Genomic DNA, 283,534 nt, shown 5'->3' on the forward strand with positions numbered 1-283,534 from the left:
ATCACAACAGCCCTGCATCACAACAGCCCTGCATCACAACAGCCCGCATCGCAACAGCCCTGCATAGCAGCAGCCTGCATCACAACAGCCCGCATCACAACAGCCTGCATCGCAACAGCCCGCATCGCAACAGCCCTGCATAGCAACAGCCTGCATCGCAACAGCCTGCATCACAACAGCCTGCATCACAACAGCCCTGCATAGCAACAGCCTGCATCGCCCTTGCAAACTTCTTGAGCCCCCGAAATGAGGGAGCAGTGTGACTGCCGCCTGCCGCTGACTCCTGATAACTTGTCCTATGGACAGCAAGCTGCAGGGTTTGGGATGTGAAGGGCTTGCTGCAGATGAAACAGGAGCATGTGTTACTGGTGAACTTCTGTTCCAGTGCTGCAGCCCACAGACAAGTTGGAGATGTACTGAAAGGCTCCTAAGGTACCTGTGGAGAAGCTATACTGGCCAGCCAGGTTTGCAGTCCGTGCGGATGCAAACACCAGGAGGTATCAGATGTGGGCAGTCCTATCAGCATGGCACTCAGGAGCTATCTACTCGTGTGTTTGCTCTGTAACCAAACTGTGCTAGGGCAGCTAGTGGTATCTGGGGTCTGCCCCTACTTCTTCTGCCAGAGGCCTGCCAGCAAGAGCAGCAGAGCCAGCTCCCTCTTTCTGCAACTGGCTCACCTTCGCCTCTCTTGCCAGGTTCTCTGAACTGGCATCTCTACTCTCCTCTGCAGCAGCACATGGCTGAGTTGCCATGTGCTGCCTTTCCTATCCAGACTCATCTTTCAGTAAATGAGTTCCAGGCTTAAGAAAAGGAAGCATTGATCAGGAAAAAAAAATGCTCCAAATGACTTAGAATCAAAACCATTTCTAATTTATATGTCTCTTAATTAAAACCCAACCATCATCTGCAGCTTGTGCTTTCCCTCCTGAGGCAGAGCACCCATCCATATCTATAGCTCATAGAATCAGAGAATTGTTTTGCTTGGAAGAGGCCTTTAAAATCATCAAGTCCAACTCTTAGTCTTGCACTGCAACGTCCCCACTAAACCATGTTCCTCAGCACTGCACCTATAAGTCTTTTAAATACCTCCAGAAACAGTGACTCTGCTGCATCCTAGAGCAGTCCATCCCAGTGCTGTAAAGTGAAGAAAATGTTTTCTGATACCTAACCTACACCTCCCCTGCTGCAACTTGAGGCCATTTCCTCTTGTTACTGAGGAGAAGAGACTAACACCCACTTCACTGTAACAAGTAGTTGTAGAGAGTGAGATCCCTCCTGGGGCTAAACAAGTTGTCTCAGCTGCTCCTTGTAAGACAGGCTCTAGACCCTTCAACAGCTTTGTTCTTCTTTGGACATATCACAGTATCACAGTATCACTAAGGTTGGAAGAGACCTCACAGATCATCAAGTCCAACCCTTTACCACAGAGCTCAAGGCTAGACCATGGCACCAAGTGCCACGTCCAATCCGGCCTTGAACAGCTCCAGGGACGGTGACATGTTTCAGCACCTAATAATCTCTCTCATAGCAACTAAACACAGCAGTCAAGGTGTGGCCTCATCAGGGGACTATCACTTTCCTAGCCCTGCTACTCACACTATTTCCAATACAAACCAAGATGCTGTTGACCTTTTTGGCCACCTGTGCACACTGCTGGCTCATATTTATCCATCAATCAAGCAAACCCCCCCAGGCCTTTTTCTTCATCTTCCAAAAAGGAAACACATTTGCATTCAGAAGGATATTTATAACCACTTCAGCTTCATTCAAATTATCTAGCTTTAAGTAGTTCTTAACCTGACAAATCTTAGTGTCATGACTGGACTGGCTCTCTAACACCCATTAAGTCCATCCTACCTGGCTTGATCTCCAGAGCTTTCAAGTGCATTAAGAGGTCAGTGGCACACTAAGAACATACTTTGTGTCAGCTACCATTAATGTGCTTCATTCTAGATGACATTCCATGGACACAGATATAAAAAGTACTTTCAAGATCAACTTGCATTTGCAAACTGCTTTTCAGGCTGTCACCTTCCAAAACAACTTTGCAAATGTAACAGATGCAACACAGCAGCCAGCAGATCCCCAGCTGGCAGCTGGTTTCACATGAAAAAAAACCACATCCTTGCCAAGTGACAGCCTTGCATGTGCCAAAATTTCTGGGGAAAGTCTCAGTTATTTTGTGTTGCTTCATGCCATCCTTCAGTGTCCCCAGCAGGATGAGTTGAGCATTTCCATCACCTCAGGACTTGTAAATAAAACTGTGGAAATTTTTTACCTCTCCAAAGCAACTTGTTTACTGGGAAGTTTGGATGTGGTTGCCTCTGTGCCTCTCAATATTCCTGCCAGCTTCCTTCAGGGATTCAGAAGTCTTCACTCTTCTTATTTTCCACACATAGGTAGTTTACCCTTGAGTTCAGAGAACAAGAGTGAGACCTAGAGGAAAGCTGGCAGCAGCACTGTGTATCCTGGCCCTGGTCACCTCCAGTCTTGAAAGGGCTCCATGACTCCAGGGTCTATTTTCACAGCTGCCAGCCAGCTGAGGACAGTGAGAGCCAATCCAGCTCACCTTAGGAGAAGCCCATCTTTCCCACTTCTCTTGCAATGCATCTTCAGCACTCCAGCATTTTGTTCCCCTGGGCCTGGTGAAAGTTTCTGGACTTGAAGTATATGAAAAAAACACAAAGGCTGTTTAGAAAGAAGTCTAAATGGGCAGGAGGGGAGTGTCCAGATGAGGGAAGGGATAGGTTAGAGAAGTTCAGAGTAGTTGCAATGGAACAGCTTGATTGTTAGGGTCAAATACAGGCATCACAGAAGACAGACAAGTTTTCTTTCACTTTGCATCATTGGCAGTCTTTCTACCAAAGCACATCTCAAAAATATGTGGTCATCTGCAATATAAACCCTCAGGCTGCCATGCTCTACATCTTCTATTCTCTGTGGTGAAATAAATCAGTCAATTAGATTGAAGTTGAAACTGGAATGGCAATCTCCTAAAGCCAAAGGTCAGAGCAAACTTTCAGAAGTGCCTCATGCACTACTGAGATCTGCAGGCTTAGTTTTGTTTCAAACTCAAAAGGCCACAAATGACAAGTCCTTGCTGTCAGTTCATGTGATAGTTTTCCTTTCTGATCTTGGGGTCTCAGACAAAAAAGAGCCTGTGGTGCATCTCTATGCTGAAACAGCAGGTTTTAAATGCTTCTAGTATGCAGAAATTACTAAATCAGTGCCTGAGACACGTTTCTGAACAATTTCTGGCTACACCTACACTGTTACAGAACCCAGGACTGGGCTCTGGTGGCCACTTTCTCTGCCATTACATTTTCTACCTCTTCAGGTCCTCTCCAGAACACTCAGATATTGAGGGATGTAGTTCCAGAAGCACAGCCATTTCTCTTGTCAGCATGACCCACATATGCTGGAGAGCCCACTCCTGCCATTGCCAAAGGCTGCCAGCACACATGCCATACAGCTGCACAGCTTGACCCACGCTATGTTAGGTCTCTCACCAGCACCTCCACCAACAGCATGTCTTCAGAAACCTAGGTCTATCCTGGTGCCAACCCAGCCAAAGCTATAGGTCACTTCAGAAGCAGCATGGGGTCCTGAGATGTCTTCTGCAATCACTAAAATAGAAGAAAATGCTGTTCACAGATCTGCAGTTCCCCACAACAGCAACTGCTGGTGGGAGACCTCAGCTTGAATGTGCATGTCGGGTTGCAGGTGCTCTGTAGACCAGCAGCAGACTGAAATACAAACTGAAGCATCCTGTAGTTCAAAGCAACAATCTGGGAGGTCAGCCTGCTTCAGCAACAATGAGTAAGGCTCCACCCTCACTGCAGCCTGTCACTATGACACCTTGAGCAGCAGGACTCACCTCCAACCCAGAAGGAGGGAGCAGATCAGACTTCCAAATCCAAAGCTCTCTCTGGAGACAACACCAGAGAAGCACCCAGCTTATCCACAGAAGTATTGGTAGGCTCTTCCTAAAGCCTGGACTGCACTAAAGACCAGCCTGTAATGTTCTCTTTGAGGCACATGAGGAAGCACACATCTAGTGAGTGGCTTTAGGAGCCAGCAGGACATGAGTGCCATATCTGTTAGGAAATCTGGATGTGCATTTGCAGCTGGCTACCACAACAGCTCAGGCTCTGAGCATCCAGGTGGCACCTCTGTACCCCATGACTAAGGAAGTGGAAGCCTGGTGTCCATCTGCAGAACGTGGGCTAGGGCAGCTATGCATAATGTCTTGGGGTATGGGGTTGGGCATCCTGCCCATTGGCAGCTGATCTACAAGGAGGTAAAAGATTTGGAGGTCCCATCAGGGCAACAGTAGGTTAGATGACAAAGGGCCATAAGGCATTTTGGAGATGTTTTCTGATTTACCTTTTGCAGCAACCTTCTCTGCAGTACAAGTTGGTCTTTCTTAAAGTTAGAGGTATCAGAGAGCTATCAGTAGTCAAGCAGGAATGATGCAGGTAGGACAAAACAATGGGTTACTCAAAAGTACAAATGGTATAAGGGGAAAACATTAAGCAGTGCAAGGAGCACAAGACTGTCAGTTTTACAGAGCTCTGCACTTTGGCCACAACAACCCCAAGCAGCACAACAGGCTGGGGATGGAGTGGCTGGAGAGCAGCCAGGAAAAAAGAGACCTGGGGGTACTGGTGGATAGTAGGCTGAAGGTGAGGCAGCAGTGCCCAGGTTGGAAGGGACCTCCAAGATCATCCAGTTCAACCTAGCACCCAGCCCTAGCCAGTCAACCAGACCATGGCACTAAGTGCCTCATCCAGGCTTTGCTTGAACACCTCCAGGGATGGTGACTCCACCACCTCCCTGGGCAGCCCATTCCAATGCCAATCACTCTCTCTCTGAGATACCTACAGGGCAACCTAAGCCTCAGAAATTAAATGTAGTTATCCGCTTTGCTTTTCTGGCTCAGCAGGACTAATCATCTGCCTCCTCAAAACAAAGAGCCACTTGGGTTTTCCTTTCCTTATGTACAGACCTCGAGCACAACACAGTGCACTAACAGTACACCATTCCTTCCCTCTGGTAAGGAGGTGAAACTGAATTGTGTGTGCCAGGTGTTAACCACGTGCACCAAAAGAAACTGGTACATGGGGGCAGAGTAGGAGCATCAAGCAAAGAAAGGGTTAAACACATCAGACAAAGAAAACACAAAGAACTCTAAAATGTGCCCTGGAAGCTGATGATCAGCTCTTGTTCTTCCCAACCAGTTTACTCACACCTACACCAAACCCGTGTGATTCCCTCCTAAAGGGCACATACTTAGCTCAACCCACCGTGCTCAGAGATCATGTTGTTAACTCCACTCTGCTTGCTCAGATATGTTTCCAATAAGGTCCATTTCTTCTTTATGATGCCAGTGCTGCTGCAGCATTGCAATCCTTTGAGACAAGAAACAATGACATATACTACTGTGGTACAAAGAGAGCACACAAATTAACTTCTGCAGCACAGGAGATTACGGCAACTAAACTGCTTACTCCTGCAGAGGCAAAGCACGTGGCACCAGCAAAGAAGTTTAGCTTCCATGTGAAGCAGACAGCAGTGCCTGACACCAAAAATCAAAGACTTAAAGCCTACACACCCATGGAAAAATATTGCAGCTGACAGTGACAATTTATATGGATTTAAACCATCTGTTTGTTTGTAGCATGTAGCAGCTCGCTCAGATCTCTGTAAAAGTCAAGCTGCTACTAACAGGTCAGTACAAAAAAATCTTACTTTATATGAAGGAAAAAGAGTTTGCTAGTTCTAGCTCTAAACAGCCAAGCTTTTCCAAGTGTTTGTGATAGGGGGAAAGTAATCTTTTCTTTCCTTTTTTTTTAAAGATAGATTTGGCTTTACAAGGTAAAATAGGATCTGCACCAGGAAACACTGAAAGATTCTTTTTCTTACCACATTTGTATAGAATCAGAGAATCAAGCAGGTTGGAAGAGACCTCCAAGATCAGCCAGGCCAACCTAGCACCCAGCCCTAGCCAGTCAACCAGACCATGGCACTAAGTGCCTCAGCCAGGCTTTGCTTCAACACCTCCAGGGATGGTGACTCCACCACCTCCCTGGGCAGCCCATTCCAATGCCAATCACTCTCTCTGCCAACAACTTCCTCCTAACACCCAGCCTAGACCTCCCCTGGCACAACTTGAGACTGTGTCCCCTTGTTCTGTTGCTGGTTGCCTGGCAGAAGAGACCAACCCCCACCTGGCTACAATGCCCCTTCAGGTAGTGGTAGACAGCAATGAGGTCCCCCCTGAGCCTCCTCTTCTCCAGGCTGCACACCCCCAGCTCCCTCAGCCTCTCCTCATAGGGTTTGTGTTCCAGGCCCCTCACCAACTTTGTTGCCCTTCTGTGGACACCTGGATGTTAGGAGGAAGTTGTTGGCAGAGAGAGTGATTGGCATTGGAATGGGCTGCCCAGGGAGGTGGTGGAGTCGCCATCCCTGGAGGTGTTCAAGCAAAGCCTGGATGAGGCACTTAGTGCCATGGTCTAGTTGACTGGCTAGGGCTGGGTGCTAGGTTGGCCTGGATGATCTTGGAGGTCTCTTCCAACCTGGTTGATTCTATGATTCTATACAAATGTAGTAAAATGAAGAATCTGATGAATTTGTGGTTTTAGAGCCTGGTCAAGAGCTTCAGGGATAGGAGGATTCAGGAGCCACATATGCAGACCCAGAAAAACACCTTGTGCAGATGTCTTGAGAAAGTCCTCAATCTCAGGTGCTTGTGTACATGCACACAGACACACACATATATCCTTGGTAAAGAAATTGATCATTTGGCTCAGAAATCATGGCACAATTGCAGGATACTTTACACAACATCTTCCAGGAGTGAAGTGACTTATGTTAACTTCTTTCTGATATTATGTTTGACATGCAGACAATACAATTCTGTCATTTTGTCTTAGAAGAGGAGTGAATTCATTCAAGTATCTGTCATAGCTGTCAGAGAATGCCCTAACCTATCACACTCTCTCCTGCCACGGGCTTCAGAAGTAAGCACATGTAATGAAGTCCTGGCTTTAGCAGAAGCAAAAGGCAAAACTTGAACAGAAGTAAAATATCCTTCCATGGGACTGCCACAGCCCAAATTCTATCCCCCCTGGGAACCTCAGCAGCTTTGCAAAACATGAGCTGTAGCATGTGAGGTCTGTGAAAGGCTGAAGAAGAGCAGCCAATCCCACTCCCACCATGTTCCAGTGTCATTTGTGACACCTCTGAATGCAGCCTGATGTACTCTTCTGTTCCTTTTCAGTGCTGCTTTAGAGACACATCCAGATTCTGCTCTGCTCACTATGAAAGCCACAGTCACTGCCACCTTCTTTGGTAAGTACAGTTGCTGTGCTGCAATTAGCTGTTTATGTTTGCACTGCCCTGTCCTGCCTGATCAGTGGCTGCTGGCTACCTCTCTCCCCTCTGGACTTCATGGCTGATGAAGCTCTCAGTGGCAGGTAAAGTAAGCCTTGGCACAGCTTTTCAGAAATGGGCTGCCCAAGCTTTTTGACTTTGGCATTGAAATGGCATCAGTGACTTGCCAAGATCTCCAAGCACATGAAGAACTGCATGCAGCCCAAATCAGACAGCACAATGGGGCCTGGAGAATGTCTTTCATGTAAAGATTCCCTTGAAAGAAAAATCAGCTGTTCCTTAGGTGGGGCATCCCTTCCCATTTACAATGTGTGGTCTTGCTTTTTTCCATGAGCAAGGAGGTTCCAAAGGAGAATGGTTATAAATAGGAGTTATTTTCTTGCCCCTGGCAGTCAGACAGGATCTTGCCTTTTTGGAACATTGTAGATACTTGAGAGATTGCAATTCACCTAACATGAACACTCTGGTTGATCAAGAAAGATTTCTTAGTGTACTTCACTGACATGTCTCCCTTTGAAGGGGATCCAGCTGCAACACAGCCTAATGCTGCTGTATGTCTTTAATTGTGATATTCCCAGGCAACACTCTGCCTAGCTGAGATCATCAAATATGGCAGAATAGTCCTTCTTAGTTCAAAGTCATAGTTGTCTGTACAGTTCTGTTGTCCTTATTAAGAAGAGGAGGCTCAGGGTGGACCTCACTGCTGTCTACAACTACCTGAAGGGAGGCTGTAGCCAGGTGGGGGTTGGTCTCTTTTGCCAGGCAACCAGCAAGAGAACAAGGGGACACAGTCTCAAGTTGTGCCAGGGGAAGTATAGGCTGGATGTTAGGAGGAAGTTGTTGGCAGAGAGAGTGATTGGCATTGGAATGGGCTGCCCAGGGAGGTGGTGGAGTCACCGTCCCTGGAGGTGTTGAAGCAAAGCCTGGCTGAGGCACTTAGTGCCATGGTCTGGTTGACTGGCTAGGGCTGGGTGCTAGGTTGGGCTGGATGATCTTGGAGGTCTCTTCCAACCTGGTCGATTCTATGATCAAAGTACTTTCTCCACATTAAATTATGCCCTGACATTCCATGTAGTTGGGACTTTGCATTTTACTGTTCACTGGTTTGCTCCTTTTTATTCCAGCCTGAGTTTAGCCTTGCTTACACAACATCAGTGCTGACAAAAGGCCATGATACTGCCTCTACACACTGTCACTTTTTGGGAGAGAGTTCTAGGGGTGATTAAGTCTGCAGATTTTCTGCAAGCAGTCTGGAGGGAGAAGAGCATAAAAGAAGACTGCTAAGGCATATTCTATTATGATTAACTTAATGTGAGGGGAAGCCAACACATTACAGGGAGATTCAGTTCCTTCTGAAAACTCAGAGATGGAAAAGGTGAGTAGGAAAGTCAAGACACTTCCAATGAATCTATCAATTATCTATATGATAGTGCTTATAAACTAAGCACAGAACATGAAAAGTTTTCACATGTCATGCACTTAGCAAGTGAACAGAACATGGTAAGCTGCACATGCATACTGTGATGCATGTTTTAATGGAACAATGTATGTTTCTATTGCACTTTCCAAATCATAATTCTGCCTACTGCAGAAAACCAGTGTCTTTGCTGGGACAGGATACTGCAACATGCCATATCAGGACCTCATATTGTCCATAACTCCACCCAGCACCTCCTGCCTGCTACCACAAGTCAGTGAAATGCTGCACTGCATGACTACAGGATGAACTCCCTGACAGGCTATTAAGAGAGATCTTTCTCTCCCTAACTTCCCAGTTACTTTACTACATGTTTTTTTCACTGCCATTTCTATCACACCAATTACAAAGAGTTTCCATGGCTTGTGGAAATAACTGAGGCTTTTTGTGGCTTTCTGGACCACATGGACTCAACAGCAACTTTGGACAGGGAGTTCCACAGATGAATGAGTTGAACTGATCTTCAAGAAACTGCCACACAGCAGACATATGTAACCTTGACTGCAAAATTAACCTTCAAGTAGAAACCTAGCTGTGGCTGAGAACATTCCCATTTCATTTATTTCAAGCCTCTGATTGGGATTTGGGCAACCTCATGCACAGGATTTTGCAGTAACTGATACTGACAGTCCCCTGTTTTCCTGATGCTGTTTTCTTTGCTTTAGGTGTGCTTCTTGTGTGTACATATGCAGCTAAGGAAGCCACAAAGAAGGTGAAAAAGGCTAAGCTATGTAAGTGATCCATCCCAGTAGTATTCTTAGCTGGTTTACAGCAAGTATACCTGATGTGTTAAAAAAGGCACAAGATGAGGTGATATTCTGGTAACTCCTCACAACTGCCTGCAGAGCCAATGCCAGTGCATGCTAACTAACAGATTCCTTTCTTGAAATCAAAGCACTAAGTAAAGGATGTGCTACTGAACATGTGAAAAGGGCAAATTGTGTACTTCACTACTAAAACGTGTCTTCATAGGTCATTAGGCAGCACATACAGCTGTAAGCAACCAGTATGGTTTTCACAGAGACATAAATATGTGAGATGAACCTACTGCAACCCAAAGCACATGCAGCCCATTAGCCAGAGACAAGTGGTGCTCTGCCTATGCACTAGGATGTGTGCATAACTTTCAGCTATAACTTCACTGCTGCAAGAGCATCTCTGTCCACAGATTATTTTGCTCCTCAAGCTGACAAACAAGCCTACTGCAAGGTTGTGAAGCCATATTTAAACTCTTTGTTCAAAGGAAATTGTACTCAGAAAACAGGGGTTTTTTAAATTAAGGATAAGACAATGGTTGTGGCTGCAGCCTGGTGTTGCAGATGGCATGGAGCTACATGAGCACAGCAGGAGGCTTGGGAAGCATCCTGCCTCGTGTGTGCACAGCCCTGCGCAGTGGTGACTCACAGCCACCCCTTCCTCTCCTTCACCCATGTTAGCCACAGCCTGGTTGGCTATATTTCTTTCTTGCTGCAGCAAAGTGTCATAACAGACATTTCATCCACAGAAGCAAACACTCTGGGTCTGAAACAGGCTTCTTTATGCCATCCCTGGTTACAGCCACATCCCTCAGTATAGGGATTAGTAGATATTATACTGTAGAAACAGAATGTACAACCATGTCATGTATCCCAAAACCTCTCAAAGCATAAGAGAAGGGCATCCCTGTCACTCAGCTTCTTGTCACTTCATGACAAGGTCACTCAGCTAGGAAGATACTCAGTCTGATTGTACCAAGCTCTTGCACTCACAGATGTACCCCTGATCGACTGTGATGTCAAGGCAGGGAAGATAATCAACCCAGAATTCATTGCCAAGTGCCCTCCTGGATGTCAAGATGTGAAACACCGAGTCTATGGCACAGACATCTACGCTTCATTCTCCAGCGTCTGCAACGCTGCCATCCACAGGTGAGTCAGCTCAGTGCTTTCACAGAGGGAGCTTCCAGCTTTCAAACCCTTTCAAGCTCTTACTGCCCCTCTGGACCAGGGGATTGAGTCCAGCATCAGTAAGTTTGCAGATGACACCAAGCTAGGAGCAGGTGTGGAGCTGTTGGAAGGTAGGAGAGCCCTGCAGAGGGACCTGGCCAGGCTGGATGGGTGGGCAGGGGCCAATGGGATGAGATTGAACAAGGCCAAGTGCAGGGTTCTGCACTTTGGCCACAACAACCCCAAGCAGCACTACAGGATGGGGACTGAGTGGCTGAGAGTAGCCAGCAAGAAAGGCACCTGGGGGTACTGGTGGATAGTAGCTGAAGATGAGGCAGCAGTGTGCCCAGGTGGCCAAGAGAGCCAATGGCATCCTGGCCTGCATCAGGAACAGTGTGGCCAGTAGGACAAGGGAGGTTATTCTGCCTCTGTACTCAGCACTGCTCAGGCCACACCTTGAGTGCTGTGTCCAGTTCTGGGCCCCTCAATTCAAGAGAGATGTTGAGGTGCTGGAAGGTGTCCAGAGAAGGGCAACAAGGCTGGTGAGGGGCCTGGAACACAAAGCCTATGAGGAGAGGCTGAGGGAGCTGGGGGTGTTTAGCCTGGAGAAAAGGAGGCTCAGGGCTGACCTCATTGCTGTCTACAACTACCTGAAGGGAGGCTGTAGCCAGGTGGGGGTTGGTCTCTTCTCCCAGGGAAGCAGCAACAGAACAAGGGGACACAGTCTCAAGTTGTGCTGGGGGAAGTCTAGGCTGGATGTTAGGAGGAAGCTGTTGGCAGAGAGAGTGATTGGCATTGGAATGGGCTGCCCAGGGAGGTGGTGGAGTCACCATCCCTGGAGGTGTTCAAGCAAAGCCTGGATGGGGCACTTAGTGCCATGGTCTGGTTGAGTGGCTGGGGCTGGGTGCTAGGTTGGACTGGATGATCTTGGAGGTCTCTTCCAACCTGGTTGATTCCATGATTTGCTCTGTAGGCTTGATTGCAGGCTGCTGGTCTAGTGGCAAACTTGCAATAAGGATTGTGCTTGATGCAGTAAAGACAACACTGTAGGAATCAGTTGCGTTTGAAGACATCTCTCAGCCTCTGGAGAAGTGTCCTGAGATGTGCAGATCTCTCACTCATGCATAGCAAATTACCAGCTGTACTTTTACTACTCAAGCAGAAGACACCTATAAGTGTCAGAAAGAAGCCAGGTGTGTCACCAGCAATTAATACAATTCTGGTACTTCTGGGATTGGTTTTGCTTTCCCATATTTGAATGTAACCACAACATAGAATCATAGAAGCAACCAGGTTGGAAGAGACCTCCAAGATCATCCAGTCAACTAGACCATGGCACCAAGTACCTCATCCAGTCTTGTAGGTGGGATGCAGACCATGGCACCAAGTGCCTTATCCAGTCTTGTAAGAGGGATGCAGAAGCAAAGTGCATTCAGGTGAAAATGCAGTAAAAACTTGTAAAGCCTTTATTTAGCCTATGACTTTATTTAGTCTGTGACAGTGCTTCCAGTTGTGTGAGACAGCTGAGCTCTTGAGTAAAGCTGAATAGTTAAGACTTCAGGACTGTCTACCTTACACGCTGCACCGTGCAGCAGAGAGGGCAAGGTGCCTGCGTGTGTAGGGCTGCCACCTCCTGGCTACAGCTCTGGCTGCTGAGTCCCTTGCTGGGAGGATGACTGCTAGGAGACTGGCCTTCAGACTGCAAATTCTTCCTTCAGATACCAGTGCACAGTGGAAACCTTTTGTCTGGGCAAGCAGACCTTGTCCCAAAGGGAAGTTCCAAACTGACCCCAATGTCCCCTGCAGTTCAAAGGCTGGCTGCCTGTATTGTTGCAGTGAAGGTTTCCCTTTTTCTCACTTGCCCCCTGGGGTTGACATTGTTAGTTTGTGTTTCCATTCTACAGACAGTGCATTTCCTTTCCTCACAGTTATTTTACCAACAGCTTCTTCCAGTCAGCAGTGGAAACTGAAGCTCTGACATAGCCTTCAGTGCTGTTCCTGGCCCATTACTTATTTTCCTGCAGTGTGATTACTGCCAGTCCTGCCACACCACTACAGCAGCAGTTGCCTCCTGGTTTGCCTGTCCCTTAATGACGCCACAGCAGGCTGCTTAGACTGAAGGGCTTCTGTTTGTGCTTAGGTAAATCATAGCATTATAGAATCATAGACTCAAGCAGGTTGGAAGAGACCTCCAAGATCATCCAGTCCAACCTAGCACCCAGCCCTAGCCACTCAACTAGACCATGGCACTAAGTGCCTCATCCAGGCTTTGCTTCAACACCTCCAGGGATGGTGACTCCACCACCTCCCTGGGCAGCCCATTCCAATGCCAATCACTCTCTCTGCCAACAACTTCCTCCTAACATCCAGCCTAGACTTCCCCCAGCACAACTTGAGACTGTGTCCCCTTGTTCTGTTGCTGCTTGCCTGGCAGAAGAGACCAACCCCCACCTGGCTACAGCCTCCCTTCAGGTAGTTGTACACAGCAATGAGGTCCCCCCTGAGCCTCCTCTTCTCCAGGCTGCACACCCCCAGCTGCCTCAGCCTCTCCTCACAGGGCTGTGCTCCAGGCCTCTCACCAGCTTCATTGCCCTTCTCTGGACACCTTCCAGTACCTCAAACAATATTTAATGTGTGACACACAGGGACCTTGCCAGGTTTTCTAACAGCTTTCACCAATATTATGTTCAGTTTAGTCCAGGCTTAGCTTTTTTGCAGATAATACATAACTGAACTGAAAACCAAACAAACCAACCCCCAGAATCACCAGAAACAAACAAACACACACACACCAAACAAAAACCAATCTTTTACAAAAGCAAAGATCTGGTCAGTGGATAGTTTGTATTTCTATCACATAGCTGGCCTGAAAACTCCTCTGAGTGCCTCTGCCTGTGTCTTCAGTCATTCAGTCAAGCTTGCAGGAACTGTAATAAGGGCAGTAGCTTGGTCTCGTGTGTAACTAGGTCACCCTTAAATACAGGAGCAGCAGATCAGTGGGAAGAGCAAACAAATCCCAGCAGCAATCTGTGACAAACTGATCTTCTCCATGAGGCACTTAGCACCGTGGTCTAATTGACTGGATAGGGCTAGGGGATAGGTTGGACTGGATGAGCTTGGAGGTCTCTTCCAACCTGGCTGATTCTATGGCTCTATGTGGAAGAAGCACAAATATTTCTTAGCAGCAGACTTCGCAGTGGCACCACAGCTCCGCTCTAGTCCCTGCTTTAAAGGTGAACGTTACTGCTTCCTATCTCCTGCACTGCTGAACAATGCCTGAGGCTGCTGAGGAAAACCCTGCCCTCAGACACCATGTTTTCCCCTTTCAGTGGTGTCATTGACAACGCAGGAGGCAAGATCCTCGTTCAAAAAGTTGCTGGCCACTCCGGTTACCGCGGGAGCTTCTCCAACGGGGTCCGCTCGCTGTCACTGCCACGCTGGAGGGAGTCCTTCCTTGTGTCAGGTACTATAGTGGCACACTGCATCCACCTGCCCTTTCCTGCTTCTCCCCCATCATGCAGAGGGGGAAGCAAGATTAATCATCACAAGCCACCCTGTCTAGCTTTAGCAGGAATAAGCACTCAAACCAGGTTGTATTCTGAGCCATTGGAATCACTGTTACATCTGCTCCAGCTTACCTTAAGCCTACTTGCACTCATTCTACCTGTGTGAAAGGAGGGTCTAATTTACACTGCTCTAAGGGCAGTTCCCAAATCTACCTTCATGCTGCACAAATACAGCAGGTCAGTTTTTGCTGGTCAGCACTTCCAGAGGTTTAGGATAGGTACAGTCAATTGATACTAATTAACTACATCACCCCTGGAAAAAGCACCAAGCAACTGAACAGACACTAAAAACAAAGACATGCTCCTTCCATGCAGAAAATTTGTGGGCAGGAAAGGAGGTCTCAGAAACTGACCAAACCAAAGTGCCATCTGGAGTTTGCATTGCTACATTTGGATGCACTTTTTACAGCATCCTGCCATAGGTATGCCATATTATGAGAGGGATTTATTTTGGATGAACAGGAATTTCCTGGAATAGCTGAATTGCCACTTGTTCTTGTTGCAGTTCCCCCCCCCCCCCCCAACAAACAGCACATTGTAATTCAAGCACACAAATGGAAAAAAATAAGGATTGTTTTTTTTCCCCTCAGCTGCCCAGTTGTTATCCACTAAAACTGCAGAACTCTTTGCTTTATAGTAACAAGTCCTTATTCTCAATTAATGAGTCACTATGAAAGAAGGCACAAGAGAAAGTTACAAGCACATGTAAGAGGATGAGAAATTTGGGTATGCATAGGCATAATGAGATTTGTTCCCCATGCACTTAATTTTACACATGCTGAGTGCTCCCACTGATGTCAGTGGATCTACTTAGTTTATAAGAGAGCTCAGACACAGCAAAACACATCATATACCACGTGAAATAGGAAGAAAACTCTCACTACACCTACTGAAAACTCAGGAACTTTTGAGAGTAATTGAGAAGACTAAAACCCCAGGAAGGCTGTGCTGTTCATCACAGCAGCCTGAAGCTGAATGCAGAGAGCTCTTACTCTCTAGAAGAGATGAGGTGGGGTTTATTTTTACAATGATGAGTCATAAAAAGACAGAGCTGCATAAAGCATTCCCCAGGAAAAATATAAAGTCACCTAAGGCATTCATTTCAGAACAGCTTTGGAACTGGAACTGAGGACCCTGTTCCCTTCAGCAGGCCAGACCCATATGTGATACTGTACTCTGGAAAAGTACCAACATTTTATTCCCAGTTAGGATATTGTCACCAAGACTTTGGGATGTTTCAGCTGTGAATGAGCACCCACACAAAAGAGCACAGAAAATGAATCCTCGAGGGACCCAGGCACTGAAGTGGCATAATTTAGGGGCAGTGGGGAAGGAGGTCTGTCCTCTGGAATTAAAGCAGCCAGCACACCAGGAGGTATGCAAATGCACTGGTATTCCTTTTCAAGCACTGAAATGCCTTGGCCCTCAGTTGAATGGCTCCATTCAGTTTACTGGGAGTTCTGCAGTGAGTGGGTTAAGAAAACAGAGTCCTAAACCTCTGAGTTTGATAGTCAGAAATAAGTGTAAGAGGACCAGCAGCCACTGCTCAAGTAGCTTGAGCTTTTGCATAGCAGTGGGCTTCAGATTTGCATTAGAAAACACCTTGTCACAGAAATATTCTAAATTAGGACCATAATATGGTCTAGCCTTGGGCACTGTGGTAAAGGGTTGGACTTGATGATCTGTGAGGTCTCTTCCAACCTTGGTGATACTGTGATACTGTGATATTAAGATATTGCTGCATCCATGTGCTAACCACTCACATCTGACAACTCTCTCCCTGCTGGGCATAAAGAAATGCATTTAGAAATCATCTGCAACCCTGTAGCTTACCCATCTTTCTACCAACTTGGCAGAAGAGCTTGCTAGTCCTGTTCAGCTCTGGATCACAGTTTTATCTAAGGGGTCATAGATGTGGAGACCTCTCGCCCTTCACTTAGGCCAGCATCTACAAGAGACCCCAGAGCAAGAAGGAAGCTCTTTACAGCTTGTCCTTGCATGCTAACCTGTCAGCTCTGGTCTTTGGTGTTGACCCCAATGGAGCTGGACTCATTTTACAGCACTGTAAATGAGAAATGAAGTAGCTCCTTACATCATTGCCTCATTAGTAACTTTAACTTATTCATCTAAGGGTTTTTTTAATGACACATGAAACTTCAGAGAGGCATCAAACAGACAGGGACATGACAAAGGACAGTGCCTCCCCAGCTTTATGGCCACTCCACATAGAGGAGTAGTTCTTCTGGCATATACCCTTCCTTTTATGCCACGACAGGGGAAACAGCAGCAGCTAATTCTGTTCAGTGCTGTTGGTCCCTGGATTAATTGCCCAGAACAATAACTGACATGCTCACAGTGCCATACACAGACCTTCTCACAAGAACCTGCCACAGAAACACGGGACAGCAAACCCAGTATCACCACCATGACCCAGGTTTTGCAGGAGCTGGAGGGAGGCCTCACCTCAGGTGGTCCAGACACATATGACATAGTACAACATCTTGTAGACAGTCATCAGTGTCTGCAAGTCCTACATGCACAAACTCCTAAAGGCCAGAACAACCTTCCCCTACTCTGGGCTTCTCTGTAACAGTTTTCATCTGGTGATAGATGGGAACATAATGACTGCCCCAAGAGATGGAATTGCATGGCCACATGTACCAACAGGGACTGCAGCTGCTGTGTTTCTAAAAAGACTTGTGGTTTAAAGCTTAACTCGTTGTTTTAGGACAGGACTCTCATTTTAGATCTAAATGCAGGTACCACATGTTCCCACACACAGAAGCACAGCCTTCTTTCACTGTTATTACTGCAAAACACTGTTGCCAGAAATGACATCTTGCAAAAGTGAGGTAAGAGAAGAATGCTGTGTACATGACAAAATGAATCCCACATCACATATGCTTTCTAAGTCAACTGTATAATCAGGCATCAGAGAAAGGCTGTGCAGGGAAGCTATGGGTTTAAGTACAGGCTACACAGATCGGTCTCCTTAAGCCTAGCAGCATTTGAGAGCAATGGAATGAACTAAATGACCTCTTCAGCTTCCCAGGACTGTGTTTTCATGCTTTCTAACTTTTGTGTGGGTGTGTGATACTGGATTTAGGTAATTTTAGGTATCTTTGGTGGCATGATTTGGAGATTCTACCATCAGATGAAAGAAATCTTCATGAACATCAGTTGGACAGCCCAGAAGCGGGGTCCGATTCTGAACAGATATGTTAAATGAATGTTTTACTGCAAGAAAAACAAGAATACTTTTGAGGTGCTTTCTAACAATTTTTCTGTTGTAGAGGGCAAGCCAAGAAAAGGTGTGACATATCCATCAACTCTTGAATATTCTTCTTCAAAAAGCACAGTTGTTAAATCAGGTAAGTGATTGCGACTGACTGTCCCTTACATCATTCACAGCTACCCGTTGCAGCTTCCTCCTAATGGCAAGAGCAGTCAGGCACTGGAATGAGCTGCCCAGGGAGGTGGCTGAGTCACCAACCCTGGATGTGTTTAAAGATCATTTGGATGTGGTGCTTGGAGATATGCTTTAGGGGTGAGCCCTGCTGAGTAGGGGGAGTGGCTGGACTTGGTGGTCCCGAGGGTCTTTTCCAATCTGAATTTTTCTGTGATTCTGTGATTTTCAGTTGTGTGATTCAAAGACAGAGTTGCTCAGAGTCCAAAGTTCATGCATCCCTTACTTTCTCATCCAAATCAGTTTCCCCCTTGCTTTACATCTGTTAGTATGATGCTGTACTGATTATCTGAAAGCATCTGTGGTTATCACAGTATCACAGTATCATCAGGGTTGGAAGAGACCTCACAGATCATCAAGTCCAACCCTTTACCACAGAGCTCAAGGCTAGACCATGGCACCAAGTGCCACGTCCAACCTTGCCTTGAACTGCCCCAGGGACGGCGACTCCACCACCTCCCCAGGCAGCCCATTCCAGTGTCCAATGACTCTCTCAGTGAAGAACTTTCTCCTCACCTCAAGCCTAAATCTGACTTTCTGCTAATGCTATTCATGTTATCCTCTGGGGTACTCAGTGTTGAGAGTATAATAATCAATAGTAGTGTAACACCAATGACACAGGTGACAACGGGCAGTGGTTTTAACTAAGGATGTCATGGCAAGGAACTAATCTGTTTAGGTAACCAAAGACCTCTGAAGAGAGCTAAGTTGAGTCTCACACTACAGAAGCAGACACATGGAGTGCCTCTGTCACTGAAATGACAGTTCTCTGTGCCTGCTGTAACAAGTGTGTGATATTCAGACCCTTCCTTGACAGAATGGAAACAAAATTAATGTCTCATACTACTACTCACTTCCCTAACACAGCTCTTACATTGACTGCTCAGCATGAGCCTTCCTGAGCTTACCCACTGTGAGCTGTGGTATAATAAAACATCCTGTATCTTCTCCTTCAGCTCAAGTACCTCTAAGTAGGTTAATCCATCCAAGGCTACACAGAGGTTACTTGGAGTTGTCTTCAAAGACCAGTGCTCCTTCCTCATCTTTAGGCTTTTATTCAGACAAAGGCAAATTTCAATCTGAAATATGTAGTTGTTCAGACTGAATATGCATCACTCAAAGCCATGCCTTCAGCTACCTTTGCATTTACAATCAAATAGGTATGGCTTTGTATTTATCTTGGCCAGGGATGTATAAATTATTGACCCAAATAGTAGGTACTGCTAGAAGGAAGGCATATCATAGAATCAACCAGGTTGGAGGAGACCTCCAAGATCATATCAGTTTTTTTCTAAGTAACAGTTATTAAAACCACATCTCACCATTCTCATATGTATCCATCCTTGAAATATCAGCCCAAGCACCTCACACCAGACCAGAGATAAATGCAGCCAAAGCAGAGCTCAGCAGGCTATAGGCAGCATCTATTTCTACCAGTGCTAAAAGCTAGATGATGTGAGAATCAACACAGAAATGTGGAGCACTTGGAATGACATCTTGCAAAAGTGAGGTAATCACATCAAACCACATCCATGTCATGCAAATGACATATCAGGAGCCTGCTCCTGCAGCAAAAGGAAGACACAAACTGCTTCCTTCACTTTCTTCTGAAACCAAATAGTGTGAGTGAAAAAATCTTTCAGCAACAAAGACTGCACTCTCACACAGCAGAACCCAGGATGAGCACATCAGCAAATAGCTGTTACATCAAACCCAGTGCCTGAAGATGCCACTGCCTGGCTTTGCTCAGCCCTGACCATGGGTAGCAAAGATATCTGATGGTCACAGTCCATCTGAGCCTCATCAAGAGCCTACCTCCACATGCAGCCAGGTGGGGGTTGGTCTCTTCTCCCAGGCAACCAGCAACAGAACGAGGGGACACAGTCTCAAGTTGTGCCAAGGGAGGTCTAGGCTGGATGTTAGGAGGAAGTTGTTGGCAGAGAGAGTGATTGGCATTGGAATGGGCTGCCCAGGGAGGTGGTGGAGTCACCATCCCTGGAGGTGTTCAAGCAAAGCCTGGATGAGGCACTTAGTGCCATGGTCTGGTTGACTGGCTAGGGCTGGGTGCTAGGTTGGACTGGCTGATCTTGGAGGTCTCTTCCAACCTGGTTGATTCTATTCTATTCTGATAATCTCTAAACAGCAGGGTTTTTTTTCCCCAGAGCTGCCTTCCTTAATGTGTTTAATTTTGTTTCAGAGCCTAAAAAGCCAGAGCAAGTCCTGAGAGCTATGAATACTGCAGGTACAGCCAATGCATCAGAAAAGGCATCTGAACAAGGTATGGGCTGGGGGCCTTGGTGCTTTCTCACAATATCTGGTCTGGCCTAGACTACCTGCAGATGCTTATAGAATCATAGAATCAACCAGGTTGGAAAAGACCTCCAGGATCAGCCAGGCCAACCTAGCACCCAGCCCTAGCCAGTCAACCAGACCATGGCACCAAGTGCCTCAGCCAGGCTTTGCTTGAACACCCCTAGGGATGGTGACTCCACCACCTCCCTGGGCAGCCCATTCCAATGGCAAATAGGAAGCAGCCTGACACTGGTAGCACACACAGCTTTACCTCTCCCACCCAACCTCCTCTCTACAGCTTCTTTTGTGCTCAATCAAGCCCATTATGTGAGCGCCCACAACAGTGCTTCAAGGGCATACACCACTTCAGAGAAGAGAGGGCAACTCACCCCTTCATTCCTATCTGTACTTTGGATGAGTTTAGATGATATCAACTTCAAAAGGCTACCTGAGGGCTCTCAATAATTTCCTCTGCAGGGCATGTGCTCTGCAAACCCTTTGAAGGTACCATGAGGGAGATGGGCAGCCTGCCTGCAGGAGCTAGACCGTGAGAGCCCTCTTCTTACGTTAAAAGCTCCGCTACAAACCCAGCCAACACGCACCAAGGCAACGTGTTTTCTCTGCTGGTATCACGCTGCTTCCTTGGGGTTTCTGCTAACGCTGCTCCTCGCAGTCTCAGGTACACAGCTGGCTGATGTGCCTGCTTGCTGTTCCAGCAGCACCACCCGAGCGCAGGGGCAGACTGACTGTGCCCTCTGTCCGCTCTCTTCCAGCGCGGCAGCATGGAGCAGGGCACCATTCAGCCCACAGAGCCATTCATAGCGATTTGTTTCAGCTGAGTTGTTTTGTTTTATTTCTGAGCTCTCTTTCAGCATTATCCCATTAAAGCTGTCTGAGATTGGAGTTTTGGGCTGGCCAGCATCAGGTGGCAATTAATCCAGCAGACAGTTTCATCAGGATGCATTCCAAGGGGAGAACATCCAGAAATGAAACACAAGCTTGTGCTGTGCGGCAGCAAACAGGCTGCACTCCATTCCCTTTCAGTGTGCACAGGGTGGCATGTCATCCCCAGGGCTACAGGCAGGGAGAAGAGGAACAACACTGAGATGAACGTGGGATATGCTTTAGGGCAGGTTTTTTTGGTAGACAGGTGGAGAAGAAAATGGTGAGGCACATTTTTAAGATGATGAATTGAAAGAGCTGCAAGCATGTTAACAGCTTTGTACGAGGACTCCTAGGGTGCAAGTCTTGCAACTAGAACTGTCTCTGTTCTAACAACAGAGGATACATTTTAAAAGGAGTAATGACTGTGAGAGAAGTCCAAGTTAGATGAAAAGTGACACCTCCCAGGTGCTGCTTTCCTCTGCTCCTCTAATCCAAAGCCCTAACACTCACTGCTTCAGCTCTGACCTGCTCCCTGAATTACCTTTAGAATCAGTCATAGAATCAATCAGGTAGGAAGAGACCTCCAAGCTCAGTCAGTCCAACCTAGCACCCAGCCCTAGCCACTCAACCAGACCATGGCACTAAGTGCCTCATCCAGGCTTTGCTTCAACACCTCCAGGGATGGTGACTCCACCACCTCCCTGGGCAGCCCATTCCAATGCCAATCACTCTCTCTGCCAACAACTTCCTCCTAACATCCAGCCTAGACTTCCCCCAGCACAACTTGAGACTGTGTCCCCTTGTTCTGTTGCTGATTGCCTGGGAGAAGAGACCAACCCCACCTGGCTACAACCTCCCTTCAGGTAGTTGTAGACAGCAATGAGCTCTGCCCTGAGCCTCCTCTTCTCCAGGCTGCACACCCTCATCTCCCTCAGCCTCTTCTCACAGGGTTTGTGTTCCAGGCCCCTCACCAGCTTTGTCACCCTTTACCTCGAAGTTTTCTTTCTGGCAAAGCATTTCAGTGCTGTGGTAGGCAATGCACATTTTATTCTGATCCATGACTCAGAATGGACATCTTTTCTTACCAGATGTCAGTTGATTTCCATTTATAGGGACTTGCTAATTGCTTAATTACACTGCAAAAAGATGATGGCAAAGCAGAAACTGCATCTGGCTGGTTGAACCATGTCACAGGCTGGGACATCTGTCAGGGTTGGTAGGTGTTCTTGGCCAAAGCAGAAAAGGGCAACCACCAATAAAACAAGGGGACACAGTCTCAAGTTGTGCCAGGGGAAGTCTAGGCTGGATGTTAGGAGGAAGTTGTTGGCAGAGAGAGTGATTGGCATTGGAATGGGCTGCCCAGGGAGGTGGTGGAGTCACCATCCCTGGAGGTATTCAAGCAAAGCCTGGATGAGGCACTTAGTGCCATGGTCTGGTTGACTGGCCAGGGCTGGGTAATCTTGGAGGTCTCTTCCAACCTGGTTGATTCTGTGAAAATATGAAGGCTGCAGCAGGCCCTCCAGAGAGCTGTGCAATACCATGTCACACAGGTGCCTGTGCTACATACCCACACAACAATCCAAGTGCTAATGGCTTCATGTGCAAAGACATTTGTAGACATCTCCCAAGGAGAACATTGGTGTCTGGGTTACCTTAAACAGTGAGCACTATTAATGATGCCTCCATGCATGTCACAGCCAGCTGCAGTGATTGTCAATGTTCCTACAGGGGATGCAGTCCACAAGGAGCATCGGACATCTCCTGTGCCAAAAGCAGATACGCAATTGGCCACCACAACCCCAACAACCACAACGATGGATCCTCCTACTACGGCACTGAAGCCAACCACAACACCTGCAACAACCCAAACCACGACAGTTGCAGCCGCAGCCAAGGCAAGATCTGGACTGCACAGGGTCAGAGATATAGGTCAGAAGCATAAATGTTTGTGTTCCTCTCCTCCTGACCTTCAGCTGTTTTAAAGTGCAATGAATAAGACACAGAGCTGAATATACCATGATTGAGTGGATCACAAATTCAGGAATTCAGTGAGGAAATGTTCATCTGCAGTGAAATGGTGGCCAGACTTTATCTTTACATATAATAGACTGGCATAAAAACTTACTCCTGTGCAAATTAGCTCTCCATCTGCAAATGCTCTCATGATCTTTAGGTATAGGAGTCAACAAATAGCTCTTTGAGCCATTTGTCTGGACTGAAATCTGGTTTTCCTTAATCTTTCCTTCTCCATTTCTTCTGGTTCAGTAGCTGAAAATTAAAATCTCTTATTTTTCAGGTTCTAGCAATGTCCATCCAGCATACTCATCTGTGGTAGCTGCAGCATCAAGTAAGTATGGTGAAGTTAAATAGAATCATAGAATCAAGCAGGATGGAAGAGACCTCCAAGATCAGCCAGCCCAACCTAGCACCCAGCCCTAACCACTCAACCAGACCATGGCACTAAGTGCCTCATCCAGGCTTTGCTTGAACACCTCCAAGGATGGTGACTCCACCACCTCCCTGGGCAGCCCATTCCAATGCCAATCACTCTCTCTGCCAACAACTTCCTCCTAACATCCAGCCTAGACTTCCCCCAGCACAACTTGAGACTGTGTCCCCTTGTTCTGCTGCTGGTTGCCTGGAAGAAGAGGCCAACCCCACCTGGCTACAACCTCCCTTCAGGTAGTTGTAGACAGCAATGAGGTCCCCCCTGAGCCTCCTCTTCTCCAGGCTGCACACCCCCAGCTCCCCCAGCCTCTCCTCATATGTTTTGTGACCTCCACCTTCTCCAGATCACCAGGGTTAATGCCTTCAGGAAGCTGGTGCAGGCTCCATCCTGGCACTAGGAAGAACAGCTGGCATTTTTGGATGCTGCCTTTCCCCTCAAGTTAATCCTGACTACTTAGCCTATCAAAGATGCTGGCCAGGTTGCAGAAGGCCAGGCATATTTTCTTGCATGGAGTAGCTACTTATCTTCTTAAATCAGCTCCCATAATTTGCAAAGCCCACTCCAAACTGCATTTCTCTCTGTTACTTCCACACCTTCCTGCTCACCACAGAATCTGCCTCTGCTTTAATTCCTGGTTTCCTTGGGATTCACCTGTCGACAATCCATTCCCAGTTTGTTACAGACTTCTAGTCCTGCTTCATCCTCCAGCTAGCACAGAGCTCTGCTTTCATGAACACATTTATGTGCTGCAGGCTCACTGGCATCTCAGATTTGAGGAATGAACAAGCCTTGCAGCCCATGGAAGTGCAATTCCAACCTTTCCCCCACTACCACCACTGTGTTTGTCCCAGCCAGCACTAGCATGGCAGAAAGCAGGTTACTGCAGGGGTGGAGGTAGCATCTTAGGGAGGTACAGCAAGAGTCCACAGGCACTGCCATAAGGAGCGTGGGGAGAAACCCATGTGGCTAACATGGGTCTGGATGGTAGGGTTAATTCATTTTAAAAGTGGCATAAAATACTTCTGATACTGAGCTAATCTCTCTCTTACCATCTTGTACTCTGTTAAAACTGACCTTATGAAGAGTGTTACATGTGATTATGGGCTCAGCTGTAGTAAAGCCAAAACAAGGCAATCTGTCAGGCTCAGAGTCAATTTCCTTCCACATCTTTGGCATGTGCAGGTCTCCCACATGGAAAGCATGCACAGTCCCATACCACACTGCTGCACTGGCAGACTTTTCCCTCCACAACCCAAAAACTCAGCCTGGGCTGGCTGTGCTCCATCTAAACCTAGAGCTACAAGGTTATAGAATTAAAAGGCGAGTTTGGCATCTAGAGTTTACAAAGCCTCTCAGGACAGCTCCTAGAAATCTCATCAAGGGGCTTCCAGTGATCTGTGAGAGTTCAAGGCTGGGTCAAACACAAGCTATCTGCCATCACCTGATTTTGCAGCATCAAGTTCCCATGGGTCAGCAACTCCTGTTTTCTGAGGCAACCATTTGAACTCGTGTCATTCTTTTTTTATTGACAAAAAATCTCTCACACATCCCTGCAAAGCACTCACAGGAGCCAGCCAGATTTCACCAGGCTTTGGAATTAATCTTGCTCAGAAAACGAATTAATAGAGGCTTGTCGAAAGATAAGTTTGTTAAGACGCTTCTCAAGAACAATTAATGGCATTAAAAGCATGATTAAAGAAGTGGGTTTCAACTGCAAATGCCCTGAGCCTTCACTATTGAACAATGGGAATCCAATAACCCAATCATCTTTTTAAAAGCCTTTTGTGTAGGCAGTGGCAGACACATGAATTATCCCCCATTATTTTTGTCAGTGTCTCATTATTTACAGTCTGCCTGCTTGCTTCTATCCACTCTGCAAAAAAAGGGTAGTATCTGGTCTGGGAGGGGAGGTTGGTTTAGGTTTGAGGCTTTGTTAAACCTTGCTCACATAACCAGCACCATTGGGTGGTGCTGAGATAGAAATAAACACAGATACCCAGCGTGAATGAGAGAAAGGAAGTTGTAAGGGAAAGCAAATCCCAGCCAGAACTTTTAAAAGGCTGACTGGAGCCCTGCAGAAGAAATAGTCATAACTGAAGGGAATGTTGGGTGGGTTAATCTATGTGCTAGTTAGAATGTTTTGGTGAGAAGAACTAGACTGCAGGCTGTGAAAAGGAAAGCAGAATGATGTCTCCTTCCCTCAGAGGCTTGCTGAGAGGTGTAAGAGCAAGAATCCAAACATAACTGAGTCACTTCTGCTGGGGAGCTCCGAGATGCTTTTTTTTTCTTCCTAGCCTCTCTGCCATCTCTCTGACTAATCCACTGTGCTTCCTAACCCCCCTGGCCGAGCCTCCATTCTTCCTTGGGACTGGGGTAAGGTTGAGAGGGGTAGGGGGAAGGTGAAGGGATGGTTGAGAGCCCCTCCTGGGGACTCAGGTTTCTGGGAGGGCTGCTGTGTTTCTGTATTACCTTTTCCCTTGTCTATTTCTGTCTATAACTGTATCTACTGTAAATATCTGCTTGTATATTGTGCTAAGCTGTAAATGTAAGCTTCATTCAATTTCCAGAGCTGGCTGAATCTAGTCTGGGTGATTTCCAAAGTGTGGGGGGGCAGGGAACACCCAAACCGTCACAATCTATCCGACAGTCCGAGCAAGGCACTCCTTTATAAAGTGGGCTCAAAATACAGTTAACATCTGAGAGAGTGCATTAATGAAAACCATTACATGAACCATGGACTCTGACAGCTATAAAATGAGGCTGAGTGTAAAAGCCAGGTAGCAGTAGTCCCAAACCAAACACAGTAACACTTTTCTGTTTTGATGTCTACTTAGGACAGATTCAGACTGCACAAGGAAGAGAACAGAATACAGGTATGCCTTAAATGAATCACCAGTAGATTTGAATTGCTCAAATACCTTGTGTTTAGGTTCTATCTAATAACCAGTATGCTATTTTCAAAGCACTCAGGGGCACTTTTGCAAGTAACAGGAGCATTTTACGACCAAACACAGGTAAAGGTGTTACAGTCTTTTCTCTAACTCCTCCCTGTAGCTAGTCCTACCACTCACATCTGCTGAGCTGTGCACTAATGCACTGTGTTTCACTAACTGTATTTCTAGCAGGATGCAGTGCAAGTAACTAAGGCAGTGGTTATTGCACAACAACAGTGCAACTTGCAGGAAAAAAATGAAACAGGAATAACTAAACTTAGAATTGTTCTTGAGATGTAGGATGGGGGAGGATATTCTGCCTCTGTACTCAGCACTGCTCAGGCCACACCTTGAGTGCTGTGTCCAGCGCTGGGTCCCTCAATTCAAGAGAGATGTTGAGGTGCTGGAAGGTGTCCAGAGAAGGGCAACAAAGCTGGTGAGGGGCCTGGAACACAAACCCTATGAGGAGAGGCTGAGGGAGCTGGGGGTGTTTAGCCTGGAGAAGAGGAGGCTCAGGGGGGACCTCATTGCTGTCTACAACTCCCTGAAGGGAGGTTGTAGCCAAGTGGGGGTTGGTCTCTTCTCCCAGGCAACCAGTAACAGAACAAGGGGACACAGTCTCAAGCTGTGCTGGGGGAAGTCTAGGCTGGATGTTAGGAGGAAGTTGTTGGCAGAGAGAGTGATTGGCATTGGAATGGGCTGCCCAGGGAGGTGGTGGAGTCACCATCCCAGGAGGTGTTGAAGCAAAGCCTGGATGAGGCACTTAGTGCCATGGTCTGGTTGACTGGCTAGGGCTGGGTGCTAGGTTGGGCTGGCTGATCTTGGAGGTCTCTTCCAACCTGGTTGATTCTATGACTCTAAAACCATTTCTAAAGGTCGTTGCTGTTGCAAAATGAGATGAGAACTTTGTGTCTGTGTAAGTTTAGGGGAGGGAGGCCCAACCCTGAAAGGAGATGTTCTCAGTTTCCAGGCCCTGAGCATGATCAGCAGCTCAGGACCCACTAGGAGCTGTTTCAGTGCACCTGTGAATAGCTGCACTGGTCAGCACCTACTAACATTCAAACTCTTCTGCTTGTGCCAACTTCTTTTGGATTTCAAGTTATTATTTTATAGTTTCCACCTTCCCTTTTCGATTGGTTTGAAAACATGTACAGAGAAACAGCTCAGGGCCACCATATGACTTACAATTGTCTTTCTCTCTCCTTGCCTACTGGTGTCTAACCTCTTGCCTCTTTGTCAGATCACGCAGGGATTCAGCGCCAAGAGCCTGTTGCCAGCTTCCAGAGGGCTGCCAGCTCTCCAGACCACCTGGGTGAGCAAGATCGATAGCAGCTGATTGTGATGCTCTCTTTCACAGTTTTAGCAACTCAAATTAGCCCCCAGGCAACACTACATAATGTTTCCATGTGGCCTGGAGGAGGACCAGGATAAGCCCCATGCACTGACTGCCAACTAGCAGCTTCTTAAATTCAGAAGTGAGCTGTTGTCTGGGGATGTGGGAAATCAGCATTTACCACAGTGTTTGCAGTTTTATTTGTTACTTGAGAAATGGAAACCTAGCTCTGTGCAGCCTGTCAGGTCTGTGATTGAGCTAAATATTCTGTTCCTGTTGTTCCCAGCAGCCTCCTGGCTGATTGCAACCATAGAGGTGCCATGGTCTAATGGACTGGCTAGGGCTGGGGGATAGGTTGGACTGGCTGATCTTGGGGGTCTCTTCCAACCTGGCTGATTCTATGGTTCTATTCTATGACTTAAAGTAATCAAGAAACTGTAGTGCTCTGAAGGCAGTGACACAAGTCTCCTAAAGAGAGCTCGAAATGTGCACCTTAAAGTTCTCAGGATTACTGATTTCCTTGACTGTTAATGATAACTCACTGTCTGAACTGAGCCAGACTTCTGTAATCTCTGGTAATTCTGTTCTTTTCAGTAATAATGTCTTTTTCTCTTTCATGTGTGAAAGCAACCGAAACAGACTTATGGAAACCCGGACTGAGCTTTTTTGACACAGGTAAATACTTAACTCACTCAATGACTAGCCTGGGAATAATTGGTCTTCTTCACATGGGAAAAGCTGCATCTAATCGTTTAGTCCATGACATTGCTGATAATCTCTTCCCAAGGAATAATTACTGTATTTAAGACTGTAAAGGACATACATCATTTACATCTTAGTAGTTAAAATTACTGCGAGCTTGCATCAGTTGTGAGTTCCTGCCTAAAGCAGGAGCAGAACAGATGAGCTCTAGGAGGAGTTGGCAGCTACACTGCAGGAAAAGAGGCTTTATCTTCTGAAATTCCTTTGTAAATAAGAAGGTATTTTGGGAGTGCCACAGCTGGAACTGCAGTCAGGAGCTGCAATCAGTGAAGGCAGTGGCAGAGTATTTTGATGTCAATGTATGAAAAGGAGAGTTTAAGCTGAGCATAAACAATCATAGAATCAAGCAGGTTGGAAGAGAACTCCAAGATCATCCACTCCAACCTAGCACCCAGCCCTAGCCACTCAACCAGACCATGGCACTAAGTGCCTCATCCAGGCTTTGCTTGAACACCTCCAGGGACAGTGACTCCACCACCTCCCTGGGCAGCCCATTCCAATGCCAATCACTCTCTCTGCCAGCAACTTCCTCCTAACATCCAGCCTAGACTTCCCCCAGCACAACTTGAGACTGTGTCCCCTTATTCTGTTGCTGGTTGCCTGGCAGAAGAGACCAACCCCCATCTGGCTACAGCCTCCCTTCAGCAATGAGCTCTGCCCTGAGCCTCCTCTTCTCCAGGCTGCACACCCCCAGCTCCCTCAGCCTCTCCTCACAGGGTTTGTGTTCCAGGCCCCTCACCAGCTTTGTTGCCCTTCTCTGGACACCTTCCAGCACCTCAACATCTCTCTTGAATTGAGGGGCCCAGCACTGGACACAGCACTCAAGGTGTGGCCTGAGCAGTGCTGAGCACAGGGGCAGAATAACCTCCCTTGTCCTACTGGCCACACTGTTCCTGATGCAGGCCAGGATGCCATTGGCTCTCCTGACTTTGACCATCACAGCAATTTTCTGATGTTTTACCTTTCAAAGCTGACAATATGGTGATGACATCATTTTTATGGTGATTGAGAGGGAAAAAAAAAACCCAACAGCCTATATTTGTAGCAAGCTCAAGTAACACCAAGGCCAAGATTTGCACAACATTTAATGAGGAGCAGAGTCTGTGTGTTTAGTATTTAAGAGACCTCTTTCCTCAGGAGCATTAACAGGCCAGTTCATGATACTCCCTCTCTTATGAGGGTCTGGAGCATCCAGCAGATGATGTCTTTCCCATCACTGGGTTTTTTGCTGGAGAGGGCTGTGCTGGTGGCCTTTACAAAGACCATGCTTACTTCAAAGCTGAGGCATGGCTAATCTTTGCACTAGCTGTGACAAACAGCATAAGCACATAGGAAGTAGCTTGCAAATGCAGTGTCAGCAGTGGTGGCTGTTGAGTCAAAATTTGCATCATCCCAAACATGAACACATTTCCCTCTTCCAGCCCTGGCCATCTAAGCCAGATGGAGGAAATGCTTCTAGCCTCAGTGTGCTTGTTTAGGAAAAACCTACAACCTTGCCAGGAGTGTAGGGAGGGTGTTCTGAGCTAGAAAATGACAGGCTGCATTAAATGCAATAAGAAGCCAGGCATGGGGGAAGGGATATTGTATTAATAGTTTCTCAGCAACTGAAGTGCCAGTGTAGAGCAGTGTGATAAAGTTTGATGAATTCAGATTGTCACTTCAAAGGAATGGTTTCTGGCATAAATGCTGTCTTACTTAAATGAATGAGAAGTTTAATCAGCATGGACAGCTGTGACAATCAGTGAAGGGAACTTTAATTAGCATGGAGTAGACTGCCCATGCAGCAAGTTGAAATTCCCAGGGCAATAACAATATTAAATTGGACTGGCAGAATAGGGAGGCCCATAGAGACTGACCACCTCCCCAATTAGTTGAGAAAGATTATTTGGTGGGTGACCTTATTGTTACACTAAGCACAAACCAGCAAGCTGGCCCACAACCTTCAAGAACTGGTAAATCAAACAGAAAAGTGCTGCACTGCCTGCACTTGGGTTTTCCACACCAACCTAACAAAGCTAACATTGACCATATGCCTAGGCAAGGAATGCAGATTTTGTTGTATGGAGATAAAGGCAGAAGGCAGCTAACTATGAATTAACTTCCCCATACAATTTAGTTGCTCAGATGAAAGGCACATGCTAATATCTGATTTCACCACAGTGTTAAATCCACCTACTTTCTGTCCCAGGAATAAGGCAAGTGGGGGAGCTGCACATATGGGATACCAAGCTGGCACATGTAAAGTACATGGTGCACAGGCTGCAGGATGAAGCCTGCCTGTGGTTTATTACTGAGGAACTTCTATGTACTCTTATAATTAAAGCCTGTACTGGAATATACACAGCCACAAGGGCAAGCTGCTACCCACTTCAGGTTTTAAAGAATAGAAGTCACAGTCATTCTCATCCATGTGGCTATCAAAGAATGGCTACATACAGGTCCAAGTCACTGCTCCCAAAGAGAAAGCACATGAGAGAAAAATTCTCTTATCACCCATAACTTCTGCATCATAAACCTACCATAAGCCAGCAAAAACAGACATCTTGCCTCCCAGCCACCCTTTGCCCAGGTTCCTATGTGGCCAGAGGGAAGTTTGTCAGGGTGCTGAGCCAGGCTGTCATTAGGCTTCCTCTTTCTTCCTGGTTTAACTCTGTTCTTTTGTCCTTTTCTTTGCATGGCACTGTCACCAGGCAGGCACAGAGGTCAGTGGTGGGACAGGAGCAAGCAAGGAGGGTGTTCAGTTAGAGGAGGTCTCCATCTTTGGGTGGTGGGGCTGGTTTGCACCACCTGAAAGCATCTGTGACACTGCAGGTGAAGCAAGGACAAAGAGAGGGCACTGCCAAATCACACCAATGAGCCTTTCCTCTCTGGGCTTTGGGAGGCCCTGGGTGCTCATGGAATGGCAGGCTCACCAGATGCAAGTGGACAGTCCAGCTTCAGCCTGCAAGAAACAGTGACCCCTTCACACTGCCTTCACAGTGCTCTCCTGCAGCTCCTGCTCCTTTACTTGACCTGGCTGCTGAACCACCCTCCTTTGTGGGGCAGCCACCAATACACATCAGCCTAAGGCCAAACTTCATTCTTCTCTAACCCTGCCCTGTTTCTCCTCTCTGCACTGGTGCTGCCTGCAGCTTGCTCCACTGATACTGTTCCACATCACACTCATACCTCTCCATGCTTGCAGCTGGGGAGATTTAACTGTCAATACTTGATGGGGCCAAATACTCCCCAGTCACACTCCCCAGTGCCTCACACGCAGAGAGTTCTCTCTCAAGAGCAGCAGCTGCACCTGTGCAGGATTTGCCTCATGTCCTGCCTCAGGCCAAAGGCAGATTTGGTCCCTGGCAGCAAGACTTTCAGGCCTGAGAAAGGTCAGAAATGTTTGCTGCACCAGACGTCAGTGGACAGAACTGTTCTGTGCCACCTGTCCCAAAAATATCACTTCCCCTCAGCCAGGAGCCAGTGCTCCATCTCAGGCAGCACTACCTCAGCACTGCCACTTCCCCTGTGATGATGCTTCTGCTATCCAAATGGGCCTCTTGTGGGGAAGCACACAGCAGAAGCCCTTTCTCTTTTTCCCTGGTGGGATTTTGTGCCAAGCGTGACAAGAGGCACAAGCCAGCAAGATGCTGGACAACAATTCTAGACAGGAAGGGTGAAGCCAGCTGGAGCCTGTCTTAGCAGCTCACCTTTGAACAGTTCTAGTAACTGTGAGGTTGAGTCATTTAGAGCACAAAAACCAGTGGCAGGATGGGTGGATAGCCCTTATGCCCCATCCAGAAAGCATATGCTCCAAAACTTGGGTAGGAGACAGGGGCTGCAGGCACCAGTGACACCAGTCCTGAGGCTGTCATGACCCAGCCAGTTATAGCCAAGGAAATCCTTAAGCAAAGCAAAGCAAAGCAATCACCTGCCCTTGTGGTAAGCAAACCAGAGCTAATCTTTGTGCCCATTATCTATTTCATTCACATAGAATCATAGAATCAACCAGGTTGGAAGAGACCTCCAAGATCAGCCAGTCCAACCTAGCACCCAGCTCTAACCCATCAACTAGTCCATGGCACTAAGTGCCTCATCCAGTCTTTTCTTGAAGACCCCCAGGGATGGTGCCTCCACCACCTCCCTGGGCAGCCCATTCCAATGGGAAATCACTCCCTCTGTGAAGAACTTCTTCCTAATATCCAGCCTATACCTACCCTGGCACAACTTGAGACTGTGTCCCCTTGTTCTATCAGGGGCTCCTGCACAAGGCCAAGCCCAGTGCTGCAGCTGGTCGAGTGTCCTGTCTCTAGAGACAGGCAACAGTAGATGCCTGAAGATGAGCAAAGCAGGGAAATCATTTCTGGTGGCAGAGAGTTTGTTTAGTCCCTGCAACAGAAACTTTCTTCACTGGTAGGTAAATTTAAAAACCAGAAGCCAAAGCAACTTTTCTGTGCTGTAAGGATGCTGCAGTCTGGTATGGCCTCCTGGCAGGAGATCAGGCACGCTGGGCACAGCATAGTCAAGACTTAACACAAGCTCAGCCCCTCACCCAAGACTATGAGCAGCTTTCAGCATGCAGGTAGAAGAACTCAAAGTCTTTGTATTTGTCCATTATAAGAAGTAGATCACTAACTGCAAGTGGAACTGAAATAGCAGTAGGAGCAGGAGCTGTATTTCCCCCCATTTTCTTGGCTATGTGCTGCATTATCTTCACCAATCAGCTGAGGCAGTGCAGGAACAGCTCTCGTTATATTTATGTGGTGACCTTTGCTGATGTCTCTCAGCTGCCTGCTCTCTTTACATACACTGCTCCTGCCTGCTTGCTGTGCAAAGACAAACTCTGTTGCACCCAGCCATTCTGGGGGGTTGGACTCGATCTCTTTGGGTCTGAAGTTACCTTTTCACTGTCTCTCTAAAGTTTGTAGCCTTTCCTTGACTTACTTGGTGATGAAGATTTAAGGAAGATCATCCTTTTTAAACAGAAATTGACACAGAGACTACAAAAACTATAGGCCATTCTGCTGGGTTTTGATCAGCTGGTCCCTTGGTGAGCATTTGGTTTGAGGTTGTCTGATCATTTCTGCTTCTTTTGAAGATTACTGCAGCTAAATCCCCTTAAACTTGTCATGCTGTAGTGAAAAGAAATAGCTTTTTGCCCTTGCTTGGGAAAGAGAAGCTGTGCTGTAGGAGACTCTCACCAGACATTGAAGGCATAAGTGAAGCTGAGTGTTTTCAAACCCTTTAATGCCAGCCTGATGCCCTGTGAGTCAGTGCATGCCACAAGGACGAAAACTTATGCTACTAAGGCTGCTACCATCCAAATAATCTCAGCTGGGGACTCAGCTAAAAGTCACTAGTGACCCATGAGATTGTTTCCCATGATGTGACTGCAGCTCTCTGCCACCTACCTTGTTTCTTTTGTGCTGTCAAAAATAGCCCAGTCCTCTGGGAACATCTGAGGAGCTGTGGCTTACATTGCTTCCCCAGCTGCAATACTGTGGGGTGAGTCATTGGATTGTGCAGCTAATTGTAAAGCACAGGTGAAACTCATCAAGCTAGAGGCATGTCAGAACCAGCTGTCTCGGGGCAAAACGGTGAAAGGTCACCACCCTGCACCACGGCCACCAGGCTCTGCACCTGAGCAATGCTCAGCAGCACATGCTGCTCCCAGACCCTTGCAGCGAGGGGACTCACTCACAAAGGGGAGTCAGAGTTGCTGCTTGGAGAGATTTTGGAGCCACTTGTAGAAACGTTTTTATACCAGAAGCAGCACAGGTGGAAAAAGCTAAGCTCCAGGGATGTGCTCACCATCCTTGTCTCCTAACCACATTTCCTACCCATGCCATTCCTCAGGCCAGGGGCGACCCTGTAGCCACCCCATTGACTGCTTCTTTCCAGAGCAAGGGAAACCACAAAGCATATACTGATAGAGCCTTTCCTTCCTCTCTCCTAGGCTTCAGTTCAAAGGAAGAATTGAATCTCAAGCCACCAGAATCCATCTCCCAGGGGAACCCAAGTAGGTACTTCAGAATTAATTCCATAATGAAGTGATACCATTTTATTAATGACAAGTTGCTAGAATGCATTCAAGTTAAACAGCAACATTTTCAACCAAGCCTAGGAAACCTGAACACACTTTTCCCTTGTACAGAAACAGCAAGCACCCTTCACCAACCCCTCTCTTCCATGCCACTGGGGCTTTTTTGCTTCTACAGAGAAGGAAATAACAGCCAAGATTGAGCTTACCTGGGCAGGGAGATGGTGGAGGCTCACCACGAACTCTTCCCGGACAGGAGCAGCTCCACACTGCTGGAGGTGCAGAGCTTCACTCAGACTGTAATGGTGGAGGAAAGCAAATTAATGAATTGCAGCTGGGCTTAGAAAACTGAGCCCTTCCCACAGCAGTGGGCGGGGAAAAGAAAACCACCTGAGAAAGTGCCCCAGCACCTGCTGCAGGAAGGGGAGAAGGGATACAGAAGGAGCATGAAGGAGATGGAAATGCAGGGTCTTCTGCTCTGAAAAGCAAAACTTCTCCATCCCTTTAAAATCAAAGGCAGATTTGCTCATTAACTCATCTTTAGACGGGGGCCTGAGTAGAAGGAAAAAGAGAAAGCAAGCTCTGAATGGAGAAGTGCAGTCATCTGCCACCTCCTTAGGGAAAGCTGCCTTGGAAAGGGGATTTCACCCTCCCACTGACTCTTGGGTCCTCTCTTGCCCGTCCTCCTGCAGCTGAATGCAGTCTCCTGTGGAACTGGGATCTCAAGGGCTCTGTACATCAACTACTGTGCTACGTGTCTACATATTCCCCAAGCACTCCTCCTAATACTTAAAAGGTTTTTTTACCCTATCAAAATGTCAAATACACTTAAAAATGATAGAAACGTAACAGAAAAGGGCAAGATTTGTGCTCCAGACCTAACCACCCTGCAGGAAAGCAGAGCAGAGTGTTGCAGAGATGCAGGCAAACACAGCTGTGTTTCCAGCAGCTGACCTGAGATAAGGCACACCAGAATCCAAACTCTCTTCCTGCTAATATCTTTAGGACCATAAAAGCTGTAATTCAGATCTTGCCTCTCTGCAAATCAGAAAGCACTCAGCTCCCTACACAGCACCTTCAGCCTGTGGTCTTCCAGAGTCCCACTAATGCCCCAGCACCAAAATGCTGTCCAAATCCTGCCCAGAAACGAAGTAAGTCTGTGTAAATCTTCGCATGCCTGGACCCTGCTGGCTAACAAACTCCAACTTTCCACATACAGACTGCGTGGTGTAGCCCCCTTTGAAGGGCAGCAAATGCAGGCAAGCTTGGCCGTTAATTGAGGTATTATTTGTTGTGGGTTTGCCGCCTTGCCTCGCCATGTGCTGCGAACGAGCACGGCTCTCAGGCACGGCTCTCAGTCACGCTTCTATAATCCAGCAGCACTGAAATTAGAGAAACAGACAGCTACAGGGGGGAAAAAAACGAAGGTAATGAGATGGGAGGCAGTTGCCCAAGCCTGGAAGAACAATTAGTGCTTTGTGGCTACCTAATGATTAAAACACACTATTTTAGAAAGTCTGACTGGTAGGAGGCATCATCAGAGGGAAACCAAGAGATGGGGATGACCTGGATGTCCGAGGGGTAAAATGGTAATTAGTGCTCTAGTTAAGCCAAATTTTGATCCCACCACTGTTGCAGTCCAGCAGATAAAAGTTTTACTACTAACTTGGAGAGATACAAAACCAGAGTGGCAGTGGTGAAGACACAGACAGGCAGCTCGTCTGTGTAACTGGGTGGAAGAGTTTGGGTGCAGGTGTAGCCTTTCTAGAATAATTGCTTTCAGCCCAAACAACAGCACACAGCTGCTACTGCTGTGTGCAAGGTACAAGCCTGCCTACAGCTACATATGAAAAGTGCCCTTCCCCAATCTGAACATACCAAGCGAAATCATCATCCCCAATGTTAGCTCCAGGCCAGAATGAAGTTGCCTAACAATTATCATTCAGAAGTGCAGAGCTGCCAGGACTGTCATCAACAGGTCCTTGAAGAGCTCCCATCATGTCTCTTGCCCCAGACACATCCTTGGCGTCACATGTTTGATGAGAGGGTGCTGCCTCCCCTCTGACCAGCATTAACACATGTGAAGAGTTGTTCCTGTCACATCTACTACAGCAATTAAGCCCACACAAGTGTAATCAACAAAAACCTTGAAGCCTGCACTCTGCAGGTGGCCAGACTACAAAATTCAAGGGGCACATCTGGTTTGACAAACTTTCACCACCTCTGGGCTGCAAACAAAGTGAGGCAAGCCCATGCTGTGGCTTTGAGGCCACAGGACATAAGCCACCCTCCTCCGGTGTGGTTGACATCTCCCATCCCATGCCCTCCAACTCGGTGCTCACAGACTGACCTCTGGAGACAGTTTCTTGCCTATTTGTTCCCAGGCAGGCTTGGATGCTGTATGGGAGAAAATCATGCCACAAACCGTGTTTATCAAAGAGCAGGGCACACCTGAGCCCCAGCTGTGAGTTGTGCTTGTCAAAGGCTTTTTGGCAGAGCCTGTGCAGCAGGACAAGTCACTGGATACAGTAACTTCACAAGAAGCACAAGCTGTCAGAAAGGACTAAAACACATGTTCTGTGTTTCTGCCTCTTCTCAGACTGCAAGGTTGATCTGTCCTTTCTGATTGACGGCAGCTGGAGCATTGGTAAACGCCGCTTTCAGCTCCAGAAGCAGTTCCTCAGCAACATAGCACAAGCCCTCGGCATTGGCAGTGCTGGTCCTCTGATGGGCATTGTTCAGTACGGGTAAGAGCTTCTGGTGCAGCTGCTCCCATTGCCTTGGGGCAGGAGTGTACACTGGCAGCTGTGGCTCTATGGCTGACATGTGCTAAAGGTCTCCAGCCTGCAGCCAGGAAGCAGAGAGCAGCCAACACAGCTTTTGCACCGCTGCATGTGAAGCACACCGACAATTGCTCTCCTTTCTTCTTTTCAGCAACGACCCTTCCACAGAATTTAACTTACAAACTTACACCAACGCCAGGGACCTAAGAAATGCCATTGAGAAGATCCCACAAAAAGGTGGACTCTCCAATGTTGGTAGGTAATGGGGCTGCTTGCATGACCTCAGCTAAGGGAGGGCTCCAGAACCAAGGCTGTCCCTCCTCACCAGACATGGAGGCTGTGACTGAATGGTGCTCCAGCAGTAGGACAGAGCCAGAAAGGGGCCCTGCCTCCCATGGTCCAGCATGCTGCAGCTCTGTTGCAAGTGGCCAGGATCTACCATCCTCCACGTGGGCAGGTCCTACCAACACTGACAGGGGTTCTTGCTAGCCCAGGTTGTCACCCCAGCCCCCGCAGGGCACAGGGGGGGGACTGGAGGTAGTTCAGCACAGAAGGGCTCAAGCAGGCACTTGGCACTAAAAGCAGCAACTTCCTCTACTGCACACACAGCCACAGGAACTGATTTCCCCAGCTCTTGGAAAGGCTCCAAACACTTGAACCAGCCTGCTGCCTGCCATGCCATGAGATATCATGCAAAGTGCTTCCAGACCTCTAATTCATTCTCACTTTCTGATTCCAGGGAAGGCTCTTTCATTTGTTAACAAAAACTTCTTTTTGGATGCTAATGGAAACAGACGTGGAGCACCCAACGTGGTGGTAGTGATGGTGGATGGTTGGCCAACTGACAGAGTGGAGGAGGCCTCTAGGCTGGCCAGAGAATCAGGGATCAACATTTTCTTTGTCACTATTGAAGCAGCTGCTGAAAGTGAGAAGCAGAATGTTATTGAACCAAAGTTTGTGGAGAAGGTACTTGCTGGCTGGGAACTTGTCTCTGACTATAAACTTTCCAAGCTGTTTCATTCAGGGCATTTCTCTTTCCTTCTTACCACTTAGGGTTATTTATTGCCTTGCTTATACTGCTTTGAGGTCTCCTATACAAAGAGGTCATCCTGGTCTGCATCAGGAGCAGTGTGGCCAGTAGGACAAGGGAGGTTATTCTGCCCCTGTACTCAGCACTGGTCAGGCCACACCTTGAGTGCTGTGTCCAGTTCTGGGCCCCTCAATTCAAGAGAGATGTTGAGGTGCTGGAAGGTGTCCAGAGAAAGGCAACAAAGCTGGTGAGGGGCCTGGAACACAAACCCTATGAGGAGAGTCTGAGGGAGCTGGGGGTGTGCAGCCTGGAGAAGAGGAGGCTCAGGGGTGATCTTATTACTGTCTACAACTACTTGAAGGGAGGTTGTAGCCAGGTGGGGGTTGGTCTCTTCTGCCAGGCAACCAGCAACAGAACAAGGGGACACAGTCTCAAGTTGTGCTGGGGGAAGTCTAGGCTGGATGTTAGGAGGAAGTTGCTGCCAGAGAGAGTGATTGGCATTGGAATGGGCTGCCCAGGGAGGTGGTGGAGGCACCATCCCTGGAGGTGTTGAAGCAAAGCCTGGTTGAGGCACTTAGTGCCATGGTCTAGTTGACTGGCTAGGGCTGGGTGCTAGGTTGGACTGGATGATCTTTGAGGTCTCTTCCAACCTGGTTGATTCTATGAATCTGAGGCAGGCAGCAATACTAAAGTCAGAAAGGGGATGAAGTTCTGATTGCATCATGGAGCAAGTGGGTTTTTACCATCTGAACACTGGCACAAACTTGCAGTCGTACTGACACGAGGGGACTGCCAAATACACAGTAACAAGACAAAGCACAGCAGAAGCCTGAGCTTTCCACAAGCCTCTTGCTGTGCATCTCCCACCCTGGAAAGGCTGAAGAGCCCTGACAACCTAATGTCAGTGTTGTATTCATAAAGAAGTCCCACACATGCAAATGTTGGGACACTCCCAACCTAGGCATATCTGAGTCGTACACCTACACTGGGTAAATCAAACATTCTGCTTCCAGTGTTGATCTGACACAGGTAGTTTTGTAATCTGATACAGGTAGCTTGTTTCTGCTGCTATGGACTTCACAGCAGCTCTTGGAAAAAGAGTAAATCCCTGCCACGTGCTGCAAGAAAAGAAAACACAAGTCTTGAACAACTTATGTTTGAACATAAGTTCATTATGTTGAACAGACATCTAAAGGTAGATGTCTGTTCAACAGTGCTTCAGAGCAAGCAGGCACCCAGTTACAGCAGGCAGCATCTACCAGGTTGCCAGACCAAGCTGGGCTCAGGAAGCAGGGCTGAGGTATCTGGTGTTTTCAGAAAACAGATCTCCATCTCAGCCATGCCACTGACATGAAATAATCTCCCACGAGTCTCAGAGCTGCTCCACAGAACTGCACTGTCTCACATCATTTGCATTCAATATTTTTAGGAAAGCAAAGCTACAGACACTCTGCAAACCTGTCAGGAATGTGGCAGAAGCAGGAGTAGAGTAGGCTCAGAATAAGAAGGTAAAGAGTGAACAGTGGCTTCATGCTGCTGCATCATCACACTAACAAAGAAGCAAGACAGTAAGAGCAAATCAGAATAGGATACGGTGGGAAGCCCAGACTGGAGGGAATTTTAACTCCTCTTGGAGCTTCTAGGCTTGCAGCAAGCCAGGACTGAGCACCAAGAAAGCAGTGACTTGGTCTTTTAAAACACACACAAAATTGATGGGTAGAGCCTGGCATAATAAAATTTCTTACCCAGAGATCTGAGGCAAGAGTATTTAAGAGGCACTAAAGCTGAGGACCATTCGATCCAGCCTGTCCCAAATATTGCCCCTCACACACTTGACTTCTCCCACTGCCTCTTTTGTGCTACCACAACTTCCTACCCACATTCATCTCACTTCCAGTAAGCCTACAGAAGCCTCTCACAGATCTGCTACCACACAAGTATTCAATTATACAACAATTACAAAAGATCATTTGGCAGAGCCAGCACAACAGAGACTCTATGCATGCTCAGAAGGCTATGATCCAAGGATCAGCCAGCTCCAGTCCCAGGCTTTAGTTCAAGGTAATAGGGTTTGTCAGCAGGCAAAACTTTCCTTGCTGCCCTGAATGATGGGAACTGAAGTTGTCATCTGGCAAACACAAAGGCTCACCCAACGCCGACTGGAGCCACAGTAACAGCAGCTCTGTCATTAGGATGCTTTTTCTGGCTGCAATCACATCCTAGGCTGCAACAAAAGAAACAGGACCAGCAAACTGAGAGAGGTGATTCAGCCACTCTGCTGCAGTAAGATCACACCTGGAGCACTGCGTCCAGCTCTGGAGCCCTCAATGCAGGAAGAACATGGATCTGATGGAGCAGGCCCAGAGAAGGGACACTGAAATTATTAGAGGACTGGAGCACCTCTGCTACAAGGACAGGCTGAGGGAGCTGGGCTTGTTCAGCCCGGAGAGGAGAAGGCTCCAGGGAGACCTAACTGCCACCTTCCAGTACCTGAAGGGGGCCTGCAAGAAGGCCAGAGAGGGACTGCTTATGAAGGCCTAAAGTGATAGGATGAGAGGCAACAGTCTGAAATTAGAAGAGTAGATTTAGAGTGGATGTTAGGAATGAGTTATTTACAGAGAGGGTGGTTGAGTATTGGAAAAGGTTGCACATAGAGATGGTTGAGACTCCATCACTGCAGATGTTGAAGGCGAGGGTCAATAGAGCTCTGGGCAATCTGATCCAGTCGAAGATGTCCCCGCTCACCACAGGGGGGTCAGACTAGATGACCTTTAGAAGTCCATTCCAACTTGGGTGATTCTGCGATTCATCTACAAAAGACTGGCAGGTGTCACACTTAGTTATTACATTTCTTTGGCTACTATGACATCAGCTCCATCCCACAGCTTCTTCATTAAAAGGCAGGGGGAAATGGCCTCGTTACACAAGCATCTGTGATGCTAGAGTGACATCATTTCCCAGGGAAGCAGACGGTGACTGAGGAGAGGGCACTTCAGCCCCCAGCACTGCTCCTTCCAGGAGCCCGTGTTTGCAGTTTAGCTACACAGCCCAGCTGAAATGGGCAGCCTGAATTCCTGTGTCACGTACCCTTATCTTGCCTTGCAGGCAGTGTGCAGGACCAACGGTTTCTATGGCATCCACGTGCCCAGCTGGTTCAGCCTGCACAAGGTGGTGCAGCCGCTGGTGAAGCGGGTGTGCGACACGGAGCGGCTGGCCTGCAGCAAGACGTGCCTCAACTCCGCCGACATCGGCTTTGTCATCGACGGCTCCAGCAGCGTTGGCACCGGCAACTTCCGCACAGTCCTCCAGTTCGTGGCCAACATCAGCAAGGAGTTTGAGATTTCGGACACCGACACCCGCGTCGGAGCTGTCCAGTACACCTACGAGCAAAGGCTGGAGTTCAGCTTTGACAAGTACAGCACAAAGCAGGACGTGCTGAGCGCTATTAAAAGGATCAGCTACTGGAGCGGTGGCACCAGCACAGGAGCAGCCATCAGCTACGCCTCAGAGCAGCTGTTCAGCAAATCCAAGCCCAACAAAAGAAAGATCATGATCCTCATTACCGATGGCAGGTCTTACGACGATGTCAGAGTGCCAGCCATGGCAGCTCACCAGAACGGTAAGCTCCTCTATTGCTGTCTGCTTCCCTACGTGCCTCAGCACTCAGCCAGCTCAGAGAAATGCACTTTGCTGCAATTCGAAGGCACTGGACAACTTTACAAAGGAAGAGTAGCACCTCACTCCGGGCTCTCTCTGAGCTCTAACAAGACCAGCACCTGTTAAATATCTGAATAATCACAGAATTATAGAATCCTGTGATTATTACATTACTATTAAATACCTTACATTTCTCTAGTTTTTAAAAAGCATACACTTGATTAATTCAGGGGACCAGATGAATTCAATGATGGTGCTCATGTTTCCATTCCAGTAATGATTTGTGAATCTTTCAGTCCACATAGAACATTGAAATGATTTGCCATTGGAATGGGCTGCCCAGGGAGGTGGTGGAGGCACCATTCCTGGAGGTGTTCAAGCAAAGCCTGGATGAGGCACTTAGTGCCATGGTCTGGTTGACTGGCTAGGGCTGGGGGATAGGTTGGACTGGATGATCTTGGAGGTCTCTTCCAATCTCGTTGATTCTATGTCTGGAGATGCCAGGGGATATCTACTACCTTAGTAACACATGAAGCTTCCTTTGGCTTTCCAGTCAAGATAGTCATACACCTTCCAACACAACTGGAAGCTATTTGCACTGGAGCAAGCACCTGTCCTTCAGACCCAAAGCAGAAGCTTTACTGCTGTTTACACCTTTTTGCTGTTAGCAAAAGGTACTTCCAAAGCACAAATGAGACATTTCCTTCCGTTTAAAAATGCCATTTTTGTAGAGAGACCACTGCAACTCACTGCTCCTATTTTGTGACCTGGCAGCCACATTTAGACCTTAAATCAAATGGAATGTAATGACAACCTTTATGCTCCTTTTAAACTCTGGTTTTCCTTCTAGGAGTTATAGCTTACTCTGTCGGCGTTGCTTGGGCAGCCCAAGATGAACTGGAAGCCATCGCGACGGATCCTGATAAGGAGCATTCCTTTTTTGTGGATGAATTTGACAACCTCTACCGCTTTGTTAATCAGCTTATCCAAAACATTTGCACAGAATTTAATTCCCAGCCACGGAACTGATGGACCTGGGCGAGGTGGGAGCCTCGGGTGCCATGCTGATGGCACACCAAGTGACACAGGAGTTAACACCAGCCATCAGTTCAAGAAAGGCTGGAGGTGTTTTTACCTTTTCCAGTCAGCAAGGCTGATAGCAGCTCTGTGCCTATGCATGATAACACTTGTAGGCTGTTGAGTTTTTGGTTTGCTTTCCTTTTTTGTTGTTTTTTTTTGTCCTTTAGAAACTGAGTTGGATGGATAGTGGAAGAGGCAGTAAACAGGAAGGAAATAAGTAACTGGAGCATTTATAAGTGGCACTTCAGGGTTTGTTGTTGTTTCATTGGCTTATCTATGGCCCTTGGCTGTCAATGTGCAATTTTACTAACTTCTTGGGATGACCTTGAAATTGGCACATCTCAAAAACGTGGAAGCGTTTAATCTCCCATCTAAACCTAGGTGCCTTGTTCATCAACACTGTAAACTTAAGCATAAATGTAATGCATCCTGTCAATCTTTACCTTTCACAGCAATCAGAACACCTGCCATCTGTTAAAGTCTCTAAATACTGTTTTACTAAAGCCCAAGATAACTTATGTGTAAACCTTCATAAATACTCGAGGGTGTGTATCTGCTTGAAGAAAGCAGCAGAACTCTTTCCATAACACCTAGAAGCTATTTTGAGCTCATCAATACAGCACAGGAAAATGGTCCCAAAGGCACAGACAGTACATGTCATCTCATATGTGATGAAAAAATAAGCACCAAATATGCTCCACACCACTTCATTTCCTGAAACACAGCTGAGGTTCTTACTACATTACAGAAGACCTAAGCAAGTCTGGTAGCCACTCCTGTGACTTGTATGAAAACAACTTGATCCCTTTTCCATTCCCATCTCAGTTTGTCAAGTTTTAGACAGTGCCAGGTCACTTGCATCCTAAAAAATCACCTACATATTGAAAACACTGCAAGAATATATTTATGTAGCCAAGTTCTTCAAGTCCCTCATTTCGTAACCCACGTTGAAAATTGAAACTGGGCAGTACCACAAGTTTTCGCATGACACCAACCACATCACTCACAGCAAGAGACACAAGGGCTATTTTTCTTAATACCAGCTAAAGTCCTTCTCTGATGCCTAATCAATACTTGGGAGTTCTTGAAATGCATTATCAACCATTCATTACGGAAATTACTTCCTTTCAGGCACAACCAGAAATGGTAGTTAAAGTGTCACAACACATATATTCTTTTCTCACCCAAATCATTATGGGGACACCTTGTTCATAGGCATACTCACAAGGATGTAAGGCCTTCCATATGGGTGGGTAACTTGTATGTTGCCAGTGAAATTTTTCTCCCTGTCTCCACAATCTTCTATTGATCCTCTGTATAGGCAGAACACCGAGGTGAATGCCATAAATTTCTCCTTTCCTATGAGAAGGGAAGATTGAGTAGGACTAAATTAGAAGGGTTATTATATCTACCGTGAAGAGGAGACAAGAACTTTGCTTATGCTACCTATCAGCTTTAAAAAAACCAGGATGGACTTACTAACAAGTTGTTCTGCTCAGTTCTGTGTGGGCTCCCATGCCACCCCCTCAACAGTGCCATTCTGAGCATCTTCCTGTAGAAACACAACTACCATCTGTGATGTGTGGTTTGCTCTCCCTCGTTCTAGCTCCAAGCATAGAATCATGCACTTATTTTTATGAATGCCCTCAGTGCACTGTGTTTTGCTGCAATCAATGCACCACTGGCAGACCAGCTGTTGTGCAATGGCACTGTTCCCACTCTGCATGTCTGTCCACCTCATGAAGATGCCAGGGACTGTGTGCCTGGGAGTCTAGAGTGCCAGGATAACAGAGCAGCACAAAAGCAAGACATACCGAGGATGGAAGAACCTGAGGCACTGATGTGACTGACTACGGCCTGGTAACACATTGCAGAGTTGAAAAGGAAGTTCATATAAAGTTACCTCATGCCCCTCCAAACAAGTCTACTTGTCTGAGTGCACTTCTACCTCCTAATACACATTTTGAGACAATACACATCTTGTGATAAAAAACATAATTAGGAACACAAGACAAAATGTTGAAAAATAGTATTTATTAGCACCCAATTTACATAATTATATGGTACAAATGACACTTACTTGCTGCTGGAACATTAAATAAAGCTGATTTAAAAACCAATGCTCATTTCTGGATGTCCATGTGATTTTGCTCAGCAAAGAATGTGGGTACAGTATAGAGCTACCACACTTCACTACTGTCATACCAATACAAGTGTCTGTATGGTTACATCGACATGGTCTCATTTTAAGCAACACACTAACATAAGCAGATTTAGCTCACTTTAGCAATGAAATATTTGCTTGTTCAGGCAAGTGAATGTAGCTTGAAATAGAACTTCTCCAAGAAGTTTCACAAAATATGAATTACAGTGAAAAAGAAAAACCAGGGCTGAAACTAAGAAGCTCAAAAATATACTGGCACATTTCAAATTAATATCCCTCCGAATTGCCTATCTCTGCCATTGTAGATACTTGTCCAGGATTTTAAACCACTGAATGTTAGTGTGTGAAGGAGCATTTTCATTTAAAGCAAAAAAAACCCCCATATTTTTAGTAATAAATACCTATCAACTCTTAGGGGAACTAATTACTTTTTCATTTTCCCTCATGCTTTGTGATTAAAAAGCCTTTCTGAAATTATTTAATGCATTATATGGACTCTTACTCACAAGAAAACGATTTCCTTCATGAATTAGAAAACAGGGTTTCCCACTTGAAATAACATTCACTTTTGTATGACAGTAGCACTGAATCAAAGCAATTTGGTGGCACTGAAATGATGACAAAGCCTTGTACTGAGCCAAAAACTGACAAGCAGACTATTACTCAGTGACTAGATATTTTTCATTTGGATCCACCACTTTGCGAGACACTTAAAGCCTAACATTGTTTCAAGGTAGTGATTCAAAACTGGCATGCAAACCCATAACCTCATAATAATTCTGAAGGAGAGTCACATTTTCCTCTAGCAGTTTATTTGTCAGTCACAGTAGCCTTTTCATATCGATTTTCTCTCACGGAAGAGACCCAGATGAGAAGATTCCAGAATTACCTGTAGTTATCAACATTTAAGTGGTTAACACCTGTGGCACACTCTCCAAAAGAGAACTGTCAAGTAACTCTAAATTCAATAACTACTCTTGCAGAGAGGGAAAGAAAAATATATATATTAATGTAAGCAACAACAACACCACAAAATCCAAGCTACACTCCATAAGGCAAAGAAATTTGTCCCTTTTTAGCCTGTCAGCTTCTTTTAAAAGAAAGCAATAGAAGATACTTACACAAAACACAGTGCAGGTAGTTAATATGCTGACAAACGTCAGTAACAACAAAAAAATCTTACAGCAACAAGTCTTCTCATGGTGGAGTTCCTTCCACGTGATTTTCAGATGCATGATTCAAGGAAAACATAGCACAAGAGCACTTCTCATTTGGCCCGGGCTGAGAAGTTATCAGCTAACACGCTGAGTTTGCATTACCAGAAGAAGGGATAACACAGGAGAAGAGTCTGCAAACGTCCAACTGCAAGAAAAGCACTACAGGAGCCACACCTCTGAAAACAAGCTACATTCAAAAAGCACATCTCTTGATGACAGGAAGAATAAAAAAATAAATTCTGAATGGAAAAATATTAGCTTGAAGTCCATTGTTTATCCCTTACACAATGTTTTTGGCTGCTTTTAATAAGTATTCCAAAAATAAGGAAACTATTTGGCTTGGCAACAAGTTACCCTTTCCTTTTCAGAACTGTACAAGTCCAGCTGCGCACATTTTTCTCACCATCCCACTCTAACTCTCTGGTATGAGGAGGAAGAGTTTCTTGAAATAGCAAGGAAGTAATTTGGGGAGCCTGCAATTCAAGCTGAGGGAATGCGAGGAGACTGGGCTTGAGGACCACATCAACATAAGGCCTTCAGCAGCTTAGAAACACATATGCAGGCATGGTTTAAACATGAGAAGCACAGCATGGATAAGCAGCATATGTAGGGTGAAACTAGTTTAAATGCACAATATCACAAGCCACACTTAGGAAGAAAGCTGGGCTAAAAAGCTTATGTATTATTACTACATGCCTTTTTAGCTCAGACATAGTTTTGATCTTGTCATCTCTCCTAACAATGAACCAGTTGAGACACATAAATTGTAATATTTAACTTGATTTACAACTTCTGTAGTGGAAGTTTGATTTTCAAAGCCATCCTAAAGGATACAGCATTCCATAAGCTTTTGCAACAGACTGCAGAGCAGCAAAATTAAGTCAGCAGGTGGAGTATAACTCAGTAGAATTAAGCAAACTGGGAATAAGGAGGTACAAATCAGCTTTTTGGTGGTTGAAGGCTTAAGGCTGATCTGAAACCCCTCTCACCCTTCATAAAACACTCTAAGAGAAAATTTACCATACAATGAGACTGTACTGCAGAAGAGAAATTAAGATTCTGAGAAAACACAGCCTGAAGGAGGATTTAAATGGGATGACACAAAACAAGCAAGAAAAGGCCAGATAGCCTGCAAAACAACAGTTACGTTCATCACCACAGGCAGAGACATCCCTTTAAAAGTCCTATTTCCCAACCTCCTCCCTCCTGGGATTATCCCCATCAGCTGAGCAAAAGCACTTGCCTGAGGACTATCCAAAGGTCATGCTAGATGCTCCCCTCTCTCCAGTTGTCTGTTCATTTGCTCTGTTGCATGCAATGGTATCTTTTTACAACATGGGCTACTTCTTATGAAACACCCTCTGTGTAACTGGATGGATTAACACCATTTTCCATCAGTTTCTATGCTCCTCAGTAGAAAAAATTGCAAACGATTTGACTAGCAGTTTACAGGCCACTCATAGAATCAACCAGGTTGGAAGAGACCTCCAAGATCATCCAGGCCAACCTAGCACCCAGCCCTAGCCAGTCAATTAGACCATGGCATCAAGTATCCCATTCACCTTTAAGCCTAAAGACACTGAAAGAGTCAAGACAGCTCACCTGTTCTAACACTCTCAGGATAAATACATCATCACATTTAGATGAAATATTCTCAGCACCTTCATGTCCTTATGGAAAAAAAGGAGCTTCCTGAAGCACCAGAGCAGTTTTTCAGGGAAATCTTTGCTTCCTCTCTGTCTCTCCACACTAACAGCTACACTAAGCATCCCTACAATGCTCATCGACAGCACAAGGCCAAAAAAATGCAAATTACCATGTCAAAGACTGTATAATTTTACACAAGCCAATTTACCATATGGAAGTGGCTTACAATCACTAATCATAATCATAGAATCAACCAGGTTGGAAGAGACCTCCAAGATCATCCAGTCCAACCTAGCACCCAGGGGGAAGGTGGAGTCGCCATCCCTGGAGGTGTTCGGGAGGGGACTGGATGGGGCACTTGGTGCCATGGTCTGGTTGATTGGTTTACCATCCCATTCTGATTTCTTAATTCTTAGCCATATAATCTGAAACAATTTCTGCCAAACAGCCACAAATTTGAGAATGTTTTAAAATGCTGAATTATAACCATGTTTTCACAGTTATTTCCATGACTCTTACCATCTCAGTCATCAGGAAATGGAAAGATACACACTCTAAGCATTGAAGAAGTATTTTTTAACAGAATGGGATATTCAATGTGAAGTGAGTCATACAACACTATGTGTACTACACATGAAATATGTAGACTATGACTGGTGGTGGTGGTGGAGGAAAAAGTGAAACAAGCCTAAAATGTTACTCTTTTTCCCAAATGTTGTCTCTTTGGTCCAATATTAATGGATATGAGACAAAGTGTTAGTCCTGCAATTTCATATTGAGATCTTTATCTGGAAACAAAAGAGTTTGAGGAATTTATCTTTGCATAATTGGGTTCCCAACATGAAGAATGCATTAGCTGGAGAGTAAGTTCTGCTCTCAGAATTTAAACAAACTATTACAGATCTCTTGCCTTTTCCTCATCTGGAGTGACACATTTTTTACACTTGGAAAACCTTCACCTTTGTCACAGGAGCACATTATTTGGAATCTGGGTATACAACGAATCTTACACTTCATACCACCTGCAACTAATGCATGAATCATTGTGGAAAAGCCTCACTACAATTGTTACTCAAACCTTTTAACATTTTCCTTCACAATACCATCAGCCTAAACTCTTCCCTGAATTCTCCTGCAATGACAGCAGTTGTATAGAGGGCACACTGGTTCCAGCCATTTAACCTACTGTCTATCCATTGGAGACTTTAACAAATGGTTTCCCTGCTCCCCTTGCTGTTCAGCACAATCAAAATGACCACTGCCTACATGTCTCCCAAGTCAAAAATATGAATTATCTCATTTGCAGATACTCCCACAGTGCAGAAAACACTTGTGAAAATTTGATGCTTCAAGCAAAGAGGCCTCCAAGGAGAACATTACTATAGTCTCTTAACACAGGCACAGGGACAACCACAATGACTTCCTCAACTCGCATTACTAGTGTGCTGGTTTGAGGCTAATTGGAATACCTTAATGAGAGAAATTAGATTATTGGCTGTGAAAGGAAAATAATGAAAATGTCTCTATTACCTATGCATTCTGCTGGGACATATAAACACAAGGACACAAAGATAAGTCAGCCTCTGCCTGGCTGTTGCCGAATTAACTCTTCTGCCTGAACCTGCATATTCCCAACTAATCATTCTGCTTCTAACACCTCTTGCTGACCTTTCCAGCTCAACTTGCAACTAGGGGGGATTCTAAGATAAGGGAGAGGGTGAAAAGGGTGGAAAGAAGGTGGAATGGTGGTTGGGAACCCCTCCTGGGCAGCTTGCTGCTGGGAGGAGTTTTGTATCTCTGTACCATTTTTTTACTTGCATATTACTGTATATAGTTGTAAATATATCTGTATATATTGTGTATATTTAGCTGGTAAATTGTGCAGAGCTATAAATACAGCTTCATTCCTTAACTTCCAGCCAGCCTGAGTTTAGTCTGGGTGAATTCCTAACCATGGTGAGGGGTGGGGAACACCCAAACCACTACAGTAGGTTTCCCAGATATCTCATACAGGTGTCAAGAAGGCTCCCTAGGACCATCTGCATAGACACTGCCAAACCACAGCCTGAAAATGCTTCCCAATACAAGTCCCAAAAGGCAGCAGGTATTGCTTGCTTTTTATTTTTTGTTTCCATTGGGCTTGGCTAACACTTCTGCCATTCAAACACTGCTGGAATGACACATCAGTTTATGGGAATTGCTGCTACCTCAAACTACACTGTTAAAACATGAGGAAGGAGGTGGGAAAGCAGACTTATCTGAGACCAAAAGAGCATACTGAAAAGGGTGGTGCAACTAAGTCCTTAATCTTTTATGCATTTATTCAAAAGGGTAAGTTCCCAGTCAAATTCACAGCTGTGAAATAGCATCATAGAATCAACCAGGTTGGAAGAGACCTCCAAGATCATCCAGTCCAACCTGGATCACAAGGCCTCATCACAAACCTGTATGGTGAACACCACATGTTTACTCAAACATACCACATGTGTGACTGCTTTAAAGGAACATGGTCTGAGAACACACAGCCTAAGAAATAACTGATGGTACACAGCACACAGTTCTATAAGCATCTTGCTAAGGAACACATCTTAGAAAAATCAAAAAAGAAGGTGCCAACAATATTAATTAGGTGATTTTCTTCCAAGGAATAACATCCTGCATGCTGTATGTCAAGAGTGCTCTCTTTGAGGCACAAAAATCAATGCAGATACTAGCATTTCACTAGGATTTTTTAAGAGTGAAGAAAACATTTTGTGCAATATAATATATCTCTGTATTGTACTTTGAGCTCCAAATCATTTTGTGCAACCATTTTGGTAACTGAATCAAATATGCAAAAGAGCACAGTGAAGTAAACTAAAAATGGAATCGAGAGTATTTAAACCTAGCAGACCAAGTTTCAACAGATGAAAGGACTGAAAACTCTTCCATTAAGTTACTAAACCCCAAAATCTCTAGCACAGGGTAACTTAGGCACACAAAAACTTTAAGCATTCAAAAAAAAAAGTACCATGCAGATTAAAACAGGGGGAAAAGTAATGGTAAAGTGTCATATACCAATGTTGCACAACAAGGGTTTTTTGCAAGAGTAAGTCTTGAGCCCGGTTTTGTTTTTATCTTCAACAGATTTATGTATCATATTCATGAAACTTACCAGTGACAGTGAATCAGAAAGAAATGCATGGAAAAACTAATGTAGTGCCATCAGAGATCAGAAGTTCAAAGCTTAAAAAAAAAAATGAAATGAGAATTAAGTATCTACCTGCAAAAGAATCATTACAATGCACTGAAACTGAAGAATAAACTTGAGGAGCAAGTTTATTCTCAAAGTTATTTAAAATAATTGTCAGAAAGAAAGAAATACAAATTGGGTTTGAGAGATACCAGTGAGAAGGCCAAAACTTTGGCCTTCCTGCACAAAAGCATCACACTGCACAAGAAAAAAAACCAAACAGAACCCACACTTAACCAACGGCCTTCGGTCTAAAGTCCAACAAATCACACATGGGGAATGGTGTCGTGGGCACTCAGATATGAAGAACTGAGCTAAAAAGCTGGAAATCAGATGTGTAAAAAGCACACCAAAAAATTACCTTGAAGAAAATGGAAAGGAATGGAAATATACACCTAGAATCACTGTGTGCATGCAGAGTGCAAGTTGCAAAGACAACGAGGAATATACAAAATGGCACAAAGCATGGTGTGGAATACTGACATGAAGATACAAAAAATAAGTACTCAACATGATGTAAATCCTCCTGCCAGTAAGATGCAATAGTTGAAATCATCTTCAAAAGGAATCCATATTAAACTTCACCAACTCAAGATGTCATTAAAATGTACAAGTCTACAACCCTGCTTTAGCAAGCAGATGGACTAGATAAGCTAAATAGTCTTTTTATCCCTAACTCCTGATGTTCAGACCTGACAGGCTCATGCACAATACCCTGCAGTCCAAGAATGTGAGCAAATACAGTAGAAAGACATTATGAAGACTAGCACAAAAATATATATACTCCACAACCTCTTTGTAAGGCTACATTTGTTTTGTTTTTTAAAGGCACCTCATCCTCTAGCTATTGGCAGCTTTAAAGGAAAGAAGGAAAAACGAATAACTTTTCAGTTTGAGCAAGAGCTCAATGGTGAGAAGGAGACCTCTTTCAATTCACATTTGAACAGCCACTTCTTACATTCCAATTGTAATCAGAATGACAGTCTTTAAAAACAAGCATGCCAGCCTATTAGTTTTATGTACAGCAATTTCAACAACTCTAACTACATACTGCACTACCTAAGCAAATGCACAACACTCATTTCATACTCACACCATTATCCTCTGTATACACAAACTCAAGAGAACTCTTCATACTAAAAACATTAAAATGCACCCATGGAGTCTTCCCTTACTAGACACATTTAATACATGTTTACAATATATATATACATATATGATATACATAACTTTTAGGATTTTCCAAATAAATCTTTGTCATCTCCTCTTAGAAAACAAATAAAAGTGACACTGAAAAAATATGAGTCAAGTACACAACTCTCACAAATTTGAATGCTCAGTCTTGCAGCCGAGTTTCACCCTTTCCATCACAGCCAAAACACTGTATAAAAACTAAATAATCTGAATTACTAATGTAGTCATCTCTTTCATGTAAGGTTTTCATCTTATCTATGGAAATATATTGCATATCAATATAATGAAGTGACACATCTGCATACTCTGAGCAATAAAAGGTATCGCAGGGCATACAAAGTGTTGCGGGCTCAAACACCAGAGGTGAACCTTTCATTCTAAAGAATATAGTTGATTTATACTCTGAGATCAGCTTTTTTCAACTCTGAGATCAGCTTCAAACGTGGTCCTGACCCCAAACTCCACTCTAAACACACAGTCAAACCCTCTATGCCGATAACATACAAAGAGTCCTTGTTCAGAAAGCGTCAGTGTAAAGGTAAAGATTTACCGGTTTCCAGTCTTAACCTCAGATTGGTATGTGGAAGGTTTGCACTGGGTTCTTTCCTATTCACAGGCTAAAAGAACCAATTGAAAGTTATTTGTCATTCAAATCAGAGAGGCTCTGAATACTTAACACGCATCTGCGGAGAAATCACAAGCATTGTTCATTCTTCAGGCAACCTAATCAATGGCATGATACACCGGGTTAAAGTCCCATAAATGGTGACGCTGAGGAATAACCTCTAGAAACAGCAAAATCTCCCAAATCAATGGAACGTTGTGTACTTTCCACCTATTGCACTAGTAGGACTCATGGAAAGCATCAGGTAAAGATTTAATCTTCCAACGAATGACTTTGCTGTCAAGCTTAATGCTCAGAACGGTACCCTTTTTAGCAGTAATGGAAAGAGGAGATGAATGTTCGACAGCTCAATTGTAGGACAGTTTTCTCTGGAAAACTTGGTGGTAATTTCTTGTGCCAGATCTCCAAGAATAAACAGCATTATAAATCTGAATAAGTTAAGTCTGCTACTACAGTACATACAGACTGCTTCAGCCTACTGTTAATTTGGACTAGACTAAAGGCTCAGCTTCTAGCCACGCACTAATACAGTCTTAAAAAAAAGGATACAATTTCTTTGCAAACTAAACATTTACTGTGTGACACAGAAGATGTAACCAAAAAACCTTACTCAATTTTAAATTTGTTAGTCATTTGCTTTCTTTTAACTGCATTTATCTTAGGCTAGCAGCCAAGTGGCCAAGATTAAGTATCCACTATTGCTCTCTGAACAATATCTACTTTATTAAGACCAAAGGGATGACAAAGCGTCTCTCACATGACAAAGCAATGAGCATGTGAACTGACTTATTTTTCAGGTGACTTAAAGTACATTAAGATTCCTCAGTGAGAAGCAGCCCAGGAAGTTTCCCTCTTTTCCTATTCCCTGATGCAACTAGACCCCTTTCTTTCCAGTACTCCATTTTATTAATAAAGAATACATAGACCTAGTTTCACCCAAGGCCTGCCTGGACGAAAATTGACACCCTCTGAAATAAAAGCACTTCTTTTTTATTTTTTATCTATTTGAAACTGAGAGATTCCAAGCTCTCAGCACCAGCTGAGCTCACAGAAACCAGAACAAACGTCGATTTAGAAAACAGCACCCTGCAAAACTAAACACTTACAAACATTCTCTGAATTATAGGGCAGGATAAGAAAATCCATGCCCTCCTCTTCTCTTTTGTGCAGCTGGTTAAATATATACAAAGATAGAGTTGAAAGGAAAGCATTCTGTCATACAAACACTTTAGCCAGGGCATCTGCTCCTGCACTGGCAATATAACATTTGGAGGGGTGGAATGCCACATCATGAATGGACTCATCGAATTTCTTGCGATGAGCTGTAAATTCTTGGATGCAGGTCTTGCTTTCAAGATTCCACAGGCGAATCGAACAGTCGTGACCTAAAGAAAGCAGAAACAGTTTTCTGTGTAATTATCATGTCTTCCATTATGAGAAAGAAAACAAAATCCTAATGTACTTACTGCCAGACATCAAGTACAAGCCGTTAGGATCAACAGCTAAACTTGTAACGGCATCTAAGTGAGCTACCATGGAGTGGATCAGTTTTCCTTCGAAAGAAAAAAGATGGTTTAGGTTATTTTCTGCAAATCACTTTATATCATGTTTGCACAGCTTAAATCCTACCACTACTCACACTATAAATACAAGATCTTGACCTCTTCTTATTTAATGTATACCTAGTGAGCAGAAAACTTAAAAATTTCAATGTAACTCATAAGACAGTCAGACCTGGAAGCAGAGAAGTTACAAACCAAAAATTTATCAAGATTCACATTCAGAATATTAGATTAATACTACTATTCATATTAAAAAATGCTTTAAGGCCCATGTGAGATTGATAATTACACATCCCAGTGCATTTCACACAGAAGTAAGAAAAAAATTCTATGCTGTCCAGCTGTTTCCACAGAAGTGAGAGATTTGGAAACATATACCCCCAATCCCTCAGGCAGAGGCTTTGGAAGCACTAAAGAAATGCTAGAGCTTCCTGTCCTTAGATCAAAAGGTCAACAGAACAGAAGAAACATGAACATAAACAATGAAGACTCTGAAAAAGCTTTCTTTTATGTGAAATACTGAGAACCTCTATACATATATGATTTTAAAAGAATGGACAGAGACTGACATAGGTTTGTTATCACTGTATCAAAAAGGTTTTAAGTGCATTGGCAATCTTTGGACTCTACTGGTGAGGAGAGATTTCTGTTTCAGAGGATATTCAGGTTTTTTTATAATCCCCAGCATTTATGAGACCAGTATCAATCACAATGAAATTCTGTTGATATCATATGATATACATAACCACTATCAACTAGCACTTGCTGAAGAGATACGTACCTGTGTTGTTGTCGTAGAATTTGATGTGTCTGTCTTCGTGAGCAGTGATGCTAATTGGAAGAGTTGGATGGCTGATGACTCTGTTTATCTGACAGGAGGAGCTGATTGCTAAGAAAAAAAGGCATATCAATACATGTAAATTGCTAAGTTCTTGACAAAACTGCTACTAATTACAAACAACTCTTCCCTTTATACAACAGAAATTCTCAGCTAGCACTTTATATAAATATTATTTGGCCTGAAATACTTGCCAAATTACACACACACAAATGCTTACATAAACCGTATCTGTGAGTCTAAACACAAACAAGTAAGGGCCAACTTTAGGTGCAGTTTTAGGTGGATACAGGTAAGAATATAAACCAAAATACTAAACTACCTTTTTTGCATTTCCCTACTTCCACATCCCTTCTCTTGTCAAGCCAAACTTTGGTCGTAACATACAGACAGTACAGGAAAATTAATGCTTTGGGCAGTAATGTTTCCAAGCAAACAATACCTCATGCCCTCACAGAGTAAAACTCACCTACTACTATTTGGTATAAATGGATTACAATTTTTATTAAAGTGATGCTAGACTGTTCCTAGGAGAGTCATTTTGCTAGCCTTCAAGAACCTTGAGGTATCACATCTATATAAGCACAGATACACACACATAGATACATGCCAAAAAGTATAGGGTTTTTTAATTAGACATCCAGGCACTGCTGTGGTGCTCTCACAAGTGCAAGAGTGGTCCTAAGACGCACAGACTGCCACATAAACACAAACATCTACTCCACAGAACATCAAAATACAGTTATCTTCTTTCATGTGGGAGCTGACTGTGCATAGGTAAACTGCTGCCAAAGAACACTCATGTCATCTAATCAAAATTATTACTGAAATCAACAGAACATTAACATAGGATTGCTTGCAGTAAAGGCAGTGGTAGAGATGTCAATTTACATCTCTATAAAAATCTGAACTGTTAACACTGATTAAAAGCACAGGAGACTCAACCACAGTTAAATTCACAGTTTTAAAACACCAAGCAGAAGAAGGCTTATATTGAGCAGGGGAGTCCCTAATTGGTGGTGGTAGGACATTTCTGATGATACCATTTTCTCTTGGCTAGTTCTTGTAGAAAGTATTTTTTTTCTAAGTACATGTAAGCTTTATACTGTTACATAACTGAAGATACTAAACAGGGATGGATGGCTGCCATACTGTGACTTCATTTTCTTTAAGGAGCATTACTGAATTATAGTAAGGAGGTGGCAAAAAAAAAAGGAAGAAAGTGAACTTCCACTGAATAAAGCAGTTTAGAACTTCTTTGTTTCAGACAAACAACAAAGATGTGGGCTAAGAAATTCTGCACAGTAAGGAACAATACAGAGAGGATGACACACTTTCCTCTTATGACAGCCATTTAACTATTTAAAATGCACAAGCAAAGCCAACAAGAAGAGTACACTCCCTTTAAAAATATAGTGGGAAGATTCAGTAACAAACATTTCAGGGGGAAAAATAGCACCAACATTTTAGAAAACTGAACATTAATACTTTTTGTTACCAGGCTTCCAATATGCAACATTTAGGTCATTCTTGTCTCCTTCCAAAGATCTGGGTAAAATGATTTCCTGACAGCAGGCTCATTACAGTTTTCTCTAAAACTTATGGTGTTGGCCACTGCCATAATCTGGGGCATTATATGGGATTTTGTTAATACTATTTCCACTCAAGCTTTGCTCTTCTTCTACAGTGAAAACTTCAACTAAAACCCAATGGCAAATGAGCTAAGAATGTATCTAAAAAGTATATATATATATATTCAATCCATGCACACTTTCAAATGTTTAATAAATACAGCATTAGGTTTTCCTGACATTACCTCTATCTTGCATTTTAGACCAAATCAAGACTGGAAATCTTGAACTTGCAAAGATCACTGGGTTGTGTTAAAGAAAGCTCTGCTTTTTCTTGTGATACTGTTCCTTGAAGAGGAATTCAGGCAGGGCTTGTTTCTGCCACCTTTTTACAAAAGTATGTGCACTACTGAAATACCCACAATGTCTGTTGCAGTAGCAATAATTTCCTGTTACCTCTCAAAACACAGCTGGCAATATATATTTGTTATGTAGCTGTTCATGACACTGCCCAGTTGCTTGGAAACAGCAAAAAAAACCCCAACTATTAACAGTATCAGTCTCAAGTAACTTCTATTAGCTTTAGGTTTGATACATACTAGAATCCACACTGGACTCCATGGTAAGAATGCGTTGTTGTGTCTCCATGTTAAAAATGCTAGTGCAGCCACTATTAAACGATGCTACCATGAGGCTTGGGTCACTGCTCACCAGATCTACTGACAAAGGGATTCCCATTTCTAGAAAACAACGCAGAGAATATTTTTCATAAGATTAATTTGGTGTAAAGGAAACAAAACAAAACCCCAAGCAAACAAAATCTCCCAACCAGTTAAGGCCTTTAATATCAAAAGGGCTGCAATTGTGAAAGGAAAAGTTACATTAAAAAGTCTCCATGATACCAATGTAAATTGTCCTGTATGATCACTATCTTAATTCTGTTTTTCCAAGAAGCATATCAACAACACTATTTACCAAGATGCTGTGTTTGGAACTGCAGCTGGACAGAAATTTAGTTTCAAACTGCCCCATTTTTCCTCCACTGTATCAAGTAAAAGGATATGAAACTTAAGCGGTAAACTCATTTACATGACAGGTGACTAATGTTTTTATCAATGCATGCACATTCAGAGCTTAAAAAACCCTGCAAAGCTTTCCAGGTGTAAATTTTATATGCTGACATTGTCAGTGTGAAATGTTGCATAAATACATTACAAACTCTTATTACAAAGCTTTGTCCATCCTGCCTGTATACATCTGGTCTCCTTATGCTGCAGCTATCTAAACACTACAGGACAGAAAGACAAAGCAGCAAAACCTGGGTATAGGAAATATCCCTTTAAAGTTTATCTTCTTCACTACCCACTATGTGAAAGAGCATCACCAGTTGCAACAGATGCCAGGAGGAGAAGGAAGAGGTACAGAGTGAAAGGCTGTGAAAGGAAAAGAATGGTGATGTCTACTTCATTCATAGGCTTGCTGAGATGTGTAAAAACAAAAATCCAAACATAGGTAAGGGAGTCTCACTTCTCCTGCAGGTGAGCTTCTAACTGCATCTCCCTCTCTAACCTCGCCTTCCGTTTCTTTGACTAATCCACTTTGCTTCCTAACCCCCTGGCTGAACCTCCATTCTTCCTTGGGACTGGGGTAAGGTTGAGAGGGGTAGGGGGAAGGTGGAAGGGCAGTTGGGAGCCCCTCCTGGGGACTCAGGTTTCTGGGAGGGCTGTTGTGTTTCTGTATTACCTTTTCCCTTGTATATTTCTGCCTATAACTGTATCTACTGTAAATACCTGCTTGTATATTGTGCTCATCTGTAAATATAAGCTTCATTCTATTTCCAGAGCTGCTGAGTCTAATCTGGGTGATGTCCAAAGTGTGGGGAGGCAGGGAACACCCAAACCATCACAGAGTGAGACACTGAATGTTAAGCAGCCTAATGTTTATAAATCCAGGCAATGCAGGAATATCATCCCCTCCCCCTAAATCTAAGAGTTACAGTAAAAGTATCTTTACTGAACATATGACTTCAGGAATCTTAATGTTGCTCAGGAATGGCCACACCTATCTACAGTTACTGCAAAAAAAAGCCAAAAATGACAGTTGTGAGCAGGAAACATGTATCTGTTTCTGAAGTAACTTTTTCTACCACTGCACTGTCTATCTGCAGCTTCCTGCTAAGCCTACAATGGTGACTGTTAAGAGTTTATTCAAGGTTCTCAATAAGCCATAGGAAAACTCAATTTCCAAGAATGATCCTTGAATTTTACATTTCATTCCAGTTTGCAATATAAACCCCCCAAAGATTAGCTCTGTGAGGCAACACTCTTATGCCTTCCCTCTTAATTTAATCATTACAATGCAAAGCAACCAACCAAACATGCAAAGTCACTACCAGGAAATCTTAAAGGCAGACAAGTAGGCAAGTTAGAAGTTATTTTTTTCCTTGTTATCCTTCAGATCTTTGGGAACAGTTCTGCAAGAGCTAAAGCAAATTAAACATTTCTGGTTTAGTCAGTCTATATTAACTAACAAGTAATGGCAGACCTGACCAGCTTTACATCTTAATTTGACAGGTCTGTTCAGTTATGCCAAAGTTGTTCTGAAGAGTTAAGGATCTGTCTTGGTTTATTGGTGAATACAATCAGCTCTAAGCGTATGGCCATGTCAATGGACTCATTCTAGAGCACATAAGACAGTAATTTCAGTAAATTACACTCTAAGCAATAGAATTTTGATTTGGACATGACACTTCAGTAACTAGGCCTAAAGGAGTCATTTTTTTTCAACTATCAGTGCTTAAGATTACTATGCTATTACTATTTAGTTAATATGGAAAGTGAAATCCCCATGTTAGAGGCAAAAGGAACATGAGACAGGTGTGTGCTGCTGTAGCCAAGAAGGTCCCAAAATGTCCTTGGGTGCATTAAGAAGGATGTGCCCAGCAGGTCAAAGGAGGGTTCATCTTGATCTTCTACTCTGCCCTAGCAAGGCCACATATCAAGTTCTGGGTCCAGTTCTGGGCTCCCCAGCTCAAGAGAGACAAGGAACGACTGGGAAGAATCCAGCAGAGGCTACAAAGGTGCTGAGGGGCCTGAAGCATCTCTGTGAGGAGGAAAGGCTGAGAGAGTGATCTGCCATTGGAATGGGCTGCCTGGGGAGGTGGTGAACTCACCATCCCCGGGGGTGTTCAAGAGAAACCTGGATGAGGCACTTAGTGCCATGGTCTAGTTGACTGGCTAGGGCTGGGTGCTAGGCTGGACTGGATGATCTTGGAGGTCTCTTCCAACCTGGTTGATTCTATGATTCTATAACCTGAAAGTCACAATGACACTAGCCTGAGATGAAACACTGGCTACTACTGCAAAGCTCTGCTGGGGGAAGAAAAGGATTTTTACTCTGGACAAACCAAAAGCAAGGCCCTAATGAAATCTCAGCTATACTCCATGGTTTTAATAATAAAAGCAGATGATCTGTTGCAGCTGGCTTTTAGATGCATGTGACTTGTCCTCCTACATGTAGGCATGTATTCAGCTGGTGTTGAAAGAGAACAAACCCAGAATCTACTCTTCCCAAAAAAACATTCCTAAAGATAACATGCAGCAAAACATAAACCAAGGATTTCTATCAGTAGGCAAAAGTATAGCAGCCTGAATGGTGAAGCTCCTGAACTTGAAGGCAAGGCAGTTTTCTGTACCTTGATTATCATTAAATACACTGACAGCTGGAGCAACTTCTGTAGCTTTCCACAGCCGTATAGTGCCGTCTGCTGAACAGGACAGCAAACGCTGGTGTGCTCCACTGTAAACCAGACCCCACACTGCATCTGCATGGCCTACAAAAGCACCTCTCAGAACAGAAGGATCTGTGAACAGAACAAATGACATTTCAAAACAAAATCTGAATGAAGACAACAGTTGTATCCTGGCCTGTGTTTAGGAATCAACCTTAAGAAGCTGGTCCATTAAAAAAACAGGACAAAGCAGGTTGTATCTATACAGAAGTCTCAATTATTGTAGAAGGTTCTTCAATTTCATCAGCATTCAGCTATGCAGTTTAGGCCTGATGAAACAAAACAATGTTGTAGCAGAAGGGACAGTACCAAAGCTGACAAAACCACTTTACTTTTAAAATTTACTTTCAACCATAAATGGCATATTGCTCACTTCTCTCCAAAAGCCAGCTTTGAGGCCAATCATATCTGAAGCTATACATGAAAAATGTTTTAAAACACAGACACAAATCTGACATCTGTTCAGCTCTAATAAATCCTACCAAATGGGGCTTTTTTAGCTGTTTGCAGATAACATTAATAGAGTTGGTCTCAGACTATACAACTTCTTTTACCTCAGATGCAGAGCAATTTGTTGAATAAAAAAAGCTATTAACATACACATTTGCTGTACCTGGAAAGTATCAGGTTTAGTCTTGCACTTCTTCAACCTAGATGGTTCACAAAATTGTGATGAGATCAAGGCCTTCTTTAAGGAATTGACAGGGAACAACAACATGGAATTTTCTCTTTTCAATCCCCTAAGAATTTTTACCCACCTATTATAAGCCACATAACATTAATGTCAGTAGATGCATCATTTCAGTGGCAGAAACGTACCATAAGAGTCATAGGGGTCAATGTTTGGGTTGGTCGTGTTCCAGCCATGGATGAGGCCATCTGTTCCTCCACTGTAACACTGTTCACCATTACTGCTCATCACCACACAGAGCACTGGTCCACTGGAATAACAGCCACCAAAGAAAGATTAACTATTAACATTATGACTGTGTGAAAAACAATATCAATGGAATCATCAAGGTTCCCTGTTGCATGAAATGCAAGAAAAATACCTACAAAAATGCCATCACAATATTTGTCAATGTGACTACAATTCAGACAATTTGATCATTGTGCATGTGAAATATGAAAGAAGGGTCACAATTCTAAACCATAGGCTTTCTTGTTTTGCACAAACAGCATTTCCTCACTTTTTAAAAACATCTAAGGCTATTCTGAGAAATCAGGCTGGTAGATTTAAATTCAGTGCAAATAGATGTAAGAGATGAAATGAACAGAACACAACACGAAATCTACACTGCATCAAATTAATAAGGCCAAGTGCAGGGTTCTGCACTTTGGCCACAACAACCACAAGCAGCACTACAGGATGGGGACAGAGTGGCTGGAGAGCAGCCAGGAAGAAAGGGACCTGAGGGCACTGGTAGATAGTAGGCTGAAGATGAGGCAGCAGTGTGCCCAGGTGGCCAAGAGAGCCAATGGCATCCTGGCCTGCATCAGAAACAGTGTGGCCAGTAGGATGAGGGAGGTTATTCTGCCCCTGTACTCAGCACTGCTCAGGCCACACCTTGAGTGCTGTGTCCAGTTCTGGGCCCCTCAATTCAAGAGAGATGTTGAGGTGCTGGAAGGTGTCCAGAGAAGGGCAACAAAGCTGGTGAGGGGCCTGACACACAAACCCTATGAGGAGAGGCTGAGGGAGCTGGGGGTGTTTAGCCTGCAGAAGAGGAGGCTCAGGGGGGACCTCATTGCTGTCTGCAACTCCCTGAAGGGAGGCTGTAGCCAGGTGGGGGTTGGTCTCTTCTCCCAGGCAACCAGCAATAGAACAAGGGGACACAGTCTCAAGTTGTGCTGGGGGAAGTCTAGGCTGGATGTTAGGAGGAAGTTGCTGCCAGAGAGAGTGATTGGCATTGGAATGGGCTGCCCAGGGAGGTGGTGGAGTCACTGTCCCTGGAGGTGTTCAAGAAAAGACTGGATGAGACACTTAGTGCCATGGTCTAGTTGACTGGCTAGGGCTGGGTGCTAGGTTGGACTGGCTGATCTTGGAGGTCTCTTCCAACCTGGTTGATTCTATGATTCTATGAAATTGGCAGGCTTCTCTTTTTAACACTACAGTGTACCTAGCTCCAGACATAAATAATTATGCAGAAAGGAGATTAACATGAGCAGATATATTAAATAACATAGGAACTGAAAGTCACTATGACAAGGTGGAAATTACTTTTGGAAAGATATTTCATTTAAAACAAATCTTAAAATACAACAAAGCTACTCAGCAATACTCACGTATGTGCTCTGAAGGTATAGATTGGCTCTACATCAAGAGAAGCACTCCTAAATGAAGTACAAGGAAAAGTTAATATGTGAAGCACAGTGCAAGATCATACACACAAACGTGGCAGAATTGCTACATTCTTCAAATCACTGCTATATCCCACAATTTCCTTTCCCAACTGCATTCTTTCAAAACACAACAGATTTGTCAGCTTGGTTTTTTGTTTGAAGAACTTCAGCATCCACAAATTCTCACTGACCAAAGCCCCCAAAAGCAGGGAAAAGCTGGAGGGCCATTAGTATGATATGGAACATATTATTAAGTGTTTCAAATCCCTATCAAAGTGAAGAAGCTTATTACCTTGTTTTCATATTAACTCTGCAGCACAGTTTCAAACCACTTCAGAAACTCCTGCCTCAACTTTACCAGTCTGGTTCTAGTTACAGGCTGTGGGAAGACCACTTGTTCTCCCCAGTCCTTCTATTTACTCCTTTTATTGTATTGGCCCTGCTATGAATTTGCTCTAATTTTTGTAAACTGTCATCAATATGCAAGAGACAGTGTATGAAGGAACCTAACAACATCTCAAAGTTTAAAGCTATGCACATGTATAGGCATGTATGTGTACATACATAGATATAAGTGCATTTTATACAGATTTATAAACACATGCAAGCACATTATCAGGCCATATCCAAATATTTTCACTAGTAAATTAATTTGTGATGTTATCTACAAGGAAAACTGAAAAAGTGAATGGTTTTCATTTTCACAAACAAAACATTCAAAAATATGCATGGACTTTATCTCCCAGAGCTTGTTTTCCTACTCTTACATTCAGAGAACAATTTCCATTAACTCCAAATTAATTGGTGATGTTATCCACAAGGAAAATTTAACAAGTGAATGGTTTTTATTTTCACAAACAAAACATTCAAAAGTATGCATGAACTTTATCTCTCAGAGCTTCTTTTCCTACTCTTACATTCAGGGAACAATTTCCATTAACTCCCAAGGCCCATCCGGTGAAGCAGCATCTAAAATATTCCCTCCCAAACCACCCCTTTCATAAATTAACAATGTTTTGAAATGAAGCAAAAACCCATAAAGTCTTACTTTTTTGCTGGGGCTGTTTTTTGTAAATTCCACATTTTTAAGGTATGGTCCTCTGAAGCTGTTATTAAGACTGGTTCAACTGGATGAAAAGCGAGACCTCTTATTCCATCAAAATGACTTCTTAATGTGAATTTGGGGTTCCAAGTCTTTCTCAGTGCATCTTTATTGTTTGCTATCTAATCAAAAAATAAAATTAAAAAAGCCCAACATTTAATTTATCTGGAAGGCACAAGGAAAGGAAGAAATCAGTTTAATTTGGTGTTTTCTGAAGATGCCAAATTTCCTCCTCCACTTTTCATTAACAACCTGCTCTTGAGCAACTGTCCATTTAACAGTGATCAGACAACTCAAAATAAGAAGGTAGTTGTATTCAACAAAGGCAGCAAGTCATTCTGTGCAAATCTGAAATATTCCAGGTCTGTTAAGCTGTACAATTTAAAACATGAAAAGTACCTTTCTGACTGATACTGCTGTGAATTCAGTTTGATATTTGAAATTTAACCTACTCCTGCTGGCTCATTCATTAACACTGGGCCTGATTCAACCAAGCTGTAGTCCATGGATATCCAAAGTACCACTGACCACTGATAGGGCATCTCTGAAGTAAAGGTCTAAAAGAAACAAGAGAAGTGTCTAACAGCACAGAAAGGAACACAACCTGACTCACTCAAAGGCAACACAAGCTGAACAAGAAAAAAGCAAGACAAGAAACACCTGCCAGAGAATAAAGGAGGGTAGGGGTGGGCAGGACAATGGCTTGGCTACATCCTGGCAAGCGCTAAGCTACCACATATACAGACAACATTATGTGATCACAGATGCATTTCAGCAGATCCAAAAAGAAAGCCCTTAAAAAAACACTTCAACATAGCTCCTGTGAACCAGCGTTGATGTAAAATGCTGAACAGACTTTCATCATTCTCTCAATCAATGCTGACACAGTAAATTTTACCTTCCCATAGCCAGCACTGATAGTAGTTGTGGAAAACCAGAAAAACAAACAACTGTAACTCAAATAGCAATAATTTTATTTCACTTATGTTGAAAGCTACAGATAATCCCAAATAATTTAGGATCATTAACTACAAAGGAGCAAAAACTACATTTTATTCTGGAATGGTGGGTGGCAGGGAAAGGTCTAAGAACAAAAGTGCTGCCTCTTAATTGTTGTTACTTCTGGATTTATTAATATGACTTAAATTACTTTCTATAGATATTAAACAAGGAGAAAGTAATTACAGCAGGCTAAGTCTCATGTGTCTTAGTTCAGGGAAGCAAGTCAGCTTCTTTGCCAGTTTACTGAGCTCAACAAGAGAACACACAAATGTCTGAGCTGGTGCAAGGATGGGACAGAACTGCAAAGTTGTCAGCTATGGCAAATTTTTTAGAGAATGGCTGAGAAAGTCTCAGCAAAAATGGTACATTTTGTACAGAGTATTCAGAGAGATCTGGAGAAGAATTTAGTTGTCTGAGCACAGGCATCTAAGTACAATTAGGAGATGAAGGAACCTCAATGTACCTCTAGTGCCATACTGGCAGCACAGGTTCTGTGTCACATGTGAAAGTCACAAAGACACTTCAGATGGCCTAACAGCACATGCCAGTCCTGGCGGGATAACAGTCTCCATTTGCATCTCATTCATTCAAAGATACTCTCCCAAAGGAATCCAAGATGATTAGTTTATAAACTGGGAAGTAAATGGAGGGCATTCCCAAGCAGCAGACCAGCAGCACAAGTGAAAACAGATCCTATCCCTGAGGCACTGCCTGCCTGACTGCATCACTATCCCTCACCTTCACCCAGCAGTCTCTCACAAGCTATGAGAGGCAGACAGCCTCCTCTTCTGTCTCCTCACTAAAATACCACAGTAAGGTTAATCTGAGACTTGAAAAGCAGTTGGGGGTCAGGAAGGAGGATGTTCAAGCCCAATATTAGCATCTGGTCTGGATTTGCCACTAATTTGACACTATTAGCATCTATACAAACAATTCAGAAACTCCAGCAACAGCAACGATACGCAAGATTACAGACACTGCTCTTGTTCAATGTTGCAGGAAACCCACTGCAAAATACAAAAGCTCCAAGTCAGCACACAGTATTAAAGGTAGTATTTTAGATCATATTTCTTATGTACAATACTTTTAGGAACTTACATGCTATTCTTACATACAATAATTTTAGGAAGCCTTTTCATGTAACCAGAAAAGCAGGGAAAAACACCAGAACCAAAGTGAACATTTGTTAGGACAACAGTATGTAAGGGATGCAAAAAGGTAAGAAGAACTTGAGAGTATTGGCTAACATTGTAGGAAATTTCAGCTGGTTATATATTCTAAAAAACACAACATGCAAGATGAACATTTTCAAGTAAAAAATTCATAATCATATAGTAGGTGAAAATCTTTTAAGTCACAGCCAAAGCAACACTAAAACCTAAGCCATGAAATGATGTAGGCTGATTCTGCCATGTTTCAGAAGAAAATAATCCAGTAAAAATGTCAGTGACATAAGAGACTGAAAAGAGGAAAGTGTCTGCAACACTTGAGAGCAATTACATTTAAAGATTGATTCACATGAATTTTTCATCATCATTCTACATGCAACTGAAAAATTGACACTAAAAAGATCATACAAGATTTCCCCTAATGGTCTAGATGACTGGCTAGGGCTGGGTGCTAGGTTGGACTGGCTGATCTTGGAGGTCTCTTCCAACCTGGTTGATTCTATGATCTTATCTGATTCACATCTGACAGTTGGAAAAAGCTATGCAGTCCAAAATAAATAATCTATGACTCTATGAACCTGGTGGAGTCTATGCTCCTATCTGATTCACATCTGACAGTTGGAAAAAGCTATGCAGTCCAACATAACAACATCGTATTGTTTGTAAATTAAGCTTCTAGTGAAATTTGAAATGGAAAAAAATATCCCTTCCTTTTGCTTCAATAAAGAACACTGTGACAACACCAAGCAGCCCTGTGAACAATTTGTTTGAGTCAGCACTAGAAAAAGGTGATAGTTGAATAAGCAGGACTATGAAATCCCCATCACAGGACTTCATGCAGGCATTTAACAAGTGGAAATTAATACTGTCACACAACAGGATTAAAGGTGGGTAAAGAAGTGCTGGATTCCATAAATTAAAGCTGTTCAGCATACAGAGACATGGACAAACTCAAGTTTATGTGGATACCTGAACAACAAAGCCAGACACTGAAAGTATTAAGGCCTTGTAAAGATGGTTTAGGCTTGCCATGTCCTCTGAATCTCAAAAATCAGCATCCAGGCTTTAGGTACCCCAACTTACCCCTTTCTGAAGGCCAAGTTAGAGAAGATTAGCCACGAAAAAACAAAAGTTCAAGGCTAGGCCTCAAACTAGGAGATAATGCTAAAATACTGAACTTTAACAGATGTTCCATGTGATTGCAATCCTAAGGATTCACAACACATCACATGCTCCTAAACCTGCTCTAGTAGTAGAGCACATCTCTGCAATGTCACTCTCAAAACATCTGTAAAGTTCTGTTAATTTTATTGCTTTACAGGTACATACAAGGGTAGAAATGTAAGTTAATTCTGAATTCAGACTTGATTCATGACAGTAAAATCCTAGATGGTGATTGCTCTAGGTCAGATTAACTGAAGGATGGGATTCCTCCACAACGTACAATACTAAAAAAACCAAACCCAAAAATCAAAGAGAAAAAAACCTCATCTCTGAAATACCTCAACCTTGAGAGATCTGGGTAATGCAATGGCAAGATTAGTCTGAAGCTGAGAGATCATAAAGGAGCAGATGATTAAATACCTGAAGCATCTTTTCCCAAGAAATCAGAAGTGTAGACTAAAGTTTCATGACTGCAAAGAAGCAATTTTAAGAAAGACTTTTCATAAGAAGTGAAGAATAAAGAAGCCATAAGCTATTTATATACTGAAAGAAGTGCTGGCCACAAGTCTCTAGTCCAGCTTTCCCATTTTGAGGGAGGCTATGTGCTGGTTTGAAGCTAGCTAGAATGTTTTGGTGAGAAGAACTAGATTACAGGCTGTGAAAGGGAAACAATGGTGATGTCTACTTCGCTCATGGGCTTGCTGAGAAGTACAGGAACAAGAAATAAAAACATAGATAACCACTCTCACTTGGGCTGCTGGCTGAGCTCTGCATCTTACTCTCTAACCTCACCCTCCAGTTTGGACTAATCCACTTTGCTTCCTAACCCCCTGGCCAAACCTCCATTCTTCCTTGGGACTGGGGTAAGGTTGAGAGGGGTAGGGGGAAGGTGAAGGGGCGGTTGGGAGCCCCTCCTGGGGACTCAGGTTTCTGGGAGGGCTGCTGTGTTTCTGTATTACTTTTTTTACCTTGTCTATTTCTGTCTATAACTGTATCTACTGTAAATATCTGCTTGTATATTGTGCTAGCTGTAAATAATAAGCTTCATTCACATTTCCAGAGCTGGCTGAGTCTAGTCTGGGTGATTTCTAGGGGGGGTAGAGAACACCCAAACTGTCACAGGCTATTTCTTACATCATGTAACGTAAGCAACAGCTCTCCTCCAGTCAAGCCTTCAACATCTCCCAGGAGAGAGATTCCACAGTTTCTCTGGGCAACTTGCTTTAGTGACACCACCTTACTTAACACTTTTTCCACCATTGCCCAACCTGAACCTCCTCAGCATAATTTGTTAGTTTCTTCTTATTTTAACAGTAAGGAGAAGTTTGGTTTTGTCATCCTTGTAAGCACCTCTCCAACATCTGTAGGTTACTATTCAAGCAACTCTCAGCCTCCTAACAAATGAAAAGACCAGCCCCCTAAACACACTTCAGTCACAAGCTGTTGGACTCTCCAATTTCTCTAGAACCCTTTTGGAGGGGGCCAAAGCTGCAAGCAGGTATGACCACATCAGTCCCACGTAGAGAGAGCATTAACTTCTCTCAATCTGCTGGCCATGCTGCTTGCAATTTTGCATCACTGAGGTTCTAAGTGTCCACTTGAATTACTATCACTGATTACATTTACTTTCAACAGTTTGAATGATACAGCAGGCAAATGACAAGGGGAGGACCTTGGAGAGAGCCTGAGTGCTGCTGTGTATGCAAAGAGCTGATATGTCAAGTAAAAATAGGTGACATGCTCTGGCAACATAATTTTAACAGGAAAATGTTTTCTGCTGGAGTCTACACACATGTAACTTGCATCTGCCTTCAGCAAGTAGACAGTAGGACCTTGAGTTATCATTGAACACTTACATCATAAGTCAGCGAGTCTGCCTCATTGGCTACTGTAAGGCCTGCCAGCTCCCCAAGACCCAGTTCATTCTCAAGGGCTTCATCTGTTCCCATAATAAAAGATTTCCCTGAAGAAGGAGGGAATGTTAAAGCTTCCACTGCAAGAAAACAAAACAAAATATCCTGAAACATACATTTATACAACATCAATCAATAAAGTATATTTTCCAGCTCCAAAATACAGAACATCTCTCAAGTAGCCGAGGGCAAAGATATGAAAAAGTACATAAAAAACAGCCACTCTAAATACTTACCAACAAACAGTATCCTCTCTGATTATAATACTTAGATACTAAGGGTCAGTAGCCACAGGAAGGAAGAGTACACTACTATTCTCCCATACACAACACAAAAGCAACACAGAAAAGCTGAGGTACTTCTCCAACACCACTACAAAATATGCCAATAGGCTCTGGGGAAGCAGCAAAAAATACAGATTGGAGTAGCTGGACTCTTCCTTCCTAACACATTTCAGAAGTATGTCTACAGTATCTACATGCCTGCGATCCAGCAACACAACTGAAGCTGTGTTCCATTCATTGCTAGTTGTGAAATCAATTTAACTACCAAGTAAGTTAGCACTGAATTCCCAGTTTTTACTAGAAGTATCCAAACTTTACTAGTCCACAGCTGCTATAGGAGCTCTGTTCATAGAATCATAGAATCAACCAGGTTGGAAGAGACCTCCAAGATAAGCCAGGCCAACCTAGCACCCAGCCCTAATCAATCAACTAGACCATGGCACTAAGTGCCTCATCCAGGCTTTTCTTGAAGACCCCCAGGGACGGTGCCTCCACCACCTCCCTGGGCAGCCCATTCCAATGGGAAATCACTCTCTCTGTGAAGAACTTCTTCCTAATATCCAGCCTACACCTACCCTGGCACAACTTGAGACTGTGTCCCCTTGTTCTATTGCTGGTTGCCTGGGAGAAGAGGCCACCCCCCACCTGGCTACAATGCCCCTTCAGGTAGTTGTAGACAGTAATAGGATCACCCCTGAGCCTCCTCTTCTCCAGGCTAAACAGGCCCAGCTCCCTCAACCTCTCCTCATAGGATTTGTGCTCCAGGCCCCTCACCAGCTTTGTTGCCCTTCTCTGGACATGTTCCAGCACCTCAACATCTTTCTTTCACTGTAACAAACACATCCATAGGTAGATTCACTAGAAACGGGAGGATCAGAGGAGTACAGTTCACACACACCATGCAAGGCTCTTCATCAAATAATACAACTCAAAAGAAGCTGTGCCTCTACCAGTGTCCCTGTACAATACCTCTCCGAATCTACACCTCACAAAAAGGGGACTCTATAGATGAAAATGTGTTCTCTTCTAGACACAAGGCACTTCACTCAATTGTATACACTCTTTGTCTCAAACTACAAGGATTTTCCACTAAACTGCTTTTTTTCCTCCCTTTTAGCTCCATTCCAAATACAAGCCTTAGCAACAGGTTGGACTGGATGATCTCCGAGGTCTCTTCCAACCTGGTTGATTCTATGAGGTAGAGAAAAAAACTAAACACCATCTCATTCTCAGTGTCTTATTTATTCTAACTGCACCAACATTAAATCAAAGCCAAGCAAACTATGGTTTATAACAAATAGACTGATCTGCTTAGGTTGCTTCCCTCTTGTCCTAAAGGTATCAGATTCAGATGCTATTCAATTCCCTTCTGTCCACTCAGCATAAAGTATGCTCCTCTTTCCATTTCACACTCCTATCTATGAAGTGTACTGCCTGCTTTCTGCTACTTTTTACAACCAAGACTTCAAGCCCTGCCATTTCATTAGGTCTCTTAGTTATTACCTTTATTCACAAAGACTTCTTGCCTCCTTCACTCTAAAATACCAACTATCACTCTCTTTTTCTCTCTGTTGAACTCAGAGTGTAATATTCCACTCAACACATCAATACATACAGGACATGAAATGAAAAGTTAGTAGCATTAAAAAAAAAATGTATGCCCAAAGCATCACAGAGTCACAGATTTATAAGAGAATACACAGCTGATAGTTTTTAATAATGATGTTAGACTGATATCAATCAGCTATCCTCTTCTGGTTTTGTGAGAGCCCACCTGAGTCTCTGAATTAAAAACCCTATTCCAGAGAGGACATGAAAATGGCTCTCAGCATATGTGAGAAAAGCTGGAAGGAAACATTCAACTAAAAATTCCTCCACTTCTTCAAGTGTTGCTAAGTTACTCCCTTCTTTCACAAAGAAGCATGTAGGAAACAGAACTACTGAGATCTTTGGTAGCTATGCCACATGCTGGGGCTTTGTATGCATCTTAATTATAACTTGGCCAATCTACTTTTTCACACTCCCTGAAAGACTGTTAAGCAAAATCTACATTTTCCTCATTCTCCAAAAGACACATTTACCATTTAAATAAAAAGCACACGATACAATATTCTACTTATTAAGGTAGCCTCATATTTATTTTATTGTGAGGCATATTATAGAAATTCAGAATTTGAAACAAATAAGATGATAGCCTTGAGCTCTGTGGTAAAGGGTTGGACTTGATGATCTGTGAGGTCTCTTCCAACCCTGATGATACTGTGTGATACTGTGATCTAGCAACTTGCAGACATAATTAAGGAAGGTGATCACATGCCTCACTGCAAGGGTGCATGGCTTTCCACTGGTGAACTAGATGCTACTCTAATTCTTTTTCCATTTTGGAAAACATAATGGAAATCAATCCAGTGGCCAGATGTACCTTGTTCTGTATGATTCACTATAATCACAACATGTATTTAAAAGTTATACCCAGCCACATGTGTTTACCAGCAGAGCCTCTACCTTCACACTTAGAAAAAGAACACACACACGTGTATATATATATATATGAATCAGGCAGGTGACTTAAAATCCTCACATTACAAAGCCACCAAGAGCCAAATGTGTTTTTTCCCCACGTTCAAAGGTATCAGTCAAGACTTCACCTGAGTAGATGCCTTGACCTTACTAACAGCGATTGGAAGGAGAAATGGGAACGTCATTCACTGCACATCGCACATAATGCTGAAACAGTATTTGTGAGGTGCTTCATAAGTCTTAGAAGATAACCTTTAAGCAGAAGTAACTACACAGATCTATCCTTTATAAAAGGTGTATGCACATTTTTGATACTTGCCTTCATCTGTCCTGGTTATCTCGTGTTCAATGAGTCTTGAGCTACTGGGCCTAGAAGGTGGTGTGACGGATGGCTGTAACGAAGGCAGATCATCAACATCTCTCAAGTTTGCAAGCATATCTTGCAGCTTTGACCTGTTGGGCCCTAACCAGGAGAAAAAATAAACAAAATTAAAGGGCTTATGCAGAGTTCATGATTGCATTACTTATATCAGATATGCTACAGTAGCACATGCAACAATGGATCCTACCTTGCATTGTAACATCACCACAGAAAAACTAATGAGCACCTATTTGCAGCAGTAACTAATTATCCAGCATGAAATGAATTTCTTGAAAAGAAAGTGATAGAAGCAACTGAGAGTTGTGAATGCACAATTTCCCCACACTTATAAACTCATACTGTTTCTTGCATGGCGTGCTGAAGAATGCCTCCAACTGAGTCACACTGATCATTAGAACATTTACTTTTCCAAAATAACAGCTGACATGTGTGAACATGTTAAAATTTGTGCATAGGGTACTTATATATGTGCAGCATATTCTTAGGACTACTTTAAATTTCTTTGTGCAGTAGTGTAATATTGTGAACTACAGAATACAGAAAGTTATACTAAAATATAAATCCAACTGGATTCACTGTCCTACTTCCTGAAGCTACACATGGTGAAGACCCATGCCCTTCTTGACACTTACCTGTGCTTTGCTCCATCACTTTCCCACATCCCTGTTTTGACTGTTTTATATAGGATTGAGGCTGAAACATATCTTCGGTAGTTTTTCCTGTTGTAAGTTTAATTAAGAATGGGAAAATGTCTTACCCATAGTCCATTATGTTTTTCCCTAGACCAGTAAATAATACAGCTATTTTTAAGCAGCTTTAACACAGAAGTGTACTCTAATATATGTATTGTCTCATAAAACCATTGTATATAATAATTTGCTTCATAGGAGAGCTTACTACAGCCTTGCAAAATCGTAAGTTTACTAATGCAGTTGCAAACTCTACTTTGCACACCCTAATCATAATGACTGACAATAAACTAAATTGTATTTAACTTGTCTGTCACAAAAAATATTACCTGATTCAGGAAAACAGTAAGTAGGATTTTGCAAGATTGCTTTACCATAATAGTTGATCTATAAAACCAGTATTTTACTTTGTAGCAGCTCAGTGTCTATGCACCATTTAGGATGAGACTGAAGTAATAGAAACAAACTTTGCACAGTTTAATGTCAAGATATTTAGTCCTTTCTTTTTCCCTGGACATCCCTTCTCAGACTCTGCTTCAGTACATGCAGTATCATGAATAGCTGAAAACAGCCTGTGACTTCTCCTAATTTTTCTGTGTTGATGCCCTTCCAATGATGGTTTGTCCATGGAAAGATGCTTAATTTATGTACATTTGGTATCTCAACATTGAACAAATCAAATAAGTCCAAAAGGTATTGTAAATGTACTAAGCAGTAGTTATCTGCAAGAAGGAGCAACGGGTGTCATAGTGCTGCCTTACACCAGAAATGTTTCTCATAAATATGTAAAATGTGTTCCAATAGTATCTGTGTACAGATTAACAATTAAATATTTAGTCTAAAAAAAAAAAAAAGGCACTCAACAGCTGTTCAAGAGTTTAAATAAATAATTTCTGCTAAGGTAATGCTACAATTAATTACTGCCATTACACAGCAGGTCTGTATAGTTTAAAAACAAGAGACAAGTTACAAAAACCATTTTCACTCATCCTATATTGGTATGCCCTCTCTGTCTTCACTATAAAGAAGTTTAGAATCAGTCTAGTGAAACATGAACTTCCTTAGCTGGCCAGCTCACGTTCACGTCAGACTTGTGATTAACTTCACAAACTGAAGTTGTTCCAAAACTGATAAAAATATCACGAGAAATTTAACACACAGTAGTGATTTTTTAATTACTATTATTTTCAGGGAAAAAAATAAGAAAGAAAAAAACCAAACAGATATTTAGTTTGTGTATTTGGTAGCGTAACTGCTGAGGAGCATTTTATCAGAGTATCAATGGGAAAAGTAACAAACAGATCAGCCTCAGCGATGGCACAGACCTGACAACTTCTGCATTGCCACGCATGTCTCATTGGAAGTGAAAATTTCCTTGATATTCATAAGCATCTTCCCAGAAAGGGAGAAACATCCCTCAAATTTCTTACTGGGCTGCATGCAATATTATTCATTGATATAATTCAACCAGAAATTCTCAGTATGTCTAGATGTTTGAAATACAGCCATGACTACAGCATCTCACTTTAAACACTTCCAGCTCAAAAACTTTTCAAGTTTACTTATGAGAAGAAAAAAACATTGATTTTATAAAACACATTTCAAGAAATGTACAAAAAAAAAATTACAGGGCTAGAAACTGTATTTCAGGAACTAATCAGTTTTTTGTTTGGACAACAATACCAAACATTTTTCAAGGCTAGTCCCACAGGTTATGCAAGTCAATAAATCCTGTGATTTGCAAACAAATTGATGGTCAGAGTTGCTTCCTATTTCGAGCCCTGCATAATAAATTATGGTGACAGCATGACTTCCATGTGGTGAATGTTAAGTATAAACAGGGGTAGAAATTAACCTTTTTTCTCCCTCTGTCATGTGATTGGATACTTGAGACAGTTTCTGGTATTTTTTTTGTTGTTGTTGTGGGTTTTCAGAGTTTTTTTGTTTGGGTGTTTTGTTATTGCTTTTTAGTTACTCACATACCAGACAAACTATTCCTGTGAAACTGGCATGTTTCCAGCTAAGAAAGGGTTCTGAAGTCTTCTGTATTGAAGTGTGAACTATTAAACCAATGTCATTTACAATTTAAGTTTCTGAGTAAAGAAAGTATAATCCATGCTTAAAGCAAGAGTTTTTAGTTAATCCAACGCCTGGTTGGAAAAAGTTATATCTAATCCAACTACTTATCAAGGTAACTTGATGGACTGTCATTAATTTCAACCCCTGAGAACTGGTGAACAGGAAAGCAGTCAGGAGCAGCAAAGTAAAAGAGTAAGTAATTTTAGGAAAACATTGAAAGAGAGATAGAATTAAGGGTGTGAAAGATGTGAGATTTATGATTTTAAGGTGCAATGTTTTCCACTTACTCTTCACCCCCTTTTTCCCCTTGCGCTCCTTTTTGTATTGTTCCTTGAGTTTGGTTATTACTCCCTGGTCGACATTCCAAGCTTCAGGCATGAGACACTGGTCTTCCTTTTCTAAACAAAGTGAAACAAACGAAACATCCTTTTTCAATAATGTCACCAAGGGATCTCCACTGAAGGAGGCAACAGCTGCTGTCAGTGGTATTTGTCTTTTATTTTAAAGAGACAGAAATAGCATCAAGCTTGTGGAAGCTCTAAAACTTCTACTTACATCCCACCTCTATTTGCTCAGAATTTTCTTAATGAAAAAATGAGGCTAATTTTTAAACACTCCTAATTTCTATAACCAAATACATAGCTGGTCATAAATTAAAACAAAATTTACCTTCTAATAAATCAGGACATATTTTTCAGCTGTCTTTTCTTTCTTCCAGGGAGGTAATTATTATATGCCACTGGTCAATACATCACCTTACAATTAGTGTATGCCACTGGTCAATACATCACCTTACAATTAGTGTATGCCACTGGTCAATACATCACCTTACAATTAGTGTATGCCACTGGTCAATACATCACCTTACAATTAGTGTATGCTACTGGTCAATACATCACCTTACAATTAGTGTATGCCACTGGTCAATATATAACCCTACAATTATTGCATGCCACTAGTCAGTATCACCTTACAATTATTGAATGTCACTGGTCAATACAATCTTACAATTAGTGTATGCCACTGGTCAATACAATCTTACAATTAGTGTATGCCACTGGTCAATATCACCTTACAATTAGTGTATGCCACTGGTCAATATCACCTTACAATTAGTGTATGCCACTGGTCAATATCACCTTACCATTATTGTATGCCACTGGCCAATATAACTACAAATTCAATGTTGCATTACTGCATCTCAAATTCATATTTCATTGTCTTTGTGCTACGTTGTCATTTACACAAAGCAGCAGCACACTGAAATACTTTTCAAGCACTGCACACAGGTCACCAAGTTTAGAATCTCAAAGCCATGAAACTTCACAAGTCTGGGGGAAAAAAACTAATCAAAATAAAAAAAAACCAAACACAAAACATCTCATATCCCTACTTTTTTTTTTGTAGTTGTTTGGTTGTTTGGGGTTTTGCCTCTCAAATTTCTTCCCCTGTGACATAATACAGAGAAATCTTCTTCCAACAGTATGGTATTTTGAGATTTTGAACAAAATGTGTTACATGAATTCAAATCACCATGTCATTTTTTCCATATATAAAGACTGTAGTGAGGCAGCTTAAAGAAAAAGAACTGTAAGGAGGGAGATAACACAGCTTTTCCTCACATATACTTATTTTCATAACCATTACAAATGCAAATTTAAACATGCATTATATGTTTTCTTTATGTTCCTCTTTAAAAATCTCAGTTGTTTTAAAATTAATTCCTTTCAGATCAAGTTTGCTTTATACATCAACGAAACTACTCTAGACTTTTAAAAAGATGAACAACAATAAACTTAGACCAAAACGCAGAAAGGATATTAAACGCCCATAGAGGAAATACAAACACTACCAGTCACAATCTGAAGGGGTCACTATGATTGGGCAAAAGATAGAGAAGCAGACCTCCGTTGTTATAGGGACTGACAGCTAACTATGCTGACAAAGACCTAGGGATCTTCCAGCAACATCAAACAGAACAGGAGTCAGCAGCATACTCCTGCAGCAAAGGCAACCAAAATACCTGGGGCTGTATTAATGTAGCCACTAGGGTGAGGGAAGTGATTATTCCCTCTGTTTGGTAGTTATGACACTGTATCTTGAGCACTGCATCCAGTATAATTTTTCTTTTACTGGCAACCTTCTAAGTGGAATGCTAAGTACCTAGTACTGACACAGGGTAGCAAGCCCAGGGGTGCCACTAAGATGGTGAAGGCAGTTGGAGCAAACGAGCTACAGGGCGAGTGCTCAGCAACAAGAAGCCAGAGAGGCATCTTAGTGCTGCCTACAACCACTTAATGAGCAGGTGTAGAGAAGACAGGCACACACTTTGCTTAGACTTGTATCACACAGAGAAAATACTCTTTACCAGAATATTGTCTGAGGGTTTACTAGAACTCCTTTGCTGGAAGACACTCAAAACTTGACCAGAAGGCAGCCAGAGTAACCTATCACAAATGGACTCAAGCAGGAAGTTGAACTAGATGATCCTTTAAGTCCTCCAGTCACGACCCTACTTTTACTCATGAGTGACAAGATTAATTCAAGACCCAAAGTCTTGAGTCATTAGTCTTTTTGAAGCAGCTATGAAAATACAGATATTAGTAAGCTGAACAGAGACTCTAAAACACATGGTCTGCGAACTTTTGGGTCCTTTTAATACATATGTCCAATTAAGAACCGTTAATGATAAAAAAAAAGTGTGAAGAACTCAAAAAACCTAAGAGAAAAATCATTCTTAAGGGAAGCAGTATGTATTCTTTCTGGTACCAGGTTATAAGCTTTAATGATGTTTTCCATTCTGCCTATGCAAGCCTTTTTGCTCTCAGTCAACAGAAACTTTAAGTGAATTTACATTAGCTTGCAGGAAAATAGCTAATACATTAGTTTTCTAGAGACTGCCACAGGATGCTTCCTGCATGTCCCACAGATTCTGTTCAGCTAAGTGAATCCTGAACTACCACCGTGGGAATGTTTTCTAGTTTAAAAATGACATAGATACTTCTGAGGATCTTTGAAGCCAAATGGGTTCAACAAATTACTGTAACTGATCAGTAATGCTCATGATCCAAAATGAATCAAGGACTTTCTCTGTTTACTTCTACCCTCAATACACAGCATCACTCTTCCATGCCACAACTAACAGTTTCTCTTGAATCAAATTAAGGTGATTCACAATGGCAGTTGCTTGAAGAAGCTTATTCTTATATACAGTTCACAGGTTGTGAAACAAGTAACTGAAAACCACTGAAAGTCTATCGTTCAAAAAAACCTCCTAATATATTTACACATGGAACTGCACCTTCCATGACAATTTGTTGCTAATGTTAGACTTTTGCTCATCTGCACACAGATGTCATCAATGAAAGTAAAAACAGAGCAGAGTGTGAATTTGAGAACAAACACGTTCCTGTTGGCAGACTAACCTTTTCCCAACACAACCAATAGCTACATCTATCAACCATGAATGAATAAAAAAGTTTAATACTATGAGAGAAGTATCAGAAAAAGATAGTAAAAATATTTTTTGCTTAAAAAAAGAGGAGTAGCTTTGCTGAATTGTTTGGTGAGCAGAACATTGACTGGTGCCATGGTCTAGCCTTGAGCTCTGTGGTAAAGGGTTGGACTTGATGATCTGTGAGGTCTCTTCCAACCCTGATGATACTGTGATACTGTGATATTGAGACACATTCTGTAAATCAGAGACCACACCACACTGAACAATAATTTTGCGTTGAACCATGAGTTTCACACAGCTTCAAATAAGTACAGCATCTTAGGAACTGTTAGCTCACGAGAGCCACAGCTACCATAGCTTGTCTGTTAAAAAAGTTCCATTATTCATCACAGAAAGGTAAGGGTTGGAAGGACCTCTGGAGACCATTTGTCCACCTGCTAACAGGTATGACTAGATCAAGTTGCACAGGAACATGTGCAGACAGGTTTTGAAAGTCTCCAGAGAGGGAGACTCCACGACCTCATGACCTCTCTGAGCTGACAGTTTCAGTGCTCTGTCACCCCCACAGCAAAGTTTTTCCTTAAGTTCAAGTGAAACTGCCTGCATCCTAGATTTGTACTTATTGCCCCTTATCCTATCACTGGAAAGAGCCCAGCCTCATCCTCATGACCTCCACCCTTTAGATATTTATAAGCATTTGGAAGATCCCCTTCTTCATCTTCTCTTTTCTAGACTAAAAACCCCCATGTCTGTCAGCCACTCCTTATTAAGAGAGATGCTCCATTTCCCTAATTATCTTTGCAGCCCTCCACTGGACTCTATTCAGTAGTTGGGGACACGAGACCTGAACATAATACTCATGGAGCTGTCCAGGCCTTGCTGATAGCAGTACAGCCTTCTGGAGTGTCAGCCACTCCTCCTAGTTTTGTATCACCCACAAACATGCTGAGGCTACGCTCTGCTCCTTCAACCACGTTGTTGATGGACATATGTTGAATGAGACTGGACCGGTACTGACCCCTGGGGAGCCCCACTAAGCACAGGCCTCCAACTAGACCTTGCACTGTTGGTCACAACTCTTTATGCTCTGTCCTTTAGCCAATTCTCAATCCACCTCACGGTCCACTCATCTAACCCACACTTCCTAACATTACCTAGGAGAATGTTATGGAAGACAGTGTCAAAACCCTGTAGACAATGTCCACTGCTCTTCCCTCCTCTACCCAGTTGGTCACACTACCATAGAAGGCTCAGATTGGCTGAGCATGAATTGATGCAGATTCTTTTCTCCCTATGCTCAGAAATGATGTCCAGAATGACTTGTTACATCAACATTCTAGGGACAGAGGTGAAGCTGGCTGGCCTGTAGTTTCCTGTGTCCTCTTTCTTGCCCTGTGTGAAGGCTGGAGCAACGCTGGCTTTCCTCCAATCCTCCTGTTCTCCATAACCTTTCAAAAATGGAGAACAGCTTAGCAAGAACCTTAGCCAGCTCAACTATTTTCTATACCTCCTTCTGTGTCCACTTACACTTCAGACTTGCCAGAACAGTCTAAGGAGGAAACAACTACCCATCAAGACATTTAAGCAAGCCTCTTCCTTCTTGCCTTCCCTGTGGGTTTACGAAGAATAATTACGTCAAGGTAAAGTGGATGCTGGCATTCCAGGATGCAGGACATGAACCTCAAAGGACAGAGGTGAAAAGTTTATGAAATGTCTCTCTATGACTAGGAGGCTTAAAGATACATTCCTCTGATAAATGACTTTTCAAAAAAGGGCAACTGAACAGTTCATATTACCCAAACTGCTGACACCCAGTAAGCGTGTCAGCAACTAATTCAGTCTTTATGACTCACATTACATTCTGTCTCAAAGTGGGAGAAAGACAAAACAACTTTCATGTCTCAAATGTGAAATACAGTTTTATCAGAGCCCTTCATTAGTATGAGTCACTGAAAACAACACACTGAAATTCCACTCACAATACTCAAATTCTGTTTGCCTTACTATTAAAGACAATCAGAAGCATAAATGTTGAAGACACTTTGCATTAAAGCAATATACAGAATATTATGTCAAGAGAACTTTAGTCTGCAATTATTTACTGTAGGACTACTCAAAATGTGTGGTGATCACAACAGAGAAGTCAATCAAATAAATCAGTATTTCACAGCATATTCTGAGCATATACTTCTTCTCCTGGTTCAATCCATTAGTTTTCCTTACCCCAGTCTGTTCCATCTCCTGAACTTCGCGATTCCCCATCACCGTCATCTGAGGTAACCAAAAAGTCAAACTCTTTCAAAGCTTCTTCTGTATCTCTGTCCTCACTGCTGTCAGATAGCACCCTTTTCCTTACAATCTGTAAAGTCAGGGAGAGAAAGAAACCTGAACTGAGTTACATGCACATGATTATACTGACATTTACTTTGCAAAACCAAATTCAACTGTGCTTCTCTGGAAAAAAAGCCTTTTTTGATCTCACCTTTGCAATCAGTCTGCACGTGGACCAAAAGACAAATCCAAAACAAAGCAATTAAAAGAACCCCAAACAAACCACAATTAAGATGACCTAATTTGCTTAGATTAGGCAAAAGTCATTCCATCCTGAATACTTCCTCAGATATTAAAAACAGTACTTCCATGTTTAAACTTCATTTTACTTTCAAGTTCCAAAGGAAATTTGATTTATTTAAAAGAGCACAGATTTTGATTTAAAAAAAAGACATCTTTTAATGAAAGAATTCACTGTAAGCTTTCTAGAAATTTACTTTTCACTTAGTTATCAAAGTGGTTTAGATGCTTTGCACTTATCTGACTAACAGGTGAGCTGAAGCCATGATGCATGAAATATATAGCATAAGTGTGACTCTACAGAAAAGGAAAAATCACATGCATCACAGTATTTTGACTTGGAGCTCTGCTAAGAGTCAGTCTGAAAAGACTTCAGTACACAGGCCAATGTTCCATAGCTCATGAAAAAGAATGTTTCTTCTAAATACAGTGAACCAATTTAAACATCTGGAGCAATTCTAAACCTTGAGCTTCATTCCTTTGGTAGGCACACTGAACATACTGTATTACAGATGATTTTACAGACATTGTTGTCCAGAGAAGGGCAACAAAGCTGGTGAGGGGCCTGGAACACAAACCCTATGAGGAGAGGCTGAGGGAGCTGGGAGTGTGCAGCCTGGAGAAGAGGAGGCTCAGGGGTGACCTCATTGCTGTCTACAACTACCTGAAGGGACACTGTAGCCAGGTGGGGGTTGGTCTCTTCTCCCAGGCAACCACCAACAGAACAAGGGGACACAGTCTCAAGTTGTGTCAGGGGAAGTCTAGGCTGGATGTTAGGAGGAAGTTGTTGGCAGAGAGAGTGATTGGCATTGGAATGGGCTGCCCAGGGAGGTGGTGGAGTCACCATCCCTGGAGGTGTTCAAGAAAAGCAATGGTCTAGTTGACTGGCTAGGGCTGGGTGCTAGGTTGGACTGGACGACCTTGGAGGCCTACTCCAACCTGGTTGATTCTATTACTCTATGATTCTATATAGCAAAGTAGAGAGACCATGAGGGAGTTCCAGGCATTTGACTGAATAAGCAAACATGTTTATTAACCACATTTGAATCTTTCCAGTTGTATTTTTGATTCTCTCCACAACCTATTTAAAGGGAAATGTGGTATTTCAGTCTTGTTCTCTACAAGGATAAATTTCTGCAAGTCACTTCAAATATCAATACATTTATTTAAATATTCAAGAACCAATCCATTTTTTACATGGTACCTGACAAAATATCTTCAAACTAAGCTGAAAATTGAAAAAAAGAGACATCAGCTACCTTAAAAACTATATCAAGTATCTATCAAAAATACTCTGCTATATGGAATAGTAGAAAGACAACTTAAAAGATTTTAATCTGTCACTGCAAACTTAAAGCAATAAATATGCCAAAGCTTAAGTTATATGCAGAAACTGAGAAATGCATATCTAGTTCCTCTTAAGCACACATGCCTGAGCAGACCATCATAAAGCTGCACTAATAATTTGCATGTGTACACACACAGAGTCACACACTTTGCATCCAGGCATCTCATTGATCTCACTTTTTTGTTCTTTGTAACTTTTTCTATTATTTTTTCCACTCACTGTTGCACTATCAATGATTGTTTTCTCTCTTCCTTCCATATCTTCTTCATCTTCTTCATCACTAAAGTCTGCAGCTGCATTTTCAAGAAACTTGAAGGTCTCTAGCAGAGAGGCAGAGTCAGTCAATTCAGGTTTCCTAAACAACAACAACAATCACCATAGTGAGTCAAAAGAAATCACAACAAAAATCACTTGTCAAGTCCAGTCTGTTATGTGTTATGATCTCCAACAACACAAGACTGAAATAAACCTACAGCCAAATATAGACTATTACAGATGAAAATGTGTGTGGATTATAAATGTAAACATTATCCATAAGCTCTTTTATTAGAATCAACAACTATTCTTCATCCAGTTGCAATTACCAGGACAGACACTTATTTGAAAGGCATTTTAACACAACATTCATCTGATGTGTACCTAAAAGCAACATCAATACTTATACACCATCACTTGAAAGTTTCAGCAACAAGGACATAAGTTACAGCTACTAAATTGGCCTCCCACCTCTACATCAGGGTATAGCAAAACTTTGTTGCTGTTATCTGGTGTTTCTCACCTTGCTGGGAAACATTAAACTCTAGACCCATAATTCATTAACTTTTGAGACAGGATAAATTTGCCACTACAAAAAATATAATAGTAAATACATTTAATGGGTATATAATGCTTATGTAGCTGTTCACATGAAGCAAATAAGGAAATGGATGAGGATTAGGTAAAATTATGGCTGCACTGGCAGTGCCTCAGAACAGGAAGCTTAAAGGTTTTCATATTAACAACTGAAAGGAAGAATCCAAGAAACAGGCTGTAATCATTATTAAAACTCTGGTGAAAGCACAATTAAAGTAATCCTAGAATTAACAACAGGTACCATTTTTTCTATGCAGAATATCCACTCCTCCACTAATCCCTCAAAGATAAAGTGGTAAAAAAAAAACCCCAAACCACCCCAAAAAACCAAACCAACCAAACAAAACCACTAAAAACTTTGACATTCTTTACATGACTTTACAGCAGTAGGGACAAACTTGATTATTTCCTTACCTTTAATCAGTAGTCTGTTTTTCATAGTTCATCACTAAATGCACGTCATCTTGATTGTCACAACCACTGAAACAACAGAAGTCTCCCTCTCTTTCCAGAATTGCAGCTCTAGGTTGCCTTGTACAGTCACCCTTACCACCACCTCATGCCTTCCCATTGCACAGTTTTGCTTCTGCTGTGATTGATTTCTAAAGGTTCAATCAACTAGCATGTCTGTACAGTAAAGCCTTTTAAACTCGCTGTGGTGTAAACACCTGATTATCCACCCACCCATCCATCACCCACTTATTCCAGTGTTTCTTCATAAGACTTCTCACACTTATTGTAGCACATCTGAGGGTAAAATAATTGCTGTGTAAGAAGGTGTGATAAATAGCATGCATCCTTCTTTACAGTCTCTGTCCAAGCAGTTCTGTGCTTACATGACGACAATTAGCAGGAGTGACTGCTTCACAGCCCCTGTATGTCCACACCTCGTGAAGACAATTTGCTATTCTACCCTTTTTTTTCCCATTTACTCAACTTTACAGGACAAAAACACCAATGAAGGTTTTCCTTGCCACTAGAAATGCCACATATACAGTACCACAATAAACCATAACATAGGGTATGTTTTCACATCCACTGTTTTTACTGAGAATATTCCTTCCACTTTGATCTTAGACAGAAACAAACTTCAAATACTTCTCCAATTTGCCTTGATTCCCACACTATTTAAACCCTCTTGTTTCTAAGACAGATGTGAAAGCACTCTGTAATATTATTCTTAAGTAATCACTACTTCAGCAGATAATACTTCATGTGTCCATAGGAATAACATATGTTTCCACAGAAATCTTATGTTACTGCTATTTTCTCATTTCCAACATAGAATCATAGAAACAACCAGGTTGGAAGAGACCTCCAAGATCATCCAGTCCAACCTAGCACCCAGCCCTAGCCAGTCAACCAGATCATGGCACTAAGTGCCTCATCCAGGCTTTGCTTCAACACCTCCAGGGACGGTAACTCCACCACCTCCCTGGGCAGCCCATTCCAAAGGCAAATCACTCTCCCTGGGAAGATCACCATCAAATATCAATCAGACAAAACTTCTAATGTTCCCCAATTAACTAACTTCTTGACTTTCAGTAGATTTTGTCAAATTTCATTAGACTAAAACATATGACTACAACTGTATTTCTGTAGGGTTTTATTTGTTTGTTTCTTTCTGGAGTTTTGCTTGGGGATTTTGCTGTTGTTTTTCCTCTCTGCATTTCACTGTGTAAAATCTGCCATGTAAAAACATTGTGGCTGCTGATCTGTATTAGCATATATCAGACATGCTACAGTAAACATACATGGAACAAATACAGAATTTTCATCAATACAACTTGTTACCAAGAGACAGATATCCTTCTATAGGTAGAAGTATTTGTAGTAATTCATATTTGGATTTGATTCTGTACTCATCTGATCTTAAATTGGGCTCTCCCACACTGCAGTTTTAAGTGACCACCAAAAGAGAAAGTTCCACATTTACTTAAGTAACTGGCCAGCACCAGAATGAGAGGACACAGCCTCAGGCTGCACCAGGGGAAATTTAGGCTGGAGGTGAGGAGAAAGTTCTTCACTGAGAGAGTCATTGGACACTGGAATGGGCTGCCCGGGGAGGTGGTGGAGTCGCCGTCCCTGGAGCTGTTCAAAGCAGGATTGGACGTGGCACTTGGTGCCATGGTCTAGCCTTGAGCTCTGTGGTAAAGGGTTGGACTTGATGATCTGTGAGGTCTCTTCCAACCCTGATGATACTGTGATTAATTACGACACATTTCAGTGGGCAGGATCTACACATAATCAGAATTGTCTATAGAACTATTTTGCTTGGAAGAGACCTTCAAGATTATCATCAGGTCTGTTCATTAATAATATATTCTTCATTTACACAAGAGAGTAAAAGGCATCTCATACACTGAAAACCTAAATAGTTTATCATGTGTCTCAAAACTCCTGCACAGTACCAAAAGGTACCAAGTCAGCATAGCATCACAGGAGATTATTTGTGCTAAGGTTCAACTTCCAGGAAAGAATTAATAAGAACCAAAAAAGAACACAGAAGTAACAGAATATATAAACTACTTAATGGCTCTACAGGGAACAGAAGCTTCAAGCTGACAGGTTGATTTGCTGCTTTATACTCTGATACACTTTGGCGGTCAAATCAAAAGTGACTCTGTAATTTAGCAATTTTTCATCCTTTAGCAGCACAGAAACATAAGATATTTTAGAAACTGCTGGCAGCAAGAACACTTAGAAATATTGTAACATATATTTAAGAAAATGTTTGGCCTTGGATGATTTCTGTTACATGTTTTGGCAATTTGAAGCTTGCTTGTTACGTTCTTTTCCATTTATTGACTGTGCTTCTCTTCTCAGGTCATTAACAAAACAACATAAAAAAGAAGTGGCAAAAAGATATTCAGAGATAGGAGTAGTATAATAAATTGCTTTGAATTCCATTTTAGTAAAAGAAACATAACTCAGCATTTCCAAGGACTTTTGCAGTCACCAATGATCTAGAAAAATGGACCTCCAAAGGCGGGAGCTGATACATGAGTATGAGACAAGACTGAGGACTTGCTGCAAATAAGGAGAGAACAAAAAACCCAAAAAGGACAATCACCCTTTACTGGACTGTCCTGAATCAAATTAAGGGAGAACATAATTTTAACAGTTCAAGAACTTAGGTGTTGCTTTTTTCTTTCATAGTGCTCAGAAAAAAACCTGATGTGGAAGAATAAGCTAGAAGCCCCTGACAGGCAAAAGCAGCTACTGAAGCAGACAAAGTAGGAGCAGAGCAAGTCAATTTTGTCAGGACTTCCCTGACCCTGTGCTCCTCAGCCACTTGTTCTGAACCTCTTTCCTACTCAGCTGTGCTCTATGACATCATCCTTACATGGTTTTCTCTCCAGTACTAAACCTTGCCTTCTATCCTTAAGTTTCCTAAAGAAACTTAATAAATAGTTTTACCCATACAGCATCTTCTATCAGTTACTGTTAACTTTTGGATTACATCCTCCTCTCCACTGACTTGTCCAATCAGACAGGAAAGTCTTTGGGGCAAAGAGACTACCTGCTAGTCATGTCTGTAATTGATTAGGCACAACTGCTTGTCATAAGCATAACAAATACAGCAGGTAGTGCCAGGAAGTAAAGCATAGCTACACTAATGCTGCTGAGCTTTTCTATCTTGCTACTAAGAAGCATCACACAGATTTTGTGACCGTTACTCTTGACACAGGCAATATCTAAGCCACCAAAAAAGGGCATTTTTTCCTGTTTAAAACAAACAAATGGGCTCAAGACAAGTATTTTGTGTAAAAATGGCCCTGACACCAGAATATTAAGAGCTTTTCAGAATGTTCAATTAGCTCTCAACGTTTACTATTCACACTTTAGTCTAACATTGAACATTTCTATCATCTTCTCCTTCATTCATAGTAACTCTTGGGAGTCTGTGGTCACATCCAGGGAGGCTCTCATAAACTCCTTCCATAAACTACCCAGCCACAAGGCTATTTAGCTGCCTTGGTCCTAGTCACTCCCCCAAAGGAAAAAGTAGAGGCTTTTTTTGTTTCTTTGTCATATCCAATACATACACAAGTTATCTTAAACAAAACCAGGTTTTATTGATAAATTTGGAAGCAGGAAGAAATACCACAGTAAAGTTAAACAAACACAAGTTCAGTTTAGGCTGAAAAATGTTTCTGGCACCTGTACAGGAAAAACCTGTTGTAACCCATCCTTTAGAGAGCCATTTCTTGAGCTCAGTTTCATCCTACTATCAAAACTGCAAGGACACAAATGTTACCAATTTCCCATAAAATTCAGTTATTTCATGTTCTAACAAAACCTTCTCAATGTGGATAATTCATTTTTTTCCAAACTGGATGCAGTAAATAAATGCATGCAAACTGAAATATATTCCTTTCTATGAAGATTGCCTTTAAGAACAGCTTATTAAATCTTCAGTACTGTGCAAAGTTTTCCATAATGCAGCTCAGAAACATATCAAATTTTTAACTTTCAAAACTATGAACAACTGAAAATTCATCAAAATTTATGCCCAGGGAACACGGGGCAAACTACAACACTGTCACCACCTTTAAAAACACCTACGAATTCACACCACACAATGCAAGAATCAGTGCAATACATACTACAACTGCTAAGCAGCACTTACAAAATGGTTTGGATGCAAATTATAGCCACCTTTTTGAAGGAAAGGTCAATTTTGTTGTCAAATGCAGTCAGATAACTATGTCAAATAAGCTTTTTAAAGGACAAACAAACAGCAACAGGGAAAAAAACCCTCAATGTTTGAAGAACTAATGTTTATAAGCTTTTTATCCATTGGCCTCCACCCTGCTTCTCTCTCTCTCTCTCACTACAAAACCTCTCTGTCTCTTCTTCCCCATTCCTTCTGTACCATGAGCCTAATATGAAATTTTCAAGAAGCATCTTTCAAATCCTTAAGTCACAGATCTGTACCAATGAAATTAAGAGTGGTCCATTGATACTACTTTCTTCGTGCAAAACTACAATGTAATTTTTTTTCCCTTTAAAGTCTGACATCAAAAGTATCTTTGAAATGCCTCTTAAGTCAATGCAAGATGGAGATAAGGAGAAACAGGATAAAGGTGGAAAAGAGCACCAGTAGAGGGAATAAGGCAAATAGATATTGGGGTTTTTTTTGGGGGGTAATTCAATATTTAATCTTGCATATCACTTTGGAAATATTTTTTTTCATTGCAGATACTACCTCAGGTTGTTATATTCACAGATTATTTTCCCAAATAAACCATTTTATAAGCTAGCCAGCACACCACACTCATCAGCCAATATGCAGCATTTGCATTACATGGGTCAGTGTTAATAGAATTTAGAGATGCAAAAGAGTTATTTGACGCCTTCTGGTATAGAAAGACATTGATTCACTGGAGTGTCAGTTGGAATGATTTCTTGTACATCAGAAAGCTAAGGTCTTTAAAATGTTTAATTTTAATATCTGAAGAGATCCTTGGTTTTGCTCTCAAATATTGAGGTTTGATGTCTTTTTGTAAAGTATAGATAGTAGAAACCACATGTGGTTCAATAGAATAAAAAGGCAGTAAATCAGCTTCAAAGAGAGACTGATGTATCACTCAGAATAATTCTTCTTTTACAAGTCTTTAGTGCCTAAACATAGCTCTAGTGATAAAATCTTCAGGAAGAACTCAGGTAATTAAACCATATTGTTTGTATATATACACATGCCCATATATATGTAAGTGTATATACATATGTTCAGTATACCTTTGTTCCTTTCCAGTTCTATTGCTGTATGAAATTTGCTACCACTCCTATCAAATGGTAGTCAAATACACACCTTCAAAAAGGTAATTTGACTGTCAGTCAGAAAAACGAAGCTATCAAAAAATGAGGTAAGAAGTGAACTGAAGATACTCAAATGCTCTCATGTTTTCATGGCTACAGGTGACATTTGCAGGCAGCTTTTGTTTGTGTTTCCATTTGGGTTTGGAAAAGTATATGTTTCTCTCACTGTAGGTGTTAAGAATTTCAATTGTTATTATAAAGTTATTATTTTTAGTATCTATCTATTTTTGAGTCCAGTCATGCCAAGTGGTACTTATCTTTTGTAATGCAAGTGAACTGATTGAAGAAAATGAAAACAGATTCTCTTTTAAATTCCATTAAGTGGAAACAGGACTATATCTATCTTGGGTTATCATAACAATATTTCATTTATGGAATCAAAATCTTGCAGGGTGCATTCAAAATCCACATGGTGTCTTGAGTGCTAAAGTTTTCAAGAGGATCTGTACATTAGCAAATAAATAGGCAGTGTAAGAATACGAGCTTGGCCATAGATGTAGCAGCTAGTAACATATAAAGACTGGTGCTACTTCACCCAATACTCAGACGAGAAACTGATTTGGTTTCAAAAGACTTTCAAGACAACAGTAGTTTGTTTATCACTGTACCATAAGAATAAAAACAAGAGGTGGAGGGAGTTCTCTGATATAATTATAACCCCCTAAGACACACAAAATTAAGCTGAGGGATATGAGAGATCAGGTGGCAATTCTCTGAAATAACTGGAGCCTAGCAGAAATCAAGATATAGCTGATAAAAAGACAAGTTCTGGTAAAAAAAGGTTAACTCAGAAAGTATTTTAAAAGGTGTAGTAAGCTGAGCAGAGCTCTTCACCCACTACCAAGAATAAGGTACACATCTCTGGGGTCAAATGAAAAATGCCAGGGCTTAAGTTTGCAACAGATGTGTTTTTTTTGTTTTGTTTACAAAAAAAGAGGTAGATGAGAAATATTGCTAAAGGAGGTTGAGAAGCAACAACAAGCACTGTACACAGGTTAACAGGCTTACATAAAACCTGTGCTAAAATCAGACTATGTTGAGCATGTCAGCTCCTCTGTTCTCCTACTGGAATTTTTCTCAGTATCGATTTGGTTTGTTCTCCACCACTTTCATTTCATTGGGAAGTACTGGTTGATTACCAATAAACAGCCAAAACATAAAGGAAGCTTTGCTTCCTGTCTTCCTTACTCTCCCTCTCCTCTCAATGAGACAACCATATGGCAGCATGAAAGTATCAAATACCTTTTCCTTTTTTAACTTGCAGTTATCATAAGCAGTCAGTTGAACAGAAGACAGTTCTGCCAACCAGCTCTTTCTGCAATTCACATTGCTATATTGAGCAATCTGAGGAAATGTAAAGTTAATATGCCTTCCATTTTTGAGTTCTTGAAACGCACCATTTATATTAACTTTTGTTCTGTTTTCACCATGATGTTTTCTCTTCTATTGTACAAAACCTTCATCACATTTGTCTGCATTCTTCCCAAACTCTTATTGCATTGTCTTCATTGTATCTTACCTGCAAGCTTTCTCTTTACTCAATCCTCATACTCCACCTTCTCATATTCTTCCTTCCATGTAAGCATTTTCCTAATAATCAAACTTAGAATTCACAGTCTCATCTGGGTCCACAATATTATGCAGTTCTTCCAAGATCAAACTAATCTAAACTTCTATGAGCTGCATTTTCTCGCTTTAACAGAGGTATTCTTTGCAAGACTAATTTCTATGCATTACATTTTTGTCTAGTACTCTGCTCTTCAAATGTAACCAAACCATCTTTAGGCTGACCACTAGCCTCAGACTTGCTAGTTTTGTCTGACATCCATCAAATGCTTTGAACCACAAAATTTGACAAAATGCTTTTACCTGAGCAGTTCAGAGGCTTTCACATACACTTTCTCTGTATCCTTACAGCCACACAACATCTTTCTTCTGCATTTAACTTACAAATATCCCAATGTTCAGTAGTCCTGGCAAGCACATATGTGCCTTAAGCTTCCTGAGACTGCACTAAGGTTTGCACTGATTCTTATCCTTACCACCTCTTACTATAATTTTCCTCCTCTACCACTACCAAACTGTAGGTAATTGTTCATCACACTCCCTTCAACCATACCAGCTTGCTGTGGCCCAAATGCTCTTGGGACATTTTACATGCATGCTAGGAATAACAAGAAGTTCCTGAAAGAGTGCCAACTTTTTTGCTCTCCCAATAAGACTTCCAGCTGTGGTGCGGTTGCATTAGTGCCCCTACCTTGACTGTGAGATAGGATTTAGCCCAGTCATCTAAATTTTTCCCAGTTCTGCCCACTGGGTAGGAAAGTGTTGAACTAAGTTCTCAAACTCTCAGTAAGAATTCCAAATGGGATCAGGAGAGAAGATCTAATCTTCATCCCTTAATGCTAAAACATGAACAGAAGAGCTTCTTTTTGAGCAGTATTAGCATCTAGTAAGTAACGCTGTCAACAGATGAGTCAGGTACGTATAAGCTAATAAAAACCATCTCATTTCTTATTTCCCATCTGCCACAGAATTGCACTTTGAAATCTGAGGCAAGCAATGAAGCAGTTGGGAGGGGGCGAACAGTGCCACAGAAACTGCAAAGTGTCTAATTTTACAGTACCTAGTAGCAGGAGATGAAATAGCTACTACACAACAGGAAGTGCATGCCAGGAAGACAGCCACTGAATGCTTCCTGCATGGGAAACTGAGCGCTGGTCCAAAAATGTATTTGAAAGATCCAGAAGAATCACAGCACTGGAAACTAATCCTGTGCTCAGACTGACCACAGAATTTTAGTAAAATCCCAACTTTTTCTTCTCTGTGAGGAAGACCTCAGCAGATATCCTCAGTCTCAAGAGCACCCATTAAGACTGATAAAACAACGTACAACTAAATCCCGGGAAAATTACACCACTGTAAAACCTCACAATCACTTCTCATACACCATGTACCAAAACACTCCACCCTAAGCTTTCTAACACGGATTGCCATCTTCTACATCACAAGTGAGATGAAAACAGTTTCTCTAAGTATGTAGCCTGACTAGCCTTGCAGCTGTCAAGCTTGCTGAGCCACAATGAAAGGGATTTCATTCTTTATCAGGGAATATCCTCAGCCACTCTGGTATACCACAAAGTGTTAAGGCTAATAACAGATCTACACAGAACACAAGTAGATTGGAAAGAAATGGAAATGTATCAAAAAATGCTATATCAAACTCACTGTTCAACCATTTCATTTACATTTACAATGTAAATATACATAACTATATCTATCTGCTTCAAAACTGAAGTAAACATTTATTAAAGTGTAAAAAGTTTTATTTACCCACACACTTCCCCTAAGAAGTGGCCCTCTTCACTAGAAATCAAATTGTTATTGTATTCTATCAAGCATTCCTTGTTCATCAAAAAACACAGCTGCTGCACATAAAGGACTGTCAACTGCATAACAGCACAATATATTTTAGTAGCTTGTGGGTTTTCTCATACATTCAAATTTTCCACCTCACAGCATTAACTCTAATTACGTAACAACCCCAGACCTTATGTAACTTGTTGGCTTGAAGTTGGCAACAGCTATCTGCTGCGTATAATAAAATTTTACAAATGCTTTTTGAAGGCCAAAATGTGTCATACAACATTATTTAGCCCTTAGAAATTAAAAAGGTCTTCTTGTTTTTTGCCACATCAGTACAGGAAAGGCAAAAGAGGAAAAACGTTTGAGGAAAGCCATGTATGCTGACACAGCGCAAACTACAAGGAGCAGCTACCTCAAGGATTGTTCAGCCATACAATTCTGCATTGTTTTCCAAGTTTTTCAGCTAAAACGTTTTAAACAAGAACAAACAGATAATTTTTGCGAAGCCCTGACACTTCAGTTTCAGATATAATTTATGGTATTGGTTGGCAGTTGTTTATTTGTTTAAAAACACACAACACCACTATATGGTAAAAAAGAACAAAATGGAAAAAGGTTTTCAACATTACTTAAAAGTTAGAGTAAGCACAACAAGCTTTTAGTCTCCTTCACTGACATTTCAGGGTATTAGAAATATTGAAGGAGAGAAACCTTACATTCCAGTCACATTTACATATGCATTACCTAGCAGTGGGGAAAAAAGTACTTTAAGGACTCAGAATGTAACCAGTGCCTTTGTTTTTCAGATCCAGTTAAAAAATCCTGTCTCTTATATAGACAGTCATGTAATAGTCAGTGCAGATCAGAAGAGCAAAGTTTGTAATTGATATAGTTCTGGCAATACAAATAATCCGTTAACTCGAAGCAATGCTGGCATCTAACCACCTAGCAATAGCATCTCAAAGAGGCTTGATTTGATTTTGTGCTGCCATCCAACTGAAAAATAAAACAAATGTGTTTTTAAGCTGTAAACCTTAAGAGATACCTGCATTCTTTCTTCTTAATGTAAGAAGATGTGTTAGAATTGCTCTCATCTCAAAACAATCCTGAGATCTTCTCTGTTAACAACAATTTGTTCTACACCATTAAGTGCATTTGTATAGAAAAACAGCGATGCTGTCCTGATGCTTACCCAATCATTATGTTTTCTTTCATCTGTCCCTCTGTGCCATTTACCATTGGCTCTTGACTTCTGTTTTCCTTCTCTGAAGCATCACTTGAGAGGCCCAGTAGAGCTCGCACTCGTTTTGACTTCACATCCAATATCGTGTCGGTGTATCCCACCTCTTGTAGATACCTGTAGGGACAGAACTCATGCTAATCTTCCACACACATCTCACTTATTCCAAACACTAAATACAAACTCCTCCCTAAGCTCATCTTCAGCCCTTTAGCTTAGGGAAGTATGATGCTAATGAAACATGCTTATAAATCATCCTGTACCAGCTGCAGAGGGCTCGTCTCTTGCAGTACCAGCCTCTACAGTCACTGAGGGAAAAAAAAATCAAAGAGCCTAGCAGTCAGAGGTTATACAATACGTTATTCATTCATTTAAATGGATGGAACAGCACTTTCCATTAAAATAGTTACAACCAGCATACAAAAAAAGTCACCACAGTTGCCTGTACTAACATGGTAATTTTATTCTTCAACACATGGAATCTATGCATGAAACCCCACAGGAAGCATCAGATATGATCTTTATGCAAGCATTTTTCAGAGCCTAGAAAATGGAGGACATAAAACCAAATTCTTTGTCTGCAGTTACTAGTAAGAGCTGTTATTTACAACACACTAGGTTTGATAAAATCTTTGTCTTGCCTTTTACTTACTCTCCAACAGATAGGCAAAATATTATTATGCCTTGTATATATGGGCTAAAATTCTGCACTAGCCTGTATGAAAAACCTCAGCATCTTAAGTCAGATCTTTCATCAATATGCCATATTGCCTTTGGGGAAAAGAGGTTTAAAAAAAAAAAAAAGTTAAAATTGGTCTCTTGCCATTTACTCCAGAATATGGATTTAGAATTACTGTCTTCTCAGAAGTGCTGGACTGATTGAATAGTCAGTGTTCTAGAGAACTCTATAGAAGAAAAGTGCTGTTTCACAGTAACAGCTGCTATAAACCCAAGACATGCACTTCTCATGCAAGAACATTCTCCTTCAGTTATTCAACAATATCCTCCACAACACATTACGAGAGAAATAGCAGTGGTTTGATTTTCATATAGCCAACAAGAAACCTACACAAAGCAGTCAATAATATGTTCTCCGAATTCAGTACCGTGCCACTTAATTATGAATTGCACTGAGAAGTAACAATGTGTCTTCAAAAACATCACCAATCCAAATCTGTAATGCTTTACACTTATTCAACACACATGCAAAGATCTGGATGAGGCATTTAGTGCCATGGTCTAGATGACTGGCTAGGGCTGGGTGACAGGTTGGACTGGATCATCCTGGAGGTCTCTTCCAACCTGGTTGATTCTATGATTAGCACGTACAAGTTATCCAACAGACAAATATAACTCGTATAAAAATGTCCTGGGAAAAAGGTCCTTTAACATAAGTGTCAGATTGTCCTCTTGCTGTCTCACAGAGGATAAAATGAGAGTAACACCTCAAAAAAACCCTCAAGAAAACAGTAAGCAAAAGTTCTCCTAGCTGACTAGAAAAGCTCTTAACCTACCAGCACATGGAAAGAAGCAAATGCATGACAAAATACAGAGAGGCTTTGATGAGGTCTTTCACAGATTTCTTTGATTTAAACCAATGATTGGAACCAAGGAAAAAAAAAAAAACCACCAACCCACCAGACACAAAAATGTATCAAATACATTGGAAATTTACTATCTCATTATGGCCACAATTTAAAAACTCATTTAGATTAACAGACATTTACTTCACTAAGATGAAATGAGAATTAGAAAACTTCTAGTGTAACCATGTGGGGATCAGTTTTTTCTGCACCTTGATGAGGCTAAAAGCTACCCATTCCCAACACCAGTTATTTTACATAGTCCTCCACAGAATTATTGGTACATGTACTGTTTTTTAATTGCAAAAAGAACTGTAAAGTATCATGACCTACTGTTCTCCCATGCAGACTATTTTATCACATGCAGTGAAAGGAAAGCAAATACTAGGTGTTTGTGACTTGGCAAGGCCAAAAGTTCTGAAATACTAAAAATTTTCAAAAGCCTAGGAAAAGTAGGGTGGAAACTGAGCAAACTTCATAGAATTATTTTCATTGGAAGAGATCTTTAAGATTATCAAGTCCAACCATTAATCCAGCATTTTCAAGTCAAAACTAAACCAAGCATGCTAGCTCCTAATGAAAGAAAAACTAACAGAATAAAATCAAATGCCTCTATCATCACATTTCATTACCAGATTCTTTCCCTTGAACTTATTATTTGAGTCTTCTTTTTGAATACTTACTGTCTTAGCAGCTGCCGTCCTTGTTTCCATATTAGCTGACTGTTCTGTTGTGGTTGAATTTCTGTCTCGTTCCCTTCATCTGGAAAAGATTGTTTCATTGTGAACATATTTTTGCCTTGAATATGAACTCTTAAAAAAGATGTCCATCAATGTCAAGAGACAAGTATGACTTGTCTTTAAATGGTTTATCAACAAAACAAAAAGAACTGCAAAGTGCCAAAAATCAATGAAGAGAGAACACAAAGCACACAGCAGGTAATGATAGTATACATACACATAAAGACTGTCAGGTACATTGTAATGTATGATAGCAAGTTCCAGCAGTCATCAGTGTATTCCCTTCTGTCTCACATCCTCAACCCCATCTTTCTCCTTTTTCTTTAAGGGCATATAATTACATCAACAATTTTTGCATTAACTTTTCATTATAATTACTGCTTACAATTTAAGACAGAAAATACAAACATCTTTAACTGCTATCAGTATCAAATGCAACTGCAGCACGACATCTATTTACAACTCCTGCCAAAACAATTTCCTTAATACATGACCATAAAACCAATAGACTACTCACATCAACTTCAAACTCATTCATATTTGTAGTTTTGTGGAAGGAAAAAAAACAAAGGAATTATTTGTTGTTTTTTTTAACCTGAAAACCTGTTGGAAAATGTTTACCTCATTTTCCACAATCAAAAAATTTTATCCAAACAATACTACTCCAGAAAAACCTACACCAAAAAAACATAATTGTGGCTATTGTACTGAATATAGGTGAATGCTGGCAAACAACAGTCACATATTTATTTCATCTGTGGCTTCATACCATATAATGGTGGGTTTTATTCCCCCAAATGCATAAACATAGGCTTCCCAAGGTAAAAGAACTTGGTTTATTATCTATGAAAGTCTCTGCATAACTTGAAATTCTTGTGGTCCAAACACTGAAGGATGAACAATCTTCTTGTGTATATGAAAATTAAAAACCAGAAAAACCTGTGGTATAATCCTATGAGTAACAGTAAGTGATGTGAGGAAAGCTACTGTCCTCACTGGGAAGTCACTTACCTTCAAGTAACTGAACTAACATTACACAAAAACTACCCACACCACACCCCCAAAGAAGCTATAGAAGAGAAACCAGAATTCACATGCAAGGAAAGCCATTTGAATTATATTAATCTGAAACTCACAAATCCATTTAAGAGCAACCATGGGAAATAGTCAATTGCACAATGATTTTCTGATGAGCTGAGGTCAACTACCAAAGCTCAGTCTGTACTAACCAAAACATGACTGGGATAAATTTGCCTGAAAAACACTTTTGAAGACCCCTACTTTCAAAGGCACTGTTCATTTTATCTACAGGTAAGAGCCCACTTTTGCTTAGGTCTCCTCAAAACTGATGACCACTAGCAATAACAGCAGTTTACAAGTAAGAATGAAGGAACTTCCATTATAAATAAATATCAGAGAGAACTACTAGGAACACTTTCATTTTTTTTGTTGACTGGGCAGGGAAAACAAGAGGCAAGGGAGGGAAAGACATGGACCTACAGTTATCCATCAAAGACAAATACAAATGAACATGATAAAGTTTTTATTTTAACTGTTTCTTTAATCATCCCAGAATTGATACAGGAAAAAAAAGCATACATTTCTGACAGCTACATACATAGAATGCAATGTCCTATATCAAGATAGTGACATCTTAACAAAGCTAATTCCACTAACATTCACTTTGTAGAAGTAATGCAATTGCTAGGGCTCTGCTGGGCAAGTCAGACCTCACACTACATTCCTCAGCTAGAAACCGGAGCAACATGCTGTAGCTGCCTACTAAGAAATTGCAAAAACCAAGGCTGCATAAGGTCTTGGTATGACCAGGACAAAGTTTTCTAGTGGTCCAGATAAAGACTGTGGTCTTCCACTTATTAACACCAAATTAAACTATTTCTTCAGCTTGGCAATAATGTGAAATTAAATTTCTCAAAAACTACATTCTATCCTGGACCAAAAAAAACCAAACTTTTTTTTTTTAATGATTTCCTAAATCCACTAAAGTAAGAATTAACCATGATAGTAAAACAAACCATCCCTTCCACAAATCAAGTGACAGAGCTGTAGTCTGCATACTTTCTGCATTCTTCCTTCATGTACAGGCAGTTCTAGTTTTCTAACTGCAATACAATTACTGGGGAACTGACTCACAAAAATCATCACCTATTACTTCTTTTAATAGTTTGACTTATAAACAGATCTCCATAGCCCTTTTATTTATTTTTCTGAGGAAAGAATGGGAAGACAGAGAGGGGTGAAAGGAAATAACTTCAATTCTGAATTCTTCAAGTTCAGTACTTAAAACTAGTTGTGTGAAGCAGAAGCAGCAAGAAAGCCCAAGGTAAAAAACTGTCACCTCACAGCAGTGTGCTGAAGGTAGCTGTATGCTTTCCAATGATCATTGGAATTCTGCAAATTTCTGACTCTCAAAATCCCACTTATGGCTAACACATACTTATTTGTCTCCTAAAATACTATGCAGGTAATTGAACAAAAAAATATCTACTGTATATTTAATGTACTTTGCCATTACTATTTTACTCAGAAAAAATATTCAAAGATAAAAATCTCTCTCTAGCTATGCATCCAGTATCTCCCTGCTCCAAAACATCCACACACATCACTGAGAAAAGATCTCTCCAGCTCACCTTTGGGTTTTTTAAAACCTAAACTTATGTGATTTATTAATAGACTGTTTCAGAGCATTAGGATATATTTTTAATTTTACAAGAGTAAAATAGAGTCTCCATTAATTATCTCTATTCCCACTGCTTCCACTAGGTGATTTATTTTATCAACACTATCGTTTCAGCATTTATGCAAATCACAGTTAAGCTTTTATGACAGTAATTAACATCTTTTTAATACATTCTTACCAGAATCATAGTTTGGTGGCTTCATATCTCCCTGATTCAATTCTGTGCCATATTTTAATTTGTGATATTTAGCTCTGGAAAAAAAAATAACAAAATTATCACATTTAAAGGGTGTATCAGAACACAAAAATGTCACTTATGCTCACTTGAAAAGGCTGTTCTTACTTTCAAGCTAAGAACTAAACAAAATGAATAATTGCAGCAGGACTTCAGACATGTAATTTTTCTTAATTATGTTTCTCAAGGGCGACACACAATTGCAAAGTGATTACTGATGAAGCATTAGTAGACTGCAGATTCACAAAATGTACTTGCTACAAAATAAAGGTTCCTTCCTTGTGGACACTGGCTACGCTCTGCTTCCCTCCCTACACCCATTTCCACTCCCCTCCCTTCTTTTTTTAAAGCCATCATTATGAAATAAACCTTAGTTTTATTCCTCAAAATGCTGAGCTTTCCAACACCAACAGACACTTTGGTTAGAGCTATTCTAGGATTTAGCACAGCAGCAGCTCCATCTCCTCCAGTTTCTCTTAAAGCTGCTAGATCTGCCACTTAAAGTAAAAAAATGGAGACTTTACCTCAAAAAATATTTTAGTCTATAGAAGGCCTATTTTAATAAGCTTTACTTTCCATTGTGTTTAAAAACAGACACACTGCACTGTAGAATCATAGAATCAACCAGGTTGGAAGAGACCTCCAAATCATCCAGGCCAACCTAGCACCCAGCCCTAGCCAGTCAATTAGGCCATGGCACTAAGTGCCTCAGCCAAGCTTTTCTTGAACACCTCCAGGGATGGTGACTCCACCACCTCCCTGGGCAGCCCATTCCAATGGCAAATATGCTATACAATAATAAGAGTAATTAGAAGAAAAAAACCCAAATGCTTAATAATTTGTAAAGCTTCATCTTACAGCATCAACAGACTTTTAAACACAAAATAATGCCACAGTAGGACAGCATTAAAAATGCACATGTAAGTTATCAAAGATTCATTAGAGGCGTCTTAGTAACAGAGGAACTGAGGCAATGATCCTTAGCTAGTTTAGTAATGTGTTCCCCTGTTCTCTCACATCTTTGTGAATGTGACTTTTGTCTCCATGACTGTTTTCTGCCAAACATGAAAATTCAGATGATTCAAAAACACCTGATTCCCAGTAAATTTTTTTAAGGCATTCATACCAGGTAAAGAAGTGGTACTCATAATAGTTCCTACTTAGAACAAGAGGCAGAGAAGAATTCAGGTGAAGCTGGGTGTGTAGCCTGGCAGTAGTGGTATGACCAACTACCACACATGCACAGCTCCAACACAAATGTACAGGAGCTAGGTTTAAGGCAGCAAAATAAAGAACAGAAAGAGGGGAGGAAAAAAAAAAATCAAAATCAAGTAACCACCACATATACCAACAATAAGATAGGCTTCATTAGCTGCACTGCTCCCAAGGGAACTTTTCCACTTAACTTTTGTTTTTAAATAATTAATAGGTGTGTCACTTCATAGCTGTATGAGGCAATTCTCACTAAGCTTGAATGAGTGTGTAAGAAAGACAAGATAATGCTTTAAAACTACCAAACTACACTTGCATCACTACATTACTGTTTTGGGGTTTTTTGCCTTTTCCTAGTTCATCAAGAAAACTCACTACTCCTAACAAAATGCTGCTGAGGGAAACAATGCTTGGTAGTTCTTATGATTCACTATCAACAGTACAAGATTCCTACTAATTCATCTGCATTTCAATTGTAAGAAATATCAAGCTCTGGATGAAAAAGGAAAGCGCAGAGTGAAGAAAAGCTTCTTAAGCATAGTAAGCTTAAGCGTGGATGAGTAGCAACCAAACCAGGAAAGAAAAAAGGATGCACCTGAAATGTACTGACAGCAGTTAAGTGAATAAACATTTTGGTCAGTACAGGAAAGAATAACCAAGAACTGAACAAAAATTAAAGCTCAATGCTCAACTAAAATGTTTATCTTTCCTTTTTTACAACTATCTCTTTTCTTCATCTCACTGGAAGATGGTACCCTAGTAAAACAACTGCATTCCATTACCATTAAATACTGATGCTGTACCTTGTCCTCCACCATCATTAAGAACTAACAAGTAATCAAGAAGTAAGAAACACTCTACTCTGCCACTAATCCACCTCACCAACTTTAAACATTACACTTTGTCAAAAACTTCAAGTTTTTATACAGTCATCAAGTGACCCAAATGTTTAATCTACTTTGATTTGAGGTACAGAACACAAGCAAATTATTAATACTCTAATATGCTATACTGTGCTCAATTCCTGAAAATAGAATCATAGAATCAACCAGGTTGGAAGAGACCTCCAGGATCATCCAGTCCAACCTAGCACCCAGCCCTATTCAGTCAACTAGACCATGGCACTAAGTGCCTCATCCAGTTTTGTGGCATTTACTTTTGGATCGTGGATATTATATGAAGTTCTATTATGGCCCATGCATTCACCAATTTATTTATCTAGCTTTTGTCAATTAATTTCACTTTAAGAATCAAAGCACACTGTTCCTTAGGTTAACTGAAAAATTATTCCTCATACCTTTCCTATTCTTCAGATCTCTCATCTGTTCTCCAAAATTAATCTTTCAAAAATTCAGCCTGCATTCTTTTAACTTCTTCATATATTTACTTCAATGTGTGCATGTTCATTTTAAAATTCCTTAGAATCATAGAATCAACCAGGTTGGAAGACACCTCCAAGATCAGCCAGTCCAACCTATTTTCAACACTTCCAAAAAACACATAGCGCACTTAAATGTTTTAAACTGGCCCTCTGCGGTTCACATTGAACTCGACACATCACAGCAGTGAGATACTACTATCACAAGAAAAATGACTTTAAAAAAAAAGTATAAAGAAAAATCAAAGTTTATCCAATCTTTGTATCATCTGGTCAAAAACATCTGGCTTTGGAGCAGGGAAAGAAGGAAGGAAAAAAAAATCATAAGCAAGCCTTTATTATCTGAAACTTGTTCAATGTCAATGATTTACCTTCAGAAAATTACACCTGAATTATTAACAGTATGCAGAAACTGAAAAATGAAAATGACTAGCTGAAGGAAGCAACACTATAAAAGGTATTTTCCATCAGAAAACTAGCCTTTGAGTTGTTTGGAAGGAAACAGTTCTGAGACTGTGAAACTTATGTTATCAAGCAGATATCCTTACTGGGGTTCAGTGCGAGTATTACCACTGCTCTGGCTTTGGCATTTCATTACAGAATTCTCCTTTCTTGATTAGCACTATTTTCTCTAAACTACACACTTGAAGACATTCAAAACCTGCCACAACATTTCAAGAGCTGCTGAAGGAAATACTAAAACTTTCATCCTTCTACATTTCCACAGACCAAGAACAGTAAAACTTTTCTGAATACCTCACGCAGAAACGAGCTTGATCCCAATCAAAAAAGGCCACTATTTCTTGGAAATATTTGTCACCAAACCTGAAGCATCTGATCCAGCTGTGCTGAGCGAGCCTGCCAAAACATCCGTAGATGATCTGGGAGCTGCCGCCAAACCAATAGACATAAACAAAACTGACTGCCAGGAACAGCACGGCGAGATACTCTACCCAGGGGAGAAGGCGCCAGGCTTATGCTGATCAGACGCACCAGTGCGGAAAACAACACAAAATTAATTCAAGTGTTTCTGGAGACGTGGCTCAGGAGTCCAGTTCCTTAGTTAAAAATATGTTGACAGGAAATGAGCTAGACTAGATGAAACAGGACATGGATTTGAGGAAACAGCACTACTTCTCAGCTAGCTCCTGAAAATCCAGAGGAAACAATTCAATTTACTGGTAGTGGAGCAAGTATCAATAGTAATAAAAGTAATCCTCAACTCTGAACAGCTGCACACTGCAGTCTACTGGATGCTGGCAAAACTACACCAAAACTGCTGTCAAACACATGATTATGCTTAACTACTACCCACTTCCTTCTCAACTGTTTGCTATTCAGTATGTTTAGACTCTTCAGAATCATAGAATCAAGCAGGTTGGAAGAGACCTCCAAGATCATCCAGGCCAACCTATCACCCAGCCCTAATCAATCAACTAGACCATGGCACTAAGTGCCTCACCCAGTCTTTTCTTGAAGACCCCCAGGGACGGTGCCTCCACCACCTCCCTGGGCAGCCCATTCCAATGCCAATCACTCTCTCTGTGTAGAACTTCTTCCTAATATCCAGCCTATACCTACCCTGGCACAACTTGAGACTGTGTCCCCTTGTTCTATTGCTGGTTGCCTGGGAGAAGAGGCCACCCCCCACCTGGCTACAATGCCCCTTCAGGGAGTTGTAGACAGTAATAGGATCACCCCTGAGCCTCCTCTTCTCCAGGCTAAACAGGCCCAGCTCCCTCAACCTCTCCTCATAGGATTTGTGCTCCAGGCCCCTCACCAGCTTTGTTGCCCTTCTCTGGACACATTCCAGCACCTCAACATCCTTCTTGAATTGAGGGGCCCAGAACTGGACACAGTACTCAAGGTGTGGGCAGACCAGGAGCTGAGCTTCCTACACATGCAACAAGGTAACAACTACCAACAAAGCCCTCACATTAAACTAAATTTGTGAAAAAAAACATGACAATGTGTAAGTAAAACATTTTCTACCTTACCCACTTTAAAATTACATCAGTGCAATGATAACCCTTCCAAAGTTTAGTTAGAGTAAACTTTGAAATCATTTATTTGATGATAAAAGAAACAAACCACCATTGAACACCCACTATACAGAACAGCAGCTCATAAAAGCTTATATCTGAGAAAACTACCAACTCATTTATTGATTGTGGTTTCCTGAGGGCATTGAGAACACAGACTACTGGGAGCCACAGTTTCATATTCTGTTTTGTTACTCATAACTTATTTCATCTAACTAAGAAAGTTTTGGTACAATGAAAAGCCAAGGCAGAAACAAAGACAAAAATGCCTCCATGGCTCCTTCCACCCATACCAGTTTTCCCCTAACCAGGAATGTCTTCCTTCTACCTAGTAAGATCTTATTTTCAAGCTCAAAGATCCCAGTAGAAAAAGCCAGCTTCCCAACTGACTATGGCCTGACCTGGCTGATTTAGGAAAAATGCTGGGAAAGCAGTGCTTACAAATTCAGTTGCTGTTATTCTTCTAAGCCAGCAGAAATACAAGACTCTTTCTTCATAAACTGGCAAATAACATTGCTGTTTAAAACCACAAACTCTTATAAATATCCATGTCCAATACGCATCATTCACAAGCATCGCATTTGCTTTTAAAACCCCAGTGCATATCTGTACTGAAGCTGTCAAACTGGGTCTGATCAGGTACTTGTAGTTTAGTGACCTAACCAAAACTAATCATACACTGCAGAAGAAAAAAAAACAACAGACAACCTATGAAAGGCACCTAAGTAAAAACTGATATTAAGAAACTACCAGATGTTTTTCCTTACTGACAGTGACTGCTACATTAGGATTTAAATGTTTTAATTTAGGTGTATTTTATTGAATGCAACTGAAGGCATTTTTCACTATCCATGTAGAAGTTTGATATTCTTTTTTCTACCTTATAAAGGTTCTCTGGTAGCATATGGAAATATATTTACATACTCTAGTTTCAGATAAATTTCTAATTTATCTGGGTTATGAACATGAAGTATTAGAGATATTCTTAAACAATCAAGAATAGCTCCCTCAGTTTTCAAATACAAGGATTCTTACTGAACTTGTATACCTTCAGGCATTATCTTTAACTGCACACTCCATTGCTTATTTTGTGACTCATTTTCATAATCACACCTCAAATACAATCCTTTCTGCAGCTATAAATTACAATCTCTATTATGCATATAATAAATACTAAATATATCTTATGTATGTTTCTGTGCTATTTGATATAAAGCACATACCATAAGAAGCCCTTTAAATATTCCTCTGAGAACTCCCCAAAGGAAAAGAAAGAACACTGTAGCCCCCAAGCTACTGCTGGCCAGGAAACCAAGCTGCTAGCCCCATGCTACAGGAAAGAGCCAGACTGGATGGTGCAAGTATGGCTCAAGTACAAAAGCAGCCCATGTAAGATGACCAAATCTAAACGCAATACACTGATGTACACCTATGAATGTCTTTTTAGTATTATTTAGTGGCAATATGCTATTCCTCATTTCCATGTGTATGTTTCTAATCTTATTTCTACTGATACAAACTATTAAAACTGTTTATTCTAATCATATTTTCTTAAAGAGAAACAAGAGAATAATATATAAGTAATAATTGCTTTGCAGTAGTGCCATAAACATACTTTTTGCTCAATAATTTTTAAAGGCATTTTACTAATAAAAAATATTTAAAACTAAATTGTCCTAAAATAAAGCAGTCAGACAGAAAGACTTTCAGAAACTTGATTTTTAAAAGTGCAAGTTGTTTGCCCCAAGTATTAGCACAACGGGGAAGTATATGTAAGAATATAATGGTAGATCAGACTGGGAACTTCTACTGAAATCCCTGTGAAAAAAGAAACTGATATTTAACTAATAAACAAGTGGGGTTTTTTCCCTCCTCACACAATTAATCTCCAGAAGATATTCCTGTAGAGCCTGTCATACTCAAAAGCCTAAAAACTTAGCAAGATTAAAAACTAGTAATTACTAGACTGCAGATTAATTCAATATTTCAGTTGTCAGAGATTAGTAAACAAAGCTAGTACTTCAAACAACAAACAAAAAAAGAGAATACACTGCAATTCTGAAGTATTATCTACAGTTAGAATTTTACCAAGTAAAAAGTATTCATCATTGATTAACCACTGGTTTTATTTGCACATTTCTAGAGCCATACTATGTCAGCTATTGTTTGTACCATAATACAGACATTTAGCCTACCAGATATCTAGTACAGTAGTATGTGTCAACTCAAGAACTGTACACAGGAAAAAACATTCTTGGGTTTGTCAAATACAAAGGCAAAAGAAAGTATCTGTCTTCACAATTTCTTTATCATGTACTCATCACTAATGCAGTGTACCTTTCCTGTTTAAGTGCATATTCCAACATTTTGATTCTTCGTACTAGATCCTTCTTCAGATTTTCTTGTCCTTTCCTTTCACCTTGAAGAAAGGCAATCTGGGCCTGCAAAAGGAAGTGTTCAATTTAGAATATGCTTCCTCAAAACCATTCAGCAGAGCTCTGAAGTATATTGCCCCCCAACTTATTTTAAAACATATTTGTGCAGTTCAAAAGAAATCAGCTTAATGTGTTTCATAAATACTAAATGCTTAGACAAAACACATAGATAAGTCTTTCAAACTTCAAGCTCATTACAGATAAAAAGAAAAATAAATAAACCAATTTCAGATTATTTGACATGGTTTATTTCCTCTCTTGGCTAAACATTGAATAAAGGACACAGACTAGATTAAACAAGCATATGAAAAGCCTTCAGGAGGTAAAAGCATTTACCAACAGTAAGCAGCAGAAGAGGTAGAAGTTTCTGCTCGTTAACTGAAGTAGTATACAATTAGTGTGCTGCTCTGTAAATACAGTCAAAGAGCTGAAGTACAGCAGGAAGTATAGCTAAAAGAAAAATAAATGCCTGTTTGTAATACAGTGTAAAGTGTTAATTATAATACTTACTAAAACTGGTTAAAGAAAGAGCTCCAGAAATACTGTAATTAAGAGAGAGAGAAAAATAATGGAAAACAGGCAAAGGTATTTTGGTGAGGGAGATGAGAACAGAAATGGTATAGAAGCAAACAGAAGTGGAAAGCAGACACCCAACCTTTATGAAATTCCAGCAGAGAATATGTAGTTGCCTGTGAGACATCTTTCAATAGAAAATCACAGTAAACACAACATATTAATGCCTAACCATAAAGGCAGAAGTACCTGCTTTTGTACCCCATGTTCAAATCAAGTCCACTTGATTGGTTCTTGTGCTCCCAGAACTCACAAATACATTCTTAGACCAAAATACCTATGGGTAGTCACCACTTCATGCCTCAGCCTCAATCCAGATTACAAGGCCTTTGCCATTTTCAGGATCAACTTTTGGACATTTTTGCAGATACACCTCCAAGCACCTCCTCTGTCTCTTGAGAAGAACAAAAAAACTCAAAGGCAAGCAGTCCAGACCATCACTGTGAAACATGAAGACCAGAAAGTCTTCCATTTTTATAAATAACCAACTGCAGTTCCACAAGCAGCCTGTACCAATCTCCAGGGAAAGCCAGGGAGAAACAAGCAGCTGTATCCTCTCCTCACTTGCTACATCCTTCTAAGCAGTTTCTAGCTATTTTAGCTAGTAGATATTGACACTTATAAAAAAAGGCTTACTTGACTTCACATTTTTTATCCCAAGGTGTCTCTAAACGCTAAAGGTCATTTTCTCTCCACCATCTATAAAGAAAATTCACACAACTAACTTGGTTAAATCTCGGGTCATGGGCAACATGAATCTTACTGCAAAAGATCACTTGCTTGCGGCCAGCTATAGCAGCCACTCTAAAACAGAACACCAGCTGACAGAACTTCATTGTTCAGATACAGACAGTAAACAGCTTCACAGACACATGAAGAATCCTTAACTACCCAGTCATGAAGTAGACCTGCCAGTTTATCACAAATGAAAAACATTGCTTCCTCTCCAATGAAGTCAGTAGTCACCTTCAATGGGGGAAATGCATTTGACTGCCAAACAACTCTCATGTAAATCAAAAGAAAGGCCTCAGTCACGTTGTCATCAAGCTTGTCCTCATTTAACACTCAAACTGGGAAGAGCAAAAAACTACAACTGAACTCTAGTGTCTGCTTTTACCCAGGCTCAAAGAAAGACACAGAAGAAAAAAATGCTGGAGACAACATTTCCTGATCTGAAAAACATAACAGTGCAAGAAGCCTATTAAGGTCAACAAGGTCACCATCCCTCTCAGTTAACACCTCATACACGTACAACTTAGTTTGCAGCAACAGTCCAGACAGCTAGATTATAAGGCACCTATTAGTTAGTACACTGTGACAGTGAATTCTTCTCTTCCTGTCTCTACACAAACCCAGCAGACACAACCAAGTGCCCTTCTAGCCAAAAAGCGAGAGAAAAATCAAAGTGCAATATTAGGAATAGAAGATCATGACATAAATATTAATTTGTCTGGAATAAGAAAGATCATCCAATGCCATCAGGACATAACTGAAGTGACCACTGATGTGACCTTCTGCCTGCAAGCAATTTCTAGCTAAGAGCAAACTGCCTGAACCAGCTGGAATGAAGCATTTTTACCCATCATGTTGGCAAATGGCCTGGTTCATACACTGCTGTACTGCAAAGGTCAAAGCAGCACTACCATGCTAACAATTGAGGATAAAGTGATCTTCCACTTGTAGCAGCCTCAACAAACAAAAAACCTCACAACTTTTTAGTAGTATTGACAGGTTACTTCTGCATGAGAGATACATAAATTGATTTGATTAAGAAATACTATAGGATTCCTCCTTCACATGAAAATGGGCAGAGTCAAGCTTCAGATGGAGAGCATACCTGGCTCTGGGACTTGTCTAACTAACTATGGGAGAAACAAAACTCAAAATTCTTACCAGAATCTCCTCAAGTGCATAAACTAATGAAAACAATGCTCTTAACTCTATCTCTGGAGCTGAAGCACCTATGTCTTATGATTCAACATGAAGAGAAAGAACTGTGCTCTTCCTCCTCAGAGCCACTGGCAGCCTGCATATATAATGCCTATTGCACAGGTAGAAAGAGCACTGGGAGAAATACTAATTGACTCTTTGGACATATTTCATTGTCAATGGTATGACAATGTGCTTACTGATGTCTTACAACTTTCTCCTCCTTCCTGAACTTCTAACAAAATCCTTGTGTTCAATACTCAAAGCATGTAGCAACACAAGAGTGGAATTGATGGCCCAAGAGCCACCCCTTCAGCCCTACACAAGCTTATTACTGTCAGGTAGATTACAGAGCAGTAGCCATACTGGCAAATCAAGAAACAGAGAAGTGCACCAGGGGGGTTAAGAATGATTTTGCTCTTTCCTCAAAGGCTGAGCAGTTTCTAGTATAGTTTGTTCATGCTTTTCTTCTGAGCATCATCCTTACATCAAATACTCATTTCTGAGTAATTCTGGCTCTGAAAATGAGAGTGCTTACATTTGGTCATTTTCATAACATACATGTTGTGGTAGGCCTAAATAGGCTTATACATGTCCTGGCTTGCCCAGGCATGTTTTTATGCTCTCCCTCCTTCTGCTATGGGGCGAAGCAATCACGTGAAACAACCCTGAGACACTGAGTCTGAGGACCATGGTTTGTCCAGACTTGTTTTGCTTGTGTTTACATCGTGTGGTGAACAACGTGCAGTGAACAACGTGCATACACTTGGCTTGTGCCTGCCTTGTTCAAAGCCTATGTTTTTCCCAAATTGGGGTAAGGCAAGCCTATGGCTTCACCTAATATGGTCAAGCTCAGCCAACTACCATTCTGATCGGCTAACTTGTGTCCAAAGGCCCATTAGTCTCAGGCCATATTGATAAAAAGAGATGAGCAGGCAACACAACGTGCATTGCCGTTGTATTGATGCCTGATGCCGTCTCTGCTCTCTGCCTCTGGCAGTGATTCTGCCATTGCCTTCTGCAGCATTATACTAAGCTATAAGCTAGCTCTGCTGAACTGCTGGAAGCTGCCTGCTTTAAGTTTACCAGGAACAGGCTTTAAATGCCTCCACACGATAGGCCTGCATAGCCAGCGTGACATTGTGCTGAGACTGCACATCACAAGACATCCTGCCTACACCTGAAAGTCTCCTGCCAAGACAGGAAGTCCTGGAGATAGACAGATCACCCAGAGAAATCAGGATAAGGTCAGAGATTGTCTGCCTCCTTTCCCCAGCACTCTGTGAAGCCTGGGAAGAATAAAATGCCTCAGAGGCTCACAAGACATTGACAGAACCTTCTGCAAGTGTTTGTGTACTGTTTGAAGCTGTAGCTAATACCCACAAGTCGGGAGATAATTTTTGTGAGTAAATACTTAAAGCCTCTTGTAACTCACTGGCTGCCATCTGTCATAAGCAGAAAGGAGCTTCCTGAGCCTATCTAGTGGATAAGCAGTATAATTAACCACAAGAACCTTCTCTTCCAGTATAATGTTTGCATTTGCTGGTTATTTCTTAAAGTGTTCTAGTTTTGCCTGTTCCCTGTGTGTACAAGTATCTAAATCGTGCATTTTGAACCTTGTAAATAAGTTTTCTGGTGAGACTTAATAAACAGTTTTCACAGTTATTAACAATCTTCATTTGGATATCAAGATAGCATTAATTTTGCATAACTTGTAACAATACAGAAACTAAGACAATTATTCCTGCAGGACATTAACAAACAACTGCAATAAAGTCAGCCTTAGCAGACAATAAAACATCAGTTGTATATCTAAGCTCACATTTTATTTAAAAAAACTCTTAGGGATTGTCCCAAGGTACCTCAAAAAATCCTTTCTTCTCTCTCCCCCCCCCCCCCCCCCCCTTTTTTTTTTTCCCCGGCTCTCAGTTTTGCCCCATCCCTGCTGTTAGACCATAGAATCAACCAGGTTGGAAGAGACCTTCAAGATCAGCCAGTCCAACCTAGCACCCAGCCCTAGCCAGTCAACTAGACCATGGCACTAAGTGCCTCATCCTGGCTTTTCTTGAACACCTCCAGAGACGGTGACTCCACCACCTCCCCACTCTGGCACCCTTCTGTGCAAACTTGCAGGCTTGGCAAGCCCTGGGGTCCTTGGAGAGAGCCACCAGTGGCATCCAGACTGGCCCCTCTTGGACCATATCAGCAGCCAACTTCCTGACTGCCTCCCGAATTGGGAAGACACTAGCAGTTTTGGCTTTTCTGTGCCACTGTGAAGGCAACATTGTTTCACAATTATCCTGTTTGTGGAAGAAGTCCTCAAGACATTTCCAAGTTTGGTGTTTCTGCCACTTGCCTCGGGCTTCTGCTGCATGGATCTCTGTTATTGGACATTGCCTGGAGAATCAGAAGGCTGCTCCTGCAGAGGAATCCAGCAAGGCATCACTTGGTCAAATACCTATGTCACCCCTGTGAGTAAGACTCGCTGTTCCCTTAATTCTCTGCTTCAGCCTGATTGATAGCAGGGTAAAGCTGTGTTTATAGCTTAGCCTTTTCCAATTTCTGACTTCCTAAATATCTAAATGTATCTATAATATCCTTTTTGAATAAACCTCCTATCAAACTGAATCTGTAAATAAACCTAAACTAATATTTTTATATAGTTTGGGGGTGGAGTTCCAGGGAAATAAAATAATTCTCTTTTTATAATTCCTGACTCAGCCACACTAATTCCCTGCCTCCACAACAGGGATAATATTCAGGTTTATATACAGTGCATGTAAGACAGTGTAACTGAAGTTTTATACTGACAATAATACTGTAACAGTCCAACTGTCACAAGCAGATTTCACTCTTTACAAAGCCTGATGATTACTGAAAATATGCAAGGAACCTAAATGTTCATACCATAAATGAGACAATTTGCAATATATACAAAACTGAATTATGACATTGAATTGAAATACCCAAAAAGAGAAATAGTGAGATCTAGCAGTATTTTCTCAGTCTCTAGAACAGTGATAACTCCAGGATCAACCACTCCCAGTTACAGTATTTAGCCAACACCTGTGTAAATGCCTGTGCACACAGGAGAGGCTGAAGGAGATGGGGCTGGTTAGCCTGGAGAAGAGGAGGCTCAGGGGGGGACCTCAATGCTGTCTACGACTACCTGAAGGGAGGCTGTAGCCAGGTGGGGGTTGGTCTCTTCTCCCAGGCAACCACCAATAGAACAAGAGGACACAGTCTCAAGTTGTGCCAGGGGAAGTCTGGGCTGGATGTTAGGAGGAAGTTCTTGCCAGAGAGAGTGATTGGCATTGGAATGGGCTGCCCAGGGAGGTAGTGGAGTCGCCAACCCTGGGGGTGTTCAAGAAAAGCCACGGTCTAGTTGACTGGCTAGGGCTGGGTGCTAGGTTGGACTGCCTGATCTTGGAGGTCTCTTCCAACCTGGTTGATTCTATGATTCTACAGTGCAGTGTGTCTGTTTTTAAACACAATGGAAAGTAAAGCCAAACTGTACAGCTAACATTTTCTACGCTGGGGAACACAATATCATCAATAAATTAATGATCTGCAACACTGTTCTCCACTTGCATTTTGGCCACCCTAGGAAGATCAACCGAAACCAGCAGGAATTCATAAATACACACAACAAACAGGTTCTGCAACAACTGACCTCCTAACTAATAAGGTCAAAATGCATCAAGTTGTAAACCAGTCACTGCAAGCCTCCAAACCGCCTACAGGAATCACACAAAACCTCATATTGTTCTTTGCCTTACGGGCGGGGTGTATAATCTTCATAAAGCACCCAGCCCCGCCAGCTCCACAGAGAGGAGGAAAGGCAGCAAATGCTTCAAGTTTTTTCCAGGCTAAATGCTACAGGTTACTGTACTAGGGATCAGGTGTGAATTAAAATATAGAGAGTCAGAAGGAAAATAAACAAATCTAAACTTACACACCACCAAAAAAAACCCCAAACCTAAACAAACTCAACTTCCCTCCCCCCAAAAAAAAATCACCACCAACAAAAAAACCACACACCAAACCCCCACAAACTAAGAAAACAAAACCCAAGCCAGATAGCATTAAGAAAAGAGGTACCTGGAACTATTTCAGCTGGTCTAGTTTTTGCAGGTTTTTCCACTTTGCCACATAACTTAGAAGCTTCATGTGCATCTAATCTAAATTAATAGCACTGTAGCTACCTTAACTATTCCACATCTTTACCTTAACTATTCCACATCTTTACCAAGAGATTCTTAAAATAACTTTCATTATGCCACAAAAAAAGGTTCTTATGGGCAACACCACTTCTTTTTTAAAAGAAATTCCCCAGAAGACTCTAAGGTCTCATTACTGTGGACAAAAGGGTGAGGCAATGTTTTAGGTAAGACTGAGATAAAAACAGCTTTTTATAAACTGCTGCTCACTTCCTAATACAGGCTTAGCAGTTGTAACAATATAGTCATATAATAAAATCGCATTTTAATCAATCCAAATTTTACCAGTGTTTAAAAAAGTAATCTGTAATTTACATTTCTCAGCATCAGCAATCACAATGACAAGGATGTAAGAAAGTATATTATAACTGCACATGGTTTTGGGCTGACACCTTAACATTACAAAACTGCAAGGAATTAAAGTAATATTTACTTGAATGCATAATGTGTAAAAAGAAACAACATTGTGGCTGCCAAAAAAAGGATGCATGTTCAGTATCACCTTCTATCAGTTCCCGAATTTTAAAGCTACTTCAAGCTAAAAGGTGTCTTATTTTTAATTCTGAAGACTCATGAACTATAAAAAAAGCTTTCCAATCTTTTCCTTAAGATACTTCTAAAAAAGCTTTCCAATCTTTTCCTTAAAATACTTATCTTGGATATTTTAAATAAATCTCACTCCAAATTTATGGGCACTTGAAGATCAACAGGCATCATCTGAGTACCGTGTCCAGTTCTGGGCCCCTCAATTCAAGAGAGATGTTGAGCTGTTGGAAGGTGTCCAGAGAAGGGCAACAAAGCTGGTGAGGGGCCTGACACACAAACCCTATGAGGAGAGTCTGAGGGAGCTGGGGGTGTGCAGCCTGGAGAAGAGGAGGCTCAGGGGTGACCTCATTGCTGTCTACAACTACCTGAAGAGACACTGTAGCCAGGTAGGGGGTGGCCTCTTCTCCCAGGCAACTAGCAATAGAAGTCTCAAGTTGTGCTAGGGAAAATATAGGCTGGATGTTAGGAGGAAGTTGTTGGCAGAGAGAGTGATTGGCATTGGAATGGGCTGCCCAAGGAGGTGGTGGAGTCACTGTCCCTGGAGGAGTTGAAGCCGAGCCTGGATGAGGCACTTAGTGCCATGGTCTGGTTGACTGGCTAGGGCTGGGTGCTAGGTTGGACTGGCTGATCTTGGAGGTCTCTTCCAACCTGCTTGATTCTATGATTTGGCAAAGAGCTGCCAAGACATACTATTCCATATATACTGCTTCCATAATTCAACATCTTCATGGGTTGAGAAAAAGATAATGAACAAGGGTAAACACTGACTGCAAGAAAAATACTGCAAAAAAATGTTGACAAATTAAATACCTGAACACATATACAGACAAATCAGTCCTAAAGAGCTGTTCCCAGTGGCCTACCAAGATCTGTGAGGATTCCACAGGCTGCTGGGGTGCTCAGTACTTTAGATGAGGGTTGGTTCACCGAAGCACTACATGTTTAACTATATTTGTAAGTATGTGTAGGTATGCCTAGGGGGTAAGAGAAGAAGAGATAAAAACCAGGTACATGAAAGGGGAGAAGGAAAATACCAGTGATTAGTACAACTGGCAAACAAATTTTCAGGCACCATAAACATTGCAACACAGATCTACTAGCATTCTGTGCCAAAGAGAGGCTTGGAAGCTTTTATAAGCACCTGTAGCCATTCAAGATAATACAAAGTTGAAGGAGGACCACAGGCTGAAAACCAGCAGCAGGCACTGAGGCTTATATACTTTCAAGCTGCACAGGAGCTTGTCATCCCATTTATCACCTGCACGCTCATTCTGCACGACAGTGCCTTGTGGGACTAACAAGCAGCACAATATGCTACTGGCAAATTATTTCTGCTGGGCTTCTCAGAGATGTTCTGAAACTAGCATTAGAGTTAAGCCCTGGGGGAAAACAAAACAAAACAAAAAGCCAAACCAACCAAACAAAAAACAATTAAAAAAATGCCCATGTGTACATCCAAATTAGATCAAATATTTAACTTGGGGTAAAAAAAAAACAAAACCAAACCCAACAACAATAAAACCCAAAAAAACCCCACAAAACCAAAAACACACAACTGAAAAAAAGGGTTGAAAAAGCCATTTACTTACATTCTTAATGTCTATGAAAAACAATCTATTTTTGGTGAATTCCAAATTCCTAATAGATCCTCTAGAACCAATAATTATTTGGCTATTTGCTCATAGCAATACTCTGAATGTTAATTTAAGTATCTCAACCAACAGGAAGACTTTTCTTGCTGCATTTGAAGTGTTCTACTAAACAGCTATCTGTTCAGACAGTCAGACTTTCTTTTATCCACTCTTCAGTCAGTCAGACTTTCTTTTATCCACTCTTCAGTGCTGCCTTTCACTGTTCTAACAACTGCAAACATCAAAATACTTGCCAAGCTAGCCAAGCAACATATATTCAGATTATTTAACCATTCTTCATTCAGAAAAAAAAAGCTATATTCCTCAAGTCATTCTTATAGTACACTTAAGTGGTCAGCATTAAATTTAGGGATTTTTTTGAGTTGCATGCCACATAGACCAATGTAACAACACAGAGAAAGCAAGTTTTAAACATGATGCAACTCTGTAAGCAACACTACAACGACCAGCTACAAAATAACAACATATTAAGAGCTGGAGTCCAAATTGCAAATGCTTAAATGTAATTCATTTCCATTTGCTGTACAAGAAAGGCAGAAATGTAGCAACAGCAGTCAGCACCAAGACTGATAAACAGACTCACAGCCCACATTTCAGCTGAGACAATGGAAGTTCACAGCCTGAACGAATCACTTGGGGTACAGCAAGTCTAGGGAGAACAAATCTGGGGGTGGCCTTTAGATTTGGCTTGGGTGATAAGAGGAACGAACCAGACTTGACCACAGGATCACTTGCAAATGCAATCAAGCACACTGCTGTTTCTCTCTCCTACGGCCAGAGGCATATATTCAAGCATGCAGCACCACCCTGAACTGACTGGGACATCAACTGAAACAGATACAGAAATAACTGACTTTGTTCTCACCTCCTTGCTGGGATATGAATATTGTGCATGCCAATTTTGTTCCAATGTTTTTGCAATCCTGCCCTATGTGACTGCCCTAAAGGGAAACATTCCTGTCTAAGAACAGAAAAAAATGCAGTCTTTCCACTCCTCAATCTTAAACTTGTTACTGGGTTCTCCTCAAAATATTCAGTATTAGTTAGCATGCAGTAAACTCTTTCAAACAGGAAAATAACATTTTCTATATAAATCCATATACAGATGCATACAGAACAGGTTGCTCTACCTGAACCTCTGTTTTCACATTTTAAGAGTATTCCCAGTGAGTTGTCTGCAAAGCTTGAATCCTGAGCACTCTGAAGTGATTCAGAGGACTTGTTTCAAGTATCTGAGCATTCCTCATCATTTAAATATTAAACACATAACAACCCTTCGTCTATTCCTAAGTCAGTTTTTGTCACTTTTTAGCTAAGAAAGGGGGACTTAACAAGGCCTGGCAGCCTTGTGAAGCCAAATATGAGAGCAGGTTGCTGACCTATACCTATTCTCCCATACAAACGTGTACATATATCAACTGTAGTTGAGGCTTGGCATTTAGAGAGTCTTACTTCTTTTAGCATTAAATTAAGATGAACAACAGTTCTCTGGAGATGTATGTGACCTTCCTTGGGGAATTTTACAGAGCCTGTTTTAGAACTGGTAAATAAAGTTTCAGTGTATAGTGAATCATCAATAAAGGCAGAGTTCATTCGCAACTTGTTCAAAATGTGCAGTTACATAACCCTGATGCAATAAAACTGACGGAATCCAAGACCTTTGACAAAAAAAAAGGAGGGCTACAATATCAGTCAGACACAGATAGTGATTTATAAACGTACACTAGCAAAGACCATGTGGTAACTTTGCATCAAACAAGATAGTTCACCATGTGCCAACTTCTCATCAAACCCCAGATTTTTCCCCCTAGCATGTAACAACTTACTCTGTTTTTGCTTAATTCAACAATTCCATAGCAAATAATGAAAATCATAAACTCTTCTTTTTTCAAGTACAACTTTCTGTGAAAATTGTAAGCTTTGAAGTGCCATGGTCTAGTTGATTGGATAGGGCTGGGTGCTAGGTTGGACTGGATGATCTTGGAGGTCTCTTCCAACCTGGTTGATTCTATGATTGCAAAGCTGTTGATGCCATGGCACCATTTACAACAGCACTCCACTGAAAGAGTTAGGCCCACTTAAGAAATATATTTTCATTACACTTAAATTATAGTTGTAACAGATTTGAGAAGAATGGGAAAATCTGGTGCTGGGAAACTCAGATCATTCACACAATTTAGAAAAACATTTTAAAAAACTCAACTACAGAAAACAGGTACAGACCTGCAAAGAACAAGTCTCATCAGTTTGTATTCACCTTCTACTTCTTCAAAAACAAAAAAAAGTTGCAAACCTCGACAGTGCAGTTTCTTTTCACTGAACATTTACTCTCACTTTTACTCCAGTCTTAAAACAAGCCATGATATCTTATCAATGTGTGTATCAGAATTAGCTTTCAAACAGTTAAGAGTACTGAAGCTCTTTTTTGCTTCAAATTAATTTGTCAGTTAGGAAGTTTCCTAGAGAAAGCTCAGCAAAAGAAAGGCTATCTGGAAGCCACCAGACTCACCTAGCATCATCCTCTCCAAATAAACAGACCTCAGTGCTGTAACCATGACTGACTGACTTCTGCCTTTCTTTCAGCTGATGCATTTAAAACAATGAAGCTGAAAATACTGTCCTTCTAGGCTTCAGAGTGATTTAACATGAATTACTGTTTTCCTTCAAATATATTCTTTAAGAGAAAAAAATACTTTATTGAAGAGTTTTAAAGCGCTTCTGCCAATTCATCTTTCACAGAGAATGTCAGAGATTTGACCCACATTATTTTCAGTAAGATTGAAAATCTTACATGAAATTTCTTAAAATTGTGTTTTATCTTGCATTTTATTTACCAAACTTTTAGCAGCTTTCTATTAACAACTAACTTCCTAAACTCACTGCCCATTACTGTTTCTCAGAGCAACATTTTCAGATTATTCAGCTATCAGAATGTTTTTTAACTACAAACTTTATCCAATTAGAGGACCATTATCTAAAAGCAAACTGTAAATATCAACTATTTCTGAATCCAGTAACAAACGTCCTAAACCACACTATAAATAGCCACAGCCATCTGTCTGATTTGCCCCTTCTCCTTCTTTTAACTTGCCTATCTCCAAGGACACAATCTTACCACATAGCGTGCCTGGTTTCACTGTCTGCCTCTTGCCTCGGAAAAGCAGCAGCAAGAGGGAAGGTCACCACTCCTGACCCCCGCCCAGAACACCAACACTATTAAATCTGACTTCCAGAACCAACCTCATTTGTTATTTCCATTATACTCCTTCTACTACAGTTGTCTGCCAACATTTAACCACATTTTATCTCATTTCATTAACTCTCCCCCTGTCATTTGGGTGGCAGGTTCTTTTAGCACTGTCTTACAAAGAATATTTTGAACAAAGTTGTAGAGAGACAAACACATTCTACCAATTCACCACAATTTCCCTGCAAATCTTTTCAAAGGAAAGTTTCCCAAAGAAATAGAAAATTTATGTCACTTTATCAGTTTCCACTACTCCAAAACAGTCTACTATACAGAAACAGTCATCAGAAGAATAAAATGTCAGTAGAAGAGGTCAAGAGCTAGTAAATTCCTCGGCAGGATGCTCGCTGACCATAGATGCAGTTGCACAGAATTTAGAGCATTTGTGAAATGTGGAGAAATGTGCAAGTCTACAAATGAGAATTTTTGCCAGAAGCAAACATTTCAGTAACAGCATATGCACTGCTTGCAAAGACAACATTTCTAGTCAGAATGGACATACAAACACACACACAAGCATTCCAAGTTCATCCAGCCTAGACGCAGCAAAGCTCAACAGTTTTGTTGCTTGCTGGGACAAGGACATGCATCAGCAGCACTCGGCTCTGCAGGGTTAGAGTTCCCACTGCTCTGTCCCAGAGGTGAGAGATGGTTAATTAAAAGGGAAATAACATCAACAACAGAGAATCATCCCCAACCAGTCAGAAGAGCTATGGTTAAGGCAAGGCATCAATATGGGAGACAGTTTAAACCCTGTCTGCCTCCAGCAAAGACAGAGATTTCATTGTCCTGCACATGCATTTTATCAAACTCTTCAGCATTTTGGGATGATCTTGTCCCATACATAATGATCCATCTGAAACGCCTCAGAAACACAAAATGAATAAGAACTGAAGTGTCAAGCTTTTGCAGAATAGGAGAAATCCTTTTGTGTCAACTCTCCAAAGCAGCTATTAGAACTTAAGAAAAAAATTACTCATTTATCAAAAGATAGACAATTAAAATAAATGATCACTCTATAAAACAGTTTGCAATAATAAAACAAGTATTAATAATGTTATTAATTATTCCAGTGAATTCACAGGACACTTCTGATGTCCAAATACCATAAACAGAAAGTATGCATTAAAAAGTGAAACATGTAATTAGCAGACAAGCATCTAAGGGAACCATGCATTATTTTTTTTTCAGTCTTATTTGAAATACACAGATTAGTGATACTCGCATACATACACAGGTATATATAATATACAAATCACATATACTATAATGTATATATAATATATATATAATGTATGTATATATAATATATATAATGTATATATAAATGTATATATGATATAATAGAGGCAACTTTATCTTCAAGAGAAATAATTAGATAATCAGAGTAAGCATGAATATTTGCCATGTAAAGAGAAATACAGGCACCTGATAAGAACAAATACAATGGAAGGCAGTACTAGACCAGAATTAAGAACAGAGAGCAAGCTCTCTGGTCTGACAATTCACATAGGTGTTATAATCTTGGGGGTGTGTCACCCAAACAAGCCTCATGTATTGCAACTGAAAGGTACTCTGAGTATCACATTTAATTCAACACAATTAAGTACAAGGAAAAGAAAAAGAGAAAATACAAAGATGCCTAAGAGGAAGATAGGAAACCACAGTGGGACTGACTTATAAGCTGCTTTTTGGAGAGAGGGTATAACTTAACTAACCAACAACTACAAAGCAAATACCAGGCATGGTAATATTGTAGCATACAGTATCTGATGTATTTAAGTATCATGGCAGGTAAGTAACTAAGAGATTTTTTTTTAAACAATAACAAAAAAAAATAAATCTACTCTTAAGAAGATGAATTGCAACAAAAAAAATACGGATACTTAGACCACCATGCTAAATAAGTCCTCTGCCACACAGCCTCCCAAGAGAATGGATAACTAACACTGAAATTTACATCCAACTGAAGACTAGCAAAGTACAGTCAGGAGCACTGCATTTTTATCCCAAGAGAGTGAAACTGCCCAACCTCATACCTCCATTACTCTGTTAAACGTTTTCAGATATAGGCCAACCAAAGGCTTCAGAAGGAGCACAGAAGCAGCTTTTAATTAACGCTGCTCATCCTTCAGCTGTACATGTACAATTTCTAAAAGCCATGCTGCAGTTGCTAAACTCCTAACACAAACCTTTCACACGGCTCAAAGCACACTCAACTGCAAATGGTCACAACAGACGTCATGTCCGATGCTTATGGAGACAGCCAAAGAGTTTGCACCTTTCCGAACATGACTCTGCAGCAGATAAATGCTGTTGCAGCTCACAGCAATGCCAGCCACTGCCAATTATAACTTTATTGAGATGTTTTAGCAAGAGCCAAAGGCATTCAAGCAAACAACTTGTAAAGAGGCTATATTCCCAGTTCTGCCACTGACAACACAAGCTTTATTCCTTAACTTCCAGCCGGCTGAGTCTAGTCTGGGTGATTTCATAAGAGTAGGGGGGGTGGCTAACTCCCAAAGCATCACAGCGGAGGAAAGGGGAGGAGGAGTGGCATACTGGCCTCTATTGAAGGATACTATAAATATTCTAAGTGTTAATACTATCAACACGAGCAACATTTCTTAGGCCCATAAAACAAGACTTTTTTCCTAAAAAAAAACCTATTTTTGAGATCTGTGCCAGCTATGAAAAATGTCCAGACACTTATGAGACTCCAACGGATAAATAACATGGGATGTTGTTGTTATGCATAACTAAGCCAGTTACTTTCCACATAGTGTTTACTGGATGTAGTGACAGAAACACATTTCAGTTACTAACAAGTTTGTCACTGAATTGATAAAAGTTAAAACAAAAATTACTCTCCTGGCCTCAAAATCGCTTCCTTTAAATTCCTACACGGGGAATCTTCAGCAAAGAATATCACATCTGCTGCTCTGCTCGGAGCAGTTGGTTGATGTTACCACAGAAAGTAACATTTAAAAGATTACATCCCAACTAACTGGGAAACAAACGAACAAAACCCAGCAGCTCTCTGCATTGCTAAACAGGCTCAAGATTCCCTTGATTGAGATAGTATTCTCAACAAAAGAGAAACGAACTAAAAAGATGAGACAGGAAACAAGAGACAAAAGAGGCTTAAAGGAGGCTGAACAGACACTTTTCTGTCTCAACCACGGCCAAATGAGAACCAAAAAGTGGGCCAGTAGTAACATGGACAGTATTAAGGTACAACACAGATCTCCTTCTAAACGAAGTCAAAGAGGAACAACTACCAAGACTGCATTATGCAGTCAATGTAATGTGCTGAAGTATCTGACAGAAACGGCTCTAGGTCAGCAGTTCGCAAATTCTTCAACCGCAAGATCCTATCGGTCCTTTAACGCGTTAAGGAGAGTATCATCCCCATGGCTCCTCAGCCGCAAACACTACCTAGCGTGTCCCTAGTACTACCAAGAGCTGCAGCCGGCCCCAGGCCCGGCCGGGCTGTGCGCTAGCGGCACAAGCAGGGTCCATGGCTCGCCAAAGGAAAATTTTAACAGTGGGTTATGAAACCGGTGCCAAGTTCTGGCAGCTTGCCCTAGAGGGGGCACCCGGAAAACTCCGGAGACGCGGCCAAAGCCGCGCAGCGAGCAGAGACCGCTCCCCTCCGGGCCGGCCGCCATGTCACGCCCCTCCGCCGGGCAGCGGCGGGGGGCGGCCGCCCTCGGAGAGGGAAATGGCCCGCGGCGAAGCCGGGAGGCCGCTCCCTCACGACGGAACAGGCAAGAGAGAAACGGAGGCAGCGGCTCGGGCGGCTCTCTCCCGACCGTGCGCAGTCGGAAAGGAGCGGTAGTCGAAACAGTGGTGGGGGGGTAAAGAGATCGCCGGTGTTACCTGCAGCTCCGCCCGCTCCGCCTCCCACTCGGCGCGCTCCGCCTCGAAGCGGCCCCACTCGTGCTGCAGGAAATGCAGGATGCCTGGCACACTGTACTGAGCCCGAGATGCCGACACTGGTGGGGCGACTCCAGCGGCTGAGACCCCCCCGCCGCCGCCTCCTCCTGCTGCCGCTGCGGCGGCCGCTGCTGCCGCCGCCTCGCCCGGCTCCAGCCCTGGCCCGCCTGCCGGCGGTGGCAAAAGCAAGGCATTGTTGTTGTTGTTGTTGCTGAAGAAAACGCCAGGCCCTGCTTGCTCGTCCATGGCCGGGCTGGGTCTGCTGCGTTGCCCGCCGCCCCCTCCTCCGCGAGCCGCCGCCCGCACCCAGCCGCGTCCCGGCAGCAGCAGCAGCAACAACCTGGGCGCGTCCCGCCCGCCGTCACCGCCTGACAGCCGCCCCCGCCGGCTGCTACGGCGGCCCGGGAGGGCCAACTCTAGAGAGCGATTCACACGAGGCCTTCTCACGGCATTCTGGGAAGCGTAGTCCCGCTGGGTGGCGGAGCTCCCCGCCGAGGGAGGGGCGGCATTGCCCCAGCCGCCTTGTTGTGCACCGCGCTGCCCGTGTTTACAGCAGAGAACTTCATCGCCTTGGCGAGCCGTCCTGGGGTAGAGACCCACAACGCACCCCGGGGGCCCAGTCGGCAAGGTGGGCGTGAGAGACTGCGGGGAGCAAAGCCACGGCTGAAGGCAGCTCTGAGCAGCAGCGGACCACTGATTAGTCGTCATCTCCACCGCAGAGAAAGGATTTAAACAGCCTTGGCACACTTGCAGCCCAGCCAAGGCAGATAAGAAGGGCAGGGGTCTTGCAGCAGTTCCACAAACTTTGGCCAAGCCTCGCCCTTTCATCCCCAGCTTTTCTGTTTTGAGCGACCAGAACTGGGAATCCCTTACAATGGTTTCTTGACAATCTTTGGAAGTGTTGAAAAGGAGAGCAGAACAATGTTTTTCAAGATTTGTTATTCTCCGTGAGGAAAGGGAAAACTTCGAGGCTGACATCAAAACCTGGCGCTGAAAACACAAGGTGCCCGCAGCACAGCTCCCTGCTGCATCTCCCGAAGACAGCGGAGTTAAGAGTGCGTTCCATACTGGCATGTGTCTCGCTGAAGACCAACACATCCCTACCCACAGGCTCCGCAGCAGAGCTGAGCGCTGGCAGCGTCTGAGTACGGTGCACGGCCACAGACGCTCCTGCAGCTGCCGAGCACGGCCCTGCCGCCTCTCACCCCGGCCAGGCGCACCGGGAGCACCTCGGCACTAACCGAAGCAGCACTCCCTGCTGCTAATCTCCGCTCACCCTTTGTAACCCTGCCCTGCTGTGGCGGGTGGACAACCTCGGTGCTTTTGAAGCGGGAAAGACAGCTAAGAAAGCTTATAGAGAGCATCAGAGACGAAAAGGGCACAGAAGAGGCGGCATGCTCTGGGGGACCCCAACTGGGAACTGGGGTAGAGCAACAAGGCTCACTCAGAATGGAAGGAAAAGGCAGGGGAAAGACATGAAGCAGAAGAGTTTAATGAAAAAGCACATTAAAAAGGCCACTGACAAAGATTAAAAGAAGAATGACAAAAATCACTACAGCCATTCCAAGTTATTATTTTTAAATCAAATTAAATATTATGTAAACTCACACTTAAAGCTTAGTGTTAGGAGCAAGCAAAGAAGCAAAAGAAGAGTAGACTGAACAAAAACACATAAATGAAAGTTGTGCACGTTGCCACATGGTATACTAAGAGAAACCTCTTCCTTCCCTGTTCCATCTACATCTATCAAGTGCTATTTTCCATTCTCCCTTTTCTGTCTTTTGTACTGGCCTCTTAAACAGATTGTTGTATTCCCCACCTCACCTTTTCTGAATTTCCAGACATCCTGAAAACTAGAGTCTAACCAAAACATAAAAGTGCTGAGGAAAAGGTAAGGTAAATAAAACCTGATCATAAAGTTTCTAAACATCAGTTAAGTCACTAGACCTCTGGGGGGAAAAGACTATAGAAGAGAATCAACCAGGTTGGAAGAGACCTCCAAGATCATCCAGGCCAACCTAGCACCCAGCCCTAGCCAGTCAACCAGACCATGGCACTAAGTGCCTCAGCCAGGCTTTGCTTGAACACCCCCAGGGACGGTGACTCCAACTACCCGAAGGGAGGCTGTAGCCAGGTGGGGGTTGGTCTCTTCTCCCAGGCAACCAGCAACAGAACAAGGGGACACAGTCTCAAGTTGTGCTGGGGGAGGTCTAGGCTGGATGTTAGGAGGAAGTTCTTGCCAGAGAGAGTGATTGGCATTGGAATGGGCTGCCCAGGGAGGTGGTAGAGTCACCATGCCTGGGGGTGTTCAAGAAAAGCCTGGATGAGGCACTTAGTGCCATGGTCTGGTTGACTGGCTAGGGCTGGGTGATAGGCTGGACTGGATGACCTTGGAGGTCTCTTCCAACCTGGTTGATTCTATGATTCTACAGCAATTGACCTCCACGCTCTGAACTCTGCAGACCAGACTCAGTGAGATGTGAGGGGAGCTCTATGCTTTTCAAAAAAGAAAAGCTTGGCAGGGGAAGAAAAAATGAGGAGCATGGTGCAAAGTGCTCAAGTCACTTGGCTCTGCAAGGAACTACAGACCAGAACTACAGACAAAATCACCACTGAGACTAAACTCTTGCAGGAAAGTTAAATACTTAGGAGTCTAAACAAAGAGCTGAGTCATCATATTCAAGTGGTGTCTGGCAGAACAAGAACACTGCTGACAAACAGCACCTTGAGAGCCAAAATCTACACCTACAAAAAATGCAGCTAGCAGGCAGTTCTCTTTATAAAAAACTCCATTTCCAATGCATTCTTTAACATTATTCTTAGCAGAAATAAGGGATGAGATTCTTTGCATCCTTTATTAATGTTCAAGCATGAAAATGCATTGGAAAGAAATATACACCACATAAATAAAGACAACTCATGAAGACAACATGCTTGATCCTTCACTGTGAGAAAAGCTGAACTTTTTGCATTATTTGGATTTTTTTTTTCATGCAAGCCAAAATGATCTACAAGGTCTGGCAATCCACTTCCTTCCTTAATGTTCAGAAGGAAAAAGTACACATTTCAAGTTACCCATGGTACATGGTACGAACTTCGTAACAGTTTCCCCTCTTCCCTTGGTCCCCCACTGCGTTAGTGAGTGTTGGCACAAGGGTAGGGTAACAATCACCAGATTTCAAAAACCACTCAAAGGTTTGGAGCAGCTTTTGAAAAATAAATTTAGTCAGAGAATAGGGGGTTTTAGTGGGTAATTTATAACACAGATTCATACATATGATCACATTGCATTTCCTGAAAATCTCTATAAATACAACTAACAGCAATTCCTTTGTGATGCATGGATTTCAAGTAATTACACAAAGCTCTATTAGACAGCATTTCACATACAAATTACACAGTATTACAGACAGTAACACGTCAGGGTTAATGTAATGCTTCTGAATACTTAATGGTCCAAAAATACTACAAGTCATTCAAAAAAAGCTAGTTTTCAGTTTAATTGTCGGGGTGGAATGTACTGTGGGTGGTGGTTGCCTAGCAGCTGCTTTTGCTTTGCTGGCCTGACTTGCTCGGACTGCAGTTTCCAGCCGTGTTTTTAATTCAGGAGCAGCTCCCATCACTGTCTTGAAAGCATGTGGGTAAAGCGGACCAATGTGCATTAGATTCTGAAGTGCAAATTCATGAAGGTCCTTAGAAGCTGTAGATGCAGAAGCAAAGGCATTTTCATTCAGTAAATAGGAGATCAGGGTGGGAACAAGAAGGGCAAGCAACTGGACTCCTAAACGTGAAAGAATAAAAAAGTAATTACCACTTCAGAGAAGAATTTTTTTTTCAGTTAACAGAGTGATAAAGGTCAGGTCTTCAGGATTTACAATAAACACTGTTATTAAAAAATTATCAAATAAAACACAACTGCAATTAGATGGCTTCCTCTCTATTGCTCACTCAAGTCTTTCTTACTAGGACTGTCTTTCAGGCTTCTATTATTGTTCATCAGTGATTTGGATCCTGACAATTCTTAAAGATTCTTTTGCATTGGCTGATGGCAGGTCATTGATAAGAGACTGCAGGGCATAGAATGCCTATCATACTAATGGATTTCAAAACACTTCTCAGTCAGACAAACACCATGCTTTGAATCTGAGTGTCAGTCTTCCCCGTGAGTGTAACAGAACCACTGTTGGTGTGAAAGTGTTCACAGGAAAGGCAAAGACAGTTACCTGCTATATTACTCCATTCTAAAAGATTCCAATCCAGAAACTACCACCATAACTTTAGAATCATAGGATCATAGAATCAACCAGGTTGGAAGAGACCTCCAAGATCATCCAGGCCAACCTAGCACCCAGCCCTAGCCAGTCAACTAGACCATGGCACTAAGTGCCTCATCCAGGCTTTGCTTCAACACCTCCAGGGACGGTGACTCCACCACCTCCCTGGGCAGCCCATTCCAATGCCAATCACTCTCTCTGACAACAACTTCCTCCTAACATCCAGCCTAGACTTCCCCCAGCACAACTTGAGACTAGCACAGCCTAATGAAGCCATGGCCCAAATTGGCATAGAGATCAAAAGGGCTCATCTCTAGAACAACAAAAGGCAACTGAAGTATCAGGTCTATTTCTTTGTATCTAGTAAGGATATTGCTCTCTACAGCTACTTGAAAGGAGGTTCTGGTCAGGAAGGTGTCAGCCTCCTCTCCCAAGTAACTAGCAACAGGATGAGATGAAATGGCTTCAATTTGTGCCAGGGAAAGCAGTATCTCCATCTTAGGAAAAACTTTTTCACTGAAAGACTGGTCAGGCACTGGAGCAGGCTGCTCAGGGAAGTGGCAGACTCACCATCCCTGGAGGTGTTCAAAAACCACGAACATGTGGTACTTTGGGATGTGGTTCAGTAGGCATGGTCATGTTGGATTGATGCTTGGACTTGATCACTGTAGAGGTCTTTTTCCAATCCTAATAATTCTATGATATCAACATGCCTTTGAAAGGTGTAACATGTTGTAATTTTTAAGGTCAAAGACCTTACCTAATGGTAACTCATTTATCTAAAGTTTTCTAGGTTTATCAGAGTATTAATGATTCTCCTCTAAAGCTTTTGACTAAATTCATACTCATGGAGTGATTATGTCCAACCAGCATTAGCAAAAATCAGATACTTTGCTTCCTCCTGTGCTTCATTTACTCTCTCGTTTTACATGTGTGTCAAACTGTGCCAGAAGCAGAATGGGGCTCAAGAAACCATGTTTTATTAGCAATAAAAGAAACAGCAACCAGGAGTATGTTGAGGGGTGGTGGTGTATGGAACAAAACAAAAGCCCAACAGCAAAAACTGAAACAAAACCCGACCTACCAAACTCAGAGAAAATTAACATGGAACTTTATCAGCACTTCAAGCCAAATGTCTGCAAATCAAGTCTTCAGAAATCATATTGTTTTAGCTAGAGAATAACTGAACTCAGAGAATAACTGAACTTAGAGAATAACTGAACTTAGAGAATAACTGAACTTAAACTATAAATACTAAATTCAATCTGCTGAAGGGAACAGTCAAGATCTTTTGACCAACACAGTTAAATTTCTTGGGCTTTTCAGATAGCTTTGTTGATTTGGTAGAAGCAATCTGAGTGATGAGTCTGCTAAAATAAAGTTAACAATTGGAAAAAGAAAATGTAACAGTTCATTTAACAGTTCATTTCCAAACAGAAGAAAAACATCACTCACTATTGCAATTCATGTTTAGATTCCTTCTTTCCCCTCTGCAATTAGCAGAAATGCAAAGGCTACAGCACATCAACACTGAGTCCATGTATACAAAAGTTCTAATACTGAAATTACAGAAGCATGTTCCACAGACATGTTCTACTTGAGACTATGCCACCAAGCTCCTAACAGCAAGATATCTAGTGTTCAATTTTTATTTCTTTGGAAAAAAAAACCAACTTACTATTCTGCTCCTCACCAAGAGCAACCAGTGTTTCAAGAACTTTAATTCCCTCTTGGACTGCTAACAGCTCCATGTTGTTGTTCGGGCGGCTCCTTTCCACAGCTTTCAACTTCTCCACCACAATAGGGGCCAAGGAATGAATATATGGAGTTGACAGGGCACGATTGGTGTGTTGGAACACAGAAAGCAGAAGCTGGTAACACTTGGCCTGAACCTAATCAAATCAAGAGAAATACATTGTCATGAAGGTTAGTTGTTAACTCAGGGAATTCTAATCAACTCTGCTATCTGTATATGAGATACAGGTGATGACAACAAAACCAAAAAACCCCACAGCCACTGAATGGGAAGGAAACATACTAAGAGGAGAGGAGTAACACAGCTCATCTGCTAAAACAGTGCTAGCCCAGGTTCAAATAAAAGGGCAGTTAGAAAGAACATGCAGCTACTAAATAGCAGTAACAGTATGAACTCAGACAAAACAAAGGAACGGATAATTTAATCAAGTCAGTCACACAGGTCAACAAAGAATATATCTTAAGCCTCAGAACTATCAGCACTAATAGTAGAAGTATCTGCCAAATCATGAAATGCTATTCCAGTGTCAAAAAATGACTGATAAACGTGATCTTACTGCTCTAAAATGTGCCAAGACTGTAGCCAAAAGTGGCAAGCCTGTCCCATTGATGCTTCTCATTCTCCATCTTGTGCTGGCAGTAGCACAGGACTACAAATGTAGCCATACAGTGAGTTTGATCACAGAACCTTCTCTCTGTCTTCCCTCCCTCCCTTTATTTTCTTTTTCCTGTATCTCTATTTTTTTTTCTGGAAAGCAGTGATTACTGAAGTCAATGCATGGGAAAATGACTTACTGGTGATTTTTTGAGATTAACTGATTCAGGCATTATTTGGGTGTACAAAGATCTGCCTCCAAAATTCCACAGACATAACACAGAACTTACAAGAAGTTAAAGCCCCACAAAAAGACCTTACACATGGTTTCAAATTGCACTTGGGGTCTGGACAAGATGAGTTACCAAGTAGATGCTGAACAGAAATACTCTAGAATCATAGAATCAAGCAGGTTGGAAGAGACCTCTGAGATCAGCCAGTCCAAACTAGCACCCAGCCCTAGCCACTCAACCAGACCATGGCACTAAGTGCCTCAGCCAGGCTTTTCTTCAACACCTCCAGGGACGGTGACTCCACCACCTCCCTGGGCAGCCCATTCCAATGCCAATCACTCTCTCTGCCAACAACTTCCTCCTAACATCCAGCCTAGACTTCCCCCGGCACAACTTGAGACTGTGGCCCCTTGTTCTGTTGCTGGTTGCCTGGGAGAAGAGACCAACCCCCACCTGGCTACAACCTCCCTTCAGGTAGTTGTAGACGGCAATGAGGTCCCCCCTGAGCCTCCTCTTCTCCAGGCTAAACACCCCCAGCTCCCTCAGCCTCTCTTCATAGGGTTTGTGTTCCAGGCCCCTCACCAGCTTCGTCACCCTTCTCTGGACACCTTCCAGCACCTCAACATCTCTCTTGAACTGAGGAGCCCAGAACTGGACACAGCACTCAAGGTGTGGCCTCAGCAGTGCTGAGGCAGAATAACCTCCCTTATCATACTGGCCACACTGTTCCTGATGCAGGCCAGGATGCCATTGGCTCTCTTGGCCACCTGGGCACACTGATGCCTCATCTTCAGCCTACTATCCACCAGTATCCCAGGTCCCTTTCTTCCTGGCTGCTCTCCAGCCACTCTGTCCCCAGCCTGTAGTGCTGCTTGGGGTTGTTGTGGCCAATTTAATGTCTATGTTACAAGACACTACAGCCTTCCTTCAGAGAAGAATTATCAATCTAAACAAGATTTTAAATGCCTCGCTGTGACCCTAAACACATCAGCTTTTTTAGCATGTTGTTCTTCTCAGGAGTCTTTGCAATGCTCACTTGTGGAAACATTATTTTTGTGTTAGCTCCCACCTGCAGACTCTCACATCCTCTCCAACCAGTATATATGTGGCTGGAACAATTAAGCTTAACTATACAATACATTAGCCTGCCTGAACAAAGTCTAAAACCTTTTTATTTCACTCTGAAAAAAAAAATAAAAGATTGTACATAAAGGTAAGCCAAAGGGCAAAAGTGCAATCTGGAGACAGGTAACTCACAATCTGAAGATGTTCTGATCATGACCACAGAAATGCACTCCAACTGAGTTTTGTATGAACACATAAAATAAGGAGAAGTTTTGCCCAAACAAATGTAAAATCAATCAGAAATGTGCACAGTAATTTTATCTACAGAAAAAGTACTGCAGTTTGCACTATAAAAGATCATCAATGTAGAAGTGTCCCCTGTTGGATATAGTCATATTAAATGCAGTGATTTTATAGAATTGTCTGAGTGTGGTACAGCCATTGGGAAACTGAAATACTGGAACATACGCCATGGACAGGAGGGAGTGCACGAGCTCAGAAGTACTGATAGAAGGCTGGAATGGCCTTAGAGAATGGTGTAACAAATCTAAACAAATGTAGGGCTGGAGTCTGTGGTTTTCTCCTGTCTCTGCTCACACACAATAGATGTGTTGTTGAGAGAATATGAAGAATGTCTACGCTAATCAGTGTGTAATCCTAACGCAGTCCTAACACAAGTGTATGTAACCAATTGGAGTCTAACATCATTTGTAACCCTGTTACGTAGCCTTCTGATAGAAAGTATATAAGCCCATGCTTGGGCTGTAATAAACTGGATTGGATTGGAACTTGCTGTATCAAGCCTTTCTCTCCATCTCTTACCACCCTATTACCAGTGGTAACCAGCCTGTGGCAGTCACCCATTACCATTTTCTGCTAACCAATCTTCTCATTTTCTACAATTTCACACCTCAAATATTTTTTTTTCCTTCTAAAAAATTGCAAGTCAGGAACCTGGCACAAGGCCACAAACACATGTTATTTAGAAACTTAGTTCAGGTTATTTATGTCCAGAGAAGGGCAACAAAGCTGGTGAGGGGCCTGGAGCACAAATCCTATGAGGAGAGGTTGAGGGAGCTGAGCCTGTTTAGCCTGGAGAAGAGAAGGCTCAGGGGTGATCTTATTACTGTCTACAACTACCTGAAGGGAGGCTGTAGCCAGGTGGGGGGTGGCCTCTTCTCCCAGGCAACCAGCAATAGAACAAGGGGACACAGCCTCAAGTTGTGCCAGGGTAGGTCTAGGCTGGATGTTAGGAGGAAGTTGTTGGCAGAGAGAGTGATTGGCATTGGAATGGGCTGCCCAGGGAGGTGGTGGAGGCACCGTCCCTGGGGGTCTTTAAGAAAAGCCTGGATGAGGCACTTAGTGCCATGGTCTATTTGACTGGCTAGGGCTGGGTGCTAGGTTGGACTGGCTGATCTTGGAGGTCTCTTCCAACCTGGTTGATTCTATGATTTTGTTCACTTAAGGTTTTCTATAATGCACTGTTGAAATTTCTAATCATTTTGACAAGCAGTATGTGTCTCTAAATGCATTAGAAATCATTCTGAAAATGTAGTAAATATATCACAATTAGTTTTTCTCAGATGTATGTCATTCATATTTCTACACCACGATCTTACCCAAGGATCACAGGAATTTAATGCACTTTTAAATCTGTCCATACATCCATTTTGTAAAGACTGCACTCCGATGATTTCAGTGCTTGCTGACCAAAGGAAGAGAGCAATAGCTGTAAGTACGCTTACTTCATCAAGAGTAGGCTTAGAGGCTTCTGAAAAACAAAACCAAAGATGCTGTTAGCTTACTCCAACAAAGGAGTTCGAATTTACTTAGTAAATAGTGAATACAGAGGAGATAAAATGTACCTGAAAGTATTTGCAGCCACATACACTTATGCATCTACTTGTTACAGAATCACTTCATCATTATTGACTGCCACTGACAAAGTGCTGAGCATCTCTATTCTGATGGTCAAGTAAGTCAAATTTTCTGAAACTTAACTATCAAGAAAGATAACAACCCACACTTACTGATATTTTTGTTTTCAATATACCAACAAGAGAGGAAAAAAAAGGATTAAATCCTTTCCCCATCACAAATGCTTTTTATTATTCTCTTCACCAGATACAGCTGAGTATTCAACAAAGAAACAGTTTTTATTTAACATAAAGCTTCATAAAACAGACTAGCTGATCTGACAGCTACCTGTTAGCAATAAGAACAGTCCTACTTTTAACTTTTCCAGCTTTTCAAATAATCTGTATTTGCCATTGTCATCCTTTTTTCCCTTGCACAAGCTGTCTTCACACAAAAAGTTACATCATCAGGAAAAAGAATTATTAATAGAATTATTGTAACACTCTGCTGGGTTTGCTGGCCAGGTTGGTTCTGCTCTCCTGTGAGAGGCACACAGAAATAGCAGATGCATAGTTAGCAAAATTAAAACCAGCATGATTGCTCTTCACAGAGAATCACAGAATCATAGAATCAAGCAGGTTGGAAGAGACCTCCAAGATCAGCCAGTCCAACCTAGCACCCAGCCCTAGCCAGTCAACCAGACCATGGCACTAAGTGCCTCATCCAGTCTTTTCTTGAAGACCTCCAGGGACAGTGACTCCACCACCTCCCTGGGCAGCCCATTCCAAGGGCAAATCACTCTCTCTGTGAAGAACTTCCTCCTAACATCCAGCCTAGACTTCCCCCAGCACAACTTAAGGCTGTGGCCCCTTGTTCTATTGCTGGTTGCCTGGGAGAAGAGACCAACCCCCACCTGGCTACAACCTCCCTTCAGGTAGTTGTAGACAGCAATGAGGTCACCCCTGAGCCTCCTCTTCTCCAGGCTAAACACCCACAGCTCCCTCAGCCTCTCCTCATAGGCTTTGTGTTCCAGGCCCTTCACCAGCCTTGTTGCCCTTCTCTGGTCACGTTCCAGCACCTCAACATCTCTCTTGAATTGAGAGGTTACTCAACTGGCTTAGCTACGATGTGCAACCTCATTTAAAAAAAAAAAACTACTCCAAGCACTTTAAGTGATTAATTTTTTACATTTTGAAGTTGTTTACATTTTATTGGCTTGAGATTTGAAATAGGATGCAGTAGACCTTACTTAGCCTCTCGTATGTGTGCCATAAGTGACTCTATAGAAAACTGGAAAAGGAAAACAAACTCTTTGCAAGGAACAGAGAAAGATTTCTGAAGTCTGCAAAACAAAAAAGCCTAAAGCCAGTAATATTTACAGTAACAAAAGGCTGAAAGCCAGAAGATGGTGTCAGAAATGGGATTACAAGTTTGACACAAATCTACAGATCTTTCCCCTTCAGACATTTTCAGGATCATTTGCAATTACCTACTTGCTCCCTCTCTTTCACATGAGTAACTCCATTCATGCCTCTCTTCAGTCTTTACAAATGGCTCTTTGGGGATGCAATGGGATGTTTTTTGGCTGAACTACCATTATGCAAATGAAAAATTTTTGTGTCTGTCTTTTGCTAACTAAACAGCTGAGACTGTACCTACTTTTTGCTTTCCAAAGGGCAAGGAAAAGTATGAGTGTGAAGCAAGATAAGCACTCTGCAACTCTCTAAAGAGACACAATAGATGTCCTGCTTCTGGGTAACATTTTGGAGTGCTTTTTTGACAAGACTAGGATTTTTTCTCACCACTGAAAGCTTGTAACAGCATTGTAATCACCCAACTTTTCAGCAAGAACCTTGCCTTAATTATCCCCTGCTGCCTTCACACTCATTCTCTTTAGCATTCATTGTCATTAAGAGTTTATGAATTGTGTGGGCAAACACTTAAAAGACAGACTGAATGTCATTTTTCTTGAGGTTTAATTCAAGATGTCGAGTCCATGTACAACACCAAACAATTACAGTTTCAATAAATAAAGAGATCAGTTCCCCTACAAAATGGTTTTGGCAAGTGGAGTTTCCTTTCCTTTAAGCTGGCAGGTATTCTGTGGAAAAAGGAAATGATAATCTGCTTGGGCCTTGCAACTTGCCTAGAGTTGACAGTCATCACAGAAATTGAGGCATATTCCAGGAAGTGAAGTGAATTCAGCTTGAAACTGCTTTACTTGAGACATTCAGCTGATGACAGAAAGACCAATCAGTATCAGAAGGCAGACCTCCAAGTTCCAGAAACAAGTCACACTACATTACTGTTTTGGGATTTTTTGCCTTTACCTAGTTCATCCCAAGCAGCACTACAGGCTGGGGACAGAGTGCTGGAGAGCAGCCAGGAAGAAAGGGACCTGGGGGTACTGGTGGATAGTAGGCTGAAGATGAGGCAGCAGTGTGCCCAGGTGGCCAAGAGAGCCAATGGCATCCTGGCCTGCATCAGGAACAGTGTGGCCAGTAGGACAAGGGAGGTTATTCTGCCCCTGTACTCAGCACTGCTCAGGCCACACCTTGAGTGCTGTGTCCAGCTCTGGCCCCTCAACTCAAGAGAGATGTTGAGGTGCTGGAAGGTGTCCAGAGAAGAGCAATAAGGCTGGTGAGGGAACACAAACCCTATGAGGAGAGGCTGAGGGAGCTGGGGGTGTGCAGCCTGGAGAAGAGGAGGCTAAGGGGGGACCTCATTGCTGTCTACAACTACCTGAAGGGAGGCTGTAGCCAGGTGGGGTTGGTCTCTTCTGCCAGGCAACCAACAATAAAACAAGGGGACACAGTCTCAAGTTGTGCTGGGGGAAGTCTAGGCTGGATGTTAGGAGGAAGTTGTTGTCAGAGAGAGTGATTGGCATTGGAATGGGCTGCCCAGGGAGGTGGTGGAGTCACCGTCCCTGGAGGTGTTGAAGCAAAGCCTGGATGAGGCACTTAGTGCCATGGTCTAGTTGACTGGCTAGGGCTGGGTGCTAGGTTGGACTGGCTGATCCTGGAGGTCTCTTCCAACCTGGTTGATTCTATTCTATTCTAATGGCTCCAGGTTCTTTGTCTTCTCCGCTGTTGCTTCTCCCTGTAGCAGAAGGAGGGAGAACAGAAAAACACGCCTGGGCAAGCCAGGACATGTGTAAGCCTACTATTTTGGCCTATTCACGACATCTGTGCACTGAGGTTTTTCTCTCATTTTCATTTTACAAGCACTTCATCACCACTTTTGATCCACAGCCATTAGACATGAAGCCTATTAAATTACAAACAGATACAATAATTGCCTTTCCATTACAGCAAAATTCAGTTCTCATGAAGATTCCTGCACTGGGAATCCACTTACCAGGTTGAGAGTATTCCAAGATAGATGCCAAAGTACTGCGGATAAGACCTGTCCATTGTTTCTGAGTCTCATCAGTCTTGACTGTTGGAAGAGTAACGATAGCTTTTATCCCTTGAAGGGCTGCACTGACTGGAGGTGGGACCTGATTGTCTGCTGATTTTACTGCTGTTTCTTTCAACACTCTTGTAATCAGAAATAGGATAGTAGGTAAGATTGTCATACAGCCTTGAAAATAAAAAACACACAAAAAAACCCTTACGTTAATTCCAAGAAGCATGGTGCAAAACATCTTTAGCTTTCCCAGTACAGATATATGTGACTAGGACACAAAGGAGACACCAAGATAAACTGCAATTCAAGGAACAGGTGATGTGTGCTGTTCCACACTTTATCACCAACTGAATTCCTCAATAGTACTGCAGTGCATTGTAACAACTCATGCAAGCCAACACTTAAAATGCTGCTGTCAGTTCAAGAATGATGACTCAGCTATTAAAGTTCTGCCCTGCATAGCACATGATCCATGGAGTATGTATCACATTGAACACATACAGATTAAGTAGCTTAAAACAGTATCTGCATATCACTAGGGTCCTATAAAGTAAACAACAACACGTCTGGAAACAGATATACAAACAAGTTATGGCCCTTCCCAAGGAAGTCAGAGTGTGATAAAAGCCCCAGAAGCAAAGGAAGTTGTCTGGGTGCTTCACATCCTAGGCAAAAGCTGTAGCCATCTGGCTATTCTGCAAAAGAGATGCCATGGTCTAGTTGACTGGGTAGGGCTGGGGGATAGGTTGGACTGGATGATCTTGGAGGTCTCTTCCAACCTGGTTGATTCTATGATTCCTACTACTTACTGAATTGCTTTTGCAAAGAAATCATCTGTCTATAAAGACCAGACAGGTGGTGGAGTCTCCATCTCTGGAGACTCTCAAGGCCCGCTTGAACCTATGTGATATGCTTTAGGTGATTCTGCTCTGATAGGGCAGTTGGACTTGATCATCTTCAGAGGTCCCTACCATTCTGTGATTTGTTTTGCACAATTACCATATGTATGTTTTGTGCAGCCAGTCCTGCAGAAGCAAGTTAGGGATATTCAAGAGTTATCTGGCCAGGTAACAGCTAAGCCAACTTCTGACACAGGGCAACTTTATTAGAAGGAATTTCTGTAATACCTGTACACATTGTGCACCTGTAGGACTGCAAGAAGGATGCTGTTCCATTTAGGTGTGTAACATCAACCTACAACTCTTTTCAGACAGTCAAGTCTCTTTCTGTATCTTTTCTCTGCCTCATGTTCCCACATCTGTAGAAACACAAATCCTACCATTTTTCTATTTCTGGGAATGCTCTGAGGATAAATACACTAAGTAGAATAATTATGACTGGAAGGGATTGCTGGAGCTCATCTAGTCCCACTCTTTTCAAAGCAGCAGGTCCTCTAGATCAGATTGCCCAGAATCTTCTCCAATGGAGACTGCAAAATGTTTGTTTTAAAGACAGAGGAAGAAGCACTAAAAAAACCACTCAATCACAAAAAGCAATGGATTCACTTTGTTCACCTTTTCTCTTGGATCCAAATGCTCAATTAACACAAATGTTTGTGCATGTATTATCCCCCTCTCCCTGTAGCTATCAGCTGGCTACATCTTCTGGATGAGTTAAAAAAACAGCTAAGCAGTTTCTGCAGACTAACAACAGTCTCATGAGCTACTCTCACTGGCCACTTGCCAAATGCTGGAAACCATGCCTTCAGTGCAGTCAACACAGAAGTGGCACTCTCTCTGCCCATGCCCCAAGGAAAAACAACCAGAAATTAATTAACAACAGTGTTGTTCAGTTCATTTTTTTTTAAGAACTGTAAGACACAAATTGTCTGTTTGAAGACAGCTCATGTTGTGTTCTGAGCATGACTGTCCAAATGTTATTTGCCATGCATCTCATTAAGGGACCAATCTGCATCTCATTAGCAGGCCAGTCTCTAAAATGTCTTATCTATATCAATGTGTGAAACTTCCCAAATATCAACGAGTCCACTCTGAAACGATTTGTTCTCTGAACTGCACAACTCAAAGAGCACTGCTCCCCATGCAATTGTGTCCCTTGCTCCTGTACTCCAGTCTGTGCAATTACCCTAGTTTACACATATCCTTTGTGACAGTCTCCCTTGGCAGAAGAAAGCTCCATTTAGTTTAGAGTCACATTCGGGATGCCTGATATCCAATGGCTGCCCAAGTATATCACAGCTATAGTGTGCTGTTTTTAAACCAGCAGGATTCTCTTTTCACCCAGCTGCTGCATTTCATGAGCTTCTCAGAAATTTAATTATCTCTGAGATGTCTGTGTTCATTTACAATGTGATTAAAACTGGCCAAAAGGTTTTGAAATCGTCACAGTATCACAGTATCACCAAGGTTGGAAGAGACCTCACAGATCATCAAGTCCAACCCTTTACCACAGAGCTCAAGGCTAGACCATGGCACCAAGTGCCATGTCCAATCCTGCCTTGAACAGCTCCAGGGACGGTGACTCCACCACCTCCCCAGGCAGCCCATTCCAGTGTCCAATGACTCTCTCAGGGAAGAACTTTCTCCTCACCTCCAGCCTAAATTTCCCCTGGCACAGCCTGAGGCTGTGTCCTCTTGTTCTGGTGCTGGCCACCTGAGAGAAGAGAGCAACCTCCTCCTGGCCACAACCACCCCTCAGGTAGTTGTAGACAGCAATAAGGTCTCCCCTGAGCCTCCTCTTCTCCAGGCTAACCAATCCCAGCTCCCTCAGCCTCTCCTCGTAGGGCTGTGCTCAAGGCCTCTCCCCAGCCTCGTCGCCCTTCTCTGGACACGCTCAAGCATCTCAGTGTCCCTCCTAAACTGGGGGGCCCATAACTGAACACAGTACTCAAGGTGTGGCCTAACCAGTGCAGAGTACAGGGGCAGAATGACCTCCCTGCTCCTGCTGACCACACCATTCCTGATGCAGGAAAAAAGGGGAAAAAAACCAAAAAATCATAGTGACATAGGGCTCATTTCTTTAGCACACTTGCAGCACCAAAACCAAATCTAGTACTCTCCTTTATGTTGCTCATTAGAAAAGCCTGATTTCTTTCTTTATCTTAGAACCTAAACACACTTTTCAATAGATGGCCCTTAAAGTATCCCATAAGAATATACTTATAGTTTGCTTTTAGCATCATATGGTCACTACATTCCACCTACAGTAAACAGTCATATGTATGTTGTTACCATACCTTACCTGCTGAAGAACACAGAGAAGGTAGGTCAGACAGAATAGTAACAGTGGCAGCCACAAGACGAGCACTTTCCTCAGAGAGGTGGGATTTGGCAGCAACATGACTTGGAGAATCTGACACTTTGGAACTCAGATGGGGCATGTGCCGTACGAGGATAAACATGAGCAATTCCATGGCTGCAAAGACTAGAGATTTTCCAGGCACAAGACCACCGCCTTCACCTCCCTCTCCTAAAGCAAGAGGATTTTCCTTTTCCTCAGTATCATCTTCATCTGAAATGTGCAAGGAGACAGTTAAGAAAAGCCCCAAAGATGACATGAAACACTCTTAAACAAGCCCCTTAAAAATCAAGGGGGAAATGTTGTTTCACAGTAAGATACAACAAACATGGCTCATGTAAAACTAAATGTCCTAGCCAGAATTAAAGCAGTTTAAAGTGTTTTACAAAGAATGTGATTTCAACAATGCTTATGAAAAATCCATCCAGAACTACAAATAAAAGTAGTAATACTTACACAAAATAAAAATGCAGCTATTATATTGCTTCTCTTAAAAAACATTTGTCAAATTAATAGCAATGTCAAATAAATAGGCATGGCTTTTTATATATACATATATATATATATAATTTAATGGCTATAAATGAAATGTTCCACCCTGACAACATTTTATTTCAGCCAAACTTTATTATGAAATAAGAGAACAAAAAAGCATTGTAGGATTCTATGTCCAAGTTCATGATTTCAGTGCATTCGGTTCAAAACGTCTCTCTTTTGAATGGCAGCTTGGCCAGCTGCAGTCTTTCCTTCTCCCATTAAACAGCAACAGATTCAGTGAGTCAAAGCTGGCCTGAACTACCCCTATGGAGCTCCTATGAATTTAAATGATTAGCTAGTGTTATCACACTCACTGATTTGAAAAATGTGACTTACTGAGCCTACATTAAACAATTCCATTAATTCATATGAAGGAACAGAGCTTGCATTTTCAGCTGTGCTGGTTCCTCACATTGCAGCAAAATCCTCTCTCTGTTTTTTTGTGGAAAACAGGCAAAAGCTAACAGTTGAGTTTTTCTCTCAACAGTATATTATGCCAGACTAAGATGGTACTTTTTCTCAGTAAGAGAAAATCCTTTGGGTTTCACATGACTTCTTTGGGGCAAAAGAAAATATGGCACACCTAAACCAGGCATCAGTGAACTATTTGCCACGTTGTCACTTGGAAACTAATTTACTCAGCAAAGATGCAAACTGTACATCCCATAGGAGACTTTTAAAGAACAAAACAGTAAAGGGATGACTGAACAAGGAGATGCTTACTAAATGGGTTACTAAAAACACCTCAAAAAGTAGTTACTAGATTGGGTTACTAAAAGCATCTCAGAAAGTAGTTTCAGATTGATGCTAAAGTCCTTATCAAAGATACTATTACATAAAGTAGAACTGATGGAATCTGCTACTGAAAAGCCTAAAGCAAAACAACAGTAGATAAAATATCATACTAGAAAAATCAGAGATAAAAGAAGAAAGAATTAATTTAAATAAAGCTCAGTAAAGGTACTGGGTGCTAGGTTGGACTGGATGATCTTGGAGGTCTCTTCCAACCTGGTTGATTCTATGATTCTATGATTTCTTCTGTATCAGTGAGCAGCAGATCAACTGAGCATCTCTCTTACTTGGACTATCCAGCATTCAGACTGAAAACATCTGTGCCTCTCTTCTGAAAGCTTTAAATTGTTAGCATCCTGCAGTGTTGCCCTTCCAGCACATGTCCAGCTAGTCCAAGATTATCATGAGACTCCCATTCCTTGTGATTGGAAGGTTTCTTCCAGTTGATTTAACATGGCTTCACCTACCTCCTCTTCTTGATTAGGTAGCCTATGGCAAACAAGACTAGAGTTCCTGACTTGTATCACGCTTCACTTCCTCTTAGTGCTATCAGTTCTGACCTGTCAAAGAGACGGCTCTCTCAGATACCTACTACCCTGGCAGTTTGTTTCTCTTCTCTTGCTAGATCTCTTATTGTGCTCTCCAGTAGGATGTACGAAGATAAAGCCTTTTGTTGCTTGAAATCACAACCTTGCAGCCTTCATGCAAGTCTCATCCTCCAGGGATGTGTTTCAGCACAGCCTGTTTCAACCTCCCTCTTTGACACATGGTGCTTACAGGACCTCTATGAATACCATATCATTCTTCCATCTGCCTGACACTCATAGTCTGCTCACCTTCACATGATCTCATTCACATCTCACAGAAGAGACCAACACCACCTGGCTGCACAAACAGGCACATCAGAATGTTCATCTGAATTTCAAGCCAGATCGTTAGGCCTCTGATGTGCCAGATTCCTCAGTCAGCAGACACTGTCTCTCTGTATGCCGCTGCCATCATTATGCTGACTCTGCAGTCTTGTACAGTTGTGAGCAGCACTTCTGGGCTGCACAAGCATGTCTTTCCATACCAACTGCCCTGCTGCTGTTTGCACATCCTGTTCCCAAAGCTCCTGGATGCTGACACACCCTGAACACCAGTGAAGTAAGAACTCAGATGCAAGTCTGCTCCACTTTCTGACAATATCTCCGTGGCAGGCAACTTTTCACTCAGCAGTAGCATTCACTCACCTCATGAATGCAAGATGTGCCAGGACATGCTACAAGACCCTACATTACACATTGACCCATTAACCTTTAGAAGGAAAGGAAAATGAAGTGCTAAAGAGGCAGTCAACAGAGAAACATTAATAAAACTGAGCAAGGTATTAGTAACACCTTAAGTGGTGTGCTGGGCAAAATTTTCATCACTCATACTCAAGAAAAACCAATTAAAAATACAACAAGAGAATAATAACCACAGGAATTATCAGGGAAAGAAAAATGACACCTTACAGGAGTTAAGAAATCAGCAAGTAAGATTATGAATACATCCAAAGTATCTGTGGAATACACAGCATTTTCCTCCTCAGGGTAATCATGCTCTAATGTATTTGAGTTTCTCTCCCAGCATGAAAAACGTTTACTTATTTACTCTGCAAAGCAAGTCGTGTTTTCAAAATCTTACTTAGGGTGTTCCTTTTTTCCTGCAAATAATCTTGAGCAGCTCTTACTATCTGCTGGACAACTCCTGTAACCAGTAGCTGGACTGAAGGAGGATCCCAGGTCAGGAGGAGTCTGTGAAGCACACTCAGGAGTTCAACGCCAAGGAGCTACAATAAACCAAAATATAAGTAAAAACACTTAGCTAGGACTTAATTGTTATGTCATTTGCTTATGACGTGCAAATACTTTTCTCACACAAAAATAATTGTACCTTTTGCAACCATCATAGACAAAAGACCAAGATAGAGGAAAAGCCAATTGTTTCAACAGGCTCATACAGTACCTGATGGTTTAGTATCTGTGATGAACAGACAAAGGATACATGCTGTATTTAAGGAACAACAGTAACTCAGTTTATTGTTACTTTCCTTAGGCACTGTGAACATCTATGCTACTTCCAGTAGCATACTACCAACAGTAATTTGAAGCATCATAGCTCCTTGTGTAGCCATTCATTATTGTCAAAGGTGGAGTTACCTAGTTTTCCTCAGTTCATCCTCACTGGATTATTCTTTACCAGGGAATTTATCCTAAGTAAAACCATCCAGAATCTTACTGAGATCAAAAGTGATAATATTAATACCCCATTATACTATTTACTCTGTGATTCCATACCTGATCCTCTGCAATATGGATCCTGGCACAAGGGGAATCCAATAAAGTATGAAGTGCTTGTAAACATGATGTAACATGCTCAACAGGCTCTTCGGGTCGTGGGGAACACAGAAACTGGATACTAACACCTGAAAAGAACAACAATTAGAAAGAATGTTCACATCATAAAATCAAGTTTTCCTTTTAAAAGATCGTTGTAAATATAGCAGGTTCTAAGCAACTTAATACATGATTTTAACCATTTTTTCTTCCTTTAAAGGAAAAGGGAGTTTCTGCATTCAAAACAGCACAATAGTAGTTGCTTTCTCTTTGGAATTGTGTCTTCCCTACAATTTGGCAGGAAAAAATAAAAGACTGACAGCAAGCAACTGAAATTACTCAACAGAAACAGAAATCTTCAGAGCAGAGTGTTTAAGTCAGACTTCTGAATCTTCCAGTTGTAACCTGAGTTTTATTCTAAAGCACATTTTAAATGTAAAGGCAGCTGAGAGGAAGTTAAGCTGCTAAAGTCATGCAGTATTCACCTTACACGTATGGCACTTAATTCTGCTGTCTATGTAGCCCAGCAAACTGTTGGCAGTCCTCGAAATAAGTGATCACATCCACCTCTTAAAGCTGTTAGGTGGCAACAAGGGGATACAGTGAGTGCTACTCACAGGTGAAAAACTGATGCAAGAGCTAGTCCATGTGACCTGTCAAATACCTGTCTCTTCTCATAGAATCAACCAGGTTGGAAGACACCTCCAAGATCAGCCAGGCCAACCTAGCATCCAGCCCTAGCCAGTCAACTAGACCATGGCACCAAATGCCTCATCCAGGCTTTGCTTGAACACCTCCAGGGACGGTGACTCCACCACCTCCCTGGGCAGCCCATTCCAATGCCAATCACTCTCTCTGACAACAACCTCCTCTTAACATCCAGCCTAGACTTCCCCCAGCACAACTGGAGACTGTGTTCTGGAGACTTGTTCTGTTGCTGGTTGCCTGGCAGAAGAGACCAACCCCCACCTGGCTACAACCTCCCTTCAGGTAGTTGTAGACAGCAATGAGGTCCCCCCCTGAGCCTCCTCTTCTCCAGGCTAAACACCCCCAGCTCCCTCAGCCTCTCCTCAGAGGGTTTGTGTTCCAGGCCCCTCACCAGCTTCATCACCCTTCTCTGGACACCTTCCAGTACCTCAACATCTCTCTTGAATTGAGGAGCCCAGAACTGGACACAGCACTCAAGGTGTGGCCTGACCAGTGCTGAGTACAGGGGCAGAATAACCTCCCTTGTCCTACTGGCCACACTGTTCCTGATGCAGGCCAAGATGCCATTGGCTCCCTTGGCCACCTGGGCACACTGCTGTCTCATCTTCAGCCTCCTATCTACCAGTACCCCCAGGTCCCTTTCTTCCTGGCTGCTCTCCAGCTACTCTGTCCCCAGCCTGCAGCACTGCTTGGAGTTGTTGTGGCCAAAGTGCAGAACCCTGCACTTGGCCTTGTTCAATCTCATCCCATTGGCCTCTGCCCACCCATCCAGCCTGGCCAGGTCCCTCTGCAGGGCTCTCCCACCACCTTCCAACAGATCAACACCTGCTCCTAGCTTGGTGTAATAGTGTCAAGTGTGCTTTTAAGAGGGTGTGCATTTCAATTAACTTTTGCTAAGCTGCATCTCTGAAGCATAACATTTTCTATCATCTGAATTATACTACAATGCAGAACAGTTTCTTCTCATTTTCTTCAATTACATAGACCAGATATCCAACGTGCCTACAAAAATCACAGTACAATCACACTGACAACAAAGTATGTGAAGACACACAGAGATAAGAATACAGTATTTCAAAAGGCTACTGCCCAGTGTTCAATCAAAGTACCTTTTTCTATTCCCAGTGCCATTTTGTACCATGATGTGCTGCTACTGAACTCTAAACTTATAACTCTTACCCAAAATTAAGTGCATTCGATCTCTGTTGATCTCTGGCAAAGACTTAGTGGTAGGTGGAGTTCCAGGTGTCTGGTTCAACATAATGGATGCAGCACGCTTCTGTGAACTGGGCACTGCTGCAGCACTCTCCTCTGTTGACTCTGTAGTATTAAATCCTGTACTGTTTAGCCAAAGTGCCACTGCATGCAGTATGGGAGCCCAGGAGTTGCGGTAATGCAGTCTGGCTGTATCAATTGTTTCTGGAGTGTAAAACGCTCCCCCTGCCAAAGTGGGAAAGCAAACGTTCTGACATTCTTTGCAAATGATAGACAGAAAGCACATACCCTCATACATTTACTGTCAAACACACTCTGGGGATGTTTTATCACATACATATTCAGATAGAATCCTTGTTGGTGACACTGCATTCCCATTCCCCTTGAAAAGGAGTAACATTAGCACTTAGAATCATAAAATCAGCCGGGTTGGAAGAGACATCCAAGATCAGCCAGTCCAACCTAGCACCCAGCCCTACATTAGCACTTAGAATAGAATAGAATCAACCACCTCCAAGATCACCCAGTCCAACCTAGCACCCAGCCCTAGCCAGTCAACCAGACCATGGCACTAAGTGTCTCATCCAGGCTTTTCCTGAACACCTCCAGGGACGGTGACTCCACCCCCTCCCTGGGCAGCCCATTCCAATGCCAATCACTCTCTCTGCCAACAACTTCCTCCTAGCATCCAGCCTAGACTTTCCCCAGCACAACTTGAGACTGTGTCCCCTTGTTCTGTTGCTGGTTGGCTGGGAGAAGAGACCAACCCCCACCTGGCTACAGCCTCCCTTCAGGTAGTTGTAGACAGCAATGAGGTCTCCCCCTGAGCCTCCTCTTCTCCAGGCTAAACACCCCCAGCTCCCTCAGCCTCTCCTCATAGGGTTTGTGTTCCAGGCCCCTCACCAGCCTTGCTGCCCTTCTCTGGACACCTTCCAGTACCTCAACATCTCTCTTGAACTGAGTGGACCAGAACTGGACACAGGACTCAAGGTGTGGGCTGAGCAGTGAATAATGTTGAAGTCTCAATTTAAAGTTTCTTTCTTTCTTTCTTTCTTTCTTTCACAGCAACAGAAAAATAAATTCCAGTGCTTACCATCTGGTGGAAGCTGGGTAGCAAATTCAGCTGGTAAAGTTAAAAGAGCATAATCTTTCAGCGCAGCTAACCAGAGACGGCTAAGTGCAGGCAGCTCAGGCTGCACAAGTGTTATCAAACTGTCTGGTGGCAACTCATCTACAGCACCAAAATCATCCTCATCCTCTTCTGTGCTCTTTGAAACACGCTTTGGTTTGGTCTCTGCTTCTTTCTTAATTTTCATAGCAACAACATACACCTAGAAGAAAATGAGGTATGAAAGTCGAATCATAGAATCAACCAGGTTGGAAGAGACCTCCAAGATCATCCAGTCCAACCTAGCACCCAGCCCTAGCCACTCAACTAAACCATGGCACTAAGTGCCTCATCCTGGCTTTGCTTGAACACCTCCAGGGACGGTGACTCCACCACCTCCCTGGGCAGCCCATTCCAATGTCAATCACTCTCTCTGGCAGGAACTCCCTCCTAACATCCAGCCTAGACTTCCCGCAGCACAACTTGAGACTGTGTCCCCTTGTTCTCCTGCTGGTTGTCTGGCAGAAGGGACCAACCCCACCTGGCTACAACCTCCTTTCAGGTAGTTGTAGATGGCAATGAGTTCCCCCCTGAGCCTCCTCTTCTCCAGGCTGCACACCCCCAGCTCCCTCAGCCTCTCCTCATAGGATTTGTGTTCCAGGCCTTTCACCAGCCTTGTTGCCCTTCTCTGGACACGTTCCAGCACCTCAACACCTTTCTTGAATTGAGGGGCCCAGAACTGGACTTGCTGAGAGCTCCTAAATATAAAAACAGCAGCAGTCTTTTCCATGTGAAAGTGACAGACTACATACACAGATGACTCAAAGGAAAATTACTAGAAAAAAGAGTTGCAAAATATCTGTTATATTGAAGTAAAACAAAGACTAATCAAACCTCACTGTAAATGTGGATCAACAGACTGCAAGGAAAAGAAAGACACAGAGATAAAAACATGCCCAGAGTGGAATCAGCATAGGTAAGAAGGAGAGCGGATGCGAGGCTCAGTGGAAACAGGCAGTGAAGCGTGAGCTTGCTGCTGCACTGCAAAACCTTTCCAGCTTTTAAAGATGTAATATTTAATGCTTACCTCAGCCCACGCCTTCAGAACTGCAAGTTTTTCCATAGTAGTTGCACTCTCTCTATAAAGCTGGCTAGAAGATCCCTTTCCTGCTTGCACTTTATCCAGGGAAGAGACAAGGAGGTTGTGAACTCGGCGGAGATCATTCAGGTCACTTACAACTCCACTTCCTATCCAAGTGCTACACACCTAGACAACAAAGTTCAGAATGTTTGTAAACTAGCAAAAAAATAAAGAAAAAGTAAATAAAAATCTACAACCTCACAAGAAAAAAAAGAAAGTTAAAAAGAAAACAACCTATCAGCAAACACAAGCCAAAAGAACAACCACAAAAAACTCTGCAGCTCTCTTCCTGCTTAATACAAAAAAAAAAAAGAGGTTTTCCCCTTTTTATTTCTTTTCATTCCCAACCATAATAACAGATTGCACAGGACAGTAAGACGAGGGAGGTTATTCTTCCCCTGTGCTCAACACTGGTGAGGACACACCTTGAGTACTGTGTCCAGTTGTGGGCTCCTCAATTCAAGAGAGATGTGGAGGTGCTGGAACTTACTTTAAAGTACAGTAGCATAAGACCACTTTAAAGTACAGTAGCATAAGACCACTTTAAAGTACAGTAGCATAAGACCACTTTAAAGTACAGTAGCATAAGACCACTTTAAAGTACAGTAGCATAAGGCCACTTTAACGTACAGTAGCATAAGACCACACACAAGGAGAAATAACCTCTAACAGAATTTTCACTGAGAGGTTGTTACTATGACTGTAATGTAAATAATCATGACCTTTTAAAAGCTAAACTGAGGCATTAGTCTGAAAGGAAATTTAGTGTTTAGAAGGTAAACAATCAATTTTCTGAATACTGGATTAGACTGAAAGTCATCTCAATAAATAAATTACCACTGGTGTCATTAATCAAGGAGTTTCTTCTTTCTTTCTGCCTTTTAGCAATGAATGCAGAACCGACACAAAGACAATTTCAGGAAGGTGAAATATTTTGTGATGTAGCTCCCTAAAAGAACTTCTGTGGAGCAAAATATATTACTGGAAGACTCACAAGGTTTTGCAGAAACATCACAAGTTTTAACAAATATTCCAGCCACCTGCATCCTTCTTCCAAAGATAAAGAAAATTAGTTTGGCTTATACTATCTGAACAGTTCCCTCTGTACCTGGCAGGCCTTTGCAGTTATATCAGACGGTGTATCTTGGGAAAAAGCTGGCCTCAGAGCAGCTCCAACCTGTTGATACAAACAAACATTTCAAAATCCAACTAAAACAGCAGTGATGTACCATTCCTCATCTCCTTTTGTTCAAGGCTCAAGTACATATACAGAACAAGCAAGAAAGGACTGCCAGTTTTGGTATCGGTATTTCACCCCAAGCTCTTTGTCAAGTAAGTGGAATTATCTTCTTTCTGTTAATGAGCATCTTGAATCTTCAGTATCCTTTTAACCATGAAGGTATCAAAGAGATAGAAGTAGTGGCTGTAGCACCACAGAAGAACAAAAAGACGGGAGTGAAGAGGATGAAAGCCTGCCTTTGGCAAGCATTTGCAGAGATCCTGAAGACAAAGTGAAGTCAAAAAGATATGAAGGTGTTTAGCTATGCAAGAAAGCACAGCAATAATACTCTGTGCTAGTTTGAAGCAGGCTAGAATGTTTTGGTGAGAAGAACTCGATTACGGGCTGTGGAAAGAAAAACAATGTTGATGTCTACTTCCCTCCCAGGCTTGCTGAGATGTATAGGAACAAGAAATAAAAACATTAGATAATCACTCTCACTGAGGCTGCTGGCTGAGCTGCATCTCTCTGACCTCACCCTCCATTTTGGCCTAACCCACTTTGCTTCCTAACCCCCTGGCCAAACCTCCATTCTTCCTTGGGACTGGGGTCAGGTTGAGAGGGGTAGGGGGAAGCTGAAGGGGCTGTTGGGAGCCCCTCCTGGGACTCAGGTTTCTGGGAGGGCTGTTGTGTTTCTGTATTACCTTTTACCTTGTATATTTCTGTCTATAACTGTATCTACTGTAAATATCTGCTTGTATACTATGCTAGCTGTAAATATAAGCTTCATTCATATTTCCAGAGCTGGCTGAATCTAGTCTGGGTGATTTCAAAAGTGTGGGGGGGCAGGGAACACCCAAACCATCACATACTCAAAAATAAATCTTCAATTGCCCACCTCCCATTCCTGTATTTCCATTATTTTCATTTAAAAAGGTGTCTATTCATTAATTCCCAAGAAAACAAATCTTTAGTTTCAGTGTGGACCTGAAGAGCATTACTTTTCAATTCCCAATTCTACACATAAATTGCTGCTCTTGATAAAAATTAAACATAGCCTGTAATATTTGGCTTTCAAGAATCAATAGCTACTGAGATTTTATGTTGGTCAGTGACTAAATAACAGTAAACAGGAAGAGATACAAAGATATTTGTTGAAGAGATAAACAGAAGTGTCTCCAGTATATTTTCACATGCAAAAATCTCTTCATGGACCACTTAAAGCTCTAAAACGTTCTCCAATGCTGGCACATTGGCACAAATATACAGTTTTCTAAACTTAGAAAGGAGGTCTCACATTAGCCTGATACTGCTCCAGTATCACATGGCCTGGAAATTCTGGCTCAGGAACCAAGGCAAATTTCTTGATGATATCTTCAAGAGCTTGCAGACCAGCCATTCGCAACTGGTTGCTGTGGTCAGTCGCAGCCATGAATGCCATTCGAATGAGGTCAGACAGATGGAGTACTAAGAAGTCATCTTTGAATAGAAGAGAAAGAGCTATTTAGTAACCTAAACAGACAGTTAACATGACAGTTAGAGCTATTTAGTAACCTAAAAAGACTGTTAACAGTGTTTTCCTCACAAAGGCGTATGAATTTCACCTGTTATTTTTCCAAGGTCCACATTTAGAGCCAGGAAGAAGGCAGGAAAGAACTTAATGTGCTCTTCTCCCTCCTACCCCTTAAAATGAGACCCAGGACTTTTATTCTCAAGACAATCTTAAAGATGAAGGACAAATCTGAAACAAAATTAAATACATGATGTACTGAGACTGCATTCAATACAGTATGTACATGTGGTTGAGTAGCTCAGAAGGGATTAGAACGCTTAGTAAAGTTAATTTCGCTGATGCCCGTAAAGCTACAGAAAATCCTCAAAGCAATTCCTGTTCAAGTCCTGTGCTTACAGTGACCCCTGCTGATAAAGGAAAACCTTGTCAAATTTAAACATCTAAAAAAACTCTGGGTATGCCTCTAGTTTTACTCCCAAAAGCTATCTCCAATGCTGTAAGTAAGCAGCAGAGAACATGCAGATAAAAAATGAAACTACATAACTCAGGAACGTTTCTGAGCACATTATTATTCTCTAGTTATTAACTGTCTTGCTTTCCTTACTTTGAATTTGAAATCACTAGACCAAGACAAAAACTAATTATTTAAAATGCAACATCCAGGATGAGTAACAAAACCCAAAAAATCATGAAAGCCCTACATGTTTTCACATCTCAAGACAAAAAATCTTTGTAGCTGAAACTTTTCAGAGGCACATCAGTCAAGAAAGACTGGAAGTCAAACTACAGAGCGGCAAACTCCGCAGCTACGTTTTCAGGCTAGCACAGGTCTTAGTAACATTTAAATATTCTGAAAGTTGAAGTTGGCTGTTTCGAAAGATTGTGGAGTTTTCTTTTTTACAATGAGAGAAAACACATCAAGTTTACATTAAATAAATTCAGAGATGTAAATTCTCAGGACTATTACTTGCAACCCTCTGAAGGATGCTATAAGCGGCTGTTACGCAGTAACATTCTCTATAATAAAATGCCATCTCAAAATAAACTCCCCCAAAACTCTTTACTCTTGGTCCTCAAAGAAAAAACTCCCATTATCTGCTAGGAAAATGTCTCTTTACAAACAACTATATCATTTCTGACCTCTCAACTTTGATCCTCTAACTCATTAGTTCTGAAAATACTCATATATTCATCACCTACGGATACTGAAAGAATGAAGCAGGCAAGTTAATTTCTTACTATAACTCTCTCACACATCCCTGTCTCCACAAGCAATGCCACAACAATAATTACTTGGCTGAATCTCTTTTCTTTCCTAGCATCTCTTCAGTATGTATAATAAAATCTCTGAAGCTTAATTTATTGCTGTCATTACAATGAACTCAACAAGTGTTGCCAGCTCATCCTTAGCTAGACATTTACTGCTTCTACTTTAGACTGGAGACAAGGTCTGCAAATACAGGGAGGGTTCTCTTCAAGCAGATCAGTATGCCAATTTATACTCTCCAGCAAACCTCATTCTTGATGTTCACAGTATGGTAACTACAGTGGTTATACAACTACAGTTTTACTGACTCTTTGAATGAAAGGATAATGGCTTGCATTTTTTTTCCTTGGTTGCCTAATCTTAAACTGCCCTAAGGAGTCTAAAATCAAAAAAAGCCCAAACCATAATCAATTGAATAAAAAGTGAAAAGCAAACCATGCCCAATCTGTAATTACTTTTGGGGTTTTTCAGTCTGGCTGAACGAGCCAGTGCCAGATCAAAGTGTGCCTTGTTGGCATTCTCACACAGCATGATAACTCGGCACAGGCAGTCCGCTGCAAACACACGAGTTGCCCAACGAGGCGCTACAGAAGGCTTGGATTTATCCTCTTCGCCCAAGGTGGTAAACATTGTATCATCATCCATCTCATCCTTCTTCTCTGATTCCTCATCTTTACCTCCTCCCAAGGGAGCAGCAGTGCTCATGTCTACAACAGAGAACAATCACAAAATCCCAGTGTTAACAACCCTCAGAAGGGAGCTAAAGACATATTCAGGCCTTTCCTTACCCTTAGATTCAAAGCTGACTAATTCTTCTGTCAAAGTAATTTCTGAGAAATGTCAAAGGGCAGAGGAATCTAAGAAATGTCTTGCACCTCTCATCTGGGCTATATTACCTTTTATTTGCCTTAAATGATACAAAATAAATGCCTGCAATGTTAATTATCCACAGATACCAACTATAGCTGAATCCCTTATCTAAACTTCCCAGCTTTGAAAGCTGACCTATTAAACTGTCACTTAACAGAGCAACACGATTACCAGACCCAGACTCAATCAATCAGCTTGACTCTGAACTCCTGCATCTATTTCAAGTAAAAGATGGAACCTATGTTAAACTGAAACAAAAGTACAAAGTTCCATGCCATTCTAGGATTCCATGGTATGAAATAAGAAAAGAACATGCCAACTTCAAACTCAGGAAATGAGGTCCTTCTCATGGCACAAATGTATGGCAACAACACTGCATAAAGAAATCTTTGGTAGCGTTCTTCAGCAGTAAATTTAAAGCTGGCAACATTAAGAAAGACCTACACAATGAACTCATAGTACACAAACAAACAAACAAGTAAAAATAAAATCACCACACGAACTGTAAAACAGGACTAAGGGCCGAGGACAAAATCTGTACAAAGAAGTCTGCCAAGCTGAAAAACAAGCAAAGGTTTCATCACCATGGCAACCCATCATTACATCAGTAACTCACAAAACCTCAAAATAGCAAGCAGAGGATGTACAGCACACTCCTTTCTCTACCACCTTTTACACCCTCAACTTAGCTCGGGCTAAAAGAACATGCCTGCTTTCACTAAGCTACTGACATGTCACAGTAATGTTCCTTCTCCACTTGAAACTCTACTTTAAGGCAGGCAGTGTCCTAAAACTTAACATAACATTGATGACTTCTTCTTTCTAAGGAAGCTTTAATGCACTATAATCAAAATTCTATATACAGTATAAGCTACGTCTCAACCAGAATAACAGGCAAGCTCCCAACAGACACCACAGCAAGATGTCAATACAAAGAACACACGAACGTTACAGAACACTTACCACTGGAAGCTGCAAGGACATCCTTACAAAGCATTAACCAGTGGGAAAGGTTTTCTACTGCCAGAGATGACAGCATGTGTCCTAGAGTATCATGGATGTCTGAGCACAACTTCCGATCAGTCTCCCGATCCAGCATTCCGAAAAGGACACCTTCGAGGCCTGTCTCTGTTATATTAACTCCCTGGTGTCGGGAATGGCCACCTTGCCGAGAAGCAGCTCCTGGTGCAAAAGGACTCATATCTGCAAAGTGATTCATGCAAAACCATTTTGTGAAAATCAGTAACTCAGGTTTTAAATTCTGAGTAACAACTACAGTTGTATCTTTGAGTAACAACTACAATTGTACCTTTGAGTAACAACCACAATTGTACCTTTGGGTAACAACTACAACTGTACCCTTGAGTAACAACTACAATTGTACCTTTGAGTAACAACCACAATGTACCTTTGGGTAACAACTACAATTGTACCTTTGAGTAACAGCTACAATTGTACCTTTGGGTAACAACTACAATTGTACCCTTGAGTAACAACTACAATTGTACCCTTGAGTAACAACTACAATTGTATCTCAGCTATTTGCGTGCATAGTTGAGGTAATGATAATCTGGGAAGTTCTTCACAGAGAGAGTGATTGGCATTGGAATGGGCTGCCCAGGGAGGTGGTGGAGTCACCGTCCCTGGAGGTGTTCAAGAAAAGACTGGATGAGGCACTTGGTGCCATGGTCTGGTTGAGTGGCTAGGGCTGGGTGCTAGGTTGGACTGGATGATCTTGGAGGTCTCTTCCAACCTAGTTGATTCTATGATACACCGAGATGTTACTGAATTTCTTCTGAACTACAACTAGAAAGGTTTTAACACAGCAATTAATTTCATTTATTCTCTGAAGGCAAATAGCAATTCCTAAAGAACTAAACAAAGCTCTCTCTCTTCAAAGCACATACCCCACAAATTTGTAAAGAGCCCTAACAGTACTGGACTCTAAAGAATCTTCCCACAGATGAGACACTGCTGTGATTTAATACAAGTAAGCTCACAGTTCTGTGTTTGTATGAAGAATGTGCTGATCGATACTGCTGAGCTTATATTCAGCATAAAAAGATACCTCTAAGAACTGAACCAGTCAGCAAAGCCCCACAGGCTTTGCAGACATCCTGCTACCAGCATGTAACATAACCAGATAGATCAATCAAATAGCAGATGACTAAGTTAATATCAGGAAAACTGTAAACTATTTTTCTTTGTATATGCATCACATTCCCTACTTAACTGCCAGTCTTAATGGGGCAGAGAAGCTCAAGTCAGAACTTTACAACACATTAAATTATGAGTGAAATTCAAGAGGTAAGCAGGGTGTGGCCAGAAGTTAATGGAGCTGGCAGGGACAGTTTCAGGTTTTTTTATGTTGTTGAGAGGAGCTCTTAGGGTGAGCTGTTCCCTGCTCTCTAAAGGCAAACCACACATATGCACACATGTATGCACTCAGCTGTTACAAAAAGGCCACGTGAAGAAATACTTACTGATGCCACTGTTTTCTTTGTCTCCAGCATTTTTTGCTAAGCTCATGGCATATTCACACACTTCGGCTGCTTCCCGCTGAGCAAGCTGCCGTAAACACGCAACTGCAGCCCGGCGAAGCAGCAAGTGGGAGCTGCACAAATGAACCTAAAAATCACAAGCATTACAAGTGAGGGAACTGCTGCACTCCCACATCAATAAAGCACTTCTGCTAAGGACTGAAAAGCAGAATGCCATTAGTTTTATGTCCATGTGTCAGCCACTGGGTATTAAGCTCTTCACGAGATCTTCAAACTTAGGAAGTAGGCACTTTTTATACTGGGCTAATACAAAAATACAGCTGACACATACAGAGCCAACAGCTGCTACCTGATTAAAGAGAGAAGAGTTTAAATAGTAGAACTACTGTGCCAGTGTGACTTAGACTAATTATATTTTCCAACCTGTTACACTCTACAGTACTGCTAAACCTCTCTGACCTCACCCTCCATTTTGGACTAATCCACTTTGCTTCCTAACCCCCTGGCCGAACCTCCATTCTTCCTTGGGACTGGGGTAAGGTTGAGAGGGGTAGGGGGAAGGTGAAGGGGCAGTTGGGAGCCCCTCCTGGGGACTCAGGTTTCTGGGAGGGCTGTTGTGTTTCTGTATTGCCTTTTACCTCGTCTATTTCTGTCTATTACTGTATCTGCTGTAAATATCTGCTTGTATCTTATGCTAGCTGTAAATAACAAACTTCATTCAATTTCCAGAGCCAGCTGAGTCTAGTCTGGGTGATTTCTAAAGTGGGGGGGGGGCAGGGAACACCCAAACCATCACAGCTGTAAATATAGCTTCATCTTACTTTGAAGCTGAGCTAGTCTGGTAAATTGCAAACAGCGAGAGGGGGCATGTTCATAACCCAGGCCACACATGCATAAAACTTAAAAGAAGCAAAGAGGATTTAATCTATACTCACACAAAGACTGGGGACCAGACTGGACAGGTTGACATGTCTTGGTGCAAACATATGAAGCTGCTGAAGGCAGGAGATGGCAGCTGCCTGAACAAGCGAGTCCGAGTGGTCTTGCGTGATGGCACAGCCCACCAAACAGGAAGAGCGGATCGTTGAAATTGTAGCTCCGTTACCTAAAGATGCAATACAGCATTCTTAACACAACAACGTTTTTGCATGACAAATGTAGACTTTAACCTGTTGAGAAGCAGGAATTTTTAATGCTTCAAAGCTCACCAATTCAATGCTTTTTTAATTCCTTCTGCAAATGAGTACTTGGGCAACCCCAAAGACGTGCTGTAAGAGCGTTTCAATTTCTCTTTTTTTCAGCTCAGTTAAACAATGTCTTGCCCAAATGAAGTTTTGCATCACTGATTGTGCTAGTTTGAAGCAGGCTAGAATGTTTTGGTGAGAAGGACTAGATTACAGGCTGGGAAAGGAAAATAATGGTGATGTCTACTTCCCTCACAGGCTTGCTGAGATGTATAAAAATATAAGTCAAAACATAGATAACACAGATAAGACACTCGGCACCACTCTCGCTTGGGCTGCTGGCTGAGCTGCATCTCTCTAACTTGATCCTCCATTTTGGACTAATCCACTTTGCTTCCTAACCCTCTGTCTGAACCTCCATTCTTCCTTGGGATTGGGATAAGGTTGAGAGGGGCAGGAGGAAGGTGAAGGGGCGGTTGAGAGCCCCTCCTGGGGACTCAGGTTTCTGGGAGGGCTGTTGTGTTTCTGTATTACCTTTTCCCTTGTATATAACTGTATCTACTGTAAATATCTGCTTGTATATTATGCTAGCTGTAAATATAAGCTTCATTCAATTTCCAGAGCTGGGTGAGTCTAGTCTGGGTGATTTTCTGAAGTGTGGGGGGGCAGGGAACACCCAAACCATCACACTGATTTTCAGTCACCAGTACTTCGAGAGTATCTTCCCAGGACGTGAAACCGGTGAAATTATCTGCATTTTTATCTTGCAAATCTCTTTGATTCTATACATATGGGCAACACTTTTATGCAACAAAACTCTTCCTAACACTTTAGCTAGCATATGTATATGTAAGTGTCTTTAGCTGGTTCCATTAGATGCGCTTCACTGCTCTAAACCGACAAGCATTCCAAAGAACAGTGTCTACAGCGTTCTGTATTTTAAGAACCAACTTACACCAGGCTTACAAAAACAATCTCAAAATACAGAAAGATGTAACTTGCAGAAAACATTCCACATCAATTTTTATTTTTACAAGTCATAGAATCAACCAGATTGGAAGAGACCTCCAAGATCATCCAGTCCAACCTAGCACCCAGCCCTAGCCAGTCAACTAGACCATGGCACTAAGTGCCTCATCCAGGCTTTTCCTGAACACCTCCAGGGATGGTGATTCCACCACGTCCCTGGGCAGCCCATTCCAATGGCAAATCACTCTCTCTGGGAAGAACTTCCCATATTAAAAGGTTAACACACACAAGCTCAGCTGAACCATCCAGACATTTTTTCCTAACTACAGATTTACATCCAGTTATTTTGAGTTAAAATTTCACTAGTGGCTGGTGCTCTGGCACTGCATCAAAGACCATCCTATAAACATTTCAAAAGGCCCAGTTAGAGGAAGTTACAAATCTGTGGTTTTGCCATGCAAGACACAATTTCAGCTACAATGTTTGGCATGACAAGATCTCCTTCTCTACACTAAGGCACACTGATCTAACAACATCAAGAACGACTGGAAATGAGTTACAGTTCACAGTATTATCAATTATTTCAAACTTAAGCTCTTGCCATCAACCAAAAATAAAACCAACATGTGTTGAAAAAGCAGAGGTAATTGCCAACTGCCCCACCTAAATACAAAAATATACATGGCAAAATATGCAGCAAGGGTGTTTTTCATCATTTACCTACTATATCTTGTTCATGCCATTGAAATGGGCTGCCCAGGGACGTGGTGGAGTCACCGTCCCTGGAGGTGTTCAGGAAAAGCCTGGATGAGGCACTTGGTGCCATGGTCTGGTTGACTGGCTAGGGCTGGGTGCTAGGTTGGACTGGTTGATCTTGGAGGTCTCTTCCAACCTGGTTGATTCTATGATTCAAACTCCAGTCAAAAAAGCCTCAAGCAGTAATAAGTAAGATCAAAGATGAGGCTGGCTGCACAACTGTAACTGAATTTACCAGCATCCCATCTCCTCCCCTAAACTGCAACAACCAAAAATTTATTTTCTTGAAGACTGCAGATTATTAACTTTATAGAAGTTAACTTGCTTGTTTTCAAATTCCCACTAACCTTGCAGCTCAGGGCCAACAGTAGTTATTATAGCTCCAAGACATCGGCCTAAGCATTGATGTACTTCTGTATGTGACGGTGGAACAGTTAAGAGTAGAGTAAGAACTAGAGAAAGAGTTGGCTCCACATATCCACGGTACATTGGTCCACTAGAATCTACTATCAAGGCAAGGGAGTGGAGAGACCAGGTCTATAAAAAAAAAAAAAGAGCATTTTCCACTTACACATTTAGGAAATTCAAACAGTTTTGTATGCAGACTGAGTCTAGCTCTGTATATCCTTGCTTTCAAATGCTGGTTTGGTTCTAATTTAAATTCCCAGAGACTCAAATACATTTGATAGAACCAATAACAATTTATAGAGTGCCCTTCCCTCTTCCCCCTTCTTTCCCAATAGAGAGGAATTAGATGGAGAGAGAGGAAAAGGTAAGCACACCCAAACAAGTAATCTCACTCTGATTTGGAAGTTAAAAAGAAGAAAAGTTTAACAATAAATTGAAAATTCATCTGAGGTAGGGAAGTTACAAAGGTAAAGGGAAGGGAAAACAAATACAAAGTGTGTAAATACAGCCAGATTTTGATGGTGATGCTTTGTCTGCCTCGTGGGTGATGGCCATGTGGTAAGACAAAGAGAACTAGGGACAGGATGGTGATGCTGGTAAGCAGGGAGTGCAGAGAGAGAGGGAAGAGGAAGTCCCCCTGCTTTTATGGACCTTTAGACAGGAAAGGGGAGTGAGCTAACCATCACCTGGTAGTGTTCAGACCCACACCTAGGGAGGGGTCAAGACCACCTAGGGTCAGGTTCAAGGTCACTCCCCCTGAAGGGTTAACCCTGTACAAATGCTTAGTTAAGTTACTGAGCTGACTCCAGAAGTGTTTCAAAGGTGGCAATCCCAATCAATCACCTGGGAATTTATAAATACCTCTAGCATGCTTTTTGGCTGTTGGCCACTGTGAAGATAATGGAGATGAAGACAACAAAGAATTTGAGAAAAAGAAAAAAGGTTAAGTACTTTGAGTAATACAAACCCCACACACTCAAAAAAAAAAAAAGAAAAAAACTATTCTTAAGACAGGGGGAAGAAACATTTCTGCTGTAAAACTGGATGTAGAGTCTGAAATAGGCAGCTGACAAAGTCCTTGGTGAAGAATGCCTTTGACATTCAGTAGAAATCAATTTCAAGACAAGTTGCAAGGTTCACATGCACTTTTTATTTCACTTCAGAATTTTCTTCCATTAAATCCATGATGCAATTGCAATGAGAAGATTAAGTTAAAAGAAGCTAAACTCAAGCAAGCTGTACTCTTAGGATTATGCTGGAAGAACTGCCTTTAAAATTGCTCCATTATCCTTTGATGCAAGCCAAAAGCCATTTGCACCAGCAACCACTTCTTACAGTCTTAACACTCTGCAGCTCATCTTTGCATTCCTGAAAATCTCCATTACTCATGTTCCCATACAGCATTTGTGTATCCACACTGATCTAGTGAGGGATTTAGCTCTACACAGTGGCCTGGTGTCATGCACTCAGCAGAAAATAAGGCAGGTGTGCAGGTTCCACCTGAGCTTCCACTTTATACTTCTTTATTTTTAATAAACCAGCAACCCTTTCCATTCTGTTTTTCAAATGAATGGTACACAATTCTATTCCTCAAAATTTCTTACTCATACACAAAAGAAGTTACATGTGTAAAAGGAACCCTGTCTTACCTTTAATAAATGACATTTAAAGATACTTGAAATTGTATTTATAGACTACTATTTTCAAAAGCATTCTCTGCAAACAAAACTGGTCTGATTTTCCTAATGAGTAAGATTCATTATTATGACTTCTGTGACTGCCCTAAGAAACAAGAACATTCTCTAGTACATGTCCTATCAAGTTAACAACATAAATCAAGGCAGAAGGATGATTTTGTAGTTACTGGAGGCTTCATCTTCTCAGCCTGTGGGTAATAAGCCCCCCTACTCAGGGCTAGCACACAGCTTGCTGCTGCTGCTGAAGTGACAGTCAGTCACTATTCCAGCTAATCATTTCCTTGCACTAACTTGCAAAAAGAATGACAAAAAAAGTATCTGTTCTATCATGCAACTACACCACCAACTTTGCAGAACAATAATTACAGACAAAACACTTGATTTTACTCAAAAAAAGGTGGATGAGGTATGTTTGTTTTTTTTTGAAGGGTCTTTTCCCTCTGAATGAATTACTTTATTTTCTTCTAGTGCTTTGATGCATTTCATTGATGGAAAGAAAAACAAAACAGAAACAAAAAATACTTTTCTCTCTAATACTCAACTTCTTACTGTAGAAGACAAACATACCCATCCATCTAACCTTCTCTTCTTTTACAGCAGCAGCCAATGATGCTTAAAGGAGAGTAAAGACAGATCAACACACTATTCCTCCAAATATCTCCTGGGAGGACAAAGACAACATACTCTCCCAGTTTTCAAGCAGTTTCAATTTGGGAAACCTCCTGAACTGTGCAGTGTTTATATGTACTCTGCAACTCCCAAGTGTTGCTCTTTCAGCAGCATATTTAGTCTCTTTTCTAGTCTACCAGCAGTCAAGTTGTCAGCTTGGGAGAGTCCACAGCTTTAGTCCATACTGGATAGAAAGCCCTCTCTACCTTTGCCTTGTCTTGGATTTGGCTCTTACTAGGGTCTCCTTCTGTTTCCCAGTTGCATGTTAGTTTGCAACACACTTTTGTTGGCATAATGTGAGCCCCATAAATGATGTACTGCCATGCCATGCTCACAGTATCATAAATACAGAAATGACTTGCAGAGGAAACTACTGCTTATCACGTGAGATTCCAGTAATTGATCACATGCTAATCATTAGCCAGTCACCAAAACTTTTAGACTGCTAGGGTACAACTAACACATTTTGCTTGACAATCATAGTCAGTTAGGAATACATCCACAGTCACTCTGGCTCAGCTGACAAGCAGGTAATTGTCAGCCTGGATCAACAAGACCACTTGCAACTGCTTCCCAAATAGTTAGGTTACATTTTAACTGCCATCATATTTCAGATTGTGTACTGTAAGAGTTTATGCATGCATTTTCTTCACACTCCCTGGCACACGCTACAGTCACATGATTTGTCCTACACATGACAATCTCTCTTAAAGAACATCTGAACAGGCAATTTCATGTTTCATTTTAATCCTGAATATTTTAAAGTAGTTTTGTGGTGATTTGTGTTTTTTTTTTTTTACCTGGACTTCAGGAGAGGTTGCATCTTGTGCCAAAGCCAAGAGAATACTGACGCTGGTTTTCAGATGCTGCCCAGAACCTATTCCACCAACATACCGATGGAGACAGCCCAGAGCCAAAGAATGGCCTGTTCTTGATACAACATCTCGAGCAGACTTCAACCTATCAATGTTTAAATAAAAAGAAATCATGTAATTCACTAAGCTTGTTACAAAGAATCCTTCAAGTACCATCACGGTGCAAATGAGTAGCAGAATTTTGCAGGCCACCTTACAAGATCTTGAGAAGCCTTAACAACAAAAGCAATGTACTCATCTGTACTGCTATTAAACCAGATTACACATAAGATAAGTGGAAGGGCAGAGGGGAGGGGGAATAACAAAAAAAAACCTTAGTTACTCTTTCTGTCTGGTCAGAACTTGACACCTGAGTGCTGGGCCCAGTCCTGTTCAATATCTTTATTGATGATCTGGACCAGGGGATTGAGTCCAGCATCAGTAAGTTTGCAGATGACACCAAGCTAGGAGCAGCTGTGGAGCTGTTGGAAGGTAGGAGAGCCCTGCAGAGGGACCTGGCCAGGCTGAATGGGTGGGCAGAGGCCAATGGGATGAGATTGAACAAGGCCAAGTGCAGGGTTCTGCACTTTGACCACAACAACCCCAAGCACTGCTACAGGCTGGAGACAGAGTGGCTGTAGAGGAGCCAGGCAGAAAGGGACCTGGGGGTACTGGTGGATAGTAGACTGAAGATGAGACAGCAATGTGCCCAGGTGGCCAAGAGAGCCAATGGCATCCTGGCCAGGGTCAGGAACAGTGCGGCCAGTACATGGGGACACAGTCTCAAGTTGTGCTGGGGGAAGTCTAGGCTGGATGTTAGGAGGAAGTTGTTGGCAGGGAGAGTGATTGGCATTGGAATGGGCTGCCCAGGGAGGTGGTGGAGGCACCATCCCTGGAGGTGTTGAAGAAAAGCCTGGATGAGGCACTTAGTGCCATGGTCTGGTTGACTGGCTAGGGCTGGGTGCTAGGTTGGCCTGGATGATCTTGGAGGTCTCTTCCAACCTGGTTGATTCTATGATTCTAAGAAGAACTTTGGAAGTGAAAGAATGTAGGAGAAGCATCTAGTGTTTACCTGTGTTTCATGCAGACTAATTTAATAACCATAAAATTCATTGCTAAACCACTGCAGTGAAAAAGAACCAAGAGGGGAAAAATGACAGCATATACTGAGAAATAACAAAGAAATCTACAGCTGCATCTTCCACTGCAAAGTCAACTTCTTAACACAGCAGTTTTCTTTTACAGCTGAATTCTATGACTTTTCCAATAAGGCTACCCTTTTTCTTTTAAATAAAGAAAGAATTAATAGCACTCTGAAGGACCTTGTTGTATAAAGCAATGACTTCTAAGTGTCTTCCACAACACTTCCGCTTCTGAATGCATGTTACATAACTGTAATGGGAATCTTTTCAAGGGGTGAGGAAAAGACAGAAATAAAGGATAGCCTAATTAGAACAAATAAAAAATACATTTTCCTAGGTGTCCATATGAAAAGGAAGCATGCTCTTAGCCAGCAGCAAAGTAAATGCAAATCTCCAGTATTACAACAATTTACTTCACAATGCCAACAGACAGGCAGTCATTAACAACTTTAAATACCAGGTAAGAAACCCAGGAAATAGCCCTCGTAATAGAAATCTGAAGAGAGTAAATAATGTACTCCATTACAAGATAAAATAATGGGGGAAATTTAATTACCCAGGGTAGAAAGGCTGGAACAAAGCTGTATGTATGCACTTGGCTAGCAAAAAAACATAGGGTACAGCCCTGAGGCAGGTGTATTCTGATTTGCAGATGTCTTAAATTTAAAGACAAAATCTGGGAAATGTGCTGTCTTGTTATATCAACTAGACATCTTGTTAAAGATTTGAGATGAACAACAGAATATGGGAAAAAAGGTCTGGGCCAGGAGGTAAGTTAAAGTACAAAATCACAGAATGATAGAGGTTAGAAGGCCTCCTGAAGATCACCTAGTCCAACCCCCTGCCAGAGCAGGTTCACCTACAGCAGGCTGCACAGAACTGCATCCAGGCAGGTTTTGAATGACTTGAGAGATGGAGACTACATTACCTCTCTAGACAGCCTGTTCCAGTATTATACCACCCTCAAAGTAAGGAAGTTCCTCCTCATGTTTAGATAGAGATTCCTATGCTCAAGTTTGTGCCCATTATCTCTTGTCCTGTCACTGGGCACTACTGAAAAAAAGAGTGGCTGTGCCCTCCTAACAACCACTATTTTAAGTGTTTATAAGCATTTGTAAGATTCCCCACTCAGCCTTCTCTAGGCTAAAAAGCCCCAAGCACTTCATCCTTTAAAATTACTATGTAAAGAGACTGTTTAGATGAAACAGAACTGCCCTCACACAATTAATATTACAGACATAATAGTGTAAGATGCATTTATCTATCTGAAGCAGCTTAGTCACCTTCAAGTAAATTGGCAAAAATTATTAATTGGTATTGTTTCAGATTCCAAGTACTTTTAATGACTTAGCTTTTATTCCTAAAAGAATCACATGAAATAGATCCAAAAGAAGACTTCATTTGAAGGTTTGTTAGAGCTACACAATCATAGCAATCAAGCATGGAGAGAATAAGCAAACGCAGTATTTAGTAGAAGAATCTTCCAAAACTATGTTGAATTCTTTTTAATTTCCTATTCTGAATCAAAGCCAACTTACTTATCAAAACTGTATTGAGCCATTCTAGCAATGAAAGAGGCTTCTCCAACCACTTGAGCCATCCTGCCAAGAGCTTCGCCTGCTGCACATCTCAAAATGGGGTTGGGATTATCAAGGGCACCCATTACCAGCGTCAGGGCAGATTTGCGGACCTCTTCCGGTCCTAAGGTGCTTTTATTCTCAGCTAAACCCTACATGAAACAAAGCAAATCAATTCCAAAGCAAGGCAGAAAGGGATTACAAACAGCTTCAAGGTATTTGAGATCTTCATTTAAAACTTAGGCACTTCTGTTTATATTTGTGGTCATTTATCTTAAAAGACACTGGTTGAAAACATTTATACCTCGAAGCCAACAGTATATACCATGTTATGTTTGCCAACACTCTATTTCACATGCAGAATTGCTGCACCAGTTTTTTCATCCAATGCATGCACCCCAGCATTACTGAACCTGAGCAAGCTTTACACAGGATACTCCAGAAAGAGAGAGAAGCTTTAAAATCCAACTGCAATATCTCTTTCTGCTAGACAGGAAAACCACAGCTCGGTTACATTTCTGCAAGAATCACTTCAATCAAAGGCATTTTAAGTAGATGAAAACATTTTTCCTTGATAACCACATCATTGCAAACACTTATACAGCCTGCTATAGGAACATTCTACAGAAGAATGACTCTGAATACTGCTTCTGTGGCTCCTTTGGTTTCCACACTTCACTAATAGCAAACAACCTTTCACTACAGCTTTCAAGAAGTCCTGTGCTCTGGGAATAATAATTAAACAGGTGTTAACTCGTTTCAGCTCAAATTTGGCAACTACTTGGCCACTCAGCATCACATAGAGAACTACAGGCATCTGTCTTGGAATCTACTTTTTGACTTGAAGCAACACTGTTTGCATTTCTAAGAAAGAAGCAAGGAAGAGAGGTGCTTTTTAGGCTCATCAAGCAAAGACATGGAGCCTCAGTCACAATGAGCTTAACCTAGGCAACCAGTTCTTTTGCCTGGCAAAAATCAGATGAGAAACTAATCCAATTTTTAATTACAAGCTGGCAGTCCTGTGAGAGTAGGTTTCTCCATGTGCAGGAGTTAATTCCTCTGAGGATGAAGAAAGATGACAATGACAGATATTGTCTGACAGACTCATTGTGCTAGTTTGAAGCAAGACAGAAGGTTTTGGTGAGAAGGACTACATTACAGGCTGTGAAAGGAAAACAATGGTGATGTCTACTTCTCTCATAGGCTGGCTGAGATGTATAAAAACAAAAAGCAAAACATAGATAAGGGAGCCTCTCACTTCTTCTGCTGGGGAACTGGCTGAGCTGCATCTCTAACCTCACCCTCTGTTTCTTTTCTAACTCACTTTGCTTCCTAACCCCCTGGCCAAACCTGTACTGACACCAGCAGACAGAATATTACACTAATAACTGGGGAAAAAAATCAGTTTTGGTGGTTTTAAACATTTGACTGTTCAGTTATAACTTTAGTAACATCTTTCTAACAGCCTTTTCTATCAAATACAAATCTCTGAACACCCATTCCAAGTTTACAAGTTTTACCTTCAAGGCACTAAGAACAGCTGTAAAGATGTTAAGCTGCACAGCTTGCTGACGAACACCTTTAGCCTGCTTGACGCATTCAGCAAAGTGATCCAACATTTGTAATCTGAAACAAAGCCAAAAGACCTAATGATTCCTTCAAAATACAAACTAAAACACAACTGGTTAAAAAAAAAGGAGGGGGCACACATAAAAAAAAAGAGGTCCTTTTAAGTTCAGTCACAAAATTTACACTTCAAGGGCTGCAGAAGTTGTGCATTTTAGGCAGAAAGGGTTGAGTTATTCTGAATGTCCCTTGGGTGGTTCTGTCAGCTCATCCACAAATGTCTGCTCTTCCTTTTGAATAAAACATTACCAAGAGGACATGAATCTTCAGATGTCTTATGAGGATAAGAGCAGGTACCTCTTTACTACCATTCAAAATAGTGTTACCTTCCATATTCCTATTATTTTTCCAATAGTTTTCCCCACTTAACAATGTCAGAAAGTATTACTGGGGAGAGGACTACTCCTTAGAAGACACCAAGAAGAGAAGTATAATGGATAGTCTACATTCTTAACTATTTGGCAGCTCCCCAGACAAATCTTCCCATAGCTAAAACCAGGTATATAAACAGGAGTTGAATTATATTAAAATCACAGAATCAGTCATGGTTGGAAGAGACCACAAGGATCATTTAGTTCCAACCCCCTGCCATGGGCAGGAACACCCTACCCTAGAGCAGGCTAGCCAGAGCTCCATCCAGCCTGGCCTTAAACACCTCCAGGGATGAGCTGGCATGAAGTCTATCCTGTGCTTACTCAAAACCAAAATTGACTGCTGAGGGAAAACTGCTTCTGTGAGGACTGCACTGAAAGAATTTTACTTTGAAAGATGTCTAAAAGCTACTTTCACTCTGTGTTTGGTGACAAACTAGCTAAACTGAATGACAAAAACAGTCCTGACAACTCCTAATGACACAAAGGTAACATGGAACACAAAGTAAAATAAAAATAATTCAATTTCCTCATGCAAAAAAATTACTTGTCAACTGCAAGCCACATAGTTTTAGCTATGGAAGCTAAATGAAATTCAATGTACACCACTGCTATGCTTTGAAAGCTGACCTGAAATTATTTGTTAGGGATACTTTTGCAGGAAATTCTGGTTGCAGAATCACAGAATCATAGAATCAACCACGTTGGAAGAGACCTCCAAGCTCAGCCAGTCTAACCCATCCCCCAGCCCTATCCAGTCAATTAAACCATGGCACTAAGTGCCTTATCCAGGCTTTTCTTGAACATCTCCAGGGACAGTGACTCAACCACCTCCCTGGGCAGCCCATTCCAATGGCAGAGATATCACTGCTGTTAAATGTGGCAAGAGCAGAAGAAGAATCCAATCTCCACCTCTAAACCTTAATCTTCAAAGCTAATAAAACTCAGAAAACCACCTTATTTCTAAGAGGAGTAGATATATTCTGGAGCTCTGATACACTATTAACATCAAATACCAAAGTCTGAATTTAAAGACACTTGATATCAAAGTAAGCTTTTATTTCAAGGGGAAAAAAAATTAAACATAATATTATCCAGAGAATAAGACATTAGATTCTGAAATAGAATACTGATGTAAACTGACCTATGTTTGTAAGAGACATGAGGAAAAACCACACCAAAGAGAGCCACTGATGCATCAATGACAGATACTCCTAATGGAAGGGGACCAGGCACAGCTTCACCAGCAGGGATGCGCAAATAAATAGAGGATGGATCATGTTCCAAGGCTCCACTTCCAGATGCACTGTTAGGCTGAAGCTGAAAAAAGGCACATAACATGGACACCTCTGAGTATATTTTTGTACATAAGAGCCAGAAAATAACCAAAATGCATATACAGTATCTTAGAACACAGCAGCTTACAAAAGCCTGAATGCAACTGCAGTGTCCCTGGGCTTACACACACTGGCAGTACAGAGCCAGCTAAATCCTAGAGGAACAAAGCAGTGAACAGCTGGATCAATTCACAAACTACCATTCCTGTCAGTAAGCAATGGAAATTGGAGAAAAGCAAATTAATTCTGGCACTAATAGTAGCTTCTGCATCACTGACTACAAAGTGAAATTGTTCAGAAAAAAAGGTTTTTCACTTGCTCTGAGCATTTAATTGCAATACACTGTATTAAATATTTTGGCTGCAATGATTCCTTACACAGAAAGATTTCAAAACATTATTAAAATTACCAACATTCTTGTCATGAAAATACTTCTTAATCATCACCCCCCTCACAAAACAGTGAGGCCTCTCTGCCGCCTCTCTGATTAATCCACTTTGCTTCCTAACCCGCTGGCCGAACCTCCATTCTTCCTTGGGACTGGGGTAAGGTTGAGAGGGGTAGGGGGAAGGTGAAGGGGTGGTTGGGAGCCCCTCCTGGGGACTCAGGTTTCTGGAGGGCTGTTGTGTTTCTGTATTACCTTTTCCCTTGTCTATTTCTGTCTATAACTGTATCTACTGTAAATATCTGCCTGTATATTGTGCTGGCTGTAAATGTAAGCTTCATTCAATTTTCAGAGCCAGCTGAGTCTAGTCTGGGTGATTTCCAAAGTGTGGGGGAGTGAGGAACACCCAAACCATAGCAAACATGCTAAGTGGAACTTACATTTCTCATGGTTCAAAAACCTAATCAGAGAACAAGGAGGAGATTGCTGTCTTCTGTTAAGTAAGTTAGGTTAGCTCACTATCCATAACCATACAATCAGTGTTACAAAATCTGCATCTCAGCTGCAAGCAGTATTAAGCAAAATGGCAAGATGGAAGGGTTTCATCTACCAAACCTCTGAAATGACCAAAAACAAGGCATGAAGCTTCAGTTCTAGACAGCTTCACACACACACAGAGGTAACACACAGGCAGTGCAGATAACTCATTATTCCTCAAAGTTTTTTACTACCTGATCTTCAATCGACTTATGATCTGTCTCCTGCAGCCACGAGCCGAGAAGAACACTGTCATCGTAATGACAAAGAGACCTTAGGAGTGACGTGGTTGTGTTAGCAGTGTTGTCTGTCAAAGTAAATTCTGCTACCAACACTCGAAGAAGTGCATTAAATGATCCTAAAAGGACACATATTAAAAAGAATCATTGCTGCTTCTTACACAAAACACTTCAGGTAGCAATCGCAAGTTACACATTGAAGTATGTACCATTACCCCAATTTTACAAGTCACAAACAAAGAGAAAAGTAAACCTGCCATGGCTAGAGTTGAGAGCAAGGCTTCAAACAGAACCCTGGGCTCCCAATTCCCAAATCAGTTGGTGGGGCTGGACAAGATGCCCTTTCAGGGTTCCTTCCAACCTACTGTAATCTATGAGTCTGTGAATGTTATAAACAACAGAACACACCATCTCCTGAAGGATGACAAAAAAAGTGCTCATCTACATGATTACATGAATGAATTAGAAGTGGAATTTTATGAATTAACAAAAACAACAACAAAAGACTGCTAATCTGTCAGCCCATGTCAGATCACGTGACACTGCCTGGCAATTTGTAGTGTAGATCTGTCAAATAGATCTGCTCACGCTTAAAAAAAAAGGCAAAATACCAGAAACCAAAACTAACTCTTCATTCTCACATCTGACCTTTGAATATACTAAGAATCACAGAATCAACTAGGTTGGAAGAGACCTCCAAGATCAGCCAGGCCAACCTAGCACCCAGCCCTAGCCAGTCAACTAGACCATGGCACTAAGTGCCTCATCCAGGCTTTTCTTCAACACCTCCAGGGATGATGACTCCACCACCTCCCTGGGAAACCCATTCCAATGCCAATCACTCTCTCTGACAACAACTTCCTCCTAACATCCAGCCTAGACTTCCCCCAGCACAACTTGAGACTGTGTCCCCTTGTTCTCTTGCTGGTTGCCTGGGGGAAGAGACCAACCCCACCTGGCTACAATGTCCCTTCAGGTAGTTGTAGACAGCAATGAGGTCCCCCCTGAGCCTCCTCTTCTCCAGGATAAACAATCCCAGCTCCCTCAGCCTCTCCTCAGAGGGTTTGTTTTCCAGGCCTGTCACCAGCTTCAACACCCTTCTCTGGACATGTTCCAGCACCTCAGCATCTCTCTTGAATTGAGGGGCCCAGAACTGGACACAGTACTCAAGGTGTGGCCTGACCAGTGCTGACTACAGGGGCAGAATAACCTCCCTCATCCTACTGGCCACACTGTTCCTGATACAGGCCAGGATGCCATTGGCTCTCTTGGCTACCTGGGCACAGTGCTGTAACTTTTATATTTCAGGTGTTACTCATAATTTTCAATGTTCACACTCTGTAGTTATTCTGTCAAGATGACATAGAGAAGAGGAAGAATACAGTACTAGACTCTTGGGCGAGTCCTAGTATTCCATTTTGAACTTTTTATGTGCTTCAAAGGCCAAGTACCCAAAGTATCTCAAATGGAGCAAGGAGAATTTTCACTTTAATGAAAACTGTTTAAAACTGTACATACCTTCATACGTCTTTGGGGGCAACAAAGCCAGTATGTCATAAAGTCTTAAGCGGACCATAGCTGCACTTGCTTTGAGATGAGTTCCATGGGTTTTAGTTACTGATGGAATGCTGCAGAATCAAATGAGAAAGAGACAAGCAGAATAATTGCAGATACTGAAAAGAGCATTTTCAGATTTCTTTTCAAAAGGTTATGTCTCTAGCTAAGAAAATGAACTAGGATAGAGTGAGGGGAAAAACCAGCCCAGAAAACCCAACCCAACACTTCATTTTTTCTTATATTCCGTAAAACATTTTACATCTTTTCATTAGCACATTCCATAAGGAGAGAGTTCTGCAATTAGTATCTTATCTCAAGTACATGAGTATCTTATCTCAAAAGCTCAATGAACTGGAAATCTAACACACAATTAACAGAAATTACCAGGGTAGGCTCTTCAAAATAAGCTATGCAAGAATATGCTTTTTATAACCTAATGACCAGAAACACAATGCTCGTAAAAGGTTTTGTCAAGATGGACAAGCAGCATTAGTGCAGTGCTAGGTCACAATATGAGCTAAAACAAATTAATTCTAATATTTTAGGTCTGTAAAACAGCAGAAGTCAAAAAAGAGCAAAAACTGCTTACTTACTGGGACATCATCGTCATAGCACACTCTATGGGTGTCATCAATTTCCTGATCACATCCTCGGTAAGGAGCTCAGGACAATGAGCAACAAAACTTCTCATAGCTAGGAAGAAAATAGTTAATATTTTACCAGAAAAAAAAAACAAAACAACAAATATAAAGCATGATGTGCTAGTTTGAGCCTAGCTGGGAAATTCTGGTGAGAAGAATTAGATTGCAGGCTGTGAAAAGGAAACAGTGGTGATGTCTGCTTCACTCAGGCTTGATAAGAGGTATAAGAACAAGAACGTAAATATAGATAAGGGAGTCACTCTCTGTCCCTTGGGGCTGCATGAACTTCTCTTTCTAACCTGCCTGACTAATCCATCTGCTTCCTAACCTCCCTGGCCAACCCTCCCAACTATCTTAAACGTAAGGCAAAGTCTGGAGTAAGGCAGAGAGGGGTGGGAGGAAGGTGAAAGGATGGTTGGGAGCCCCTCCTGAGGACTCAGGTTTCTGGGAGGGCTGTTGTCTTTCTGTATTACTTTTTAACTTGTATGTTCCTGTGTATAGCTGTATATATTGTAAACATCTGCCTGTATATTGTGCTAAGCTGTAAGTACCAAGTTTCATTCAACTTCCAACTGGCTAAGTCTAGTCTGTGTGATTTTTCTTAAGTGTACGGGGGCAGGTAACACCCAAGCCATCACACATCAGCAAGATACAGATCCTAAGAGAAGTATCAAAAATAAAAAAGCAGCAGTTAACAACATTTGGTTTTAATTTGTGTGACATACTATTAAAACTAAATGCCCAAACCAGGTCACAATGATGAAAATCTAACACATCTTACTCTCAAACACAGGGAATTTACAAGGCTTCCTTCTATAGTATGTGGGATAACATATCCATTTACTGCACAACTCTCTTTGAGATCAGAAATTCTTACCACACAGAGCTCCAGCACGGCCTTCCAGGGTTACTTGCCAGGTAAAAGAATCTCCTCTTGCTTTCTCTGCTTCCAGCTCCTTCAAAGAACGCGGAAACACATTGCGCCACAGCAGTAACATCTTCGGCAGATGGTATCGAACAACAGAAGGTCCTGCACAAAAAACCCAAAAGTGACAGTATAAAAAAAACTTGTATTTCACTAAGTGAGGAAAACCTGCCAAAGGCTTTTGTACTTTAAGCTATTACTCTTTTCCTTCTCTCTCCACTTGAACAAAACAGAAGTCTTTCTCATTTCTAGGTTGAAAGCGCGGCTAATAAATAGCATAGGTAAATCTGCTGATACTGATCACATAACTCCTTTAATTGCCAAGCATAAAGAAAACTTCTGAAAAATCTCCAGAAGGTGCAGTGCAAGTGAACTGAAAACAAAATGGAGAAGGACAACCAAAACAGGCCTGCAGTGTTAGGAAAAAACATGACAACAAAGTGACAAAACCCCCAAGCAATTTAGAGAAGCAAGATGAGACACAAAATGGTCTTTGCTGAGAGATCAAAGTATTGCAGAATGCATCAGAACATTATGATATTTTCCAGAAAAGAAACAAACAAAAAACCAATATGCTATTGCTGCAAACTTCAATACTTATAACACCTCAGAAGATAACTTCTTATCTTTCTGTGATGGCAGATATGAACATTAAGGTTAGGTTTTTTTAAAGACAACTAAAAAGCTTGCAAACTGCAAACGTTTCTAATGATCACCGTTGCCTGTCCAGAGGTTGCCAGACCAACCCCCACCTGGTTACAATGTCCCTTCAGGTAGTTGTAGACAGCAATGAGGTCCCCCCTGAGCCTCCTCTTCTCCAGGCTGCACACCCCCAGCTCTCTCAGCCTCTCCTCATAGGGTTTGTGTTCCAGGCCTCTCATCAGCTTTGTTGCCCTTCTCTGGACACCTTCCAGCACCTCAACATCTCTCTTGAATTGAGGAGCCCAGAACTGGACACAGTACTCAAGGTGTGGCCTGACCAGTGCTGAGTACAGGGGCAGAATAACCTCCCTCGTCCTACTGGCCACACTGTTCCTGATGCAGGCCAGGATGCCATTGGCTCTCTTGGCCACCTGGGCACACTGTTGCCTCATCTTCAGCCTACTATCTACCAGTACCCCCAGGTCCCTTTCCTCCTGGCTGCTTTCCAGCCACTCAGTCTCCAGCCTGTAGCGCTGCTTGGGGTTGTTGTGGCCAAAGTGCAGAACCCTGCTCCTGGCCTTGTTAATCAGGAATGTTCGACAAGCATTACAGAACAAAACAGAAGTCAACTGGTTTTGCAAACCTAAAGTCATAAGTGCTCCAAGTAAAAGCCATCCAGCCTGAGTCCGCTGTAAGGAGAGTCTGCTGTTCTGTGCGGCAGTTCGTAACAGATCCTCAGCAATACTCACCACCATCTGCACCAATAATGAAAAACAACAGACTTTGAGACCAGAGATTACTCTGCAAGCTAAAGCTACACATCCATCCTTACACGACTACACATAAAGATGTTCTCAAATCATTTACAAAGAATCAGTGCAGGTTACACTTCACATAGATTATCATTGTCTTATGTATGACAATACAGGCAGAATATCCTCTTCAGCAATTAATCGTTCATGAACATGCCAAACAAGAATGTAAATTTTAAAGAGAGAGGAAAAGATGCTGGTAAATATCACAAGTGAAATGCTACAAACACATCCACTGCTTTCTTGCTAGGCACAAGTACAATTTTAGTTATGCTTTAATTCATTACCATGTGGCACATTTTGCAAAGCTATTGTATCTAAAGTTTAGTACAGCACAAACACTCATTATCTCACCTTTCCTTTGGCATGAGGAATACCTAAGGGACACTGATGCACACCACCTAACAGAGCAGCCATTGCAAAACTGTATCCACTAACAGCTTCAGGGGAGGTCTTCAGATTGTTGAGTCTTTCTGCACATCTATCTAAGAATGGAGTCAGCTGAAAAGGCAGTGCCACAGCTACACATCGCAAGCACCATGCAGCAGCAAGTCGAGCAGCCATGCTGGGATGAAGAAGAACTGAAGTTACTGTCTCCAACAGACCTACAGAAAAAAGAGTTTACAGTATTACAAATGATGATGTGCTTTTAAATACACATAGACAGGTAAGTTCAATCAACTCTACGCAGGAAACACCTAAGTTAAGAAAGTCAGAATTACAGTACTTGAACTTTGTCACTTTGCCTTTTTCTTTAAGGCAAGAGAGAAGTGTTAGTAGCATTATGTTGCTCCACATGAGCTATTACCAGCAAAGGTGGAGCTGTCAGTGACTGACTTCTACTACTTGTGCAACTGAAGAGAGACAATAACCCCAGATAAGCAAAGAGGAACTGGAAGCTGTTCACAATGAGGGTAGTGAAATACTCGCACAGGTTGTGCAGAGATGTGATGTCTACTTCCCTTATAGGCTTGCTGAGAGATATAAGAATAATAATCAAAACATAGATAAAGGCACTTCTGCTGCTGGCAAGCTCCAAGATGCATCTCTCTCTAACCTCACCCTCCGTTTCTTTGACTAATCCACTTTGCTTCCTAATCCCCTGGCAGAGCCACCATTCATCCTTGGGCCTGGGGTAAGGTTGAGAGGGGTAGGGGGAAGGTGAAGGGGCGGTTGAGAGCCCCTCCTGGGGGCATTAATTTAACTGGATTTAATAACATTACATATTCATTGCTCAAATGTGTTTATTTCCATACCAATAGAGGGCTCTTGAATAAGAGGAGATGCAGTGGCATTCAGACTCTGAACCAGACTACCCAGTTCCTGGAGGGCACACACCATTACATGCTGGCTTGCAGCTACGTCAGCAGCTCCAGATTTATTTTCACTGTTAGCATCATTCACCACTGCTTCTGCAGGTAAGAAAACAAAAGTATCTTGCTTAACCACCATGTCAATTACACCTGAACAGGATAGAAAGGTACACTTCAGTTTTGACATCAACTCTGCACTAAAACCCACAACTTTGATCGTAACACGAACTTGCAAAACAAGCACTTTGAGGATAAACAGTTCCACAGTTCTATGCCAAACACAATCATCCAAAGCCCATAAAAAACTGGTGCTCATCAAGTACTATAGCCAGCAATGCACTAAGAGGTAGGATTAATAGTGTAACACAGCAAATGCAAGTATACACATACACAGCTCTGTGTACTGTACCTACACACAGCAGCTGAAAACAGAACCTTGATATATCTATGTTCTGCATACAAATATTTGTAACAGTGCTACATTTATCTTGTGTAATTCCAGTCTTCAGATTACATCTGTATCTGTCACCTTTGAAATTCAGTTAACAGTATGGCTATCAGTAGAGGATCCACAAGGACCTACAAGAACCTGACCCACAGGATCTTCAAGACTGGTAGTAAGAACTCTGCACAGCTTTTGATACAACTGTCCCAAGATAGACTGCAAATGCACACCTTTTTCTCCACTTCCATTCTAAGCGAATGTAGTGCCAAAAGCCTCCACAGGAGAACAAGCCGGTGCCACAGAATCCCTCAGCAAGTGGAACTCAGGTTTTGGACATCACAGTTCAAACAGAAAGCAACTCAACTATCTTTTAGCATAACAACAAAATTGCACCCTACAGTAAAAGCAAGCTGAAGAATGACTGATCCAGTGTATTGACAGCAACTTTCAACTGGTCTCAAATAGAAGAAAAATGGTTCTCACCCACGGCCTTCATTTGTTTACCAATAGCTTGACAAATATCTTTTGCAGCTGCAATCTGTGCTTTCTCCCCAAGTAAGCTGCCCACAGTTGCTCTCAAAATAAAGGACACGCATCTTCGAGAGTAAACTGCCTCCACGTGGGTCTGAGTTGCACGAGGATGGGAGACCAGATCAAGCACGTGTGACAAAAATGTGGCAAAGTTGCGCTCTAACCATTGACCTCCCAGGGTTGTAACGAAGACAACGTAGGCCTGCAAATGCAGCAGTTACAGAACAGATCAAATTAAAAGAGAAACATGAGACTACATTCCACAGAATAAAAAAATACAGTTACGCATAATGCACTACAGTAGCAGTACCAGTTAGTAATAAGCAATCCTAATGAAGTTAAGCAGGATAAATCAATTCATTAGTCCGTTTTTTGTTGTTGGAGCTAAACTGTTTCCAGTGCCACAAATAGCATCCAAAATACAGTTGAGATGGCAGCAAGAAAACCCAGTCCACTGCTATCAACATGTCTCTTTTTTTAGACTTTATGTCACTAAGCAGCAGCAATATGAAGGTGGTGTAACTCACAACGAAGACAGGACATTTTCACCAAGAACACTTTAAAAACATTGAGAAAAATAAGAGGGTTTCATAAAATACTCTACAATCAGAAAATACAGATTCAGCCAAGTTACTGCAGCATACTGAAATATATGCCAGAGTGAGAACTCCTGAATTGGAAGAAGTGCTGCTGCCACCTCTCTTTATCAGGCAAGTGAAACTTCCACACTGAGATTTCACCTACTCAATGCAGATGTGTGGAGAGAATAAACATAGTTTAACCAAATCAACATTGCACATATTACCTAGTAGCTAATATGAGAGCCAGCACACACTAAAGGACAATAGTGTATCCTCTCTGAAAAGCAACAAAGTTTAAACATGGAGCTAAAGTCTTCAACATGCAAAGTGTTCAAATACTTCTACAAGTTAATCCCAGCATGTGTGATCCTACACATGGATCAAAAAAAGTTTTCCTTAGCACACTAATCAATCGTTACTGATATTAGTAATAAAAGAAAGTAACTTAGGTGAATGACATTGCACAAACTCCTTGCAAAATAGGTAATGTCAAACTAGACTTCAAAGTTGACTTATAAGCAAGCAAACAATAGAAGTGTGAACCTCTCCTACTAAAAGGGTTACCATTATGTATTAATGTTAATTCATTTTGCAAAACACGTTACAGCTCCATGACAAACCTGGGTAACACCAACTCGCACTTCCCTATTGACAGATCCTCCTACTTTCAGCATCTCTCCACCACTCTTGAGGAAACCAGATCCCCCTCGCAGAAATCCTGTGGCCATGAGCTCCAAGACCTCCTCAAGTGTGGCTCTCTTCACATTCTGTCTCATTACTTTCACAAAGATAAAAGCAATCATTTAACCCAAAAGTTACAACCGATACAAGCAATGATCTTGAAAACAGACTTAGCAATTCAAAATTACCTTGTGAATGTGAATCTAGGCAATAATTCAGGTAACGGTGCATTTTCATACTTAAAAAATAAGCTACTCTTCCCATGTGATTTTTGGTAATTTGTTCTCACTTTCCATCCCCATAGCAGAGATTTTACTTTCTTTCCTCTTTTTAGCTTAGACTTTAGAAAACCAAACCATCCACCCACAAGCTTCTATCTACCAGGAAAACAGTGAATCTATACAATGCTGTCATATAAGTGTACTGAAGGGATAGTTTGTGCTCTTGGAAACAGAATACAGAAGGACTTGTACCTGTTGCTTGCTTTGGTATCAGTGCTGTTGCCATGACAGTCCCCAAAAGCTTTGATACTGCAACTCGCACACCATAGTTTGAGTTTTCGAGAGCTTTAAAGCACAGTGTTGCAACATTCTCTAGTTCAGCTGTCCACATAAACACTGCTTCATTCTGTAATTCCAGCAGACACTGTAGAAAAAAAGACCTGGTGAGCACCATTCTTACCTTTTATCTAACTACCAGGATAACTGTCAGGTTTATTCAGCAAGTATTTCAAGTTAAAGATTTGAAGAGTTAATTTACACACATACTGTTCCTTTTACCCAGTAACTCAGAAAAGTAAACTACCCGAAGTTTCATGAAATTAGTTAATGCATAAATAAAAACTAAGAGGAAAGCACCACAAAAGAACTGTTGGCAAATATCTTTATTGTATTTTATCTCCTATTTGTTTATGAAGTGAGGGTTGTTTAGCCTGAAGAGGAGGCTCAGGGCAGACCTCATTGCTGTCTACAACTACCTCAAGGGAGGTTGTAGCCAGGTGAGGGTTGGTCTCTTCTCCCAGGCAACCAGCAAAAGAAGAAGGGGACACAGTCTCAAGTTGTGCCGGGGGAAGTCTAGGCTGGATGTTAGGAGGAAGTTCTTGCCAGAGAGAGTGATTGGCATTGGAATGGGCTGCCCAGGGAGGTGGTGGAGGCACCATCCCTGGAGGTGTTGAAGCAAAGCCTGGATGAGGCACTTAGTGCCATAGTCTGGTTGAGTGGCTAGGGCTGGGTACTAGGTTGGCCTGGATGATCTTGGAGGTCTCTTCCAACCTGGTTGATTTGTTGATTCTATAATGGTATTACAGTACTACCATTTACATTAAAAAAGTCAAATGCCTGAGACTATTATAAGGGCTTACCTTGCCCAAGTCATCATCAAATTTCCTATGATAAAAAACAGGTCACAGCTCACAGTACTTCGCAGTCACAACAGGAGAATCTGTAGGACTGGTGCAAAACACCCACCTTAGCCACCGCGCATCGTACAGCCATAGATCTGTCTGTCAGCAGAGATCGAGCGTTCTTATAAATGTCACGGTGACAAGAAGCTGCTGCTCCTCCAAGCCCACTCAGGACTTTCTGTAAACTCATCAGAATTTCACTGCGGCCCTGAGACTGCACACAAACACACAAAAAACCCCATGTTTACGTAAAAATGTGGATGCATTACTTATATCAAGAATCAGGTGCCTAATTCTGCATTTTCCTGCTTCCATGTGGAAGTATTTCTGGAAACACTGATAAAATAGCTCACTGAAGGCATATAACATCAATATCTATCCATCACTTTTACCAAAACTGCCTCAACTGTCACATAAATTTGCCCTAAACAAGATGCTTCTGTCCTTTATCTGCCATGGCCTCAAAAATGACATTTGATAGGACAGAACCGGAAGACCAAACAGTCAACAGCTTCCTACTATACCGGCACACAAGCAGGTACTTAAAACTGGAGGGCAGCCAATAAAATTCACACAGGTACAACACAAAGGCAGGACAAGACACAGACAATCAGTACTCCTTCCAACTTGTCATGAATCTCAAAAAAATAACAAAGAACACAACAAAGGAGCAAACAAAATCCCAACAGAGATAGGAGTGGCAGATTAGACCCACTAACAGTCCAGGACACCTTCTTTCAATACTATGACACACACTCTCAGGGCACAATGTGTCCTGCAGAGTAATGTCTCTGGTGCTGAACTTATTTATTGTTTAGTTTTAAAAACTGAAGGTTTATTCAAGATACAAGAGCAGAAACCTTAACAGAGCAGCTAGAAAAGTTACCTACGACCATTCTGCAATTCTGATTACTGATGCCACTGTGAAGCAATTGCTATAGAATTGATATGAAATAAGCCTAAACTCTGCAGTAAAACTACATCCACATGTTTCACTTCATACCATGGAAGTGATTTGCATTTTAATATGTAGAAGACCAAAGAATCCAGGCATTTCAGCAAACATCTTTGGAGGAAGGAGGTTTCATTTTAAATGGAATCAAGACAACATATATGCAAAACAATCTGAAACTTACCTCTGCGCTTTTTAGAGACTTTAAAAGATTATTCACTGTTTCTGGAAAAGAACTTCCCAGCATTCTGCCCATTTTTTCATAAAATGCTCCAACACATGCCACAGCAGCCCTATGGAAAAAGAAAAGCATCTACATAATCTAAAAAGCATCTATATCATCTAAATGAACCCTCTGAGGAGAGGCTCAGAGAGCTGGGGTTTTAGCCTGGAGAAGAGGAGGCTCAGGGGGGACCTCACTGCCGTCTACAACTACCTGAAGGGAGGTTGTAGCCAGGTGGGGTTGGTCTCTTCTCCCAGGCAACCAGCAACAGAACAAGGGGACACAGTCTCAAGTTGTGCTGGGGGAAGTCTAGGCTGGATGTCAGGAGGAAGTTGTTGGCAGAGAGAGTGATTGGCATTGGAATGGGCTGCCCAGGGAGGTGGTGGAGTCACCGTCCTTGGAGGTGCTGAAGAAAAGCCTGGATGAGGCACTTAGCCAGGGGAAGAATAACCTCCCTCGTCCTATTGGCCACACTGTTCCTGATACAGACCAGGATGCCATTGGCTCTCTTGGCTACCTGGGCTACCACTTGAGTGGCTGAAATAACTTTCAGGGCACGTTATAGGATGAAACCCTTCCCAAGTACACAATTTCCTCACAGAGTTCCAACAGCTTCAGACAAACCCTTCCCAAGTACACAATTTCCTCACAGAGTTCCAACAGCTTCAGCTTCAGTATCTCAACAAAAGGTGGCCATTTCAGATCACACTGTTAAAAACTATTTTTATGGTAATGTCTGAAGGCAAGGCCAAATTGGGATTCATTAGACATGGTAAACATATGAACTACACCTGAGAAAGTAGTAAAAACAGTTTCAATGGAAGCTGTTTGTGGTATTAACCAAATTCCTACCAGTGAGACTGCTCCCATAAGTAAAGATGATCTGGATCACACATACATGTGTGACTCTATTTAAAAAAGGTTTGTGTAGTTTATCACAGTAGAGGAATAGACAATAGGCAGAGATAATGCTCTTGTTTGAATCTGCAGGTTCCATCTTAAATAGGGTACTTGACTACAATCAGCAACAATCCCACTGGTGGAATTTCTTTAATCCATTACTTCATCAACTATTATCCTCTCCACAACATAAGCATGGGAGGAACCATAAGACAATCTAGAGGAAAGCATCTGACTTTCAGGTAGCCATCTATGTGCCACAGGATCACAGGATGTCAGGGGTTGGAAGGGACCTAAAGAGATCATCGAGTCCAACCCTCCTGCCAGAGCAGGACCATACAATCTAGCCCAGGTCATAGAGGAACGCATCCACATGGGCCTTGAAAGTCTCCAGAGAAGAAGACTCCACAACGTCTCTAGGGAGCCTGTTCCAGTGCTCTGTGACCCTTCCAGTAAAGAAGTTCCTCTTGTGTTGAGGTGGAACCTCCTGTGCTGCAGCTTACATGCATTGCTCTTTGTCCTATCCCAGGAAGTAAGTGAGCAGAGCCTGTTCCCTCCTGACACCCAGCCCTCAGATATTCATAAACATTTATTAAATCCTCTCTCAGTCTTCTCTTCTCCAGACTAACCCAGGTCCCTCAGCCTCTACTCATAAGGCATGTGTTCCCTAATCATCCTGGTAGCCCTCTGATGGACCTTCCCTGGCAGATCCCTGCCCCTCTTAAACTGGAGAGCCCAAAACCAAAAGCAGTCACCTGTGAGACCTGTCTTCCTCAGTCCCAATCCTGCTCTATTCTCTGCTCTATCAAGTATATGCGAACTCCAAATCAATATAAGCAAACGTAACATGCGCATATACAGGCAGACTCTCCTGAATTTGCCTAAAAAGCATACATCTTTCCCTAGCAATATTAAACATACAGTTTTGTGGGTAGGTAGGCTGCAGTATCATCCTTGCTCTTGATGATGTCATTACACTTGTCAAGTGTCTGAAAAACAGTAAATGTGTCTCCGATGCTGTAGAGAGCAGCAAGGTTTTTCGCTAGTAGTTTTCGTGTAGGTGGCCCAGGAGAACTGCTGATGAGTCCTGTTAGCTGTTCCACAAGCTTCTTCTGTTTCTCCTTGACATCTGTCTGTTAATGGACCAAAAATAAGTGACATTAGAAAAGCCTTTTAATTCTGGGTCTTGCCTCCAAAACCCAGAAAAAACTACAAGGGATAGAAGTAAGCCTTATTCCACTCCCACGTATAAGTAGTTCAGCAAATTGCTCATCTCAAGGACATTTAATATCCACTCAGTAACAGCAGAGACAGATGCTAAATGCTCAGAATTAGCTGTTAATCTTTACATTTTAATGCTTTTAAATCCTTCCTCAAAATACAGTAATATCTGCCTAAAACAAATTTTAATGTTCTTTACCATCAAGAATCCCTACTGTGGGAGGGAAAGGTTGCCTTCCAAATATTACAACAATGAAGAGCTCAAACCATGCTACGTGTTACATACAATACAACAGAGACACATGTTGACTACCTGCAATTCATTAAAAAGTACAAACTTATGAGTTTATTCAGTCCCAATCTAAAATCACACAGTTAGCATGTGGCCATTACTCATCTCTAAGATGAAATTCATACAAGTGTTTTAGAAAGTGGGGGAAGAGGGAATATTAAATTACCTTGTTAGCAGCTACCAGCACTTTATCCAAAAATCTTAACCACTCAAAGACAAAGACTGGTCTCTTCGCTTCTGTAATTTGAGCTAATGCTTCCTCATTCAGCAACAAACTATGAGCCAGCTCCATGATTGGTTAAACTCTTTGTCTTACTGTAGATTTGTGTAGCAACTCTAAAAAGAAAATGTAAATATTAGTATAAAGTGTAGTGCAATCGTGCAAAGCTTTGAAAATGAAAATATGAACATGGAATCTACAAATTACAGTATCATAATTCCAAACTACTTAAACTTGTCTTAGCTAAGAAGTCCCTGGTAAAATCTACGCATATTCACAGCTGAGTAAGTAGCATTTCAGGGAACAGAGTTGTTAACTGCAAAAAGAGCACCTACAGGCATCTTCAGGGTGCTAACTATTAGCAAAGAAACATATAATGAAATCCCTCTTTCAATTGTTTAAAAACACATAATGCACACACAAGTCATCTCACCGATTCCTCTTATATAAAACAGAACAAGGATTGTCCCTAACCGAGACTCCTGACCACACTGATGAAGTTTGGGCATGATCCTGGTCACCTTCCCAACAGCTTCAATAGACAAACCTACCACAAGTAGGAGCTTCTACCCATCACACGTTTGAGAGAGGCAAGAAACAGTGATGGCATTTAGCATCACTGACCCGAGACCTCCCAGATTCCACTACCCTTCCCCTATGTTCTGGGCAAACAAGCCCTCTGAAATCCAGCAAGACTTATGTATAACAGCCTGGAATACAAGCAGTAGCCAAATGACTGCAAGTCTATCTAACAAACAAGATACTACAGATGAAACACTTGAGACCCTGCTCAGTGAATGGGAAGGAGCAACAAAGCACACTGTCAACAGACAACTTAACCTTAGCAAATCACATTTATATTAAAATGTAGTTGTTTAACACAGGATAGAAAAAAAACATGATTTCAAAACACACAAAAATAAGTAAAGCATCTTCAGCAAAAAGAAAAAAAAAGAAAAAAGAAAGACAAACTAACTCAAAATCAAAAAAAAACCCACAACACCAACAACCAACCTCAAAACCAGAAATCAATAACACTGCACCAGGAACAGTGTGGCCAGTAGGACGAGGGAGGTTTTCTTCCCCTGTTCTCAGCACTGGTCAGGCCACACCTGGACTACTGTGTCCAGTTCTGGGCTCCTCAATTCAAGAGAGATGTTGAGGTGCTGGGAGGTGCTCAGAGAAGGGCAACAAGGCTGGTGAGGGGCCTAGAACACAAACCCTATGAGGAGAGGCTGAGGGAGCTGGGGGTGTTTAGCCTGCAGAGGAGGAGGCTCAGGGGGGACCTCATTGCTGTCTACAACTACCTGAAGGGACATTGTAGCCAGGTGGGGGTTGGTCTCTTCTGCCAGGCAACCAGCAACAGAACAAGGGGACACAGTCTCAAGTTGTGCTGGAGGAAGTCTAGGCTGGATGTTAGGAGGAAGATCTTCACAGAGAGAGTGATTGGCATTGGAATGGGCTGCCCAGGGAGGTGGTGGAGTCACCATCCCTGGAGGTGTTGAAGCAAAGCCTGGATGAGGCACTTAGTGCCATGGTCTGGTTGACTGGCTAGGGCTGGGTGCTAGGTTGGGCTGGCTGTTCTTGGAGGTCTCTTCCAACCTGGCTGAATCTTTGATTCTATGATACTAAGATCTTGGGCAAGAGAAGAAAAAGCAAAGCAACTAAGGAGTATTACACAAGGCATTATATTTTGACAGCTGCACCATTCCACCAGTGCTCTCCGATGCTCACAGCACCTTCTCCACTCACAGCTGCACTCAGCAGGTTCTTAAACAGAGTCATTTAAATTATGTGGTTTGAATTATTTTTTAAACAATTCCCAGATTAGATAAGAGGTGACAAAGCAAAGCCTGGATGAGGCACTCAGTGCCATGGTCTAGATGACTGGATAGGGCTGGGTGCTAGGTTGGACTGGATGATCTTGGAGGTCTCTTCCAAACTGCTTGACTCTATGATTCTAACACTACAACTCTATGATGATTCTAAATTCACCTTCACGACACACTGCTGATGAAACTAAAGCACCACAGTGTCTATAACATTAAGCTTATTTTGTGCTCTTTGCTATCTTGCTTTATAACACTTTTCACTGCATCTCCAGAGATAGATCAGCAGAAGTAGAAAAGCCAAATACAGAAGCACACACATTCCTCTCACAATACCTCCAAAGATAGCTTCTTTTTTTTTTTTTCCTGAAGCCAGAAGGAGCTGAGGAGGTACTGCCTGTCAGTAAGGCAAAGACTTCTTGCCTCAAAACACCTTTACGTGTGAGTAGAGAGAAACGCAATGAAGTGATGGCACTACGATTCTTTGGGTGTCATCCGATACCTACGCTGCTCGGCACACCCACACGGCACAGCACTGTGTGACAGCACATTAGTCCTTTTTCTCCCCAGGTAAAACCTTTCATTTCCCCTGGCCATTAGAGCCATCACTCTCTCATGCACCTCCTACACACACCCCCTTGGCTCTTCATGTAAATTCAGGAAAAGCAAGCTCTGAACAACCAAATCTGCACACAGAATCATAGAATCAGCCAGGTTGGAAGAGACCTCCAAGATCATCCAGCCCAACCTAGCACCCAGCCCTAGCCAATCAACCAGACCATGGCACTAAGTGCCTCAGCCAGGCTTTGCTTGAACACCACCAGGGATGGTGACTCCACCACCTCCCTGGGCAGCCCATTCCAATGCCAATCACTCTCTCTGCCAACAACTTCCTCCTAACATCCAGCCTAGACTTCCCCCAGCACAACTTGAGACTGTGTCCCCTTGTTCTGTTGCTGGTTGCCTGGGAGAAGAGACCAACCCCACCTGGCTACAGCCTCCCTGCAGGTAGCTGCAGACAGCAATGAGGTCCCCCCTGAGCCTCCTCTTCTGCAGGCTGCACACCCCCAGCTCCCTCAGCCTCTCCTCAGAGGGTTTGTGCTCCAGGCCTCTCAGCAGCTTTGTCGCCCTTCTCTGGATGCACTCAACAGGCCCCACTGAAGCACAATGGATCAAATTCAAGAGCTACAGATACACTCAGCTCTCGAAGACTCAAACATACAGCTGTGTAGGCAGGCATCCCAAAGCTCACCCAACACTGGCGTAGGTTTTACTCCAAAATTCATCGAGAAAGGCCTACTAAAAGCTCTACTGATTCTGGCGAGGGCTGGGTCTCCCTGGGTGCAAGTAATAAATGCACTCCCATCTTTTAGAGGATGCAGAGCAAAAGCATCCGGTAAGTCGTGTTGAAGCATTATACAGCGATTATAAACCGTTCAGAGTGGTAGAGTTCCAGCTGTTTTTCCTGTAGCTTAAACCAGCTAACACAGACCATCACCACGCACGCACTTGAGCAGAGTAACTCAGAGGACTGAAACGCGGCGAAGTTCCGCAGAGGCAGCCTCCTGAAGAACTCCATCAGCTGGAAAGGCTTTTGTGCCTGGGTCCTTCCAGCTGTGTCCGTTACCTCAGTGAGCTGTAGCACCTCTGCCAGCGCATCCTGCCTGCTTCAAAACCCCTCAAGCAGGGACGCCTCAGCACCGCTTTACCGCGCCAACTACACAGCAGTCTCTCGGTGTACGGAATGTTAAACAACAGCCAGAAGCGCGCTGCCTTCCACACGCAGCCCCCCGCCCCGCCATTCGCGCCCACCTGCGCACCTGCGCCACACAGGCACACCACCGCTGCCGCCTCTCCTCCCGCGGCAGCCGGAGCAGGCTCACCGCCCCGCTCCGCCGCAGCCCCCCGCGCCGCGCCGGGCCGGGCCGACACCGCCCGCCGGCCCCCGCCTCTTCGCTCACGACACCCGCGACATGCGCGTCACGCTCCTACCGGGCGGCGGCGACCTGCCGGCTCCCGGCTGCGCGACAACGAGGCCGCGGACCCTGGCGGGCAGGACACGCTTATGGACACGCGTGGGGCCAGGCGCACCCCTTCTCTCCCCACAGGGACGGAGCCATTTCCAGTGGGATAGGCTGCTTCAGCCCCACCGAGCCCCGGTCCGGCTGGCAGGGAAAGAACCGGCGGGGCGGGTAACACACTGGAATACGACTTCGCCCCAACCCCAACGCAACTCAGCGGCGCGGGGGCAGCGCGGCCGCGCAGCAGGAAGCGGAAGGTGCGCAGGCGCCGGCGGCCAGGGCGGCCGTGCGCAGGCGCGCGGGGTTCTTCCGCTGCCGCCTGGGCCCCGCTGCGGCTGTGCGGGAGCCTCGGCAGCGGAGCTTCCAGGGGTGCCGCAGCTGCTGCTGGCCCGCCTCAGCGGAGGTCCCGCGGTCCGTCGCGTTGACGTCCTGCAGCCCCGGGGCGCAGCAGGCGTTTCCCCCTTTGACAGCGTGTTCTGCGCTGCGGGGAGCCTGCGGAGAGGTGCGTGCCTGAGACAGCTGGCTGAGGGGGCTCCAGGGAAGCAGTCGGAGCAGGGTATGTGTGCTGAGCATGGAGGGCGATGAAGAGGAAGACTACATGTCCGATTTGTTTATTAAGTAAGTGGCTCTTTTGTCCCTCATGAGTGATTGGAAACATGTAACAATACTACTGTTCCAAGCGCTGATATTTGCTGGGATTATTACTTGTTAGGCAGGATGTCAGGCCAGGCTTGCCCATGGTGAGGCGGATGAAGGAAGCTATTCAGAAAGAGGAAAAGCAAAAAGAAGCCAACGAGAAGAACAGGCAAAAGAGTATAAAAGAAGAAGAAAAAGAGAGACGTGACTTGGTATTGAAAAGTGCATTGGGTAATGAGAACAAAGGCTTTGCTTTGCTGCAGAAGATGGGTTACAAGAGTGGCCAGGCCCTTGGCAAAACTGGTAAGCTTGTCACAGACTGGACATGTGCTTGTGTTCAGCTGTACCTTTATATTTTACAGACTGTAGCTGCTACTTCATTTGTACACAGGGTCTGAAGCATCTCTTTGAGAGACCTAAAGTTACTGAACTGTCTGCATTGTGGCAGAAAAAAAAGGCTGAGAGCAAACATCTAAAACCTGACCTAGAAACGGTTCAGACTATCGAGAGATCCTGCAAGGAAAGCATAGAATCAGAGAACTGTTCCCATTGGAATGGGCTGCCCAGGGAGGTGGTGGAGGCACCGTCCCTGGGGGTCTTCAAGAAAAGCCTGGATGAGACACTTAGTGCCATGGTCTGGTTGATTGGTTAGGGCAGGGTGATAGGTTGGACTGGATGATCTTGGAGGTCTCTTCCAACCTGGTTGATTCTAGGATTCTATGATCATTGAGTCCAACCATCAACCTAAGACCACTATGGCTATGAAACCTTGTCCCAAAACACCATGTCACACTTAAGCCACCTTCTTGGGTAACTTATTCCAAGCCATAAAGAGTTCCTTCCATAAAGAATTTTTTCCTAATATCCAAAAATACTTTCCCTGAAGAATTTTTTCCTAATATCCCATCTAACCCTCCCCAGCACAACTGCAGGCCATTTTCTCTCATTCTATCAAGTTAACATTTTATTTCACTTAAAAAAATACAGCACACAGGCCAAAAGTGGAGTTCCAGCTGGGTCGTTTGTAATGCATTAGTGGTACATTGGCTTGGGATTTTTCAACTTCCAAGCAACACAACCACAAGAAGTAGTACAGCTTGCCTCCCTGAATACACTGCACAAATCATAGTTGGAGAAGGAACTGATTTCTTAAATGGACCTTTTGTTTTCCTCACAGGAGAAGGCATTGTTGAACCTATTCCTCTGAACATAAAAACAGGTTTGTAATACTTCCTAATTTACTTGTCTGGGTGTCAGAAAGTCTCAACTGCTCACATTCATCTATTGAACTTACGCAGGCAGAAGTGGGCTCGGTCACGAGGAATTAAAGAAAAGAAAAGCTGAAGAAAAGCTGGAAAACTATAGGAAAAAAGTCCATATGAGGAAACAGGCAAATGAACAAGCTGCAGATCAGTTCAGGTAAAGCAGTGTAATCTGCAATGCAGTCTCTAAACAGAAATGCTGTTTAGGCTTTAAGTTTGGTTATCCTTGTAATGTGCTACTGTGCATGTTTTGAATGAGAGGCAAGAGTTGAATTACAGTGTCCTTATTTCTCTGCTTTAAAGCAAAAGCAGATGAATACTAGTAATGAAAGCATGTGCTGCATCATTTTGGTTGTGTTAACAATGCAATGTACAAACTAACTGTGCTTAAGTAATTTGCAGTTCTTCATAGCACATAACCTTGGCATCTTTTCAAATAGAACATCCACAAATAATCATGAGCAAGGTTAGTACAGTGGTTTTAAAAATCAGGGTAAATTGCCTAGGTTTTATTAGTTTTGTTTTCTCCTGATTTATGTGGAGAAGTAGAGCCTAGGGAAGGCTGTGTCTTTTGCATATATTTAGTGAACCACCACATTTTTCATGTCCTAATACAACCTGATGAAGAAACAGTGTTCAGTGTAGTGTCATCATGAAGAGCACTGTTTTGAAGGTATAATTCTCAAGAAGTAGATGTGTGCTTTCATAGAATCTGTGTTACAAGGACTTCTTAACTTCAACAGTCTTGCTCTGAGAGAATTAACTGGGCTGGATTCTTAGATGTTTCCAGTTTTGAAGAGCTGTTTACTGTAATGCAGCTCACTGTTTGTCTGCTTGCTTATTTTAGCTATCTACTTTCTCTTGACAGATTAAGATTCAAAAACAAACAAGAAGAACGTAAAATGGAAGGGGACCTCCGAAGAAGCCAAAGGGCCTGCCAGCAATTAGACATACAAAAAGTAAGACCTGAGTTTTTTTGGGCAGGGTGAGGGGGGATTGGAAGGAAGGTTCACAGGTCAGAGATGCTGCAAGCAAAGCAATGATCCAGTTTTTGGATGTTCTCTAAAACTGTGGGGTAACTAGTCTGAAGTCTTCATGTTTGGCAACACTTCAGTCCTCTTAAAACATTTCAAAGTATACATTTGCACTAGTAAAGTAATTCAAGGTGCACACCAACCCCCTGGTATCTTACTTATGGACCCTGTTAATTTGCGTTATCAGAGCTCACCTGTTACTGCTTCTGCATTCTTGTACTTTTGAGCTCTTCGAGTAGCTTTCAGTAGCCAAAGTCAGGCTCTCCTGAATGATGGTACTGTTTGCCTCAAGTGAGGGTGCAACATCATTGCAGAGCGGTTGATGTTGGGAGGAACTCCCTTCTAAACCTCCTGCTCAAGCAGGGTCACACAAAGCACACTGTCCAGGTCCATGTCCTGACAGCCCCTGATTTTTCTCCAAAGATTGGGATCATCACCAAGGGAATCAGCAGCTTTGCCAAGGAAGAATTGAAGTAACAAACCTAAACCAAAGTACCTTTCACCTGAAAGGGATAGCATGGGAAGTAGCAGTGAACTACTGTAACTTTGTGCCACTTGAAAACTGCAGGTATTTTTCTCCTGTTAACCTGTTAGAGATTAATAGCACCTCACAAGTACTGCTGAGACTGTTTGATATCCCTTAGGCTGCTTCAGATGAAGTCAGCTGATTTAGCTTATGTCAGCTTTGATGACTTTTCTTTCTTTAACTTCACTTGAGGTGGATTAGAAAGCACTGTGTCTTCTCTTGGAATACATGCTGCCCCAAGTTACTTTTGTTTCACCAACTGATGACAACAACAACAAAAGAATGAAGAAAAAAAGGAATCTGTTCAGAGACTTGGTGTGAGATTGTGTTGCTGAGTAGTGTTACCCCTACTGAACATAGATGGAACAGAACTTAATGATAACATGCATTGACTTTTTTTGGAGAAATGAATCTTTGTGGACCACTGCACATTACAGCTTTAGTGATTCTTGGTTATACTGTACAGGAATGTTTTAAAACCTAACATCTTGCATAATGCTCATTTAAATTCTTTGTTATTTAAGGATATTGATGTTCCTAAGGAGCCGTGGTATTGGCTAGAACCTGAAGAGGAAGATGAGAAAGATGAGAATGACAAAGAAGATGAATGCACAAGCTCAGACATAAGTGTAAGCTCAAACTAAATGAATGGCTTGATTCTGAGCTGAATTTAATATTCCTTCTCAAAGCACGTGTGTATGCATACATACACACACATGAATGGAATCAGAGAATGGTTTAGATTGGAAGGGACCTCAAAGATCATCTAGTTCCAATCTCCTGCCATAGGCAGGCATGCCTCCCACTCGAACAGGTCACTCAAGGCCTCATCCAGCCTAGCCTTGAACACCTCCAGGGAAGGAGCAGCCACAACCTCCCTGGGCAACCTGATCCAGTGTCTCACCACCCTCACTGTAAAGAATTTCTTCCTAACATCTAGTTTAAATCTCCCCTCTGCCAGTTTAAACCTATTACTCCTCATCCTGTCATTACAAGACCTTGTCAAAAGTTCCACCCCAGCCTTCCTCTGGGCTCCCTTCAGATACTGGAAGGCTACTACAATGTCTCCTTGAAGCCTTCTCTTCTCCAGGTTACAAAGCCCCAACTCTTGTAGCCTGTCCTCATAGGAGAGGACATAGGTGTACCTGTCATTTTGCAGTCAGTAGTGAATGGCCTCATTGCCAATGACATAGAACACATAGAACCACTGCATTATTGCTTCTCTGGTTTGAAGTTGATCTTTGGGAAAAGTAGCCTAGAGATGGACCTCTAAACATTTCTGATGGAATATGTGATCTTGCATATCTTGGCTAAGACACAGAGTTGCTTTTCAGTTTTATTTTTGAATGCCTCATCTCACATTTTAGGCTGAATTTTAGAACTGCTAAGTAATTTCTGAAAACACTCCACAGATTATCTCAAGAGGGACTGAATATTCTCCTTGAGAACTAGATTAGACAGCTGTTGTTGGCCTTATGTATTTGATTTGCAGAGATTAGGTATGAAAAATCCTAACAAAAAAACATATACTTGAAGTAAGGTAGCTAGGTACTATTTTCAGTGCAGGCTTCTTAGCAGGAAAGAAGGATGAGCGAACAACCATTGAATTTCCAGAGATCCTGAATTCCTGTGCCCTATGCTTCAGTTTAGGAAGCTACTGAGCTACAGTAGTATAGGTTTCCCATAGCAAAAGGTTATACAAACTATTTTAGCAAAGCTGGTTTCTCAAACTGTTTTGTGTCATGTGAGTCCCAGAACAATGCATACCTACATCTGCCTCTAGGTACCAGAAAAGCTACACCTCCTGACTGCGTATTTAAGAGAACACCACTTCTATTGCATTTGGTGTGGAACAACCTATGAAGGTAAGAGTAAACCTGTCTTCATGTTTTCCTTATGCAACTAGACTCAAACAGTGCAGTTTATCCTAGACTCTTATTCCAGCCTTTTAAATCTACATAGCAAACTCCCAGGCTGCTGGTGTTTGCACAGAGCTCTGGGTATTCTGATTGATTTAGGAAAACATTTAGGTGTATGTGCACAGCAGGGATAAAAAAACCACAAATGTAAAAACCCAGCAACACAAAACCAAACCAGTAAAACCACCCAACCTACAAAACAGCCAAGCAGAAACCAAACATTGATTTGTATTCATATAAATTTTGTTAAAAGTGCTACAAAAGCTGGCAGATGTTTCCACATAAAGTGCTGTCCAGTTTCACTGCACCAAAAAGGGCAGAATTTGTGTTCACTTTTAAAACAAAGTTTGGAATTAATAATTTGCAAACCTGTTTACATGGACTCTTCAAAGAAGATTCTAGCAGCTCTGAGGACTTTTTACTCACTTTTTCTCTGCTTAACCTTTAGACTCTGAAGATTTATCTTCAAATTGCCCTGGAGACAGTGCTGCAGATCATGACTAAAGCTTTTCCAAAGGAAGGAACCTTAGATGAGTATGTATAATATGCATTCATAATATCTTTTAGTAGGTTCAGAGTTGTGCCATAGTTATGTTGACAGGTTAAATTCACATTTTGAAGATCACTGACCACTTCCAAATTTATTGTGCTGACCTCACTGCTTGCTCTCCCTGCCTTCTAGTTCTCAAGTCTGGGTGTCTAGGGAACTGCTGGATCCAGTGCTAAAGACTGAGGCAAAGAAGGCATTGAGCACCTCAGCATTCTCATCCTTAGTCACTGCATCCAATAAAGGATGGAGAGTTCCCTGGTCCTCCTTTTGTTGTTATTGAATTTATAGAGAGATTTCTTCTTATCCTTAATGGCTATAGCTAGGTGTGCCTTGGCTCCTCTAATTTTCTCCCTACATAGCTTCACTACATCTTTATAGTCCTCATGAGGGCCTGTCCCCTCTTCCCGAGGCCACAGACTCTCCTTTTGTTCTTGAGGTCCAGCCAAAGGTCCCTATTCAGCCAAGCCAGACACTTTTTCCCTTCTAACTTGTTTTTTGGCACAGAGAGACAGCCTGCAGCTGTGCCTTTGAGTACACTCCACCTTTCTGGACTCCTATATCCTTTAGGGTGGCCTCCTAAGGGACTTTGTCAATCAGTTTTCTGAACAGGCCAAAGTTTGCACTCCAGAAATTCAAGGTGGCAGTTTTATTATGTTTTTCTGTTTCCCCAAGGATAGAGAACTCAATCATCTCATGAGCACTGAGCCGCAGACAGTCTCTCACCTTTCCTTTCCATACAAGTTCTTCCCTCTTCACAAGAAGCAGGTCCAGAAGGGCACATTCTGCAGGTGGCTCCCTCACCAGTTGCATCAGGAAGTTGTCCTCTACAGACTCCAGGAAATAATCCAGTGACATTATTTGAACTGATACTCTGTTGTACATAAAGGTGCAGATTCTGCTCAACAGTATCTGATCATCATGACTATTAAAATACATTTGAATAGATATTTCAGGGAACAGCACTTGCTACTGTAAACACTCACTAATAAAAAGCTACTGCTAAAGCAAACAAATACTACTGCTGCAAGCTCAATATTACTTAACAGTAAGAAGCTAACAGCATTGTGGGTGCTCTGTCCAAGAACTGTAAAGTATATTCAGCCCAATTTTGTCACATAGGTGTTTTCATACTGTAGGAGTACTTCTGTGGGAAAAGGGAAGAGAAAGAACACCCAGTGGTATTTTGTTGTTTCTCCCAGATCTTGACCACTGCATAGAAATAATCAGTCCAGAATAGTGAAATGCTCAGCATATCAGGTTAGGAAAACTGAATAGAACAGGCAGAATTAAATCTGGCCTGAGACATCAAGGGGAACAAGCTTCTACAGGTGGATCAGCAGGCAATGTCTGTCCACTTCCTGGGAAGCAAGGCTTCAGTACACATCCTCCAGAGCAACTGCCTCAAATGCCATTAATGAATGTCTCCCACATCCTTCTTTCATGTAGCATTTATATCTGCTCTGACATCATAGAGTATGGGATACCTCTTTGGCCAGTTTGGGTTAGCTGGCCAGGAGAGCAGGTTAAGGGAGGCAATTCTGTCCCCCTGGCTACACTCTAGTGCCCCTTTTTGAAGTACTGTGTTCAGCTCTAGGACATGACATGGACCTGCTTAAGCAGGTCCTGAGGAGAGCCACAAGGCCAGTGGAGCACCTCCCCCATAAAGACAGGCTGAGAGAACTGATATTGCTTGGCAGGGAGATGTTCTAGCAGTCTTCCAGTACTTAAGGGGGGCCTACAGGAAAGATGGAGTGGGACTTTTTACAATGGGTAGATTTAGACTAAAGGAAAACATTCTACCCTGTGAGTGGGCTAAGATACTGGAACAGGTTGCCCACAGAGGTCGTAGATGCCACATCCACAAAACTGTTCAAGGCCAGGTTAAATGGGGCTTTGCACAACCTGCTCCAGGGGAAGGTGTCCTTGTGCAGCAGATGAAACTACATCATCTTTTAAGGTCCCTTCCAAGTCAAACCATTCCACCTATGATATGGTTGGGGGAAAAAAAGGCAACAAAACAAACTTCAGGCCTTAAAAAAGGATGTCAAATCAGATTCTTATTTAGGAACAAATACTCACAGTGACTCACCAGTGCCTCCCATAAGAATATAAAAGTTACTCTGCATACACTTCTATTGCTCCTTTTAAACAAGCACCCACTTTTAAGCCATTGAACATGTCAGAAAAAGTGGATCATATATTTTACTACATGTAAAGCCTGTTTTACTGCTCAGAAATCTCTGCTCATTTGTCTTCATGCAGTTTCACAGGCTCTACAGTAACGAAAAGTTTGACAAGACAGAGCTCAGAAGACGAGCATTTGAAAGAGTAATGTGCCTGTCTTTTACCCCTGCTGCCCACCACCACACACAATTCTTTCAATCCAGGCCAATTCTGAACTCTGTGAAGCATATCTAAGGTAAAGAGTAGCAGGCAAACTGCTGTTACCTTTTGTGAGGCCGATAGTAAGGCTGTCACAGGTATTCAGTTTGCTTGTTATGGGTTAGGCATACCTTGGTATTAAAATAAAGGATTAAAACCTAACATCATGGGAGGGAATATTCAAGGTGCTCTCTTAGCAGAGAGCACCTTGAGAATTTTGCTATTTTAAGAGCACCTTAATTGTTCCCTTCAGAAGAGAAAAAACCAAAATTGAAAACCTAAGGTTTTTGAAAGCATAGAACAAATTTAAACTAGATTTCCTAGAAGCTGAATGCTTAACATGTACAGTAGTCATTCCTTGAAAATGTTTAAGTATGTATTTTTAAGTTCCTGAGCACCAGAAGTGCTAGGTGTTCAACAGGTAGGGAGCAATAAGTTTAAAAGTTAGATCAGATGATCCCTGGGGTCCCCTTCCAACCTGGCATTCTATGAGTCATCTGAAATTCATTGAAAAATAGCCCACGCACCTATTCCTAGCATCTTGTATACCCAACTGAGACTTTGAATCAATAGGAGCGTCCCAGTAACGATTAAAAACATCACTGAACAAATCTGAAGAGTTTTAGACGCATACCACAAGACAGCACTTCTTCCATGGAAAGCAAGAGGTAATCTCAACTGGTAACAGGTGCAGCACAGGTGAAAAGCATGCATGCAGAGATTTGCCACAGACAAGTTAGCACCACATGAGCTTAGTCTTCTAGGAGACAAGGATTAGGTTCCTGTACTTATTGAACCTCTCTTTTCAGGTAAGAGTCCCAAGTGATTGCTTTCAGAAGTATGCTGTCCTGGTCTGCAGCTGGTGATGTGACCTTTTTGGATGACGAGCTCCTCAATGGCAGAAGCTTGCTGTTGCTTCTGACATTTACTGTTATTTCATCAGTTTCAAATGCTGTCAAGTTCTGGATTTAAGCACAGTCTGAAAGCCTTTTAAAAGGACATGTACTGAGTGCGAGCTTTCAGTGACTTGTCTTTATCAATGTCCTTGAAAAAATGCAGTATTTCAGATGCAGAGTATCTTCCTGAAGGGTCTTTTGAAAGCATCTTTTTGATTATGGGTGCCTGCAAGAAGAAATTAGACATCAATATGTTGGTTTTTAGGAGCAAATAAGGTAACTGAAATACTGTATTAAAATCCCATACCTCCACTGGAAATCCATCAGTGAAGCTCTCTGGAAGTTGCCCTTCTCTAATGTCAGGCCATACCTGAAATTCATGAAAGAGGACAGTAAGTTTTCAGCAACTGTGGTTTGCATCTCACTTTATGACCTATGTATTTAAGTAATTACAAAAATGCAAATGACCAAAAAAGGGTAAAACTTCAAAAGAAAGTAACTATGAACAGTTTGAAAATGTTTCCATTCAGTTGTTGCTTTCGTACACTGTTATCACTTTTTAAACTTAAAAGCTTCACACTCTACAGTGATGTGTTTGTTTCAGCAATCTTCACTGTTTCAGAACCATTATCCTTTCCCTCACTGAGAAGTGGTGGCCACTTTAAAAAAAAAAAGCAAGATGACTAAATTTCATGCTTTGGATGTGCTATTTGCAAGCAAAGCATCTCTGCTTCCTCCCTTTTACCTTATTCAGTACCACACATTTATTTCTATGTCATTGAGCTAAATGATAGGTGGAGTTCAAAGCAACTTAGAGAGAATTTCCAGTTAGATACGTGGAGAAAATGGGCTTGAGTTATAACTATTTCATTCCACATGATACAGCTTTCTGGGCAAACATTGGCCACATTGTTCACTTTGCTGCTGATCAGTGTAATCTCTATCAGAAGATGACGACAGTCATATTGTCACATACTGAGCTATGGATCATGAAGCATTAGCTAGTTTTATGGATGCTCTAACTTGGCTTAGCAAGCCCTTATAACCAGCATCCATCAGAAAAACAGCTCCCATGAACAAACTTTCCTGTTCAGCAGCAGTTTTAGGCCCTGTGACTCTACTGGCTGGTGCTCATCAGCCAAATCAGCTACTCAGCTCACAATCATCTTTGCCTTTGCACAGTGTTCTTTCAGGAGGGCTTGCCTGCACCATACAACAGACTATCATGCTTTATCAAGTGAAAGTACTTTCTAAGCTGATGGATCATCTGAAGACCTTCATAGCACTCCCCAATCCATAGGACTTCCCCACCTGCATACAGACAAGATCCTACGGAAACAAGACTAACTAACTGGTATTGCCCTTTTGACTGTGAACACCATGGGACTGTTGCCATTTGTAGTCAGCTGTGAGCAGGAACACCTTGTCTTGGGAAACACTGTGAAGTAACTAAACAGAGCTAAGTTGAACCTGAAAGCCAAGCAGACACATTGGTTTGGCTTTCTTATATTGGCAAAAGGACCAAGCTAGCAGCATTATACGCTGCTGGGTCCAGCCACATACACTACATTGTATATTAAAGCTATTTTAAACAAGATATTTGGCAGCTACATCACTGTCCTACAAATGTGTACAAAACAGCAAGAAAAAGTAAGGGACAGATAAAAGATGCCTTATTAAAAAAAAAGCTTAGGTACCTGATTTTCTTCCTGAAATAACAGCTTTTTTTCCAACTGAAGGTACATCTTACAAATCACTTTTGGTTTCATTTTGGTAAACTACAAATGGTTTACTGCTTAATAGGCTTTTTTCCTGCTCCACTGTGCAGTAAAGGCATGGCAGAGACAGAATTGTCACATCCATAACTTTTATTTTCAGAAATTAGAGAAGTATTCCTTTCAAAAAGAACAATATTTGCTAGAAACTTGAAGTCTCTTTTGCTAGACACTATCCTTTAGCACGCTGATGCTTTTACTGGGTATGTCAATAGGACAAAAGCAATGCTTCTTCAGCTACTACATTTCCACCAAGGTGTGAAGACTTCAGAGAAATTTATCATCAGTAAGGCCAAATAATGACAGAGTTGTTTGGTGGGTTTTTTGTAATTTAAAAATTACATACCTTAATTTTCTCTTGACAAAATGAGAATGGTGAAAGAATTTCAAACCAAATTAATCCCAAGGCATATATATCTACTTCCTTTCCATATCTGTCCCCAACCTACAAAGATTAGAATAATGTAAACATCCAAATTCATCTGGACAGCATTTAAAGCAAAACTTTAAGTTACTAGAAATTTCTGCCCCAAGGCTACAGGACTGGCCCTACTTGATCTTAGTAGCTCTTAACCATTTCTGCTACAGCAGACACACTAAAATTAGGACTGGTACAGACACAGCCTGTCAGTATCTCTCACAAATAATAAAACAAATAGGAGAATTCAAATGCCACAGTTAACAGAGGCTCTAAATTAAAATACCAGTTTGGCAGCCTGCAGCAGTATTCCTTGCAGCATGCCCTGTCAGACCCTGCAGGTTCTTGCAGCTTTCTCCAGAATACAGTTAGCATTAGAATCATAGAATCAACCAGGTTGGAAGAGACCTCCAAGCTCAGCCAGTCCAACCTAGCACCCAGCCCTAGCCAGTCAACCAGACCATGGCACCAAGTGCCTCATCCAGGCTTTTCTTCAACTCCTCCAGGGATGGTGACTCCACCACCTCCCTGGGCAGCCCATTCCAATGCCAATCACTCTCCCTGCCAACAACTTCCTCCTAACATCCAGCCTAGACTTCCCCCAGCACAACTTGAGACTGTGTCCCCTTGTTCTATTGCTGGTTGCCTGGGAGAAGAGACCAACCCCACCTGGCTACAACTTCCCTTCAGGTAGTTGTAGACAGCAATGAGCCCCCCCCGAACCTCCTCCTCTGCAGGCTAAACACCACCAGCTCCCTCAGCTACTCCTCATAGGGTTTGTGTTCCAGGCCTCAGCATTGCATACAGTCATACCAGGCAATTTAAAGCAACTTGCTCTAGTACTTAGATTAGGACTTCAAATATCTAATGCCAAGTTTATAATGCAAAACTAGTTACAGAGCCACTAACGTAGCAGGATAATTACCTGTTCTGGTGCCATGTATGATTTCGTTCCTCTGTTCTCAGTGAAAGTCTCATACTCCGCAGAAGTCACAAGACCAAAGTCGCCTATTTTGACCTTATCTTCCCGTGATATCAATATATTTTGAGGCTAGATATTAAAACCCAAAATCACTACATTACCACAGTTTATCATCAAGCATAACCAGCCACAGAAGTAGTCCATGCAAACTTCTACAATTGTTCACAGAAATTAACATTAAGAAACTGCTGAGTTGGGAGAGAGAAAAAAAAGTTCAATGAATTTTCAAACACACATGCTAAATTTACAGTATGATGTGTCACAGTAACTACAACTTTTTTTCCCCCCACTAGTTCAGTCATGATTAGCATGCTTTAATACTCTTTAAATACATTGTGTGTATAACATTTCACATCCAGAAGTGCTTTTTAGAATCAAAGAATCAACCACGTTGGAAGAGACCTCCAAGGTTATTCAGGCCAACCTAGCACCCAGCCCTAGCCAGTCAACTAGACCATGGCACTAAGTGCCTCATCCAGGCTTTGCTTCAACACCTCCAGGGACAGTGACTCCACCACCTCCCTGGGCAGCCCATTCCAATGCCAATCACTCTCTCTGACAACAACTTCCTCCTAACATCCAGCCTAGACTTCCCCCAGCACAACTTGAGACTGTGTCCCCTTGTTCTGTTGCTGGTTGTCTGGCAGAAGAGATCAACCCCCACCTGTCTACAACCTCCCTTGAGTCTTGATACACTTGGACAAAGCATTTGGGCTCACATAGAATTGGAAATGCTTGGACTGTTTCCTAAAGAGGCTACAGAAACTGCATTTCTGTATGTTATTAAAACAAAACCTAATAGTCTCATGCTATATTTTACCCAAAGCATCAGTGGACTTTAAGGCTAGGAGAGACATAAATATATCGCTGCTTGAACCTAATCTGCAGGTTTGATTCTGAGACATGAAGAGCTCAGATGGACAAGCATCTAAGCTGACTGCAGATCAAAGCAGGGAGAAAAGTTCCTTATTTCAAATGCCAACAAACAAGTTAGCAATAAGCCTTGGAAGCAGCTTACATCCAGATGCCACAGATAAGGGACTGGGGAAGCAGATTCACAGGAATGGTGGAAAACAAGAGATTAAGCTGAGAGAAAAATGAAGTGGGACTGAAGTGCCATGAAAATAACAAAGCACAGAGAGCAGGAAGAGCTAAGAATTAATGGCGAAGGAGAGAAGGCTATTTTAGCTTTTTCTGAGGCATCTAAGGAAAATAAGGAGTGTATCTTTGTGGCTCATTCCAGTGTTGTAGCAATAAGCCTAACGTAAGAGCTCTAGGAGATAACAATTCTAGAAGTGGGCAGGGAACACAATCTGGAACTACACTGCAAATGTAAAAGGCAAGATAACCAATTACTGGCTCAAGAAGTCCATAAAATTCTTGTTAAAGTCTTGAGAGGAAGAGACTATGCATCAAGGACAGCACCACTGTATTATCTCTCAGATCTAATGGTCTCTAGGTGGTTTGCTTTAGCCACAATGAAAAGACTGACATCATAGATGCTGATCTATGAAAACAATGTTTCTAGTAACATCACCACACTTGACTTTTCACTAAGGGATTTAAAACTCTTGTGAGCAACAGGATACCTGGCATATGAAGCCCCAGAGGCTTGCAACTTTGTCCTTCATAATCTTTATAATAAAATCTGTGGGATTAATGTAACAGTGTTCAATCAGTGGACCAGCTGCAACACAAGCCCTTGGCCAAACTATCTGAGTCAGAGTGGACCTGAACATTGTGCATGAGGAAAGAATGAGAATTTGCATATCAGAAGAAGCAAGGAGACAGGTCCTTTGCTACCTGATGAATAGGCCAAGGCTGTCCTTCTTATCTGATGAATATGCTAAGACCACTGCTCCACGGGGAAGCAGATGTGGCAGACAAGAATTTGGGTTGGAAGAAGAGACGGTTTTGCATGTGATAAAATGACTAATCAATATGTAAAAATGCTAAGCCTTCTGATACCTTCTGACAAAGTATGTAAGTCCTGTATGTTGTCTAATAAAGTTGGAACTTAGCTTGCATCAAGCTGCCTCCCCGTCCCTTCGTCGCAGCAAAAATCTTTCTATGATTGTGCATCTGTAGAGACTGAAATTCTATCCAAGAAAGTAGCAAGCATTTGTATGCATGATATAAGATGAACTAGAGTATGTTGCTGTCAAACAAAATATGTATTAAGATAGATAAGCTATCCCCTTACAAAATGGAATGAGCAAACTTCCTAGACTAAACTTTTCACTTCTTTTATGTATTTAATCAAGTAAAGTTAGCATTTCTCTTAAAATGGGCAGTCTGCTGACCCAGTAACACATCATGTACTGAAAATCCCTGTTAGCTCTTTGTTTGAACTACTGCATTCTGAAATCCTCCAGTTTACCCTCTGTGCTAGTTAGAAGCAAGCTGGAATGTTTTGGTAAAAGAACTAGATAACAGGCAGTGAAATGAAAAACAATTGTGTCTCCTTCGCTCACAGTTACACTGAGAACTCTGGGAAGAAGTAGTAAACATTCTCCATTTTGTCTTTCACTTCTGCCTTTGCCTTCAGACCTGGTCACATCTCATTAACCTTGCTCCCACTAACCTTGCTCCCTAACCTCTTGGCTGCACCTCTCTTCTTCCTGAGAACTGGGGTAAGGTTGAGAGGGCCAGGGGAGGTGTTGGGGTGGTTTGAGAGCCCCTCCTGGGGACTCAGGTTTCTGGGAGGGGAGTTGTGCTTTTGTATTGTTTATCCTTTGTATATTCCTGTATATAATTGTATATAACTGTATATATTGTAAATAGCTGCTTGTAAATTCTGCTAGCTGTCAATAAATTGCTTCATCTATATTCCCAGGGTTCATCTGAGTTAGCTGGGACAAATACAAAGTGGGGGGGGGCAGGTAAGAGCCCAAACCATCACACCCTCCGATTTTAGGATTAATTCCAGTCACTTGCTGAAAAAAACATTAGTAAGAGGGCACATATTCTAGTCTTTGTCAGGTCTATTCATTTACATTTTCCTGCAATTCCATGAAGTACTGCCTTTATTTTTTTTTTCTTCTTTAATTACCTATCCTACTTACCTTGAGGTCTCGATGAATTAACCCTTCAGAATGAATATAGTTCACTCCTTCCAGTATTTGTAAGAATTTGGTTTGTGCCATCTGATTGTACTTTCGGTGTTGATTATTCTTTTCAATCCAGTCATCCAATGACCCTTGTTCACAGAATTCCATTTGGATGAAAAGATAGGTATTTGTTTTGTCTGATTTCAGCCTGCAAAAGAAATGTAGACACCATATTGAAATTGGCAAGATACGGTTCCTCCCAAGCCACCAATGATTTTCAAGTGCCTCTTTAGCAAAAAAGGGGTTTGTTAATTATTATTTTTGGAGTTCCCAAAACAAAGTCTCCAAGTTCCTTGATGTTTAAAAAGATCCTGGACCAATTTGTAGTAGATACCAATAAACAGAACTGCAAACTAAAGAATATCTGCTCAGCTGCTATGTATTCCTGAGATATTCCTAATGTTTTGTTTGCTTCCTTGTTCACACAGGAAGTGCCAGATCATGCTCCACTCCTATCTAGAGGCATGCCCTATTCAAGAAATAATAGCACTGCCCTTAGCTTCCATCTTGCACTCCAGGAACTGCTGCAAGTTCCATACAGGTATGCTCTATCCTGGTCAGCAAACACAGCATTAACCTTCTGCTGTAGCAGCTGCTCTGCAGGATGAGAGCTTGCATATGTAGAGTGCATGGGACTGCAAAATACTGTCTAGCTGACCAATTACACATGGCAAACAACAAAATAACATCACAAAAGAAAACACTCTGCAGAACATATACCCCTTACATGCCACAGCACTTCACTGGAAGCATGCTTTAGTTTATATCTATATGTGGATGAGTCTTACTGGCTAGGGGACTGGTAGGAAAGAGAATATAAACAGCCACTGAGCAATAGAGAGGCCTGAGGAGTTTTAGGGATATACTGCTAGGTACATGCTCAGGACTTCTGCTGCTGCTGTTAGCAACTTTGTTAAGGACTTCTGTAAATGGGACTCTTAAGACTCTCTAATGCTGCAAATTCTACAACATTGTAACAAAGGACTACTGAGAAGACTTCTGAGATTCTCTGCCCTCTGCATTTCCAGAATTCCATTACGTGATGGGATTCCTACACTTGTCACCCAATGGCTCTCTGTTTCACAGGATACTACATCAACATTGGGCTCTCCCAGAACACAGGAGCGATAACCTTCTCCTGTCCATTCAAGAGCATAGTATTGTGACCATCTTTGATGTCAGTCTGTGAGTTAGAGAAACTCTTCAGAGAACTGAAATATCTTGACTAAATATATTCACTCAACTGACAGCCTCACACAAAACTCCCTCTGCATCACCCCACAGGCTGAGGCTGGAGATGGTGAAGCGAAAGACAATGTGAAGAGGAGGCAGCACCACTCTTCCCTACTTGCACTGTGTGCTCAGAGTGCCCTGGAATAAAATGACCTGAGGTACTGAAAGAACCAAGCACTACATGGCTGGGAACTCCATAGCCTTGAGGTGAGAGCACTAAGTGGAATTCCAGGCTGAGACCTCAGCTTTGAGGACTTTGTGTTTTACACAATAACTGTTTGATATAAACTGTGTTAGTGATGCTGAGACTCCAATATTGATTTAAGTTTTGTCACAGGATGTTTTTTTCCCACCTTTATTACTCATTTACAAATACTACAGATGTCACAGCAACTATAAGTTAAAATCCATAATACTTAATGTCTCAAGCTATCTGGAAGCTGTGAATTTACAGATAGTGAAAAAAAAAGCTTACCACTGAAGCTTTGAAAAGTTAATGATCTAACTTAAGTCTAAAACTCTCACCACTGTCTTCACAGAAGTCTTAGTGTTTAAAGATGGCTTCTAAATGAAAGAGCATTTAATTTTGTATTTTGGGTTTCAGCAACCAAAACTGTTTCAGGCATCATGGTTAAAATGATCACTTAGAGGAAAAAATATATCTTTAAGAGCTATTGGCTGACCAGTACTCATTAAAACCAGGAGATTTCTGACTAGGAACTTGGCAGCCAGTGGCAGATGGGGTTTTTTTTGTTTCTGTTGTTACTTCAAGTCTTGAATTCTGAGTTCTGCATTCTTACATTCCTCTATGGCTTCAGCAAGGAGAAAGTTAAAATTACATTATGCATTTTATTCATCAAGGAAGAGAAGATGCAAGTTAATAATATACAACCTGCTGCTAAAAAGAACTGTGACTTTTTTTTTCCTAGAGGATGTAACTATGGGTATGCTTCTGTATTTGTATAACGATTTATAAGCCAGTTCTGGGCCCCCCAATTCAAGAAAGATGTTGAGGTGCTGGAAGGTGTCCAGAGAAGGGCAACAAAGCTGGTGTGCTAGTTTGAAGCAAGCTAGAATGTTTTGCTAACAGAACTAGATAACAGGCAGTGAAATGAAAAACAATTGATGTCAACTTCTCTCACAGTCTCGCTGAGAACTCTGGGAAGAAGAAAGACTTTTTCTCCATTTTGTTTCTCACTCTTGCTTTTGCCTTGGACCTGGTCACATCTCATTAACCCTGCTCCTACTAACCTTGCTCCCTAACCTCTTGGCTGCACCTCTTTTCTTCCTGAGAACTGGGGTAAGGTTGAGAGGGCCGGGGGGAGGTGTTGGGGTGGTTTGAGAGCCCCTCCTGGGGACTCAGGTTTCTGGGAGGGGAGTTGTGCTTTTGTATTGTTTATCCTTTGTATATTTCTGTATATAATTGTATATAACTGTATATATTGTAAATAGCTGCTTGTAAATTCTGCTAGCTGTAAATAAATTGCTTCATCTATATTCCCAGGGGCCGTCTGAGTTAGCTGGGGCAAATACAAAGTGTGGGAGGGGCGGGGTAACCCCCAAACCATCACAGCTGGTGAGGGGCCTGGAACACAAACCCTATGAGGAGAGGTTGAGGGAGCTGGGGGTGTGCAGCCTGGAGAAGAGGAGGCTCAGGGGTGATCTTATTACTGTCTACAACTACCTGAAGGGGCATTGTAGCCAGGTGGGGGTTGGTCTCTTCTGCCAGGCAACCAGCAATAGAACAAGGGGACACAGTCTCAAGTTGTGCCAGGGTAGGTATAGGCTGGATATTAAGAAGAAGTTCTTCACAGAGAGAGTGATTTCCTTGGGGGTCTTCAAGAAAAGCCTGGATGAGGCACTTAGTGCCATGGTCTAGTTGATTGGCTAGGGCTGGGTGCTAGGTTGGCCTGGATAACCTTGGAGGTTTCTTCCAGCCTGGTTGATTGGTTAGAGCTGGGTGCTAGGTTGGACTGGATGATCTTGGAGGTCTCTTCCAACCTGGTTGATTCTATGATTCTATGACATCAACCTTCCTTCATACAACACAAAATTCATTATTCAAGTCTGAGTGCAAATGATCTTGCAGTTACCTCGAGGCTGGATGAGTCACACGGTCGTTACCTTCCCAGCTATCATAATAGCGCACTATGTTTTCATGCTCCAGTTTTGCAAGTGTTGTTACTTCGCGCTCTACGTTGCTATTTGGAGGGGAAAAGCAAAGCAGAAATTAAAACCAAGCCAAGCCAAGCCACATTCCAACACTCAAATGCCATTTCACTCCAAAAATTTAACATTAAAGGCATGATATCAAGTAGTAGTATACAGATAGGTTTACATTAATGTAGACAAAGAACATAATGCCCTCTTTGGTACAAGTTCTAAACTGTACTTACAAATTCTGTGGGGATTATTTCATCCACTGAGTTATTCAAAGTGCAAAAATGTTTTAATCATATTAGATAGGAAAGCCCCACTCAGAAAAAAAAAGCTGGAAGAGGCAGATAGTTGGAATGCATTAGGTAGCCAAACACACTGTGACAAACACCCATATGTCCTTTCCACCTCTCTGTAGTTTTTTGTTTACATACACAGTAGTCAGTGTAAATAGTGATGAAGAACTATTGCTTAGTTTGGCCTGCACTTTGAACTACTCAAGCAAATTCAAATCCACCAGCAGATCAGCAGTCTTTACTGAAAAAAAATTCTAATGATTCTTCAGATTCAAATCTTCTCAGGATTGAAATACAAATGAAAATAACTTTTAGGAAGACCACAAGAATCTGGAGGGCAGTTAGACAACATAAGGGACAGCAAGTTCTCCATGAGCAAAGTGCCCTTGTGGCCAAGAGAGCCAATGGCATCCTGGGGTGCATCAAGAAAAAGGTGTCCAGCAGGTCTAGAAAGGTTCTTCTCTCCCTCTACTCTGCCCTGGTGAGACCACACCTGGAGTATTATGTCCAGTTTTGGGGTTCCCAATTCAAGAGAGACAGGGATCTGCTGGAGAGAGTCCAACAGAGAGCCACAAGCATGGTTAGGGTACCTGAGCATTTCCTCTACAAAGACAGACTGAGAGACCTGGGGCTGTTTAGTCTGGAGAAGACTGAGAGGGGATCTGATCAATATCTATAAATATATGAGGGGTGGGTGTCAAGTGGACAAGGCCAATCTCTTTTCAGTGGTGTGCAATAATAAGGAACAATGGATACAAACTTGGACATGAAGTTTCTCCTCATGTTGAGGTGAAACCTTCCTTGACAGTGAGGGTGATGTAGCACTGGAACAGGCTGCCCAAGGGGATTGTGGAGTCTCCTCCAGAGACTACCCTAGGTGACCTTGCTTTTGGCAGGGGGGGTGGACTCCACAATCTCTGGAGGTCCCCTTTCAACCTCTAACATTCTGTGATATCAAATCTACTTTTTTACAACTGATTCTGAAATTATTCCAAGGCATACAAGAGAACAGTTTACCAGAAAGAATGGACAATTAATAATGAACATTTCTACAATGCTTCAAGGATTACTAAAGAGGTAAAACAAAGTACTAAAACTTTGATTAAGGTTGTCCTAAAATTAAAAGCAGGAACAAATGTACAGTACATACTTTGTGAATGCAACTCGTTTGATTGCATAGGTTCTCTTATCAAGCTTTGCTGTTGCTTTGAAGACATTCCCAAAACCACCTTCACCAATAGGCTCTATATTTTCAAAACTCTTAAGGAATCTTACAAAAAGAAAGGAAAAGTTAGATAACTTAAGTGTCCTGTATACTTTACATTACATTAACAAGATACAAAAAGTGATCCCAAAAGATCTAACACCTCTGCTGAAATACTCTACAGAGATCACTCAACACATGTAGAAGTCTAAACCATAATCTTGAAGATGAAAAGAAACAAGGGAAACTAACCAGGAAAGCACATAGGGCACTTACCCTCATATCTTCACACAAATCACATTGGGTTATAACCATTAAACACCATCACATGTAAGTTACTATGCTAGATTTTAAATTTTCAGCAAGAAAAATATCTCAAGTACCAGTTTTTTCTTTCACATTTATATGTTTAGGCATAATCTCCCATGTTCTATAGTATATAAAAAAGACTGAATGAGGCACTTAGTTCCAGGGTCTAGATGACTGGCTAGGGCTGGGTGCTAGGTTGGACTGGCTGATCTTGGAGGTCTCTTCCAACCTGCTTGATTCTATTCTATTCTATAAATAAACATACTGTAATCACTGCATACTGTAATTGCCATACAGATTTTATTCAAAACCAACCAACCAAAATCCTTCTTACCTTTCATTCACAGTGAATGGACTTTTATTCTCCTCGCTGGCATTTGTGTCCAAATCTGGCAACTTTTTATCTGCATCTGCCATCCTTTTCTCTTCCTTGTTTCTTGCATTATCAAAATTAGCTGCCAATTTTCTTTAAGAGGGATAAAAGCAAAACTTACAACAAGCTGGTTTTCTAATACATGACATGAGAAAATGAATGTGTTGGCATTCCCTTACTAGACAGAGAAACACTGAAATGGTTTGCAATGTAGTTTATGGGAGGTAGCAACCTAGAAACAAAGACATACCTTTTGGATTTTAGGGCAGAACTCGATGCATCCATCTACATGAAAAAGGAAAAGAAAACACAATCACAACCACCTAATTGAGATATCCTGCATATTTTCATTATACTAAGTTTAATGTATGCCTGAGAACGTATCTAGAAACTGTCCATAAATATGTTTATAACTGATATTAAAAATACAATAAGAACAGAGCCATGACTCAGCTGTTTTTTTTCACGTAGGCTATGTATGGCATCATCGTTCTTCCCACATTAAAATGTGAGCTTAGTTTGACCCCCTTTCTTGGGAAATCTGTCAATTTGGTCATCAGGACATAAGTTTGGTCCACAGTGAATTACTAATGGTTAACAGTAAGTGTGCTAGTTTGAAGCTAGCTAGAATGTTCTGGTGAGAACAACTCGATTACAGGCTGTGAAAGGAAAACAAAGGTGATGTCTGCTTCCCTCATAGGCTTGCTGAGATGCATAAGAACAAGAAATAAAAACATAGAAAAGTACTTCTGCTGCTGGCGAGCTCTGAGCTGCATCTCTCTTTCTTAACCATACCCTCCATTTCTTTGACTAATCCACTTTGCTTCCTAACCCCCTGGCTGAACCTCCATTCTTCCTTGGGACTGGGGTAAGGTTGAGAGGGGTAGGGGGAAGGTGAAGGGGCAGTTGAAAGCCCCTCCTGGGGACTCAGGTTTCTGGGAGGGCTGTTGTGTTTCTGTATTACCTTTTCCCTTGTATATTTCTGTCTGTAACTGTATCTACTGTAAATACCTGCTTGTATATTTTGCTAGCTGTAAATAATAAGCTTCATTCAATTTCCAGAGCCGGCTGAGTCTAGTCTGGGTGATTTCCAAAGTGTGGGGAGGTGGGGAACACCCAATCCATCACAGTAAGAAATGACTGAATGTTCTTAGGAATTAATATTCTTACAACTACGCCCATGTGGTTTCTAGTGATTAGTGGATAAAGGCACAAACTAATGCTCTGGTCTGTCAGGAAGCTTGCTCTATTCAGAGTCTAAAATGTACTTACGAGAGAGATCCATTTCATACTATACCTGGGAAGGTGAAGGACATATTGCCAAGCCTTTCATTTTTTCTACCAAATTTGCAGATGAGTCTTCAAAACAAATACCACTGTTATTAAAAAAATAGAGTAGTTTCAGGTGAAAGTAACACAATGATAATTAAAATGAATGCCAAAAGAGGCATCCAAGAAAATGTATTTTTAAAAGCAAAAGCTGAAAAAGCATTAACAATCATGACTGATGTACACTACAAACCTTTATGCCAGAAAACTCATAAAACATTTTGTCATATGCTCCTATATTTCTATGATACAGTATCATGATAATTAAATAACAGAAAATATCTCATGTATCTATATAAGTTAAATAGAGATGTTTATTCCAAGGAAAAACAACCACCTACTCTAGGATCAACTTTCCAACTTTCTTTATACTTGTACAAAGAACATAAAATAAGTGGTAGAAGACCACTTGCTTGAGTGTGTCCAAAGAAGGGCAACGAGGCTGGTGAGAGGCCTTGAGCACAGCCCTACGAGGAGAGGCTGAGGGAGCTGGGATTGGTTAGCCTGGAGAAGAGGAGGCTCAGGGGGGACCTTATTGCTGTCTGCAACTACCTGAGGTGAGGTTGTAGCCAGGAGGAGGTTGCTCTCTTCTCTCAGGTGGCCAGCACCAGAACAAGAGGACACAGCCTCAAGCTACGCCAGGGGAAATTTAGGCTGGAGGTGAGGAGAAAGTTCTTCACTGAGAGAGTCGTTGGACACTGGAATGGGCTGCCCGGGGAGGTGGTGGAGTCGCCGTCCCTGGAGCTGTTCAAGGCAGGATTGGATTTGGCACTTGGTGCCATGGTCTAGCCTTGAGCTCTGTGGTACAGGGTTGGACTTGATGATCTATGAGGTCTCTTCCAACCTTGGTGATACTGTGATCTATAGTCCAATTACCTATTGCACACCAAAGGCTTGACCTAGGGTTCCCAAATCACAAATGAAAGTTTATGCACATTCATTTTATTTTGTTAAACAAATTTTCACCCTTTGGTGGACATGAAAAAAAAAAACAGAAGACAGCAGAATGTGGAGCACAGGCAAGCATCAAAACTGAATTATACTGAGTTCACAAATGTCACAATAGGAAGAGAAGTGTTTAAAACAGCAAGAAATAATGTTGCTGAATGAGGCCAGTTATTCTGTTTCTACCACAGTGAAAAGGCTTCTGAAAGAACTACTCAGCAAAATAGATCAGAAAGCTCTGAAATCATTGTAAGCTATACTGTATTTGGCTGAGCTGGGGTTAATTCTCCTAACAGCCTATTTCTAATGTTGTGTTTTGCAGTAATACAGCTGTGTGTTGGTAACACACCAGTGTTTTGGCTACTTGCTGAACTGAGCACCAAGGCTGTACTTTTCCAACATTTTCCCACCCCTAGAGTACCAAAGGGATATTCCATGCCATATGACATTAGCTTAGACATACATGCTAAGTGAAAGAAGGAAGTGTGGGGAGATTCCTTGAGGGTGTCTGTCCTCTGGAGCAACTGCTATGCGTATTGGAGCCCTGTGTGGCCAGAGTGACAGAAACACCACTCAGAAGTAAAGAATAACATCTTTGTTTGCACTTCTTTCCACATGCTGCATTTGCTTTTGCTTTGCATTATTGAAATGGCTCCTATCTTGTTCCAGGCCTTCTGTTATATTTTCCCCTCTCCCCTGTTCATCTAAGAAGGGGAGTGATAGAGCAGCTCCGGTGGGAATCTGGCCCCATAATGACTCAGATAAAACTGCACAGGTACAACAAATTCTTCTCTGAAGTCTAAGAAATATGTACCCAAATTATGCTTTATGTTACAGTGAAGAAACTGTGACAGACTTCATTTATAACTAGATCCAAAGACACTCTAAGATTAGTAAAACCATTTTGTTTGTTATCACATTGTCAGTGAGCGCAACTTACTCTGAATCAGACTGAGTTGGCACTTGAGAGAAATTACTGTGCTCACTACATGTAGAATTGTGCTCAGATTCTCCAGTGGTCATCTGAAAAAAGAAAAAGACAGGAAAAAGAAAGAAAACAAGAGTGGTAAGAAAACCATGTGAAAAAATGCCTAGTGCAAAAGATGACATTCAAAGAGGGTGAAGGAACGATTATAAAATCCCAAGTGACAGTTGTTAACTACAGTGAACATTTCAAAGTCCTGCAGAAGAAAGGCATCTACCTGACTTCCACTCAGGGGAGTGAAACAGGACTCTGTCACAGTGGGTGTTCTCCCACTCATTTCGAGACATATTTTCAGAAGCAGAAAATCAGGATAAGAGTATCAGTTCCTAAAAGCAAATCTTTTTTTACTGCACATGCAGTTTGTCTGTGTAGAGAACAAGATACATACAGGCTTTGGTATATGTAATCAGCAGAACTTAAACTCTGAGTCTGTACAAAAAGTTGTTCAATGTTTTCAGTGTGAAAACCCTGAAAAATTTGCATTACTAAACTGGCATCAACTAAAACAATTCATCTTAAATAACTAGTAGAGGTTCTTCCCCTTCCCTGTTTCATAAGAACATAAATGTAACATTAAAAGCAACACCTACAATTGTCACAGACCATAACTTGACTAAAAGTCAAAAAGCTTCCAGGTTTATATGCCAGTGATGACCAACAAATGAAACCTTGTTTGTTTCATTTAGGAGCACCTGACCTTTTGTTATTCTTTGCTAGTTACATTTTGTTTGCAACACAGACATCACTGGGGATTAGTAAAAATTCAATCCAAAACAACCCACCCCAAATTTAGAATAATTCATAGACTTGTTTTGGTTGGAAAAGAGCTCTTAGATGATTGAGTCCTACTATTAATGTGACACCACCATGGCCATTACTGTGTCCAGTTCTGGGCCCCTCAATTCAAGAGAGATGTTGAGCTGCTGGAAGGTGTCCAGAGAAGGGCAACAAAGCTGGTGAGGGGCCTGGAACACAAACCCTCTGAGGAGAGGCTGAGGGAGCTGGGGGTGTTTAGCCTGCAGAGGAGGAGGTTCAGGGGTGACCTCATTGCTGTCTACCTGAAGAGAAGTTGTAGCCAGGTGGGGGTTGATCTCTTCTCCCAGGCAACCAGCAACAGAACAAGGGGACACAGTCTCAAGTTGTGCCAGGGGAAGTCTAGGCTGGATGTTAGGAGGAAGTTGTTGGCAGAGAGAGTGATTGGCATTGGAATGGGCTGCCCAGGGAGGTGGTGGAGACACTGACCCTGAAGGTGTTCAAGAAAAGCCTGGATGAGGCACTTGGTGCCATGGTCTAGTTGACTGGCTAGGGCTGGGTGCTAGGTTGGACTGGATGATCTTGGAGGTCTCTTCTAACCTGGTTGATTCTATAATTCTGTGTCCCAGAGTGCCATGTCCACACATTTCTTGAACCACTCCAATAACAGTGACTCTACCAGTTCCCTGGAGAACCTGTTCCAATGCCAACTAATCTTTCAGTAGAGAATTTTTTCTTAATATCCAATCTAAATCTCCCCCAGCATAGTTTCAGGTCATTTCCTCTCATCCTATCACTTGATAGCAGAAAGAAGAGACCAATGACCACCTCACTACAACCTCTTTCAGGCAGTTGTAGAGAGCAATGAGGTCTCCCCTCACCCTCCTCTTCTCCACACTAAAAAAATCCTAGTTCCCTCGACCACTCCTCATAAGGGTTGTTCTCTAGACCCTTCACCACTTTCATTGCCCCTCCCTGGACACACTGCAGGATCTCAGTATCTTTTCTGTATTGAGGGGCCCATAACTGATCACAGTATCTGAGGTGTGGCCTCATCAGTGTCGAGTACAGTGATGTGATCACTTCCATACTCCTGCTGGTCACGCTATTCCTGACAGAGGAATAGTGTGGCCAGAAGTTCTGCTTGAGGTAATAAATTTCAGATGTTGATAAAAGTGCAGAGAGCCATAAGCTGATTTTACACAGGAAAATATTAAGGATCCTAGAGCTATAATATGCTGTTAATTGAATGGTTACTTAAAAACAACATAAAAGAAGCACTGAAAAGTCACTGCAAACAGCCAAACAATGAAAGAAGTACTTAAAGAATACTTCTCTCCTCCACCATACTACCTTCCTTCCCTTTAAACTACACTTCATTTAAGTTAGCTCATATGTACTGTTCTATGTATTGCAGAAGTGGGTTTGTATCTCCAACAGAACTCTGATCATTTTTCATGTGTATGAAAATACAATTGTAGAATCATCCAACATCACAGCTCTGCTCTCCAGAGGATGTTGTTCACTAGACTGCCTTAGAACACTACAGAAGGCAAGTCCTGTTGATTCTCAATCCAGCTTTTGCCTTTCTCAACAGATTTTTCATCCAACAGAACAGAATAAAAGATTTATGTTCATAGCCAGTCAGCTTGGCAGCATTTCACTCAAGACAACCAGTATATTAGCCAGGATTTGGATGTTTAATGTATGTGCATCCTTGAACAACAACACATCAGACCACGTTCTGAAATACACAGAGATACCAACTGTGAGGTATTCTTCTTTCAATCTAGCATTCAAACATAGAAACACAACAGAAATTTTACCAGCAGAATCCTGCAGCCCAGCCAACCCCCAAAATATCAATTGCTTCCCTCTTAAGTGGAATCCCTGGAATATGCTTTTAAATACAATGAGGAAATCTATTAAAAAGTTCACAAGAATTAAACTTCAGTCTTAAAGTGATATATAGCACATACTGTTAGACAGCCTTCCTTAGCCAGCTTCTCAAGGGCTTCCTTTGCAGCAGCTTTTTTTGCAGCACCTAGATTAGGCCCAGTGCCACTTCCATACAGTACACCACTAATTATACAGCTGCAAGAAAACCTGTAAAATACAACAGAAAATGAATTCTCATATCCATGTAAGAAGTCTTCATTTCATAACCTACAGTCAACTGACATTATAGAATGGCAATCTGAAATACACATCTTCACCACAGTATTTCAAAGACACATCTAATTAATAATGGTAGATAAGCAATTTAAAACCCCTTCAAGGTAACCAAATTTCACAACTGCTAAATATTCACTGTCTGAAAGTTGAACTCCTTGAAGCATCTTACCACATGCACCTACAATCACAAACTATCCACAGGTTAGGTTTTGAAATGGTTGATCTGACATGGGAAGAGAGGAGGAGTTTGCCAAAGGATGTTGCCAAGAGTGTTAAAAAATATTCTTTATTGCCACTCAGCTGTCACTAACTGGAACATTTCTACAATTCCCTGACTGCAGTACATGCAGGGGGGCACAAATAGGCTCTCCTTGGTTCCTAAGGGTCTCCAAAATGCTTTGAGAGGTCCACAAAGGTGCCAGAGCTACAAGGAAGACAACTGACAATTTGTCAGCATTGACTACCTTTTTATCATCATGCCATTTCCCCTCCCAGCTAAACAAACTCAGTCCTCTTAGCCTCTCCTCCTATGTCATATCCTCCAACGCCTTAACCACCTTAATGGCCCTCCACTGGATTCTCCTGACTACCTAAAAACACTCATTGTACTGCTGAAGATCCATCTAACACTACTCTAGGTAACTAATGACAGAATAGCAGAATCATGGAATTGTCAGGGCTGAAAGGGACCTTAAGAATCGTCTAGCCATGGGCAGGGGCACCTCACACTAGATCAAGTTGCTCAGAGCCCCATCCAGCCTGGCCTTAAAAGCATACAGGGATGGGGCTTTTAGCACCTCCCCTTCAGTGTCTCACCACCCTCATGGTGAAGAACTTCCTCCTAACATCCAATCTGAATCTACCCATTTCTAGCTTTGCTCCATTCCTCTTAGTCCTATCACTACCTAACATCCTAAAAAGTCCCTCACCAGCTTTCTTGTAGGCCTCCTTCAGGGACTGGAAGGTCTCCCACAATAAAGTCTCCTCGGAGCCTTCTCCTCTCCAATCTAAACAGCCCCAACTCTCTCAGTTTGTCTCCGTAGGAGAGGTGCTCCAGCCCTCTGATCATCCTTGTGGCCCTTCTCCAGACACACCCCAGCACATTCATACCCTTCTTGAAATAGGGGCTCCAGAACTGGATGCAGTACTCAAGTAAGCAAAGAAATATTAAAAGCTAGTACTAAGACAAAGTACAACTTACATGGGATTATGGGGTTCTCCAACACGTTCTTTGTTATTATAATCAACTAGTTGTGCTGTTCTTTGTGCATATCTATTCAGTAGGCTGACATAGTCAATAACTGGTACGGGTGCTTGAGCTGGCATTACTTCTGCACTTTGCCTATTTGAAGGGCTCTCCAGCTATAAACCAAACAAAATAGGTAACTTATAAACTTAAGGTTAATAAACAGATTAAGATAAGCAATGCACAAGACCTAATATAGCTGCATTTCAAAATGTGTTTAAGAAATCCCACATTTGCATTAAATGGAGTTACTTGTGGCAAAGGACAGCTATCCCAGCTCACAATTATTGCATTCTGAGTTTCCAGAGAAATGGAAATCCAGTTTTCCAAGTGTTGCATCAAAGTCTTTAAGAATCTATCACCATGTCTCCTCCCATATCTTTTAAGATAAGGCAGGAAACAGCTGGGAAATATCTCATTAAAAAAATATAGTCCTGAACAATGCCTTCAGAATATTTCCACAGCCTGGCCAGAGTCAAGAAAAGGGATGGCAGCAGGATGCCACTCATGCTGCCATTAGCGAAGGCTGCAACTGCTTCTGTGCATGCAGTAATTGTAATCAATTAACTGTCATGAAAGAGTAAAAAGCATATGGAAACAGGTAAGGAAAGATCTCACTGTGAAGGTGTTAAGAAGCATTTGGAGTCAAAACAAAAAATAAAGAATTCTAGCACAAAACACAAGGCAGAAAATAGAAGAGCAAAATTTAAGCCTAAACTAAATCAAGGAAACATTTATCCTACACTATAATACAGCTGATCCTATAGTCTAAAGAACATAGAAACAAAGCTGAATCAGATCAAGTGGAAGTAAGAATTTTTATGAGAAAAGTGGCAGACAACACACCAAGCAATGCCTTGTAAATGTTTTGAAGTCATCAAATTACTGAACAGCTATCAAGATGAAAAAGTAACACTGTCCACTGGATATACCAAAGGAACTTGACAAAGGCAAATACATTTCCTTATCATCCTCTAAGAGCATTGGAAGAAGCATTATTAATGTTACATACCAACCCTGCAGTAAAACAAGGGAAATAATTCAAGGTAAAAAGTAGAAAAGCACCTAATGAGAACAAAGATAAAGAAACAATTTTATACCCTTTCAAATTAGAGAAAGCAATTACATTTTACTGGCTACTATTACAAATTCATCTTCAATTTTTCTAGCAAAAAAAAAGTAAAAATCAAAAATCAAAAGCCACAGTTTACTCACCTGTTCCTCAATCATTTCCCAGCTTTGTTTTGCTGCTACTGCTCTTGCATCCCTCTTATTTTTACCAGTGCCTCTACCATATTCCACGTTGTCTATTTTAACCACAACTGTGAATCTGCAATGAAGGAAAGATTTTAAGAACATGCTTACATTTTGTCTCATCACACTTTACCTTCTCAGATTCAACTTTTCCCTTAATACCTAAAACCATTAAGTTAGCTGCAGACGTATTTAACTGTTCATATGGTTTTGTCGTATCTAACTTGATTATCGTTGTAATTCATTAGCGGAATTGGTTTTCAAAGTTTCCTTCCTAGTCACAAGTGCATGTACTTTATTAGTCCTTGGCTGCTTTTCAAAAGCATTTTTGTAGAAGGAAAACAATGCATAAGGTAATCATTGTTACAGGCAAAGGGCATGAAGCCCTAATGTCAAGATGCATCTAATCACTGCAGAACTATATGGAGAGGATAGATCAGGTAATCTTGATTTCACAGGCTTAGACATGACACCACACTTGCCTTTATACACTGGTACATGTGTTATTTAGTGAGTGTGAAAGAAGCACCCAGTGCTTCATGAGACATGAATTCAAAGGCAATCCTCCCAGGAAGCAAACAAGCCAGTCCAGTCCTTCCAGCCTCAATCACTGATCCTTTCTTCCTCTGTTGCACAACTATGCACACACTGCTTTCTATACAGCAGCTCCAAGAGAAGAGACCTGATGCAGAGACCTGATGCAGCCCAGGACTGAGTCAACTTTCTCCACACCAGCTGGTATGGTACTGTGTGGAGGATCCAGGACTGAAACAGATTTGATAACATAGTAATGTTTTACCTATTGCTGAACAGTGTTTGCACAGCACCAAAGCCTTTTCTTTATCCACTTTCATCACCCAGCAGGTAGGATGGGAATATATGAGAAGTTGGGAAGGCATCAGGCCAGGGAGATATCATATGGCATCATGCACAGCCACAGAAAGGGGGAAGAATCACAGAAGATCATCAAGTCCAACCATTCTCTAACTCAGTCATTAAGTCTGGTACTAAACCATGTCCCTCAAGAAGGAGGAAGAGGAACACTTGTAGTTATACTATCTGTGTTCCCAAGTAAACATGACACGTGATGAAGTTCAACTTTCCTGGAAATGGATAAATGTCTCCCTGATGATGGGAAATAGTGAGCCAATTCCTTAATTTGCTTTAGTTGCACACACAGCTTTGCTTCACTGTCACTATCTCAATCCACAAGTTTTTCTCCCTTTCACCCTTCTGATTCCAGCACTCACTGCTGCCTGGGGTCAACCCACCAAGATGACCTAATAACAAATGGTTGGGTTTTAACTCTATCTATTTTTACCAGATCTGACCTCTCCTGCAGCTGCAAACTTCCTAATTCTGCTACTGCTAAGCACAAAAGGCTACAAAGGAGAAAACAACAAGATTTCTACTTGTGGCAGCAACATAGACTCACATCAAGTTCAAGTGACCACTATTACAACCTTGAGGTACATCTATGCTTTATTCAGATTGCAGCATAGCACACGGATAAACAAGCTCATGTCAACAAGATAGAGTCACACAAAGAAACAATCTAGGTATAACACCATCACTTTCCCTGTGGGACAAACTGTCCCAAGTAGTGGAACGACTTCAGAAAATCACTTTTTAGAAAGTATTCCATATGTCATTTTAATTAAATGCTAGGGTGAAAAAAATATGCAGAATACTGTTTGCAGTCACTGCATAAGTTAGCCTTAATGACAGACCTTAAGGAGGTAAATAGTAGGACAAGGCACACCACAGTGTGCACATACTCTACATATAAGAAACAGCACACTAAAGAAGAAAAAAGCATGAGAGAAAGATCATTCCTAGGGAAATAGCCAATCCATATCTACCTGCTGACCACTACCCACGCTATGACTTTGCATCCAAAGCTTACCATTAGCTTTAAGCATCCTGTGGAAATCTGCAGTGTGAGTCTCAATGACCCATGAGTTCATTATCTGAACTGAGGATCATCTGAATGAGAGTAACACAAGCTGGTCCCACACATAACAGTCATATTTGTCCACCATGGACCCTAAGTTAGCAAGCATTGCCCAGACTTGATGGGTTTAGGCAGGACTGGCCTGACTGGTCACACATCACATTCCTAACACAAAAAAAAACCCAAAACCTCACGGCTACTCTGGACTGAGACAGTCTGGGCTTTCTCAACCTTCTTATATTGTGTTCAGCACTGACCCTGCCAGGCATTGCAGTGGAAGGAGCTACAGCACTAAAACCAGGATAGGACAGATGAGAGGACAGGAAGGGTCACTGCATCATTCTTCAGATAGCTGCAGGAGGACTTGTGAGATGGGACACAGCACAGAAGAGTTAGGAAGCCAGCTCAGAACCAGCAGGGGCTGGTGCATCCCACGAGCAGGCAGAGCACCAAGCCAGAGTACCACAGTGGAAGTGAGGGAGGTTTACAATAGGTGTTGCTGCAGCCAGACACTGTACATTGTACTCCTTGTAACAGCCTAAATTATCCAAGATTTTCCTAGATAGTACTGCTACATCTCACATCACCTACAGATAAATTAGAAATACATGTAAATTGTTAGTCCCACGCCTTCCCTTTTGAAGCATGAAGATGTAGCTCTCTGTATGTAAAGATGTGAGCATAGCTACAACTGTGGTAAGGCCAGTAACACCACAGGTCATTACTGCGGTAAGGGTTACTGGTCTGAATTACATTAACCACATGGGGAAAACCAAAATAAGATAACTAATTAACACTGGAGACCCAGGTAATACTTATCAATTTATTCTGAGACTATGGCTATATGTGCACAGACAGTGCTGGCTGGCGAAATGGAAGGCATTAAAAATAACATAGCATTTATTAGCCTATGGATTGTTTGCATACAAACTAGTGAAAATAACATATCACACAAGGAAACATCATAGATCTTATCTGTGGTTTCTCACAATGGAAAAAGTGTTACAAATAATACATACTCTATCACCTGTCATTGAAAGGAAAACAGCTTAAGCAATAATACCCTTCTCTTGTAACAGATACCAAAAAAATAGACATAAACCATGTTGCTACTCAGTCCATATATATCCAGCTTTTATGGTTTGAAACCAACAACATCAATCATTAATATTTTCCATGCTTTGCAAAACTAAATAAAAAACAAAGCACCTATTTTAGCATAGATCATAAACTGAAACACCTGTCACAACCCACCCTATCTCCCAAGATGTTTCACGGCAGATGCACAGCTCACTGCAACAGCTACCAGGAACTGGTGCACTGCTGTTGCTTTCCCCCGGAAAAGGGACACCTACTCTGAAGGAAGTTTTCTCTGTAAACTCTCATGTGACATCCTCCCCATCCACTACTCAGTTTATGGTTCCAGCCAACTCTCCTGCCACATACACACCTTCAGCAATTTAACCTGTAGGACTGCAAGATTTACACAGGTCAGGCCGTGCAAGAAGAGTGCCGACGTTTACTGACATGCATAGTGAACTTACTCAGGATCGTGAGATGGACCAGTCTGCCCGCAGTCCTCATACAGCAGTTTGAATTTATTCCTTTGGCAGTAACTGTTGAGTTTCGCCATACATCCACGTTCCATTTTTCATACAAGCTCAAGAAGATTCTGCAAAGCAACGTTCAAATACAAGTCTGTGCCTCCAGGCATAACGTACCCCCAGCTCCTCATCCTGGCAGATCACCGCTGTGGCATCAAAGAGAAAACTAGTGACAATAACACAACGTTCACAGAAAAGGAATTCTAACCTCCAAGTGTTTGATCTGAAACTACCGTTGAAGACTTACTGCAGAGAATGACAGACTTAGAGAGCGCTAACTCGGATTTGTTAGCAGGAAAAGGCTGAATCATTCACCGAATCCAGTAGGGGGAGGGGGTGGAAATTAGTAACGTTTCTCCACACAAAGCTAGAAGCGATTCCTTCAGAGCAGCCAAGAGGCATTTGAATGCTGTCGTTCATGTTTAGTGGCACGTACCGAAGACGAATCCAGGCTTTCAGACGCGGAGCAGGCGGAACGAGGCGCGGGCAGCCGGCCTTAGCGGAACCAGACGAATCCCCTGCCCGCCGGGCTCCGGCACACGGCCCGGGCACCCCGGTGCTCCCACAGCCGGCGCAGCACCGCACGGCACGGCACAGGGGCCTTTGGAGGCTCGCTGCTGCCCACCCAGTTTCGTTTCCCGCAGCACCGCCCACCCCGAGCTGGAAGCGAAACCGAAAGCGCGACAGGCGGCCATGGAAGCGGTACGCGGGGCGGGTAGTGTGGTCCTGCGGGCGGTGCGGGCCACGGGACGGCCCGTTCTAGGCTGCACGGCAGCCGGGGCTCTGCCGCCTCAGCTCCGCTCTCTGCCGCGAACCGTGCAGGAGGGCTGCAAGGCAAATGGGCCCCTCCCCAAAGGTGTCTCATGCACCAGCACTATTACCCTACCGGCCTTTCCCCTCACTAGCTGTCGCCCTTTTCAGCTACAAACGATGCAAACCAGCCACAGTAGCTACTGTATGCAGCTTATCTATATCGGTAGAACCGCCAGCCCCCATAAACCCAGCTTTTCCCAAGTACATTTGTTTTCAGTCGCCTCTTTTCCTCTCTAATTAGCCTGTCAACACTCATAGCCGTTAGGAAGTCTAACAGGGTAAACTACAATTCAAAACGTTCTTAGTGGTCATACCGGTGTTCCTACCCTGCAATACCACAATCAGTGGTCTCAATTGCACTAGCTTCAAAAAAAAAAACTAAATTCCAAAGCACATTTGAAGCATGTTGCAAAATGTATTTCCTTTTGCACATGAATTTCGAATTAAGTTAACTTCATTCTGGTTGAATATTAGTGCACTGCATTCCACTGCAATCTCAGCTCCTCAATACCTTCTCTAGCTTTCCAATTCTACACCTGTGGGAACTCTTTAATGAGGTGATCAGTAAGTACAAGTCACTCCAGATGAAGCTGTACCATTTATGTTAGTTAAGGAGGATGAAACATACTCAACATATGTTGGAACATAATAATTCATCACATCCCTCCTGCATTGATTTTACAAAGGTGGTCTTCAACACCTTAGAGGCAACACCGAAGTGCACATACTGAATTTAAATACTTCAAATAAGTATCACTGAACATTAAAGTACTTCATAGTTAATCTCTTACTGGCATAAAGGGGGAAAAGGTACTTCATAGTTAATCTCTTACTGGCATAAAGGGAAAAAATCAGCCACCAAACTAATAGTATATTCTAGAGAGGCAGGAAAGAAAACCAAAGTAAGAAATAAAATACATCTCCAAGATTAATTTCCAGAGTGTGTAAGCATGGAACAAATGTGGTTCACTGTGTGCTACCAACATCTTCTTCTGATGACTCAGGTACAAAACCTATTGGACTTTCATTCTCACTCCCTGCAAGATCTGCCTCCCATAGAAACCAGGAAAACAGCAGCAAGCCTTAGGTTTTATCCTTAGTACCAGGATTCTACTTGCGCTTCCTGGGTGCTCTCATAGCACCAACAAAAGCAACACGGGAACTGCAGATGCAGAAAAAACCATGGCAAAGCTCAAAAGCTTAAACTTCTAAGAATATTTATCTTGGAGGGAAAAAAAGAACACCATGATACGAGTCACAATTTGCTAATTATTATTTTGTCCAAGTGTATGGACAACGTTGAACATGTTCATGATGCTCTTCCTTGTAAAACCCACCTAAAGCAATTCCACCATTCGATATATGGACCTCATTTAAAGCCAGCAAAATGGCATTCTTACATGATGACTTCTAGAACGCGTACTGCACATCCCACAACTCCTCTCCTAAATAGGTTTATCACTGTTCACTTCCTGGCTCTGAGCTATGAGGCATTTCTAGCCTCTGAAGAGTCGGGAGGAGGGGAGGAAAGTACTGCACACATCTGAAAGTATGTGATAGCACAAAGAACACGCTTGCTGAAACGCTGATAGAAACCGCTGTCAGTGGCCTTACTTGCCAACCAGAGGGTCCATAAACACCACACTTTCTGTACCTTGTACCGCCATTTCTCACACACCCTGCTCCTGCCCACCCCTCCCTTCTCAGACAGCAGCTGCCTTCCACCCGGCTCGGCGGCTCCCGCTGCCGCACCGCTCCCCATGGCCGGCACGACGAGACACACCAATACCCCTGAGACACCCGGGACAGGAGAGCACCTCCCGCTAGCCCTTCTCTGCAGCACAAGCCCCGCCAATATTCACGCAGGCCCTCAGAGTCGCCAGCCCGCCTCTGCCGGCAGGGGAGCCAGCCCCGCCCGCCCGCGCAGCGCGCTGTACGGCGGCAGAGCAGGCAGCCGCCCCGCCGGCTGCCGCAGGGGCATGACGCAGCAGCCGCGGCCCCGAGGAGCTCCGCCCGCCACCGGCGGAAGGCGGAGCTTTGCTGCACCCTGGTCGGTGGCTTCGGCGGCGCTCGGGGTGTTCCCTTCCGCCCTCCCGGCTCGGCCGTTAGAGCGGGGCGGCTCTCGCGGGAGGCGGCGCCATGGGGGTGCACGGTGTCAAAGCGGTGTTCTTCGACCTGGACAACACGCTGGTGGACACGGCGGCGGCCGGGCGGCGCGCCATCGAGGAGGTACTACTGCCCGTGTCTCCGCTCACGGGCTTGCGGCCGCGGCGGCGCCTCTCCCGTTCCCCTGCCCGTCGGTGCTGGTGCCACCTGGCCGGCCCTGGCTTTGAGCCGGTGGCTCCTGCTGGGAGCGAGGGCGTGGGGAGGTGGGGCGATGGGCTCCGTGCGTGCAGCGCGCTGATCGGGACCCTTCTCTGTTGAAGGTAGTCAGTGCCCTGCAGTCAAAGCACCATTATGCGGAGGGACAAGCGCGTGTTATTTGCGATAAGGTCCAGGCCAAGCTTCTCAAGGAGTGTCACGATCCCGCCAAGATGTGCATCACCGACCTGCGGATTTCTCACTGGGAGGAGGCTATCCAAGAGACGATCGGGGGGGAGGCGAACCGCAATCTGGCCGCCGAGTGCTATTTCCTCTGGAAAACGACCAGGCTGCAGCACCTCACCCTGGCCGAGGACACGCGGGGTCTGCTCACCGAGCTGCGGAAAGGGGTCCGCCTGCTGCTGCTCACTAACGGCGACAAACAGACGCAGAGGGAGAAAATCGAAGCGTGCGCCTGTCAGCCCTATTTCGATGCCATCGTTGTGGGAGGAGAGCAGAAAGAGGAGAAGCCTGCACCATCCATATTTCATTACTGTTGTGATCTCCTGGGGGTGCAGCCCGCAGAGTGTGTTATGGTTGGGGACTCTCTAGATACAGATATTCAAGGAGGCCTGAATGCTGGCTTAAAAGCAACTGTCTGGCTAAACAAAGCAATGACTACCCCAGTAGATATTTCCCCAGTACCTCATTATATTATTTCTTCTGTTCTGGATCTTCCAGCAGTTTTACAGAAGATGGGGCACAAAATGAATGCTAAGTTAGGAACTGACCATACGGCTGATAGTAATGAAGCACACTGATGGTTCCAGCATACAGAGACATGCTGAGCTGTTAGGTGACTCACACTCTTTAAAGAATTGACTATAGGGTTTTGAGCTCCTGTAAAGAATGCTTTCTTAAACAGCAGGTGGATGAGTAAGAGCACAGTTGTCAGTGAGAGTAGGATAGAAACAACGAATTAGATTAATTTCAAAGATACAAGTGAAGTTACTTTGAAACAACTGCCTCTGGAAATTACTTTGACAGGCTGTGGCTGAAGTCTGACTGTCTCTGACCTAAGTTACCAGTCTCTTGTTTTTGTAGTGGAAAAGAAAATTTGACTGTTTTCATCTCACCCATGCTTTGCTGGTTTGTAAGCTTAGCAGAAGCTTCAGCTCAGACCTTGTTTGCAGTGTGTAAAAGAAGGTGAGAAAGTGTGGTACAATCTGGTACATCTTCACAGTTGATCTGCAGTTTATCTCAGGAACTGGAGTGAATTTTGCTGTTTCTAAAAGGAGAATTTATTGACAGCATTTATTATGTATCAGGCCCTTAGAAAATGCCCTACCTTCAATCTTTTTTGATATCTAGTTGACTGGCTAGGGCTGGGTGCTAGGTTGGACTGGATGATCTTGGAGGACTCTTCCAACCTGGTTGATTCTATGATTCTATGATTTTCAAATTTTCAGGTTTTAGGTTTTTTTTTCTCAGACTTTGCAGTGACTTTTATGAAATCTGTACCTCATACCAAAGGTATTTAAATGTACATCAGAAACCAGCAATTTTATAGGGGACCATTTATCTGACGGACTTGATGGTTATGTTTTTTCTTTATCTTGGTGCTTAAGCAGATATGCAGTGTCCTTGTACTTCAAATTACGATTTTCTTTGGAATGTAATTGATAAAATGGATCTTTTCAATGGGCTTCTTACTGTAGTGTCAGACTCTTTAAAAGCTAATATTGTTCTGTCTGATTTTACTAGTGAATTTTGATCAGACTTTTTGGTGAAACTGTTCTTGGTCTCAGGTGTTTAGCTGCTCAGACTCAATGACAGGATCAGTGTGTTGGGGTTTTTTTTTGACTGTTTTAATGGCACTGCTATAAAATTCCTGCCTGCTCTAGTTCTTACATGTGTTTCATGTGATTTACTATGGAAAAAAATAGGAGTTAGCTGTTTGTAAATGGCTTTCATGACTCTCTTCCAGGAAATCAGAAATTTATGTCATATGTATTATAGTACTGTGTACAACTTTATAATGTATATGTGCTATTTCCTGTGTCATCTCCTGTGCTAAATGCAGGACATGACTCTAAAACATTAAGATGTCTCTTTATCCTAATAATTGATTTTTTTCTGCACAGCCTATTATTACTGCATAGTGGAAAACTATTGCCATATTAGATGGAAATATAAACACTTGTTGGAAAAACTCTGTTTTTCAAAATATATTTGCTGTGTGTATACATTGAACTGAATATCTGACCGTATGCAAGCACTCAAGTTTTGCATTTTAGAATAAATTACTGACAAGTCTTTTGAGAACAGGGATATCAAGGTGCTAGCACAAGAGTGTCTGGCACGTAGGCAGCAATAAAAGATCAGCAAAAAGTACAAAAACTTAACCAGGAAATGGTTGTGTAGAATGAGTCCTATATACAAGAAAGGTTCCTTTGTCTCACTTGACATGAGTCAATGTAATTAAGTCTTACATAGGATGACAGATTTAGTGTAGAGGAACCTGTTACTGATGTGGCTTAAATTTGGCAAAGGGTTTATGAGGTTGCATCAAAACATTGAGGAGGGGGAAAAAAGGCACTTTGAACCTCCTTTTATTCAGTTGTCCCTTAAAAGCAAAGCAGCTCAGGTTCTTCATACTATCTAGCCAAGACCTTTGAGGCATCAGGCTTAGTAAAGAGAACACAGGTAGGCAATCTGTACTTTGAAGAAAAGGAGATACGATAAAAACGGTCAGATTACAGTGGTATGCTAAGTTGCCACACGTGCCTTGAGGTAGTGGGACTGACTTGGCACACCTTTGCTACTGAATTAAGAGACCCAAGTTAAGGTTTTATTTAGTGTCTGGAAGAGCATGAAACCAGTCACTGGTTTAGCTGATGAGGAAATCATTGCTATCCTTATAAGCAAGGACTGACAGAAACCAAATAAAGGTCATTACACCTATGAGGAATACTGTGTAAAGACAGAAATGTATCCAAAAAGTTAGATGGATCCCTGAAAAGGTGATGCACTCGAAGTACTCAGTTGTAACCATTTTGTCCGATAGAAGAGCAACAACTTGCTGTAGAACAGCATCCCAAAGGAGCTGCACTATAACTGTGGGGGTTTTGCACAGCATCAGTGTAGTAAAACAAGTCAGAAGGCGGTTTCTGACACAGCTGAGCTTTAACAAGTAGCAATAGTTCACAATTCTGTCAGTGGGTTTGAAGGATGCATACACACCAGGTTACCATTTTTTTAATTTAAGTTGAGGCTCATTCTCTTGCTACTGCATCATTGTGAAGTGGGATGCTGAGCCTGCTTATTTTATGAAGGGTCTCTTGTTTTAGAAGAGACCACTCTTTGTTTTGCACGTGGCCAGCTGTTTTAAATCTATGAATCTATGAAAAACAGAATGCTCAGGTGATGGTGTGGCCAGTTAAGGCCACACCTAAGTGTATTCTTTCCATTGCTGAGTACTGTACCAAGTGGGATGTGACTACCAGTGTTCAGACAGGGCAACAGTGTTACGATGCTCCTATAAAACAGGAAGAAACAGAAGAGATTTCTCTGTCTAGTGGTCTTCTTTGAAGCTGTTACCCAGTAACATGGATTAGGTATCTACAGTATCTAAACAGATGTTTTTCTTGGATGGAGCTCTTGCAGAAAGCCTAATGAAAAACAATTAACTAAATGGAAACACATATGTGATGGAATAATTTCCACATCAGCAGCAGGAGCAGATCAGTAAAACAGTCTATATTCAGTTACAGTTAAGTTCTGGTTTTGCTTAGTGTTCTGCTTTATTAGCTAAGTTGTCTAGTTTAAATTATGTTGCCAAAACACACTACATAGAAGAAAATACATCTCCATTATTTATTTTTTCAGGTTACCTCCTGATGTTAATCTGCAATAACTTTGACTCTAGTGAAATTAACTGAAGCAATAATCCCAGCTGTATTTTAACTCTTGATTTAAAAGGACCTGTGTACTAGTCTAATAAAAGTATTTTGTTTATAAAACATTCAGCACTCTCTATTACTGTGGCTAGCTATGTTTGTGGCCAGGTCTACAATAAAGGTCAAGAGTTCTGTTTGTTTGTTTTAAAAAGCACCGAAATAGGCTTCAGAATCTATGACCTCACATTTAGATGTGGTGACTGGGTGTTGTTTCTATCTTTTCAAACAGAAGATGGAACATAATTACATATTTATGAAGCTTCTTGGCCAGGCTGTACATAACAATTCCTAACTGCAGTTTATTGCTGATTGAACCTGTCTTGGCAAGATGAATGCCAGCTCAGATATGCCTGCATCTCCTGATGTCGTAACACTCACTGACTGCTGCAGCAGCATAAGAACAGACTGCAAAGCAAGTAAGATAAATACAGCCATCTCAAAGTCCAGGGGACCTCTTTCAGCAGGTCCTGGGTGCACAAAGCCTTATCTGAGTTACATTGCTACACTACTTGTGAGAGGGGAGAATGAGAGGCTGCTCACCTTGTGGCCCTCTTGGCTGTGAAAATCAAACTGTTCCAGATAGTTTTCCACTGGGCAATGGAACAAATTGTTCATCTTCTTGACCTAAGGAGATAGATGGAGAGAAATGGAAAGGTACTTTTAAAAGAGGCTCTAGATGAGGGTAGGCTGTTAAGAGCTCAGTGTCCATTATGGGCTCTTAGCTGTGACAACTTGCTGTCTGAAGCTGAACAGTGACAGCCTCAGAAATGACATCTTCTTATCCACTTGAAAAGCTTCAGCACAAAGTTGGAGTCTTTAGAAGGTCACCCAAATGTTTTACCCAGCAGATAACTACCTTTGGCTAGAATACTAACACATAATGCATGAAGATAAGATGTTTGGCTTTTTGCATTTCCTGAATTACAGACAGCAGCTTCCTGTGCCCCAGCTAACCTGAACCACGTCTGTTTGCCTTTTCCTCTGAAGTGTCTGTTGACTATGCCAGCAACAGGACTTTGAAGTGATCTGATCCATCCCACCAATGTATTTTATTCACCTACGCAGTGATTCTTTTTTCAACTTCTGCTCTAAATGTGCAGATTTTTAATTCCAGGTTATCTTGAGACCTTTAAATGAATTTTAAATCCTACTTCAATACAACACTAACAAACCCCATCATCTAGAAAGAATTTAACACACATTGAGAAGTACAACAAACAGAAACACAATGTATCTGTGCTGTACTTAGGGGTATACTGTTCTTTTGTGCACAGCTTTTGCCATCGGCCTTGCAGGGGGATTGTCTCCATTATAACTCACTTTCTAGATAGCACTGTGCACATACAAGAGACATAACAATGCAGAGATGATGTCAGCTGTGACTAAAGCTAAAACTGCTACTTTCTGCCTATGTTGCAAGGGACCTAGACACAGGATCACTTTGTCCACTCTCTATAGCATATTTTGACCTTTTATTCCATCTACTAAAATCAAGGTTTCATGAGAGCCGTTCTCTGAACAGCTCTCAAGTGCCAGAAAAAAGAGGCACTTTAAAAATTAAGAAGTTAGGATGATAATATATAACATTCTGGTCCTAAGAAGTGCAAGCTGTTTCTCAAGGCAACACCTGGCCAAATACAAGATAGTACTATTTATATCAGTGGAACTTTACAAGGCTAAGTAAGATTTTGATGCTCATTTTTGTAAAATCACCTGCAAATGACTTCTGCCTTTCACCTCTCCTCCCTCAGCTAATTGATCTCTGTCTTGCCAGTTGTATTTATCTTTCTGAATCACAACTGTATTTAGGAAAAAACACCATTAAAAGTAATGAAAGAGAGCTAGCTCTCGTAGCAAGATCACATTAAGTGCATTTAGTACTAGCACCTTGTGTGCTTCAAGTGTAGGTTTGGGTTGTGATTCCTTTCTTCAAAGAAACTCCTAATAATCATGCATGCTAGGAAAACTCAGCAGTTTGCTTTAAAAAAAAAAAAAAAAGGAAAATAAAAATGTGGGGGGAAACAGCCTGCAAACAAAACTCTCTCTGTGATGGTTTGGGTGTTCTCTGCCCCCCCACACTTTGGAAATCATGCAAACTAGACTCAGACAGCTCTGGAAATTGAATGAAGCTTATTGTTTACAGCTTAGCACAATATACAAGCAGATATTTACAGCAGATACAGTTATACACAAGGGAAAAGGTAATACAGAAACACAACAGCCCTCCCAGAAACCTGAGTCCCCAGGAGGGGCTCTCAACTGCCCCTTCACCTTCCCCCTACCCCTCTCAACCTTACCCCAGTCCCAAGGAAGAATGGAGGTTTGGCCAGGGGGTTAGGAAGCAAAGTGGGTTAATCAAAGAGACAACAGAGAGGCTAAAAAGAGAGAAAAAAATGCAGTTTCTAGCTCCCCAGCAGGAGTAGTGAGTTATCTATGTTTGGATTCTTGTTCTTGTATCTCTCAGCAAGCCTGCGAGGGAAGCAGACATCACCATTGTTTTCCTTTCCCAGCCTGTAATCTAGTTCTTCTCACCAAAACATTCTAGCCTGCTTCAAACTAGCACACTCTCCTAGCCATCTATAGATGTCAAGGTTTATAAGGCAAGCTTGAAAAGTCATCTCTGAAATACTTTTCTTGAAGTTTCAAAATTAATGGCTGTGATTACTTGACTTAAGAAGTGAAAGTTGTGAGAAGAACAAAACACCAGTCATCATTTCAGTGAGAAAAACAAAACACCAGTCATCATTTCAGCAGTTTTCCAGTGTCTTCTCCCAGACAACCAGCAATAGAACAAGGGGACACAGTCTCAAGTTGTGCCAGGGGAAGTCTAGGCTGGATGTTAGGAGGAAGTTGTTGCCAGAGAGAGTGATTGGCATTGGAATGGGCTGCCCAGGGAGGTGGTGGTGTCTCCATCCCTGGAGGTGTTGAAGAAGAGCCTGGATGAGGCACTTAGTGCCATGGTCTGGTTGACTGGCTAGTGCTGGGTGCTAGGTTGGACTGGATGATCTTGGAGGTCTCTTCCAACCTGGTTGATTCTATGGTTCTATGATTCTATGTACCTGAGTATATATGACTGTGGTTATCTAAAAGCTATGCTTTGGGCCAAGGATTTAGGAAATTGTTTTCTTCTCTGTGATTCTAGGAAGTCACTTAGCAAGCCATAACTATTCTATCTCCAGAAATAAAGATGGAAAGCATAAAAAATAAGTGGAAAGTATTTCAACTTATCTTGATTTCCAGTCAAAATCCAGCCTGGTGTGCACCAGCTAAGCACATTGCAAATGCATTGTTGCTGAGTCTGCTTAATGGTAGTACTGCACTCAGGCAAGATCATTTTCCTGAGGCAGTGGCCAATGTAACAGAAAGGTCCAGTGGAAGTGAAATCCTTACATGTCAAAATACAACCACTCAAATACGTATTTTAGCAGTTCTTCTGCTATGCAAGTATTAAGGATCTTGGTAAATTTCCCTCTCTTTATTCTTTTCATGAATTAGACCAACAAGTACCCTCAAAGTGACCATGCTGTTCTCATCAGAACACTAACGTGTTGTACGTCTGCTTGATGATCGAGCCAGGCTTAACCGTTTCCATTTGTGCTACTGGTTGGGTGGTCTTTGCTGTTAATGATGTGACCTGTTAAATCTCACTGGGGTTAGGATTTATCAGGAAGTCTGCTGTGGATGGACTGACAGCCTTTGTTTTCCAAACTATTGATGCCTTCCATTGTGTTTTGTTTCAGACATTTAAATGAGAAGGGTCCTGAATGTTCCAAGTCTGTTTTTTCCTTTCATGAAGAAAATGCATAAACGACACAAACAGCTTGTTGATGTAACTGGGTAAAAATACATTTTTTTGCTTCCATGTCTCTCATCTGAAAGAATTTTTAAAGGTACCTAATAACTTAATGTCTAAACTGCTTTGGTATTTGCTATTTATCCTGTTACTTTGTGAAATAGTACATGTACATTAAAAAAACCCCTGTTATTACTGTAGCAGCAGTATTCATCTCAATATATTGCATTACTATAGTTTTCCACCCTATTTCAATGCTGTTCTCTCAAAATTAAAACAAAGCTTAGAGATATTTTACTTTGAGATAAACGTACCTAATGTATTTTTTAATTTACAGTACTGTGCCTCCTGTTTAACAATCTTGTGTCCACCCAAACCACTTTTCTGCAGCACAGTGGCATTTGTGCATGTTTTCAGAGTGAGCAGCATGCAACAGATGTACCCAAAACGCAGAGAAAAAACATCCCCTTAGCTTCTCATAGCCTATTTGTTAGTATTTGCATTCTCAACATTTTACTGGAAGTTGGCAGTTTCCAGCTGATTTAATAGCCTTCTCTGCAGGGTAAGCTCTGTTGCTAGTGAATGATAAGCAAAGAAGGTGCTTTTGAGTGCTGCATAATGATTTCGTAATACACTGCCAGAAAGCAATGTACTTGGCCTGGATTCACTATTCTTGCCACAGTACAACTAACTGTTCAGGCATCAGTAGGTTTATGCTGGCATAGAACTTTTAAAAGGCTATTAGACAGGTTTTCTACTTCTATTTTTCCATTATGAAGGACTAGTGCTGTATTTGGGGTTGTGTGTACTTGCTCTATAGCAGGGGTTTAATTAAGAAAATGGCATGGGTTTCTATATTGCTGAGCACTAAAGTGGTGTCCTTAAGGAGTCACAGTGCTGCTAATAAGCTACCCTTTCCACATGGAAAGATGTAAATGTATTTTTGGATAGTTTTTGAGTGACTAATTTAGAAGTGAAGAAAGAAAAAAGTAAAGTTGAATAATTGGACCATTTTTTTATTACATGGAGCTGGTGTCTGGAATAGAGATAAAAGCAAACTGCTGTTATTTAAAAATATATCCAATCTATTACATTCACAATTGCTCATTTAAGTTTCTTTAAATCCTTTCAGTATTTTTATGTACTATATATATGTATATATATGTATATTTTAAGTAATAACAAGAATAATGCAAATAGTAATTTGCTGGAGAGTTCACTCTCATTTTCAGTGTTTCCTCAGCAGGTGGCATTAGAGGTTTAGTATATGTAGATTCAAACACAGGTTTTGGTTGTTTAATTTTAGGGGCTTGTTTTGGGTTAATTTTTTTTGTTTGTTCAATTGACTGATTGGGTTTTTTTGTTCATTTTGTGTTGTTGTTTGCTTTTCCCATTCTTTTTTTCCCCATCACTTTTAAACCAGAACATACCTAGTACCATAAATGAGGTCAGAGCAATCCTCCAGACATCATAAGTTCTGATGAGATCTTATTTTACTAACTATTGTAAACATGCATCACAAAACAGTCCATGCCTAGTACCATAAATGCATCACAAATGCATCACAAAACAGTCCATGCCTAGTACCTAGTCACAACGCATCACAGTGTCCAGCACCACAGTACCATAATGCATCACAAAACAGTCCATACCTAGTACCTAGTCCACAATGCATCACAGTGTCCAGCACCACAGTACCACAATGCATCACAAAACAGTCCATACCTAGTACCTAGTCCACAATGCATCACAGTGTCCAGCACCACAGTACCACAATGCATCACAAAACAGTCCATGCCTAGTACCTAGTCCACAATGCATCACAGTGTCCAGCACCACAGTACCATAATGCATCACAAAACAGTCCATGCCTAGTACCTAGTCCACAACGCATCACAGTGTCCAGCACCACAGTACCATAATGCATCACAAAACAATCCATAAAGGAGGTCAGAGCAATCCTCCAGACATCATAAATTATGATGAGATCTTATTTTACTGAGTATTGTAGACGTGCATCACAAAGCAGCCCTGCTTGGAAGACGTTTTGGCCTGTCTAGGTAAGTATGATGATCTGTGGTGTATTTGGCAATGGCCAGTTAAAAAGAACACAACTGAGTGGATCAGCAACCAGTTTGCATATTATCATGGTGCCAAACAAAATCCAGTCTCCTAAGGTACTGGTGCCCTATGCTTGAGCTGAATTTTATTTCATGTAGAGATCAGATTTATTTTTTTTTAAAGGGACTGTTGTTTTGTTGTTTTGTTGTTTGTTGTTGTTTTGGTTTTTTTCCTGCACATCTAACTTAAAGGGTGAAAAATTAGTTGCTGGGACCAGAAGGTATTTCACTCCTATCTAAATCAATGTCTTTTCTCCTCTGTGGATGACTGGACAAAGCACTTAGTGCCATGATCTAGCTGATTGGATAGGGCTGGGTGCTAGGTTGGACTGGATGATCTTGGAGGTCTTTTCCAACCTGGTTTATTTTATGATTGTGCTGATGCTGCAGTGGCATCCTTTATGATTTCAAAATCCTCTTGCTGATCTCCTCTTTCTCAGTGTACCAGCACTACATTTCTATGACCTCGTGTAAAGGATTGTTAATTAAGCTGTTACTTGCTACTATATTCTCACTCTGTCAAGTTCCTGACTGCATCCCTAAGCCAGTAATTCAGGCTGTGGTTCTAAAATCAGTACCCCACTTCCTGCCCGTGCACCTGAAAATGTGGGCTGATTTCATTCACAAATCCAGTGACACTCTGTTTAGCATCTCCCTCTGGCTACTTACTTCAGTTTTGGAGTTCAGTGACAGTTTTAGGTCCCTGCATGAGGAAGCCTTGAACACAAGCAGGAATTTCTGCTGCATTTTTCCTCCACACTCAGTAGGTGGCAATTGAGGATCGGTTTTCAGCAGCACCATGCATCGGCTACAACACCCTTGTAGCCATGCAGAAGCCCACAAAAGGTAATCACATTGAAACTAAGAGCATATTAAAAATGATCCACCCCTCTATTGTATTGTATGGCTTCTGCATTGCAGAAACGTGTACTGCAGTGTGTAGGGTTTGCCTGGTGCATCTTACACCTTGGCTCCTCGTCAGATGCACGTTGTGTAGGCAGCATTACTGCCCAGCCTGTGCTCTCTGGCCTGCCTGTGTGTGCTGTTGTGCAGGGCTGCCACATTACCAGCAGTGTGGCCGTTTGTGCTGCTTCTCCTGCCAGTCAACCAGACTAGGAAAATGCATAACAATCCCAGATTTTGCCATGGTAGGATTCACAAGATGACAAAGAGAGCACAGCCAGAGAGATGAAGGTTGCTCCCACCGTACAGAAATACTTCTGTCTCCATTTTAGCTGAGAAGAAACAAGACTCAGAAAACCACTGACTGGCTGATGGTCACACAGCAAGCTTGGGCTGGAGATACAATCAGATATTTGTGGCCCTAGATACTCACCTCAACCACTGAACATGAGGCAAAGTCTCCTCTGAAGCTCTCCTAGGCCAAGGGCAACAGCAGGGTGCCAGGGTCTGTCCATACAATGAAAACAAACAGTGCAGCATCAAAGTGGTTCAGAATGGTCACTTGCACTCACCTACTCTTCTCACCTGAGAGCATGGCTCTGCAGGAGAAGTGTTGCTACAGGGAAGCATCTCTAACAAGTAATTGTAATTTGGGCTCCGTTTCTGTGCCATCTGCTTGTTGTCTTCTGAAAGCTTGTGAAGTATTTTGTGGCTCTCTCAACAGGCCTGGTGTTACTGGAGGTCTTTCTCCATGTTGAGTGGTATCAGATATTTGCACAGAGAAAATACTCTTGCACAATCCCCAGAGCCTTTCCTAGATGCTTACAGGGCAAGATGCTGTTTGACACACGCCAGATGTTGGAGATGCAATGAATTGTGCCTTACTCAGGCTAGAATGACACGAAATATCAAAACCTTGATGCTCAAAGTCTGGAAGGGTTGATGTAAATGGTTAGTGCAGCTTTGACTGCTGAGCTTGTAAGAGACTGTGTCACAAGACCAGCAAGGAATTATGCTACCATCTTTTTCCTTTTCCTGTCCATCCAGCTCTCCTCTTCCATTCACTATTCAAGTTGTTTTTGTTAAGCTTCCTTGGGCAATCAGTCTTACTGCAAGTTTCTACAGAGCCTAACACAAAGTCCAAAGACTTGGCCAGTGCATCATGCCCAAAATAAGCACAGCTAATAATTGTATTGTTTTAATGAGTAGTATTTCTTCATCATGCAATGAAAAGCAGACTTCCTAAAAGTTTCTGTGCTTTTCTATGCACCAAAGACAACAAACTTAGAAGGTAAAAAGGCCAAAATCCAACATGCCTCTAGATTTCCACATATCATACCAGAGAAATAGTTGATATTTGTGTCCTGCTCCTACTTTGCTGCCCTTAGGCTCCAACTCTGGTTGTGCTTTCACTGTGGTGTATAGACAAGAATTCTGTTAAGGGCAAAGCATGTGTGACTAAGGTAAGTGGTGGAAAAGTCTGACCTGCTGCTCGTGAAAAAAATGCTACTGTCCTTCACTAACATTTTAGCTTATGTCTGGTACCTCACTGCAGCAAAGCATAACAGAGTGATGTCATTTGTTACAGATCAAAGTCAGTGGGAATTCCCTTTGAGCAAAAGTAGCAGCTGTTACCTGTGAAAGGCTGAGGGATCCTGTTTGTCTGGAGTTTCCCAAGACAAAACCCATAGCTGTTGGCAGGTAGTTCTCAGCATGTGTCAGTCTGGCTTGCAGGAAACAAGCACACAGTATAAAGAGTAGAGAGCACTTGAACCTGAACACTCCTGAGAGGAAGGTGAAGAAATTCTAGGCAGTGATGCCCCAGCATCTCTGCAGATGAGCAGAAATCAAGTGGGAATTACATCAATATCAGTAAACAGGCACCTCCTACATATTAAATGGAGAAATAAGTCCCACAGCACATTGTAACTGCCGAAGTACAAATTGATTCAAAAAGACTGAACCAATTTGCAGAGGATACATCAAAAAGAATATGATGAACAGAATGGTCTGGGTATGACCTTTGCCTCTGAAAATTTCTATCACACTGATGGCCAGCAGCTAAATCTCCTCACCAGGGAGAAGAGCCTTGTAGACAATGCCTCACTTCCTACCCTTCTCAGTCATCTACAGCACGCTACCCCAACAGACAGCACACTAGACTGAGTCACTGAACTGGCCCAGATAAATGTTATACCTTTTTTTCTCCCCCCGTATCTCAAGAAAATATCCCCAGAACTAAGACAGCTTCATTGCCCTCCTCCTGTGCTGAACTCAATGCCACTGTCTGTACTAATGATGAAAGTATTAAACAGGACCATATAGAATATAGAATCAACCAGGTTGGAAGAGACCTCCAAGATCAGCCAGGCCAACCTAGCACCCAGCCCTAGCCAATCAACCAGACCATGGCACTAAGTGCCTCAGCCAGGCTTTGCTTCAACACCTCCAGGGATGGTGACTCCACCACCTCCCTGGGCAGCCCATTCCAATGCCAATCACTCTCTGCCAACAACTTCCTCCTAACATCCAGCCTAGACCTCCCCTGGCACAACTTGAGACTGTGTCCCCTTGTTCTGTTGCTGGTTGCCTGGCAGAAGAGACCAACCCCACCTGGCTACAACCTCCCTTCAGGTAGTTGCAGACAGCAATGAGGTCTGCCCTGAGCCTCCTCCTCTCCAGGCTGCACACCCCCAGCTCCCTCAGCCTCTCCTCAGGGTTTGTGTTCCAGGCCCCTCACCAGCTTTGTTGCCCTTCTCTGGACACCTTCCAGCACCTCAACATCTCTCTTGAATTGAGGGGCCCAGAACTATGGACCCTGCCAGGCACTACAGACAAAGATGATTAAGGGAATGGAACATCTCTCTTACAAGGAGAAACTGAGGGAGCTGAGGCTCTTTAGCTTGGTGAAGAGGAGACTGAGAGGTGACCTCATTAGTGTTTATAAGTATGTAAGGGGTGAGTGCCAGCAGGCTGGAGCCAGGCTCTGCTCAGTGACAGCACAAGGGGCAATGGGTGGTAGCTGAGGCATGGAAAGTTTCATGTAAACGAGGAATTTTTTTCACTGTGAGGGTGACAGAACACTGGAACAGGCTGCCCAGGGTGGGTGTGGAGTCTCCCTCTCTGGACACATTCCTGTGTGATCTGGTATAAGTGATCCTGCTCTGGCAGGGGAGTTGGACTGGATGATCTTTTGAGGTCCCTTTAGCCCCTAACATTCTATGATTCTATGTGATAATTCAACCAATTTCTCACTCACCAAGCAGACCACCTATGAAATCCATGCCTTTCTAATTTAGAGATGAAAGGTGTTGTGGAGGACCGTGTTGAAGCCCTTAGAGCTAGACAAAATACACAAGGTACTGCTACCAACAGGAGCCAGAGAAAACAACGTTTTTAAACCATTTAAAAAGTTTAAACATTTAAAATGTTTTAAAAGGATACATTTGCATAAGTGGACACAAACCATTTGCTGCTCTAAATGTGATATTGCTGGATTTTACAGCTTCTGGTGTGAACTTGCCCAGGGAAGAAGTTCTGAGTAAAACTAGAAGTTTCAGTCTAAAACCATCTCTCACAAAGCAAGGGGAGCCCCTGTGTGCCTACAAAGATTTCAATGTGTGCAAGTACCCCAGGTTTAACTTTTGTGCCTTAGTACCCTGTTCAAGCAGAGCCTCAGTGGTTTCTGTATGTGCTAAGGACAAGCACATGAAAGGGCAGAGGTTCCCTGCAGTTCATTGAGAATGCTCTGATCATTTTCCTCTGCTTTTTAAATATTCACATGGATGTTTTTACCTCTCCCTTTCTCCTCCAGTGCCTACAGATATTTTGCCACTGAGGTTTTCCAACAGCTTTCTCCTAGACAGGGTAGCCAGCTTTCTCAGGTTGTATATTTCTTAGGGTTAAATTCTAGCAGCAGTTTAATATATCAATTCTTTAGGGGGAAAAAAAAAAGATGCAAATCCTAACAAAACAAATGAACAAATAAAAGACCCCTTTTGAATTAGATTTACCATTATTATGCCACCTGGTCACATAGAAAACAGCCCCTGTCTTAATGAACAATGCTGAATATATTGCTACACAGTATACTGAGTATAAACCACGCACAGATTATATGCTGCTGATGAATAAACAGAATAGCTGTTATTTGTAGCATCCACTATTGTCAAGTGTGTTTGTCAGGCTTTGTTTGGTTTGGGGCTATGTGCCAGAAGTTCTCTGCAAGTGTTTATGATTTCACATAAGGCAGGACTGGACGTGGCACTTGGTGCCATGGTCTAGCCTTGAGCTCTGTGGTAAAGGGTTGGACTTGATGATCTATGAGGTCTCTTCCAACCTTGGTGATACTGTGATACTGTGATACTGTGACATATATTGTGGGTTTCATTACTTTGCTGCTGTAGCCATCTTCAAATGAGACCCCTGAGAAAGGCTACTAGTCCATTTTCATCTTAGTTGAGACACAATTGAGCAGTAATGGCTAAAGAATCTTTCTCTTTTTTTTTGCATACACAAAAAGCCACGTTCTTGCTGCTGCCAGGCTAAACAAACTGTGGCTTCTTTCCAGAAAAAAAAGAAAGGAACTCCTTACTTGAACCCAAAATGTTGTTGTAAGTTTATCTTAATGAGGCAGTTCCAGCCTTCAGCACTCATTTTTTAATTATTTGGAGGAATCCTCTGAGAGCCAGTGAAATAGCAGAGCAGGATATTAATCTGGGCTAGAAAAATCCAATTACCAGAAACAAGTGGGCAGCATTTCTAAACAACATCTATTACATTCTGCAGGATCCCAGTTTTAATTAAAACAAACAAAGCTCTGGCGTTCTGGGTACTTTCCAGTCTGTTTTCAGGCTCAGCTGCCAGTTCTCTCTTCTCTTGGCTTTATCTATATTCAAAGTCATATCAATTTAACTCCCAAGCAGTTTTTAATCACATTAAATGAAATAGATGCTAAGTGCTGCAGAAATGCATTTAATTTAATTTAAATCAGGTTTATATCAACCTAGTTAATTTGGTTTATTGCCACGTTCAACTGGGATGTATAATTTTTAGAGGTGAATAAACAGTGCCTTCAGATTATATGGCTGAATTTAAATGAGACAGCAGAGCTTTGAGGGGCAATGGTACCTGTGCTAGGGAGGTTCATAGAATCATAGAATCAACCAGGTTGGAGGAGACCTCCAAGATCAGCCAGTCCAACCTAGCACCCAGCCCTAGCCACTCAACCAGACCATGGCACTAAGTGCCTCAGCCAGGCTTTGCTTGAACACCTCCAGGGATGGTGCCTCCACCACCTCCCTGGGCAGCCCATTCCAATGCCAATCACTCTCTCTGCCAACAACTTCCTCCTAACATCCAGCCTAGACTTCCCCCAGCACAACTTGAGACTGTGTCCCCTTGTTCTGTTGCTGGTTGCCTGGCAGAAGAGACCAACCCCCACCTGGCTACGGCCTCCCTTCAGGTAGTTGTAGACAGCAATGAAGTCTCCCCTGAGCCTCCTCTTCTCCAGGCTAAACACCCCCAGCTCCCTCAGCCTCTCCTCATAGGGTTTGTGTTCCAGGCCCTTCACCAGCTTTGTTGCCCTTCTCTGGACACCTTCCAGCCACAATCCCTATGAAAGACCAAATGGAGAACTCTACAAATCGCCGTCACAGGGCTGGGGATCACTGAGTTGTAAGTTTGGACCAAGAGCCACTCCTGTGAAATCATAGCTAGGCAGGAGTTTCACTTACTGTTGGTGTACTTGGGATAATGTTTCAGTGAGGGTTTTCTGCACCAGAAATAAACATGAGTGTATCTGCACATTCAGTTATACCTGGCCTTAAGGAGATGTGGTCCCTACCCAAAGGAGCAGGATTTGTAAACCAGTGAGTTACGTAAGGCAAAATTGTAGAATCATAGAATCAACCAGGTTGGAAGAGACCTCTAAGATCACCCAATCCAAGCTAGCACCCAGCCCTAGCCAAAAAATGTAGCAGTTTCTAAATAGCTCTTTAGTATGAAGTGGCCCTGCTGGTAACAGGATAACTTAACTGATGGATACAGCCTTCTGCTAAAAGCCCAAAATAACTTCTTTATCCCAGACTCAAACAAAGCTCATATGTTGAGATTTAAAACTAAATGACTTGTTCTCTCACAGGGTGTTGATAATGTATCAGCTAACCCAGCTAAACAGATCCAGCCTCTAGCCAAGAGAGTCCTTTTTTGTAAGGATGGCAGTTTAAAAGGGACTTTAACGCTGTGGGTCATGAAAACCTAATCTGTTTTCAAAGAGAATTATAATCTGATACTATTAAAAAGCTTTTTACCCTTGCCTGTGTAACCACAGTCTCAAATGGGTTCGTCTGTATTTGGAATTCCCCTTTTATCAGCAACTCTGCACACTCCTTTAAATAGCCTATTGGCATTGCAGCTAGAGTACTCTGGTATTCTAAGGATCTAGCAGGCAGGGTAAAAATACTACTGCAATGTATTGAAGCAGCAGGTAACTGTGATGAAAGAAGCTGCACAGCAGCTGAGCAGCAGAAGTGTTGCATGTAGCAAATTCAGTGCCTCCAGAGACAGCACCAGCATTCACAGCAGCTAGCAGTACTACCCTTTCATATTCCAGATCACAGACAGAGCAGCTCCTGCTTTAATTTGGGGTTCTGATCACCTGATTACACATATTGCATATGTTTTCATTTGCTGCTGGATGTCAGACTGGGAAAAAACAGCTAGTTCCAGAGCTGACAAAGCCCAAACATCTTTCTTTGGAGACCAGCAATGGTGTGTGTTAGTTAGATTTATTAATTAACAGCTGCTGAAGGACATCCATCAGAAAGAGCTCTCATCAGGATGAAAAGAACACACTGCTTCCTATGTCACTCATCTCACACCAAGAGGAGAGTGGCCTGAGCTCTGTGTCCCAAGATGGGGTGCAGATTTACAGGACTCCTATTCCACAGTATCTAAAAGCAGCATTTACTCCTCTTCCTTTGCAGTATTAAACTTTGACTTGACTGGGAAGTGTAAATTGCATGGTGAAAGCTGAGCTGCTGTCAGCTAGAAATGCTGAGCTGAACACAGAAAAGCTCTACTGGTGTACATCAGCAAGCATCTGATCAAAATTCCATGGCAGGTGTGCCTTCTCACGTTCATAGTATGAAGATTTCATACTCAATCCTCTCCAAATATACAAGAAAAAACAACCAACCTTCCTTCCTTCCTTCCTTCCTTCCTTCCTTCCTTCCTGCCTTCCTGCCTTCCTGCCTTCCTGCCTTCCTGCCTTCCTGCCTTCCTGCCTTCCTGCCTGCCTGCCTGCCTGCCTGCCTGCCTCCCTAGAAACAGTCACGGTTGGATGGTCTCTGAGCAACCTGATCTAGTTAAAAATGTCCCTGTTCACTGCAGGGGAGTCAGACTAGATGACTTTCAAGGGTGCCTTTCAACCCAAGCCATTCTATGAGTCTGTGACTTTGTTCTAGTTGAGATTCTCATTATTGAACTTTCTACTCTCAGTCCTCTTTCTTGAGCTTCCCTAGGTCTATTTTTGAAAAGTTCTGGGGGAAAAAAGTATCTGAAATACATAATTAGATGAAAGTAAGTGTAATGCAGAGGCAATTACACCCTGGCATGATTTACCTAGCTTGGAGAGGTTAACATTTCCTTGAGAAGACACTTTGAAGCAGAAAAGTTTTATGGGAAAATGTAAAGAACTTAATTACATTGGAGCAGAATGGTATGTTGCCACCCTCAGCATCATATCCAATAGTAAAGAAGAACCCCTGCTTTACAGTTTTTGTCTCAGAAATGATTGAAGTGCTGCATCACATTTAGATTTGAGCAATTGTTTTAAATGCCTTGCTTATAAAAAAAGTGCAGTCTCAAGTTTAAGGAAACTTGAGGATACTGTTTGCACCTAGGACACCTTTTGAAAAGTTTCCTTTGCAACTGTGCTAGTGAAGCTAGTTGGAATGTTTTGGTGAGAAGGATTAGATCACAGGCTGTCAAAGGGAAACAGTGGTAATGTCTACTTCACTCATAGGCTTGCTGAGATGTATAAGAACAGGAGTATAGACACAAATAAGGCAGTTCAAGCACTGCCTGGGCTTTGAGCTGCATTTCTCTCTAACCTCACCCTCCGTCTTTCTCCACTTGCTTCCTAACCCCCCTGGCCAACCCTCCATTTTTCCTTGGGGCACAAGGCAACATCTGGGGTAAGGTTGAGGGGTGGGAGGAAGGTGGAAGGGTGGTTGGGAGCCCCTCCTAGGGACTCAGGTTTCTGGGAGGGCTGTTGTGTTTCTGTATTACCTTTTCCCTTGTCTATTTCTGTCTATAACTGTATATACTGTAAATATCTGCTTGTCTATTCTGCTAAGCTGTAAATATAAGCTTCATTCAATTTCCAAAGCTGGCTGAGTCTAATCTGGGTGATTTCCAAAGTGTGGGAAGGCAGGGAACACCCAAACCACCACAGCAAAGAAACTTCTTAAGCTGAATTTAACTACGTTATCGTTGAAAAGTAACCACTGTTGAGCCAACATTTTCCTTTCACTGTAATGGCAATTGGGCTTTTCTTTTTCCTGCTCAAAGGTGTTGGAAGCCCTATCCTCTCCCTTTCCTTATGCTGCCTCCTCCATTTACAGTCTTCTCCCCCATCCTTACTTCCAAACAGTGCTGCCAGCAGCAGCCCACACCGGGGTTGAAGGGTTGGTATTGGGCCACTGATGCTGAACTGGGCCACATACTGCTGCCATCCCACTGCTAGTCTGCTGCACTGGGGAGCCAGTAGCACCAAAATTCCACATGGTCCACATCTGCACCTCTCCCAAGCCCAAGGAGGAGAGCAGAAGCCCTCTTGTTCTTGCTGGCAGCCCAGAGCTGCATATTTGTCTCTCTAAATAAAGTTGTCAAAGTCCCACGCCTGTTACTGGTGTTCCACTCGACCAGGGGAGACACTGCTGAGTTCAAAATGCTTGGCAGTATTCAGCAATGGTGGATGAATCAAATGGCAGCCACCTCAGGGTCTGCATGCAGCTGAAAATGGGTACAATTCCTTTTATCCCAGGGGAGGAGAGTCATGAAGGGCACTGGAAAGAGTTGGACTCCTCTCAAGCAGCACTAGGGAGCAAACCTGCCACACACCAACAGCATCACCCTGCAGCCAGCAGGCACCCCTGCACGAGTTTTGTCCTGGCAAATGGTGCACCCTTTTCCTGAAAGGAAGAGGTGGGTCTTTGCCTCCCCCCCCTCTCCTGGCTTGCTAGCAAACTTTGGGATGGGCCTCTGCATTGGCAAAGCCATCACTTGCAGTCAGCAAAAAAGTCTTTGGCTACGTAAACAAGGTGTCTCTCTCTTGGAGTCATTAGCACTACCAGCTTTGGGAGCTAAGCAAGCCATTAGCTGCTCACATTTCCCTTGGTAGCTTTCCAAGGTAACGTTGCCAAAGACTTCCTAGATGGTACAGGTAATACCCTTTCTCTTTTATCTTAATGTTCAGTTTCCAGGCCAAGCTGTAAGGCAGGGGCAGCTTCCTGGGTGTGATACTACTGCCAGAGGGCCAAAGCTCTCAAAGCCTCTCTTTCCTTCCCCAAAGCCCAGCTCTAATTCTTAGCAAAAGCTGTAGTTCAATGTACAGTATATTTTCTCATCCCTAGACAGCTGGAATGGCAACTCTGCAAATCTCACACCATTAATGAAATAACAGTGCCACTTTACAGCAAACAGGCATCAAGAGCACAAATCCATTTTTTCCCTCAAGAGCATTTATCCTCTTCACTGATGGGGCAAGATTTGGGCATTCCAGTCCTTTTTTCAGTAAGCATACACAAAACCATGAGAGAGCTCCTGCAAAACATACAGTGCTGTGTTAAGTTGGTACATTCTTTGTGGTCTTAAACCACTGTTATTCTTTTAGCAAGTGCCCCCCCCCCCCCCCCCCCCCCCCCCCCCGAATTATTCAATTTGTTTTGGCCTTAGATAAGACAGGCACAACAGGAGAAAATGATTCATTTTCATTTTTCTTTGCTCTGTATTTGACAATTTGACTTTGTAGATCCTTCTCCTTCACTCATTACAGTTCTCCTCTTCTCCAGTTCCTCCCATTAATACCTTCTTGTAACAGCTAAGGGATGACCTTGGCTTTTGAGATCAGAGCTGGGACTCTTGTCATCAGGCATTAACCAATGGATGAGAACAAAAATACTGAATGTCAACCTTTGAAGAGTCTTTCTAAGGAACCATGACTGTTTCTCAGCAAAATGAAACCAGAATCATAGAATCAACCATCAATTCAAGAGAGATGTTGAGGTGCTGGAATGTGTCCAGAGAAGGGCAACAAGGCTGGTGAGGGGCCTGGAACACAAAGCCTATGAGGAGAGGCTGAGGGAGCTGGGGCTGTGCAGCCTGGAGAAGAGGAGGCTCAGGGGGGACCTCATTGCTGTCTACAACTACCTGAAGGGAGGCTACAGCCAGGTGGGGTTGGTCTCTTCTCCCAGGCAACCAGCAACAGAACAAGGGGACACAGTCTCAAATAGTGCCAGGGGAAGTCTAGGCTGGATGTTAGGAGGAAGTTGTTGTCAGAGAGAGATTGGCATTGGAATGGGCTGCCCAGGGAGGTGGTGGAGTCACCGTGACTGGAGGTGTTCAAGCAAAGCCTGGCTGAGGCACTTAGTGCCATGGTCTAGTTGACTGGCTAGGGCTGGGTGCTAGGTTGGCCTGGCTGATCTTGGAGGTCTCTTCCAACCTGGTTGACTCTATGATTCTATGGTTTTCCCAAGTATCTTCACTGCTTCTGGTTCTGTGATAACTGAATTTCATTTCACTTTTGTGAATAGAGGATTTCCCCCAAGTGACTTGCAAGAGCTTTCAAAAGAAACGCATACAGTATAAAGAGGGAAGGGGAAATATTCTCATTCTACTTCCAGTCATTTGCATGAAGCTTCATCCCATATATCAGCCATTAGAGCTTGTTACATAAATGACATTAAAATGTGTTAGCAGTACAAGGAAAGTTACAGTCATGTTAGAGTGCAGTAGCTGCAGTCAGCCTGTTCACTTTCTCACCAAAAGAACCTAAAGTAAGTTTTAAGCAGGCATATCACTGTTTTCTCATATCACATCTTTCATTAGAATGGATAAATTCAATTACTTCCTTTGCCTGCATGGCATTAAGCCCCCTGCATAATTACATCAGAGAAGGCCATGGTGCAGGCCATTTTGTGGCATTATAACTGTGCTGATTCACCTGAAATTGAGCCAAGCTCCACTTTAATCTTCTGAGTTGCGTTTTAGTTTCAGGAACATCTAAACACACCCACTTGGGCAGTACAGATTAGTTTTCCCACTATTCAGTGAAAAAGGGAAAGAGAGATTAAGTTACATTCCTGGCATAGGGCTGTTTTTTAAGGCAAACTATTATGGTGCACAAGATCCATAAAGGTTTACTGAAAATGAGAAGATGGGAGGGATGACTGCTAGGCAGCTTCTGTTATGCATTTCATTAGTTAACTGCCATGGAAATGGTCTTTGGGTCAGAGAATGCCTTTGCTCTGTTTTCCACAACACAGTCCTATAGCCCCCACTACAAAGTGATCCTAATCTGTGATTGTACAGATAGGAATGATAGTAGGAATAGGGAAAGTGATTATGGCACTAATGATACCTTGCTGCTGTGACTGCAAATGGTGCTCCAACCAGTACAGATGAGTGGATGTTATCCTAGTCTCCTGATTAAGCAAAACCTATCAGAACTACAAAAAAAAGAGCACTCAACAAGAAAATATTTGTATTTAAGGATGGTATTGCCTTTCCCTGCCTAAAGGATGGGACAGACTAGAAATTAATGGAGTTTATCAAATCCTCTTACCCTACATATTCAGCAGCGAACACTGAAGAAGTGCAGTCTCAATATCTGCCAGGGGACTGGTTAGCTTCCAGTCTCACTCACAGGGCCAAGGTGAGCACTGACTTTTTAGTCACTTCTGCCTGAGCATTCTAGATGCCCAGTGAAGAAAGTGAAATACAGGTCTCCTGGGAAATGAACATCACAGACTGTATCCTGCACTTTCAGAACTCTGAGTGGTGTTTTCTTTGCTGCTGCTGAAGACTGGCTAACCACACAATCATGCTATAGCACAGACATAGAGAATGCAGTGTACTAAGAATGAATACACAGCAAACATTGGAGTATTTGGTGATAGTGTTCTCATTAGTAGACAAATGAAGGCAACAAGAAGCCATAACCAAACCAGAAACTCCAGTGCACAGGTGGCTTTCCATAGTGGGAGCAAATGGTGAATGAATAATCACTTGGTTATAGAAGTCCCACCTTTCTGCAAGTTTCACATATGAAGACCTGTAGTCAATATCTTCATTTCCTCAGAAGTCCAACCACCAATGACAAGAAAATCTGTAAGGCTGCAACCATTTCAGTGTGCTTAAATCTGTAGTAAATCAAAAGTAAATATCACAAACAGGAATACATCCTTGGTTGTTGAAGAGACAAAGAAATCACTTTCTTTGCCAGTATCCCATGCCTGTTGGAACTTAATATGTTTTGCTCTACCAGCCTGTACTGGCATACTGAAACAAAAAGTGCTTCCACTCAGCCAAAACCACATATCTTGGCAGTCTACATCCTAAAAGACAACAAAAATGTAATCTAAAAACTTGGCAACTGTCCTGGCACTCTACACCTTGGGCTTAGCAAGTCAGTCACACTATGCTGGCTCTAGTTTTACCATAATGCAATAACACATTGGTTTTGTGATATTAGTTTCACAGTTTTGGAGTTTTGATCCTCAGCACATCATCTCTGCTGGCCTTCAGAAGAAAGATAACTCCCTGAGCTAGGAAGCCATGCTCCTTCCTGCAATCCACTCCAGGTGAACAAAAGGCATTAAATGGAGAAGAATCCTTAGTACTTACTGTGACCCCCTTTCTCTTATTTGCCTGTTTTGCTCTGGTTGTGCCTTCTAAGACCTGAAAAACTGCACCACAAGCACAAGATCTGAACACTAACTGATAAATTAAGACATCAGATTCAGCCAGGGGCCTGGAGGCAGACTAACTGAGGTCTCTATGCCTGATATAAAGCCACTGCACTGGTACATTTCTATTGGGATGCCAGGCTGAAGAAAATTTTAGGGAGGGCTTGGACAATTTCCCAACAGGAGACATTCATCCTATATTAACTCTTAGGGATGGACTATGATACCCAAATTACTGTTATTGTGTTAATTGCTTGGAAGGGGAACTAGTCCTCTAGGGTTAGCTTTATTTATTCTAACACAATGATGAAAGCACCAGAGCTATGTTAATCTGTGCCTCTTCAGGACCTGGCCTGATTCTGCAGAATGATGGTTGTGAAAACATTAATTGGCTTTTGAGGACTTGAGAAAATATGAAGAATCTGCTGTAAAACTCTTATAACACAATGAATCTTATCTCTTTGGGATGAAACAGTACATTCTGCCAAGGAAATGGTGCTGGTTAACACTTCTAGATGCAAAAATTAGTTGGTTTATTAGAGATGAAAACAAACAAAACAAAACAAACCCCAAATGCTCCAAATTTCCTTATTTCAAAGTAGTTTTTTCTCTCTCCCAGTAGAAAAACTCTCAAATGCTGGTATTTTGCACACAGAAATCATTCTCTTTGTGTTGCATTACAGACCTGTTATGGGCCCATTTAAATGCCCATGAGAAGTCTTTCTGTTGGCTTCATTGCTGCTTGGTTGTTCTCTGTATCCTCATCCTGTCATCAGCTTCATGTTGATAAATATGCTGCACTTTGGCTACAACAACCTCATGGAGAGATACAGGCTAGGGTCGGAGTGTCTGGAGAGCAGCCAGACAGAGAGGGATCTGGGGGTGCTGATTGATACCCGCCTGAACATGAGCCAGCAGTGTGCCCAGGTGGCCAAGAGAGCCAGTGGCATCCTGGCCTGCATCAGGAACGGTGTGGCCAGCAGGAGCAGGGAGGTCATTCTGCCCCTGTACTCTGCACTGGTTAGACCACACCTTGAGTACTGTGTTCAGTTCTGGGCCCCCAGTTTAGAAGGGACATTGAGATGCTTGAGCGTGTCCAGAGAAGGGCGACGAGGCTGGGGAGAGGCCTTGAGCACAGCCCTACGAGGAGAGGCTGAGGGAGCTGGGATTGGTTAGCCTGGAGAAGAGAAGGCTCAGGGGTGACCTTATTGCTGTCTACAACTACCTGAAGGGTGGTTGTGGCCAGGAGGAGGTTGCTCTCTTCTCTCAGGTGGCCAGCACCAGAACGAGAGGACACAGCCTCAGGCTGCGCCAGGGGAGATTTAGGCTGGAGGTGAGGAGAAAGTTCTTCCCTGAGAGAGTCATTGGGCACTGGAATGGGCTGCCCGGGGAGGTGGTGGAGTCGCCGTCCCTGGGGCTGTTCAAGGCAGGATTGGACGTGGCACTTGGTGCCATGGTCTAGCCTTGAGCTCTGTGGTAAAGGGTTGGACTTGATGATCTGTGAGGTCTCTTCCAACCCTGTTGATACTGTGATACTATGAAATATGTGATAGAAGTAATTATTGACACCTGTGGTGTGGCAAAAAAGGGAAAGTAAATACCTAACAAAGCAGTGCCCCTGACAAGAGCCTACCTTCTCTGAAATTGTGTATTTTAAGATTTTGAAGCAACACTAATAAGTGAATGTTCCAGTTAATGAGACTGCCTTCACCAGCCAAAAGCATCATGTCGTTAATGAACTTACGTAACATGAATAACCTTAAATACAATGAGCTAGACCCCTCCTTTCATCCAGCACTTTTCATGACACCAAATGCAGAGGTGGGCTCCTTTTCCCTTGGCAGAGGACTGGCAAAATCATCATGTTTTTCACAGCCACCTTTAAGCCCAACATGCAGAGCTCAGGGAATACCACAGGGGATTGCCTCCCGCTTTACTTAAGTATTGGTCTTTCTGCCAGCCACAGCTCATTGGGTCTTGCTCGGTGCTCTTGGCCATAGAGCTGCCCAGCATCATTATGCACTAAAAAGCAACAAAGAGATTTCAGCTGGCTTCAAAGGACATGGGACCCATGGGCTAAGCTGAGAAGGGCTGACAAAGAACAAGGCAAAGTCAGGCTTCAGTAACTTTTAATGACAGCTCTTGTTAGGGTTAAAAAAACAACTCAGCCATTGTGCTGTGATTCGGTCTGAAAGGAAGCCCATCACCCTTGCTGCTACAGGTCGCAGCACTGAGAAGGAGATTGTTACCCTCAAAACTAATCATTCAGAGCTACAGAAAGAGGCATGCAATGCCAAGCTGAGATGCAAAATTCACTGTTGCCAGCCAGACTGAAGGCTGATTGCTGCCACTTCTGCCAGCTTATCCTGCTTGCAGGATCCCACCTCACTTATCAAGTTACATTTTTGTTCCCAGTGAGAAGAAGCAAATTGTTTCAGCAAAGTCCATCTTCATCCCCTTCCCAGGCCTTCAAGTTAGCCCCTGAAGTGGGCTGGTGCAGCACTTTAAATAGCACTGGTTGGGAAAAGTCACAAATAAATGACTGACCTTTATTGGGCTCATTTCTTTGACTAACAGAAAGGGAAGTTGAATATTTTAGAAAGGTCATGTTGTCCTTTCCTGATTTTTGCTGGAATTAAAAAATACTGAAGCAAAAGGCAGTGGTGAGGAGTGGTAGGAACCTGGAGCAGACTTCCCAAGCCTTTGAAGCTCTCCAGAAATGCCATATACTTGACCTTTTTTCTCATCAGTTCCATTCACATAAGCCCTTGGGTATCTTTTTGGCTTTGAGAGTGTTGTGTCTGCCAACATCATGGACAAAATATCTTCCAGTTTTGGTATATGTGTGATCCTCTACTGAGGATAAACTCTCATCATCATTCACCTCTCAGTGTATTTCCTGTGTGAATAATGAGCTATGTTCTCATTAGATGAGTAATGCAAAGTGAAAATCCAGCTGTTGATGCTTCTTTTCTTCTGAGCAGTATTTATTCACTGTGATTTGTTCTACAACAGCTCATGAAAGCCCCAGTGGAGACACAGGCCCTGGGATGATATGGGCTATACATGAGGTACAGCTACATACCCTGTAAGTTTACAGTCTAAACCAAGAAGACAAACAACTCCGATGCTATTGCAGACAAAGAAACTCATACATCCTGAAATGAAACAATCCCAGTGGGAGAAAGATTTGCTGGAATCTGTGGATGATTGGCAGAAATGCATCCCCTAAGCATATTAATATAAAATGTGAGCTTAGAACAACACTGATTACCATATATTGAATAATTTAAATTACATATACCACATCTGTGCCTCACTTAACACCAGAACAGCCTCTATTGACATTTATTCCACTGGTCAGCTATCTTCTCTATTGGCTGGAGTTCTGCTGTAGAGTAATATTCAGAATTAATTTTATCACCAGTTCCTTCTGAATTCCTGTTTCTCAGGCACTGTCAATCTGTGTGGCAGTTATCTTGAGCTTACAGCAGCTTCATATCAAGAATTCAGAGGTATTGCATGACTGTTATTTTGACATCATTTGTGTATTCAGTTGCACAGAATTATGAAATGTAACTGTAAGAAGAGGTTTAGAGAATTTATGTCTAAGACATTTTGCAGCCATTAGTAACCTCAGCAAAGCCCTGTTGAGCCATCACAGGAAGGCAGAGAGCAATACTCCTTTTTTTCTAGCCACTCTGGAGTGTTTTTCACATTTATTGATTTTAGAATGCTTTTCAACGGAAACCTACTTCCAGGGGCATGGGAAATCACCCTAGATTTAGATCCACACACTGCAGAGGAATAAACCCTCTGATCCCACAAAATAAATCATTTTCCATTTTATTTCAGTGTGCATGACAGCACGCTGGGGAGAATGGAAATGTAATAGCATCGCAGCTGCACATGGGCACACCAGGAGGAGGATAAACCCAAGACAATAGTGAGTTCAGAAGTTCAAATTCAGCACAAGGTTATAAAAGCAGAATTACAACCTTTGCTGGACTGGAATCCTTAGAGAAACTCTCCCCACTACGCACACACTCACGGTATCTTCTGTCCTGCAGCAGAACAACTGGAATGCTTAGAAACGACAGGCTGCAAGTGTGAATGTTTCTACTCTTTCCTCACTGTTTTCAGTGTCTTCTTAGCACAACCGTGAACTGCACTTGCCCTCCTAACAAAGGTCAGTGCAAATGACACAGCACATGGAATTTTCTGTACTTTTTAGCCCTATTTTTTAGCATAGTGGAAATGTCATGGCAATAGCATGATGCATTCACACCTAATAACTTTGTTTGCAGAAATAAACAACTCCACTAAGTTAACATACTAAGTATACGTAGAGTAATGTGAAAAATCAATGTTTTAATCCAAGGTGATCATCACATTTAGATGGAAGCACCACCCCTAACCTGAAAAGGCTGCCAGGATGTCTATGAGAGCTGGGAGAAGAGCTGCAGAGAACATGCAGGGCCAAGTACCTCCTGAAAACTTAGGCACCTTTGCTGGCAAGCAAATTTACCATCTCAAAACCAACACCATGGTAAAGCTTTGTAAGGGTTTTCACACCACCAAGTGTATTTGTAAGAAAGGTTGTCCCCCTTGCTTCAACGCCCACTCTCTGCTCCTTGCTCAACAGTGCAGAGCAAGTGAAAGCACAACAGTAATCTGCCTTGATTTTTTAGTCATTGTGCCTGGGTTTCTTTGCTTTCTAAATTCAGAACACAGGCTGCAGCAGGAAGGTGTGGGGAGAGGACAAGGGTGCCCTATTCATCTCTTAGGAAGGCTCCTGCTTGACGCAGCTGAAACTATAGAGATGCTTGTGGGACTTCATCAATGGAACAGACCTAAAAGGAGCAGCAAAGGAAGTCAATGTGGGCTCCTTTCTGATGGTGTTTCAAGTAAATTGCCAGAAGGTCACAGGACAGGTACTGAAGTGTTTATTGTCCTGTGGCTGTGGAAAGCCCCAGTTGCTGTATGCAACAAGTCCTTATTTCTTTTCCACTGTTTTCCTAAAAAGACTACCCTATTGCATCTGAGAACTTAAAGTTAGGTTCCCAAAGCTGATTGTCTCCAAATGAAGTTACACACCTGGGCTATGACTGAATGTTTCGCTGCAGGCAACTTCTCACTGCAACACGACCATGCATTCTTAAACCGATGAATTTCACAGCAACCAGAACCTCCATCACAGCTCAGGGGAATGAGCTGAATCTAATAGCCTCCAGACCTCTGCCTCACAGGAGATATTCATCACAGTCTGGCCTAAAGCAATAAAACAGTTACATCTCATCGTGAATTCAGTTGAACAAACGAATCATAGAATCATAGAATCAACCAGGTTGGAAGAGACCTCCAAGATCAGCCAGTCCAACCTAGCACCCAGCCCTAGCCAGTCAACCAGACCATGGCACTAAGTGCCTCAGCCAGGCTTTTCTTGAACACCTCCAGGGACAGTGACTCCACCACCTCCCTGGGCAGCCCATTCCAATGCCAATCACTCTCTCTGCCAACAACTTCCTCTGAACATCCAGCCTAGACTTCCTCCAGCACAACTTGAGACTGTGTCCCCTTGTTCTATTGCTGGTTGCCTGGCAGAATAGACCAACCTCCACCTGGCTACAGCCTCCCTTCAGGTAGTTGTAGTTCCTAGAATAAAGTCACTGAAATCTGTTTCCTTCAAAGCACCTTACAAAATAGATTTTGTCCCAGATTTATCTTTCTTTCCTCATCTTTAGGAACCACTGGACCCACAACTCCTCTCCTTTACCCTTTGGCCATTTCTCAGTCTTCTGGTTGACCCACCATGATTGTATGTCATTCCAGCATCTTTTCAGTACAATCAAAACTCATTTACTGATTAGTACTGTGTATTCCCTTCTACTACTCGCCTGGCTTTTCCTAAAACACTTCTATACTTGTACCTCTTTACTTACTTTGCCTATCTATCTACAACAAAGAAAAGCACTTTGAAAATCTATTTCTTTCCAGTAGGGAAGGAACTAGCTTCTGCTGCTTTTTGGATGCTATTGGCTGCTTGGGTAGATATGTTTTGCTGCAGGCTTACTGCACTGTCCATGATTTCCACTCAGAGAAGCCTGTAACAAACAAAAATCATAATCCTGTCCCCCCCCATCTTTCTTGAACAATATCTGAGAGTAGAAAAGAACACTCATTTGTCTTTTTTTAACATGATATTTTAATTACTCATGTCATGCCTCAGCAAAATGGCTAGCCTTTTGTTAAAATGGGGCTTAATTGCTTTAGGGAGCCTTCCTGGGACCCTCACACATAAAGCGCTTTTCTTCAGACTTTCAAGACCTAAATTTGCAGTTGGCTCCTGCCCAGCGCACTCGAGCAGATAGGCACGTAGGTAGCGGGCAGCCCCTGCGTTGGTGAAGTAATCATAGTTGACTGCCTCGCCTGTGCTATTCCACAAACATGCCCACAAACAAAACTTGGATCTGCATGTTGGGTTTAGTCCTGAATTCATGCAAAAAAAAAAGAAGGAGAAGACAAAAAAAAAAGCCCTTGCTATGTCAGGAAGCATGGAGACACCTTCACGGACTGTTGGCTATGCCTCAGCAAAGCTGTACAACAGCCTGCTAGACAAAAAAGAGACTGATGCAGATACCTTAATAAGCATCCCATCTGTGAGGTCATCGGGATATTTCAAACAACTTTCAGCTCTCATTAGTTTAGCGGTTTCCACAAGCATGGCCTTATCTTTTGTAACTTTTTGCAGCCAAACTTCCTGGGAAAGCCTCTGAGCCGGGTGACATTCTTAACCGTGGGTCAGTCTGCAGTAATGAGCCACCAATTTATGTGTCCTTTGCATTCTTGGGCAGTATATGTTTATATTAACCTTTCGTGATGTGATTTTTTTTTTCTCCCCTTTGGCCATGTAATTCTCTGGCTTCTACCATGCAAATCTCATTATTCCTAATAGGCTGCAATTAGGATCTCCAAGCTGTTATCACAGTCATTCAGAAGAGTGAAGGGCATTTTCTGAGAATAAGTGGTTTTTTTTCTGCTGTATTGATGATAGACTGTGTAACAGACACTATGCCTGAAAAGTAATAGTGGATAATGGAGCTGCAGGCTAGCGGAAATCCTCAGCAGCTCTCTGGGTTTGTGCCTTCATTTAGCACAGGAGGTATGGCCCAGTCTATTGCTTCACCTAAAACATGCTACTCACGATGTTGCAGGGAAATGAGATGTACAAGTTTTCAAGCCTGCTAGGCTTGAACAAATAAATGGACAACTTCTACAATTCCTTACAGTTTTATGCATTTAAAGGAGATAAAGCAGGTTCATCAGGGCTTGACCACAGGCAAGGTCTTTATCACACTGAGTACCCTTTTAAAGAGGATGTTGTGATGCTATTTTCTTTTCTAAGTCATCCTGTAACTGTATTCAAATTTTGTCAGACTGAAATATTCTGCTTCATAAGATGCAAGAGGGTAATACCCACAGCCTTTGTTCAGATCTTTCTTTGACTGCTGTTTTCTGGTTTATGTGAAGGGCATGGGTGGAAAAGGAGAACTGGTGAAGCATTGGTAGTAGAAGAATGCAGTAGGAAGAAGTAAGAAGAGAAGCCATGGATGAAAGCAGAACATTTGAATTGGATGGAAAAAGAAAGGACAGCCCCAGAAGAGAGCCAAATGTGTGCATGTGCATAGCTGGAGGGCTGTCTGCCAAAATCGAGGTGAAAAGACAAATATGATTTGGGTAAGAAAGTGGAAAATGGCAGCTAAGCAGAAGACATTGAAGTATTTCAGAAGTGGGATAGTCCACAGCTGGACTGAAGTTTCAGTGAGAAGGCTGAAGTAGCAGTAAAGGAGAGACAAACGGAAGCAGTGCAAATGGAGAGTAAACTGTCAAAGACAGCCATGATCTGAAAATGCTGAGGCTAGGAAGGGCAGTGGTGAAGGCTAGAAGGAACAGAGTAGAATAGGAGGGACTGATTTTGAACTTGGAGGGAGCAAGGTATTTTTTGGGCACATTTTTTATTCCAACTGTATTCATTTTGGTCTGATGTAAATTGAGCAAAAGGCTTATTTCCAGCACTCTTAAGCCTCCTTTTCCAGCTCCATGTGTAGGCTTATGCAGGATGTAGAACAACAATCTTTTGAAAGCACATAGAAAATGCTTATGAAGTGACCTGAGTAAGGAGAGGAAAACTCTTTAGTCTTTCTCAGCTACCCACTGTCTGCATGAGCTTCTCTGCCTTCCCATAGTTTCCCACCAAAATTAATAAACCCTGACAAAGTCTGTTAGGAAGCACCACCCAGATCATACTTGTATCACTAAGAAGAGCCTTGAGTTTGGGTATAACTAGTTCTGTGGGTTCTATCACCATTTCTCACATTTACTTCTTGATGTCTTCCTAATGTGCTAATTTTATGTGCTGGTCTTGGCTGGAGTAGTTTGTCTTCATAGTAGCCAGCCTAGGGCTATGCTTTGGATTTGTGCTCCAAACGGTGTTGACAATTCAGGGATGTTTTAGTTTCTGTTGAGCTTTAGTGCTTGCACAGAGTCAGGGCCTCTTCTGCTCCTCATAGCATCCTGACAAGAAGTAAAAGCTAGGGGTACACTAAAAATTGGGAGGAGACACAGCTGGGGCAGCTGACTCCAACTGGCCAAAGGGATATTCCATACCATATGACATCATGCTCTGCATATAAAGCTGGAGGAAGGAGGAAGCAGGGGACGTTTGCAGCAATGGTGTTTGCCTCCCCAAGTAATCATTCCACACAACGAAGCTCTGCTGCTCTTGAGATGGCTGAACACCTGCCTGCCAGTGGGAAAGGGTGACTGAATTCCTTGTTTTGCTTTGCTTGCATGCGTGGTTTTGCTTGACCTATTAAACTGTCTTTATCTCAACCCACAGCTTTTATCACTTTTACTCTTCCAATTTTCTCCCCCATCCCATTGGGGCAAGTGAACAAGTGGCTGTGTGGGGCTTTGATGTTGGCTGGGGTTAAACCATGACAATTCTGACATGCCTATTTGCAGCTTGCAGTAAATAGCAGCAGTGGCTTTTCTGTTGGTACTTTCCATAACTGCTCTTAAACATAGAGATTTCTTTTGAACTGCATACAATATCTGCTCTCCCAGGAAGTCTGGCTTCTCAGTTTCTCCTTTTGTTCTTGCTGTACTCCTTTACAAATCTTGTAGAATACAATCTTTAAACGTAACGAGCATCATATGCTTTGTGGTATTTAAATGTATTTTCCTGTTGTTTTCCGTCTTTGCAACATGTGCACTTGGATGGAATCAGCCTGGTTTTCCTTCCACTGTTCCACAAAATAGACTGGCTTATGCACATTTGAAAAGGGAATGTCAACAACAGTAAAATACCTTCCTGTCTCAGAGAGAAATTTTACTGTGGGTTATGTTTTCCTGATGCAAACTTGCCGCAGTTAAGAAGAGGTAAGTGAAATGTATTATTGGACCAAAAATAGTGAGGTAAGGAAGAGAGCTTAAATAGCCAGTCCTGGGTGATGAGAACTCAATGCAAGTAGTGGACAGTGCTTTCCAAAAGGTTTCTGCAAAGCTGTATCTTGTTGGGCAGTAACTCTGTGTTTTCTAGGTTGGAAACGTTCTTCACTCTTAATAAGTAGGTGCTGATGGATTTTTTTTTTTTTTCTATTCTCTATTTCTAAATAAATTCTACATAAAGAGACATAGTGGGGGAAAAAAACCCAGGGAGGTAGGCTGCAGAAAAACAGCTATGTAAGCTTCACTCTTTCAGCCTGCATCCTCCGTTTAACTTCAGTAGACTGAGAACAAATAAACCAAAATAAGGGACTCAAGAAGTGCAGCACTTTGTGCCATGGTCTAGTTGACTGGCTAGGGCTGGGTGCTAGGTTGGACTGGCTGATCTTGGAGGTCTCTTCCAACCTGGTTGATTCTATGATGTGACTCATAAGAGAAGCATGGGCCATCAACCTGCCTAGGCTTAAGCAGTGTCCACTGCGCACAGACAGACTTTGGCACTCAGGAAAGAAGAGAGACAAGGACACAGGAAATTTCAATCTCTTACAATTTCAGATTACTGGAAGCAAAATACCACCTGTGGCTCCTGCTGGGCCATTTGCTTGTGCAAGCGGTGTGTAAGTGCCAGACTGTGACAGAGGAGAGCAGGCTTGCTGGGGAGATGGGAAGAGGGCAACGTTCCTCTGCAGAGAGTGGGCTCTCCTGCTGGTCACTCTCAGAAATGTGGGCTAGGAAAGTTTGTCCTCAAAACCTATGTGAGCCATGGCTTTTCCCTCAGCTCAGCTCAACTCAACTCAGCCCAGCTCAGCTCAGCCCACAAGCATTTCATTTCCAAAGGCCTATTTGTAAAGCTGGCTCTGCAGGATTTGGCATTATCTTTAATCTAGACGTTTTAATTGAGATCTTGGCATAGAAAAGAAGCTGTAATCTTAAAAGTGTGATTTAAATCTGAGTGAAATCACCTGAGAGGCTTGTGCTGGGTTCAGTGTACCTCAGATTAGGTACAATGAAACATCTTCTGCCAACATACTACAAATCATGGTTGCAAAGTGCAAACAGAGACAGATTGCATTTGCACTGGACAGCATGAGAGTGGTGCAAGCTTCTCATGCAAAAATTACTTACAGACTTGTTTTGTGTAAATATTCCTCTTCCCAGATTAGCTTAAAGTCTCATTTGGAGAAACTTCAAGGGTTGCCAGCAGCTTCTAGTATTATCCCACATCTCTACAGATCTAAATAATAAATTGATTACATTAAATAAAATTGAACAAAGCTTTGTTCAAAAGAGTAAAACATTTGTAAAGTAAGCTGTAGCTCTCTCACTATCTCTCTTAACAGGCAACATGTAAGTTTGATATAATTGGAGAGGTAAAAGTTTGGACAGACCCTGGAGGCAGCTAATGATAGAATGCTCTTCAGAGTTTCTATGCCACAAGTACAGTTACATGATTGCTTACTGCTCTGGCCAAACACACCGTGGGATGGAGAACATAGATTTAGTGCTGGCTGGGGACCAGCTATCCTTACAAAAGAGCCTGAGAGAGGTCTGCCTTGAATAATAGCAGCACTTTGCTAAACCAGTTTTACACTATTTCCCATGAAATGGCACTAACTTTGAGTTTCTCTGCAACAGTGAACCCACTTCAGGACCATCTGAAGCTCACTGCAGCAGGTTTTAATTTGTATGCAAAAGATTCTGTTTGATTAGCTTGCTGCCAATTAACAGTATTTACAGAGAACATGATGTTTAATGTCAGACCTCACAGTTTCAAGGAAGAGCGAGCCCTGAATGAATACAGATGGGAGACTCTCAGCATGTGGCAAGAAACAAGATTTGGCTGCAGACAGACACCCCGGAGTGATGCCGCGTAACGGGGATGAGATGATCCTGCCCTCCCGTGTCTGGGCTGCCACCTCCTGGCTTGTGAGAGCCCTCCTGTCCCGTTCAATCCCCATGAACTCTACTAGTGCTATCAAAACCAAGTAATTTCAACTGAAAGGGTCCTGGGAAGAGGAAAGGATGACATTTTGCAGGACATGGGGGGTGCAGCCAGCACCTTGCAGTGCAACTGCGCCACTATCCACACCTGGGGACACACCACAAATGCAAGCCTTGCTCGTGAGGACCATCCAATTCTTGCCACTGTCACTCCTTATGCAAAACTTTGCCTTTCATACAGGTATGTAGACTTTTAAAAATTATTTAAAAGCATTTTTGAAAGTGTCACTTTCCTGGCAGGGTCACATCAAAGCCTGGACAGGTTGCATATGCTATGAAGACACAGAGCAGCAAGCTGAGAGCACCCCAAGCTCAGATGCTGACAAAGGGAAGGAGCTGCTGGCAGGTTTTAAACTCCACCAATGGAGGTCTCTAATAAGCGACCTGACAATAAAAATGTGATGTGCTAACCTGGACTGAGGTCAAGAATGAGCTTACTGAGGAGATATGCTGTTGATTTTCAGAGAGGCACAGTCTTAGTCTTACCCTGATCAGTCTGGCCTGACAGCTACCAAGCCTGTTAACAAAGGGCTTATCCAGTCCTTAACTGCAAATCTTAACCATCACATTAAAATTTGGTTTAAAAGGCTAGGTGAGTTAGTGCTAGTGATTCCCACAGGTGATGACAGTGCACCCACTGAAACAGGCACATACTGTGCTAGATACTGCCGACTCTACTGCATTACATGGAATGTGATGAGGTATTTCTCATCATGACCTGCCTAGAAAAAATAAAGGTCTTTCCACCAACACTATTGTTAATGTCACAGATGAGTAAAATTTCAGTTGCAATGATGAGACAGGCAGAGAAAGGCCACCAAGACGGTAAAAAACCTTGATGTCAGAGAACACTGAAAGAATTTATCCTGCTGCTATTTCATACCTGTGGGGGAGCAGGTGAAAATCCAGCCAAGCTATGGGAAGCAGAATGCTCTGGAGCAGCTTGCCTGCAGGAGCAGTGAAGCCAACATTAACATTGTTTTATTTTTTAACAGGTTTTTCATGGAATGGTTTGTTCTTTTTGGTGTACAACATGAAAAAGGTTCTTTCCTCCCCCAGTTCTTCTATGTTACAAATTACCGTGCTGTGGCTCTACGTCAGCAGCGTTTCTCAGCCACATTGCCTTCTGTGTATTGCACCTAATCAAACTGCAAACCTTTTAGCTTCTGGTAATGCAGTTAAGGCAACTGCTGCAGCAGCAACAGGCAAGGATGATAACTCTGCCACAGTCAGGCTGTAAATAACCAATCTATAGTCTATCACACCGAAAGGAAGAGCCTGCAGTGTGTTGTGTCAGTATAGCTTCACATCACTTAACTGATCAGGGAGTAAAGCATTGCTTTCTGCTGTACATGTTCTAAGATTTTGTGTGGTTAAAATGATTGAAAATATGAATTAATCTGTGTCTGCAGATATAGAGAAGGGCAAAATGCAGTCATGTGGGCAGCCCATACCCACATCCATCAAAAAGCAAAAGATTAACTTTCTGGAAGTGGCAAATAAACTGTGATGAAAATCCTTGGTAGTGCTTTCTGAATATGTCTCCAAATCTGCTCATATCCTGAATGCCTTGCTAAGAAGAGAGCAATGGGGGTTAGCACACAAACAGTGACCAAGAGATGATAACTACTGTATGATTCCTATGATAAAGCTGCTTATTATATAGACAACAGCAGTCCTGATGAGATCTGTTATGGTGGGACCGATAAATAATAAAATTGACCAATCAGGAATGAAAAAAACATGAGTTAGACTCGAGCCACAATAAAGACATTAATTTTATGGCATTTTTATATCAATAATATAATTTAGAAAATACATTTTTTCTCCTGGTTTGCTTGCTCAGGTTTTTCTTGAAACCAGAAAAAATGAAACCTAGCAGAAGCAAAAAGAAAAGAAAGAAACTGGCGTGCACAGGCCATCAGGATGCAGGAAAAAAGTATAGGACTACTACATCAGCTGAAATAAAACTCTCACATGCCAAATATTTTGAAAGAAATCAAGATTAATGGCCTTTTCAGAGCAGCTCTGTTCTCTAGTTATTAAATGTAGTTGTGCTCCTCAGAAAGGTAAGCTTTGTGAGAGAGCTCTTTGATTTATAAACCACTTCATTTGTTACAAAATCCCATCTACAAACAAACAAACTTTTTGCAACTTAAGCTGCAGTCACTGCTATTATACTGTCAGTTCCAATTAACTTCACCATAATCTGGTACATCAGTTTATTATAACAGGCACACAGGGGTTTCTTCTCATGAGAACAAAGTAATGGATATAGGAAATGAAGACCGTTGTTTTTAAGGCTGTAAGCTCTTCTAATGCAGCAAAACCCACCAACAATAAGAATGAGAAAAATGGTTGATCCACAGATGCTGTGGATATTGTCTGCCTAGACTTTAATAGAGCTTTTGACATTGTTTCCCAAGTATTCTTCTGGAAAAACTGTCTGCTTGCTGCTTCACAGGGAAAAAAAACTAGCTGGATGGTCAGGTCCAAAGAGTGGTGGTGAATGGAGATAAATCCAGCTGGTGGCCAGTCACAAGGTGTGTTCCCTAGGGCTCGGTGTTGGGACCAGTTATCTTTAATACCTTTAGCAACAAGGGGATTGAGTGCAGTCTCAGTAAGTTTGCAGATGGCATCAAGTTGGACAGAAGTGTTGATGTGCTTGAAAGAAGGAGTACTCTACTGTGGCATTTGTTCAGGTTGGATTGATGGGCTGAAGCTAATTTGTATGAGGTACAACAAGGTCAAGTGCTGGATTCTGCAGCTGAATCACAAGAACCCTGTAAAACACTACAAGCATTGGAACAACATGGACTACCATGTTGTGTTGGTCAATAGCCAGCTTAATATGAGCCAGCATCATACCCACTTAGGCAAGAAGGCCAACAGCATCCTGGTCTGTATCAGAAATAGTGTGACCAGCAAGACTAGAGAGGTGACTTTCCCCCTGTACTTGGCACTGGAGAGACCACACCTCAAATACTGTGTTCAGTTCTAGAGCCCTCACTACAGGAAGGACATCATCAGGCTGGAGATGGTCCAGAAAAGGGCAACAAAGGTGGTGAAGGGTCTAGAAAACAGGTCTTATGATGATCAGCTGAGAAAGCTGAATTTAGTTAGTCTGGAGAGAAGGTGGCTCAGAGGAGACCCTCTCACTCTCTACAACCGCCTGAAAAGATGTAGCGAGGTGGAAGTTGGTCTCTTCTCTCAGGTAACAAGTGGTAGGCAAAGACAAAATGGCCTCAAGTTGCACCAGGGGAGGTTTAGATTGAACATCAGGGGAAAATTCTTCCCCAAAAGGATTGCCAAGTGTTGGAAAAGGCAACCCAGAGAAGTGGCTGAGTCATTATCCCTGGACCTACTTAAAAAGACATACAGATGTCTTAGTGATGTGGTTTAGTGGTACATTTGTTAGTGGCTGGACATGAGCACCACAATTACCTTTTCCAACCTAAATGATTTTACTATTCTATGATGTTGACTTAGAGCACCTACTGGCATTCATCTCACTGAGGAGAACTCCCATTAGGACACCTTGTGCAGTACCAGCTGAGTAGCCTCTGCACGACTCACTGTAGTGATGAGGCTTCTGCTTTGCAACCTGCATCGCTCAGGCAGGCAGCATAGAACATTCAGCTTAATAATTTTACCTTGTTGTTTAAACAGGTTAAATAGATTTCATTTTTGCCAAATACTTTACACAAAATAAATCATTTGAGAGCTTGGATAGTTGTGCTGAAAGAATTAATTTCTGTGTGACAACACCTGTCATCACTTTTCCATTGAATCAAAAAGCACATCTCAAAGACAGCTACAGCTGAATAAGTTAGTCCCTTATTTACAACACAAAAAGTAACTGTGCTTCTTTCTAATGTATTTTTTTTCCTTTTTGATGGCTAATGTTAGAAGGAAATAAGAGTTTGAAGAATTAATATGAAGACTTTCACCCCCCACAAGTGATAAAGCAAGCTTTCTGTGCCCCTCAAGTCAAGAGAGATGTTGAGGTGCTGGAATGTGTCCAGAGAAGGGCAATAAAGCTGGTGAAAGGCCTGGAACACAAACCCTATGAGGAGAGGCTGAGGGAGCTGGGGGTGTTTAGCCTGGAGAAGAGGAGGCTCAGGGCTGACCTCATTGCTGTCTACAAGTACCTGAAGGGAGGCTGTAGCCAGGTGGGGGTTGGTCTCTTCTGCCAGGCAACCAGCAACAAAACAAGGGGACATAGTCTCCAGTTGTGCTGGGGGAGGTCTAGGCTGGATGTTAGGAGGAAGTTGTTGGCAGAGAGAGTGATTGGCATTGGAATGGGCTGCCCAGGCAGGTGGTGGAGTCACCATCCCTGGAGGTGTTCAAGCAAAGCCTGGATGAGTCACTTAGTGCCATGGTCTAGCTGACTGGCTAGGGCTGGGTGCTAGGTTGGACTGGATGATCTTGGAGGTTGGACTGGATGATCTTGGAGGTCTCTTCCAACCTGGTTGATTCTATGATTCTATGACTTTCATCTCTCTCTTTTTTTTGCTTATGGGTTTAGTTTTCAGAATGTGGGTGACATAGACGGCACAACTGTGTGCCTATGTCTCTTGGCTCTTCCCTCTTCCCTCTAGTTTCACCAGAGGGGCGTGGGGACCAGCCAGGTCCTGCAACAAGAACATCACCTTTTCTTACCTGTGGATTCCTTCTTAACCTCTAGGTACAACCCCTGCATTTAAAAGAGGTGTGCCCTCAGGAGATAAAAATTTGAGGAAAGGAACAAGAAGTGACTGTGCAATTTCCTAGCGGGATCAAAACAGGGAGGAAGAATTTCACAGGCTGACATCTTTAGAGGAACAAAATAGCATATCAATATATCTCTTCTGCTATGATGCAGAAAGTACCAAAATCCTCCTTTTTGGAGCAGGAGCACTGGAGGTGATCAGCCAGCACACATACTTATAAATGACCAGGCACAAAAATCTTTCCCTGTTCCAAATTTTCTTCATGTTCAGGACTTGCTCAAGTAAGTCCCCCAGACAAACTGGTAAACAGGCTGTCTCATCTAAAATCTCAAAGAGAAGAGAAAGGCTGAATTCTTCTCCCTAGGAGTCATCTGAAAACTCAAATATTGGGAAAAACTCAGGCTAACCACTAATAATGTGCTGCCCATGAAATTGCAGCACCTCATAGGAGCTAGGCACACTCTTGATATATAGGTAAATGAATAAGTTGGTTAATATCAGTGAGGTTTGGCAGGTATGCTTACCTACAGGCTCAAAAACCAAATGATGAAGAGCACAGAAGTGGTAAGTTTACTGCTTAGAGTTAATTTGTGCAAGTTTCACAACTATCTCAGTTTTTACATCCATTCTAAACTTAGTTTTGAGCCTTTTCAAAGTACCTTTCAACATGCCCACTACTCACAGAAGTATCCTGTCCTGTCTCCAGTCTTGCTGACTCCTGAGCTTAGCTGCCATGTTTTGGTAAGGAGTCTCAAGCTCTCAGCTGTACATCAGATAAAGCAAGCACATTTCCTTTAATCTATTTGGAATTTGCTCATATTTCATCTCTGACTGTCCCCTTGCTCCTGTGTTGTGGGAAAAGTTAAAAGCAACAAATCTAACTCCTCTAAGTGCTTTATTATGTTCTCAAACATTACACATTCCCTTTTGCTTATGCCATCCCAAACAAAAATGCTCCAATCTTTTCACTCTCTATGGAAGCTTGGATTCACTGAAGGAAGTGGGAGCAGCCTCTTTCTACTCTTTGTGTACTAGGAAGGGAAACTGAGAAAGATTTGCTACCTCTGCAGTCAGAAAGAGAAAGTCTTGGGAGGAATATATAAATACACAGAGATCAAACTGCTGGAGCCAGCATGTTCCAGAGAAAGCAAGGGTTTTTGTCATGCATCAGCCTGAGGCATCATTAGAAAACGATTTGCTTGTGAACCTACTGGTTCTCAGGATGAGGAAGCCAATGAGTAAATTAGACTATCAGGTGCTTGCCTGGGTGTCTCTGTTTCTGTACAGCACCTCTCACCTCAGATGTCAGTGGATGAAACATGAGTAATCCACTCAGTCACCTTAAGACACTTCTAAATCCAACACTGCCTTCTTTCCTTTCAAGTTAGAAACTTCACTCCTCTTCTAAAGCATTGCTGAGGGCAAGTGTTGCAGAGCTGTGCAAATCATTATCTTTCAAATACATTACCATTTCAAATCCAGGACTCATGTTTCCTAAAAGGAATAATGATTACACTGCAATGCTGGGCTAAGGAGAACGGGAGCTTTGTTGTAGTCAAAGCAGAGACTCAGATTTCAAATGTCATTGATTGTTTCATACTTTTCACAGCAAAATCTCATTTCCTATATTACAAATATCAAACTAATGAAGAACCAAAAATGACCAGGAATGGATTGGACTATGTGGTATAAAATCTACTGCAAGTTAGAGTCCTCATCTCAAAAAACCTTTACAGGAAAGCAAGCCTGAACATCTTGTTCATGCAATGCACACAAATTTCAGAGCCAAAGGTTACAAAAATGGCAATACTTGGATTCTTCACAACTCAGGCTATTCTAACTTTCCTCTCACATCCACTTCATCCATTTAATCAGGTGCAGTGTCTTGGGCAAGTCTTGTATATTGTTTTATAATGCACACCCAAAAGCTTCATCTGAAACTAGAAGTAATTCAGCTACTTCTGAAGTTGAAATAAGAGAATACAGGCAGAAATAGAATGTAGATGAGTTAAATGAGGGTAGATCTGGATCCCTACTGACTTGACTTCAGCTAATGATCAAAAAGACTGAGAGCAGGAATTCCAGCAGCAAATCCCACTCTAATAGAATCAATCATAGAATGGGCTGGGCTGGAAAGAAACTCTAGAGGTCATCTAGTCTAGCCCTCCTGCAGTCAGCAGGGACATCCCCACTAGACCAGGCTACCCGGGGCCCTGTCAAGCCTCACCTTGAATGTCTCCAGGAAAAGGGCCTCAACCATCTCCCTGGGCAACATGTTCCAGTGCTCCATGACCCTCATAGTAAAGAACCTATTCCCAATATCAATAGCTGTAGATGAGTTTATTGCTGCCTCAGTAAGAAGCAAGTTGCATCAACTGTGAAAGATATGAGTTGGGACTGCCTAGTCTGAGGCCATGAGAAAAAAAACCACTGGGCTGACTGCATCTTACTTTGTTTAAATCACCTGCTTTGGAAACCCAAGCCAAAGGTCCAAGTCATGTGCATACTTAGGGTATCCAAGATATGCTGACTAAATATCTTAGAAAAGGCTTAAATGATGCTAGAAAGCAGCCTGTCCATGCACTGCTGTGAAGAGCACTTGCTGCCCAAAGTTTTACATGCTACCAACTTCTACCAGTGTGCTGAGGCTGGCACATACACCTGTGTGCCCTGTCCATTCCCAGGCCAGTTCCTTCTGGCAGTGGGTGCTTCAATATCTCTGATGAAGACACAGACATACCACCAGGAGGGGTACAGAGGAGATCTGTCATTGTCAGCTCTCTGGGGGTCCTATCGGACTTGATGCTGTCAACAAGAAAACCATACCAAAACACTGACAGTCAGAGACTTCACCTTGGAGATGAGAAGAAAAGGAAATATCAGTCATGTTACAGTTCTCTAGATTATAAGGACATTATAAACAGAAATTTAAAAGGCTGCAATGTAAGCAATAAAATTGGCAAAATATCTCTTCAGTTTTGCTCAGTATTGCTTTTTGATCAAAAACTTGCATGCAGCTAATGCTTTTTCTCCAGCACAGTATCAAAGATAAAAGAACATGACACATCACAGAAGAAGTGCTGAAGAATGATCAGTGTAGCAATGCCTCATAGCTCTTTAGTGGAAAGCTGGACTGAGAAACAACATAATGGGCTGCCCAGGGAGGTGGTGGAGTCACCGTCCCTGGAGGTGTTCAAGCAAAGCCTGGCTGAGGCACTTAGTGCCATGGTCTGGTTGACTGGCTAGGGCTGGGTGCTAGGTTGGACTGGATGCTCTTGGAGGTCTCTTCCAACCTGGTTGATTCTATGATTCTATGATTCTAAATGGGTGCAGTGTGCCTTTGTGAGGCTTTATAATGCATAAACCATCCAGAAAGCACATGTATCAAGAAGAGAGGAGAAACATGCTCTGATAAAGTCTTTCATAAGATTCAAGGCTTTAGCACCCACAAAAGCACTGCCTTATGCCTGGCAAAGAGATGTGAGCTACTCACTGTGCATGCTGTCATTAGTCCTACAAGCACTGGTACAAGCAGTGAAACTAATGAACCGCCCCTGTGGATCTGCATCTTGTGGTTGTGCTGTCTGATAAAGGACAAGCATGAGATGAAGCTGGTCTTCACCCAGCCTCTGATGATACATCACTCTCCTGTCCAGTTTGACTGATTTATTGGAACGTCTGGAGAGCTCTGTCACTCCAATCCAGGGTGGCCAGCGGAATCAAGAGATGTTTGTGGGATATTAAGATGTACACATACATGCAGTCAGACAGCACTCTGCTTTCCTTGCCTCCCCAGGAAACTAGCTAAAATCAGATACTCTCCTCATCTGCTTGTTAAAGGAAAGCATCCAAGAGAAATGTGGACAAATATTTTGCAGAACTGTTGCCTATTTCTTTTAAATAATTGCTGCATTAAAGGAAGTTGAAACAGCCTCAGAGACCAACACATATTTCAGATTTCATGAAGAGCTGAGCTTGAAAAGCCAGGAAGGAAAACAGCCCAAAAAGTTTGTTGGTGGTCAAGCACATCTGCTAAGACACTTGAACTGGATCAGATTGGGAAAAAAACTCAAAAAAAAAACAAACAAAGAAAAACAAAGTGAGAGATCAGTCCTGCAATGGCAACAGGACACAAACCCTTCCCATTCCACACAATTCCCCAACCAAAATATTCCAAGTCCTACACAAAAACAGCTGTGAATCTGTATGATCACTGAAGTGACATACATAGAGATGATTTTACTCCATTTCACGTACATAGAGATGATTTTACTCCATTTCATGTACATAGAGATGATTTTACTCCATTTCACACCTTCTAAGCACATATTTTATGTATGTGTTTCCAATGTAAAAGATAAAAATAACAAAACCAGCAGGCAAGAGCTGTTTCAGCCTGTTTAACTGCAGGAAATTGCTACAAGAAATAAAACCACAATGAATATAAAGCCAAGCTAATACTTCAATGATATTAACAATCTTTGTTCAGTCCTCTGATGACCCAAAAGGAAAAGAGTTTATCGGTCTGGGTATGTGACTGATGCTCATTTTTGTCACTTTTCCTCCAGTAGTCTTGTACAATTTAGTAAGTTTGTGGTTTCCAGCTTAGATAAAACCAAACCAGCATCCTGAAAAACAGACCTACACATAACAAAACATAAGCAAATTTGCTTCTGCATTATCAGACTATCTATCATCAACAACTAGTCTTATTACATAAGATCTGCATTCTGTGCACTTACAAACCACGCTATCAGTTTCATTTGACTTCAATCAGATTCATGCCTTAACAAGGATTTATCAAGATAATAAAAATGACATCATTAAAGTTTTGCCATAAGGTGTTTTACAACTCAGACCTGGCTAGACAGTGTTGATTCCTCAAACCCTTCTGTAATTACAGATATTACTTAAGCATCTCATGCGTGTGCTAGTGCTCTGAAATGCTCCACCTTGGAAAACTGACTTACCACCTGTGGGGGAGATGATATCACACTTCCTTGGTGGTATTACCATAAACCCTCACTTCAGATTTTCTTGTAATAAGAGACATGGGAAACACATGCTGCATGCAGCTAGAAGGATAAAAATAACCCAAACATGTCTCACTTTTTAATCATTTCAACTTTCCACATCATAGACAAGGTTCCTGTGAGTTTTTTGGTTGGGTGGGTTTTTTGCTTGGTTGGTTTGGTTTTGTTTCTTGAAGTCTTTTGGGGTTGTTGTTCTTTGTGGTGGTGGTGGTGTTTTGGGGTTTTTTTTGTGTAATGTTCTTGACCAGTGATTCCTCTCTTCACTCTGATCTGCTGTACTTATCACAGTATATGCCTGTCATGACAGAAGACATCAGCTTTGTCAGAGAAGGCAATGGAGACAGACACACATACCATGGAAAAATGGGTCCATTGTCAACGCATAAGTTTAGCCTGAGTCTTCCCATCTTTCCTGAAAAATGTCAAAGGCTAAAGAAATGTTACTGAGTGTGCTAAATCAAAGATTTGTGGCTAGGGAAGACATGAAGAACCTTACTGGGAAACAGAAATGCCCTGTAACTTCCACTACATCCCATTCATACGTCCAACTGGGAAAGTGCCTGACAATTTGGTCCAGTAATTACGTGAGTCCTCTGCATCAGCTATAAGAGAAATGTACCATGGTCACAAAGCAAGTTCTGTCAGTTTCAGAGACAGAATTTATCCCAGTAGGAATTGGTGTCTGCATTAGAGTCCAGCATGCCTACTGTGATGGTTTGGGTGTTCCCTACCCCCCACACTTTAGAAATCACCCAGACTAGACTCAGCCGGCTCTGGAAATTGAATGAAGCTTATATTTACAGCTAGCACAATATACAAGCAGATATTTACAGTAGATACAGTTATAGACAGAAATGTACAAGGGAAAAGGTAATACAGAAACACAACAGCCCTTCCAGAAACCTGAGTCCCCAGGAGGGGCTCCCAACCACCCCTTCACCTTCCCCCTACCCCTCTCAACCTTACCCCAGTCCCAAGGAAGAAAGGAGGTTTGGCCAGGGGGGTTAGGAAGCAAAGTGGATTAGTCAAAGAAACAGAGGGTGAGGTCAGAGACAGATGCAGCTCAGAGAACCCAGCAGCAGAAGTGCTTATCTATGTTTTTATTTCTTGTTCCTATACATCTCAGCAAGCCTATAAGGGAAGTAGACATCACCTTTGTTGTCCTTTTCCCAGCCTGTAATCTAGTCCTTCTCACCAAAACATTCTAGCTAGCTTCAAACCAGCACATTTACTGTTAACCTTTAGTAATTCACTGTGGACAAAATTTATGTCCTAATGACCAAATTGCCAGAATTCCCAAGAAAGGGGGTCAAACTAAGCTCACATTTTTCTGTGGGAAGAACAATGAGCCCTCTCAACCTTACCCCAGTCCCAAGGAAGAACAGAGGCTTGGCCAGAGGTTAGGAAGCAAAGTGGGTTAACCCAAAATGAAGGGTGAAGTTAGAGAGATGCATCTCAGCCAGCAGCCCAAGTGAGAGTGATGCCAAGTGTGTTATCAAATGTTTTCACCTCTTGTTCCTATACTTCTCAGGAAGACTGTGAGTGAAGTAGACATCACCATTGTTTTCCTTTCACAGCCTGTAACCTAGTTCTTCTCACCAAAACATTCTAGCCTGCTTCAAACTAGCACACCTAACAAATTTTCACAACTGCCCTCTTTCTGTTTTCTATGCAAGATAACAAAAGCTGTGCCACAGTCATCAGAGACAGCTTCTGAAGAGATGACATAGACAGTTCTTGAAGGAAAACAGTGAAAGGTATTTTTCATTTCATAACATGGTCTTACCCAGGTACTCTATCAAAATACTTGCACGCTGCTGTATTGTTTCAAGCATCAGAAGAGACAGACTGCAAAATGAGAAGTTAAGAACAAGTATTTTCCAAGCAGATCATAAAGATAGCTCCTGATAAAATAGAAGTATCTGTTCCTAGGGATGCATAAATCCCTGTGTAATTCCCATGGGAACAGGAAATACTCTTAGTTGTCACAACAATGTTGTGATAACAAACCAATAGAAGCAATCAAATTGAAGGTAATTACATGTCCACATATTCTTCACACTGCATTTGCTCATCCTTTTTCATTACCTCTCATAATCTCGCTGCAGGATATATACTATAGGAAAGAAATTGCTTTCCACTCTGAAAAGAGCTACAAGAGCACAGTCCTAGGAGCATCTGTCACAAGATTCATCTTAAAAAACATAAACTGTTTTTCTACTCATTTGTGATCTTTTGGACACTCTGTCCAGCTGTAGGCTCTGGTTTTAAGAATAGCACAAAGCAATAGCAAGGTGTCTGAAAAACAAACAAAAAAGGAAACAAAATCAACCCTACCCAAACCCACATCAAAACAAACAAACCAAGCCCAAAACAAACCACGAACAAGCAAATCCCCCCTCCCCCAAGAACTGCCATACATCTTAGGAGCTGTAATCTATAAAGAGGCTGGGAGGCTCCATCTAGATGAAACTGAGGGGAGGCAACACATCCAACTTCAGATAGGCTGCAGACAGAAGAACCTATTCTTCAGATTCCTGATGGATAAAAAGTGATGTGACTGAACTGCAAGAAGGAAACCTGAAATGTGACATTTGGAAAAGGGCTACGAAGCCCCAGGTGCACTAAGGACAAAGTGTCAGGAAGGGGTTTTCAGGAAAGCTCAGACACACACATCTTTTGGAAGTGTTGCAGGCATATTTGAGCCAGGCTTGGAAGCATCAGGATGAGTTGTGTATCCCTGGAGAGTCCCCTCCATCCTCTATGACTCCAGCTCTACGCTCCCTTTGCAATTTCCAGCTGTAGGTTTTGGCCACTTGACTTCCCCACCTTGTGAATGGGCACACAAAGCCAAGGAACAAAGGGCTGCAATGGGGAGCTCTGTGTCCTGTGGGTGCTCACACCTGTATTGTTGGTACAATGAGCAGCACATCTGCAGCCAAGGCCAGGGCTCCAGGTTTCTGCACATGAGCTGGGTGACTATTTCTTCTATGAGTCAGGGCACAACCACATCCAGCAGAAGAGTTGGAGTTGTTTGTGCCAGGTGATACCCAACAGGTGTAATAAAAGATGCACTCCCTGACTGCCTATAGAGCTGACCACTTTTTTTGTCACAAGTATTCTTCTACCACATCTGGTGTTTTAAACTTGTGTTTTGTTGCTGCATTTCCCAAAAGAGTTGGTTAAAAGGTGCCAGGAATATGTTTCAAGTAGGGTGAGCTGGTGCCATCAGTAAGCTGTTGTAGTTCTTATTGTTACCCAGTAAGAGGAATGCTCCCCAATGTGAACATTAAAAACCACAATAAAACCATCTAACAAGACCATTGACTACAAGGGTTGAAAAAAACACTCAGATATGAGTGACATAACCAGGCTTAAGAGTCAGCTTCAGAGGAGGTGTATGGTCTTGCACAAAGCAGGTAGCTCCATGGCTGCATTCCACCTGCAGTGCTTGGTCAAAGTGCACTCAGGTCTGTAAAAGCATAACAAGGCCATCATCACCCTTGATCCACAAAGCCAATTCAAGCCATTGCAATCATGAAATGGGCCACAGCCAAATTCACTCATTCCCACCAAGACAAAGTGAAGTCACACTCAGTGATGATAGAGAAGCATTTTTCTAACTTCCCAAACTTCCACAACCTCCAGTGGACAACATTTTCAAATGCTCTTGGTACAGTTTTTCCTAATGTTTAAATCCAGATGATGATCAGGTAAATTTTGACTACATGTCCATTAAAGTCAGGAAAACAAACACCTCAGTCCTTGTTAAAGACAGCCACCTAAATTCTGAAGTCATTATCAGCCTAAGCAAGCTGAAATTTCCTTCAAGTAAGCTCTGCTATAATTGTTGCAGCTATGCACTTATCTTCCTGCACTTCTGTCCACATGTCTCTTGAACAGTGTACTTATATTCAACATTGTTTGCCTGCAGTGACTTGATCAGGGTAGAAAGAGACAGTTACCATCTATGTCTTATATATTATTCTGTTCTTCATTAATTGCAGACTGACATGTGCCTTTTGCACATCCCCTCACTTTCTGTTTAGTTTGTGATCCACCACAACAACAACCTCTCTGATGCTTGTGCAGAGCATAGAATCATAGAATCAACCAGGTTGGAAGAGACCTCCAAGATCATCCAGGCCAACCTAGCACCCAGCCCTAGCCAGTCAACCAGACCATGGCACTAAGTGCCTCAGCCAGTCTTTTCTTCAACACCTCCAGGGATGGTGACTCCACCACCTCCCTGGGCAGCCCATTCCAATGCCAATCACTCTCTCTGCCAACAACTTCCTCCTAACATCCAGCCTAGACCGCCCCCACCAAACTTGAGCCTGTGTCCCCCTGTCCCGCTGCTGGTTGCCTGGCAGAAGAGACCAACCCCACCTGGCTACAGCCTCCCTTCAGGTAGTTGTAGACAGCAATGAGGTCAGCCCTGAGACTCCTCCAGGCTGCACACCCCCAGCTCCCTCAGCTTCTCCTCATAGGATTTGTGTTCCAGGCCCCTCCACCAGCTTCATTGCCCTTCTCTGGACACCTTCCAGCACCTCAACATCTCTCTTGAATTGAGAGGCTCAGAACTGGACACAGGACTCAACATTGCCTGACATTGCATGTCAGGCAATGTTGCAGCTAAGGAGTATGCACTGTTAAACAGACACCATGAACCAAACTCTTTTGCCTCTAACTCCTCCGCACTTTTATTACTTCACCTTGTTGGTGTCCAGTCTTCCCTGCAGTATATCAAAATCACTCAGGATATAAAGCCTGTTTCCTGTACTCTCAGCATGCCACAGCCTCCTTCTCTAATTTGAATCAATGTGGAAATAGATGTGCACCAACTGGCCCAGCATTTCTTTTGACTGGGATAACTTAAGGAAAAATATGCTTCTTAGGCAAAGGCGACAATTCAGCAAATGTTGTCTTCATCAGCGTTTCTCAACATTTCTATTTTCTCAGCATTTCAAGGAATTTGCCACATGAAAATGCTTAAGGCTGTCATCAATACTTTCCCACAGGTGCTAAAACCAGTGAAAGCTGTTCATGTGCTGAAACCATTGCTAATTGCACCTATAGATACTATTGGTATCTCGATCCCCTCTCACACCTGGACCGCGCGCTCTGTCCGTGGGTGACTTCCCACTCCACTCTGCCTCCTCAGCAGCAGCAAGTACCATGCAAGAGCTCTGCCAATAGGGAAATGGCAACAGTAAATAACAATTCAGCAGATTCTTATTGCTACCATATTTTATATGCACACAGCTTCAGATCCAGTGTCTGGTTCTCTGATCTTTATCCAGATGAAGGTCACAGTGGCTGGTTTTGTCTTCTTGATCTAATGTCAAGTTTCCTCTTCGGAAATCCAGACTCTTCGGTAGACAGAAGAGGTACTGTGTGGTCCAGTAGCTGCTGCCTTCATCAAAACCCCTACCATCTTCTGTAGGAATTTCTATTCCATATGTATGAGTGAAACATGGGCCTGCAGCTTCTTTACAGAGTCTTCATACCTGCCTCCTTACACTTCTTTTGATAGTATAACACAGGATTATTTGAACAGGGGAAAAGGAAAATATTTCACTATGCTTGTCACATCCTCTTTCACAGCCTGCATGCTGGTGGGCTTTCTTGCCCAGGGGAAAGGAAAGGTCAAGGCACAGAAATACCCAAGTCTTCTTCAGCTTTCGCTCCAGGATACAGTTTATTATCTAAACATCAAATTCATAAAGTAACACAAAGCAAAGCTATTCCCTCATCCAAAGCCAGCTGCAGGGGATCCCAGCCTTCCCATGCCAGAAAAAGGGCACACATCTTCATCTAAACCCCTGCCGAATCAATGACAAGCGGGAAGTCTGTAACCCTTTCCTGGCTGTTTAACCCTGTCACAACACAGCTTGCTGTTGTGAAAGTTTTAGTCCAGTTTTACTCTCTCTCAAGATTTGGAGTGTAAAACACTTCGAGGGTTTGGTTTGCATATTGGTACTGACAGCAACATCAGATCATATTGATAAACTTCTTTCAAGATCATGCTATGGAGTGCTTTATGTGCTTCTTTAAGAAGAAAATCACATCAAACAAGCAAATAAAAATCCAGATAAAGAAAAACAAGCAAAAAACCAACTAAACAAAGAAAAAAAATGGACCCCTTTATTCATCAGAAGCCTGCACATGCATTTTAGCTTTCAGAAATAAACTGACCACAGAAAGACCAACCATGTGTTTTAAGAGTTTCCACAGCCTTAGAAACACTGCTATTGAATGTGTGGTTTCTACACTCAGCCAGAGTATCAGGACAAGTGAGGAAGAATAACAACAAAGGTATGCAAAATTGTTATGTGTTTTTTATTTTTAGAACTGAAAATCATGACAGTAAAAAGGAAAGTAATAGGAAAGTAAAAGGCTCTTTTAATAAAAACAGTTCCCCAAAAGGGCAGATAAGCTGGAGAGTTTCAAACAGGAAGCAAGAAAGAGCAGAGAGGAGAAAAACAAACGGATTTATTTCCAAGGCTGCTTCTTTTCAACAAACAGACTGTGGTTGCCTGCTGTATTGTGAGCTTGTGAAGAGGGAAGGCAGCGTCAGTTTGCCTGACTTATGAGTTACAACTCAGTCCCTTAATTGCTGTCCTGCAAATGTGAACATCATTTTCCTGGATGATGGCTACACAAGGTCTAGCTCAACACGATGGAGAACAGTAGAATGGATACTAGGCAGATCTACATGTTATTATCATCTCCCATTTTCTGGGGACGCTGGGGCACAGAAAAACAACTACAACTACCTCAAGGGAGGTTGTAGCCAGGTGGGGGTTGGTCTCTTCTCCCAGGCAACCAGCAATAGAACAAGGGGACACAGACTCAAGTTGTGCCAGGGGAAGTATAGACTGGATGTTAGGAGGAAGTTGTTGGCAGAGAGAGTGATTGGCATTGGAATGGGCTGCCCAGGGAAGTGGTGGAGTCACCATTGCTGGAGGTGTTCAAGAAAAGACTGGCTGAGGCACTTGGTGCCATGGTCTGGTTGAGTGGCTAGGGCTGGGTGCTAGGTTGGACTGGCTGATCTTGGAGGTCTCTTCCAACCTGGTTGATTCTATGATTCTATGAAAAGTGAAATGTGCTTATGTCCAGAAAAATAAACATACACAGTACTCTTGTAACATTCTTGTCTTCTGCTGTTTCAACAATCATTTTATGATGTCCTCCCCTGTAAGAGTAGCATTTGACTGACTGTACCTTGTTTCACCATCTCTGTGGGAAGTGTGAGTAGCAAAATCTGTTCCCTAGTCTCATCAATCTGCATTTAAAGCATGGTTCTTGCATTTCCCTGGAGATAAGGGGTGGTGTTGAGAATGAACAAGTTCCTTTCCCTTTCCTGAGCCTCCAGATGAAATGTCTAATTAACTCCTTTGGTGTACCAGGTTAAGACACATACCAGAAATAAAACCAAACCACTCAAGCTTCAGACCTCAAGGTTACTTTACTTGCCTGGCAGATAAAACCACTTGCTTTCTGTTTGAACACCTAGCCAGTCTGATGCACAATCACTGAAATGAAAGTTTAAGCTTTCTCTGTGTGAGTTAGTCAGTGTGCCTGACCTCATATCTCCTTACAGTTTTCTCCTGTAACTACTAGACTAAATGCTCTACCTCTCCTGCAGGACCAGGCAACCCATGAGTAGTGGCTATTACTTAAATCTTGATAAGGATATTAGCTAAAATGAAATCTCTCAAAGCACTGTGGAAGGCTGAGACTCATGCAATGAAACATGGATCCCTTCTCCATCACAGGCCCCCACACCTCAAAAGTGCTACATCCCTGCACACTCAGCACTCACTCTGTTGTCACAAATCATCTCATTGGTAGCACCCTTCTCAGCCTCCAATCTCCTCCCTACCACACCAGAGAATGTACAAACAGGGACATGTAAATATCCTACCTGTTTTATTTTCCTAATTATCATAAAGCTTTCCTGAGATCTATTGCAGGAGCAGCCATGAAAAAAACCTATAGCCCAGATAATGTGATAATATCTTTCCATCCTGAAGAGAGGGCAAGATTTGGACTCCACACAGCGTTGCAACATAGGTCTTAACTAGTGGATTAAGTAGGAGCCAAATCAGATTCTGTCACTTTAAAACTTTCCTCCACCCTCCATCACCTCCATCCATCAGTTGCCTGCAGCATGTATATTGAGGAATTGCGTGCAAACCTTACCATAACCCAAGGCTTAACATAAACTATACTCTTTCAGGTCATTGGCAAATAACAGGTATATCCGGTTGTGCCTTTGTACTTGCCTGCACGCAAATTAAAAGCGCATGTAAAGTTACAATAATCAAAGTCAGTCAGGGGGAAGGGGAGGAGAGCAGGGGGATAATAATCAGGAGATCAGGTTATTTATCTTCACAGAGAAGCCACTGAGAGGAGCCTGCCTGCATGCCATTTACACCTCAAAAGAAAGACAGGGCAAATGTGGCTTTTGGCCAAAGCCATTCACTAGAGCTCCCCAAGTTGTGCCTAACACTACATCCTCCTGCATCTGGTAAAGCACCCTGTTACCTCCAGTGCTGCTTTCTCATGGTGCCACGCAGTGGTTTACACTTCCCCTTTGACTGTAGGGTGAGAGCATTTCCATAGGAAAGGACAGCGGCCGAGATGGTGTTTGGGCTTTCTTCTTCAGGAGACCTTTATTTTCATGGTCGTAGCTAACATTGTTTTCACCTTTGCTATGAGGCTTCACCTCCAGTGTGATGCTGCCTCTGTGGTTGCTTCATTCCTTATTCCTCGACACAGACAGTAGCCTGCAGGGTGATCCCTGATCTGCCTTGCCATCCTGGGGCGGGTGCAGCTCTCCCTCCTTGGGGTAGTCAGCAAGCCTTCATACAACCACCCTGAGCCTGGGTGTGGGGTGTTTGAGAAAGGAAAGAATTTATGACTATTGTTTTCTGTCTTTCTCCCTTGGCGTGCTAGGAGATTAACAGACATTAGCAACTGCTTCTTCCCAGAGTGCTGTGACAAGATGAAACATGCCCAGACTGGCACCTGCAATCTGTTTCCCTCATGGTCTTTGATCTGCCATTGCTGAAGGTTAGAAGACCTGAATGGCTCAGAAACAGACACTTCCTTCGACTTACTTCCAAACACTAGGAGCAGTTTGTGTGTGCCAAGAGAGTTTTCTCTCCCTGCCAAATTTAGTGAGGGCAGATGAAATCTTTATTATTATTATTCTTACAGAAGAAGCCAGCTGTCTTGACCAAAACTGTAGCTCTCACATGGAATACTCTCAAAATCTCCTGAGCTAAATTTTCCATAACTGACCACAGGTACCACAAAGGGAGTTTCCCTTAACCTCTTGGTTTGAATATACTTTCTCCAAGTCTTTCTTCCAATTAAAAAATGTACAAACCAGCAAACTCCCATTTCCCATACCCCAGGGAACAGCATGAATAATTTAATAGGCTTGAGTATTACCCACATACATCCCAGTCTTGTATTTGAGTCATTTCATTTACCACTGAAATGCAGTTACCGCTGAAGGCAAATACACCAAATCCTTGTGCAACAGAGCAGAGTAAGCCAAGAATGCATTGCTGTAGAAGGATGTACAAGTTTTTCCTCAGCTGAGTTTCAACTGCCAAATCACTGAAGGTCCTGGTTTGGATTTACACATTTCCATCTGACAGGAATTTTCAGCAAAGCCAATGCAGTCAGAACCACTGGCTTGGGTGGAAAATCTTCAGCTTCCTTTCAAATACTATTCAACATTTTACTGATCTGCAGTAATCGAAGGAAGAAGGAGGGTGAGCATGTTCCCTGGCTCATTTGAGCAGCACTGTCTAAGAGGTGACATTTACAAGCAACTCCTTGACTGACATGAAACTTCTTAGGTCCATGACATGAGTGTTCTATGGGAAATCCCAGCTAAAGGCATGTCTCTTCATGATTAAAAGCTAGGAAAAGCCCTCATGTTGCAAAAATTATTGTGCTCCTGTTTGGTTCAGCTGCCACTTCGACAATCAAAACCTGAAAGGAGCAGTACTAAGGGTAATATTGTTGAACCACATGGAAAACTTTCCAGCATGAAATTTCAATCTTTTGGAAAAGAATTTATCCCACATCTTATGGAGTCCATAGTGCAAACAAATTTGGTGTGTCCACTTGAACACAGAGACAAGCAGAAGAGGCTTTTCAGCTAGAACTGAAGCCCAAAGAAGACAGTCATATGCTGCCAGTCCCATGAAAACACTGGATGAGCACAGGTAGCCCAACCCTGCTTTTTGCATTTGACATTGTACCATTGTACTTCAGGAAGAGTTATAGTCTGACTCCAAAAAAGAAAGAAATAAAAATATAATTATACATATAAGTATATATATACCCACACTGTATTAGACCCCTGACATCACATTCTGAAGTAGCTTAGACATTTGCAGCCTGGCTCAATAACCTCCTTAAGCATCAAAATCGGTGTCACAACAGGGGACAAAGTAATTCTCACATCTCTGTGCAGCTCCCTTACTTAGACCAGACTTGCATTCCCAATTACATAAGCAAATTTATTCTCTGGAGGCAGGAATTTCTCAAATTCAGCTTGAATTTCAGAGGCTACTGGACTCAATTTTTGTTGCCTATTTTAACATTTTGATGAGTTGTTCTGCTGTCAAGGCAACAAATAATGGTGTACATGTAATACAAACCGAAGAAGTTAAGCGACCAGTATTTGTTTCATGAGAAGTCATTCCTTGGGAAGTAGTGAGCTAAACCTTCACAGGCTGGGCTAATTGATGCCTAGGATATCTAGGACACAAGATAAGAAAACCCAGCATTCTTATCAAAGAACTCTCAGTTTCTTCACTTGATCTGTGCATCACTATCTGTGCGCAGAAGAGTTCATGGTGTCTCCCTGAACACAGTTTCCTTAGCTGGAAATTCCAGGTCTTCCATTACTTGTAACTTTCTCCAGCTTTAATAATCTGGCCTGAAATTTTCTATCCCTCCAAAAGTCCATATTCTACATTGCAATTTTTAGAAATGTTCAATAGAAAAAAACAGCTGAATACATTTTTGTGAACAAGGCAAAGAAGTGTTTACATCAAAACACAGTGGTCACCTTTTCTTTACAAAGTTTTGTAGCCACGAGCTCTTATGCAGGGACTTGAGGGACTTGACATTTGTCTGGTTAATGTCTTTCTCCCACATCTATGCATTTTGCTCTTCTCTGGATAATCCATTCAGATTTGGACAAATTTCCAAATTCTAAAAAATTCTATTTTGCACATCTGTAGTAAAGACTTACAGAACATCACAGGTTCAATGCCTTCATCCCTACAGAATATGCTTCTGTTTGTAGCTGAAGTAGATTTTGCTTTCAGTTGTAGCCCCCGGCTGTTTTGAGCTAGTATCTCCCACTATTCTGAGCATACAGGCATACCAGCATGTCCTAAACTTGCAAATACTAAAATCATACAGTTAAAGTAGAATCATACAATCAACCAGGTTGGAAGAGACCTCCAAGATCATCCAGTCCAACCTAGCACCTAGCCCTAACCAGTCAACCAGACCATGGCACTAAGTGCCTCATCCAGGCTATGCTTGAACACCTCCAGGGATGGTGACTCCACCACCTCCCTGGGCAGCCCATTCCAATGCCAATCACTCTCTCTGCCAACAACTTCCTCCTAACATCCAGCCTAGACTTCCCCCAGCACAACATGAGACTGTGTCCCCTTGTTCTATTGCTGGTTGTCTGGGAGAAGAGACCAACCCTCACCTGGCTACAGTCTCCCTTCAGGTAGTTGTAGACAGCAATGAGGTCAGCCCTGAGCCTCCTCTTCTCCAAGCTAAACAACCCCAGCTCCCTCAGCCTCTCCTCATAGGGTCTGTGTTTGTGTAATTGCAACAAACTTTGCACCACCACTTCAACACCCAACAAAGCTTGGAAAACAAAAATGAGAAATGCAATATTACTGCATGACAACATGTTAACAGTATTGGCCCTAATCAACTTTATAACTTTTAGACTTTGGAGTGACCTAGAACATCATATGCGGCTGTGAGGTTTTTATACTTCAAAATAAAGATGGACTTTGGTAACAGCTCTTGGTTCTGCAAACCTCAGAAACAGTGTGAGGATGCAAAACTGCCAGATGCTCCTGGGAGCCCCTTTGCTAAAGAGAGAGAGTGAGCAGGCACAACAGTTTGCCCACACACCACATGTTGAGGACAGACACGGTAATGCACAACTTGAGTAATGTTTAAACTTTCCTAAATGTTGTAGTTTCATTCATCTTCTTCAGAGTAATTTGTGTTTGCATAGTCTAAATACAAAACCATACATACACAAAATGCCACAGACAAGTGCCCAACACTGTGTAAATTAGATTTTACTCTTTTGCCTTGCAGCAGATGGCAGTTTAAAAAGGCTCCACAATGGGCAGCCACAAAGGGATTAACACTGTGCTTTCCTCTCTGAAAAGACTTAGCTTTGTGGTTTCATCTTATACTGTCAAAAATAGCCTGCAAAGTTTGCAAAGAAATATTATAGGCATTTGGCAACACAAAATGAAAACAGATCCACAATCGATTTTGATGCATGAATTAAGTCTAACAATATGTCCTCATTTTCAATAAGTCTGAGGAAAGCTGCAAGCTAATGAAGGTTGAGAATGCAATATGTAAGCACAAATATGTAAGTTTTTAAAAGTATACCACAAATGCTTTATTTTAGGCCACAGTGAGAAGCCTACATAAATAACCCTGAATCATGGAGCTGCAGGTGGCTCTTATGTATGCCTGGCAGACTGGGTACCCTTGAGGATGTGGCTCCAAATATTTTGCTTACATCTCATGCTTGGCATAATAGAAAAGCTGCCAAACTGAGTGGAACCAGGAACCTGCACCAGACATGAGCTCATTATCATCCACACCAGTGGTACACCAGCCTAAGTTTAGTTTCAATATCATGTAGATACACCTGAGCAGGCAGGCGCATCTGTATAGTGCAGTGCAGCAAGGACAGGTAGAGGCTGTGGAGTCAGCTGCCCTGGGGTGATGCTGTGACTGGACTGTGTGGCTGGTGCAGACCTGCTCCTGGATCTGAAATAAAGCACAGTGATAGCTCTGCACCGTGCTGGATTACAGTGTAAATTTAATCTGAGCAAACCGCTGTAATCACAGAGGTTTATGGCATTTAATTCTGATCACAATCTGATTATTTTAATGATGATTTTCCTGACTTACTGCAGTATTGTTGAGATTAATAAAACTCCAGAAAGAGATGGCACCTCTGCAATTTTAAGCAGCCTGAAACAATAGGATATTGTATTTGTTTCTGTTTACAACTGGTGTGTTTCACAGTTACACTATTTGTTTCTTAATTTTACAAAGCATTGTGCAACCCTCAGAAGCAAACAATCAGAAACAGTATTGCTTGGATCACTCTATAAATTGTAAACAATCTGAACCTGTGCATGGAAAGCAGCAAAAGGAAAGGGTAAAGAAAGAGAATAGGACAAGGTCATGTCCTTGAGAAATTTTAGTTGCTGTTTATAAGGATTTATGAGCACCTTGCCAGTGTCCAAAAGAGAAGACAATGGCTGCCATAGTCACAGGAAAAAATGGAGAACTTAGTCTGCAAAGCTTTAATTAGGTAATTCTTAACACTTGTAAAAAATCACTTGGGGGTTAAGGGGTTTTCTTGGGAAGCAGAGGACTAAGGCAGAGAGAGCGTTTTCTTCTTAAAGAGCTCTCCAGGTTGTGCAATTCCTCTTCCTTAATCAATTTCTTACCTCCACAACATACACAGAGCACCCTCATCTAGGGTCGTAAAGGTACTGATGTCCCTGCAGACTCTGCCAGTCCCCTGCATTTGACATTCCTGTCAAATCAATCAGGACTTCACACAGATTAGTCCTGAATGCCTTTTCCTTAATCTCAAACCCACACACTTCACCCCTTCACCTCCTTTTCTGTTCCATATCTTACATCAAGTCATGTTTTCTAGGACTCAGGAACAATTGATTTTAGGTGGCATATGTTTTCAGTCATGCAGTCTTTGATGTCTAATGAAACTAACCTTGACTCAGGAATTTGGGACTGTCTTCAGCAAGGAGCTACATCTCAATTAAGTTCCCAGAATCAGAGAAAAAATAAACACACATTATCTAAGAGTAATTAATAATTTCTATGTTTTTTTGGGGGGTGGGGGGGGGGAATTAACAGAATAAACAGAGATAGACACAAGGGAAATCTGTAGAATATAAGAGAGACCAAAGGCCTGATCATCCGTTGCCTGTATTTTGCACCCCACTAATGCACTGGTGTGACAAAATGCTTCCCTCAAGCTATGCTTGATTGTAAGATACTATTCAAAGTCACATAGAATCAGAGCCTAGAAAATTGGGTGATTATTTGTTGTATGCAAGTCAAAATAATGCTCAGGCCATAATTATTGCATGCAATATTAAGAGAAGTCTGTAAATCTGCTGGTGGTACAGCACATAGTACATGGAGATCACCTGGTGCTACCACAATAGAACAGAACATCTAAAACAGATTTTCCTTTCTCTCCTAATAGTAACAGAATGCCTGAAGACCAAAGAAAAGTTGGAGGTGGTGGGGGAGATGGGGGTGGGGAAGAAAAATGAATAATGATTTCTTACAGCATTAAAAAAAAGTAGTACTAAGACTTGGAATTCTTGGGCTCACAGTGCACTGGAGCCACACTCACTGAACAGATGAGAAACAGGGAGCTGGGTGCAGGGCTGCTTGCAGCAAAAGTAAGAAATGGTGCAGCATGTCACTCTACATCAGCCCCATGCTGAGGTGTTCTTCCTTTTACCAATTGCAACCAGAGCTTGGGCACCTGGAGGGCACTGCTTCTTTTTAAACTTAGATTCACTTGGGAGCTGGAATAGAATCCTTTCTGTTGCCTTCAAAGTAAACAGCAATTTCTCACTGTGACTGCAAAACAACTGGCTTAAGTGCTGCATCAAAGCATGGCTCTAGGGACTTGCTAACAAGAGCTGTAATGCTTGGGGTTTAGGTAACTGGGTACTACTACCACCAGGAAAAAGGCAAATCTGCCTGCTGGCAATGGGAAATGCCCAGCACTATAATCCAGAGTTCCAGAGGATCTAAGATCAGTGGATCCAGTGTCTAGGACACCCGTTGCAGAAAGAAGCTCATGTCTCTTCTTTGATATGTGACTGTTACAGTGGGAAGGGTGCCTGTCCCAGGGATGAAGCTATTTCTTCCCCTCTTTGAAGCTGGGTCATGTGCTGGGTGTGACTTCAGGATCCTTACAGCTCAGCTAAGAGATGGGGCTGGGAAAAGAGAAGATCGCTTTTTTCTGGCACAGCTCAGAAAGAGTTGTTTTCACGCCTCTGTCACTCGGCAGTTGCAGGAAGAAGCACAGGGAGCTCTGAGGCACACAGAGATGGGTGATGCTGATCTGAGCAAGAGGCAGTACCGCTGACTGGAGAAGCCTGGAACAGTGACAGCAGCCAGGGTTGCACTTCTTAGCAAAGACATAAGCAGCAGCCTGGCCAGGTTGGGGTTCACACACTGAGCTGGGCTGGCTACCAACAGCTAACTTTTGTTTAATCCCTAAATGCTACCAAAACAACTAATTTTCTTCTCAAGAATTGACGGTAGAGAATTTGAAATAAATGGTGGCGTTTAATTTTGTTTTGTTTTGCTTGGTACAGGAAAAACAACAGCAACAAAGCAAGCGCGTTCCGATTTCCTGGCGGACAGTTTCCTCGATGCAGTTGTGCAGCCCCAATTCTCCCCAGGGCTCCAGAAAGCCCGGGGTGGAGGCTTAGAGTGCCGCACCCGCACGCCCCTCGCTAACCCCCCTGGAGCGGGCAGAGATGCCAGATTTAAGAGTAAAAAAGTGCTGTGAGTGGGAGAGAAGAGAGCAAAGAAAGAAGGGCAAGGCTAGAGGGCAGCGGAGCCGGCCGGGGTGCGAGCTGTCCGGCGCTTCCTTGCCTTCTTCTTCCCCAAGCCGGTGTCAGGTATTGCGAGGAGGGGTAGGGGCCCGGGGAGGAGATGGCTGGAGGCTTTCCAGCCCCGGCTCACGCAATGCAAACTCCGCACGCAACGGGGAGGCGACAGGCGGAGGAGGGGAAGCTCTCCGGCTTCCTCAGCCCCCAAGATGCAGGCGAGACTTCGCCTCTCGACAGAAAGGGCTACGAGCCCGCCCGCCACCCTGTTCCCTCCCGGAACCTCCTTCGCGAAAACTTTTGGCTCCGGCCATAAAAGCCTTCACGACTCAGTCCGTCCACTTGGCGAGGGCCCAAGGGCAGCTGGCAAATAGCTGCGACCCCTGAAGCCAGGGGAAGGGCCAGGCAGCGGCGATTTGTCGGCGGGACTAACTGCGGCCCTCCCGCAGCGCTCCGCGCAGCACACCGCCGATGGTGGCCGGTTTAAAGCCGGCAGTATCCATGTCAGGAGCCCAGACACGGCTGTACCGACTCCTGCTCAACATGAGGGCAGCGGACCGTAACCTCCGCACCCCCTAAACCGCTGGCCTTTACTCCGCGAAGCAGGCTGGGGTGGTCTCACCCCGTTTCCTAGGCCAGCAGACGAGTTGGAGGGAAGGAGGGAGCGACAGCAGCTCACTTGGCCCCGGCCCGCGGGGCTGCACTGGGAAGGGGGCTGTCGGCGGGGCGACCTTCGAAGGTTACAGTGCTGGAAAGGTGATAATAGCTCTGCACTGGGAAGGAGTGCAATTGACATTTGTATGCACATGACCTGCCAAACTCCAGGTGACAGGAACCGGGACTCCTAATGAGTCTCCCAGAGGCTGGGATCTGAACATCTCTGTCGCCGCTCTCCTTTCGGGGTTGCCTGGCTTCTCTCCATCCTCCCCGAAG

At 42.4% G+C, this 283,534-nt stretch overlaps 6 protein-coding genes across 15 annotated transcripts; 3 read left to right on the forward strand and 3 right to left on the reverse strand.

The window, feature by feature from the left end:
- Positions 1 to 246: 246 nt before the first annotated feature.
- On the forward strand, positions 247 to 45,172 carry VIT (vitrin). The gene is made up of 19 exons (XM_064158217.1): positions 247 to 317; positions 7,283 to 7,353; positions 9,538 to 9,603; positions 10,623 to 10,779; positions 14,127 to 14,260; positions 17,657 to 17,734; positions 20,027 to 20,107; positions 22,735 to 22,935; positions 23,303 to 23,353; positions 26,290 to 26,328; positions 26,419 to 26,469; positions 27,638 to 27,700; positions 28,349 to 28,396; positions 34,419 to 34,481; positions 37,102 to 37,249; positions 37,437 to 37,540; positions 38,025 to 38,251; positions 41,421 to 41,934; positions 42,823 to 45,172. The coding sequence occupies exons 1-19, from the start codon at positions 247 to 249 to the stop codon at positions 42,999 to 43,001; spliced, it is 2,346 nt and encodes a 781-aa protein (XP_064014287.1). The 3' UTR covers positions 43,002 to 45,172.
- On the reverse strand, positions 45,070 to 123,160 carry STRN (striatin). Of its 3 annotated transcripts, XM_064158716.1 has the most exons (19): positions 122,572 to 123,160; positions 106,425 to 106,528; positions 99,399 to 99,472; positions 96,463 to 96,541; positions 94,149 to 94,313; positions 83,132 to 83,267; positions 81,217 to 81,352; positions 75,824 to 75,934; positions 73,401 to 73,487; positions 72,706 to 72,849; positions 69,526 to 69,662; positions 64,281 to 64,456; positions 63,176 to 63,223; positions 61,712 to 61,833; positions 60,797 to 60,964; positions 57,702 to 57,842; positions 55,475 to 55,582; positions 54,598 to 54,684; positions 45,070 to 54,516 (listed from the first exon to the last, which is right to left on the reverse strand). In XM_064158716.1, exons 1-19 carry the CDS (start codon positions 122,872 to 122,874, stop codon positions 54,347 to 54,349), a joined length of 2,496 nt encoding a protein of 831 aa, XP_064014786.1. In that variant the 5' UTR covers positions 122,875 to 123,160; the 3' UTR covers positions 45,070 to 54,346. The 3 variants fall into 3 exon arrangements, with proteins under 3 accessions (XP_064014786.1, XP_064014787.1, XP_064014788.1); XM_064158717.1 differs by lacking the exon at positions 73,401 to 73,487 and having other exon boundaries at positions 122,572 to 123,159; XM_064158718.1 differs by lacking the exons at positions 73,401 to 73,487; positions 75,824 to 75,934 and having other exon boundaries at positions 122,572 to 123,158.
- A 2,304-nt stretch (positions 123,161 to 125,464) lies between these two features.
- On the reverse strand, positions 125,465 to 185,475 carry HEATR5B (HEAT repeat containing 5B). 2 transcript variants are annotated; one of them, XM_064158719.1, is made up of 36 exons: positions 185,215 to 185,475; positions 181,340 to 181,509; positions 180,582 to 180,793; positions 178,722 to 178,830; positions 177,650 to 177,799; positions 176,657 to 176,828; positions 176,123 to 176,280; positions 174,874 to 175,123; positions 173,889 to 174,044; positions 172,987 to 173,237; positions 172,464 to 172,575; positions 171,131 to 171,283; positions 170,206 to 170,305; positions 169,574 to 169,683; positions 168,011 to 168,174; positions 166,702 to 166,877; positions 165,081 to 165,186; positions 163,522 to 163,712; positions 160,788 to 160,947; positions 157,561 to 157,750; positions 155,240 to 155,409; positions 154,287 to 154,431; positions 152,767 to 153,006; positions 151,389 to 151,640; positions 149,451 to 149,632; positions 148,043 to 148,111; positions 146,881 to 147,060; positions 145,779 to 146,016; positions 144,650 to 144,910; positions 142,724 to 142,851; positions 142,071 to 142,215; positions 139,017 to 139,286; positions 135,765 to 135,989; positions 132,170 to 132,321; positions 128,581 to 128,794; positions 125,465 to 126,409 (listed from the first exon to the last, which is right to left on the reverse strand). In XM_064158719.1, the coding sequence occupies exons 2-36, from the start codon at positions 181,463 to 181,465 to the stop codon at positions 126,105 to 126,107; spliced, it is 6,222 nt and encodes a 2,073-aa protein (XP_064014789.1). In that variant the 5' UTR covers positions 181,466 to 181,509; positions 185,215 to 185,475; the 3' UTR covers positions 125,465 to 126,104. The 2 variants fall into 2 exon arrangements, with proteins under 2 accessions (XP_064014789.1, XP_064014791.1); XM_064158721.1 differs by lacking the exon at positions 185,215 to 185,475 and adding an exon at positions 185,043 to 185,060.
- Positions 185,476 to 185,691: 216 nt separating this feature from the next.
- Positions 185,692 to 196,043, forward strand: GPATCH11 (G-patch domain containing 11). Of its 4 annotated transcripts, none has more exons than XM_064158728.1 (9): positions 185,692 to 185,861; positions 185,956 to 186,182; positions 187,057 to 187,098; positions 187,178 to 187,298; positions 188,010 to 188,100; positions 189,226 to 189,330; positions 190,485 to 190,566; positions 191,069 to 191,154; positions 194,362 to 196,043. In XM_064158728.1, exons 1-8 carry the CDS (start codon positions 185,815 to 185,817, stop codon positions 191,122 to 191,124), a joined length of 771 nt encoding a protein of 256 aa, XP_064014798.1. In that variant the 5' UTR covers positions 185,692 to 185,814; the 3' UTR covers positions 191,125 to 191,154; positions 194,362 to 196,043. The 4 variants fall into 4 exon arrangements, with proteins under 4 accessions (XP_064014798.1, XP_064014799.1, XP_064014800.1 ...); XM_064158729.1 differs by lacking the exon at positions 194,362 to 196,043 and adding an exon at positions 191,303 to 191,393; XM_064158730.1 differs by lacking the exon at positions 191,069 to 191,154.
- Positions 193,194 to 221,441, reverse strand: EIF2AK2 (eukaryotic translation initiation factor 2 alpha kinase 2). Of its 3 annotated transcripts, XM_064158724.1 has the most exons (16): positions 218,987 to 221,441; positions 218,491 to 218,618; positions 214,954 to 215,068; positions 213,694 to 213,854; positions 212,297 to 212,423; positions 209,520 to 209,602; positions 207,603 to 207,681; positions 206,556 to 206,590; positions 206,267 to 206,398; positions 205,570 to 205,689; positions 204,060 to 204,167; positions 200,689 to 200,881; positions 197,567 to 197,692; positions 196,570 to 196,668; positions 194,756 to 194,818; positions 193,194 to 194,674 (listed from the first exon to the last, which is right to left on the reverse strand). In XM_064158724.1, the coding sequence occupies exons 2-16, from the start codon at positions 218,592 to 218,594 to the stop codon at positions 194,543 to 194,545; spliced, it is 1,677 nt and encodes a 558-aa protein (XP_064014794.1). In that variant the 5' UTR covers positions 218,595 to 218,618; positions 218,987 to 221,441; the 3' UTR covers positions 193,194 to 194,542. The 3 variants fall into 3 exon arrangements, with proteins under 3 accessions (XP_064014794.1, XP_064014792.1, XP_064014793.1); XM_064158722.1 differs by having other exon boundaries at positions 193,194 to 194,818; XM_064158723.1 differs by having other exon boundaries at positions 193,194 to 194,818; positions 218,491 to 218,696.
- On the forward strand, positions 221,310 to 225,692 carry NANP (N-acetylneuraminic acid phosphatase). 2 transcript variants are annotated; one of them, XM_064158726.1, is made up of 2 exons: positions 221,310 to 221,592; positions 221,794 to 225,692. In XM_064158726.1, the coding sequence occupies exons 1-2, from the start codon at positions 221,343 to 221,345 to the stop codon at positions 222,483 to 222,485; spliced, it is 942 nt and encodes a 313-aa protein (XP_064014796.1). In that variant the 5' UTR covers positions 221,310 to 221,342; the 3' UTR covers positions 222,486 to 225,692. The 2 variants fall into 2 exon arrangements, with proteins under 2 accessions (XP_064014796.1, XP_064014797.1); XM_064158727.1 differs by having other exon boundaries at positions 221,414 to 221,592; positions 221,790 to 225,692.
- The last annotated feature ends 57,842 nt before the right edge of the window (positions 225,693 to 283,534 follow it).

The sequence above is a fragment of the Pogoniulus pusillus genome, chromosome 18 (assembly GCF_015220805.1).
Source record: "Pogoniulus pusillus isolate bPogPus1 chromosome 18, bPogPus1.pri, whole genome shotgun sequence".
Taxonomy (NCBI): domain Eukaryota; kingdom Metazoa; phylum Chordata; class Aves; order Piciformes; family Lybiidae; genus Pogoniulus; species Pogoniulus pusillus.

Excerpts from the sequence above, each read along its gene's own strand:
- GPATCH11 (XM_064158728.1), top strand. The coding sequence starts at position 185,815 with ATGGAGGGCGATGAAGAGGAAGACTACATGTCCGATTTGTTTATTAA. Across the intron at positions 187,099-187,177 it reads TCCTCTGAACATAAAAACAG|GCAGAAGTGGGCTCGGTCAC; the intron begins GTTTGTAATACT and ends GAACTTACGCAG. Across the intron at positions 187,299-188,009 it reads CAAGCTGCAGATCAGTTCAG|ATTAAGATTCAAAAACAAAC; the intron begins GTAAAGCAGTGT and ends TTCTCTTGACAG.
- STRN (XM_064158716.1), bottom strand. The coding sequence starts at position 122,874 with ATGGACGAGCAAGCAGGGCCTGGCGTTTTCTTCAGCAACAACAACAAC. Across the intron at positions 81,353-83,131 it reads CAATCATTGATAGTGCAACA|ATTGTAAGGAAAAGGGTGCT; the intron begins GTGAGTGGAAAA and ends CTGACTTTACAG. Across the intron at positions 54,685-55,474 it reads ATTCTACGACAACAACACAG|GAAAACTGATCCACTCCATG; the intron begins GTACGTATCTCT and ends TTTCTTTCGAAG.
- HEATR5B (XM_064158719.1), bottom strand. The coding sequence starts at position 181,465 with ATGGAGCTGGCTCATAGTTTGTTGCTGAATGAGGAAGCATTAGCTCAA. Across the intron at positions 168,175-169,573 it reads GCCCCCAAAGACGTATGAAG|GATCATTTAATGCACTTCTT; the intron begins GTATGTACAGTT and ends GTGTCCTTTTAG. Across the intron at positions 154,432-155,239 it reads GTCTGGTCCCCAGTCTTTGT|GTTCATTTGTGCAGCTCCCA; the intron begins GTGAGTATAGAT and ends TGTGATTTTTAG.
- VIT (XM_064158217.1), top strand. The coding sequence starts at position 247 with ATGAGGGAGCAGTGTGACTGCCGCCTGCCGCTGACTCCTGATAACTTG. Across the intron at positions 23,354-26,289 it reads TGTGGTAGCTGCAGCATCAA|GACAGATTCAGACTGCACAA; the intron begins GTAAGTATGGTG and ends ATGTCTACTTAG. Across the intron at positions 27,701-28,348 it reads CAGCTCTCCAGACCACCTGG|CAACCGAAACAGACTTATGG; the intron begins GTGAGCAAGATC and ends CATGTGTGAAAG.
- EIF2AK2 (XM_064158722.1), bottom strand. The coding sequence starts at position 218,594 with ATGGAACGTGGATGTATGGCGAAACTCAACAGTTACTGCCAAAGGAAT. Across the intron at positions 200,882-204,059 it reads GTGACTCATCCAGCCTCGAG|GCTGAAATCAGACAAAACAA; the intron begins GTAACTGCAAGA and ends TTTCTTTTGCAG. Across the intron at positions 196,669-197,566 it reads CATACATGGCACCAGAACAG|GTTGGGGACAGATATGGAAA; the intron begins GTAATTATCCTG and ends TAATCTTTGTAG.
- NANP (XM_064158726.1), top strand. The coding sequence starts at position 221,343 with ATGACGCAGCAGCCGCGGCCCCGAGGAGCTCCGCCCGCCACCGGCGGA. Across the intron at positions 221,593-221,793 it reads GGCGGCGCGCCATCGAGGAG|TCAGTGCCCTGCAGTCAAAG; the intron begins GTACTACTGCCC and ends TGTTGAAGGTAG.